At 38.4% G+C, this 288358-nt stretch overlaps 1 protein-coding gene across 4 annotated transcripts; it reads right to left on the bottom strand.

Moving 5' to 3' along the window:
- Window positions 1-74851: 74851 nt before the first annotated feature.
- On the bottom strand, window positions 74852-258267 carry ST8SIA1 (ST8 alpha-N-acetyl-neuraminide alpha-2,8-sialyltransferase 1). 4 transcript variants are annotated; one of them, XM_004052862.5, is made up of 5 exons: window positions 215822-217097; window positions 169043-169187; window positions 137168-137277; window positions 130901-130993; window positions 74852-83502 (listed from the first exon to the last, which is right to left on the bottom strand). In XM_004052862.5, the coding sequence occupies exons 1-5, from the start codon at window positions 216055-216057 to the stop codon at window positions 83016-83018; spliced, it is 1071 nt and encodes a 356-aa protein (XP_004052910.1). In that variant the 5' UTR covers window positions 216058-217097; the 3' UTR covers window positions 74852-83015. The 4 variants fall into 4 exon arrangements, with proteins under 4 accessions (XP_004052910.1, XP_055214425.1, XP_063550191.1 ...); XM_055358450.1 differs by lacking the exons at window positions 137168-137277; window positions 215822-217097 and adding an exon at window positions 258135-258267; XM_063694121.1 differs by lacking the exon at window positions 137168-137277 and having other exon boundaries at window positions 216160-216520.
- Between the last annotated feature and the right edge of the window lie 30091 nt (window positions 258268-288358).

Genomic DNA, 288358 nt, shown 5'->3' with positions numbered 1-288358 from the left:
CCCAGACTGGAGTTCAATGGTGCAATCTCTGCTCACTGCAACCTCCGCCTCCCAGGTTCAAGCTATTCTCGTGCCTCAGCCTCCTGAGTAGCTGAGATCACAGGTGCACGCCACCACGTCTGGCTAATTTTTGTATTTTTGGTAGAGACAGGGTTTCACCATGTTGGCCAAGCTGGTCTCGAACTCTTGGGCTCAAGCAGTCCACCTGCCTAGGCCTCCCAAATGCTGAGATTACAGGTGTGAGCCACCACACCCTGCCAAAAGTTAGAATTTTTAAAAAAGCATTTTAGTTAATTTTTAAATCAGAATCCTCATTGTGCAGGTTATTAATAGATCTGTGGCTTTAAAGAAAATGTAGCTTCCAAAATAGAGATTTGAAATCTTTTTCCAAGAAATACTTTTCTTTGGTTAATTACAGAATTATCCTACCACCTCTTGGCCTTAACATATACCTGGACTGCCCTTTCTCTGTGGTCCAAATGGCTCCTTCCCCTGTGTGCCCCTGAATAGAGGTTGCTCACTCTCACCCAACCTATGTCTTAGGGTCTGAAGAGTGAGTCAACAATCTCACTGCTTCCTAGAAACTTCCAGAACTCCCTCCTCCTATAGAAACCAGGCTTCTTTGAGAGTCATGGGAATCTGCCACTCTTTCCTTCAATATTTCAGCCATAAGTTAACTTCCTGGTCTCTCCCCTACATTCACAGAAGATTCTGACTTTAGAACATTTTCTGTGTCATCTCAAGTCTCACCATCAGCTGGAGTGACTTTAATAAATAGTTTCTACAATCCCTACTCTGACCACTTTTGTCCCTTTCTATCTTCACTTTCTTTCCCTTGTTCATCCTCTCAACAGTTTTCTTTCCAAAACCTTCAACTTCCTTGCCCCTTATTGCTTATTTCAGTCACCTAAAAATGTGCCCAGTATTGAATCAAAACACTTTACCATCTTTTCTTCTCTCCATTGCTACAGAGTGCTGCTGGAGAAATTTACACAACTCTTCACACCAAGGCCACCTATCAAACCTACTTGTCCTACATTAACACATTCTATTCTTTACATCAGCTATTTCAAACCTTCCACACTTTCTGCAAACCTTCTGCCCCACACTTGTATCTCATTATAATGAGCATCTTAGTCTTGAATTTCTAGAAAGTACTTTGAGGATAAGATAATCGTACAGAAAATATAAATTCTCTAGGATGAATTGGCCTAGGAAATATAGAGTAATAATGTAAGACTGGAGATAGAGCTACAAGGAAAAAAAATGCTAATATATTAATTTCATCAAAATACTAACCTGTCAAAATATTACTAGAACACAATTTACAGTTATTGTTTAACTTGAAAAAATAAAGCATATTTATATACTATCTAAAAGGTAAATTACAAGATTAGATAAATGTAGCTGTCTTTTTTTTTTTTTTAAGATAGAGCCTTGCTCTGTCACCCGGGATGGAGTGCAGTGGTGCAATCTCAGCTCACTGCAACCTCCGCCTCCTGGGTTCAAGTGATTCTCCTGCCTCAGACTCCCAAGCAGCTGGGATTACAGGCACATGCCACCATGCCCAGCTAATTTTTGTATTTTTTTTAGTAGAGACGGGATTTTGCCACGTTGGCCATGCTGGTCTCAAACTCCTGACCTCAGGTGTTTCATTAGCCTCGGCCTCCCAAAGCGCTGGGATTACAGGAGTGAGCCACCGTGCCCAACCTGCTGTCTCTTTATTATACTGTCTTGTCATATAACTCATGTCTATGACTACATTTGAAGATGAATACAGAATATCATGATGCCTTAGTTGTAAAACAATCTGTTTAGAGAAATACCTACTTGCAATATTTTCATGTTGATATAAAACTACTTAAAATCTTATGTGTCTAGTAGAATAATGAGTAGATTTCTATAGCATATTTTAGCATTACTTAATTTGAATCTCTAAATAATCCTACAGAATAGATTTATTGGTCTTATTCTATATTAGAAATGTAGAACTCAGAATGGTTACTCTGCTCATCCAAAGTCATACAGGGAATAAATTATAGTCAGAACTTGATGCCAAGTCTTCTACGTCCATCGCCTTTTCTTTCTACTACATTATGTTTTCATTTGCAAGAGAATAAGCCTCCCCTCAAAAAGCCATTGAAGGCCAGGTGCAGTGGCTCATGCCTATAATCCCAGCACTTTGAGAGGCTGAGGCAGGTGGATCGCTTGAGCTCAGGAGTTCAAGACCAGCCTGAGCCATATGGAGAAACCCCATCTGTATAAAAAATACAAAAATTATCTGGGCATGTTGCTGTGTACCTGTAGTCCCAGCTACTCAGGAGGTTGAGGTGGGAGGATTGCTTGGGGACAGGAGATCAAGGGAGTGGTGAGCTGTGGTCGCACCACTGCACTCCAGCCCGGGTGACAGAGGGAAACCCTGTCCCAAAAACAGAAGAAAAATAAAGGAAAGTCATTGAAGAACATCCCTGAAACACAGTCACATACATATAATACATCCACACATGCATACACTCAGAAAGACAAACAGCCCTATCTTATTCAAATGGGAGAGTTCCCCAGTTCCCCTCACAGGACATGTGCCAGGGTGTGGCTCATCTGCTTGGTCACCCCAAAGCTCAAACCCCTAGGGGGAGCATGCAGATGGGCAGGTGCAGAGGCCACTTTTGGGCTCTGGCCCCACAGCAGCATCTAGGGGTGGGTGTCCGTGACTCCCAAAGCCCAAGTGGGCGTGTGTTACAAAGGTCTTTCAAATTTGCCACCTGCAGATGGCTTGTGTGTTAATCAGCTCAATCAACACTCTTCCTTATTGCAAGGGCAGAGGGCCAGTGTGAGAGCCTTCTGGACTCTAAGCTCTTGCCCAGTATCCTGGAAGAATCAGATCACACGTGGGCTCAAAGGATGAGTTCAAGGTTTTATCGAGTGGTAGAGGTGACTCTCATTGAGATGGATGGAGAGCTAGAAGTGGGGGTGGAGTGGGAAGATGGTATTCCCCTGGAGTTGGGCTGCCCAGCGGCCGGATTATTCTCTGACCACTCCCCGCCAAACTCCCCTCAGCTTCCAGACATCCCCCATCTTCCCTCTTTCTCTGCTGTGTGTCATTCCACCATCTCTGGTCTGCTGGTCTCGACATTCAGCCACTTGTGTGTGCCTGCTAAAATCTCAGGAATATATGGGCGCAGGATGGGGGCATGGTGGACCAGAGTCGTCTTGGAAAATGCAATACTCAGGTGTGAAAACAGGAGTGCTCATTCTCACTTAGGTCCGCAGGCACATGCCCGAGGGTGAAGCCCTCGCCAGGGATCCCACCCTTCTCTACCCAGCACTTCCCTAACGCCCCCCCCCACCCCGCCCATATCATTATAAGTAAAGAAAAGTGAAGCTACTGCTTCCATTCATACAGATTTCTTTTAAAAGCTCTAGTGATTCAGTGACTATTCCTGGTGGTGACAGGGTTTGCACAGGCTGGAACATCCTGATGTAGAATACTTACAAGTAAAATCTCTTCACACCTAAGAAGGTGTAAAAGAATCATGTGGAATATTTTTCCAACCACACTCTGCCCCTCCTAGATATTCTGCTATGAGTCCTGATTAACGTGGTGACAACAAAGGCAGATGTTCCCTGAAAGCCAGTGAGCTTCACTGAGTTCTGGTCTGGGCTGGCATTTTTGTGGCTGCAGTCACAGAAAAATAATCTCTAGAACAGAAGCAGTGCTAGGTCTGCTCTACCCTGCCCTAGTCAGACCATATCTACGGTGTGCGTTTCCTTCTAAGCACTGCACTATAATACAGATGTGGCCAAATCAGAGCTCATGCAGCCAGGAGAGAGAGGTGGTGAACCGCAGTGTGTAATGACAGTAGACAAAAACAGTATTTCTTTTCTTGAGGAAAAGCAGACCCAATCTTTTTTTTTAAAATATATGTATTTCAGCACTGCTTACTCCAAAAATGGAATTAAGGTGGAGTGAGGCATGCAAACTATCTTCAAATATTTAGAAGCCTTTCATGTGGAGGAGGAATTAATAATGAGGAGGACTGGCTTTTTGTTTTGTTTTGTTTTAGGACAAATTATGACACTGTGGTAAGGGCAAAGATTTTCGAGCTGCTACTTGAATTTATATCTTGACTGTTTTCCTTATTAGTTACACATCTGTGGACAAATTATTTGGCCTCCAAAGGTTTGCATTTTCCTCCTCTGTAAAATAAGGATAAGGACATCTACTTCATAGTGTTCTAACAAGGAAGACATGAGATAATGTTAGCATGACACTTAGATAAGTGTCTGTAGCACATGGTTAGCAAACAGTAAATTGTTAAGATTTTTTTTTTTGAGTTGGAGTCTCCTTCTGTCACCCAGGCTGGAGTGCAGTGGCATGATCTCGACTCACTGCAACGTCCATCTCCCAGGTTCAAGTGATCCTCCTGCCTCAGCCTCCTGAGTAGCTGGGATTTCAGGTGTATGCCACCAAGCCTGGCTAATTTTTTTTTTTCTAGATGGAATCTCGTTCTGTGGCCCAGGCTGGAGTGCAGTGGCACAATCTTGGCTCACTGCAACATCTGCCCCTGGGTTCAAGTGATTCTTCTGCCTCGGCCTCCAGAGTAGCTGGAATTACAGGCATGCACCACCACACGCAGCTAATTTTTATATTTTTAGTTGAGACAGGGTTTCACCATATTGGCCAGGCTGGTCTCAAACTCCTGACCTCAGGTGATCCACCTGCCTTGGCCTCCCAAAGTGCTGGGATTACAGGTGTGAGGCACTGTGCCTGGGCAAGAGATTTTTTTTTTAAACATCTCAGCAGTTCCCACATAGAATGTGTTGCTTTGTAAGGGTAATTCAAACATTGGGTGGATGTTTTGACCAGATAAACATTAAGGTACCTGTCCTTCCTGAAACTTTATGATTCCACTAAGTGTGTGCCATTAGTTAAAGAGGAAAATAGATGATGAAAAACAGGAGTTGAAATAGTGTGAGCATTGCATATTCTTCTATAGGGAATAGCAAACCTATTTGCTGGTGAGTTACCAATGTCCTTATGTTAAAGCTACACTTGCTGTGACTTTCCTGAAATGAAAATATAAAAGTATAACAATTTTCAAGCAAAATAACAATATATAACAATTAAAAAGATCTACTCTAAGTCCGATAAAGAGACAGGATTCTTTGGGTGTGCAGCATTCCTAATGATTTGTTTTCAAAATTCTGTATCATCTTGGTATATTTATTTTTGTTCAGTGAAAGCCTTGGGAATTCAGAATAGTTTTTTTAAGTGCTTCAGACACCAATGAGTCAAGGAGAAAGGGTTGGGGTCAATGGTAGTGCACAGTGGCAGGACCAATGTGTGCTGTACAGCTTAATCAAATCACATTTCATTGTGATGTTTTCAGGATAAATTACTTTCCGTTAGTTTTTTTTTTTAAATAAATACATTTTTAAATAATGGAGACAGGTTTTCTCCATGTTGCCCAACCTGACCTCAAACTCCTGGGCTCATGTGATCCATCTGCAATGGCCTCCCAAAGTGTTGGGATTACAGGTGTGAGCTACTGCACCTGGCCTTTATTAGTTTTTATAAAACCAATTCTCTCACTGTTTGTTTGAGGAACTTACTTGTGTGAGTGTATGTATTTTTTTATTTGTGTTGTTTTATTTTCTAGGCAGGTATATATATAGGGCACATTTCAGACTACCTCTTCAGGTTTCAGCTATATGTCTATGCACTTCAATCAGTGCATAATTATTTCACTAAAAAGGTTGGTGGTATATGAAAACAAAAGGTGCTTGTACAGAATTAATCTCTGTTTTGAACACACTAGCTCAATAAGTAATCACTAATATGTGCTACCCACATGTTATAAGAAAGATTGTTGATATGGTTTGGCTGTGTCCCCACCCAAATCTCATCTTGAATTGTAGCTCCCATAATTCCCAAGTGTTGTGAGAGGACCCAGTGGGAGATAATTGAATCAGGGGGGTGGATTTCCCCCATAATATTCTCATGGTAGTGAATAAGTCTCACAAGATCTGATGGTTTTATAAGGGGAAACCCCTCTCACTTGGCTCATATGTCTTTATTAGCAGCATGAAAATAAACTAATACAGTAAACTGATACCAGTAGAGTGGGGCACTGCTGGAAAAATACGCAAAAATGTGGAAGCAACTTTGGAACTGGGTAACAGGAAGAGGTTGGTACAGTTTGGAGGGTTTGGAAGAAGACAGAAAAATGTCAGAAAGTTTGGAACTTCCTAGAGACTTATTGAATGGCTTTGTCCAAAATGCTGATAGTGATATGGACAATAAAGTGCAGGCTGAGATAGACTCAGATGGAGATGAGGAACTTGACATTTGGGCTGTCTTCACGGTAGCCCCTCCCATCACAGGCCCGGAGGCTTAGGAGGAAAAATGGTCTTGTGGGCTGAGCCCAGGGTCCCTGTGCTGTGTGCAGCCTAGGGACTTGGTGCCCTGCCTCCCAGGCACTCCTATGGCTGAAAGGGGTCAACATAGGGCTCAAGCCATGGCTTCGGAGAGTGCAAGCCCCAAGACTTGGCAGCTTCCATATGGTGTTGAGCCTGTGAGTGCACAGAAGTCAAGAACTGGGATTTGGGAACCTCCGCCTAGATTTCAGAGGATGTATGGAAACGTCCAGATGCCCAGACAGAAGTTTGCTGCAGGTGCGGGGCCCTCATGGAGAACTAGGGCAGTGGAGGAGGGAAATGTGGGGTTGGAGCCCTCACACAGAGTCCCTACTGGGGCGCCACCCAGTGGAACTGTGAGAACAGGGCCACCATCCTCCAGACCCTAGAATGGTAGATCCACTGACAGCTTCCACCATGCACCTGGAAAAGCCATAGATACTCAATGCCAGCCTGTGAACACACCCTGGGGGGGAGCTGTACTCTGCAAAGCCACAGGAGTGGAGCTGCCCAAGACCATGGGAACCTACCTCTTGCATCAGCATGACCTGGATGTGAGACATGGAGTCAAAGGAGATTATTTTGGAGCTTTAAGATTTGACTGCCCCACTAGATTTTGGACTTGCATGGGGGTGGTAGCCCCTTTGTTTTGGCCAATTTCTCCCATTTGGAACAGCTGTATTACCCAATGCCTGTATACCCATTGTATCTATGAAGTGAATAACTTGCTTTTGATTTTACAGGCTCATAGGTGAAAGGGACTTGCCTTGTCTCCGGTGAGACTTTAGATTGTGGACTTTTGAGTTAATGCTGAAATAAGTTAAGACTTTGGGGGACTGTTGGGAAGGCATGATTGGTTTTGAAATGTGAGAATATGAGATTTGGGAGGGGCCAGGGAATAATATGAGTTGGCTGTGTCCTCATCCAAATCTCATCTTGAATTGTAGTTCCCATAATTCCCACGTGTTGTGGGAGGGACCCAGTGGGAGATAATTTGAATCATAGTGGCAGTTTCCCCCATGCTGTTCTCATGATAGTGAGTAAGTCTCATGAAATCTGATGGTTTTATAAGGGGAAACCCCTCTTGCTTGGCTCTTATTCTCTCTTGCTGCCACCAAGTAAGAAGTGCCTTTCATTTCTGCCATTATTGTGAGGCCTCCCCAGCCATGTGAAACTGTGAGTCCATTAAACCTATTTTTCTTCCCAGTCTTGGTTATGTCTTTATAGCAGTGTGAAAATGGATTAACACAACTGTGAAGAAGCAAACTGAAAAAGAATTTGCTTAGAAAGAATATAAGAATAATATATTCAGTGTATTTCTAAAAATGGTTATGATCCACTTAAACTTTTGGAAAATGCTTACATTTTGAGTGAGAAAGTTCATGTAAATTAAAAATAAAAATTATTGTTATACTTACTATTTCCTCTTAGGAATGGCTCTAGAATTGTAGCCCATGTTTTAATGCAGGTGAGATTAGGGTTATCTCTGTAGTAGTGGCATAAATAAAGAGCTGTGTCTTTTGGATTCCTAATGATGTAGGAAATCTGTTAGATTCATTTATTCTTGGATGGAAATAACTCCAGTACAAAACATTTCTATAAGAAAGTAGCATTTAAATTCACCTGTGTAAGTCACAGTTGTTTTGGGCAGCTTCAGCTGATGATTAAACACAGTATTAGAAGGTGGATGTGATAGTAATATTTTCAATCATGCTCAACATTGCATGCTCTACTTGGTTTTTAATTGACAATCAGAACAGGCACATTTTACTTAGGTAAGAAAGCATTTGCTGAGTCACTTTTAATACATAACTCTCTTTCTGTGTCATGTTTATATCATCGCCTGATGGGTTCTTTCTCCTTGCTGCACAGGCGAAATCAATTGACTGAGACCATGGCATTGCAGTAGAGAAATAGTTTAATTGATGTGAGACCAGCCTCAAATCAATCTCAAAGGCTCAAAGGCTAGGAGTTTTCCAGGAAGTTTGGTGAGCAGGGGACTAGGGAATGGGGAATATTGATTGGTTACAGATGGAATCATAGGAGTGTGGAAAACAGTCCTTGTGCACTAAGTCCACCTCTGGGTGGGACCATGGGATCAGTTGAGTCATGAGTTAAGAGTCTGGGTGGGGTCAGCCTGAAAAATATCTCAAAAATCCAATCTTAGGTTCTATAATAGTGATGTTATTTATAGGAGTAATTGGGGAAGACACAAATCTTATGACATTTGGCCACATGACTCCTGAGCAGTAAGGGATTATAGGAACTATACCTACATCTTATCAGAATTTAGGCCCCTCTCATAATCCTAACATTGTGGTGTGTATTAGTCCATTTTCATGCTGCTGATAAAGACATACCAGAGACTGGCCAATTTACAAAAGAAAGAGGTTTAATGGACTTACAGTTCCACACGGCTAGGGAGGCCTCACAATCATGGCAGAAGGCAAGGAGGAGCAAGTGACATCTTATGTGGATGGCAGCAGGCAAAGAGAGAGAGCTTGTGCAGGGAAACTCCCATTTTTAAAACCATTAGATCTCATGAGACTTATTAAGTATTATGAGAATAGCATGAGAAAGATCTGCCCCTATGATTCAGTTACCTCCCACCAGGTTCCTCCCATGGCACATAGGGATTGTGGAAGTTACAATTCAAGATGAGATTTGGGTGGGGACACAGCCAAACCATATGATGGTGTTACATTAGTTTTACAAAGGTGGTTTAGTTTTGGGAAGGGCTATTTTTATCCTTGCTTTAAGGTTAAAGTATAAACTACATTTCTGCCAAAGTCAACTTGGTCTACACCCAGAAACGACCAAAGACAGCTTAGAGGTTAGAAGCAACATGGAGTCAACTGTGTCAGATTTGTCTTGCTGTAATAATTTTCTAAAGGTAGTTTCAATTATATTCCAGGTATTGTGTGAGTCCACATGAATAGCACCTGCTTATTTTTAATTGAGAGATGTATAAAGGCCACTGTATACAAGAATAAATAGTCACCGACCCCCTCACTCATCTCCAATACCACAATATCCTCTCTTTATCCCAGGAAGGAATTGTGGAGTAAGCCAACATGTCATGCTTTCTCTAACTGCTCTAGATTTTCTTAGCAGGTTCACAGAACCCCAAGGCTCAGGGAGCACAATTTTAAAAATCTACTTCTTAATAAAAAGGAATAAAATGGCAGAACTTTAAGCCTCATCCATTTAGTTGGACGTATTTGTTTTGACAAAGAAGAGAGATTTTAGGGCCTTTGGAGAACACCTAAAGTTACATGTCTGTATTATCTTCTGGGAAAGACAATGCAACCCATTAATGCCTATTTTGCCAAAGACTGTATTCTATGAAATCAGAAGAATTATTGGAGGAGGTTGGGGGACATACAGGGAAGGTGGAACAGGACTCTGGAAGTGACAGGGGATCAAATATTAAACAAAACATTATGAAATGTGCTGGGAAGCATACCTTTCACATCAGAGAGTTTAGAAACATAAAAAAGGAAAAACAAGGTTTAGGAAGAAAAGATAGAAGGCAAAGTAGGGTTGAGAGCTGGGAGGGAAAGACTAGGGGAGGAAGCTCCTATTTGACAGGCCCTTTTAGGGCAAAAGAAGCTTGTCCAATTTGGGAGCTCTCAGGGACCAAGCCATCAGTAACAGTGGACAGGTTATCTTCTCAGGAGAGAGAACTGGAAGGTCTCAGTTCCCAGTATGGGACACACTGAAAGTACTGTATCTTAAGGCTGTACCTTCTTTCACTGTGATAGTTTAAAAGTACTCCAATCCTGAGCTTCAGTTTCTTTACTCATAAAAGGAGAAATACATACACTTGTCATTGTTGTAATGTATACAAAACACATAGCTTACTTTCTGGCAGTCATTTGTTTTCAACGTTATTGCATTACCCTAAGTGTTTCTTAGCTTACCAGACTTCTTTTCTCCTCAAATCTCTCTCTCTTCTCTGTCTCTCTCTCTCCCTCCTTCCCACCCATCTGAGAAATCATCTGCTGGAAACGAAAATGATTTATTCAATGAAACTGTAATCCAGTTAATACATCTTCCCTGTTCTGACAGATTCACTGGGGACAAAGGCAAACTCTCTGACATTTCGCCTCTGGTTGATTGTGTTTACTTTCTTTGGGGCACAAGAGTAGATGGTGTGGGCAGAGGCACTGTGGTCACAGAGTTACAATCAGTTACATATATGACTGGTAGATTGTTTCTGTTTTTATGTTTAGAATATGGCTGACATCATTTGAAAAGGCTTTATTACTGGGAACTTGCAATGTATCCTGATTTTGCTTTTCAAATATTCTTTTTTTTCCTGATCAAAATAGAATTTTAAAATATTCCTTGTACATATATCTCTAAAGAAAATAAAATTCAACGCTAATGCCATACTGTAGAAAGTCACTTGGCACATTGATATATTTATATCTACTCTTTTTTTATGCATGTATGTGTATATTTTAACTAAATTGAAATTATTTTATATATATGAATTTAAAAACATAGTTTCTACTTAACCTTAACCGATATGCATTTCTCCATGAAAACTTAAATTTGAAAAAGAAAGTTTTGAAAATAGAAAGCATTCTTTTAAATTACAATTCACTTTTAAAATAATAATGTGTGCACTTTAACTGGATGCAGTGGCTCACACCTGCAATCCCAGACACTTTGAGAGGCTGAGGTGGGAGGATCATTTGAGCCCAAGATTTTGAGACCAGCCTGGGCAACACAGTGAAACCCCATCTCTACAAAAAAAATACAAAATATTAGCCAGGCATGGTGGCACACACCTGTGGTCCCAGCTACTTGGGAGGCTGCAGTGGGAGAATTGCTTGAGCCTGGGAGGCAGAGGTTACAGTGAGCCAAGATTGTGCCACTGCACTCCAGCCTGGGTGAAGGAGCGAGATCCTGTCTCAAAAATAAAAAATAAAAATAATAACGTTCATTTTTAAAATGGCTAGAGGTAACTATTCTTTGCATTTTTATTACAATTTATTTATTTATTTTCCTATATAATCCCATGCAAGGATGACAGATAAAATTATTAAAATTTAAATGGCATTTGCTCTGCCTTTCAAGCTGCATAACAGACCAAGCATCCAAGCCCGGTTTTGTCAGATCTCCAAACCTCTGTCTTTATCCCATAGAACTTACCTTGCATTCCATTTGTTTAATATTCCTGGGTGGCATATGTCATAGCTCAAAGGCATTGGAATTATTCTTCTGTTACAATACAATTTTAGCTCTTCAAATTTAGAAATGTCTCCCAATTCAATAGGAGATGTTAGAGTAATTCTAGTGTTGGGACTGTTTGCAATGACATCTGCATCCCAGTGAATGCCTTCATGCAAAAATAAAACATAATTTTCATGACATGTCACTCCTGACGAAATGGATGTAGAAAATTAGCATATTATAAAAGTGATTCATACATTAGTTTTATTGTAAATAGTTATTATTACCTCCTGAAACCCGTCAAAACCTGCGGAAACACTTGAGATGCTAACTCATTTTATAGGTGGAATCACATTCTAAAGAGTGTGAAAAGGTATGAAAACCACATGCTGTTTCCTCAGCTTGAAATACTCTTCTATGCTATGACTCATCCCTAGGCCCTTCATATCACAAGTTCACACAGATCTTTCCATGTAGGATTCCTACTGGTCCTACAAGCTCAGGCATCTTCCTCTTGTATAAACTGTCTCCTGAGTCCCCATCCCTGGGCAGCGTTGCTCATGCCTCTTTGTCTTCCCACAGTGTACCCAGCTCCTCTCTCCACTGGAGCACACACCAGAGGATAGTTGCATAGCTCATGTCCTTGCCTATCTTCCCACTCTCCACTTGAAGATAGCCATTGTATCTTGGTTTTGTTTGTGCATAGATACATAGCAGTTGTGCTAAAAAGCATCTGAACAAAGAACGTATGCTATATTCAAACATCATTGACGTACAAGCCTGCTACCATGGGACCTGGAAGGAATTCAACTTTATATTTACACGAAGCAAATGGTGGATATGCTCCAGTGTGGTAGACAACAGTAAATTGGGGCAGGGAAATAGAAGTTTGCAGGAAGTAGGGCAGATGTCTTACTAATATGAAAGCAATGTTCTCAAAGACTTTAAATCAGGCCTAGCCTTCATTTATCTCATTGTATTTTCAATGAGATACAATATTAACAAACTTACAGTTAAACAAATATTTAGAGTTTAAACAAGGTCCTCATTTGCATGTTATGTTTTAATATTAAGACTATTTTAAATTACGTTAAGAAGTCTTAAGTATTTATAATTGTAATATTCATACAAATGTGACTAGTAGTGATAGCTGCATTATTTTAATAAAACATATTGATTTATTTTGATGAGGGAGAGAGAATATACATGGCTTTGTGCTATTAATGAGGACCTCCTGGTACTTGATGCTTTAGATGGCAGAAGATGTTAAATTATAGGCAGTGAAATTATACAGTGAAAACCTATATTGGTTGCTTTCATATGGTATAAGTTAGCCACCTTCTCTAGGAACATTTAAAGTATCATAAGTTACTTTCTAAACTAACAGATCAATTTTAGGTAAGATATATTTATTCACAGAGCACACTAATACGTTTCAGCCTTACCTTAAAGTATTTTAAGGGCAATCATTTAATATCCATTTGCAACAACATTTTCATATTTATCAACAAACATAGTTATACGGTTTACATTTATTCTCAAAAAGCATCTGGTAGATCTGGCCCAATGTGAGCCCTGCATCTTCCCTTAGGTAGGTTCTCTTGGTCCTCAGATAAAAGAACTATAATGCACATCAACTCAAAAGGAGCTTGGCTCTTAGTTACTCATGCCAGCAGTTACATGCCCATCCCCTATGCCTGCTCTTCTGGAAAGAGCAAACAGGATATTACATAACTTGGTCATTTCTCTAAAACAAAAGTAACATAGAACTAATTTTGATTCTCTCTGAAATGATATTATTCAAAATAATTATTCTTTCCCTTCATGGGCATATACCTATATGAAAGAACAAACTTTGACAATAAAAATATATATGGTTTGTATTCACCCAGAAGAAAAAAATTATTTATACATCAATTAGTAAGTGTGAATTGAACAAACACTATTTAGTTATCATTATGACTTGTACAAAGCATGATGAGAACTCTATAATGTTATAGCTATTATGCTTATTATATATTGTCTGTATGTCTTCATGAATAAAATAGAAACAAGAGTATAGTAAGCTTGAATTTTTCCAGTTGAATTTTCAACAAGGCACACTGTTTATCTCTCTAATATCAAGGTTGTAAATTAGAATCAGCAGTGGGAACATTTTTAAAATCAGTGTTTTATAAAAATTATTATATTTCTTTGTATTGCATTTCTTTTTTTTATTATTATACTTTAAGTTCTGGGATACATGTGGAGAACGTGCAGGTTTGTTACACAGGTATACATGTGCCATGGTGGTTTGCTGCACCCAACAACCCGTCATCTACATTAGGTATTTCTCCTAATGCTATCCCTCCCCTAGCCCCCCACCCCCTGACAGGCCCCTGTGTGTGATGTTCCCCTCCCTGTGTCCATGTGTTCCCATTGTTCAGCTCCCATTTATGAGTGAGAACATGTGGTGTTTGGTTTTCTGATCCTGTGTTAGTTTGCTGAGAATAATGGTTTCCAGCTTCATTCATGTCCCTGCGAAGGACATGAACTCATCCTTTTTTATGGCTACATAGTATTCCATGGTGTATATATGCCACATTTTCTTTATCCAGTCTATCATTGATGGGCATTTGGGTTGGTTCCAAGTCTTTGCTATTTGAATAGTGCTGCAATAAACACATGTGTGCATGTGTCTTTGTAGTAGGATGATTTATAATCCTTTGGCTATATACCCAGTAATTGGATTGCTGGGTCAAATGGTATTTCTGGTTCGAGATCCTTGAGGAAGCACCACACTGTCTTCCACAAAGGTTGAACTAATTTACACTCCCACCGACGGTGTAAAAGCATTCCTATTTCTCCACATCCTCTCCAGCATCTGTTGTTTCCTGACTTTTTAATGATCACCATTCTAACTGGCATGAGATGGTATCTTACTGTGGTTTTGATTTGCATTTCTCTAATGATCAGTGATGATGAGCTTGTTTTCTTAGGTTGTTTGGATGCATAAATGTCTTCTTTTGAGAAGTGTCTGTTCATATCCTTCACCCACTTTTTAATGGGTTTGTTTGTTTTTTTCTTGTAAATTTGTTTAAGTTATTTGTAGATTCTGGATACTAGCCCTTTGTCAGATGGGTAGATTGCAAAAATGTTCTCCCATTCTGTAGGTTGCCTATTCACTCTGATGATAGTTTCTTTTGCTGTGCAGAAGCTCTTTAGTTTAATTAGACCCCATTTGTCAATTTTGGCTTTTGTTGCCATTGCTTTTGTGTTTTAATCATGAAGTCTTTGCCCATGCCTATGTCCTGAATGGTATTGCCTAGGTTTTCTTCTAGGGTTTTTACGATGTTAGGTCTTACATTTAAGTCTTTAATCCATCTGAGTTAATTTTGTACAAGGTGTAAGGAAGGGTTTTCTTTCAGTTTTCTGCATATGGCTAGCCAATTTTCCCAACACCATTGATTAAATAGGGAATCCTTTCCCCATTGGTTGTTTTTGTCAGGTTTGTCAAAGATCAGGTGGTTGGAGACGTGTGGCATTATTTCTGAGGCCTCTGTTCTGTTCCATTGGTCTATATATCTGTTTTGGTATTGATGGAATGTATCTCAAAATAATAAGAGGCATTTATGACAAACCCACAGTCAGTGTCATACTGAATGGGCAAAAGCTGGAAGCATTCCCTTTGAAAACTGGCACAAGACAAGGATGCCCTCCCTCATCACTCCTATTCAACATATTATTGGAAGTTCTGGCCAGAGCAATCAGGCATGAGAAACAAATAAAGGGTATTCAAATAGGAAGAGAGGAAGTCAAGTTGTCCCTGTTTGCAGATGACATGATTGTATATTTAGAAAATCCCATCGTCTCAGCCCAAAATCTCCTTAAGCTGATAAGCAACTTCAGCAAAGTCTCAGGATACAAAATCAATGTGCAAAAATTACAAGCATTCCTATATACCAATAATAGACAAATAGAGAGACAAATCATGAGTGAACTCCCATTCACAATTGCTACAAAGAGAATAAAATACCTAGAAATCCAATTTACAAGGGATGTGAAAGACCTCTTCAAGGAGAACTACAAACCACTGCTCAAGGAAATAAGAGAAGACACAAACAACTGCAAAAACATTCCACGCTCATGGATAGGAGGAATCAATATCATGAAAATGGCCATACTGCCCAAAGCAATTTATCGATTCAATGCTATCCCCATCAAGCTACCATTGACTTACTTCACAGAATTAGAAGGAAACTACTTTAAATTTTATATGGAACCAAAAAAGAGCCCTCCATAGCCAAGACAACTCTAAGCAAAAAGAACAAAGCTGGAAGCATCACGCTACTTGACTTCAAACTATACTACAAGGCTACAGTAACCAAAACAGCATTTCTATATCTTTTAAAATGAATTAAAACAAATGTACCAGAGTTTGGATAGGAAACCAGAAAGACATCATTTTCTTCTGCACAAACAAAACAAAACAAAACAAAACCAGGGAATTTAGAAGTTCTTCCGAAGACATGGTGGAAAAGAGGACCTCCTTGAAGTTATGAAGAATACTTAACTGGTCCTGGGATGGCACCTTTCATCAAATCTATCAAAAAGTACTTACTAAACACTGATATTACACAAGACACAGAGCAAGTATGGTCTTTAATCTTAACCCTAGCTCAATGTGAAAGTAACCTTAGAATAACTAAGCTAACATTTGAACCGGGGAACCCTTTGCAATTCTTCGCAAGTAGTTTTTAAACCATAACCAAGCCAAGGTCTACTGTGAAAATGATATCTGAATTTTGATAATACACATTACAAAATATTTCCTCTAACTGGACACTCAGGATGGTTTGCATAAAAAGCTAGCAAACTATCATAATGTAATCATTATATTAAGGAAGAAAATTAATCAAATTCTTTGGCTTAGATAAGGAAAGGCTATTAGTGGCTGTAATGGATTCTGTCACTGTGGAAATGATTTGAAAAATTAGATTTCTTCTTATTAATATTAACACAGAGATGAGGAAGTAGCTAGTATTGCATTTCACAAAAAGAGAATCATAGAATGAGAAAAGATAAATATAATTTTTTCTGGAAATTGGCAAATAAATCTATGACTAAATACAAACCTTACAAGCAGTACTTTAGCTAACACGGGAATCAGGACACCTAAGCCAGAAAATAAATATCTTGAGCTTTCCTGTAAACATAAATTTTTAGGCTAATGTGTATAAACCCTTGTCTGAGTCATCTGTAGCTTTTGTCACTAATATTGTGACATTCTGGATTCGGTTAGATATCACAACAAAGTGCCCAATTATTTCAGTGAACCAGAGTTGAATCTTTGCTGGTCAAACCCTTAAAATGATTGTATACCAACAAAGGACTGACCAACATTTTAATTGAGCACAAAAAAAATAAAGGTCTACTGTGGGAGAAATGAAGAGAAATATTCACACCAGTGGCAAAAATAAAGTTCAGAATCATCATGTATACAGAAAATCCAAAGAATCTCAATTAGAATGAAATATAAATTGAACATGACTGTTAGATTATGAGTCAATACATGAAAATAAATTGTATTTCTGTGTTCTGGCAACAATCAACTGAAAAATAAAATTTGAAAAACAATACTATTTACAATAATATAAAAAATAAATTTTCTGAAAATAAATCTGCTACTGAAAGGCACGGAAAACCAGAAAGTATTACTAAGACTAGTTAAATAAAGAAATAGAAATAAATAAAGAGAAACATACACTATGTCCACGTACCAGATGAGTTAATATTATTAAAATGACAAAATTCACCTTATTGATTTATAAAAGTCAATTTAACTTGGTCAGAATCTCAACATGTGCATGCGTGTGTGTGTGTAAATTGACAAGCAATCATTTATATGAAAACGAAAAGGACAAGAAAATCTGAAAGAAGAAAAAATTCTGTATGACTTATACTATCAGATTTCAAGATTTACCACAAAGCAAATGTAATTAAGATAGCATGACCTGAGCTCAAGGCTACATACATAGAATGATGGAACAGAATAAAGAGTGTAGAGAAAGACACACACATAAATGGTCATTTGATTCATGGCAAAGGTAAACTTTAGTGAAGAAAGTTGTCTTTTAAAATGAGTGGCACATGGGGGGAAGGAGCCAAGATGGCCGAATGGGAACAGCTCCAGTGTACAGCTCCCAGCGTGAGCGACACAGAAGACGGGTGATTTCTGCATTTCCATCTGAGGTACCGGGTTCATCTCACTAGGGAGTGCCAGACAGTGGGCACAGGTCAGTGGGTGCGCGCATCGTGTGCGAGCTGAAGCAGGGTGAGGCATTGCCTCACTCGGGAAGTGCAAGGGGTCAGGGAGTTCCCTTTCCTAGTCAAAGAAAGGGGTGACCGAGGGCACCTGGAAAATCGGGTCACTCCCAACCAAATATTGCGCTTTTCCGACGGGCTTAAAAAACGGCGCAGCACGAGATTATATCCCGCAACTGGCTCGGAGGGTCCTACGCCCACGGAGTCTCGCTGATTGCTAGCACAGCAGTCTGAGATCAAACTGCAAGGCGGCAGCGAGGCTGGGGGAGGGGCGCCCGCCATTGCCCAGGCTTACTTAGGTAAACAAAGCAGCCAGGAAGCTCGAACTGGGTGGAGCCCACCACAGCTCAAGGAGGCCTGCCTGCCTCTGTAGGCTCCACCTCGGGGGGCAGGGCACAGACAAACAAAAAGACAGCAGTAACCTCTGCAGACTTAAATGTCCCTGTCTGACAGCTTCAAAGAGAGCAGTGGTTCTCCCAGCAGGCAGCTGGAGATCTGAGAATGGGCAGACTGCCTCCTCAAGTGGGTCCCTGACCCCTGACCCCCGAGCAGCCTAACTGGGAGGCACCCTCCCAGCAGGGGCACACTGACACCTCACACGGCAGGGTACTCCAACAGACCTGCAGCTGAGGGTCCTCTCTGTTAGAAGGAAAACTAACAAACAGAAAGGACATCCACACCAAAAACCCATCTGTACATCACCATCATCCAAGACCAAAAGTAGGAAAAACCACAAAGATGGGGAAAAAACAGAACCGAAAAACTGGAAACTCTAAAAAGCAGAGCGCCTCTCCTCCTCCAAAGGAACGCAGTTCCTCACCAGCAATGGAACAAAGCTGGACGGAGAACGACTTTGACGAGTTGAGAGAAGAAGGCTTCAGACGATCAAATTACTCTGAGCTACAGGAGGACATTCAAACCAAAGGCAAAGAAGTTGAAAACTTTGAAAAAAATTTAGACGAATGTATAACTAGAATAACCAATACAGAGAAGTACTTAAAGGAGCTGATGGAGCTGAAAGCCAAGGCTCGAGAATTACGTGAAGAATGCAGAAGCCTCAGGAGCCGATGCGATCAGCTGGAAGAAAGGGTATCAGCAATGGAAGATGAAATGAATGAAATGAAGCGAGAAGGGAAGTTTAGAGAAAAAAGAATAAAAAGAAATGAGCAAAGCCTCCAAGAAATATGGGACTATGTGAAAAGACCAAATCTACGTCTGATTGGTGTACCTGAAAGTGACGGGGAGAATGGAACCAAGTTGGAAAACACTCTGCAGGATATTATCCAGGAGAACTTCCCCAATCTAACAAGGCAGGCCAACGTTCAGATTCAGGAAATACAGAGAACGCCACAAAGATACTCCTCGAGAAGAGCAACTCCAAGACACATAATTGTCAGATTCACCAAAGTTGAAATGAAGGAAAAAATGTTAAGGGCAGCCAGAGAGAAAGGTCGGGTTACCCTCAAAGGGAAGCCCATCAGACTAACAGCGGATCTCTCAGCAGAAACCCTACAAGCCAGAAGAGAGTGGGGGCCAATATTCAACATTCTTAAAGAAAAGAATTTTCAACCCAGAATTTCATATCCAGCCAAACTAAGCTTCAATAGTGAAGGAGAAATAAAATCCTTTACAGACAAGCAAATGCTGAGAGATTTTGTCACCACCAGGCCTGCCCTAAAAGAGCTCCTGAAGGAAGCGCTAAACATGGAAAGGAACAACCGGTACCAGCCGCTGCAAAATCATGCCAAAATGTAAAGACCATCGAGACTAGGAAGAAACTGCATCAACTAACGAGCAAAATAACCAGCTAACATCATAATGACAGGATCAAATTCACACATAACAATATTAACTTTAAATGTAAATGGGCTAAATGCTCCAATTAAAAGACACAGAGTGGCAAATTGGATAAAGAGTCAAGACCCATCAGTGTGCTGTATTTAGGAAACCCATCTCACGTGCAGAGACACACATAGGCTCAAAATAAACGGATGGAGGAAGATCTACCAAGCAAATGGAAAACAAAAAAAGGCAGGGGTTGCAATCCTAGTCTCTGATAAAACAGACTTTAAACCAACAAAGATCAAAAGAGAGAAAGGAGGCCATTACATAATGGTAAAGAGATCAATTCAACAAGAAGAGCTAACTATCCTAAATATATATGCACCCAATACAGGAGCACCCAGATTCATAAAGCAAGTCCTGAGTGACCTACAAAGAGACTTAGACTCCCACACATTAATAATGGGAGACTTTAACACCCCACTGTCAACATTAGACAGATCAACGAGACAGAAAGTCAACAACGATACCCAGGAATTGAACTCAGCTCTGCATCAAGCGGACCTAATAGACATCTACAGAACTCTCCACCCCAAATCAACAGAATATACATTTTTTTCAGCACCACACAACACCTATTCCAAAATTGACCACATAGTTGGAAGTAAAGCTCTCCTCAGCAAATGTAAAAGAACAGAAATTATAACAAACTATCTCTCAGACCACAGTGCAAACTAGAACTCAGGATTAAGAATCTCACTCAAAACTGCTCAACTACATGGAAACTGAACAACCTGGTTCTGAATGACTACTGGGTACATAATGAAATGAAGGCAGAAATAAAGATGTTCTTTGAAACCAACGAGAACAAAGACACAACATACCAGAATCTCTGGGACGCATTCAAAGCAGTGTGTAGAGGGAAATTTATAGCACTAAATGCCCACAAGAGAAAGCAGGAAAGATCCAAAATTGACACCCTAACATCACAATTAAAAGAACTAGAAAAGCAAGAGCAAACACATTCAAAAGCTAACAGAAGGCAAGAAATAACTAAAATCAGAGCAGAACTGAAGGAAATAGAGACACAAAAAACCCTTCAAAAAATTAATGAATCCAGGAGCTGGTTTTTTGAAAGGATCAAAAAAATTGATAGACTGCTAGCAAGACTAATAAAGAAAAAAAGAGAGAAGAATCAAATAGACGCAATAAAAAATGATAAAGGGGATATCACCACTGATCCCACAGAAATACAAACTACCATCAGAGAATACTACAAACACCTCTATGCAAATAAACTAGAAAATCTAGAAGAAATGGATAAATTCCTCGACACATACACTCTCCCAAGACTAAACCAGGAAGAAGTTGAATCTCTGAATAGACCAATAACAGGAGCTGAAATTGTGGCAATAATCAATAGCTTACCAACCAAAAAGAGTCCAGGACCAGATAGTTTCACAGCCGAATTCTACCAGAGGTACAAGGAGGAACTGGTACGTTCCTTCTGAAACAATTCCAATCCATAGAAAAAGAGGGAATCCTCCCTAACTCATTTTATGAGGCCAGCATCATTCTGATACCAAAGCCTGGCCGAGACACAACCAAAAAGGAGAATTTTAGACCAATATCCTTGATGAACATTGATGCAAAAATCCTCAATAAAATACTGGCAAAACGAATCCAGCAGCACATCAAAAAGCTTATACACCATGATCAAGGGGGCTTCATCCCTGGGATGCAAGGCTGGTTCAATATACGCAAATCAATAAATGTAATCCAGCATATAAACAGAGCCAAAGACAAAAACCACATGATTATCTCAATAGATGCAGAAAAGGCCTTTGACAAAATTCAACAACCCTTCATGCTAAAAACTCTCAATAAATTAGGTATTGATGGTACATATTTCAAAATAATAAGAGCTATCTATGACAAACCCACAGCCAATATCATACTGAATGGGCAAAAACTGGAAGCATTCCCTTTGAAAACTGGCACAAGACAGGGATGTCCTCTCTCACCACTCCTATTCAACATAGTGTTGGAAGTTTTGGCCAGGGCAATTAGGCAGGAGAAGGAAATAAAGGGTATTCAATTAGGAAAAGAGGAAGTCAAATTGTCCCTCTTTGCAGACGACATGATTGTATATCCAGAAAACCCCATTGTCTCAGCCCAAAATCTCCTTAAGCTGATAAGCAACTTCAGCAAAGTCTCAGGATGCGAAATCAATGTACAAAAACCACAAGCATTCTTATACACCAACAACAGACAAACAGAGAGCCAAATCATGCATGAACTCCCATTCACAATTGCTTCAAAGAGAATAAAATACCTAGGAATCCAACTTACAAGGGATGTGAAGGACCTCTTCAAGGAGAACTACAAACCACTGCTCAAGGAAATAAAAGAGGATACAAACAAATGGAAGAACATTCCATGCTCATGGGTAGGAAGAATCAATATCATGAAAATGGCCATACTGCCCAAGGTAATTTACAGATTCAATGCCATCCCCATCAAGCTACCAATGCCTTTCTTCACAGAATTGGAAAAAACTACTTTAAAGTTCATATGGAACCAAAAAAGAGCCCGCATCGCCAAGTCAATCCTAAGCCAAAAGAACAAAGCTGGAGGCATCACACTACCTGACTTCAAACTATACTACAAGGCTACAGTAACCAAAACACCATGGTACTGGTACCAAAACAGAGATATAGATCAATGGAACAGAACAGAGCCCTCAGAAATAACTCCGCATATCTACAACTATCTGATCTTTGACAAACCTGAGAAAAACAAGCAATGAGGAAAGGATTCCCTATTTAATAAATGGTGCTGGGAAAACTGGCTAGCCATATGTAGAAAGCTGAAACTGGATCCATTCCTTACACCTTATACAAAAATCAATTCAAGATGGATTAAAGACTTAAACGTTAGACCTAAAACCGTAAAAACCCTAGAAGAAAACTTAGGCAATACCATTCAGGACATAGGCATGGGCAAGGAATTCATGTCTAAAACACCAAAAGCAATGGCAACAAAAGACAAAATTGACAAATTGGATCTAATTAAACTAAAGAGCTTCTGTATAGCAAAAGAAACTATCATCAGAGTGAACAGGCAACCTACAAAATGGGAGAAAATTTTCACAACCTACTCATCTGACAAAGGGCTAATATCAAGAATCTACAATGAACTCAAACAAATTTACAAGAAAAAAACAAACAACCGCATCAAAAAGTGGGCAAAGGACATGAACAGACACTTCTCAAAAGAAGACATTTATGCAGCCAAAAAGCACATGAAAAAATGCTAATCATCACTGGCCATCAGAGAAATGCAAATCAAAACCACAATGAGATACCATCTCACACCAGTTAGAATGGTGATCATTAAAAAGTCAGGAAACAACAGGTGCTGGAGAGGATGTGGAGAAATAGGAACACTTTTACACTGTTGGTGGGACTGTAAACTAGTTCAACCATTGTGGAAGTCAGTGTGGCGATTCCTCAGGGATCTAGAACTAGAAATACCATTTAAGCCAGCCATCCCATTACTGGGTATATACCCAAAGGACTATAAATCATGCTGCTATAAAGACACATGCACATGTATGTTTATTGCGGCACTATTCACAATAGCAAAGACTTGGAACCAACCCAAATGTCCAACAATGATAGACTGGATTAAGAAAATGTGGCACATATACACCATGGAATACTATGCAGCCATAAAAAATGATGAGTTCATGTCCTTTGTAGGGGCGTGGATGAAATTGGAAATCATCATTCTCAGTAAACTATCGCAAGAACAAAAAACCAAACACCGCATATTCTCACTCATAGGTGGGAATTGAACAATGAGATCACATGGACACAGGAAGGGGAACATCACACTCTGGGGATTGTTGTGGGGTGGGGGGAGGGGGGAGGGATAGCATTGGGAGATATACCTAATGCTAGATGACGAGTTAATGGGTGCAGCGCACCAGCATGGCACATGTATACATATGTAACTAACCTGCACAATGTGCACATGTACCCTAAAACTTAAAGTATAATAACAAAATAAAATAAAATAAAATAAATAAAAAAAATAAAATGAGTGGCACTTACATATACACCATGGAATACTATGCAGCCATAAAAAAGGATGAGTTCATGTCCTTTGTAGGGACATGGATGAAGCTGGAAACCATCATTATCAGCAAACTATCACAAGGACAAAAAACCAAGCACCACATGTTCTCACTCATAGGTGGGAATTGAACAATGAGAACACTTGGACACAGCAAGGGGAACATCACACACCGGGGCCTGTCGTGGGGTGGGGGAGGGAGGAGGGATAGCAGTAGAAGATATACCTAATGTAAATGACGAGTTAATGGGTGTAGCACACCAACATGGCACATGTATACATATGTAACAAACGTGCACGTTGTGCACATGTACCCTAGAAATTAAAGTATAATATATAAAATAATAAAAATAAAATAAAATGAGTGGCACTTATTTTTTTGATCCATCTGGGAAGTAAAATGAATTCTACTTTATACTATATACAAAGAAAAAATAAAAATGGATCAGATAATTAAATTTAAAAAATAAAAAGCTTCTAGATGAAAACATGGGAGAATATTTTTATAATCCTTGGAAAGGTAAAGATTGCTTAAACAGGATACACGAAAGCCCTAAGCATTAAGGAAAGAAATTACAATTAAATTTCATTAAATTGAGAACCTCTGTTGATTAAAAGTCATCATTTAGAAAGTGAAAAATAAGCCATGGTGTAGAAGAAAATAGGGTAATACATATTAATATATTCAATACTGTATGCATTTCCAGACCCTTTAATAAACTCTTACCAATCAATAATTTAAAAATAAAAAATCTCAACAACTAAAAAGAGCAAAAGACATAAATAAGCCTTCGAAAAGGTATTTAACATTATTTGTCATTAAATAAAAACTAGCTGGAGGAGTTGGAACAAGAGGCCAAATAGAAGCCCCTATCAATCATCCACCGCCTAGCAGAAACACCAAATTTAACAGCTATCTACACACACAAAAAGGACCTTTCAAGAAAATCACCAAAAATCAGGTGAACAATCACAATAACTGGTTTTAACTTTATATCACTGAAAGAGGCAATGAAGAGGGTAAGAAAGACAGTCTTCACTTGCTGATGCCACCCCTCCCTCATACCCTGGCAGTGTCATGTAGCACAGAGAATCTGTGCACTTGAGGGAGGGAGGGCACAGCCAGTAGGACTTTGTATGGCCTACAGTGCTGTCAAGACCGGGCAGAACTCTGCTGACACCCGCAGAGGGAGCATTTAGACCAGCCATAGGCAGAGGGGAATTGTTTATCCAGAGGTTGTAATTTCAGTTCCAGCAAGCCTTGCCTCCATGGGCTACAGTGCTCTGGGGTCCTAAATTACCTTGTCAGGCAGTCTAGGGTACAAAAATTGCAACTCCTAGGCAAGTTCTACTGCTGTGCTGGGCTCAGAGCTAGGGGACTTGGTGGGCACATGACCTACTGAAACGCCAGCCAGGGCAGACAAGGGAGTGTTGCACCACCCCTCCCTCAATCCCAGGCAGCATAGCTCACAGCTCCAAAAGAGCCCTCCTTCCTTCTGCTTGAGGAGAAGTCCTCACCAAATGAACTAAATAAGGCACCAGAGACCCATCCTAGAAAGACAGAGGTATGTGACCTTTCAAACAGAGAAGTCAATAGCTGTGTTTTTTTGCTTTTTTGTTTGTTTGTTTGTTTGTTTGTTTTTTGAGATGGAGTCTCGCTCTGTCACCCAAGCTGGAGTGCAATGGCATGATCTTGGCTCACTGCAACCTCCACCTCCCAGGTTCAAGTGCTTCTCCTGCCTCAGCCTCCCTAGTAGCTGGGATTAAGGGTGCCTGCCACCACACCCAGCTGATTTTTTTGTATTTTTAGTAGAGATACGGTTTCACCATATTGGTCAGGCTGGTCTCAAACTCCTGACCTCAGGTGATCCACTAGCCTCGGCTTCCCAAAGTTCTGGGATTACAGATGTGAGCCACTGCAGCTGGCCAAATATCTGTTTTGGCCAGTGAAGTCAATGAAATTCCAAATAACACAAAGAAAGAATTCAGAATTTATCAGATATCTTTAAAGAAGACATTAGAATGACATAAAAGAATCAAGCAGAAATTCTGGAGTTGAAGAATGCAATTGACATACTGAAGAATGTGTCAGAGTCTCTTAATAGCAGAATTGATCAAGCAGAAGAAAGAATTAGTGAGCTTGAAGACAGGCTATTTGAAAATACATAGAAGAGACAAAAGAAAAAAATAAAAAACAGTGAAGATCTAGAAAAATAGCCTCAAAAGGACAAATCTAAGAGTGACTGGCCTTAAAGAGGAGGTGGAGAGAAACATAAAAGTGGAAAGTTTATTCAAAGGGCAAATAACAGGAAACTTTCCAAACCTAGAGAAATATACCAGTATTCAAGTACTAGAAGGTTATAGAACACCAAGAAGATTTAACCCAAAGAAGACTACCTCAAGACATTTAATAATCAAACTCCCAAAAGTCAGGGATAGAAGAAAGGACGCTAAAAGCAGCAAGAGAAAAGAAACAAATAACATACAATGGAGCGCCAATACATTTGGCAGCAGACTTTTCAGTGGAAACCTTACAGGCCATGAGTGATTAGCATGATATTTAAGGTGCCGAAGGAAGAAAACGTTTTGACCCTAGAATAGTATATTTGGCAAAAATTTTCTTTAAACATGCAGGAGAAATAAAGACTTTCACAGATTAAAAAAAAAAAAAGCAGAGGGATTTCATCAACACTAGACTTGCCCTACAAGAAGTGCTAAAGGAAGTTCTTCAATCTGAAAGAAAAGGACATATTAATGAGCTATAAGAAATCATCTGAAGGTACAAAACTCACTGGTAATGGTAAGTACACAGAAAACACAGAATATGGCCGGGTGCAGTGGCTTATGCCTGTAATCCCAGCACTTTGGGAGACTGAGGCAGGCAGATCACGAGGTCGGGAGATCGAGACCATCCTGGCTAACATGGTGAAACCCCATCTCTACTAAAAATACAAAAAATTAGCCAGGCGAGGTGGCGAGCGCCTGTAGTCCCAGCTACTCGGGAGGCTGAGGCAGGAGAATGGTGTGAACCTGGGGGGTGGAGCCTGCAGTGAGCCAAGATCGCACCACTGCACTCCAGCCTGGGTGACAGTGAGACACCGTCTCAAAAAAACAAAAGAAAAAAAAAAAAAAGAAAACACAGAATATGATTACCATTTAATTGTGGTTTGTAAACTACTTATATCTTAAGCAGAAAGAGTAAAAGATGAACTAATAAAAAATAATAAAGGCTGGGCACAATGGCTCATGCCTGTAATCCCAGCACTTTGGGAAGCTGAGGCAGGCAGATCACCTGAGCTCAGGAATTCGAGACCAGCCTGACCAACATGGTGAAACCCTGTCTCTACTAAAAATACAAAAATTAGCCAGGCATGGTGGCACATGCCTGTAGTCCCAGCTACTTGGGAGGCTGAGGCAGGAGAGTCACTTTAAACTGGGTAGGCAAAGTGGCAGTGAGCCAAGATTGTGCCAATCCACTCCAGCCTGGGTGACAGAGCACGATTTCATCTCAAAATTAATTAATTAATTAATAATAATAACAAATCTTCAGTAAGTAAGACAGTACAGTAAGATATAAATAGAAACAGAGAGACCTAGCAAGATGGCCGAACAGGAACAGCTCTGGTCTGCCAGTCCCAGTGAGATCTATGCAGAAGGCGGGTGATTGCTGCATTCCCAATTGAGGTACCCAGCTCATCTCATTGGGACTGGTTAGACAGTGGGTGCAGCCCACAGAGGGCAAGCCAAAGCAGGATGCAGCATTGCCTCACCCGGGAAGTGCAAGGGGTCAGGGAACTCCCTCCCCTAGTCAAGGAAAGCTGTGAGGGACTGTGCCATGAGGAACAGTGCATCCTGGCCCAGATAGTGGGCTTTTCTCATGGTCTTCACAACCCACAGACCAGGAGTTCCCCTCGGGTGCCTATGCCACCAGGGCCCTGGATTTCAAGCACAAAATTGGGCAGCCATTTCTGCAGACACTGAGCTAGCTGCAGGAGTTTTTTCATATCCCAGTGGTGCCTGGAACACCAGTGAGACAGAACTGTTCATTCCCCTGGAAAGGGGACTAAAGCCAGGAAGCCAAGTGGTGGGGCTCAGTGGATCCCACCCCCACAGAGCCCAGCAAGCTAAGATCCACTGGCTTGAAATTCTCTCTGCCAGCACAGCAGTCTAAAGTCAACCTGGGACACTCGAGCTTGGCTGGGGAAGGGGCGTCTGCCATTACTGAGGCTTGAGTAGGCGGTTTTCCCCTCACAGTGTAAACAAAGCTGTGGGGAAGTTCCAACAGGGTGGAGCCCTCCACAGATCATCAAAGCCACTGCAGCCAGAGTGCCTGTCTAGATTCCTCCTCTCTGGGCAGGGCATCTCTGAAAAAAAGGCAGCAGCCCCAGTCAAGGGCTTATAGATAAAACTCCCATCTCCCTGGGACAGACCACCTGGGGGAAGGGGAGGCTGTGGGCACAGCTTCAGCAGAGTTAAATGTCCCTGCCTGCCGACTCTGTGCAGCGGATCTCCCAGCACAGCATTCAAGCTCTGCTATGGGTCAGACTGCCTCCTCAAGTGGGTCCCTGACCCCCATGTCTCCAGACTGGGAGACACCTCCTCCAAGTAGGGGCCAACAGACACCTCATACAGGAGAGCTCTAGCTGGCATCTGGTGGATACCCCTCTGGGACGAAGCTTCCAGAGGAAGGAATAGGTAGCAATCTTTGCTGTTTTTTAGCCTTCACGGGTGATACCCCAGCAAACAGGGTCTGGAGTGCACCTCCAGCAAACTCCAGCAGATCTGCAGCAAAAGGGCTTGACCGTTAGAAGGAAAACTAACAAACAGAAAGGAATAGCATCAACATCAACATCAACATCAACAAGAAGGATGTATACTCAGAAACCCCATCTGAAAGTCACCAACATCAAAAACCAAAGGTAGATAAATCCATGAAGATGGGGAGAAGCTAGTGCAAAAAGGCTGAAAATTCCCAAAACCAGAATGCCTCTTCTCCTCCAAAGGATCACAACTCCTCACCAGCAAGAGAATGAAACTGGACAGGGAATGAGTTTTGACAAATTGACAGAAGTAGCCTTCAGAAGCTGGGTAATAACAACCTCCTCCGAGCTAAAAGAGCATATTCTAACCCAATGCAAGGAAGCTAAGAACCTTGAAAAAAGGCCAGAGAAATTGGTAACTAGAATAACCAGTTTAGAGAAGAACATAAATGACCTGAGGGAGCTGAAAAACACAGCACGAGAACTTTGTTAACCATACACAAGTATCAATACCCGAATTGAACAAGTGGAAGAAAGGATATCAGAGATTGCAGAACTTAATGAAATAAAGTGAGAAGACAAGATTAGAGAAAAAAAGAATAAAAAGGAAAGAACAAAGACTCCAAGAAATATGGGACTATGTGAATAGACCAAACCGACGTTTGACTGGTGTACCTGAAAGTGACGGGGAGAATAAAACCAAGTTGGAAAACACTCTTCAGGATATTATCCAGGAGAATTTCCCCAACCTAGCAAGACAGGCCAGCATGCAAATTCAGAAAATACAGAGAAAACCACAAAGATACTCCTTGAGAAGAGCTACCCCAAGACACATATTCGTCAGATTCACCAAGGTTGAAATGAATGAAAAAATGTTAAGGGCAGCCAGAAAGAAAAGTCAGGTTACCCACAAAGGGAAGCCAATCAGACAAACAGCATATCTCTCTGCAGAAACCCTACAAGCCAGAAGAGAGTGGGGGCCAATATTCAACATTCTTAAAGAAAAGAATTTTCAAACCAGAATTTCAAGTCCATCCAAACTAAGCTTCATAAGCGAAGGAGAAATAAAATCCTTTACAGACAAGCAAATGTTGAGAGATTTTGTCACCATCAGGCCTGCCTTACAAGAACTCCTGAAGGAAGCACTAAACATGGAAAGGAACAACTGGTACCAGCCACTGCAAAAACATACCAAATTATAAGATCATCGACACTATGAAGAAGCTACATCAACTAACGGACAAAATAAACAGCTAGCATCATAATGACAGGATCAAATTCACACATAATAATATTAACCTTAAATGTAAATGGGCTAAATGACCCAATTAAAAGACACAGAGTGGCAAATTGGATAAGGAGTTAAGACCCATCGGTGTTCTGTATTCAGGAGACCCATCTCATGTGCAAAGACAAACATAGGCTCAAAATAAAGGGATGGAGGAAGATCTACCAAGCAAATGGAAAGAAAAAAAGGAAAGCAGGGGTTGCAATCCTAGTTTCTGATAAAACAGACTTTAAACCAACAAAGATCAAAAGAAACAAAGTAGGGCATTACATAATGGTAAAGGGATCAATGCAACAAGAAGAGCTACCTATCCTAAATATGTATGCACCCAATACAGGAGCACCCAGATTCATAAAGCAAGTTCTTAGAAACCTACAAAGAGACTTAGACTCCCACACAATAATAGTGGGAGATTTTAACACCCCACTGTCGATATTAGAAATATCAACGAGACAGAATATTAACAAAGATATTCAGGACTTGAACTCAGCTCTGAACCAAGTGAACCTAATAGACATCTACAGAACTCTCCACCACAAATCAACAGACTATACATTCTTCTCAGCACCACATCACACTTATTCTAAAACTGACCACGTAATTGGAAGTAAAACACTTCTCAGCAAATGCAAAAGAACAGAAATCATAACAGTCTCTCTTACCACAGTGTAATCAAATTAGAACTCAGGATTAAGAAACGGCACAACTACATGGAAACTGAACAACCTGTTCTTGAATGACTACTGGGTAAATAACGAAATGAAGGACTACATGGAAACTGAACAACCTGGTCCTGAATGACTACTGGGTAAATAACGAAATGAAGGCAGAAATAAAGTAGTTCTTTGAAACCAAGGGGAACAAAGACACTGTGTACCAGAATCTCCGGGACACATTAAAGCAGTGTGTAGAGGGAAATTTATAGCACTAAATGCCCAGAAGAGAAAGCAGGAAAGATCTAAAATCGACACTCTAGCTTCACAAATAAAAGAACTAGAGAAGCAAGAGCAAACGAATTCAAAAGCTGGCAGAAGTCAACAAATAACTAAGAGCAGAGCAGAACTGAAGGAGATAGAAACACCAAAAACTCTTCAAAAAATCAATGATCCAGCAGCTGTTTTTTTGAAAAGGTCAACAAAATAGATAGACTGCTAGCCAGACTAATAAAGAAGAAAAGAGAGAAGAATCAAATAGACACAATAAAAAATGATAAAGGGTATGTCATCACTGATCCCACAGAAATACAAACTACCGTCAGAGAATATTATAAACACCTCTATGCAAATGAACTAGAAAATCTAGAAGAAATGGATAAATTCCTGGACACATACACCCTCCCAAGTCTAAACAAGGAATAATTTGAATCCCTGAATAGACCAATAAATAATTCTGAAATTGAGGCCATAATTAATGGCCTACCAACCAAAAAAAGTCCAGAACCAGACAGATTCACAGCCGAATTCTACCAGAGGTACAAAAAGGAGCTGGTACCATTTCTTCTGAAACTATTCCAAACAATAGAAAAAGAAGGACTCCTTCCTTACTCACTCATTTTATGAGGCCAGCATCATCCTGATACCAAAACCTGGCAGAGACACAACAAAAAAAGAAAATTTCAGGTCAATATCCCTGATGAACATCGATGCAAAAATCCTCAATAAAATACTGGCAAACTGAATCCAGCAGCACATCAAAATGTTTCTCCACCACGACCAAGTCTGTTTCATCCCTGGGATGCAAGGGTGGTTCAGCAGATGCAAATTTAAAAATGTAATCCATCACATAAACAGAACCCATGACAAAAACCACATGATTATCTCAATAGATGCAGAAAAAGCCTTAGATAAAATTCAACACTGCTTCATGCTAAAAACTCTCAATAAACTCGATATTGATGGAATATATCTCAAAATAATAAAAGCTATTTATGACAAACCCACAGCCAATACCATACTGAATAGGCAAAAGCTGGAAACATTCCTTTTGAAAACTGGCACAAGATGCCCTCTCTCACCACTCCTATTCAACATAGTATTGGAAGTTCTGGCCAGGGCAATCAGGCAAGAGAAACAAATAAAGGGTATTCAAAGGGTATTCAAATAAAGGGTATTCAAATTGCCCCTGTTTGCAGATGACATGATTGTATATTTAGAAAACCCCATTGTCTCAGCCCAAAATCTCCTTAAGCTGATAAGCAACTTCAGCAAAGTCTCAGAACACAAAATCAATGTACAAAAATCACAAGCATTCCTATACACCAATAACAGACAAACAGCCAAATTGTGAGTGAACTCCCATTCACAATTACTACAAAGATAATTAAATACTTAGGAATACAACTTACAAAGGGTACGAAAGACCTCTTCAAGGAGAACTACAAACCACTGCTCAAGGAAATAAGAGAAGACACAAAGAAATGCAAAAACATTCCATGCTCATGGATAGGAAAAATCAATATTGTGAAAATGGCCATACTGCCTGAAGTAATTTATAGATTCAGTGCTATCCCCTTCAAGCTACCATTGACTTTCTTCCACAGAATTAGAAAAAAACTACTTTAAATTTTATGTGGAACCAAAAAAGAGCCCACATAGCCAAGACAATCCTAAGTAAAAAGAACAAAGCAGGAGGCATCACGCTACTTGACTTCAAACTATACTACAAAGCCACAGTAACCAAAACAGCATGGTATTGGTACAAAAGCAGATATCTAGACCAATGGAAGAGAACAGAGGCCTCAGAAATAACACCACACATCTACAACCATCTAATCTTTGACAAACCTGATAAAAACAAGCAATGGGGAAAAGGATTCCCTATTTAATAAATGGTGCTGGGAAAACTGGCTAGCCATATGCAGAAAACTGAAACTGGACCCCTTCCTTACACCTTATACAAAAATTAACTCAAGATGAATTAAAGACTTAAACATAAGACCTAAAACCATAAAAACCCTAGAAGAAAACCTAGGCAATACCATTCAGGACATAGGCATGCACTAAGACTTCATGACTAAAACACCAAAAGCAATGGCAACAAAAGCTGAAATTGACAAACGGTATCTAATTAAACTAAAAAATTCTATACAGCAAAAGAAATTATCATTAGAGTGAACAGGCAACCTACAGAATGGGAGAAAAATTTTGCAATCTATCCATCTGACAAAGGGCTAATAGCCAGAATCTACAAAGAACTTAAACAAATTTACAAGAAAGAAACAACCCCATCAAAAACCAGGCAAAGGATATCAAGAGACACTTCTCTAAAAAAGACATTTATGCAGCCAACAAACATGAAAAAAAGCTCATCATCACTGGTCATTAGAGAAATGAAATCAAAACCACAATGAGATACCATCTCACACCAGTTAGAACGACTATCATTAAAAAATCAGGAAACAACAGATGCTGGAGAGGATGTGGAGAAACAGGAATGCTTTTACACTGTTCATGGGAGTGTAAATTAGTTCAACCATTGTGGAAGACAGTGTGGCGATTCCTCAAGGATCTTGAACCAGAAATACCATTTGACCCAGCAATCCCATTACTTGGTATATACCCAAAGGATTCTAAATCATTCCACTATAAAGACACATAAACGCGTTTGTTTACTGTGGCACTGTACACAATAGCAAAGACTTGGAACCAACCCAAATGCCCATCAATGATAGACTGGATAAAGAAAATGTGGCCAATACACACCATGGAATACTATGCAGCCATAAAAAAGGATGAGTTCTCGTCCTTTGCAGGGACATGGATGAAGCTGGAAACCATCATTCTCAGCAAACTAACACAGGAACAGAAAACCAAACACTGCATGTTCTCACTCATAAGTGGGAGTTGAACAATGAGAACACATGGACACAGGGAGGGAAACATCACATACCTGGGCCTGTTGGGGGGTGAGGGGCTAGTGGAGGGATAGGATTAGGAGAAATACTTAATGTTGATGATGGGTTCCTGAGTGCAGCAAACCACCATGGTACGTGTATACCTATGTAACAAACCTGCATATTCTGCACGTGTACCCCAGAACTTAAAGTATAATAATAAAAAAAATTTAAAAAGATTATAGGTGAATACTGTGAACAATTATATTAAATCAAATTAGATAACTTAGATGAAATGAACTAACCCTGGGAAGATACAAATCATCAAAACCGACTTAAGAAGTAATAGAAAAACTGAACAAACTTCAAAAAGTTAATAGATTAAATTTGTAATCAAAATTATTTCACAAGTAAAAGTCCAGGTCCAAATGGCTTCAGTAGTAAACTCTACCAAACATTGAAAGAAGAGTTAACAATTCTTCACAAACTCTTCTAAAGAATAGAAGAGGGGAGAACACTCCTCAACATAATCAAAATTTTATTCTGGCCTCGGTGTCAGGGTGATACTAAAGCCAGACAAAGGTTACAAGAAAACTACATACTAATATCTTTGGCACAAATGTTCAGTGGAATGCTAAAACTAAATCCAGCAACATATACAAAGGATTATGTACCATGACAAAACAATTTTAACTGAAAATAAACTAATGTAATACACTACTTAAAAGTAATGACAAAAATCAAATAATCATTGCAATAGATACAGAAATAAACTTGAAAATGTAAACAGCCCTTCAAGACAGAAACATTCAATAAACCAAGAATAGAACAGAACTAATAAAGGTCATCTACAAAAAACCAACAGCTGACATCATAGATAATGATAAAAGACTTAATGCTTTTCCAGTAAGACAGCAACAAAACAAGAATATCTGCTCTCATCACTTCTATTCAATTTTGTACTGAGTTTCTTGCCAGAGTAATTGGGTAAGAAAATGGGGGGTAAAAAGCTATCTATACTGAAAAGGAAGAAGTAAAACTATTTATATATACAGATGACACAATCTTGTATGTAGAAAATCTTGAAGAATCCACTAAAATGTAGTAGAACTAATAAACTAATCCAGCAAGTTGCATGAAAAAGATCAATATATGAAAACAATTCTGTTTCTATACATTAGCAAAGAATAACCCAAAAATGAAATTGAGAAAATTCTACTTATAATAGCATGAAAAGAATAAATTATTTCAGAATAAATTTAACAAAGTTTACATCCTGAATACTATAACATATTGTTGAAAAAAACTAAAGAAGATCTAAAACAGTGGGAACACATTCCATATGTTCATGATTTGGAAGAACTAATCTTTTTAAATGGCAATACTCTCCAAATTGATGCAGAGATTCCATGAAATCTGTATTAAATTTCCAGCTGATTTCTGTAAAGAAATTGAGAAGTTGATCCTGTAATTCATATGGAAATACAAGTGACCTAAAATAGCCAGATGATTCTTGAAAAGGAAAAGAGATGCAGGACGCACACTTCTGGATTTCAAGACACACAATAAAGCAAAATCATCAAGATAGTACGGTACTGGTATAAGGACAGACGTATAGAATCTAGAAATAAACCCTCATGTTAATGGTCAATTGATTCTTTATAAGGATCTCAAGACTATTCAAGGGCAAAAGAATAGTGTTTTTAATAAATATTGTTGGGATGAGTGAGTATCCACATATAAAAGGATAAAGTTAGATATCTTCCTCAAGCTGTAGCTAAAAATTAACTAAAATGCACTGTAGTCCTAAATATAAGAGCTAAAACTGTAAAATTTTTTGAGAAAACATCTAAGGAAATCTTCACAGCCTTGGACTAGACAACGTTGTCTCAGATCTGATACCAAAGGCACATAAAAAAAGAAAGAAATAAAGATATATTGGACCTCATTAAAATTAAAACTTCTCCTTCAAGATACCATCAAGAGAGTGAAAATACAACCCGTGGAATGGGAGAAAATATTCGCAAATTATATACCTGATAAGGAACTTGTGCCCAGAATATGTAGGAAACACTTATAATTCAGTAATAAAACAAAATCCAATTAGAAAAATGTTCAAAGTATCTGAACAGACATTTCTCCAAAGAAGATATTCAAATGACCAATAAGCACATGAAAAGTGGCTCAGCAACGTTAACCAGCAGTGAAATGCAAATCAAAATCACAATCAGAGAGCTTTCACACCACTAGGATGGCTGTAATAACAAGACAGATAAAAAATGATGACAAGTTGTGGAGAAAGTTGAACCCTCAGACACTGCTGGTGGGAATATAAAATGGCACAATTGCTTTGGAAAACACTCTGGTATTTCCACAAAAGGTTAAACATAGTTACCATCTGATGCAGCAATCTTTCTCCTAGCTCTATGCCCAAGAGAAATGAAAACACAGGTTTACACAAAAAATTACATACAAATGTTCACAGAAGCATTATTCATAATAGTAAAAAAGTAGAAACAACTTAAATATCCATTAACTGGTGCACATGTGTGTGTATATATACACACATATATACATACACACACACACATATATGATGTGGCACATCAATATGTCTTAATTTCCTATTGCTTCTGTAACAAATTACCACAATTTGATGGCTTAAAGCAATGCTAGTTTACTATATTATAATCCTAGGAGTCAGAGATTTTAAAATGAGTGTTTGCAGGGCTATGTTCCTTTTGGAGGTTTGTTCTGGGAATTATTTTCTTGACTTCTTCAGCTTCTAAAGGCTTCCCTCATTCATTGTTTCATGGTTCTGCAAGACATAGCCTCTTTTTCCTCTCTGTTTCTGTAGTCACATCACCTTCTCCTTAACTTTGACTGTCTTGTGTCCCTCTTATAAAGCCCCTGTGATCCAGCACTTTGGGAGGCCGAGGCGGGCGGATCACGAGGTCAGGAGATCGAGACCATCCTGGCTAACATGGTGAAACCCCGTCTCTACTAAAAATACAAAAAATTAGCCGGGCGTGGTGGCGGGCGCCTGTAGTCCCAGCTACTCGGGAGGCTGAGGCAGGAGAATGGCGTGAACCTGGGAGGCGGAGCTTGCAGTGAGCTGAGATTGCGCCACTGCACTGCAGCCTGGGCGACAGAGCCAGACTCCGTCTCAAAAAAAAAAAAAAAAAAAAAGCCCCTGTGATTACACTGAGCCCACCCAGACACTTTGGGATAGTCTCCCCAACTCTAGACTATTAACTTAATCAGATCTTCAAAGCCTCTTTTGCTATATAAGGTAACATATTCACAGGTTCTGAGAATTAGTATATTGACATCTTTTGGGGAGCTATTATTCTGTCTACCACACCATAAAATGGAAACTTATTCAGCAATAAAAAGGAATGAATTACCGGTAGATATTTCAACATGGACAAACATTGACAACATTATGCTAAGTGAAAGAAGCTAGTCACAAAAAACCACATATTTTAAGATTCAATTTATATTAAATGTCCAGAATATGCAAACCTATGAAGCCAGAAAGCAGGGTAGTGGTTGCCTACTGTCCGAGGAGTTGAAGGAAAATTGACAGTAACTGCTAATGGGTATGGAGTTTCTTGTGTTCAAGGTGATTAAATGTTCCAAAATTGATTGTGCTGATTCTTTCATAACTCTGTAAATATATGCTAAAAACCATTGAATATTCTATTTAAATGATTGAGTTGCATAGTATGTGATATATAAAATAAATCTGTCATATTAAAAAAAATCAACCATCTAACACTATACATCCACCAGAATCTCTCACCAACAAAATATAAGAATTCTAGTTGATTCAAATCCTTACCAACATATGATATTGTCATACTTTACTGACAGGAGTGTAAATTGGCTACAATATTTTGGAAAAGTATTTGGCAGTATCCTATTTTTCTATTGCTACTAACCACCATAAAGTTTAGTGACTTAAATACAACAATGTGTTATCTTTCACTGTTCTATGTGTACTTTAGCTGAGTAGCTCTTGCTTCAGATCTCTCAAGCAGCTGATGGCAGGTGGCAGTAAGTACCATATTCATCTGAAAATTTGATTGGACGTGACATAGAAGATGGCTCACTCATGTAGCTTACAGTTGATTATGGCTGCTGACTGTGAGTTTAGCTGGGTCCTTATATGTAGCTTTTCCATGTGGTTTGGGCTTTTTACAGTATGGCAGCTGGATTTTGAAAGGGAATGTTCCAAGGGTAAATATGCCAGGAGACTTAAGCAGAAACTTCAAGGCTTCTTATGACCTAGCCCGGGGAGTCACACAGCATCACATCAGTCATATGTTATTGGTTATACAGGGCTAGTCCAGATTCAGTGTGTGCAGGAACTACACAAAGGCATGAATAAAGGGAAGTGTAGTTCACTGGGGCCATCACGGGAAACTAGGTCTTGAAGTCTTCCTTTCACTTCTAATGATTTATTTTCATTCTACCAGCAAATTGCTCTCACAGCCTTCTCAAACCCTGAAAGTCTCACTGTGTTAAGTCACGAGGGTCAGGTTGTAAGTCTGTGATTTCACCTAAAGCAGGTCCAGGTATGAATGGGGCTCCTTGGGGCCAGTTCTTTGCTGAAGCACCTTGAATGCACTCTTGGAGTATGATCCCTCTCAATCTGAAGACTTGTGAATTCAAGAGACAAGTTATCTGCCCTTACACACCCAAGTACAATGGTGAGACAGGGATGAGAGAACTGTATGAAACACTTCCACTTAAAAAGGGGGAAGATCAGGAGGCACATCACTGTCGGTGGACTGTAGAAATAGTGCTGAGTCCATTCTCCACCCTACAGGTAATTCTCTGTGGGATTTTTTTTTTTTTTTTTTTTTTTTGAGACAGAGTCTTGCTCTGTAACCCAGGCTGGAGTGCAATGGCGTAATCTCAGCTCACTGCAACCTCTGCCTCCTGGGTTCAAGTGATTCTCTTGTCTCAGCCTCCCAAATAACTGGGATTTCTGGCACACTCCACCACGCCCAGCTAATTTTTTGTATTTTCAGTAGAGACAGTGTTTCACCATGTTGGCCAGGCTGGTCTAGAAATTCTGACCTCAGTTGATTCACCAGCCTCAGCCTCCCAGAGTGCTGGGATTACAGGCGTGAGCCACTGCACCATGCCAATTCTCTGTGGCTCTAGGCTCTGTCTTTTGAACTCTTGATTCTGCACTCCAGGACATCTTTCCTTTCCATAAGAGATAGCACTGTTAACAGCTGAGCTGATTTCATAGATTTATTCAGGCCCGAAGACCGTTGGGGCCTCTGTGAGCTCTTTTCCTTTTGAATTGCCTGTGTTCCTTTAAGTCCAAGTAGGTGGGTTGTATGTGTGTTTGTATGTTTCTCCAACACAGTGCTCTTTAAGGTTCCCAATGAATATTACTGGTGCTACTTCCATGAGACAAATCCACACACATGAATATCTTCAGGATAGGCCACATTCTCCTTTGGAATGAGCATCAGGTGCTTTGAGATGATGCCAAGGTTCTCAGAAACTTTTTGCTCAGCAGATTAGGACTGAGTGATACACCCTTAAGATTGCTAAATGCTTTTTTGTCTACCTCAGAGGTCTATGAGGACATTAATTTTAACTTTTCTGAGATATCTACGAGGGCCGTATTTTTTATTTAATCTGTACCCTGAAACTATGTGTCGCTGGTACTGCCATGGGTATAATCTTTCCTCTGAGCCAATTTCTTACTTTGAGAAGATTTTGCTAGCTAGAAAGACTGGCATGGATCCTATTTTCCAATAAATTTTAATAAAAACTGGGCAGTTTCATCTTTATTTTAACCTTTCTTCTATTTTATCATAGACACTAGAAGAAGCCAGTCAGCATTTTCAACATTCTGCCTGGATATTTTCTCTGCAAAGCCAAGTGTTTGTTAAGTACCCTTTTTATATTCCACAGGAACTCAGGAGATAGTGTTGCTAATTGTTCTGCTATATATAACTCCCAGCCTTTTCCATCCAGCAACTAATAATAACTTTCTTATTGTTCTTCAAGAGTTTGCCAACATTTTTCCCAACTGCTAAGGTTCCACTCAACTGTTCAATCCCAAAGTCAATATTACATGTTTTAGGTGTTTGTTACAAAAACACCTCACATACAGGTACCAATTTCTGTTCCATTATCTATTTGCTATGTAACAAACCACCCCCAAATGTGGTGCCTTAGAACAACAGTTTATTATCTCTCATGGCTTTATGATGTTACTAGGCTCAGCAGGGCAATTCTCATCTGGAGTCTTTCATGGTAGTTGGGACTGAAGTCACCTGAAGGCTGACCTGGTCATGCAGATGGCTCACCTACATGGCAAAGAGTTTATGCTGGCTATCATTTGGGAGCTCATCTGAATGTTTACCAGGTAACTTTCCTTCCTACTTATCTTCCTTCTTTCCTTTGTATTTGTGTATATACAATGATGTGAGCAGTAGAAAGATATGAAAATTTATGATACATAGTTATTATAGTTTTATGAAAATGCATATGAAGAAAGAAGTAATTTTTTAAAGAACTAGAAGATTGTTTCTGACAAGAACAGCAAGCATATGATATAAACTATGTGAAAATATATACACATAATATTTGTCTATTTGCATGATGAGATATATAAAAGGAGAGTCACTACATATTAACGGTGGTTATCCCAGGATAAGTGGATTTCAAGTATCAGTTTATTTCTTTTTCATATATTGTTTGTAGTTTTTTACAGGGAGCATATATTGTCCATCTTCTCAAGAAGTGAAATTGTTTTCATTTTAAACTAAAAGGAAGAGGACAGATGAGGGCTAGATAAACTTTTGGAGCAAACACACCTGGATATAGAAGAGGAATGAAGGGATGACTGGTTGATCATGAGCAAGAAATGTGTTTACATGCAACACTGGGTGATCCTGCAAAAAAAGCCAAGATAGCTCTAATTATATGGGCAGGAAAACCCCTTCCAGCATCATATTCACAGGAGTGCTTCCTTCTTTTCTGAGAAAGGGTTCCGTATCCTCCTGGGTGTGGTGACTGAGCCAATAGCAGTGTTGGAATGAGAGAAAGAGCATCAGTGTGGGTGATAGAGGTGTGTGCTAGCAGACAACTAGCAAGAGCAACACCTGTGTGGTTCTCTCCCTCCCTCTCTCTCCTCCCTGTAACCCCTGGCGGCCAGAAAAGTGCAGGCTCTCTACTTGAATCTTGCTGTCTGGGACTCCTTACGGAAAACTCTAACCTCAAGAATCTAGTTATGAGGCTAAGTATGCTTATCTTGATATGCTAAAAAATAAGAGTTGGGGAGAATATTAAGGAAATTTTAAAATCTTCTCTCAAAATGATAATCTGTTTTACCAGGCTATTGTCTTTTGTTTTTTTTTTTCTAGAGATAGAGTCTCACTTCATTGCCCAGGCTGGAGTGCAGCGGTGCGATCTCAGCTCACTGCAACCTTTGCTTCCCAGGTTTAAGCGATTCTCATGCCTCAGCCACCCGAGTAGCTGGGACTATAGGTGCACAATGGCTAACTTTTGTATTTTTAGTAGAGACAGGGTTTCACCATGTTGGCCAGGCTGGTCTTGAACTCCTGACCTCAAGCGATCTACCCGCCTCAGTCTCCCAAAGTACTGAGATTACAGGCATGAGCCACCATGCCTGGCCTAGGCTATTGTCTTGATGCATAAATTCTACTTTCAATGTCAAATATGAAAAATAATATTTTCATTATTTTTCTTTTGTAACACTGCTAATTTCCTTTCCCCATCTCTAGTAGTACCGGGGTAAAGTTTTTACACCTGAAAAGTCACAAGAGGAAAGTACATTAATTATTTTAAAATTATTACCATTGTCACAACAGGTACCATTTATAATGTGCTTATTATATCACGCCAAGCATTGTGATAAGTGTTTTATGTTCATTTAATCTTTTTAACAACACTATGAAAGAAATATTAAACCTGTAGTTTTTTAGTGATAACAGATTCAGTGGGATTAAGTACTTCACCCCAGAATAAATTTAGCTAGAATATCACTGCTATTGGTACATATGACTAACCTGAAAACCCATTCTCCAAATCACTGTGATATTCTTCCTAGAAGTGTTTGTGCAAGAATGTGTGTGTATGCATGTATAAGTAAAATGTCCTGAGTAATAAATCTTTAAATGTCAGATGTTTATATCTGCTGTTTATTGTCCTAAGCTTTTTTTATTCTCTTCCAGTTCTAAAAATATTATTTGCATCTTTGGAGCTTTCCAGAACCCTAGACATAACACCTAGTGGGATAGTAAAACTTAAAGCAGAATATAGGCCCCATAAGTGCAGTAGAAGAAGAAAGCTATGGAAGCTGAGAGGCAGGAAGTCACATCTGGTAGACAGATCAGTAACGATTACTAGGGGCAGTCGCCTTTGACAAGGGCCAATTTGAAGACGGAAAGCCTTTTCACAGAAAAAGTGTGGGTGTGCTGTGAAGTCTGAAAAGAGTGGGGCTATAGGAGAAAGATTTTAGGCCTGCAGGACAGCGCATAAGAAGTTTCAGCCACAACAATCTTGGTTGAAGATAGAATAGGTGCAGCAGAAAAAAAAAAAAGAATAGGTGCAGCAGTAGTGAGGTTAAAAAGTCCACCTGGGCCTCTGCCGTGGAAAGTGCTGAATGTCTGAGTGAGGGATCTGCGTCCATTCTGGGGTATAATCACATGGGGTCACAAATTCTCTTCTCCACAGAAGCTGGGTAGGAAATGGAAGAGAGTAAATAGTGCTAAATGTATGATGAAGACATATACAAGTTTTTCCATATTATATACTTAGAAATGGTCTGCATTCCCATAAGCAAATATGTAGCCTTCTCAGGTTTTCATTTTCTTATGTTTGAAAAACAGACAAGGTTAGAGAAATATTTCTCCACTCTAAGAAAAACAACAGCACAAGAGTAACATAAATAACAACTTATGCTTGGCTCCAGCAGGGAGGTAACAGGGAGTGTTGGGGACTCTGGCAAACTGGAGAGTATTTACTTTGTTTATAGGGAGCAGCCAATACTCAGCTGTTTACTGTCTCATGAGAGCCTAGGTCACTGTTTGCAGATCTTTTAGTTTTTATGAGAAATCAGATTTATATATAAAATCCCTTAACTATTTAACAAATGGGTAAAAATTTTGTTTTAAAACTGAGAAACCCAAACAAACAAAACATATATTCCATCGAAATTAGAACCATAGGTGGCTCATTTGCAACCTTTGCCTAGAAAGTCATTCAGGCTTTTTTTTGATAGAATAAAAGGTGAGAATTTACTTTGGGAATGTTATCTAGATGCTGTGTGTAAAGCGAATGAAAGCAAAAGGGGAACTTGGAAGCAGGCAACTCAGTCAGGATAGGCAAAAAGCTTGGCTTGAACTGACTAGGTAGCCAAGGAAATGAAAGGTATTTTCAGGTGTAGGACTATGAAGAAAGAAAGTCTGGGATGCGGCAGCAGGATGGAGGGTATATAAAACAAACAAACAACAACAACCACCAAAAAAAGTGGAGTGATTGCTTACAGAAATAATAAACTCAGGAAGGAAGTTATTTTTCTTTCTCCCATTGCTTTGGCACCAGAGATAGGTATGATGATGACTTTGAGGTCAGGATAAAACAGATTCCAGAACAGGAAATGTTAAACAACAGGAATCACAACTGGTAGAACGAAATCACTGGTGACATGAACAAAGAAGTCATAAGTAGAGATGGAGTGTAGATGTCAGTGAGCTTGGAGCTTCATTGTGGTGCTATTTTTTTTCTTTATATATATATATACATTTTTATTATACTTTAAGTTCTAGGGTACATGTGCACAACGTGCAGGTTTGTTACATATGTATACATGTGCCATGTTGATGTGCTGCACCCGTTAACTCATCATTTACATTAGGTATATCTCCTAATGCTATCCCTCCCCCCTCCCCCTACCCCACAACAGGCCCCGGTGTGTGATGTTCCCCTTCCTGTGTCCGGAGTGTTCTCATTGTTCACTTCCCACCTATGAGTGAGAACATGCGGTGTTTGGTTTTTTGTCCTTGTGATAGTTTGCTGAGAATGATGGTTTCCAGCTTCATCCATGTCCCTACAAAGGACATGAACTCATCCTTTTTTGTGGCTGTATAGCATTCCATGGTGTATATGTGCCACATTTTCTTAATCCAGTCTATCATTGTTGGACATTTGGGTTGATTCCAAGTCTTTGCTATTGTGAATAGTGCTGCAATAAACATATGTGTGCATGTGTCTTTATAGCAGCATGATTTATAACCCTTTGGGTATATACCTGGGAATAGGATTGCTGGGTCAAATAGTATTTCTAGTTCTAGATCCTTGAGGAATCACCACACTGTCTTCCACTTTTTAAGACAAGTTGATTTTTCATTTGAAATTCTTTCCATTGGAGCAACGCTGTCAGGCCAGAGCTGGAAAATACTCTTTCAGCATTTTATTCAGCACTTAAAGTGGGCCAGATATTATTCTGGCTAAGGGAAATATACCCTGAATGAGATTGAAAGGTGTATGTTCTTATGGAGAGAATTTTAGCTCACAGGACAGAGAATTATTTTTAATTGACAAATTAACAAGAAAATATCAAGTAGCAATAAGTACAATACAAAAAACAAAACGAGGGTGATACAGTATGGAATAATTGGGGGATGCTACTTTAATCTGGGTGGTCATGGAAAGCTTCTCTGATGAGGGGCTGGTCTTTATTCTCTGTATTCAAAGGGTGATCCTCTAGAATCTTAAGCATGTCTTGTTGTATGAAATAAAAAGAGCTAAAATTAGAAAGACTGACCACACCAAGTTTTGGTGAGAATGTGAAAGAACTAGAACTCCCTACTTTGTAAAACAGTTTGAGAATTTCTTGAGATGTTAAACATATTTCTGCTGCATGATTTAGCCATTCTACTCTTAGGTATTTACCTAACAGAAATAAGAACAAACCTCCACAAAAAGACCTGTACATAAATGCTCACAGCAATTTGATTTGCAATAGCAACAAACAAAAAGGTGCATCAGCAAGTGAATGAAAAAACAATGTATGATATATATCATATTCACCAATAACAAGAAAGAAACAGTTGATATGTGCTCTACATGGATGCATCTCAAAATAATTTTGCTGGGTTAAGAGAAGCCAGACAAAGGGTACATGTAGCGTGATTTTATTGATATAAAAATCTGAAAACTGCCAGGCATGGTGGCTCATGCCTGTAATCCCAGCACTTTGGGATGCTGAGGCAGGCAGATCACTTGAAGTCAGGAGTTTGAGACCAGCCTGGCCAAGATGGCCTAACCCCGTCTCCATTAAAAATACAAAAATTAGCTAGGTGTGGTGGTAGGTGCCTGTAATCCCAGCTACTCAGGAGGCTGAGGCAGGAGAATCACTTGAACCCAGGAGGTGAAGGCTGCAGTAAGCCAAGATCGTGCCACTGCACTCCAGCCTGGGTGACAGAGCGAAACACTGTCAAAAAAAAAAAAAAAATCCGAAAACTGCAAACTTGTCTGTAATAAAAGAATGCAGATCACTGGTTCCTCAGGGTAGGAAGGAAGTGGGCAGAGGCAAGAGGCAGGGACACAAAGGGGCATGAGGCATGAGAAATCTTTTGGGTGTGATTGATCTGCTCAATATGTTGATTGTGGTGATGGCTTCACAAGTGCGTACATATGTCAGTTGCACACTTTAAATATGTAGTTTGTTGCATACTAATTATACCTGAATGAAGCAATTAAATGATTGAAGAAAATATTTACATAATTAAAGCCCAACAATCAGAAGATGACCGTAACACTCTATGTGATGTGTGTCATGTGTTCACTATACAGTTTGTCTTGAAAATTATTACTGAAATTATCTGATAAATCATTTTTTATCAGCTGTTCGAAGTCTTTTTCATTAGAAATGCGATCAGTAGTTTTTTTATTAATGTAAAATCTATTGGAGATATCATGTAATCATTTTGGTGTCTTTCTTGCTAAAGTTATTGCTTTTCAATGTTTTTCTTCTCAGTGGCTCTGACCTTATTTTCTCCACCCTCACTGCCTGCCACTTCCTCCTCCTCTCCTCTGTCCTTTTCAGTGTGTTACTTCCTCTCAGCCATAAAAATATACTACATCAAAAGGCAAATGAACCAAAGCGTTACCGACTTTAAATATCAGGGCTTTATTTCCTCATTTAGCTGCTGATTCCGACACACTTTATGCACATGAGGCTCAGATTGGGGAACTATCTTATACCTGGATTGTGGGTGTTTTTCTGTAGTTCAGAAGATTAACTGCTTTTCTTCTTTTAAGTTTCACACAGGTTTTGGTCCATAGTTACCAAGGAGCTTAGCGATGAATAAATAGGTGTACTGTAGAGATTGTTATGGGAGGAGTTATTAGGGTTTTTCCATCAAGTAGGTCTTGTTTATTGATTCAGCTCAGTTTATACACCATGCTCACAGGTACATATGAATTCTGAAAGGTTGCTGTGACGGTTAATTTTTTTTTTTTTTTTTTTGAGACAAAGTCTCACTCTGACGCCCATGCTGGAGTGCAGTGGTGCGATCTCAGCTCACTGCAGCCTCTGCCTCCCGGGTTAAAGCTATTCTCCTCTCTCAGCCTCCCAAGTAGCTAGGATCACAGGTGCCCACCAACACACCCAGCTAATTTTTGTATTTTTAGTAGAGCTGGGGTTTTGCCATATTGGCCAGGCTGGTCTCGAATTCCTGACCTCAAGTGATCCTCCTGCCTCAGCCTCCCAAAGTGCTGGGATTATAGGTGTGACCCACCACACCTGGCCAATGGTTAATATTGAGTGTCAATTTATGATACTTTGGACTTGGACTTTCAGGTTAATGCTGTAATGAGTTAAGACCTTGGGGGACTGCTGGAAAGGCATCGTCGTGTTTTGAAATGTGAGCACATGCAATTTGGGAGGGGACAAGGATGAAATGATATGTTTTGGCTCTGTCCCCACCCAAATATCATCTTGTATTGTTATTCCCATTATTCCTACATGTTGTGGGAGAGGCCTGGTGGAAGGTAATTGAATCATGGGGGTGGTTATTCCCCTTCTGCTGTTCTGGTAATAATAAGTGAGTTCTCAGGAGATCTGATGGTTTTATAAGGGGCTTTTCTCCCTTTTGCCAGGCACTTCTCCTTGCTGCCGCTGTGTAAAAAAGAATGCGTTTGCTTCCCCTTCTGCCATGATTGTAAGTTTCCCGAGGCCTCCCAAGCCATGTTGAACTGTGAGTCAATTACACCTCTTCCCTTTATAAATTACCCAGTCTTTGGTATTTCTTTATAAGCAGTGTGAGGATACACTAATACAGTTGCTAAAAGCAGCACTAATACCAAGTGAAGTCAGTGTTAATTGAAGTACCAAAGATGCAAACTTTCATTTTTTTCTCATGAACCTTGGAAGGGTGACCTATGAAAAGTTAAGATGATTTGGGATCAACTATCGGATAAAATCATTGGTGCAAACAAGAACTCAAAGGTTGGTGCAAACAAGAACTCAGAGGTATCTGACAAATCAAGAACTCAGAAAGAAAAGAAAATTTAATCAATAAGAGCAATTTCTTTCCTCTTCCCTCCACCCATAACCCTTACAATACTTGATTGTTCCGAATGAATTGGAAAGGTTCCAGTGAACAATTTACAGGGGTAGAATTAAACTTTTAGCTCAGTTCCTTTCTTCTTAAGACCTAACTACTGATCCCAGTATACAGTTTTCTAAATGAAAAAGAAGATTTCTCTACAACGGAGAATAATGTCTTTGGAAGATACAAAATCCTATCACAGAAGGTTTATAAAACATTATTTGATAATAAAGATAGAACTCATAAAAATGACCTCTTGAGATTTCCACAGATATTATACTTCTGCCATCCTTTGAAGGCTTAGTGAATTGACACAGTAACAAGATGAATAAGAAAATTCAGAATGAAGACTGTATTTTATTTAAATTAGAGGAATTCCATTTTAAATATAGTCTGTGTATTCAGGCCACCTAAACTGAGGATACAAATAACCTCCTTTTGATAGTTTCTGAGGGTTTCCATGGCATGATCCCAAGCAGTCATGACTAATTCAGCTCACCTACCATCCAAAGTCTACCAGATACATCATCTCATGGGCAGTCCAATTTTCCCTCACCAGCCGCGTGTATGCCCTGCAATACACTTTGCAATTACCACTACAGATGATTGTTCTGAGGCCACAGATGTGACAGGACAGCTTGCGGAAAATTCTCATTCACCCAACCTGCCTCTCCACCCAGTTCCCTACAATACTGTAAAAGCTACTCTTTTGGCTTAGCATGATGTGGGAAGATTATTAGCAAGTACTGAATGATACACATGGAAATTAAATATGATACTCATAGTTTTCATCCCTAGTATTGATGACTAGGTTGCCTTAGACCAACTTCCCTATTGAAAACAATAAAAAATAGACAAATTTTTTAAAAATCCATTTGAAGACATAAGAAATGGTGAGAATTTTAAAGGTGAAAGTCTAGAAGAAGAGAGAATAAGAGATGAACAGAGCATTTGAGTTGAAATTTTACTTCAATTTACTTGGTAATTTCAAAAGCAAAAAGCATAGCTGAAAATCTAAAAATTAGGCAGAACTTCTGCAGTCTCAGGAGAGTTAAAGAACCAAAATGGCAGGTTAGGACTCTTCAAGGAGGAGGGGCTTTTGGTAAAGATCCCTGACATAGAAATAAGGGTGACCTGGAAGTAGAATATACTCACAGAGACTGAAGTCTTTATATCAACTAAGTCTTTAAAAAATTTAAGGTGACCCACCTCTATCCTAACCTTCTGTCAAAGCAAAATAAATTATTCAGGAAGGAAGATACAATAATTAAGAGCACCCAGTTATCTTGAAGGTTTTTAATATGCAATTTCCTGCACTCAATCCAAAATTGACATATTAAAAATTTTGAGTCAAACGCCAGAGAAAAAGCAGACAAAAGAATCAGATATATAGGTGACCTAAACATTAAAGTTGCCAGACACATAATTTAAATAAGTATGACAATATATTCAAGAAAATAAATGAAAGAATGAAGAATTTCAACAAAAATTGAATATAATTTATATAAAAAACCAGGCCAGGTGCGGTGGCTCACGCCTGTAATCGCAGCACTTTGGGAGGCTGAGGCAGGTGGATCACCTGAGGTCAGGACTTCGAGACCAGCCTGATGAACATGGGGAAACCCCGTCTCTACTAAAAACAAAAAATTAGTCAGGCGTGGTGGCGCGCGCCTGTAAACCCAGCTACTTGGGAGGCTGAGGTAGAATTTCTTGAACCCAGGAGGCAGAGGTTGCAGTGAGCCGAGATTGCACCATTGCACTCCAGCCTGGGCAACAAAAGCGAAACTCTGCCAAAAGAAAAAAAAAAAAAGAGAAATTTTAGAGCTTAAAATTTTTTAAATGGAATTCAGACCTCAGTGAATACATTTAAAGTCAAATCACACAGAGCTAAAGAAAGAATTAATAAACTGGGAGAAAGGGCAGAAGAAATTATACAAACTAAATCACAGAAACAAAAGGATGGAAATACACAGGAAAGAACGTAAGAGATATATGCCATACAGTGAAAAGATCTAAAGTATGTAAAATTCAAATCTCAGGAGAAAAGGTTAGAAAAGATGGGCAGAGCATTTTGAAGAGCTAATAGGCAATAATTTTTCAAAGTTTATGAATGACATCAAGCTTCCAGTGTAAGAAGGGCTACAGCGACAAGCAAGATAAATACAAAGAAAACTACACATAGGCACGCTGTTAAAAATTAGAGACAAATTTTTAAAAAATATTAAAAGCAGTCAGAAAAGGTGACCCACTTCTAACAGGATAAAGTAGTTCACAACAGGCCAGGGACACCAAACAAATAAACAGAAAATCCAGGTAAATTACATCAGTCATATATGTAAGAGCATCAGAGAGGGGTGAAAGCAACAATGACTTGGAGAAAAATTTCAAAGAAGGAAAATCCTTCAGAAGGAAGTAGAAGATCTGCAACTATTCATAAAGGCATTTGCTGATTCTGGGCACTGCCAGGGTGAAAAAAATCAGGCTTGTCCCCTGAGAGAAAAATTTTCTTGAGAAACAAAGTGGTGGGGGGGAAAAAAAGAGATTTTCATGAAGCTAGAGTGACAAAAGATTTGAGATTCTCAAAATAGATCACAGACCTAAATGTAAAGCTAAAACTATATACATACATATATACTATAAACATACACACATTTTTTTATCTCAATGTAATTTATTTTTTAATTTTTATTCTATTATTCTTTGTTCTTGTTTTTAATTGACAAATAAAAATTATGTATGTTTATGGGGCACAATGTGATGTTTTGATATATGTCTACATTGTGATAAAACTATAAATATTCTAGAAGAAAACATGAGAAAATCAACCCACGCTTATGGCATGTTTTCTTAGATATCACACAAAATGCACACCATAAAAGAAGAAAAATGATAGGTTTCATTTTGTCAAAATTAAAACTTCTCTTCAAAATGTACTTAAGAAAATGAAAAGACAGGCACAAATGGAGAAAATATTTGCAATCTGTACATCTAAGTATTTCTTAAACTCAATAATAGACAAACAACCAAATAATAAACAGGCAAAACATTTGAAAAGAGACTTCACAATACAAGATATACAAATAGCACATAAAAAGATGCTCAAAATCATTAGTCAACATAAACATGCAATTTAAACCACAATGGGATACCATTACACACCCACTAATTCTAAATTAAAAATAATCATACCAGCTGTTGGTGAGAGTGCAAAGAAATTGGAACTCTCAAACATTGCTGGCAGGAATGTAAAATGGTACAACCTCTATGGAAAGCAGTTTGGAAAGTTCTTATCAAGTTAGATAGACACCTACAATATGACCTGATAACCTCATTCCTACATATTTACCTAAAAGAAATAAAATCATAAGTCAACACAAAGACTTGTTCATAAATGCTCATAAATTATTTATAACAGCCACGAATTGGAAACAAAACACCATAAAAAAGACAATGGATAAATAAACTGTGGCATAGTCACACAATGGGATACTACTCAGTAATAAGAAAAATAATTTGCTGGTATATGCAGCAACGTGGGTGGGTTGCAAAAGTGTTATGCAGAGAAACAGAAGCCAGGGCAGACACAATGTGTGCATGCCTTATGTCTTAGCTTGTTTGTGTTGCTATAAAGGAATACCTGAGGCTGGGTAATTTATAAAGAAAGGAGGATTATTGGTCTTGTGGTTCTGCAGTCTGAGTGCCTCAGGCTGCTTCCACACATGGCAGAAGGTGAAGGAGAGCTGGTGTGTTACAGATCACATGGTGAGAGAGGAAGCAAGAGAGAGGAGAGGCAGGTGCCAGGCTGTTTTTTTTTTTTAACAACCAGATCTCTCAGGAACTAGTAAGAGTGAGAACTCACTCTTGCAGGCATTAGTGTATACATGAGGGATATGAATAGGATGGAGTAGTTCAGCCACAGAGCATGACCTAACACCTCATATTAGGCCCCACCACCAACATTGGAATCAGACTTTAACATGAGGTTTGAGGAGACAAACATCTAAACTATAGCATCGGCCGGGCGCAATGGCTCACGCCTGTAATCCCAGCACTTTGGGAGGCTGAGGCAGATGGATCACTTGAGGTCAGGAGTTCAAGACCAGCCTGCCCAACATGGTGAAATCTTGTCTCTACTAAAAATACAAAAATTAGCTGGGCATGGTGGCGTGCGCCTATAACCCCAGCTACTCAGGAGGCTGAGGAGGGAGAATCACTTGAACCCGGGAGACAGAGGTTACAGTGAACCGAGATCACAGCACTGCACTCCAGCCTAGGTGACAGAGCGAGACTCCATCTCAAATAAATAAATAAATAAATAAATAAAATAAGAAAAAGAAAAACTATAGCGCCTTATGATTCCATTTATATGAAATTCTAGCCTCCACAAATATAATCAATAGTGTCAGAAAGCAGATCAGTGTTTTTCTGGGGCAAGAATTTGGGGGGATTTAACTGAAACAAAATGATAAACTTTTTTTTTTTTTTTGAGACGAAGTCTCGCTCTGTCACCCAGGATGGAGTGCAGTGGTGCGATCTCAGCTCACTGCAAGCTCCGCCTCCCGGGTTCACGCCATTCTCCTGCCTCAGCCTCTCTGAGTAGCTGGGACTACAGGCGCCCGCCACCACGCCCGGCTAATTTTTTGTATTTTTAGTAGAGACGGGGTTTCACCTTGTTAGCCAGGATGGTCTCGATCTCCTGACCTCGTGATCCGCCCGCCTCGGCCTCCCAAAGTGCTGGGATTACAAGCGTGAGCCACCGCGCCCAGCCAATGAGAAACTTTTTAAAGTGATGAACATAGTCTGTATCTTATAAGTGTTGTTGAAATTCATCACATTGTGTGCTTAAAATGGACCCATTTTATTGCTTTCTAATTCTACTTCCATGAAGTTTATTTCTTAAAAACTGCATCAAGATATCATATTATTCATCAATCATATTGGCAGTTAATGCAAAACTTGACAACACACTCTGTTGGTGAGGCTGTGGGGAAATCAGTACTCTTACATTGCTTGGGGAATTTAAAAAAATGGTTTAACCCCTAACAAGGGGAATCTCAGACCTCCTAATATAATAGTCTCAAAATATGCTAAATTCCTGCCAAAAATGTATTAATGGAATGAAATCATGTGAAGACATCAGACAAACCCAAATTCAGAGACATTTAATTGGCTTGAATTTCTAAAAAAATCAATGCTGGGGCCGGGAGCAGTGGCGCACGCCGGTAATCCCAGCACTTTGAGAAGCCAAGGCAGGCGGATCACGAGGTCAGGAGATCGAGACCATCCTGGCTAACACGGTGAAACCCCTTCTCTACTAAAAATACAAAAAAATTAGCCGGGCATGGTGGTGGGCGCCTGTAGTCCCAGCTACCTGGGAGGCTGAGGCAGGAGAGAATGGCGTGAACCCGGGAGGCGGAGCTTGCAGTGAGCCGAGATCGCGCCAGTGCTCTCCAGCCTGGGCGACAGAGCGAGACTCTGTCTCAAAAAAATAATAATAATAATAAATAAAAATCAATGTTAAAGATGATGAAAGACAGAAGAATAGTTCCAGATGAAAGGAGACTAAAGAAACATGACAAGGATGCAATGTGTTATTCTAGATCCGATCCTGGAATGGGAAAAAAAAAATCTCCAAAAAGGACATTAATGAGAAAATTGGTAAAATCTGAATAGGAACTGTATATTAGACAATATTATATCAGCATCAAATTTCTTACCTTATTATTATACTTTTGTTATCTAGGAAAATGTCCTTGTTAGGGTATATACATTGAAATAGTTTGGAAGTAAAGGATTATGGTATCTGCAACTTACTTTCTAATTTTCAGCAACAAGAACAAGAATAATAATTAGATTTTAAAAAGCAAATATAGCAAAAACATTAATGATTGTAATGAGTAAAGATTATATGGGTGTACTATATTTGCAACTTTTAAAATTGATGGTTTTTTTTTTTTTGACGTAGTTTCACTCTGTTACTCAGAATGGAATGCAGCGGCAAAATCACAGCTCACTGCAATCTCGGCCTCACAGGTTCAAGTGCTCCTCCCTCCTCAGCCTTTCTGGTAGCTAGGACTACAGGTGTGTGCCATCATGCCCAGCTAATTTTTGTATTTTTCATAGAGACGGGATTTCACCATGTTGCTCAGGCTGGACTTGAACTCCTACACTCAAGTGATCTTCCCGTCTTGGCCTCCCAAAGTGCTGGGATTACAGGTATGAGCCTCTACACCCAGCCTGATAGTTCTTTTAAATTAAACATTTAAAAAATAAATGAAACAAATATTTAAATAGATCTTTCTCAACTACCAAACATACGATGGAAAGCCAAAGTGAGAAAGCAGGGTATTTTTTTGCCATGGGCTCCTGAACAGTGTAGACCTTGGTTCTGGTAAAGAATTCTTAATGGATTTATAACTTCACTTGTATAGCCTGGTTAGAAAGTGGGCAAGAGGGTTTGTGCGTGATGGTAAAGGAAGGAGGGCCACAGCTCTGCTCCTGCACCTGCTCTGCCACTTTGCCTCCCTAATTCAAAGGGCTGTAAACATTCTCTTGCAATCTTGGCAACATTTGAAAATGCACAAACCATTATATCAGCAAACGGTGTTTGTGGCCACAGTAATTTTTGAGGAAAAAAGATGTCCCAGAATTTACCTGGGAGCTGGGGTGAGCAACTTCTTTAGTCCAGAATGCCACCTGAAAGATTACGACTATATCTTACAGTCACCGCCAGGTGATTATGGTCTGTAGTACCCCAAGGAAGAAGCCAAGGGAGGGAAGTCGGAAAACAGGAAGGAAGGAAGGAGAGGAGGACAAGAGGAGGAACATAGTGACTAAGATGTGGAATAAGCATGTGTCCTGGTATTACCCAGCTGCCCCTCAAGGATATTTGCAAGAGGCAGCTGCTTCTGTTCTTACGCTGCCCACAAACTGTGGTCAGGAGGATCCCCTGAAATACACAGTCTGGTCAGTCATTAAGGATACGGTTAAATTTTTTCCAACTCAAACGAATGTCAACTGATGACCTAGGCCAGGGGTGTCCAATCTTTTGGCTTCCCTGGGCCACACTGGAAGAAAAAGAATTGTCTTGGGCCACAAGTAAAATACACTAACACTAGAGATAGCTGATAAGCTAAAAACAAACAAACAAACAAAAACACACACACACACATAAGATAAATCTCATAATGTTTTGAGAAAGTTTATGAATTTGTGTTGGGCCACATTCAAAGCCATCCTTGGCTGCCTGCATCCCGTGGGCTGTGGGTTGGACAAGCTTATCTAGACAAAGATTCACTACTCTTTTGAATTTTTATAATTCTTTGGTGCAGTTTTATGCCTCCGTTTATTTTAACTTTTATCCATGCTTTGTCTCCCTTACCAAATTATAAATCTCTATAGGCTGAGTACAGAATGTAGTCATTTAATATTCCTTACAATGTTCAGCATAATGCCTAACAATTCATGTTCAATAAATGTTTGTTGAGGAAACAAAATTTAAAAACAAACAAAACAAGCTATCAATATTTTTTTTGACATGTTGTGTGTTACAGCCCCCTAGCGTACAGAAACATCTGTCTAGAGGAGCCTGAATTAACTGGAATTTGAACAAATTGCCAAGGGAATGATCTCTGATTCACTCCTTTAATTCAAGATTCCTTTGTTTTCTTACCAGCCTGATTTATTCTTCTGAGGAGAAGGGCCAGTTTTAGAATGTTATAACACTTCCATTCTCCATGACTGCATCCCCGACTTGTGCTTCATCCTCCTTCCAAAATGCCTTTTCTTTCATCCCAATGATGGAAGATAAAAGTATTTGTTGATTCTAAGGTACACTTTTTTCACATTTTAACATTTCTGAGATCAACTGTATCTTACAATTGATGCTGTCACTATTACTGTTAGGTATGCAGTCTGATGACATAACCGTCATTTCCTATACATATACAAACTCTGTTACAGCACTTCTCAATCTCACATTAGTTGACTAATGGGCATTGTTTGTGTCATTTTTGTTTAACTGCCAGTTAAATATCTTTAAAAAGATATGATGAACCAACAATTACATATACATATACATGTAGTCTATAGAATGAGTCGTAATTGGGCATTAAGACACAAAGCTATAGTATTTGTAAAATGGCAGGAAAATTATGTAGTGAGATGTAAATTGATCACTATAAGTTGACTATTTTTTGGAAGAATGACTACATTTCCAGATTATGCTGCAACACAACAACGAAGCTTTCTATAAGACCTAAGAAGGAAAGATACTCAGAAATGAATAAAGCTGGATTATATTTTATTGCTGAGATTCATGCAAAAATATTGCTTATTGTGTGCCACGCAATCCAGCTAAAGGCAGAAAAATTTGCAATGGTACCTCCAAATAGATTAAACTTCAAAAGAATGAGATACTGATGTGAACTATTCATTCGTTATGCAAGACTATCAATAAAATGTCAATTTGTGAGTATCTGCCTGATAATTTCGAATAGAAGCTGATTACTTTAGTGATACATGATTCATTCAGGGAAAACATGAAAATGGTAAATTAGACATCCTAGTGAAATCCTAAGGTGGAAACATTCCTCAAAGTCATACGGACAATGTTAAAGTTATTAAGGAGACCAAGATCATTACCACAAGCTATAAAAATCAGTATATTGCTGATAATATGCATAATTACTGAAGATCAAAAATTATTTTCACGTATTTCATTTTAAGGCACAGCATGAAATCTAAGAATGAGAGCTCCAAGTATGCCAGTGCCTACAAATTTCAAAATAATTGGATGGATGAACTAATGATAGACTGGCTGAAAGTCATTTGGAATTGATACCTAAGAGCTTCATGCAACACATACAAAAGTTTGGTTTTCAATTCATTTCATGTTCCATGTATCTTAACAGTTAAAGAAAATGCTTACCAAAATCTATATCAATGTGGAGTGTCTTGGCAATTATAAATCCTTGCTTTTCTATATAAATTATAAATTAAATTTTACAACAAATTCTATGGGTGTAGATCAATTTTAGCAGCAAAGACATCTTTAAAATATTGAGTCTTTCTGTCTATGAATATAGTACATTTCTCAATTAATTCAGGTCTTTTTCATTGTCTTTCAATACATTTCATAATTATTCCCTAAGAGACATGTACATTTTTTGTTGTGTTTATTAGGTCTTAGCATTTCGTTATTATTGCTGCCATAGTAAATAGTTTCATTATTCAAATTGCATTTTCTAGCCGTTTATTACTAGCGCCGTAAAAATGAAATTTACTTTTATATGCTGATCTTGTATTTGGTAACCTTATCAAATTTGTGCATTAATATTACGAACTTTTCAAATTTTGATATGTGAAATTATAGATAATTTTGGTTTTTCTATCTTTTAAAAAGAAGAGTTGTGTTTTTTCTTTCAAATCTTCATGTTTTTATTTCTTTCTCTTTTTGGGTATGTGTCATCTAGGCACCCAGAGAAAATGTTGAATGATAAGATATCCTACTCTTGTCCTTCCTTCCTTCCTTCCTCTCTCTCTCTCTCTCTCTCTCTCATTCTTTCTTTCTTGACGGAGTTTTGCTCTGTCGCCCAAGCTGGAGTGCAGTGGCACGATCTCGGCTCACTGCAAGCTACGCCCCCGGGGTTCACCCCATTCTCCTGCCTCAGGCTCCCAAGTAGCTGAGACTACAGGCGCCCGCCGCCACGCCCGGCTAATTTTCTGTATATTTAGTAGAGACTGGGTTTCACCGTGTTAGCCAGGATGGTCTCGATGTCCTGACCTCAAGATCCACCCGCCTTGACCTCCCAAAGTGCTGGGATTACAGGCATGAGCCACCGCGACCGGCCCTCTTATCCTTTATTTTTAAAGGTATATTCTAATGTTTCACTGCTAAGAATGATGTCTACTATACATTTTTCAGGTACATATTATTATAAAGTTAGGAAAGTTATCTAAGATTTTTTTAAATCGAAAATAATTTTTTTCTCATGACCTTCCTTATCTATTGATATGAACATAAGATTTTTTTAACCTGGTTAATATGGCTAACTATGTTAATGTGTTCTCTAATGTTGAAGCCTCCTTCTATTCTGAGATAAATCTAACCTATTCAATAACCAGAAAGATGAAAGTCTTAAAACTGTACCTAATAGCATAACTTTAAAATATATTAAACAAAATTAGACAAAAAACCAACTTGACAAATCCATCATAAAGGTAGAACATTTGTCTTTCAGTTGGAGACTTGAGTATATTTAAATTAATTGTGCTTGCTGATGTATTTGGTCTCCAGTTAAAAAAGTGATCAATTCGTTGTTTCCCATACGCTCTGTACTTGCTTGCCTTTGCTTGTCTTATTCCCTCTTCTGGGAAGGTCTTCCCTACTACCTCTTATCTTTCTCACTCCATCATAATCTACTCTTCAAGGCTCATTATCCTCAAATAATTTCCTGATTCACGAATGGGAAGTAATCATTCTTTAAACTCCTATAATACATTATCGTTACCTCACCAGGAGCAAAGCAAACTGAAAGGAAGTAGAAGAAAAGAAATAATAAAGCTGATAGCAGAAATCAATGACATGAAAAACAAAAAAGAAAATGTACGACGACACCAAAAGTTGGTGTTTTGGGGTTTGTTTTGTTTTTTTGCAAAAGCAAAACAACTGATAAATCTTTAGTGAGAATTACTGTGAATAAAATAGAAAGACACAAACTACAATTCAGAAATAAAATAGGAGACATCACTGCAGATCTTGGAGAAATTAAAATAATAATGGCCAGGCATGGGGGCTCATACTGGTAATCCCAGTACTTTGGGAGGCTGAGGCAAGTGGATCACTTGAGGGCAGGAGTTCAAGACCAGCCAGGCCAACATGGTGAAACCCTATCTCTACTAAAAAAATTTTTTAAAGTAAAAATTAGCCAATATGGTGATGCATGCCTGTAGTTCCAGCTACTTGGGAGGCTGAGGTATGAGAATCCCTTGAATCTGGAAGGCCAAGATCACACCACTGCACTCCAACCTAGATGACAGAAGAGGACTCCATCTCAAAAAACAAACAAACAAAATAACAATATTATTAATAATTTTATGCCAAGAGATTAGACAAACTACACAAATTAGTAATACTGACTTATGGGAATTCAAAATAGATCTATATACAGGGAAGATATTTGAATTAGCAATTAAAATTCTTCCCATAAAGGAAAGCCAATCCCTAGCTGGTTTTACTATGATTCTATCAACAATTTAATGAAGAAATAACACAAATCCCATGCAAACTTTCAGAAAGAAGAGAAACACTCCCCAATTTATTTTCTAGAGTCAGTTTTAACCTGATGCCAAAGCCAGAGAAAGACATCACAAGAAAATAAAAATATAGATCAATACACCTCATAGCACACAAAATCCTTATTAAAATATTAGCAAACCAAATCCTGAAACACACAAAATCTTTATACACCATGAGAACGTGGAGTTTATCACAGAAATGCAAGGCTGGCTTAACATATTAACTGAATAATTTAATACACCACAGTGATAGAATAAAGAAAACAAGAACAATCATCTCAATAGATATACAAAAATACATTTGTAAGTAGTAAAGAATCATTAATAATAATAAATCTCAAGAAAATAGGAAGAGAAATCAAATTCCTCATTCTGATAAAGGGCATCTCTATAAAAAACTTCAGTTAGTATCCTATTAATCTTGAAAGATGAAACTTCACCTAATATCAGGAGCGAGGCAGATATGTCCATTTTCAGGATTTGTATTCAATATTGTGTTTGCAGTTTTAGCTAGTTTATTAAACCAAGAATAAAAAGCTAAATGCATGTATATTGAAAAGACAGAAATGTGTCTTTATTTGCAGAAGACACCAAAGGCACTCTCTTTATGCAAAAATACAAAATGGTCTTCATCAAAACGAAACTCCCTGGGAAGAAGGGTGGCATGGTTAATGGGCACAAAAAAAATGGTTAGAAAAAATGAATAAGATCTACTATTTGATAGCACAACAGGGTGACTATAGTCAACAACAACTTAATTGTACATTTTAAAATAACTCAGAAATAATGCCGCACGTCTACAACCATCTGATCTTTGACAAACCTGAGAAAAACAAGAAATGGGGAAAGGATTCCCTATTTAATAAATGGTGCTGGGAAAACTGGCTAGCCCTATGTAGAAAGCTGAAACTGGATCCCTTCCTTACACCTTATACAAAAATTAATTCAAGATGGATTAAAGACTTCAATGTTAGACCTAAAACCATAAAAACCCTAGAAGAAAACCTAGGCAATACCATTCAGGACATAGGCATGGGCAAGGACTTCATGTCTAAAACACCAAAAGCAATGGCAACAAAAGACAAAATTGACAAATTGGATCTAATTAAACTAAAGAGCTTCTGCACAGCAAAAGAAACTACCATCAGAGTGAACAGGCAACCTACAAAATGGGAGAAAATTTTCGCAACCTACTCATCTGACAAAGGGCTAATATCCAGAATCTACAATGAACTCAAACAAATTTACAAGAAAAAAACAAACAACCCCATCAAAAAGTGGGCCAAGGATATGAACAGACACTTCTCAAAAGAAGACATTTATGCAGCCAAAAAACACATGAAAAAATGCTCATCATCACTGGCCACCAGAGAAATACAAATCCAAAACCACAATGAGATACCATCTCACACCAGTTAGAATGGCGATCAATAAAAAGTCAGGAAACAACAGGTGCTGGAGAGGATGTGGAGAAATAGGAACACTTTTACACTGTTGGTGGGACTGTAAACTAGTTCAACCATTGTGGAAGTCAGTGTGGCAATTCCTCAGGGATCTAGAACTAGAAATACCATTTGACCCAGCAATCCCATTACTGGGTATATACCCAAAGGACTATAAATCATGCTGCTATAAAGACACATGCACACGTATGTTTATTGCGGCACTATTCACAATAGCAAAGACTTGGAACCAACCCAAATGTCCAACAATGATATACTGCATTAAGAAAATGTGGCACGTATACACCATGGAATACTATGCAGCCATAAAAAATGATGAGTTCATGTCCTTGGTAGCGACATGGATGAATCTGGAAACCATCATTCTCAGCAAACTATCGCAAGGACAAAAAAACCAAACACCGCATATTCTCACTCATAGGTCGGAATTGAACAATAAGAACACATGGACACAGGAAGGGGAACATCACACTCTGGGGACTGTTGTGGGGTGGGGGGAGGGTGGAGGGATAGCATTAGGAGATATACCTAATGCTAAATGAGGAGTTAATGGGTGCAGCACACCAACATGGCACATGTATACATATGTAACAAACCTGCACATTGTGCACATGTACCCTAAAACTTAAAGTATAATAATAATAAAATTTTTTAAAAAATAAAAACATAAAATAAAATAACTGAAAGAGTGTAACTGGATTGTTTGTAACTCAAGGGATAAATGCTTGAGGGGATGGATACCCCATTTGCCCATGATGTGATTACTTCATATTGCATGCCTGTATCAAAATGTCTTGTGTACCCCATAAATATATACACCTATGTACCCACAAAAATTAAAAATGACATTTTTAAAAAAGAAAGACCTCTGATCTTGAGACACAATTAAGAAAAAGAATAAATAATTTACAGACAAAAAATGCAAATGTTATATCTGAAAAAGGACTTGTATACAGATTATATTTTTTTATAATCTTACAACCATTTCCCCCAAATGTTCAATGTAAAAGATTTTAATACTTCAACAAAGCAGATATACAACTAGCTTTATTAGAGGTTTTTTTCTTCGTTTTCATTTGTTTGTTTTTATAAATACTTGCTCAACATCATTAGTCATTAGGGAAATGAAAGTTAAAAATACAAATGATATCATCACACAATCTCCAAGAGTAGTTATTTTTAAAAAGACCACCAATAACAAGCATTGTTGAGTACGTGAGGAAACCAAAACAATCATAGATTGATGTTGGCTGGTGTAAAATGGTACAGCTACTTTGGAAAACAGTTTAGAAGTTTCTTAAGATGAAAATTTTACCATGAGAACCAGCAATCTGTACACAAACGTTTGCAGCAGCATTATTCAAAACAGCCAGGGACAGAAAACAAATCCAAATGTGTATCAACCAATGAGTGGATGAACAAAATGTGGTAAACGCATACAATGGAATATTATTCTGCAATCAAAAGGAACAAACCACTGATATATGCAACATAGATGAACCTTGAAAACATTATGCTAAGTGAAGAAGCCAGACACAGATGACTACGTATATAATGCATAGTGTCTTATTCCATGTATATGAAGTTTCCAGAAAAGACAAAGATGTAGAGACCAAAAGAAGATCCATGGTTGTCTGGGATCAGAGCTGGGAGCAGGGATTGACTCCAAACTGTAACTAGAAAACTTTTGTGGGGGGCAGAGGTGTTATAAAACTGAATTCTAGTAATGGTTGAACAACTATAAATTTTACTAAAAATAATCAAACTGTATATTTATAATGTAAATTGTATGGTATATAAACTATCCCTAAATAAAGTTGTTAAAAATTTATTAGAAACCCAATTTAGTTTTAAGAAAAATATAATATTCATCTTTCACACACATCTTGGGTAGCTTGTCTGTTACACAATAATAATAACAATCATAAGCCAATCAAGCTATTGGTACTTGGAGCAGAAAGGGCTGACTGGAGTCTGGGAAAATCTCAGATGCAACAGTGATTGCCTTGACCTGACATCTCCTTCTGTACCAAACCAATACCACCAACCATTTTGATATGAAAAGGTTAGTTAAGTTAGACCTGAAAAACACAGAGAAGAATGGTTTTTAGTCTGGCTCATAAGAAACTTGGAAATCACCACTCTGTTCTAACAACAGGTAAAAATCTAAACAAAGTGAACATTCAACAGCTCTTTAAATGGTAATGAATGAATTGTGGGGAGCTCAGTGTGGAGAATTCTGAGAGTTAAAAACTTCAGGGAGACCCAGTCATAGGAAAGCCCCCAACACTTTCGTGAGTTTTACCTCCAGGAAATCAACTGGGTCCTCACAGTGACTATCAGAGAAAAATCCCCATGTACTTCTGGCAAGGAAAGGGAAAAAGGAACTATTTTGAAATAGGCCAGAGCTCTTCATTCTTCTTAACAAGGTCTGCCCTCAGGAGAAACTAACCAGAGCCTAACCTACTGGGTGGGGTTTTATCTGAGCCTTAATGACCTGGGGGAAGAGAAATCTTAACTAGAGGCAGCTGTAGTCTTCCACGTGGGAGAAGAGAAATGCCTAACTCCAACCCACTTAACCAATTCTGTTCCAGTTGCTTTTGTTGTTGTTGTTGTTTTTAGGGAGAAAAAATGGGAAGCATTTGTGACAGTCCAGAGGCACAGGCTTTCTGAGGACTGAGACCTAGCCATAGAACTATAAGATATTCCCCTCCCCTACCACCTTACAACCACACGAATAAAGGATTATTTACAGAAGTTCCTTTTCCTCAGTACATTATCAAGAAAATAATATACTAATTTACGTTAGACTGAATAAAATAATTTGCTCAGTCTGGCTATTAAGAAAAAAATTACAAGATGTGCTAGAGGCAAAAAACACAGATTGAGGAGACAAAGCAAGCCTCAGAACCAGATTCAGATATGGCACAGACGTTGAGATTATCAGACCAGGAATTTAAAACAACGATAACTAATATGCTAAAGTAGACATGAATAATGGATAAAGCAGACAGTGTACAATAATAAATGGGCCATGAAGGCAGAGATATGAAAATACTAAGAAAGAATCAAAAAGAAGTGCTAGATATCAACACAGTGCAATAGAAATGCAGAATGTCTTTGACATGCTTATAAGTACACAGGACACGGCTGAGGAAAGAATCTCTGAGCTTGAGGATATGTCAGTGGAAACCTCCAAAACTGAAAAAGCAAACAGAAAAGAGACTGGGGGAAAAAAACAGAATAGAATATCCAAGAACTGTGGGATGACTACAAAAGTTGTAACATATATATAATACATAATGGAAATATCAGAAGTAGAAAGGAGAGAAAGGGACAGAGAAATATTTAAAACAATAATGACTGAAAATTTCCCCCAAATGAATGTCTAATAATGAACTACAGACTCAGGAAACTCATAAACCAATAAGCAGAATAAATGCCAGAAAAAAAAACTATATCTAGACATATAATATTCAAACTGCAGAAAATCAAGGATAAAAAAATTTGAAAAAAGCCAGAGAGAAAAAAATCCTTATCTATAGAGAAGCGATTACATCTGTTTTCTCACAAACTATGCAAGCAAGGAAAGTGAAATGAAATATTTGAAATGTCATGAGGAAAACAACCCACCAATCTGGAACTCTGTTTTCTATAAAATCATTCCTCAAAAGTTAAGAAGAAATAAAGACTTTCCCAGACAAATAAAAATTGAGGGTATTTGTTGCTAGTAGACCTATTTCGTAATAAAAATTAAAATAAGCTATTTAGAGATAAGGGTTATATAGGTCAGTGTGTTAGTCCATTCGCACTCTGCTATGAAGAAATACCCAAGACTGGCCTCTATAAAGCAAAGAGGTTCAATTGACCCATGGTTCCTCAGGGCTGGGGAGGCCTCGGGAAACAAAATCACGGAAGAAAGCAAGGAGAACGAGGCACCTTCTTCACATTGAGGCAGGACGAAGTGCCCAGTAAAGAGGGAAAAGCCCTTTATAAAACCATCAGATCTCATGAGAACTCACGATCACGAGAACAGCATGGAGGTAACTGCCCTCATGATTCAATTACCTCCCGCCAGGTCCCTCCCATGGTATGTGGGGATTATGGGAACTACAATTCAAGACGAGATTTGGGTGGGTGTGCAGCCAACCATATCCGTCAGAAACTCAGACCTACATAAAGAAAGGAAAAACATCAAAGAAGAAATAGATGAAAGCAAAATAAAAATTATTTTGTTTCTTATTCTTAATTGACCTAATAAAGAAAAGTTTGTTCAAAATTATGATAGCAACAATGTATTTTATTATTTGCATATATATGCTATGTATATGTGAAATAAATGGCAGAAATAATACAAGTGATGTGAGGAAGGAATTAGGAATATTTTATTATAAGGCACTATTTGTGAAGTAAGTATAGTTTTATTTGAAAGTGGAGTTGAATTAGTTGTAACTGTATATTGCAAACTCTAGAGCAACCATTAAAAAAATTAAAAAATACAACTGATATACTAAGAAGAAAAGAGAAAATGGAATAATGTAAAATGTTCAATCAAAGCCATAAAAGGCAGAAAAATAATGGAACACAAAAATAGGAACAAAGAACAGGGACAACAATGGAAAACACTAAAAAATGTGGTAGATATTAATCTGACCCATATCAGTAATCTCTTTGAATGTCGATACACCAATTAAAATACAGAGAATGTAAGAAAGGATCAAAAATAAAACCCAATTGTATGTTGTCTATAAGAAATTTACTTTAAAGACGTATAGATAAAAGTAAATGGATGGAGAAAGATTTATTGTCCTAACACTAATCAAAAGAAAGCAGGAATAACTATATTAATTTCAGACAAGGCAGAGTTCAGTGCAAGGAAAGTTATCATGGATAAAGAAGGGCATTACATAATGAAAAAATAGGTCAATTATTCAAGAAGACATGGTAATCTTTAATGTGTATGCACCTAACAATATGGCATCAAAATAAGTGAGGCAAAAATTAATAGAGCAGTCCAGATATGGTGGCTCATGCCCCTAATCCTAGCACTTTGGGAGACCAAGGCAGAAGGGTCACTTGGGGTCAGGAGTTTGAGGCCAGGCTGGGCAAACATAAGATGCCATCTATACAAAAAAATTTTTTTAATTAGTTGGGCATGGTAGTGTGTGCCTGTAGTACCAGCTACTCAGGAGGTTGAGGCAGGAGGATCACTGGAGCCCAAGAGATAGAGGCTGCAGTGAACTATGATTGTACCACTGCACTCCAGCTTGGGTGACAGAGCAAGACCCTGTCTCTAAAGAGATAAATAAATAATTTTTTAAAAGCTAATCAAACAGCAAGGAAAAATAGATGAATCTATTATTTTAGTTGAAGATTTCAATATTCCTGTATCGGAAATGGCAGATCTAGCAGGCAGAAATCAAGTAAGGACACAGTTGAACTCAACACAATCAATCACCTGGATATATAGGTATTTATAGATTGCTTCATCTAACAGCAGAATACACATTCTCTCAAGTTCCTATGGAAGATTCACCAAGATATACCATATTTTGGGCCATAAATCATACCTTAACAAATTTTAAAAGCACAGAAATTATACAATGTCTTCTCTCAGACCACAATGGAATTAAACTAGAAATCAATAATAGAAAGCTAGCTGAGAAATCCCCCAAATACTTGCAGATTGAAATGTCTGGACTGCTCTACTCATTTTTGCCTCACTTATTTTCATGCTATATTGTTAGGTGCATACTTTTAAATAACACACGGGTCAACGAAGAAATTGCAAGGGGAAATTCAAAAATATTTTAAGCTAAATGGAAATGAAAACACAATGTATCAAAATTTATGGGATGAAGTAAAAGTAGTGCTTAGAAGGATATTTATAGCATTGAATGCATACATTAGAAGAGAAGGGCCAGGTGCAGTGGCTCACACTTGTAATCCTAGCACTTTAGGAGACCAAGGTGAGCAGATTGCTTGAGCTCAGGAGTTCGAGACCATCCTGAGCAACAAGGCGAAACTCCATGTCTACAAAAAATACAAAAATTAGCCCGGCATAGTGGCGCAAATCTGTACTCCCAGCTGCTTGGGAGGCTGAGGTGGGAGGATCACTTGAGCTTGGGAGGCGGAGGTTGCAGTGAGTGAAGACTGCGCCACTGTCCTCCAAACGGGGTGACAAAGGGAAACCCTGTCTTAAAAAAAAAAAAAGAAATGGAAAGGAAAAGGAAAGAAGAAAGATCTAAAATCAATGAGTTAAGCTTCCCCCATAGGAAACTTGAAAGAGCTTGAGAGAAAATAATTGCAAAAAGACATACCCAATAAAGGAGTGTTATTCAAAATGTACAAAATTTTAAAACTCAACAATAACACCAATAACCCAGTTAAAAAATGGACCAAAGACCTTAACAGACATTTCACCAAATAGAATATACAGATGACAAGCAGCACGTGAAAAGATGCTCCACATCATTTTTCATCAGAGAAGTGCAAATTAAAATAACAATGAGATATCACTACACACTTATAGAATGGCCAAAATCTAAAGCACTAACATTAATGCTGGTGAGGATGTGGAGCAACAGGAGCTTTCATTCAGTGCTGGTGGAAATGACTACAAAATAGTACAGCCACTTTGGAATACAGTTTTCCAGTTTCTTACAAAATTAAATATACTCTTACCATATAATATAGTAATTGTGCTCCTTGATATTTATCCAAAATAGTTGAAAACTTATGTCTACACAAAAACCTGAACTCAGATGTTTATACCAGCTTTATTTATATTTAAGTGTTTATTATTAATTCATTACCAAAACTTAGAAGCAACAAAGATGTCCTTCAGTAGGTAAATTAATAAATAAACTGTGGTATATTCAGACAATAGAATACTATTAAGTACTAAAAAGAAATGAGTGATCAAGCCATTAAAAGACACGGAGGAAACCTTAAATGCATATTGCTGAGTGACGAAAGCCAGTCTGAAAAGGATATACACTATGATTCACTATATGACATTCTGGAGAAATCAAAACTACTGAGATAGTAAAAAGATCAGTGGTTGCCAGAGAGTAGGTGGGAGGGAGGAAAGAATAGACAGAACACAAAAATCGTATAGGGCAGTGAACCTACTCTTTATGATACAGAGTAACATATGATAAAGGATAATGACAATGGTGGAAACATGTCCTTATACATTTGTCCAAACCCAAAGAATTTTACAACACTAAGAGTGAACCATAATGTAAACTATGGATGTTGGGTGATAACTTAGTCAATGTAGGCTCACTACTTTTAACAAATGTACAACTCTGGTGGGAGATGTTGATAATGGGGGAAGGTCTGCATGTGTGGGGACAGAGAGTATTTGGGAAATCTCTGTACTTTCTCCTCAATTTTTTTGTGAACCTAAAACGGCTCTAAAAAATAGGGTATCACTTCCCCCCACCCACCCACCCACACAAAGGAATTACATGGTTTTGCACATTCTAGTGATACCTGGAACTGCGGATGCTATTGTTAAATCTTTATCAAAGTGCTGAAACCTAAATGAAAAAAAGCACCCTAAAATACAAGGCCTCAATCTGTATAGTTCAGTACTACAAAAAAATTATTAATAAGCTAGGAATAATAATAGTAAAGCAATTTCCTCTAATGATTTATAAATTTTCTTTTATTAAATTATCTATGCACACATTTTTCATCTGCAAAACTAAATGTTTTCTTTTTAAAATATGAATCTGGTGACTGTACTTCAGAAGTCACTTGTGCCTCTGTGATTTGAAATTGACTCATCTGTAATGTAGAATGTTTTGATCAGATCATCTCTGAAATAACGCTTGGTTTTGTTCAAAAGCAAGTCGCAGTGTTTCTTTTCCTTTGAATCTCTATGAATTTGCAAAGAATCATAGATTTTATGTTTCTGGTGTTTTGTCCTTACTTCAAATCTAATTGAATACATCAGCAGCATTAGTTGGCTCACTGAGCATTTCAGAACTCTTTCCCTTCTACCCAAAGAAAAGAGAAAGAGACAAAATGACATTATTGGTGGCTACAGTGAGTTCATCTGAAAAAGGCCATGCTTTAACTATTTTGTATTTACTCCAATAAAGCAGGGGCTCTAGTCTGCTGGGGGGAAAAATCCTTAAAAGAAGTTAGAGGGTGAAAGGAAAAGCAAACGTCACCTGTAATTCAATGGTGATAATTCTAGCAAAATCTTCAGAAACATGGTAAACTGGAAAACAATGGGATGATATATTTAAAAAGCTGAAAGAAAATCTGTCAAGCTAGAATTCTATAGCCAATAAAAATATACTTCAAAAATGAAAGTGAACTATAGACATTTTCAGGTAAATAAAAGCTGAGAGAGGCCAGGTGTGGGAGCTCATGTCTGTAATCCATGCAATATGGGAGGCTAAGGTGGGAGGATCACTTGCACCCAGGAGTTTGAGACCAGCCTAGACAACATAGGGAAACCCTGTCTCAAAAAAAAAAAAAAAGAAAGAAAAGAATGAAAGCAGAGAGAACTTGTTACTAGCACTACAAGAAAAGCTAAAGGAAATTCTTAGGCTGTTGAGAAATGGTATCATTTCTACAGAAAGGATTAAAAGCAATAGATCTGTACATAAAGGGGTATATAAACAAAAGTGTATTTTCATATTCTAATTTCTTTGAAAGGCATCTATGTTTTTAAAACAAAAAACAACAATGTTGTATTATGGAATTAATCAAATATACAGTAGTAATACACATGGCTATAGGAAAAAGGATCGGGAGACAGAGTAATGTGACATACTAATATAACCTTCTTATTTGTGAAGTAGTATAATATTAATTCAAGTTATACTGTGATTAAAGATGCATATTATAATCCCTAGAGCAACAGATAAAAGTATAGTAAAAAAAATGATTAATCTAAAAAAGGCAAGAAAGCAGCATGAAAGGCAAAAAGAACAGAGAAAACCAATAAAAAACAAGGTTCTGCACCATGCAACAATATTTCTATCAGTGATGAACTGCATATATGACATTGGTCCCACAAAATTGTAAATTTAGTACAGCCTAAGTGTACATTGTTTGTAAAGTCTACAGCAGTGGACAGTAATGTCCTAGGCCTTCACATTCACTTATGGATGCACCCAGAGCAACTTCTGGTCCTGGAAGTTTCACATGGTAAACGCCGTATATAGATATACCATTTTTTAACCTTTTATACCATATATTTACTGTATCTTTTCTATGTGTAGATAAACAAATACTTACCATTATCTTCCCATTGCCTACAGTATTTAATACAGTATCATTCTGCGTAGGTTTGTAGCCAAGGAGCAATCGGCTATACCATTATAGCACAGGTGTGTAGTTGGCTATAGCATCTAGGTTTGCATAAGTACACGCTATGATGCTTGCACAATGATGAAATCACATAACTCATTTCTCAGAATGTATCCCACCATTAAGTGACACATAACTGTAATAAGATGGTAGACTTAAACCCATCGATATCAACAACTGCATTAAATATAATAGTGATAAATGCCTCAGTTAAAGGGCAAAGATTGTTGAAATAGATAAAAAAGCAAAACGAGACCTAAGTATGTTGTTCACGAGAGACACATTGCAAAGATATAATAACTACAATAAGCTCAAAGTAAAAGGATAGAAAAAGATATACCAGGTAAATATTAACCGTAAAAAATTTTGTAAGTTTTCATTAATGTCGATGTAGATTTCAAAACAGGGTATTATAAAAAAAGAAAAAAGAAAAATTTATGTAATTATTTTGATACTTATTCATATTGTAATACTTATATTGTTATAAAAGTTAAGAATAAAAGGGCCAATTCATAAAGAAAATATCACAGTCTTCAATGTGTATTTCAGGCAATCAGGTGTTGGTCAATTAGGACAGTAAGCCAACTGAAAGCAACAATCAAGCCTTTATTTACTTACTATGACACTGCAAGGAGGAGGCACCGGTTTCCTAGGGTGTAGTTTTTCCCCACGGAACGATACTGGGCGAGAGTTAACTGAATGCAGTGTCGATGGGAGAATTGTCTCAATGCCAAGGAATCCTAAACAAAAGGCTCTTTCTCTCTTTATGGACCTATGGGCCAGGGGGAAGAAGAGAGGGCAGGTCTTCTAGCAGTGGAAAGATACTGAGTCAAAGTGGAAAAGTGTCTCAACAAAGACCCCTGATAAAAAGGCCTCTACATGAAGGTGTTGGGTTAGGAATGCCAATATGCATATGAACATGGCTCTCCTAAGAGTCCTAAGTCCTTGACTGCAACTCATTCTAGAAAACTGATGAATTGGCTATGCACCAAGGTGTGAGGAGGTGATATAGTTTGGATGTTTGTCACCTCCAAATCTCATGTTGAAATGTAACTCCCAATTTTGGAGGTGGGGCCTGGTGGGTGGTGATTGTTTGATGGGGGCAAAACTCACATGAATTATTTAGCACCGTCCCCTTGGTAATAAGTGAGTTCTCACTCCAAGTTCACACCACATCTGGTTGTTTAAAAGTGTGTGGTACCTCCCACCCTGCTCCCACTCTTGCCATGTGATGGGCTTGCTCCTGCTTTGTGCTTTGCCTTTCAACATGATTATAAGCTTCCTGAGGCCTTCACCAGAAGCCAAGCAGATGTTGGTGCCCTGCTTGTACAGTTTGCAGAACCATGAGCCAATTAAACTTCTTTTCTTAATAAATGACCCAGCCTCAGATATTTCTTTATAGTGATTCAAGAACAAAATAATACAGGAGAGCAGCTTCTCTCCATTAGGCCTGCCAGACAAAGCCTTATAATTGCCTGTGGTCAGACAGGAAGAATTACAGATAGGAATTTGGTCTGGAAGTCAGACTCCTCAATGAATGAAACTTAGAATAAATTTCAAAGTAAATTCAATAAAGCTAAAATGTATGGAACTAAAAGGAGAAATTGGCACATCATACTTAGAGACTTCAATATACTTTTTTCTATAGTTGATAGAACAAATAGATAAAATATATCAGTAAGAGTGTACAGTTGACCCTTGAACAACAAAAGTTTGAACAGCACAGATCCACTTATATGAGGATTTTCTTCCATCTTTGCAACCTGGAAACAGCAAGATCAATCCTTCCTTTTCCTTGTCCTCCTCATTCTACCCAACATTAAGGTGATGAGGAGGAAGACCTTTATGACAATCCACTTAATGAATAGTAAATATCTTTTCTCTTTTTTATAATTTTCTTAATAACATTTCCTATTCTCTAGCTTACTTTATTGTAAGAATACAGCATATTATTTATATATATATCATGCAAAATATTTGTTAATCAACTGTTTATGTTATTGGTAAGGTCTCTGGTCAACAGTAGGCTATCAGTAGTTAAATTTTGGGGGAATCAAAAGATACATGCAGATTTTCAAATGCATTGGGGTCGGCACCCCTAACCTTTACATTGTTCAAGGATCATCTCTACTTGACCTAATAAATGCTTTCAGTACACTATTGCCAACAACTGCAGAATGGATGTTTCTTTAAAGTACTCATGGAACCTGCGCCGTAAAATAATTCTTAATAAATTTTAGAAAATAAAACCACACATAATATATTCTCTGGCTGTGCCAGAATTAAATGACAAAGAGATAACAAAAAGATACTAGGAAATCTTCCATATATTTGGAAATTTAAGATATACTAAGTGACAGTTGATTTAAAGAAAAATCACAAGATAATTAGATAATATTCTGATTTAAAAACTGACAAAAGCACAATGCATCACAACTTGTGGAGCAACTTCTACTTCCATCCCTTGGTTCCCAGATCCAGATATTCTTAATACAGCCCAAACATATAATGGGAGAAACTAGTCACTGTGCAAAACATACACCACATCCTATAAGATGGTACCCCATACTCCCAACATTGTCTCTCAGATGGTCCTCAAAATGAGTCTTTATTAGGCCATGCCAACTTTGTGTGAGGCAGACACTTCTAGATCAGTGTTCCTCAAACTTTTTTTAATTATCCCCTAAATAAACTTTTAAGATATTCTTTCCTAACCATTATAGTATCTAATTTTTTTTTTACCTCTGTCATTCAAAAGATACCCGGATGGCTAGATAGTAGAAAGGAGAGTTTTATTAGCAATATTGGTTTGCAAGCCAGGAAAAGAATGTCTCCAGCATAGACCAAAGGTGCTCTGTCTTTGTAGAGGGGAAAGACAGGTTGGGTTATATGCCTGGCAAGGTTTGTGCAGTCATAAATATTCAGCAGGTTTGAAGGGAAAGCTATACATATTTATGAGGGGAGCAGAGTGCATGCACGATGGACAAACATCCACATAACAGAGCCATGTTCACTTTTGGGCTGAGTTTTAGCACTAAAATGGGGTGGAATTTGGCTCTTTACATCAGAAGTTGAAGTATAGGATGCAAAGTGTTTGTGTGTAGCCTATATAAGCTGCTGAAAATGGCTTAAGGTCTGCAGTAGTTTATCAGAAGAGAATGTTTATAAGGCTGATCCCCTATCCAATCAGAGTTGCAGTGGTCTGGGTTGTAAATCAGAGTTAGGATAACTTGCCTGAAAGCTCTTATTGTTAAGGAGGTTGGTGAGAGTGTGGTTTTTCTTGTAGGAATTTAGAAATGTGTCATGCCAGCCAGACCCTGAATCCTCCACCCATAGGTTAACTTTGTTTCCTTAATCTTTAGGCCTGTCCTGATTGATAAAAAGGCATCTAACTTGGTCTAACTTGGTCTCTCAGATCACACCCCCTAAAACCAATTTTTTCCTCTTTAGGGGGCAGTATCTCTCCTGTTGATAATGTATGTTCTATGTGATATGGTAAAGAGTAATACTAATACAAGCTAGTTCCATGAGAATTAGTTCCTTGCTACATTTCTTTAGCTATAAAGTGTGTGTCCCTTGGTCAAAAGGATATTATATGTTGTACATGATGTCAATACGGTAAATGAGTCACTCTGTAAGTTCATAGATAGCCATGCTGGCAGAAGCATTGAGGACAGGAAAGGCAAATCTGGAATACATGTCTAGTTCAGTTAGAATAAATTGCTATGTGCTCCAGGATAGAACACATTGATAACCACTCCAGAAATTAACCTCACTACTGCAGTCATAACCTTTATAAGAGGCCCAGACTAAACAATGTGTTGAGTGGGTAACAGCTGGTCTCTTTTCTCAATTACTCCACTACTTTCTCAATGGACTTCTATACAAAGTGGTTTTGGTAACAGGCATGGAGGTTATGCATGGAATTAGTATCAAAGACTAATGATAATCTGGCTTCCACCACTGCCAAGTGCCCAACCAACAATAGCAAAGGCTAATGTTAAACCCTTGGTAGAAAAGCATTCTCTTTGTAGAGATCAGTAATCTGCCTGGTAGGAAATTGATTATAGTGGTCCCACCCAATGAACACTTGTACCTTATTCCTACTGTCTCCCTTGCCTCCATATGCAAAGGTTGGAATCTCAATTGGCATCTATCTTGAGACTCACAAATTCTTGATTGCCTTTTAACCTAACATTTGATTGCACTGTTTACCATGAAAAAGTTCCCAAGTATTGAGGCTGACTTTTTAATTCTGGCCCAGAATTCATGACTATTGAGAAGGAAAGAAATAACTTTTACTCTATCTATATAAATGAAACAAAGAACTTGTTTTCTTATACTTCTAAAAGCTCATAAAATGGAATAATACAAATTATAAATGAAGTCAATCCTCCTACATCTATAATTGTTCATATCATCAGGAATCTAACTGTATGTCCAAAATAATAAGTTTTCAAGTAAAAATATAGTCTATGATTTATAATTATCCTCCTTTTAGGTTTAGGGGGAATTCTTGAGTAATTAATGCCTTTGGAGTCTTAATATCTGTTTTTGAATGCTCAAATTGAAACAAAGTAGAAGAGCAGGACTCTGTCAAATCTAGATTTGGGGACTTAATGATAGTTGGTGAAAACAAGTTAAGTCTGTTTTCCTCATATCATCTGAGAATAGGTTAAGGTAACCCACATTTATACTAGAGTATTGCATTTGTTTCCAAGTGATTCAGCTAAACACCATGTAGATTTTCCATTAGGTAATACAATGTCCTTTCTTAAAATAGCTGTAGCCCAAAAAGCTATGTCGTGTGAGAATGAAGTCAGAGAATTAATAAGGAGATCTGTACAGAGTACCTTGATCAATTTCTGAGGAGAAATGTATAATAAAGGATGAATCAAGGTCACTTTTCCTGATGTCACTCCCTCTGAGGAAGAGTTTGGCAGAACTGGGCCAACAGCGCCCAAGGGGAATGGGAGTTTGAAGCAATTATCTAAATAATTCAGACAAAAAGGCACACTTGGGCTTTGAAAATCACCCATATGTGCAGAAGGGGAATCTAAATGTATTGCATCTTGTTAGGAATGTATTAAAGCATCTCTTGGACACACATACTGATATTGACGAAAAGGAGAAGTTTTATCACTGGAAAAACTAGGCTTATCTACATTAATCATATTAAATAAATGCTCAGTTTTCTTTCTAGTTTGCCGTATAGATAGTCCTTTCATCCACATAAGAAGTACCAATAGTGTTCTTATATTCTGGCAATTATAATTCAGGATTTCTAAAATGATTTCCTCACTAAGTCTCATGACTTTTCATCTGTAAGAAAAAAATATCAGTGTAGCTGATATGGATACAAAACAAAGCAGGAATAGAAAATGAAAGAGCATCACCCATTTAATTCTGGAAAATGAAAAGACTTCACAAGCTATAAAAAAATCACTTTATTCACAGGGTACATTTACAAATTTTCTCCAAGTAAGGGAGGTAGAGAAATTGAGACTTACTGAACCTTCTCACTGCCAGCCATAATTACAATGAATACACCAAAGAAAAAGACATGTTTTTACAGCAAACCTCCTCCTATGACATTGCATTTAGATTCGGTGGAAAGAAGCAAGTCAGCAGAACCAACAGAGATAGATACTAATTTTTCTAATCACACCGTAGAAAGTACCAATTAAAGTTTTCTTTTTTACCTGCAACATTTTAGATGAAACTCTACAAAAAGAATTGAGCACACTGGTTTTCTCCACACTTTTTGCCAATGTAGGTTGGCTTTAATAGAAAGAAGAAATTCCATATACTCTTCAAAGGTGATTTCAATTTTATAGTTTAATCTAAAATTTTTTCCCAGAATTATTATATCCATGAACTACTAGTCAGATTATATTATATGAGAAAAAATAATGTTTTAATTTTTCTATTATCTCCAGCCTCAAACTTTGCTCTTGAGAAGTAGTTTGCACACATGTGGAATAATATTAAAATGTGCCATAATAGAATTAAAGAGACCAAAAAGACACCTTTTTCCCCAGTGCTTTTTAGACTGACTATGCTGCACGGTAACTGGAATTCTAGTAATATTTCAGACTTGTTAAAGATTAAGCAGGCTTTTTGATAGAGCTATATTTGTTCTCTTCTCTCTAGTGTCTCTATGATGTACCCTAGTGGCCATCAGACATCCTAAATTGTGAGTCCTGTATATTAATTATAAGGGGAGTGTCTATAGTAACCTATCAACACCCAACGGTGCTCAAGACTGAATGAAAAACAGTGACAGATTGATTCCTTGCTTCCGGTGTTTACTGGAGAAACAAACATTAATCCTCTTGCAGTTATCACCTATGGAGCTTCCTACTAGAAGGTTCTATGACTTCAATGAAGGATATTTACATACTATTATCAGACTTCTCCAAGGCCTATAAACTATTGTGCATTTCTATAAAATAATCACATTTGCTACATTTATAGGACTTCTTGATAATAACGATACAACTTGGAACAGACATGGTTACATCTCTAAAATGACAGAGGTATATGAAGGAAACACATAAGGAAGTAGGGGTCAAGCCAGAAAAAGTTAAGGCACCCTCTGCCACTCCCCACTCCCACTGAATCAACCATCTCCCTCTTCTCCACAGGTAAAGGGCTTATGTGTGTTTGTGTTGTGTACACTAGAATACAGGGTAGAAAATGCATCTAAGTCAGCTTAAGTAATCATGGATACAAAACCCTGTTACTGAAGTAATTGTGGAAGCAGGGTTAGAACCTCCTGTTCTAACTCTAGCTATGCATAGCCCACTTTCCAAGGGTGAGGGTCAAAGTGACACTTCCTGCTATCACTGCCTCATCATGACAGATGTAAATAATAATCTTATTTGGGGAATATGTACCAAAGTACAGACAAAAAAGGGCTATGAAAACAGGAGTGTGGGGCTGGGCTCGGTGGTTTATGCCTGTAATCCCAGCACTTTGGGAGGCTGAGGCGGGCAGATCACCTGAGGTCAGGAGTTCGGGACCAGCCTGACCAATATGGAGAAACCCCATCTCTACTAAAAGCACAAAATTAGCCGGGTGTGGTGGCGCATGCCTGTAATCCCAGCTACTCCAGAGGCTGAGGCAGGAGAATCGCTTGAACCTGGGAGGCGGAGGTTGCGGTGAGCCGAGATCACGCCATTGCACTCCAGCCTGGGCAACAAGAGCAAAAAACTCTGTCTCAAAAAAAAAAAAAAAGAAAGAAAAAAAAAAAAAGAAAACGGGAGTGTTGTTTCACTGCGATCAAACTCCCAGGAGAGCACCTCTTGGGAAGGGACAGCAAGGGGTGGAGCCTTGAGACTGTCATGGTCCAAGTGGGTAAACAGGTACCACTCTGCTCTCTCCGTCAGCATCTCATGATCTGTCACACTGCTTCCTCTAGCATCTTTTCTCTCTTTTTTTTTCTGTTTTTTGTTTTGTTTTGTTTTTTTGTAACCAGGTAAAAGCAGGAACACAGTCCCCCATTACCACAAATTATGCAGGCAACATTCCAACATTTGGGGAAATCGCAGGGGCCAGCACATCAGGTGTGCAATGGATAAGCTTCACCCAGAGAAAACTATTCATTATTAACCATAACAGCTGGATGACAAGATATTTCCTTTAAAATATTTCGAAAAGGTTCCATTCTTGAGGCTCCACTCAAGGTCAACAGCCTCTTCCTTGCTTCCTGCTGAACTCTCTTCTGAGATCACTCCCAATCATCTTTTCAAATTAAAACCAAGATTTTGTCTCTCTTTTTTTCAGTTTTGGCTAAACCTTTTTTTATTACAATTTTCTGTTCGTAATACTGTGCAGATAAAATAGACATTAACTGATTCTTACTTTTCTTTGCCTTGGATTATATCACATCTCTTAGATGTTTATTGGTGTTGTGTGAAGCATACATTTTAAAAATAAACATCAAAAGAAAGTTTAATTACATAGAAGCAGAAAGAGGCAGGATCAATATATTTGGATATTATTCTATAAAATTCTCAGATAGCTTGGTATCATTGATTATATCCCACAGCTTCAACAAGAAAAAAATTATCTGAAAGAATTTTAGCACAATATAGAGATCAATAGAAACACAGAGGAGTGACCATAAAATATAATTCCTCTTCTGTGCTTTAAAAAGTTAGAGTCATAGCCTTGGACTATCTGGCAAATGCTCGCAGGCATGTAAGTCAATTTAAAATATGGTATTTATTCCTTATGTATTAGAGACAGAAGAAATCAGAAATGTTGGCACCAGAGAAAACAAATTAGAGGGAAACAGAAACATGTATTTTCCCTTATTGAAATGGTGAGCAGGGGCTGTGTTATGTTTCAATAAGCTTTTCATTCATGCACTTGTTTCAATCTCTCACCCCTAAGATGTATGTAAAAAATTCAAAAGACAAGTCTGGGCTGAGGGTAAAGCAGATGGTATCCATTTTCTTATGATAGAAGGGAAAAAAAGCTACAGCAATTATAGATTCAAGTCTCCTTCCACTTGCAAAATAGAAATTTTCTAGTGCTCAACCTAAATATTGTGGCCTCATATTTAGGAGTTTATAAACAGACGCTCTGGGCTTCAGACTTCCTGTGAGTTAGTCTCTAGGACTTTTAAAGAAGCTTTGTAGGAACTGGTAGAATATTTGATATCTCCCTAGCTTCAAGGACTCAGACTATCCATATGAATGAGGGGGAAAAGTTCCACTTTAGAATCACTGGCAGGGCTATAACTAGGTCGGGGTGATCAGACTCTGCCACAAAACACCCAAATTTAGACAGCACGAGTTTAAGCAAAAACAAAACAGTTTAAGGCAGTGTAAAATTTTGAGGTCCTCAGCGAATTTCCACACTACCTCTCTAGTCACAATGCTACTAGCTCAACTCTGGAGCCAAGGCAGCTCTCCTGGGAGAGGACAGAGACTGACGGTGCTAAAAAGCCAAGGTTAAGGGTAGAGAGCACTCTGCCCTTTTACATCCTGAGAGTGTGGGGATAGGGTCATCTCCTTTCAACTTGCCTCACCCTCCTCCTAGCACATAGTGGAATGAAGTTGCTAGTTATATTTACTGCTGACTTTATTAGAGGTTTTGACCTAGGTTACCAGGCCTTGAAATTGTTAACCCACTTCTACCACTTCCACCCCTGATGTGTGCCCAACAAAAGTCATATAACCTGAGAGTCGACCTATACGACGGGAAGATAAAGAAAGAAAAAGCACAACATTACTCTCAGTCCTTATTCCTCCACAAGTTTGCTGTCAAGTTCACATAAACGTCCTTACAGCTTTTGATCTTTGGAATTCTACAAACATAGAGAATATATTACCTGGTGCTGATGGGAAAGTATTTACACAACACAATGAACATTTCCTAAAGTTTTCAGTGGACTGGTAATATTCCCCTCCCCCTTAGGTCACTCCTAACAAGTATTTGTCAGTGAAAAATTTCACAAAGTCATTATTTCAAACACAGAAGTTAAAACTCTGGATAGCTGACTTTCTATTAATAATCAAAAATGTATATAATAAAGTTATAAAACTGGAATATGTAGCTGCTGACAAAAAGAAATGTTATCAATATTGTTTCCATTTTGGATCATCTATAACACTCTTGTAAAGCCTTTGACTAATCCAAGGGTATTTTTGGCAAATTTAAAATCCCAGGATTTTTTCAGTTATTTTCCATTTTAAGCCATGTTGTCCAGATTGCTTCAGGTACAAGTTATATATAGCCTAAACAATTTTTTAGCCAAGAGAAAGACATGAGACATCACAAAGCCAAACACAGTATTGTCTGAACATGTGCCATTTGAGATCATTTACTTCCTACCCTTGTGAAGACAGATAAAAGTGAACTGTACAGAAGCAAAATCCAGTGAGCACTTCCTTAACTTCTTGTATGAGAATTATGCAGTTTAGATGTGCAATTTTGTATAAACTTTTGGCAAAATCCTCTATACAAAGCATATGTGTCTGTGAGTCATTGTCCATATAAAAATCTTTCATATAAACATTACTTTTCTTAATTATGGAATGACTTAATCCTTCACCTACCTTAATTTTACTGAAGTGTGATTAAAATTAAACAGAGGGCATCCTTAATCATGATCTTTGGAATCAATGCAGTTCTCAAATCGAGGCTAATAAAAACTAAAATTCTATCAGGGTAATAGTTTTTAGTCTCTTCACCCTTCCTTTTGCCCCTATGGAGCAGCCTAATTTTTATGACTACACAACAATTTTTTTAATTAGTCTGATGGTACAAAGTGATGCCCCCTCTTGGCAGGTGCACCATCAAAAGTGATTAAAGATTTTCTTATTGAATGTCTTCTAAGCTGAATTTTAAGAGTCAGGTATATCAAAATGCAACTGATCAAATCTGGAAAAGTACCAGGCCTAATTCTGAAGGTCTTAATTTCAGATAAACAAAGAAAGATAATGGGAGCTTAGAATTGAAGATCTTAATAATAGAGTATTCCAGAGCACTCTACAGGATGATTCTAGCGAGGTCCTTACTTAGGAACACATAGCACAGTTAAGGATAGAGATGCCTAACTTCATGCTACACACACACACACACACACACACACACTCCTATCTAACCAATTATGTCCAAAAGGCATATGTATGGTGTATCTAGTGAGTTGTAATCTACCATAAGAAAATATTTTCATTAAATTGTAGTCATATTTTGAATGCTGTGAGCATGTATATCTATCTTTAAGTGAAGACAAGGTGGAACAATCAAAATTTCATTTTGGTCTAATCCAGGTCTAATCCAGGTCTGAGATGTCAACCTTGATACTACTGACATCTCAGCCTGGATAATTATTTTGCTGTGAGAGGCTGACTTGTGCATTGTAAGATCTTTAGCAGGATCTCTAACCTCTACTAAGTACATGCTATTAGCACCCTTGAGTCATGAAAATAAAAAATGTCTCTGGTCTCCAGACATTGCCAAATGTCACCAGAGAGGGATAATGAATCACCCCAGCTGAGAAGAGCTGGTCTAATCAAACATCACCAGCACTGGCCATTTCTGTTTTGCCTTTCAGAACCCACATGAAATAGTTTCACAAGTTTGTAAACTAAACATTATATATAAATCTACTGCATAAATCTATCCCAGGCATCATAAAAAGATGAAAAATTTCCACATAATATTTTCTTTCTTTTTCTTTTTCTTTTTTTTTTTTTTTTTGAGACAGGGTCTTGCCCTGTCACCCAGGCTGGAGTGCAGTGGCACCATCTTGGCTCACTGCAACCTCCACTTCCTGGGTTTAAGAGATTCTAGTCCAGATGATATTTTCAATGGAACTGTGATGTATGGGCTCTATGGAGCTCATTAATTACATTTTAACAATTAAAGTACTAATCTGAGTAACATTTTATTAACTTTTATATGCATTTTTGTTAAACCTTTTATATTTTTAATGGTATACTAGTAAAAATGTATTCTTTTTTAGGTAACTGCTAAATAACAGTAGCTCAAAAGAGGAAACATATTTAAAGTTTCACTCAAAGTAAATATTTAACACAATTTCTTCATGGTACATTCTCATTATGTTTTTGCTGCCGTATAGCAAACCAGTTCTCCAATAGAATCATTACTCTCGAATTCTTAACTTTCTAAGTAACATTATAATCTGCACTATCAACAAGTCATATTTTAAATTCTAATTTTTATAATAACCTCACTATTTAATTGCATTTAGAAATGGTCTACTTCAATGATGTAGAATTTTGCCAAGGGCTTTCCTATGTTTATGTCATGTTAAATTAACCCACAGAAAATACCAGCCATTATTGTTTACATGGTAACATGGTATGCTAAGTTTTTACTGTTAAAATTAAACTAGAACTTTTTGGTACAGTTTACCTACAATTTAGTGACATTTAAAATAAAAAAGAAATTGAACTCTAGTGTCTCATTTTAGCTTAAGACATTCCAAAGTATCAAGACAACAAGAGGCTTCCCTTACCCTTCTCTGAAATGTAAACACATTTGGCTGCTTGTAATCTGTCAGTAGAGTTTTCTTACTGTGTATCAAAGCTGTTGTAACAAGCTAAGTAGTCCTACCTGCTACTAAGGAAATAAATAGCTACTAATTCACATTTCTTTACTTGTACAAACTATACCTTGTGTGACCACGCTCAACAGCAAGCCCATTCATGAGATTTTGGGTAAAATCAGGATGAGTAAGACAATTCTGCTCATTCCGGGTAAGCATTTGGGGGTAAGACTTGCATCTTGTGCTGCTATGGGTATTATGTGCAGCAACCAGTGAGCTCGGTTGTCTTATATCAACATGTAATGGATAGTGCATAACACATTTGTGATTCTCCAACACTGGTTACAAATTTTTGCCATACCAGGTCATATGAGTTCAGCTTTCATAGTTGCACAGTAATGAGTTTTGTTTAACTTTGTGTGTGTGTATGTGTGTCTACATGTATGCATACATGTTAAGCCTTTTACATTTTTAATGGTATACTAGTAAAAATGTATTCTTTTTTTAGGTAACTACTAAATAACAATAGCTCAAAAGAGGAAACATATTCAAAGTTTCGCTCAATTCATTCTTGCATGTATGCATACATGTCCTTTACCTTGCAGTGAATATGCCACAGTAGATAGAAAAGGGATTTGTCTTCTGGTCTGTCTTCCACAGAGACTAAGCTTTTCATCAATGTGCTTTACTGCATTTCTGAACATTAAATTATGAAGACAATTATGCCAATTTGCAAATAAATAATTCACTCATATTGGTAGTCTTTTGCACTAAAATAAAAATGACAATGCAAACAGGCTTACATAATGCAGACCTAAAATTGGGTTTATGTCCTAAATTCTGAGGAAGGAAAGTGGCTCCTGTTATCCAGACTATGAAGCAACACAGTCTAAATTCAATAATGCTTCACATTGTCTCTGTGGACTTGACAAAAGAGGAAGAAGCAATTCTTATGTAAAATTCTAAAAATAGAGGGGAGCTATAGTTAATATAGACGTGGCTCAACAAATCACAATTATCAGCAGTAACATTTTGTATCTTTATTACTCAGGAAGGGATTTTTTAAATCTACCCACCCACTTCCCCAAAAAGGGCAAAAATAAATAATAATTTTTTTAAAAAACCTACGGTTCTAAAGCCAGTCTTAATAAGACAGGTTCTTATTAATATTATTAAGCCAGTTTGTGCTGACAATCAGCAACACTTTTACCCCAACATTTTCTTTGTTCTACCTTGATTGGTTCCTCAGCCCTAACAACTCGAGTCTGTCTTGTTTTTGAACTGCATCTTCCAGATTTGAACCATGTGCTTTACCAACAGCATTTCACCAGCATTTTACTAGTTGCAAATCTGCCATGTGCTATAAAGTATTTCATAGGATGTTTCATTTCTTATTTGTCCTCCAAGCCAACGCTGAAAGTAAAGTTTTGCTTGGATCTTCATTGCTCCTTTCCTGTTTTTCCAAGGGCCCATGCAAACTCATGAAACAACTTGACCATTCCCTCTTGGAGTCACATAGAAAACCTAACAAAAATACCCTGGTTCAGTCCTTTCTTCTTCCATTGTCCCTAGGAAGTGGGCTGGAGTGAGGTATCTTCACATGGGTCCAGCTGCATTCTCAGTGCACCGATTTTATGAAGATACCAGAGTTGGAGAAATTCCTCGGGCATGGCATGGAAGCCAGAAAAGGGTAAGACGTTGTCATAGTAGTGGTGGCTGATGGGCTGCTCATGCATATTCACAGAGAAGGGCCAGAAGCCATAGATGGCCACCTCTTCACAGAGACCCAGAGCTGCGCTCACCAGAAAAAGTCCTGTGGACAGGCGCTTGGCATGGATTCCTCTACTTTTCCAGAACTTTCCAATGCTACGCAGAAAGTTGGGGTTGGCAAACAGCACTGTTTGATTGGCACCAACATCTGACAGTGTATAATAAACCCTCAAAGATGGCTCTGTTCCTGTCTTCATAGAAAAGGCAGGCATGTAGATGTAACTGTGGTTATAGATTTTCATGTTGTCCACAAATGTCTTTCTGGACCACAGAAGGTTCTGAAACCTATTAAAGAAAAAAAAAACTGTTCAATTAAACCTAGAGAAAAAGAAACTCACCAAAACCCACTCTGTTGTCTTCTGGTGGCCCTGATACCTCAAATCATCTCAATGAAACACATGAAAAACACTTCATTTGTATTTAAAATCCTCCTTGAACTTATCAATTATCTCTCATCAAATAGCCTGACTTTTTCCCTGACCCCAACTTCTTAAAACGCAGTTAACATTTGTTAATGGGGCTCCCTCTGAACTAAAATGCATTATACATTTGTTCTCTTCCAGAACGTTTTTGCCTGAAATGGAAAACGGTTTAATTCTCATAAATTCCTAAAGGTTGTTGGCTGGGATTTTGATGAAAGGTACTTAGGTGGTCTAACATAACCACAAGACTGGTTTCTTCATCTGCAAATCAAAGGAATCACTTCTAAGATACCTCTCCCCACTGAAATTCTATGATTCTATAAATATTCAGATTCATCAATGCTACAACTATAATATTACCTGGAAAAAGGAAAGCTTGTTACTATTACAAAATGATGCAGGGAGTTGCCCATATTGCTTGCTCCAAATAACTCTACTTTCCTATGTTCTTTCAGTTTGGATTACATGAAATTCTAGTGCAGCTGTAGAAACAAAGATACAAATAAGTACAATAGAATGTTCTAAATACAATGTTGATACTTGTATAAAGTACTATGGAATACAGATGAAAAAAATAATTCTGCCTGGAAAGAGGGAGTGCGGTCCAAGAAAGCTACAGAGTGGGAATAACATTTAAATACACTTCTTATAGGGAAACAACAGAAAGAACAGCAACTAAACTCGAAGGGATACTTTGGTTACAGGCAAGAGTACGCAACATACTGAGGCAATGACAAGGATTCCCTGTCCCTAGAATGTCGGAGGTGCTAATGGCGGCAGCAGTGGCTGAAGACAAGGCATTCTTCGAAAAACGTCTTATATCTGTTTTGTTTGTTAGAACATCACTCTGTGGTGACAGGAAATCCTCACAGCAGTGACTGCTTACAGCACTTATGGCAACTGTCAGTCTGTGTAAAAAAAAGGTACTCTAATAGAATAGAAGATTACCTTGGAAGGAAGAGGCTGGTAGCCTGGAGACCAGGTAAGAGGCTGCTAATACACTCAAGTTAAATAAAAGAGAGAGAGAGAAAGAGAGGGAGAGAGAAGGGTAGAGAGAGAGAAAAGCAATGAACTAGATTAGGGCCTTGCAACTTTTAATTCCTTTCACCATGGGAGCTGCCCATCTTGGGTTATATGCAGGTGGAGCAGCAGCATCAAAGAATAAACTGAGCCACAACTAGCAGAGGAAAGTCTGGCCTGACATGTTGGCAGGCTCATCATAATTATGCGAAATTAAAGTTCTGAATACACAAATCCACAGGACTGTATGTAGCAATCAGCGTTATTGACTCTGCCTGCCCAGAAAGGTATGTTTCTCAAGGCCAGAAGGAAGGGAAATCTCTCAAGTTGTCTTCATGTCCTTGATCCAGTAGCCTGCTTTCTTGATCCAGTAGCCTGCTTTATCAATTTTTCCCTGGGTCCTGATACAGAAGTAATAACAGGGTCTTTAGGTAGATTCACTTTAACTTAGAAGAAGCCATGGAAGCATATTCAACCATATCTGGAGTTGGGCCAGCCTCTCCAATACAAATTCCTGCTTCCCAACTTCCAAATGGGCTCTGCTTAGCAATTTCTTTCTTCCATTGCCCACCCATATCTTCTAATATGGGTGGCACTAATGCTTTCCCAATCGTATAGACACACTGTGTAGATAACCTGCTACTCCATTTGAGCCATTGGTTCTCACACTTTAGTTAGAATAACCCAGAGAGTTCACTAATATCACAGCTTCCTGGGTTCTGATGAGAGTGATCCAGGGGCTGAATTTTTACCCAGTACTCCTGGGTAATCTGACACAGGTGGGACATACTTATTTAGAAGATCAAAGCATCAGTGTAAGCTGTCTGGCTTTCTGCATCCATCTCTCACCACCCTTTTCTTTACATCTTCTAATCACATCCTTGCTGCCATTCTAAGAAGTGCTCCATCTTCCCCTCTGTATCTTGAGACAAGCTGTTTCACATATCCTAAAGAACTCATGTTCCAAAGTGGATCTCTCCTCTTTAAAAAAAAATCAACCTCTCCATCTCAACTGAATTATTTCCTCTGTCTTCTAAATACGGTTAGAACTTTCCCCTTCAACTCTACTAACGTATATTTTACAAATAAAAATCGTGTATATTTAAGGTGTGTAATGTGGTGTTTTGATATGCACATACATTGTGAAATGATTACAACAAGCAGGTTAGAACTTTAAAAAACTCTTCTTAATATGCTCATACCATTCCCAGTGCTACATTCTCATTCTGTCATTTCACCATCAACCTTCTAGAGCAGTTAGGATACCTCTATTGCTTTCCTTGCTTCCTTCCATTCCTCCTTATTCCTGTACAGAATGGCTCCCATTTCACAGGGCCCTGCTGGCTGATGGAACTGATCCCTGTCTCTGTGGACTACATACTAGCGGAGAATTACACACTGCTTCAATAAAGTCAAGATGATTGATTTTGTGTTTCCTGTCTTAAAGCCAACTGATTAGTCTTGAAGGGAGCAGTTTTCCCTTTCTGTGTTTTCACTTTGAAAAGGAACACACAGCTTGAATTTACTATAGTCCTAATTTTATTGACAGTTATTATTTTTACCTCTCCCATTCTGTGACAAATGACATTATTATTTAAGAATTAGATTCAATTCAATAATTGTTATGGTATACTGAATATGTTTAATATTATCCTGATCAAGAGTTTAATGGGGTTGGTATTGAATTTTATTACATTATTACAAAATTAAGCTGGAATTAGAAAAGAGGGGTGCTCCAGTTTGTCTCTCCAGCCTCATACTCAGCTACTCCTCATGTCCTCACCCTGTGCTCCAGCCATCCCTGTGTGTGTACCTGTCCACAATTTTTATTGCATATATTCATTTTTGCTGATCTAGTCATTGCCCTGGTGAAGTTGTGCCTATAAATCAAAACTCAACTTAAGCTTTCCTTTATTAGGCTTATTCCTTCCTTCCAACTTAAGCTTTCAAAAGTCTTCTTTGAATTCCTGAATAATAATTGCTCATACTCTCTAAGACTATGAACTCCTTGAAAACAAAGGACAAGTTCTATTCATCCTTTAATTTTTATAACGTAGCTCAGAATATTTTTGTACTATATGAATAAAAAACTACTAAACAGTAATTTTTAAAAATAAAAAAAGAAATCAGACCAGCCTATGAATTAAAAATAAAAATGAAGATCAGCCCATGAATTATTAAAATAGAAATGATTAATTTATAATCAATATGAGCATAAAAGGAAAAACAAAAACAGAGTGGAAACGACAAAAGTATAGCACATTTTATAAAGGAATTGAATACATGATAATGGGGACAAAACCAATAAGATTTTTTAAATTACTTAATAAACAATATTGAGATAGTTAGCTAACAATTTGGAAATCTGAGAGGGAACAGATTCATACTTCACGAGACAATTACCAAATAATTTTAAGATAAGTAAGATAGATATTTAAAATCTAGCTGGCACAGTGACTCAAGTCTACAATCCTAGCACTTCAGGCAGCTGAGGTGGGAGGATCACTTGAGGCCAGGAGTTCGAGACCAGCCTGGGCAACCATCTCAATAAATAAATAAATAAAATCTATGTTACAAAAACTAAAAAAAAAATCATGAGCTTATCAGACATTTGCAAAATATATTTCAACAAAGGAAAATATTAACAAAATTGATTATGTCATGTTGTAAAATTTCATTACCATGAAGAATAAGATAAGTAAAAAGGGAATTACTCTGAGAAATATTTACAGCAAATATAACAAACATAAATTGGTATCGATAAATTGTAGAGTCTGAATATATGGATACATTGATATGAAAATGGACAATTAATCTTGAAGGAATTTCAATTAAAAATGTTAAAGCATTCAGTTGCAGTTACAAGACGCAAATTGAATACAAAAAGGAATATTAATAGAATAGAAAGGAACACAATAAAGGGTGAATAAAGCTCTCACCTCCTACGACAAATCTCTAGAAATAGGAGAAAATAAGTTTTTAAAAATCTATCTCCATTCTGAAAATAAAAAAGAAAGCAAACCTCAGTGGATCCTGAATCTAGGTTACCTCAAAAAAACAGACAGTTTACCAAAGGAAACCAGAGCATGAAGGAACTGTTGAGCATTCCTCTAAAAGGCAGCACTAGCAGTGCCCTATACCTGGAGGCAGGAGATACTAGGGAAAGTGGTGTCTAACAGCAATCAGCAAGTTTATTATTCAGATTATGGGGTAGCAAAGACACCCAGGTGGGCTGAACCCTAAAATCCTGCACCGATCAATTATCACCGTGTATGTGGAAGGACGCGTCAGTTTCCAGGTAGGAAGAGTGGGTATGTGTCCAGAAAGCTGGCTCAGTCAGGGAAATGGAATTCTCGACTCACACAATATCAGCAGTCAGGCTTGTAGTTCCCAAGTGGAATACTGACACTGAGTAGCCCAAGGAGAAGACCTACAAGCAGTAACATTTGGGAACTGCCCAAGAGAAAGCAACATTGCCACCATCTCAACCCAGAGTAAAACCCACCTGTTGACAGGTGCAGTCTCTGCACAGAGCTTCCAGTCACCAAACAAGAACACACAGCCAAGCTCAGAAGACACTGATGGATAGTGTCCAACATAAGAGTCAGAGCAGAGGGACTCAGAGGAAACCAAAATCATTCAAGGGGCAGAGGAAACCTCTTAAACATCTATAATTAGTTTGTTTACTCATGTTCATGGCTACTACATCTGGGCTAGGATGATATAAAAAGAAAAGGCATTTAGGTAATAAGAAAGTGCTGCTGGCAATTTAAAAAATATAACAAATGATGGATTTGGGTAAAGGAAAGCTCCAGAAAAATAGCTATACAGTAGGCCTAGAAAGCCATCAATCAGGTTCAAGTAAGAGAAAAATACAGCTCCAGATGAATGTCTCCACAGAAACAAACAGTGTCCCAGATAGGCCAATGTGCAGCAGGGATGGAAGAGGTGCACTTTCAAAGGATTCCAGAGATGGATTCGCGACTGCTGCATGGAAGGGCTTTATGCACTCTGGGAGAAAATTTAAATATGGACAGGCTATCAATTCCTGTAATAAACTTTTTATCTCAGATGTGAACTACACTTAGGTAGACACTGACTATCGATTTGATTGTGATATGTCTGGATTGAGAGGTAAAGAAAGTATAAGTGTATAGGGTAGACAGCCGTGCTGTGAGGAGCACATGCAGAGAACTCAGTATATTTTTCCATAAGAAATCAATAGACAAGTTGAAATTTTAAGAACTGTAATTAAGCATGTTGTTTTTACATGTGACAAAAAAAATCAGCTGAGGAAGTTGAAAGGTATAGATTTCTTGGAACATAACTTGGGGGAGTGGGGGGCGTCCTGAGACAGGAGATTGCTGCTTTTCAGTTTGAGCTCTGTCATACAAGTTAATTTTTCCACGTATGTGTATTATTTTGGTAAAAACAGAAATTTAATGTTTAAAATTATAAAAAAGATAAAACAATTTATATTGACCAAGTTCACAAGACTACCAAAATAATAATAGTCAAGAAACTTTAAATACCTAACATGATAGCTTTTGAAAAATATATAGCATAAACCAATAAAAACTACAGATAGAAATTCACAAGTCCACAATCATAATGAGTTTTCAATTTTAAAATATATTATTTAAAACACATAAAATAGAAAATTTCTAGCCAGGTGCGGTGGCTCACGCCTGTAATCCCAGCACTTTGGGAGGCCAATGTGGACAGATCACGAGGTCAGGAGTTTGAGACCAGCCTGGCGAATATAGTGAAACCCCACCTCTACTAAAAATACAAAAATTAGCTGGGTGTGGTGGCAGGTGCCTGTAATCTCAGCTCAGGAGGCTGAGGCAGAAGAATTGCTGAACCCAGGAGGTGGAGGTTGCAGTGAGCCAAAATAGTGCCACTGCACTCCAGCCTGGGCGACAGTGCAAGGCTCTGTCTCACAAAAAAAAAAAAGCAAATTTCTAAAAATGGCCACACATTATGTTACAGAAGCAAAATCAATAATAAAACAATTATCATCATACGGGTCACACTGTCTGATCGAAAATGTAAAAAAATGAGAAGTCAACAACATAAAAATACACACACACTGCATTAGAAAAAATTTTAAACATATTTCAATTATGTATATAAGGGGAAATCTGTCAATATTTGAAGATGTTATAATTACCTACCTAGAATATACAAAACAATCAACTGAAAAAAATATTTATTGGAACCAATAGAGTCTTAGCTTCCCTATACAGCAGGAATCATATATTAAAATAATACAATAAAACAAAAATTTCATTGTTAATAGCAACAAAGCCCCCAAACACTTTGAAATAAGCCTAAAAATAAATACAACATTTTTATGTGGACAATAAGGAATATTGAAAGATGCCTCCCCAGATAAATTTGTAGGTTCAAATGCAATCTCAACAAAAATCCCAACATTATTTTAAAGTATAATTTGATAAGATAATTCTAAACATCATACGAGAGGTATAAATTAGTATGTATACTGACAATAATTTTGGACAAAAGAATAACAGAGAAAACTTAACTTACCAATGTCAAAACTGATTATAAAACTATAGTAATAGAAACACTATGGAACTCACACAAGAATAAACCATGTATGATGAAACAGGAGAATGAGTCTAAAAATGTACCTAAGCATTTCTGGAGATTTCCTTTATGCCAAAAGTAACATTTCAAACCAGTTCATAAAAATCTACTATTCCATACATTGTACTGGGTCTACTGGCTAGCCAGTAATAGAAAATAAGATAAATTCCTACCTCACATTGTCCCAAAAATTAAGCTCCAGATGGAATAATCATATACCATAAAATTAAAAGAAAATATGAGAAAATATCTTTAAGACCTTTAGGACACAAAAGACAATGTAAACATGAGGCAATTCCTTAGCAAAATCCATAAAAAATTGTTAAACATGACTGCTTTAAAATGAAAGTCTTCTACAAACATATTTTTAAAGAGACAAGCAGCAGATTGGGATGAAAATATTTACAACATACATGACAAGGGATTAGTATCAAGGATACAAATGATAAAAATCAATAACAAATACAGCAAATAGCACAACATAACAAGACAGTAGTGTCCAGAACACAAACAATAAAAATTTATAACAAACATGCAAATATCACAATGGGTAAATGAACAACGATGTAGAACTGCCAAGTCCGAGATGAGGAAATTCAAAGGGCCAATATGCATATTAAAATAAGCACAACCTCACTCGCATTCAAGTTATAACAAAACTATAGCAAACTAACAGTCTTCCACACATCTGACTGTTGCAAATTAAGGAAATTGATAACAACAAAGAAACCTGTGAGAAACAGTACACTTTTATGCTTCAAATGGGAGTATGAATTGCCACTGACAGCTTGGAAAGTGATTTTGCATTTCAAATATGCACACCTATTGACCCTGCATTTCCAGTTCTCAGCTGGTGCCTTTGATATTTGCAGGGCACCATCCATCACTTCTTTTAGGTCTTGGCTCAAATGAAAGCTCCTCATAGAAGCCTTTACTGCCACCTACTCTCTCATCTTTGTTTTCTTTCTGTATGTTTTTTTACAACATCTTTGTTGTATTCTTTTTATATTTTCTTTCTCAGATGTATTTTAATATACATCTTTACTGTCTCTGTTGTATTTCTTCTGTCATACAACATAATATTTTATTACATATACATGTCTTCATTTATATTTGTCTCCTCTTACATGCCCATAAGAAGTATTATTTTGTTTACTATTAAATCCTCCAAACCAGGAAGGGTGCCTGGCACGTGGCACTAAGTAAATATCAATGAATGTCTGCTGGAGGATGCAGGAAATTAGAAACCACCTAAATGCCATCACTAACAGAATGCCAAATAAATTATGTTATATCCATATTATGATACATGGCAATTTTTTTTAAATGACATAACTCTAATTTACATTGAAATGGAAATATTTCCAAGACAAATGTTATATAGAAACATGAAGAAGTTGCAGAATTACGACTGCAGTTTGTATAGTGGATTATCATATATACATATCATAAAAGATAAAGATAGAAATTTTCTATAGTTACATATACATATGTAAGTGCATGGGAAAATGTTGAAAGGATACACATAAAGCTGAAAAAAAATGGTTACCTCCAGGGATAGCAGTGGTATGGAGGTAGCGGTAAGGGTCTCTGTGTAGAAAAAACAAATTCAAAGTGATTTTTCTGTTCTCTCACTCAACACTAATCAACACAGAAAACTTCTGTGACCTATATGTGGGTTTTTTCCCCCACACATCAAACAAGCCATCAGTTTTACAGCAGACAGCAGCTGGGGGTCCTCCACTTCAATTCCAACACTATCTACCTAGAGATAGCGTCAGACCCCACAAGACACCCTTCAACCCCTTAGACATCAGTTGCAAGTCTGGGCCTCCAGAACTTCTGACCAGCTGGCTGCACGCTGAGGTTCCTGCAATCCCTTCTTCATGTTGGATTAATTTGCTACAGTAACTCACAAATCTCAGGCAAACGTTCACATTTACTGGTTTATTATAAAGAATATTACTGTTAAATTAAGTTTAGTCTAAAGCTGCCTCTTTACATATTTTAGGTTCAGCCTAAAGATTTCTCTATACACAGTGAACTGTAACTTAACAGGATGTGTAAAAAGACCATAACCTACTCTTGTACCAATCACCAAGTTTCAGCCAAAGGTGGCCAACCGTTCCAGCTGTGTTCAAGTAAGACAAACACCAAGCCGTAACCAATCATGCTGTTTCTGTACCTCAGTTCTACTTTCTGCATGTCATTTTCTTTTTTCTGTCCATAAATTCTCTCAGAAAACACAGCAGCTTGGAGTTTCTCTGAACCACTTCTGATTCTAGGGGCTGCCTGATTCATGAGTCTTTGCTCAATTAAACTCTGTTAAATTTAATTTGTCTAAAGTTTTCCTTTTAATATTACAAAGGATACAGAGGGAGAGATGCATAGGGCAATGTATGGAGGAAGGAATGTGCAACCCTCCAGGAACTTTCACATGTTCAGCTATCCAGAAGCTCTCCAAACCCTGTCCTGTTAGGTTTTTATGGAAGCTTCATTACATAGCCATGATTGATTGAACCGCTGGCCACTGGTGATCACCTCAACCTTCAGCCCCTCTCTCCTCCCTGGAGACTGGTGGGTGGGGCTAAAAGTCTCAATCCTCTAATCATGCCTTGGTCTTTCCTGTGATCAGCTCCCAGCCTGAAGCTACCTAGGGGCTGTCAACCATGATTGCACGCTAATGATTGGCTCATCATTAGCATACAAAATACATCACCTTGTGGAGATTCTAAGGATTTTAGGGGTTGTATGTGATGAAATAGGTTGAAGATCAAATATGTATTTCACAAGGTCAAAGCCTTATCTGTAATGCTTTTAATTTTTTAGAAGGTGAATATATGTATGTTACTTGTGTTATTAAATATGTCCTTTTAAAAGGTTAGGCTCTTTAGTAATCCTATAAATGCAAAGTAAACCAGTTGTGATTTTCTAATTTACTATTTTCTTTTTTTTGAGATGGCGTCTCGCTCACTCTGTCGCCCAGACTGGAGTGCAGTGGTGCGATGTTGGTTCACTGCAACCTCCACCTCCTGGGTGCAAGTAATTCTCCTGCATCAGCCTCCCGAGTAGCTGGGACTTCAGGTGCCTGCCACCATGCCCAGCTAATTTTGTATTTTTAGTAGAGACAGGGTTTCGCCAAGTTGGCCAGGCTGATCTCGAACTCCTGACCACAGGTGATCCACCACCTCGGCCTCCCAAAGTACTGGGATTACAGGCATGAGCCACTGCACCCAGCCCTAACTTACTATTTTCAACACAGTGATAAGTGAGGATTATGGCGTACTTTTATTCTTTTGATTTTTTAAATATTCTTATAATGTTGTCTGTGCAGTATCAAACACATTTATAAAAAATAACTCATATAAATTTTCAAGTTAATTTATCTCCTGAGCATATTGCGTTTTAAAAGTCCACTTCTTTTACACACAATATTTATTCTACTTTTTCTCTGTATAATAACTTTAATTTGAACACTTCCTTTATTTACTTCTTCTTCAAATGCTTCAGCAATTTTCCAATGGGTTAATTCATTTCCTTATATTATTTACTTGCTTTTCTAATATTTGGGGACCATTTTCCATGTTCATGGCTGCTTACTGTCATTTTTCTGTCTCTGAGCAGCTGTTTGTTTACCCAGCTGTTACTTCCTTTCCTTCTGTCAATGAATGTTAATTTTATGTTGATTTACAATACTTTCCTCCTCCGTACCTTCTCATTTTATGGGCGTGTTTCTTCCACAGGAAAGTACTTTGCCAGATTGCAATGAACATTCTAGGTCAAGCTATTCCATTGATAGATAAGACATGAACTGCCTTTAAAAAAAGTTGTAACAGTGAGAGAAATCTAACATAAACTGACTCCATCTTGCTCTTCACCTCACAAGCTAACTGCCCTTGCTCATGCCTGAGCACAGGTTAAGCTAACTATAGGAAGAATTTAGCTTACAGTTTAACTTTGAAGCAAGGATGATAATAGTCCCTTTCCCAAACTGATCCCTGGGGACTGACACCATCTTTGTAAGACTATAGTGGGGCCTCAATTCTGCTAAGAGGTAGGCATAGTTAAACACCAACCAGCCATTGTTCCCTAGATTGCTTTTCTATAACTGCTCACTGCTCAGGAATCATATAGCCAGAAGTCACAAGATTTGTAACTTTCTCAATTGCTCCTGTATATTCATCACCATTGTAAAACCTAAGACTGGTCTTTGAGATCATTTTCAAACTTTTGCATTCAGGTAGACCAACTCATGCCACCTGAATCCATGACCCATACCAAAGAACTGACTCGACAGGTCTACAGGTCCTGTTACCCACCCCTGCCAGCCAGAAACTGACTCAGGACATGAAGATAGTTTCAACATCCCTATGATGATTTCATTCCCAACCAATCAGCCGCACCCATTCCCTGGCCCCCTGCCCACCAAATTATCCTTAAAAACCCCAGCCTCTCAGTTCTCAAGGAAGTGAATTTGAGAAATATCTCCCATCCTACTTGCTTCACACCCCACAATGATTAAATTCTTTCTCTACTATAATACCTGATGTTTCCATGTATTTGCTTTTTCTGTGCAGCAGGCAAGAAGAATTTGTTGGGCTTTAACAATAATAAAATATGACTTACAAATGCAAGCTTTTAAAATACTTGCAGCATGGGGGTTCCAAACCTAGACTGGCAATGTTGCTAAGAGAGAAGAAAGTTAGGGCAGGCCTTTCAGATATGCATACATCTGAAATGAATTTTGAAGAATGAGTAAAAAGTAGCTATGCAAACGGAGTTGAAGGAGAAGAGCACTCTTTGCTGAAAGACCAGCATGGGCAAGGGCATGTGGTAAGAGCGGGTAGTACCTGGGGAAATGCAAACAATTTAATATGGTAAAGTTGAGAGCCTTGGGAGCAGCTAGAGGTGTAGCTAGCTTGATGCATGGGACAGAAAAAAGGAAGGATCTGTTCCACTCAAGGTTGAGATTTTACCTACAAGGAAAATGAAAACACATTAGCATGTGAATAGTCCATGGTAAAATGATGTTACCACAGAGGCAGTAGGAGCTGGCTTGGGTAACTGAGTGTGGAGGGCTGATCTTTAGCTGGGAAGCAACAGTGAGGTGTACAGGGCACTGTCCAGTCTTACTTAATGTCTACACTGTGTCAGTTGTGAATATTTATTATTTCTAGATGTGAAAGTGGTTTCAGTTTGGGGGATTGAATGGCTTGGATTTCCGGCGACTGCTTTCATTGTGATATATAACACAATAGGAGAAAATGGTTTGAAGAGAAAGACTATTATCCAAATTTGAGCATGTTAAGCCACAGACATGAGCCAACAAGAAGAATGGTGAGCTAAAATAAAAACACTGACAAATTATCGCACTTAAATGGTGGGCAAAGGAGACGGAGCTGCAGCAAAGAGTAGACAAAAAAGGAAGGCGACAGAAAATAGAGGAAAAAAGAGTTTCAAAAGTTTATCAACAGTGGCAAATGCTGAGGCGAGATCAATAAAATAAAGACAGAAAGTGGTCTGTGGGGATTTTGCAATATGAGAGTCATTAAAGGTATGAGATATTTTATAGTAGAAATCAATAGTAGAAATTACTATGAAATTGATTTCATAGTAGAAATCAGTCTAGATCATGGGTTGTCTACAAAGGCCAAGTAAATTAGGAAAATATATGAAGAGCCCAGGCAAAAGACAAGAGGGAGTAGACCTAGAAATGGATTGTTGCATGTCCCATTTAAGGATTTCAAGTTAAAAAGAAAAAAAAATGTTATAGCCAAGTGAAATAACTCTGCAGGCCAGATGTGGCTTGTTGGCAACAAGTTTGATGTTTACCCTCAAAACTTATTCAAAATTCCAAAGGACATGAAATCCCAAATCCTTTCGGAGCAAATGAAACAAAAAAAAAACATATAATAGATAGGGCCTCTTGTTTATTTATGACACTAGTAATAATTTGAGATAAAAATCAAAAGATCTATAATTAAATTACAGAAATAATCAACAAATTCCATCACAAGATTCTTGCTTAATGCATGTCATGTCATTTAAGCCTTGCAGTAACTCTATGAGGAAGGCATTATCACTTTTCTGCTGTTGAGAAAATTAAGGATCAGGGCAGTTAAGTATTCTAGCAAAATTTCATAGCAAGAATGTAGCAGACTCTGGCTTCCAGCTCAGATCAGCCTGACACTTGATTCTATGCTCTGAATTATATTGTGTAGCTTTTCCCTGAGTAGAAGACATAGCCCTCCTGTCCTGTGAATTCATTCCCCGGTAGTCTGGGTTCCTTCTCACCTTCTGCAGGACCTGGTCCACATCATTCTCTTTGCCTACTCCATGTCATTGGCCCCTTCCTCCATATAGATTCTTTTCCAAGTCTCCCCCAACTGAAAACTAACATAACAAACAAAAATTTCCTCAAAAGTGCATCTTTCTCTAGGTACTTCCCAATCTGTTTCCTTCTCTCAATAACTGATTTCTTCTCTTGTGTCACCCATACTCTCTGGAAAGCCTCATTCCACTGACCATTTCCATTTTGATTCATTCACACTCCTAGCAATTATTTACTGAGTACCTATCATGCACCAGGTGCTGTTCTATGCACTGAGGGATGTAGCAATGAACAATGCTAAGAAAGTCTCTGCTGTCATGGAGCTTTCATTCAAGTAAGAAGAGACAACCAGTAAACCAAAAAATGAACAATATTTGGGAAGAGCTATGAAGAGAATAAAGTGGGATAATAAGAAAAGAGAGAGTGAGAGTGTTGCTGTTTTGTTTAGGGTGACATTTTAACACAAGTTCAAAGAAAGTTAGGGAGTCAGCCCTGTGGAGATCTGTGGGAAGCATCTCAAACTCACATCTTTCCTCCAATACCTATTGTGGCAACCATATTCCTTGCATGAAAAGATTGCACAACCATCCACCAGTGACTCAACCAAACTAAAAACATATATTCTTCCCTTTTCTGTAACTTCTACATCCAGTTGGTCACTAAGTTCCATTTTCATAGCATCTCTTAAGTTTACCTTTCCATCTCTCTATCTATTACAGTGTTACAGGCTGAGCCACATAAAATGGCCATTATGCAGGTCAAAGACAGTTGTTTCCTCTGCCAGCAACAACAGAATCCTTTCAGCAACAACAGGATCTACTCAAGGACTCTATAGCCCTAAGGGAATGGTGGAACCATAGATGGAATAATTTGGGGTCCATAAATGACAGTGTAGAATAGAACCATTCCCCTTTTCTGTGCACCCTCAAATTGTGTCTGGATGAGAAAGAACGCTTTGCTGTATTACGTCATGAAAGTTTGGGGTAGTTTATCACGGCGGTTGGCCAACCCTAACTAATGCATATCCTCAGTACCACAGTTTAATTTCAGGTTACCTTCAAGCCTCCTCCTTCTTATTTTATCAGATCGGTCTCTAACACATAATTCTCAATCCTCCCCAAGTAATTGTCCCAAGTCCAATTTGACCATGTCACTTCCTGTCAAGGGGGCATTCTTCAAGGGCTTCTCCTCATCTTCAGATAAAGTCTAAGCATGATATAATCCCTGCCAACACCTTCAGCCTCTTTTCTTGCCACTGCTCATCAGCACTCCCTACCCTTGCCCTGCCCAATTACTTGGTGTTCATCAAAAGGGTCATGCTCGCTGAAGCCTCTAAGCTGTTGCACATGCTACTTGTTCTGTCTAAAGTGAATGCCCCCTTTGCCCTGCTAATTCCTACTAATCTTTCAGAACTCAACTCATGGTATCTACTATAAAAAGTTTTCCATGACCCTGAGCCTGGATTAGGTATCTAACTTTGTGTTCTCTTATCACTTTATTTTTATCAAGGTACTTGTCACCTTGCCATGTCTTTATATCTTAATTTTTAGATCTCCTTTATGGAATTCCTTCAGAAAAGACTAATGTCCTTTATCTTGCTGTTCCCTAAGGCTAATGCTATGCCTGACATAATGCAGTATCTAATAAATATTTGTTGAACAAATAAATGCATAATGAAATGAGTGAATTTCTAAGCATTTTTGTATCTTTGTCACAAAGTGCATTTAATTCTTACCAAAATATGCTATACAAAAAGCAAAATATGCTATTTCTTTTTTAAGGAATACCAAGATAACATAAGAGATACTTTGATTGCCTTCACATTTGTCATGCAACATTTTCTATCACTGGCTTTTATGCAAGCTATTTTCCTGCCTGAAGCCAGAAAATGGGTAATTAGGAACTGAATAGCACCCTTAAATACAAATCTCTCATTAGGCACTAGTTCATTTTCTTGTAAACAGAATATGGTAATTTCTGAGAAACATCAACCTTTCCACAAATCACACAACCATTTTTTAATATCAGGAATCTTTTAGAAAAATCTCATTTTTTTCCAGGACAAATAAAATTGTACTTGCTGTTGTTTTGACCATAGGTGTTCATCTCTTATGATCTCTCCCTTTTGAACTTCTCAGAAGAGCAATTTATTTGTTTAAGTTTCTTTATATGAAATTAAGGCCATACTAAACTTTAAAAACAGATATTAATTTATTTTGAGACATAATATTAAGTGAAGTATATAATCTATAGACTATCACCATTTAAGTAAAAAAATGGAGATGATGGCATAAAGCAACACCTTATATTTTAAAAATAGACTGTATCTTGGAAAACCCATTGATTTTCATGTTCATATCTGTGTCTAATATAGATGATGGTCTCAAATGTGGTTTCAAATTTTAGGGAAGGTATTTTGAGAAGCCTGTATGTTCCACCTTTTCCACAGGCAAACTGCACAACCTTAAGCTGGTTACTTCATTTCTTTATGCCTCAATTTTCTCATTTGAAAAAAATAATAATAGCATGTATTTCATAGGGCTGTTGTGAGGACTAGATGAGTTCATATGTATAACACACTTAGAATAGTGCCTGGCACATAATAAGTCTTACAACTACTAGCTTTCTTCATCATCATCACATCATCATTATCATCATCATCATTACTCTCCTCTTTGCAAAAGCAAGTGATGAAAATTTGAATCTTAAAAGAACCCTTCCAAAGAAATAAGCATTATCTCCAAGGACACAAGTTATAAATTAATAGGAAACCACTTCCTAGCCTTGGTATGGCTGTGCATTTGTTTATATAGGCATTATCAGAATAATGAGATGAATGTAAATAACTGTTCATTTCTCATGTCTCATTGTTTTGTGAAATAAAATTTAAACATGTGACTGACATTCCAAACTGTCAGTGAACACTTAGAAATAACAAGAAATAGGCCCGGTGATTCATGCCTGTAATCCCAGGACTTTGAGAGTCTGAGGGGGGCAGATCACTTGAGGCCAGGAGTTCGAGACCAGCCTGGCCAACATGGCAAAACCCCATCTCTACAAAAAATACAAAAATTAGCCAGGTGTGGTGGTGGGTGCCTGTAATCCCAGCTACTCAGGAGGCTGAGACACAAGAATTCCTTGAACCTGGGAGGCAGAGGTTGCAGTGGGCCGAGATTATGCCATAGCACTCCAGTCTGGGCAACAGAGCGAGACTCTCTCAAAAAAATAAAATAGACCAGGCACAGTGGCTCATGCCTGTAAACTCAGCACTTTGGGAGGCCAAGATGGGAGGATCACTTGAGGTCAGGAGTTCCAGACCAGCCTGACCAACATGGCAAAACCCCGTCTCTACAAAAAATACAAAAATTAGCCAGGCATGGTGGCGGGCACCCATAATCCCAGCTACTCGGGAAGCTGAGACACAAGAATCGCTTGAACCTGGGAGGCAGAGGTTGCAGTGGGCCGAGATCATGCCATTGCACTCCAGTCTGGGTGACAGAGCGAGATTCAAAATAAATAAATAAATAAATAAATAAATAAATAAATACAAAAAGTAGCCAGGCCTGGTGGCAGGCGCCTGTAATCCCAGCTACTCAAGAGGCCGAGGCAGGAGAATCTACTCGGGAGGCTGAGACACAAGAATTGCTTGAACCTGGGAGGCGGAGGTTGCAGTGAGCTGAGATTGAGCCACTGCACTCCAGCCTGGGCAACAGAGTGAGACTTGGTCTCAAAAAAATAAATAAATAAAATAAAATAAAAAAGAAATAGCAAGGAATAATAAGTGCAGGGATCAGTGAAAATGGTGAATTTCATGTTCTTTGTCAGAGCAGAAAGGGAATACCAAAGAATCTCTTTTCTATAATCCAAAAGAAACAAGCTAAATGTAAGCAAAGTTTTATAAGAGAATGGAATCCCACCAAAATATTATAAAATGTATCATCTTTTTTTATGACAAAGAACTTGGCTACGCCCTCTCTATACTCTAATTTAAAACAACTGATAGAACTATTTGCATTAGCATTGAAAGCTTTAATATATTACACATTTATTATAGGTATCACATTTATTTAATTAATGATGAATTTCATTATTCAATTATTATTTTATTAAAAGTTCTTGCCAATAACATACCACAAATGTAAATTACACTGTTTTAATTTTATTATATTTCTATAGTTACATGGACAGGATATCTGTATAATCTCTTTGATTATCCTTCAATTTAAAAGTTAAGAAGTAATTTGGAATTTCCCTTTGTGTCATAAACTCAAACTGAAAATCTGGGAAGGGTGTGAAGACAGGGATCCTTCTCTTGGGATGCAGCAGTGGAAGGGAACATCAGCTGCACTTCAGAGCCAGGATAGGGTGGAGGCGAGGGCACTTGAAACCATTTCCCAGGCCTCAGACTACATCTGAAGAAGCAAGAGAGGACTTAATATTCCACTCACCTTGCCTTTGGTTAGGTGACCTGGCAGGTTGATTGTTATCTACCGCAAGCCACAAGATAATTAATTTGGGGAACCTTGTTATGGAGGATTTTTTAAAATGAAATTATCATGAACAAATCATTTACAGGATCTTTAAAGCTGCTAGAGAGTGTATTTGCTAGTTCTGGGAAAGCAAATGGAAATTTCTCACTGGTACGTGCTTGCCATCTACACCTTGCAATGACTACGTTAGGAGGCTGCTATAAGACATCATGCCAGGGTATGCATGACCCATCTGCAATGAATTTCCATTGTATATGGTGTGATAAAAACTTGACCCACATAGAGGAATCATTATATTTAAAAAAGAACCAACTACCAGATTTGACTTTCACATGAACCTTTTTAATCCATTTTCAGTAAGATCACTTGAGTACCAGAGTATCATAACACTCTACAAACTTCCTCCACTTCTGAAGATCGAAACAGAGTTCTAGTTTGTATGTAATCATAACATAGCCTAAAATAGTGAATGAAAAGGTTTGCATGGGAATTAAGCTCTATATAAGCCCAGCAAAATGATTCCTGCAAACCTTGGAACTTATATTTAACTAACCTCAAAAACATATACTGAGGAACAGAACAGTCAACTCCCAGGCCTTGTTTTCAACTCACATGATGAGACACGAGCACTCAAATACTACAGTGAGTGAATAGGATAGATTTATTTTTAAATAACAGTGAATTATGTCTTCCTCTTCACAAAAGTAAAACAGAAATATCTTATTTGTAGAGAAATTTAGAAATAAAGATAAGCACAAAGGAGTATGTTTGGCAGAGGGACAGTGTTTAATAAATGCATATTGAATAAGAGAGAGAGAGAGAAGGAAAACAATAACCACCTAACAATTCTACCATTCAGAGTTGACCTCAATTAACATACTGATTTTTGTCTTTCATATACACACCCCTAATAGCAGAATTGAAAATTTATGCACAACTCACATGTGCAAAAGTCTAACTTTTTTCCCCCTGCAGTTGCCTTCATCTTACTCTGATGTTCCCATCCTCACTGACGGCGGAAGAAAAACCTTAAATTTGCCAATTAAAAGCAATTAAGTGTCTTTCAAAGTAAAAATAGTGTTGGGGGCAAATATTTCATTCATTTAAAACGCAAAACTCCTTCAGAGCTAATTTTTCCTTCCCAGGATCCTCACGGAAATAGTAGATCCTTATGCTGTCTCCAATGTGGTGAAGTTGATCTGAGCTTGTCCTTGGGACCTCGCACTGGTGGTGTCTGCATGGCTGGTACATCTGGTTTTTCTGGACACCAAGCTGACAACCAGAACTCAAGTCTCTAACCTTCTCTGCTGTCCCAGTAATCCGTGCCTGCCTTTTCTCTGCCTTCGGCCCTTTTTGCTCCATCAGTACTTTTAGTGCTTTTCTACATACTGGCAGTGTGGAAATGTCATGATTCCCAAAATATCACATGCAGGCTATGGAGAACTGGAGGTAGCATCTCAAGTCCATCCCTGGGCATTCCCTTCAGCCATTTTTCATTCTCTCCTAGCACCAAGACGGCTCCCTCCTAGGCCACCAGTCTCCTTGGAGAAGCATGCAGTTATTTCAGACACCTACCTTGCCCATCAGCAATACCACTACGCTAACTTTCCAATTTACATCATCACCCGGAAAGAAAAAAAATGATGAGTGGAGACAGATGGAGAAGAAGGGGAAAAAAGAAAACAGAAGAATGGGAAGCAAAAGGACAAGAGGAAGAGGAGGTAAATAAAGAGGTATTACCAAAAACAATAGCAAAGATAAAATAGGCAATCAAAAACTTGTATGATTAAAGAGGTTGAGATGCAAAAAGAGAAAAAGAACAAAAATCATTTTCCTTCCTATCACTCATCCCATTATTTATCTGCCACAATGAATAAAGACGAAGAGAGAAATAGCAAAGTGTAGAAAATAACAAAGAAGAGGAGGTGAGAAGAAATGTCTCACTTGCTCTCTTCAATTTCAAGGACTAAATTATACACTCATTTCATTTCACCTCCAATTCTTTAAATCATGTGCTGCAAACAGCCCCAAACAAACCACAGTAGACTGCAAAACAGTTGATTCAGTGGCTAAGTAAAAGCAGAGCCTAAGAGTTAATTATATTACAGTTGTTGAAAACAGAACATCTATTTTCATTTCACGTTGTGATTCAAGTGTTAGTGGATTAGCTTTTAAAATAAACCTTTTCCTTGCTTATACCTATATTAGATGTAGGGCAAATAGTAATTTCTTCCATTTCTACGTGTCCTCAGTTACTGTCTGCCTAGCCTAAAAAGTATTTTGAATAACGAATTGCATATGTTACATGTATACACAGTAGTCATTCTCCTCTCTCTCTAAAATATGGCTAATACCACCATTCTTCACCCATTTTCAAAAATGGAAAAGAAAGTTAAAAACACTGCACAATACAGTGAACTCTGGAATCTTCTTAATAGTACATCTTATAATTGCAATGTATTAGGATAAGAAACCAAATATATTTATATTAAGAATAAATTTCAAAAAAAGTTTATTAACATTTAACAAACTTAAGTAAACAAACTTAACTTATTTAACTTGTTTTATTATTGGGTTAATTTTAACACATTAGTCCACACCTTTTAACATCACACTGAAGGAATTCCTTGTAATGAGGTAGGGCCGTCAAATCATCCCTCAGAATCTCCAAGGGAATCGTTGTGCTAGATCACATGCTAAGTGGGAAAGCTTGGTCCAAACATGTTCAGCAAGAGAAGCTGCCTCACGAGGGAAAAACTGTAGACAGTAGCTTTTTGCTCTACTCGAGTATTTTTATTTTGGTAGTGGATTTACATTAGAAAATCTCTAATTTTCCAGAAAGAAAATCTCTAATACTTAAAGAAGTGAGAGAAAAGACATTGAAGAACTTATTATTTTTATCACAGTTAACAAGCAGTAAAAAGTATTCATTCAAAATACCAATAATATTTTAATTAAAAGTAGCACTCTATGTGAAAGAAGTGTAAGTAATCTTATTGACAGTTAACTAGAAAAATAGAAAAAGACCATATATATATATATACACACATATACATATATACATCTACTTATATACACTGTATCTCTAGGTTTTTGTTTTCTTTGGAAGCAATCACGGTACTCATTGATTTATTTATGATTGATAAATAAAATTAGTTTCTTTACATTTTAATATTAAGATTCTAAATAGTCATATACTTTAACCCAAATATTATATATACACACATATATTTATATATTACCCAAGAGAAACACATAAATACACAAATACCCCTAAATTCAAGTCTAAATGACTAGCCTGTGCTACCTCTAGTATTTCATCAGCAGCTACAACTCATGCCTGATGTGAAAGAGCTAAATTTAGAGGGAAATTAACAAGCCTTTTCCGGATCTCTTCAAACCCTAAAACAGCGAAAGAAACAGCCATGGATATATTTATTTTCTTTTCATTCATGTCCTCAATACTTCCTTCATTTATTTAACAAACATATGTTTGCTTGTTTTGATGGGAAATGAGAATTATAAAATTAATTTATGTTCATTTTAGGAAACAGAAAAGGTATAATTAAGAAAAAGAACAACTCCTACAGTTTCATGCAAGTGTTTAATGCACTGACATATTTCTCAGGTGTTTTGTCCTCTATATTTTACATAGATGAGATCGTGCATTATATATGCTTCTATTTCATGCTTTTTAAAAAATGTTTAATCAAAAGTATTTCAGAGTCATTTAAAGCCACTGAATACATTTCTTATAATTTGAATGTTTAGAGTGTGGTGCATATATGGACTGGATCACAAAATAATCATTTCAACCTCCTTCTGTATCTTCCTGTAGTCCAAAGTGGAAAAGCTAAGAACTGCCTTTCTCAGACTTCTTTATAGCCGGGATTCCAGCTGTGATGCTGGCGCAGCCAATGTCATGTACCTGTGTGAGTCCTGACTTCTGAACTGGGTTAAATGAGGAGACAGGGGCCCATTTTTCAAGCCAGATTCTGATTCAAGCAGCATGAGTCTGGAGTGAGCAGCTGAAGTTGTGGCTTCTCAACGTGGCAGGGATTCTGATTCTGACTGATTCTGCAGTCTATTGATTGCTGGAGACGTTCTGTCATTTGGCTTTTGGAGCTGTTTTCCATTTCCTTAATCAAGAATCTATTTCTTCACCCTCTCGACAGCTGTAAAATCCCTTTAAATAAACCCATTTATGCTTAGGCTAGTTAGAATGAATTATATTCCCTGCAATATCCTTAACAATAGAATGTTTCTAATTGTGCAAAATAATACATAATTCTGTTATATCTTCTTTTGCTTTCTACATCTTTATCCTTTATACATTGCTAGATTATTACTTTCTGACTTTTTTAGAAGTGTTATTATGAATTCAAAAGGTAGGAACATTTTCAAGATTCTTGATACATGTCAATTCTTTTGTTTTCCTAAAAGAAAGGTTGTACTAATTTATACTCCCACTAGCAGTGCATGAGAATATACAGCAGCATTGTTATCATTTCTCTTTATTTTTCTACTTCGGTTGTTAAAAATAGATAATTTGCTTCCAGCTCTAATGTGAGTATATTTATTAATATGACTGAATACTTATTTTACAAGCCATCTGTATTTACTCCTTTGTGACTTTTCTACCTCTACATCCAATTATCTCCTGAGACTACAATATTTTTCATACCTGTTTACATATCATCTTTATAAATATACCAAAATATATTTATACTTCTCTTTCTACATGGAGACTTACTCTGCGCCCAGGCTGGAGTGCAATGGCACAATCTCTGGTCACTGCAACTTCCTCCTCCTGGGTTCAAGCGATTATCCTGCCTCAGCCTCCTGAGTAGCTGGGATTACATATGCACACCACCAGGCCTGGCTCATTTTTGTATTTTTTAGTAGAGACGGGGTTTTGCCCACCTTGGCCTCTCAAAGTGCTGGGATTATAAGCATGAGCCACTGCGCCTGGCCTATTTATACTTTATCTTGGTATCTCTGATGCAATTTTTTCCCAAATAATCGTTGGTTTTTAGATTTTATGTTTTTGACAAGAACAAATTTTAAATTTTTGGAGTCAAATGTATAAATCATTTTTCTTTGATTTCTGCCAGCAGAAAGTACTCTATCCTCAAGACAAATAAGTATTCACACTAATGCTTTTAATTTTTGTAGTCTGTTTCTTACATTTAATGTGTGAATCTTTCTCTTGGGTCAAATCCTTGTACTGATCCCCAGAAAGTTCACATCCACTCAGAACTTCAGAATCTGACTTTATTTAGAAACAGGATCTTTGTAGATGTAATAGTTAAGTTAAAATGAGGCCACAGCACATTAGGGTGAGCCCTGATCCAATGACTGGCAGCCTTATAAAAAGAAAAAACAGTGATATAGATCATACATAGGAAGAATGCTGTGTGAGGACAGAGGCAGAGATGGAGTGCTGAGTCTATCAGCCAGGAAAGCTACAGATTGTTAGACAGCACCAGAAGCTAAGACGATGTAAGGAAGGACCCTCGTCTAGAGCCCTGGAAACTTCACAGAGGGCCTGACCTTGCTGACACCTTGATTTCAAAATTCTAGCCTCCAAAATTCTGAGAAAACAAATTTCTGTTGTTTTTGTGGTTTGTGGTAATTTGTGGTAGCAGCCCTAAGAAACTAATAAAATGATTATACAGTTAATTTTGATATATGGCCTCTGATGAAGATTTAAGTTATTTTGTGCTCAAAGAGTGAACTAATAGGTCCAGATCCTAATTATTAGGATCTGGATCCTACTAGTAGCTGGATCCTAGTAGGCATGTGAGGACCAATTGCTCACATTTCTCCTATTAAAGTAAATTAAAATGGAGACCAGGGCTGAGGAATTCCTGAGCAGACAAAGCCAGTCAGAGCTCATAAGTGGCCTTAACCTTGCTTGACTTGCAAACATAAGTGAAACAAAACTTGAGCTATTAATATTTCTTGTAAACACCTATGTTAAAGAAAAATGAAACTTTTTAAGCTCAATTTATCAGAAGCCACCAACGAACAAACTTATGGTTATGTAACTAAACACTTTTCCGCAGGACAGACCAAATAAGGCAACTCTATAACTGTTACCAATCAAATGTTTTCTTGCTTTATTTCAGCGTTCACCCCATAAAAAGCCTTCTCCTTGCATTCCCTCTGCAAAGCCTGAAACCACCTTTGGTTTGGTGCTTTGTGAAACAAGAACCACTGTTTGCTCAAATAAACTCTTTAAAATTTTAGTGTACCTCAATTTACCTTTTATCACTCCCCAACTCCACATTAACATCACAATGGCAGCTTGAATTGCCCGTGGGGGCGGCACTTACACCATGTATATCAGCAAACACTAAACATGAAGGCTTTCTTCCCCACCCCAGAGCTGGTTTTGGAACATTTACCAGCACACCGTTTCAATCTGTATACTTTTAATTGCTTTTGAATTACTATCAGTATCTTATACTGCAAATTTCTTATTCTTGAATATTTGGCTCTCAGCTGTAGTGCATATTCATAATACATATGTATATAGTACATATTTTATATTCAAAAAATTCAAGAAGAGTATTCGAGAAATAACCTTTCTGAGCCCCGTATTATATATATGACAACTTGGCTAGACTTTTTAAAGAATCATTCACATCTTGGTACTTACCATGACATCTGTCCTGAAATTTAGTGATAGGGAAAAGTTTGAAGCTACCTTGACTCTTACTCCATTGTAGGTAAATCACATTTTTCTGATTGGATGCTTGTAGAGTTTTTCTCTTTATCTTTGAAGTGTAAAAATTCATCACAATATGTCTAAAGGTGGGTCTTTTTGCATTAATTTTACCTGGAATGTAACTAAGTACTTCTGTCTGTGAACCCACTCCTGTTTCAGCTCTGGAAAGCCTTTTGGCTGTTAAAACTTTTTTTTTCCTTATTGGGTCTGATGATTACTTTTTTTAATTCTTTCTTGATTCTTCTTCAGAAAACTTGTCATCTTTAGGATGAATCTCCTTTCCCTTTCCTTCATCTTTTTTTTCTCACTATATTCATCTCTCTGAGTTTTTTTTCCTCGACATTCTTAAAATGGAAATATTATGGGGTTTACTTTCTGCACTGTAACTCTGCTCTTTGCAATATCCAACATGAACTTTATTGCTTTCTTTGCAATTCTGCCTGCTCTCAGCCATCTCTCTTTTCATCTCAACTTTCAGCTCATCCTTTGTTCTCCTAACCACTCTGTGCACCTAATGGGTCAATTCTTATTAAGTCACCAAGCTAAGGCTTTGAAATTTTTTCTATTTCCTCTGCGAAAGCATGTTTATATGTTTTTCCTCTGAGTCTTTTTTGTTTGTTTGTTTGTTTGTTGTTGTTGTTTTGAGATGGAGTCTGGCTCTGTTGCCAGGCTGGAGTGCAGTGGCATGATCTTGCCTCACTGCAATCTCTGCCTCCCGGGTTCAATGATTCTCCTGTCTCGGCCTCCCAAGTAGCTGGGATTACAGGCGCCCACCACCACACCTGGCTAATTTTTGTATTTTAGTAGAGACGGGGTTTCACTATGTTGGCCAGAATGGTCTAGATCTCTTGACCTTATGATCCACCTGCCTCGGCCTCTCAAAGTGCTGGGATTACTGGTGTGAGCCACCGCACCTGACCTTTCCTCTGAGTCCTTAAGTCACATTTTCTGTGTTACAAAATGTTTTGAGGCCAGGCGCGGTGGCTCACACCTGTAATCCCAGCACTATTGGAAGGCTGAGGCAGGCAGATCACGAGGTCAGCAGTTTGAGACCAGCCTGGCCAACTCGGTGAAACCCCATCTCTACTAAAAATACAAAAATCAGCCAGGCATGGTGGCAGGCACCTGTAATCCCAGCTACTCGGGAGGCTGAGGCAGGAGAATCACTGAACCCGGGAGGTGGAGGTTGCAGTGAGCCGAGATCGTGCCATTGCACTCCAGCCTGGGCGACAGAGCAAGACTCCATTTCAAAAAACAAAACAAAACAAAAACACACACAAAAAATGTTTTGAGGTGTTCTATACCAAATTTTTTTTCTATTATTTCTCTTAAATAGTAGAAAAACAAACATAAAGCAAGAAACTTATTCCAGAACCATATTTGTTTCAAAAAGGTATATATGGTATCCTTTTATCTTCAGGCACTAATCATTTGAGTATTTGTGCATTTTCCTTCTTAGACCTAGACTTACAAAGAATGCCACAGTGCCAAGTCCTGAGCCTGGTTTCTCATGTCTAGCAAACAATCATCTAAAATTTTTGCTAAACTGAGGGAAGATCTTCTACTCCAACTGACAGGTTGTCTGATGATGGTTAGGGAGTCATACGCAGAATTTAATTCTTCCTTTAGTGATAGAGATAAAAATTGCACCTCCAGCTGCCTGTTCTAAAGGCTCTTCTTCTCATCTTCCCTCCTTGAATGGTTTCCTAAAGTCTTTACACAGCTCAGCCTGCAAAGTGATACTGCCTCTACTTTTCCCTCTCTAAGTATGGCAGTTTTGTGTATTGTGAAGTATGGTTGTCAAGTGGATGAGGAAAGAGAAGAACTGATTAAGAGCAGAAAGGGCATGGCCCTAGCCAGCTAAGAAAAGAATTCACACAGCTTTGGGATTTTCTGTGTTTCTTTGCCAGTGGATAGAGTGGGGTTGAGTCACAGTCTTTTCCCATCTTCTTCCCAGATTTCTGTGCTATTCTGGTTCAGCAGGCTTAGTTTAGGATTATGACTCTCAACCCAACCCTCTCCTTGCTGCAGTTAGTGGAAATTCCCTGCAGATTCTAGCATTTTATTTTTCTCTTATCCCTATTTTTCAGTTCTCTTGTAGATTTTTTTGTCTATGTGTTTATTTATGCTAATTTAATTTAAAAGTTGGAATATAACATTTCACCAGAATGGCACATACTAACCCAGATACTTGCTAATGACTCACTGTGTTAAACACTCTGCTAGATACTGAGAATAAAAAGATAAAAAGAGACAGAGTCATTGCCATTGGAGAGCTAATCCTTGTAAGGGACAATACAAAGAAAGACTCTCTAGGCAGAGGACATTGCATGTGTGCAGAGCTACTGGTGAGTGTGGTCCCTGGAGAGTGACAAGTGATATTGTCATCTGAAGAAAGTAGGAGACAGTGGTGGGGATGATGACCCGAGATTCCATTTAAAAATTAATGGGGGCTGGGCAAGGTGGCTCATACCTGTAATCCTGGCACTTTGGGAGGCCAAGGAAGGTGGATCATGAGGTCAGGAGTTCAAGACCAGCCTGGCCAACATGGTGAAACCCCGTCTCATCTAAAAATACAAAAATTAGCTGGGCATGGTGGTGGGCATTTGTAATCCCAGCTACTCAGGAGGATGAGGCAGGAGAATCACTTGAACCCGGGAGATGGAGGTCGCAGTAAGCTGAGATCGCACCACTGCACTCCAGCCTGGGTGACAGAGCAAGACTCCATCTCCAAAAAAAAAAAAAAAAAAAAGTAATGGGGAGCCAGTGAAGAATATTGACTCTGGATTTTAAAGACAAATCTATACTGTAAAAAAACAGGGGAGGGGTGTTGAAGGAAGATCTTAGGACACTATTTTCAACAAGGGATTAGAACAGCCTGAACAAAGACAATGGCAGTGGAAATAATGAGACAGCAACAGAGTTCATGGATAATGTAAAAGTGATATTAACAGTGTTTGTAGATTAATAGATAGGGATGATGACAGCGAGGATGTACAAGAATGACTTCAAGGGCTGAGCATGGTGGCTCATGCCTGTAATCCCAAAACTTTGGGAGGCTGAGGTGGGAGGATCACTCCAGGCCAGGGATTTGAGACCCGCCTGGGCAACATAGGGAGAAACTGTCTCTACAAAAATTAAAAAATTCACTGGGCATGGTGGCATGCACCTGTAGTCCCAGCTACTTGAGAGGCCAAAGTGGGAGGACTGCTTGAGCCCAGGCGGTCGAGTCTGCAGTCAGCTGTGATGGCACCACTGCACTCCAGCCTGAGTAACAGAGCAAGACCGGGTTTCAAAAAAAAAAAAAAGAATAACTTCAAGGTTATCCACCATGATGGCTTGAAAGATGGTGCCAATAACTGTGATGATAACTACAGGATCAAGGATGGTTTGATGGGAGGAAAATTATTCACTTTAAGGACATATGAAACATGAGGTACCTGGGGATTTCTAAGTGGAGTTGGCCAGTAGACACATAGCTGTCTGAAGCACAGAAGAGATTCAAGGCCTGGGACAGGTCTGAACTAGTGGTAGTTCAACACTTGGGAACACCAACATTAAGGTAGCAGATGAAAGGAAAACCAACAAAGGAAGCTAACAAGAAACAGTAAAGAGAGCTGTGTTGGGACATAGGGTGGAAAGAATATCAAGAATGCAGAAACATGTGTTAAGTGCAGCAGAGATCAAGTAATGTAAGTACCGGTAACCACTAGTTTCATTCGTCCAGGACTTTAAATCTCTGTTTCAAAATATTTATTTAACAATTGTTCAAACAAATAGTGTCAAGCTCTTACAAAATAATGCTCTTACACAAAAATCAGAAAACCTTTCCATCTAACGGTTATGAAATCTTTGCCTTCTGGGGTTTTAGTGATATCAGGCACATGTTATGATCTAGCATATATTTGAGGAATGAAATCTCTTTTTTCACAGAATTTGTTGCCATGAGATGTAAACCATGAAAAAGGCGACCTTCTAAGAGCCTCTAGTCTTAGAGCACAGCTACAGACTCTGAATCCTGCCCTCTCTGGGGCTCTGTAATACAAAAGAGTAGAGTCTGTTTCCCATTAGTTCTCCAAAAGCCATCATTAATCTTGTGGTAGCAAGGTCAGCCCTAGGAATAACTAGCTGTATAAATGGAATGATGTAAAGAACATGAAGGATTCCTTTCCAATCCCCTATCTAAAATCCCCTGCCCAGCCCCCACTCCCAAGACAGTCAAAGTGTCTGCAGTTTCTCCAGTTAAAGAATTATTCTATTTCTTTAAAGCATTTAGTTTCCTCAGGGTGGCTCCAGTTAAAATGTAAAACCACAGAGAGAAGTAAAACATTACCCCTTATAAACTACTAACATTTCAACAAAGATATGTTTATCAAATGACTCACTATCATCTTGAATAGAGTAGAGACTAGACATTGAGTTGAGAAGATCTGAATCACAGGGCACTGCTGGGGGACAGGGCTCTTGGAACCAAGGAACACCACATCACTGGGAATGGGAGCAAGGATACCACAATTGGGGAGGGGGTAATGGAAAGCAGCAGTCCCCAGGCTGTTGTTTCTAACCCACATTTATCTTTAATAAACATTAAGATCTCTTGGGCCACTGCCTCTGCCGATTCTGATGCACTTCCCAAGGAAAGTGAGGCCTCTTCTGAGAATCACATCTCTGCATATCCCAAACAACTAGAAATATGTTGGTGAGCTTGATGTTTTGTAAGTTGAGTTGTGAAAATAAGTGAGCATGAGTATTTAAATATATAATTATATACTTTATAGATATAATTATACTTAATTATATATAAATATATAATAGACATAATAATACATATATAATATTATATATTTAAATACTCGTATTTGGAAAATTTAATGAATTTCCAAATGAATGAAATGAACAATGTTGCACGTGATTTTCCAAAGACCCATGTCCTGCTGGAAATCCTGACTTGACATTCCAACTGTTCCACGATCATCACCCTATCACTAACACCTTCACTCCAAAACAGGTAAGAGACTAATAATTTTATCAAATTAATTAGAATAAGCTTTTTTTTTTCTGAGCTGTGAAGAGTACCACAGGATACAATTGTAAGATGAAATGATAATTTAAAGTAGAAAAACCAGCCCATGTGGGAAGAAAATGCCTGGCTAGAATAAAGAAGCATAAGAGTTTGGGATGGCCAAGGATAAACTAATTCTTCTACTTTGTGCTAATGCAATAAGCTTTTTTTTTATATTTTTATTTTTGTTTATTATTATTTTTTTTGAGATGGAGTCTTGCTCTGTCACCCAGGCTAGAGTGCAGTTGTGCGATCTTGGCTCACTGCAAGCTCTGCCTCCCGGGTTCACACCATTCTCCTGCCTCAGCCTCCCGAGTAGCTGGGACTACAGGCACCCACCACCACGCCCGGCTAATTTTTTGTATTTTTTAGTAGAGACGGGGTTTCACCGTGTTAGCCAGGATGGTCTCGATCTCCTGACCTTGTGATCCGCCCACCTCAGCCTCCCAAAGAATTGCTTTATTCTTAAACTGGGTTGTTGTGGTTTTACAAATGTCAAAGTTTAAAAGACAAGAATAAGAATCTCTTACATGTGTGTTGACTAAGTTTAAAGTGCTGAGAAATGCTGCCACTTGAATTTAGCTACTGCTATGGAAAAGAATGGTTGCTAGGGTTATTCTCATAGGAACCACAAGGAGACAGGAGACCCACAGGACACCAGCAGGAAGGAACAAATGTCTTTCCCCTTTCAGCCTCCCATAGTGTCCCTCTAGTGCCCCCAATTGGAAACTAGCTGGCAAGGGGGAAACGTGATTTGTAAAATCATGGTTTCAGCAACACAAACCAGGGTATACGAAAGTGGTTTTGCAGCTGAGAGGCAATAAGTTACTAAATAGCACAGTGGTGAGGCTGGAAACATAAAAACTTATTGGGGGATGACTGCAATTATTCAGGAGACACATGGACCAAGGTCATGACAGTGGAGGAGGTGAATAATGGTCATAAAACATGAAAGTAGAGCCACCGTAATTTAGCAGTGGATTTAATAAAATAAGCCAAGGGGGACTCCAATTCAAGGTTTTGCAGCTGAGCAAATGAAAAATGGAGTTTCCGTTTCTTTGAGATGGGGAAAATGATAGAATACACAGGTTTGCAGAAAAGGGGGAATTAGGAGTTCTGTACTGGTTATTTTAAGTTTGATATTCATATTACATATCCAAATAGATTAGCCAAGCTGGGAGTTAGGTATATGAGTCTGAAGATAAAAGAATAGGTCTCAGAGTACAAATTTAAGAGTCATCAGAGGATATACATATAGTATTTAAGCCCTGAGACTGGATAAAATCCTGTAGAAAGTGAATAAAATAGGCCGGACATGGTGGCGCATGCCTGTAATCCCAGCTACTCAGGAGGCTGAGGCAGGAGAATGGTTTGAACCTGGGAGGCGGAGGTTGCAGTGAGCCAAGATCTCGCCACTGCACTCCAGCCAGGTGACAGAGACTCTGTCTCAAAAAAATAAAAATAAAAATAAATAAAAAATAAAATGGCAAGAGAATCTAAACAGCATTAACTTGGAAACTAAGTGAAGTAAGTGGTTTAAGGAGAGAAAAATCAATGTATCACGTGTTCCCGGTGGGTCAAATAAGAGAACTAACAACTGACTACTGCAATTGGCAAAGCAAAATTAAGGAAATAACTCAAGAAAAATATCCAAAATGAAAGGACATAACCTTGCAGATTGAAAAGGTCCACTGCATGCCAGCACAATGAATGAAATTAAGCCAATCACTAGGCGTATCACTGTGAAATTTCAAAATATGAGGCGAGGAAGAAGACCAGATTAGAATGCAGGGGTAAGTAGACGTACAGGTCATACACAAAAGATCAGGAATCACAATGACATCAGTTTTCTCAGAAGCAACACTGAATCTAGGAAGAAACATTGGAGGAACATCTTCGAAATGCTAAAAGGATTTCCAAAATAGAAATAAAATCCCAGCAAAAATATCAATCAAGTTTAAGAGTAGAGTACTGTGGTGGTGTATTTTTTTTTTTTAACATTTACTGAGCATGCATTCTTTCACCTTTCATATATTCTGTTACTGTCAGAATCTTTGAAATACAGAGTACAGAATCATAAATCACCCTTTTTTGTCTCCCCAGGAGTTTCACTCAAGTATCTCAAGTCAATAAATCCTCCTTTTCTCTTTTAAATGGTAAACTCATTACTGACCTCTTGGAATTTTCTTGTTTTCTCTTCTCTCCCAGTAAAACACGGGTAAGCTGTGATGCCAGCCATAAACCCCTCCACAGTATCTCTCGAACTACTTCTCAAAAAAAAAAACAAAGGGTCCAAAGACCTAGGTTCAAGTGCCTAATCTGCCACTTAATAGCTGATTGAAGCAAATCACCTAACTTGTCTGTCACAAAAGTTTTCACTGAAAAATCAGGATAATGCTAATACATGCATTACTTACCTCTCAGCGTATCAGTTCTATGTGCCTCATGGTTGTGCGGTGCTTAGTATTTTCTTTTATGTGTCATGCTTCCTCCAAATATTCCCTGTTTTATTTTCTATCTAATCATTTGTATTTCAGAGGAATTGGCAGATATTTTTTGTTTAAAACAAATTATATTTTATCAAATATAATATATTATTTGGCTGGGTGCAGTGGCTCACACCTTTAATCCCAACACTTTGAGAGGCCAAGGTGGGTGGATCACTTCAGGTCAGGAGTTCGACACCAGTCTGGCCAACATGGTGAAACCCTGTCTCTACTAAAAATGCAAAAATTAGCCGGGCGTGGTGGTGGGTGCCTGTAATTCCAGCTACTCGGGAGGCTGAGGTAGGAGAATCACTTGAACCCAGGAGGCGGAGGTTACAGTGAGCTGAGATCGCACCACTGCACTCCAGCCTGAGTGACAGATCAAGACTCTGTCTCAAAAAAAAAAAAAAAGATATTATTTACTAACTATAAAGAAAAAAACACTGCCAATAAAACCATGCCTCAGTGTTTCTATAATAGTATTGTGAATAGTCCTGTACTAGTCTCTTCTTGCTTTGGCATTTTTCATCCATTCTAAGGAACATAACAATTTTTCCTACTTTCGTCTGCATTGTCTAGACAATCATTTTGCACACATCTTAGTAACTACTTAAAATAAACCATCATCCGCTGGTGGTTATTTTCTTCTTCCTTTTTTATGTTGCTTTACAAGAAAATATAAAATTGCTTCCATTATTTCTCTGAAGTAATTTGCTTACAAATCAAATTTACATCCCAGGCTTTGTTTCCATCTTTATACACAATAGATATTCAATCTTTTTGGAGATATTTTACATGCCAATCAAACTCAACATGTGCAGTACAACAATGTGCATACTTTGATTAGGAGGACAGCATAGGAGCAGCTATGAGCAAGGTGACAACTATGTACTCCCAGTGCCAACTATGCCTCAGCTTCCAACTGGACAACAGAGGCTGTAAGAAGCAGCTGTTTCACAGATGTTAAAATATTAAAAACTGTGCAGCTCACAATCAATAAAATATGGTAATTTAACCATGTGGGTAGCACTTCCTTTTTCTGCCTTTCCCTTCAGTTGTATTTGCAATAATATTTATCAAATATGATATCTGTCCCACTAATTTATATTCTGACCTTGTCAACAATTTGCACTGTGATTCTGATTCTCCTTTGTCTCATTAGTGTGTGTATGTGCATGTGTGTGAGCACATGTATTGTGTGTGTGCGCAGGGTGTGTGTGTCCAAAGAGATTCAGATATGAAAAGCTACAGTGGAAACTTCGGTTAAAAATGCATATCCTGATTTATAAATGCAATAACACTAAAGCTCTGATTTTTAAAATTCTATTAAACAAATTAAAGCAACTTAGTAACAGAAACTTATACAGATATGTTCTTATAATTCCAGTTGGAAAGAAAACTTTTTTAAAATAAAAATATTGTTTTAAACAATATATAATCCAATGCAATACAATTAGTAATCATTGAGACTATATTCTATTTAATCTACAGGGTTTCTATTCTCCAATAAAATGAATTACAAATATAAATTTAGCAATAAAGTCATTTTTATTTTAATAAAGTAATAGAAATATTCACATACTAATAAATGTTACTGTCATCCGTTTTCATGAGGATAATGAAGAAAGTTCATTAGTAGCTGGACAATCTGAAATCACCAAATACAAAATCAACTCTGTGCAATGAATTGTTCACAGATGGACCCCTACCATCTTGTTCAAAGAGGCTCTTGGCATATATGGAATTGGTAAGATAATTAGCCAGTTTCACACTTTACACTTAAAGTTTGCCTTCCACAGTTAAGCTGGGGCACAAATGCCTTGGCTGTAATGAAATAGCTTTGTAAGTCAAAAGGTTGTCTGTACGTTCCAAAAGGGGTACGCAGTCAACTACTAAAATGGCGTTTCCCAGGATTTGCATCTGAACATCCCTAGGAGGGTTATATTCTCCAGGTCCTCTCTGTCCCCTCAGTGCCATTACCCAGGAGGACAAACCATGTTGATCCCAAATGAATGAAGCACATTCCCTTCACCACACACACACACACACACACACACACACACACGTGCACATACACACGCTAATGTCACATACAAAACTGACAAAAATGCATGGCTACATTAGAAATCTGAAGAGTCATAGAACTTAAGAGAGAATTAAGGGGAAATAATTTCAGGACACACACTTTACAATTGATTTTAGACATTTCAGTTTGTTTCTAGCCAACATGCCTAAGTTTCCCAAAGATTTCTCTCCTGCTCCTTCACCACGTCTCCCTTCTCTAGACCTTCTTTCTTCCTCAACCCCTCTCTTTTGCTTATCCCAACAATTCCACACTCACCTATTACTCAGATTCCACTCCCGAACCAACACAGGCCCTTGAGTTTCTCCCTGATCCCTAGAATTCAGCAAGAAACAGTTCCATATACAGACAGCACACCTTCAAAACAAAATTCTGGTGCTGACTTAAATGTTTTCTGCCACATTCCATGCAGAGAGTGGTTGAACAACTCATCTTTCATCACACAGCCAATGCTGTTCTATTAGCTGACAGAAACCCCTCCGCACATTTTCTTTCACTGAAATTGCAACTCACTGACATTTTACTGATTTGAAAAAATATTTAACTGAAGCACACTTTAAAAAGAGGGCTGAGGAGGGGTGGATGGGAGAAAGCTGGTACAAATTGTTGGCCCAGTGGCATATCAATATAAATCCTGGGTAAAGATTCTCCACCTGGTACCCTTGCTGGGTCCTCCCCTAATGTTTCTCCACTGGGTGCAACCCACTCTCAGTGGGCCTGCATGAAAGTGCCATGAGAACTTGGGCTATTCAAATATTTATTTACTAATTATGTGCTAATTTTGCTTTTAGAGTAATGTTTGATCTGATCTGCTATTAACACTGAAGACTAGAGCTTCACAGAGGGAAAGAAAGAAAGAAGATAAATGGACATTTACGCAGTAACTCCTGTGTGTCAAGTCCTGTGTTCTTGGTGCTATGCTCACCTTAGCTGCTCTCAGGACAAGGTTACCGGAAAGATGTGGAGAACGTTCTGACTCTGAATTAAGTACATAAAATTTGGAGTTCAAGTTAATCTCAATTAAATCTGGAAGGGCAGGAACCCACACACAAAATCAGGGCTTTATTCATATTGTTTGCCCCTCCAGCTCACAGGGCTGTGGTATTGTCAAAATAAGTTAACATTACGAAAAATTATAAAATAACAAGGCCTTTTTTTAAAGAGATGGGGCCTCACTCTGTCATCCAGGCTGGAGTACAGTGGCATGATCACAGCTCACTGCAGCCTTGAACTCCTAGGCTCAAGTAATCCTCCTGTGTCAGCTTCCTAAGCAACTAGCACTATAGACGCCATGTCTGGCTAATTTTTTATTTTTTATATTTGTAGTGATAAGGTCTCACTATATGGCCCAGGCTGGTCTCAAACCCCTGGCCTCAAGCAGTCCTCCCACCTCAGCCTCCTACCTCCCAAAGAGCTGGGATTGCAGGTGTGAGCCACTGTGCCCAGCCAAGGTCTGCTTTTTAAATAATTTTTTTCCCCATTATAAAATTTTGCAACTTTGGAAAATGTTGATTTTTTTTCCTTAGAGATTTTCTCTGAACATAACTATATATATAATTTTATATATTTACACATTTATATATTTATTTTTTTCACTTAATATTAGAACATGAGCATTTCACCATTTATTGAAACCATTTATGTATATTAATCCATAATATCTTCATATAGTATACCATCAATATGGATATATCATAAGTTACAAAATCACTGGCTTTTTTTTAGGTTTGGAGATACCAATTTATTCTCATTATCCATTTATTATGTATGTAATATATTTGTGTACAGTAGAGTTTTTTCTTGTTTTTTTAGTATGGATTTGTAGAAAAATCATGAAAAGTCTATTTTAAAATAATTATTATTTATTTATCAACTTTACTAAAGGTTCGTTAATTGTGGTAGACTTTTCAAAGTATCAACTTTGGCTTTTTGGACCCACTCTGTTGTATTTTTGTTTTCAGTTTATTCTTTTCTGGTTTTTGTTGTTGTTGCTGTTCCTCTTTCAACCTTTTGGAGATCCTGGATTTTAAATTGATGCTGTAATGGAATAGATCTTGAGGGTCTTCGGGAAGGCAATGAGTTTATTTTGCATATGTGAGGGATATAAATTGTTGTGACCCAAGGGCAGACTGTGGCAGATTATATTTTCCAGAGATGGCCACAAAAACTCTCCTACCATGCATACTCTAATAATGTGACTTGAAAACTCCCCCCCAACAAGAGGTGGATCTGTGCTAGAACTCTTCTCTCTCGTACCTGGGTGGGACTTTGTGATTGCTTCAAGCAACAGAGTATGATGAAAGTGATGCTAGCACACTTCCCATGTAAGGCTATTAAAATGTCACGCAATTCCACTTGTTCTCTATGGACACTAGCTTTGGGGAAAGCCAGCTGCCATGTAAACAGTCCAACTTTCTGGAGTCAATCAGGCTGTGAGGGTGCTCACACTAATTCACAAGGAGAAACCACACAGAAAGCCCTGAGGCTACAGGAAGGGAGATGTTTGGCCAGCCCCGGCTGCTCCAAGCCTTTGCTATTTCAACTCCAGCCACCATGTGAGAGATCATGAGACAGATCTGTTCAGCCTAGTTCTTCCTGAATTCCTGACCCACAGAAACGTGAAAGATACTAAAATTATTGCTGTTGCTGCTTAAGACAAAAGGATGACCTGTCACTAAGAAGTAAAAAACTGAAAGAAGAGCTAAAAACACTTCAATCTCCCCCTCCTAACTTATGCGATGTCATTTTCCAGTATTTTAGTTGCCTTTTGTTTTGATTACACAAATCATCTGCAAAAATAATGTATGATAATAATTATTGTTTTATACAGATAAAATTGTTTAGATTTATTGATATGTTTAGCAATTCATTTGCATCCCAGGTTTTTTTTCTGGAGTAACATACTCTTTTTCTGAGGTATATTCTTCAGATTTTCTCTCAATGAAGGATCTTTGGAGGTAAAAAATCTGTGTCTGTTTTTCAGAAAACATTTTCTATTGAAACAACTATTGAAGAAATAGATTGCAGAATATACATTTCTATGTTGATAGTTTCTCTCTCAACACTTTGAAGATACTCTTCCACTGCTTCCTGACATCCATTTTTACTGTTAGAGGAAGTTCGTTTTTAGTATAATTATTCTTTTGCAGGTGATCTGTCTTTTCTTTCTGTCTGCTTTTATAAGCTTCTTATTATCTTTAGCTCTGTTTCACTAAAATTGTCTGTTTGCATTTTTAAAAATTTTAATTGATCTGCTTGATACTTTGTGTTTTGGATCACATTACTTTTTACTTATGGATCACATTAATCATGAATTCTGAAAAAGAGTTCTTATCCCTATTTTATACTTCCACAATTCCACTTTAACATACTCCTTCTCATTCTATCCTCCATGTTTCTTTGTCTTGCCTTTGTATTTTCCATAGCCTCATTATCTGGAAAATTATTTGCTCTGTATTCCAGTTCACAAATTCTCTCTTCAGTTATGTCTAATTTGATGTCTTTCCATTTCAACAATTATATTTTTCATTTCTAAAAGTTCAATTTAGTTCTTTTTCAAGTCTACCTATTTAATTTGGATATTCTCTTATTGGCTTCTCATTCTTTTTATTTTCTATAAAGATTACATATTTAGTAATCTACTGCATCTGACAATTCCAATAAGTTCTCAGGCATTAAATTCATCTGGTACTTTTTGTTTGATTTTTGTCTCTGAGAATTTACACTATTGATGGCTTGTGTGCATTTTGAGTGTTTTCTTATGAGCTATCATTTGTTTGAACATAGTATATGAGAATTCTATGAGCTTTCTTCCAGAAGAAATTTGTTTGCTTCTGTTGGAAGCCAGAGGCTGCTACTGACCTGGAACCACAATAGGCTCCTTCTCAGGACTTAATGTGGGACACCCATCAACATGGTGAGTCCAGAGATTGGTCTCTTTTCTAAGTTTTGGTACCTGACTTTTATAATTCACACCATTTGGTCTGGTTTTTGTTCCCTCATTTTCTGTTTTTGTTTTTTTGTGGGGAAGGTGGGCATGCAGATATTCTTGGAGATTTCTCTAAATCTGATGAGTACAATAATGTATTAAATAATATGTTTTATCCAAGAACAAAATGTATTGCAACTGGAGAGTCCTCTTGAGTAGCTAATTTGGATATCAGTCAGAATAGCTTCTACTAGATGCAGTTACATTATCTCACTTATATCTCTCAACAGTCCCCAAGGTAAATAATATTTATACTCAATTGACATATGGTACATTAAGTAACTAAGGTTACATAGCTAGTAGGCAGAAACACTTACTAGCACTAGCACTATAATTTGAAAACAAATCCGTTCTAATCAAAACTTGTGTTCTTCACTGCTATATAATATTGCCTCTCAGATACCAACTCCATGTATTCATATTTTTAGCGGCTTTTCTTTTCTATCTCCTACTTGCTATCTCTAGTTTCAGTTTTATTATCTGCCTTCTAATTCCCTTATTTCAGAACAGATGTTAGAATAAATAGCTATCAATGACTTTGAAGCCTTGATACAAACAATGATAAGCTGCTCTGAGTTTGGAGGAAACAAAAAAAAAAGAAGTCAGACAGCAAAAGAGATATGTAAGTTTTAGGCATACAGTTTGAAACATGCATGTACAGTTTGTGTACATTGAGTTGTACACAATTTAAAAAATAAATTGCTGTAATCTTGGACCCAAGTTATTTTCCTCAAAGCTCAAGTTATTATTTAAAAAGCACATTAATAACATAAACAATTGTTCCCCCTGCGGTTATCTCTACATTCTCAATTCCCTTTATTAAACTTAGAGGCACTAACCATTGGATAAAATCTCTTCTACTTGTATGGGAAGATATTCCTTAGGTTATACATCAAAATAAATATTGAGGTCTCATATCAAGTCCCCTTACTGAATTAAAAGTTATGCACTTACAAATTTTAAAAGTTTAACTCCACCATGATTTTTACTACATTTGTTCTAAATACATTTCTGTTTCCTAGTTCATGCCAACTCTTTTTTTTTTTTTTTTGAGACAGGGTCTTGCTCTGTTGCCCAGGCAAGAGTGCAATCATGGCTAACCTTAACCCTAATCCTAACCCTAACCCTAACACAACCTTCTGGGCTCAAGCAATCCTCTCACCTCAGCCTCCTGAGTACCTGGGACTACAAGAACACGCCACCATGCCCAGCCAAGTTTTTATTATTTTCTGTAGAGAACATTTTGTATAATTTCAGAAGGTAATATGTTTTGTATCTGTGTCCGCACGCAAATCTCATATTGAATTGTAATCCCCAATGTTGGAGGTGGGGCCTAATGGGAGGTGATTGGATTATGGGGACGATTTCTCATCAATGGCTTAGTACCATCCCCTTGGTGCTGTCCTTGCAATAGTAAGTGACTTATCATGAGACCTGGCTGTTTAAGTGTGGCAGCTTGCTCGCTGTCTCTTGCTCCTGCTCCTGCTCGGGCCATGTGACATGCCTGCTCCCCCTTTGCCTTCTGCCATGATTGCGAGTATACAGAGGCCTCCCCAGTTGCTGGGCAGATGCCGACATCATGCTTCCTGTAAAGTCTGCAGAACCATGAGCCAATTAAACCTCTTTTCTTTAAGAATTACCCAGTGTCCGGTATTTTTTTTTTTTTTTTTTTGAGATGGAGTCTCGCTCTGTCACCCAGGCTGGAGTGCAGTGGCGCGATCTCTGCTCACTGCAAGCAATGTGGGAATGGACTAATATAGAAGGATTCCCTCAAATTTATAAAATCCCTTCCATGGACACTACAACCATGGACATGTCTGCTTCTGTGAGCAACTTCAGGGTTTGAGGCCATCTCATTCAACTTTGTATGTCATGTCCCAGAGTAGATTTCAAGAAATATTTGTTGGCTCTCATTTTATTCCTCCTCCCCGCCATAAACTTCCAGACCTTCAAACTCCATATGTATACTTTTCTCAAATATATTTGCTCAAGACCAATCTGACAGTCTAAAGAACTCTCTTTTCCAAATTCTATTTCCATAATTTTTCTTTTTCTATTTCATAAAAGAAAGTCATACCTCCTATTATCCCAAATATTATAATGATTCATTGCCCCAAAGGATAAAAGCCACTAGGCCACCAAACAAAGAAACATTTCCAAAATACATAGCTTCTGAGGGAATATCCCCTGAACAAAAGCAAAAATGTATTTAGAAGAAATAGAAAGGAGCTGTGTCTTATTTTATCCAGGGGACAAACTCTTGACAGTTCCCCATACTGTATATGTTGAATAATTAAACCTGAGAAGTGGGTTTATATTAAATCCAATATAATTAAACCCAATCATTATATTGGGTTATACTGTAACACTTATTTGAATTAAAGTAGTCCATCATCCATCTTTTCTGACAAAAAGTTAATAAATTAATTTGACAAAGAGACTGATTTTGCCACGAGGACATGTAACATTGGAAGAACTAGATCTGCACTTCTGAAATTCTGACAATATATATATTTAAAGCATATGTATATAATGCCCTGAAAAGTCCATACTTGGCAACAATTTAACCTATGCCACAAAAATTAGGTTAATTAAAAATAATCAAGGGAATGATGGATTTAAAAAATCTTTTAAAGGATATTTGAATACTAACTTCACCACTACACAATATAGCCATGTAACAAAATGGCACTATATCCCTTAAATTCATACAAATAAAATAAAGAGTATTTGAACCAAAGTGTTTTAAGAACAAGGGCTACAGATGGTGCATTGATGAAGGGTAATGATATGTATGAATCCTCTGCCTTCCACCTGCAAAGGCCAGCAAAGGAAGAAAAAGGATAATAGTAAGCAGTTTAAATATCCAGCTGCCAGATTAAAACCACCTCTCTTCTGCCCATAAAAATTCAATCAGAGGATGAATGTGACTGCAAAGCCCTTTCTAATCTTATGTCTCAGGCACCCTAACTAATCTTTTTGTTCTGGGTACTGTCAAGAAGAATGCACTCCAAACAAGATATCCTAACAAAGGCTATAGCAAAGCTCCTTCTTACTGTAGCAAAGCTCCTTCTTACTGAGAATTTCTTTTAGATAGAGTAATAAGTATTCCCTTCTCTAACTTTCTTTTTTTCACTATAATTATGAATGCCTCTCACATATGTATGCTTAATTTTTCTAAAACCTGTTTTATCTTGTTACTGATATTTTCTAACAGAATTTTATAGTGAAAACTCTTAATGCTTATAACTTCTGATAGAATATTTTTAGGAGAATCAAGGTTTTGGAGACAGCTATGAAAATTAGCATTTCCACTGCACATCTTTGCCCAACGAGTTTAATTTTTCATCACATGAAAGTACAAGATAACTACTGATGTCTTGGATTTGCACAGCTTTGAGAGAAGACTATGAGATATGAATAAAATATCTAATATAAATAGGATAATCTTCTAATATAGAAATACATACTGCCTTTCTCACTTCAATATTATTTCCTCCATTTTACTGTGCCACGATAGTATAGCATCATCTATATTTTAATGCCTATATACAAGTGTTTGCACTTTGTTTACCACCCTGTTTGCATATACTGCTAGCCACATGAACAAGATGCTATGGATGCAGTCTCAGCTGTATTTAACCAAAAGTTTCCAGCACTTGCTACCTGTTTGATCCCTTCTATAAAATGAAAAGTTGATAATTGATGGCTTAAAACATTGTATTCCAATTTGAGCACAGAGCTTCACAACACTGACAGTGGTGCTGATAAGGCTTTAACTATATTTCTATTCAAATATTTTTATTGGCCGGGTGCAGTGGCTCACACCTGGAATGCCAGCACTTTGGGAGGATGAGGCAGGTGGATCACCTGAGGTCAGGAGTTCAAGACCAGCCTGGCCAACATGGTGAAACCCCGTCTCTACAAAAAATACAAAATCAGCCGGGTGTGGTGGCACACACCTGTAATCCCAGCTACTTGGGAGGTTGAAGCAGGAGAATCTCTTGAACCGGGAGGCAAAGGTTGCAGTGAGCCAAGATCGCACCACTGTACTCCAGCCCGGGCAACAAGAGTGAAATTCTGTCTCAAAAAAAAAAATGTTTTTATCAATCCTTATGTTCAAGACACCGAGATCTTTTTATATAGAACTTACACTCTAGTGTACGTCTCTGGAACTCAATTTTGTCAAAAAAGCAAACTGAGAAACTTTAAAATTAACTATAAGTTGTATAGTCCTCCATCACTTAGCATACTTTTTTCTTATGTTTTTAGTAAAGTATATCTATTGAAGAGTGCATCTAACATACATGTGCAGCCTAAGCAATCATTATAAAGTGTATATCCATGTTACACCAGCCTGGCCAAGAAAAAGAACACTTCTAGTAATCCAGAGGTCCCATTATTCCACACCTGAACCAATACTCTTCCTACCCTGAGAAGTGACTACTTATTGTTCCTTATAGTTTTACTTGCTACATCTTTGTCCCTAGCCATATTGTTAGTTGGTTTTATTTTTTATTTTAAATAATTATTATTATTTTACTGTCTCCCTCGACAGACTTCGGTTCAGTGGCACAAACATGGCTCACTGCAGCCTCGACCTCCTGTACTCAAGCAATTCTCCTGCCTCAGCCTCCCAAGTAGCTGGGACTACAGACACGTGCCACCATACCTGGCTAACTTTTGTATTTTTTGGTAGAGACGAGGTTTTGCCATGTTGTCCAGACTGGTCTCAACTCCTCAGCCAGTCCATCAGCCTCGGCCTCCCAAAGTGCTGAGATTACAGGCGTGAGCCACCAGGCCCAGCAACTTCATTTTTAGGTCTTAACCACCTGAAAATAATTTTTGGTATAAGTTATGAGGTAGAGGTTTAATTTATTTTTTTCCCATGTGTAATCTAATTATCCCAACATCATTTTGAAAACTTTATACTTCTTTGCTATTCTCGGCTCTTCATATTTATATCACTCATATAAATATGACATCTGTCATATATACTGATTTATATCTATGTGGAAATATTTGGGAGTATCCTATTCTTTTCCACTGCTCAGTTGGTTTATCCTTGCACCAGAGCCACATTGTCTTAATTATAATAGCTTTTTAATAAGTCTTAACATCTTATAGAGCAACTCTGCCCATCATTTTTTCTTCAAGAGCTTCTTTGCTATTCTCGGCATATTTCTACATAACTTTTTAAGTTTAACACACACATACACATGCATGCATCATTAGGATTTCTATTGGAATTTCAATGAATCTGTAGATAGATTTGGGTAGACCTGGTGCCTTTAAATACTGAGTCTTTCAATCATGCACATGGTATTATCAGTACATCTAATCAGGTTGTCTAAAGTGTCTCTCAATAAAATTTCATATTTTTTCCAAAGAGGACTTGCTTTCTTGTTTAATTAAGTGTATCATATTATTTGATGCTATTGTAAATGTAATTTTTTCTTATGTCACAAAATGGAATTGGTGTACACATATTGATTTGAACAGAAACCTTGTTACATTGAATACATTTTTTAAAATGAAGAAACTTTCATTCACTTTTACAAAATTATTTATAACCTGTGAAAATGCCACTGTCTCCTTGTGCAACACATGAATCATGGAGAAAGATCAGAAGGTGTGATAGTGTAATGTTGTGAAATATATATTTGATCTTCGACTTCGTAACTCCTAAAATCTTCAGCAACTCCAAGTGATACCTTTTTGCATCTTAAGGAGTTGACTGACGGCTGGCAGCCCTATGCAGCTTCAGAGTGGGGGGCTGGTCACTGGAAAGAATCAAGGCAGGATTCTAGGACTGGGACTTCAGCCCCACTCCCTGACCTCTGGGGAGGAGAAAAGGGTTACAGGTTAAGTTGATCACCAGTGGTTAATGGTTTCATCAACCATGCCTGCTAATGAAGCCTCCATAAATACCCGAAAGGACAGGGCTTGGAGAGCTTCCAGATAAGAAGGTGGAGGTTTCTGGGGGGTGGTGTGCCCAGGGAGGGCATGGAAGCTCCATGTCCCTTCCCCCATCCCTCATCCTACGCACTCTTTCATCTGAATCCTTTGTAACATAATAAACCAGTAAACGTAAATAAGCGTTTCCTTGAGTTCTGTGAGCTGCCTTAGCAAATTAATCAAACCCATAAAGAGAGTTGGGGTAAACCCAACTTGAAGCCAGTCAGTCAGAAGCTCCGGAGGCCTAGACTTGTGACTGGTGGGGGTGGGGGGTAGTCTTGTGGGACTGAGCCCTCAATCTGTGGGATCTGACACTATCTGTAGATAGTGTTGGAATTGAGTTGGAGATACCCCGCTGGTGTCTGCTGCAGAATTGATTGCTTGCTTGGTGTGTGGGGGAAAAACACAAACACATTTGGTGGCAGAAGTTTTCTATGTTGATTATTCTGGGAAAACTATATTGTCTCCTTGTGCGACACATGGATTTTGGAAAAAGATCAGAGGGTGTGATGGTGCAATATTATGAAATAGATATTTGAGATCTTTGATCTCATTCCGTAGCGTACAACGCCTAAAATCTTTAGAAACTCCACAGTGCTATCTTTTCGCACGTTAATGAGTTGATTGAGGCCCTATGCAGCTTCAGGGTGGGGGCCGGGGGCCGGTCACTGGAAAGAGCCAGACCCCCCAACCCTGGTTCTTTGTCACAGTCTTCTGTGTTGTAGTGTGAGAACAGAGGAAAAAGCAGTTTGGGTTTTTTTTCTCTCAGAGATGGTCACTGGTTGAGAGCACGGGCTTTGGAATAAGAGAGGCCTGGTGAAGTCCCAGGTGATTATTAGCAGCTGTGTGCATGAGCAGGTTCCTGGATTCACGACATCACAGGTTTCTTCTTCTGTCAAATGCATAAATTAAAATAGCTTCTGTCTATTAGGATTGTTTCAAGGATGAAGTGAGGAACTGCCTATAAAGGGCACAGAACCTGGCACACAGCAATGTGAACTAAATACTTACCAATGTTAGTAATAATGATTCTTGCTTGTCCATGCGTGTTTTCTTCATAGTGAGCTTAAGTCTTAACCAACAGTTCTACTTTCCTCTTCAAAATTTAATTTTTGACCCTGTCCTTCCTCCATTTGTATTTATATTTTTTCCCCCAAAACAGTCTCTCCCTCCCTCCCTCATCTCCTTCCCTCCCTCATCTCCTTCCCTCCCTCATCTCCTTCCCTCCCTCATCTCCTTCCCTCCCTCATCTCCTTCCCTCCCTCATCTCCTTCCCTCCCTCCCTCGTCTCTTTCCCTCCCCCCCTCATTTCCTTCCCTCCCTCTCTCCCTCAGCTTGTTCTAAATCGTGCTCTGAACATTCTTTTTCACATTCCTTTTTAAATCTTACATCAACTCCATATATTCAGGTAGAAAAACAGAATCTTCTGGTCCTCGATACAATATATTGAATGTTTCATTTCCCTCCAAAGGAACATGTGTTCCTTCTTAAAAGTTATTTTATTCCTAAATCAAAATAATAGTCAAAGATGTCACCTTTGGGGGAAACTGGGTAAAGATTATGAAGCGCCTTCTTGTAAATTGTTTTTTGCAATTTTCTGTGAATCTATAGGTATTTAAAAATAAATTGTTTTAATAAAAAAATTTCTTGTAAGTGTTCTCTTATTTCTTCTTTGTACTTTTCTGTTTGAGTTATTATAATGAACATACATTTGTGTTGAAAAATAATAAAATTACTCTTATAAGAACAAAAATAAATACATTTACATGGATTACATTTCTAAATATAAACTATGAATGCATTAGAAACATTCAGGATATTTTTTTCAGGGAAGGGAGGAGCATCAGAGTAAGAAAGATCATCCAAAGAAAGATTGTTTTTATAAAAGAAGCCATAAAGGAAAATACTAACAAGTCTCATCACATAAAAAATTTTAAATTGCAATAGAATATAAATTAAAATATATGTCACAGGCTAGAATAAAATATTTGATACAAAGACTTAATATCCATAATATAGAGTTCCTATAAATCAATAGAAATTTTTTTTTTTTTTTTTTTTTTTTGAGACGGAGTCTCACTCTGTCGCCCAGGCTGGAGTGCAGTGGCGCGATCTCGGCTCACTGCAAGCTCCGCCTCTTGGGTTCACGCCATTCTCCTGCCTCAGCCTCCCAAGTAGCTGGGACTACAGGCGCCCGCCACCACGCCCGGCTAATTTTTAGTATTTTTAGTAGAGACGGGGTTTCACCGTGTTAGCCAGGATGGTCTCGATCTCCTGACCTCGTGATCCACCCGCCTCGGCCTCCCAAAGTGCTGGGATTACAGGCGTGAGCCACCGCGCCCGACCAGAAAAATATTTTTTAAAGCAAGTCGAAAGTAGGCAAAAAATACAAAGGAGCAGAAGAAAAAATACTAATAGTCAATACCACTCAGCTCTTATTATATTCAGAAAAATGCAAATTAAGTAGAATATAATGTATCCTTTTTTTCCACAAATAGTATTGTTTTACATATGGGTAACAAGCAGTCTTATCCATTATTGAAGATAAATGGTACATTTGGGGAGGGTAATTTAACAATATCTCCCAAAATTAAAAGCTGATTGCATTCCTAGATATCTATTTTATGGGAATACTTATGAACCAAAACAAGTAGTGCCACGTTGTGAATAAGTGAACACATGCTGTTCACTTGGACAGGACTTAGATGACAAGCGCCTGGGCCCAGAACATCTGGATGTTTCCCTCCTAATTGCCAGGGACACAAGAGGACCTAAAGCAATGCTTGATTCCTCTTTCCTTGGAGACGGACTCCTTCTCTACAATGAACAGTCCTTGGAGAAACAGCTGATAGCTCGCTGATGTACTTCATCAATCAGAGACTGACCCCCTCCCCCGCCCCCGAAGCTCCCACAGCAGCTTCCAAGATTCCAGGCAATTTCAAGATTTCTGGAATTGATCCTAGAACAAGAATTTTACATCTGCTCTCCCAAATATGATTGAATATAATATAATGTAATGTAATACAGTATACTATAACCACATATTCTTGTCCATTCTGACAATATTGCTATTTTAATGCATGTATGAATTGGCCAAAGCAATGTAATGGATTGGCCATTGCTTTGTTTTTATTCTTGATATTAATTCAGTTCACAGTTGCCAATCAATAAATTGGGACTGAAGCCAACAAATTGAAAAGTAGCAGTAATGAGTAAACAGAGTATTGTGCTGTTCTTTGAGCAAAACAATTGATCTTCTTGTTATTTCTATCATCTCTAAAGGCAAGAAACAGAATCCCAGAGGAAGCATAAAATATTGTTTGGATTCCCATAATCCCGTTTTCTTTATTTACAATTCCCTTCTTCATCCTTCCTGCCTGTCCAGATGGTTTTCCTCTTGATTTCCCAAACTGAATTATGCTCACTGCCTTTGAGATGCTAAGTACTTGAGAAGACTTCATCTTCGTTCGTCACAAACAGAAGTCATAAACTCTTACCTTTGCCGAATTATGCTGGGATTAGCTGTCACTAACTGACTTTTGGATCCAACATCCTTAGTGTATTCACTTGACAAAGGAGGGAGATTGCATCTAGAGAAACAAGAACAAACATTTTGGAACAATTTACATAGTTTTAAATCATCAGTTAGAATAATACAAATAGAAATGTTATTAATTCTAGCTGAATTCACGAGTAACTGTTTTGTTTTTTGGTTTTTGTTTTTTTTTTTTTTTTTGAGATGGAGTCTCGCTCTGTCGCCCAGGCTGGAGTACAGTGGTGTGATCTCCACTCACCGCAAGCTCCACCTGCCGGGTTCACGCCATTCTCCTGCCTCAGCCTCCCAAGTAGCTGGGACTACAGGCACCTGCCACCACGCCCGGCTAATTTTTTTTGTATTTTTAGTAGAGACGGAGTTTCACCGTGTTATCCAGGATGGTCTCGATCTCCTGACCTTGTGATCTGCCCGCCTTGGCCTCCCAAAGTACTGGGATTACAGGCGTGAGCCACCACACCCAGCCAGTAACTGTATTTTTTTTTTTACCACCTCTCCCTTTTAATAGACATTGGATGAATAATTAACTATCAGCATCTTCCAAATGCTGTCATAAAAACTACTCCTGTTTAGTTAAGAAAGATAATGTCAGCCAAAGGGGCAAATTATCTACAAAAAGAAAGAGACACTAACTAGGAGGTATTTATTCCATTCAAAATATTTTTGAGAGGGTAGGACAGACATTCTTAGACCTGAATTAAAGCTCAGGACAGTGTGGTACACTAGAGGACATGGGACCTACAGTACCTCTGCACACCCATAAATCTCAAAAGACAAGGAGGAATTAATATATTTTCTTGTGTTTTTCTTTCTTTTTCCAAAATCAAAATTATAAGAGTGCATTCAGGGCCATGTACTATTCACTTAAATCACAGTATGTCTGACTTGTGTGTGTGTGGCCAATGGGTAGGCTGATTACTGGTGAAGGTATAATGGCTCATCATCCAAAGAAATGCAGTGATCCACCATCCCAGTTCAGCCAAAGAAAAGAGTACAGGTGATGTTTCCCTGGTGATGGGAACAGCCACCCCACTCCCACTCCCAAAACCCCACCCTGCCCCAGTTGCTCTCCTTGGCCACCATGTCTTATGAATGCTTACAATGGGAAATACAACCACTGTGAATTCAAATCCCATGGCTTTCTGTCTGTGGAACATTAGGCAAGTTAATTCATTTGCCTGACTTCAGTTTCTCCATTATACAAAATGAGTATAATGATTTTTCCTCTTTTCTTGAATTGTTGTAAGGACTAAAAAAGGTATGTAATATAAAAATTCCCTAACCTTGATGTGTACACTTAGTAAATATTCAGAAATATCACAAGTCAGAAATAGCATACAAAAATAATTAAATATGTATTATCTATGAAAATGCCAAATGGGCCTATAGTTTCCATTATGCTTTCTTTTATTAATGAGTCCTCATTTCTCCTCTTCAACCATATGCCTGACTTGATTCCTACCACATTAGGGCATCTGTAACTTTTTATTACTTCAGTAAACCAAAGCATCATTTACTTGTAGGTAAAGATATCTCACAAATATTGCAGTCTCTGCTAGTTCCCCAACTACTAAATTTTCCCTACAAATTACCCTCAGTATCCAGGCACCCACTCAGCTGATCAGCTCAAGTTTTCTGATTTTGTCTCTTATTTACCCTGTGAGTGTCAACACATCAAGGCATCCTAGGCAGAAACTTGTCTCAGTTGATTTAGAATCTTCTTTTTATCTGCTCTTCGGTGATAAGATACCAGTTTTTCTGGTAGCTACCAACAGGTCAGTTAACCAGTCAGTGGCTTTTGCTGAATGCCCACTCAAAGCAAACACAGTGGGCATTATGGGGGCCTTGGGGGTGGAGCCCAAGTCAGAGAACCTACTCTTGAAGTATCTACAGTCAAGTGGTTGCCCCATATCCCATGTGGTTTCCTGAGGATTCTCATGAGGGAGTGAGTTTATGCATTAACAGCCAGGCTCATCCGGCTGTGGTAACTGATTGTGGTCTTGTGATTTAATTGATCTTTGCAAAGAGGAAAATGACTTCCAGGATAAAACACAGACTAAAATTTGGATACCTGTCTCTTAAAGAAGCTTTGATCTTAATTGCCCTTGGAAGCATGTGAGAATCAGCTACGTTACGCTAAAACTGTAAATTCTGAGTATTGCTGGAGAGTACTGTCAACATGTTTTGTCATTATTAAACAAACTGGTTTTCATGAGTAAATACTTCGTTTTCCTGTGTGTTCCATGGCTCATGTGTCTGGGTCTTTTCATATTTACTGCCACAGAGTAATAGCTCAATAAAAACTTGCAGGTATTTATTATCTTCTAGAACAGAGGTGAATGCTTAAAACCATAAAGATAACATTTTATATGAATTTTGATGTATTTCCAGAAAATAATGACAATACATTTTGGTGTAAGTTCTTCTGGGTAAACTTTTTCTCTAAGTGCAAATATCTGTGACACTTTCCTGTATCTCTTCTCGCAGGAAAAGCACACCAATAATTTTAGTTCCTCAACTCATAAATTGATAATTACAAAGATGTACACAAAAGGCACATTTAATACAGTCAAATTGTTTTAATAAGGCATAATTGTGGTGTAAAATGTTTCAAAGTTTGCATTATCGCTGTTGGCACAATTAACAAATATTAATGACTAAAGTGTCTTAGCAACTGTGCTCATGATCCTAAAAGAGATCTGATCAGAGAATTAATGAGAAATGAATATTCTTTGAATTGGGATGTGGAAGTAAGTGCGAAATGGGCTTGATAGAAAGAAATCTTAAAGCATAAAAGTCACGAAATTAATTTTTTTGTATATGTGAGTATGCAAAACATACATTTGAGCATAATTCAAAAGGCACCAAAATTATGTTCCCTCATTCATGTCCCCAAGCCAACCAGTTCCTTCTGAGGATACAATCCCTGTTAACTTTTGTCTGGCAAATCTTCCCAATAAATTGAATTCAACGATATTATTTTTTAAAGTACTGCTTTTGGCTACAGAGCAAATGTTTACTTTAAGAAATGGGAAATTGATTTTCAGCACTAGAAGATGTGTTTGAAAACATTTAAGCAAAGAAAATTATGAAATTGTTATATCCTAGTCCTAGAAGACACTTTGAACTGTAATCTGGTATATCACTGTGTACAGGCAGTGCTATTTTTGGATGTTCTCTCTCACTGTATCTGTCCATTACACACCCTACAGTCTAGGACCAGACATACGACATGACTTTCTAATCTACGTTTATTCATTAAATGTTTAATTTTGTATATATAATATCTCGATACATTAAGCATGCCCCAAAATGCATATTAAGCAATGATTTATTAATAGATCTGCAAATGGTCAAACAATTTTAAAATAATTTATCAACTTTTATTACTCCTATAATTTAAAACATACAAAAGGCTTTTAAACATTAAAATGTGTCATAAAACAGCACTATTCTTGAAATTAAATCAAAGGCATATGCATACATAGTTCTAGTTATGGTGCTATCTTCTTTGAGTTCTTTCAACCCTCATCTCCCCATATTTTAGAAACATTATGCTTAATACTGTGCCAGGCACTCTAATCAGAAGCGTTCATTAATTCTGAACTTGACTATATCAACACCAGATTGCATATAAGGCCAAAAAAGTCTTGTTTACTTGTGATAAATATGGCCCACTGGAAACAACAGATAACATTCTATGGTGCCTAAGCCTAGTCTTCTACACATTAGTAAATGTCCATCTTCACAAATGGATGACACACACACACATACACACTCATGAATACAAAAATACACTTATTGTACTGCACGAAGTGTATTTACATTTCTATGTGTATCAAGGCCACTTGAAATCACTTAACTTCTTTGAATCTGTGAGTTGAATACTATGTATTCCTTCTTCCTTACATAATTTTTGGGAAGAACACAAAAACTAATAATACTCAAGAGCAATTTGAAAATTTAAACTAAACTACATAAACGGTGTTACAATGATACGGTATTCATACAGTCATAGATAGAGTAAGAGTTGCCACAATGGGAAGGGCCTGAGGAATTGCCTACTCCCGCTTCCTCCTACAAATTAGAAAGCTGGGCCCCAGCAAGGGTAAAATCATGCACTGTAGGTCACAGACCTAGTCAACAACAGCAAGGACTTGTCTCCTATCTCGCTGTGTTCTTTGCTGGCTCCTCAGCCTCACCTAATGCCAAAATACTGGGGAGGGTGCCTGAAGGTGGTTCAGGACTCCCTGCTCTTCTCACCTATTCATGCTCTCTAGGTGATTTTCTCCACTCCAATGCCTTAAATACCTCTCTGGCTCCATCTCAAGCCATTTTCCCCACTGTTCATGACACTGCAACAGCACTTGCTATCTTTCCCACCTTGGACTCTTGGGAAAGGTTGTTTCTCTGCTTAGGGTGAAACGAAGAGAAGACTCAGCTCACATGCCACTTCTCTTGAGAAGCTCCCGTGTGTCTGAATTCCCCCACGGTAGCAAACACATCTCTAGGATATAAATCCACTATAGAATTGTTCAAAGCACCATTCCCAGAGCCAGCTCAAGGCCCATATGTCATGGGTGCTCAATGAGCAGGTGTTGCATTGACTGGAACTAAAAGAACTACATTTGTACTTTTTCCATTTTTCTGTTGTTTGTTCATGTTGAAAAGAAAAACTGCAATACAGAGGAAAAACTACGCTGAGGGTACCTGCATGAAGGAAAGGTGGGTATAGAAGGATCTAGACTCTCCTGCAGGCTTCACCAAGTGAGAAAAAAAAAATGTCTTTCAAGGAGACCAGCTCTGAGAGGGAACTTAGCCCCCATAAGTACATGGCTTCTCTTGAAACTCTCTCAAATAAAGCTTTTACTCTTCCCTCTCCCACTTAGCCCAGGGCTCAGAGGTGGCTTAGCATCTTCTTGGCTACCTTTTTTCCACTCCTATACTGTTACTCGTTTATACTTAAAAATAAACAGGAATACAAAATCTCACTCAGCTTTCCGTCCTTGATGTTGCTGCAGTCTTCACCTTTCCTGGCCACAGAGTCTGCTGGCACTTGGTTCATAGTCATTTCCACCTCAGTGAGGCTTGAGGGTCCACCTGAAAGGTCCCTCAGAGTCTATCCTCAAGGTTCCTTTATTTGCTCCATAACTAATGTTTTCTTTTTCTACAATATGTCCACTCATCTCCGAGATACCCTGAGCTCTGAAATCTTGCCCTCCAGAAAGCCATTCTTTGACTTTAGCTTCTTATTATTCCACGTCTCCTTCATTCATAGCCAGGAGCCACAACTTACCTCACCCCTGCTCTGAATGACCCCATCATCTGACCCCATCCTTTCTCCTTCACTCATCTCAGAGCGCTCTTCCTGCCCAGCCCTGATTTCAAGGTGTGTTACTTTACACCCTCTCTAGCCAGAGCCCTCCAAGTTGTCACTCTTTGTCCTTCTTCCCTCTCACCCAGATAATCCCAAACCTGTCCTTATCCAATCACTTGCTGTCTTTCCTTCTATACGTGGCTGGTAAGCATGTCTGGACAGAATCACCCAGCAGTGCAGGCTGCTGCCCCTACAATTTGGCAGTCTCTGTCCCTGGCTGAATATGTCTCAGCAATTCCTTTTCATGCTCCCGCAGGGGCCTCCTGTTTTTCCTGGAACTGATGTGCACATCGCCACTCTGCTCAGTCCCTTTACCAAGCGTCCTCCTTGTTTGAAATTTACCCCTGCTCCTTTGTTCCAGTTTTCCCACTCACTCAAAGATTTAATCCGTCTTCAGATCCCACTTGCTACTTACACATGATTTGATCAAAAACTAAGGAGAATAAGGTATAGAATAAAATGAATCCATTAAAGCATTTATTCATAGAGAGTGGTCCTTAAGGAAAAGAACAATTTAAAAAGCCAGAATCACCTGACTGTACAATCTAAAATGAGATGTGAGATTTTCCACTTTCCCCTGCTCCCTTTCTTCACAGCAGAGTGGGTATCTCTGTTCCGCCTGAGCCTTCTTGGCTTTGTACTTTCTCGGGGCATGTTCCCTCGCTCCCCTTACCCCTCTCCTAAACTCGCCTGTCTATGAGCTGGAAGTGAAGCTAAGGAGCGTGCTACAACTGATTAATCACAAGTGACTAGTTTTGAAAAGCCCCAGGGCTTATGGGAGGGGTGGGGAAAAGGAGAGAAGGCAGAGGCCGCGCTGTGGGTGCTCTCTCTTACCGCATGACAAAATTTGCTTCATCTATTTGACGGCCACAGCCACTCTTCTTCAGAATCCCACCATTTCCCACCACCGCGCATTTCTTCAATGGCAGCTGGAATGGGGTTGCCTAGCAACAGAAAACAAGGCGGGTTTTCACTGCAAAGAACACACAACCGCTCACAAAATCATTGTTTACAGCAGACCCTTTGGAGGAATTTGACTGAAGACTGGGTCCAGCAAAAAAGAGCATGTGAAAAGAAAGATGCCAAGAAGTTTGTAAGGAACAAACTAGTCCGTTGCCTTGAAATTTAAAAAGCAAAATTTTTAAAAAGCCTCCCTGAAGTGTATTTAAATATAACAACATTTATTTTTTTCATCTCCAATTGGCCATGCACATAGTAGAAGGTGTTTGCTAGGGAAAATTAAAAAAAAAAAATACAAAGTAAACACGGGATTATTTTTAAAGCCATTAAGCTGGAAACAAATGAGCTCCATTCTCCTATGTGATTGCAATCTCATTCATTCATACAATCAGCCATTCACTTGATAAATGTTTCTGAACATTTCCTTTGCTAACTGTTGGGGAGAGATACATGTGGACAGAAGTCACAGGCCTGAGGGTTCACAGTTTGGGATGTGAGGAGAGAAAGGGATGATGAGAGTGTGAAAACATATACCTAGGTAACAAACTCTATTATAATGCTGAAGTTGCTGCCAAAGAGATGCACACCGAATGCTATGGGGCAATCCACAAGGAGGAAGAAGGCATTTCTGCTGAGCCAACTCGGGGAAAGCTTTCTCACTTGGGATGAACCTTAAAGAATACATAGGATTCCTCCAGGCACAGAAAGCAGCGTAAACAACGACACAGAAGTATTTGCTGAGAGTAATGCTGTGTTTATGAGCAAATGAACACTCTGGGTGGGTCTGTCTAGAGCTTAGGATCCACTAAGGGGCAAGTGACTTGTGTAGAACCACACAGCATGTGACTTTCTTTCTGCCAACACTGAACTGGACTGCAAAGAAAATGTTCAGTGTATCTGAGTGTTCCCTGAAGTGCTATTTATAGTATGAATATGAAAACCCAGCAATAGCCCCTGAAAGTGAAATGCGTCATTCGGCCACTTCTAGCTGGGTCAGCAAGAACTGCCAGGTACAGAATTTCCTGCTTGCTGAAACGACGCAGAGCAGCTGGAGTTCTTTAGGGAAAGACCTTTCATATACACAACTGGCATCAAAAATAACCACCCTACATGAATCTCAAGCAAATAATATGGGTTATTCCAAAAGAACAAATCCAATAAGTATATGAATATACACTGTAAGGGCCTCATATAGGCAGGAAGTAATTAAACCAGAAATAAAATTCCAGGAGTTTCTGTATTCATTGGTAACTGAGGTGGCCACTTAATGCAGCATAAGAAGAGGATTTTATTCCTTTGATTTCTAGTTGTCAAAGGAACAGCCAGAGCTATGGAAATATTGTTGATAAAAATACAGTACTTAAAGTGTAATGTCTAAGCATTTGCCAGCAGAGAGTTAAGAATTTCCTGCATTACTACACCAGAGACCAGCCCAACAAACATCAGAGCAGATCCAGAGAGAAGAGACGGGCAAGAAACAGAGGGCTTGGAATCAACACTAGAAAAACATCAGTTAGAGCTATAACTTGTCAGATGAAGATTTCAATACTTACATTCAAAGTAGCTGTTTGTTTATTCCACAAGTATTTACAAAGTGCCTACTATGCGTCAGGCACTGCCCTGGGTGACAGGGACATAAGTAAAAATTTCTGTTCCCAGAGGTTATATTCTAGTGTGGAAAACAGATGACAAGTAAAGATAAATGAGTAAAATGAGCAGTGGGTCAGATGGTGACACGAGCTTTGGAAAGAAAGAAAGCATTGCCATGAAAGGATTAGGAGATGCTTTCAGAGAGGAACTGCAATTATTATTATTATTATTTTCCTTTGAGACAGAGTCTCGCTTAGTCACCCAGGCTGGAGTACAGTGACATGATCTCGGCTCACTGCAACTCCCACCTCCGGGATTCAAGCGATTCTTCTGCCTCAGCCTCTTGAGTAGCTAGGATTACAGGTACACGTTACCATGCCCAGCTAATTTTTTTTTTTTTTTTAGTAGAGATGGGGTTTCACCATGTTGGCTAGGCTAATCTCAAACTCCTGACTTCAGGTGATCAGCTTACCTCTTCCTCCCAAAGTGCTGGGATTACAGGAGCGAGCCACCGCACCTGGCCCCAGGAACGCAATTTTAATAGGGTGATCAGGGAGGAGTTCAATTTGTGAGCAAATTCCTGCAGGAGATGAGGTAGTGAGCCTCACAGATCTCTGTGGGAACCCCTGGTGCAGAGACCCTAAGGAGAAAACATTCCTGGGATGGGAAAGGGGGAGCAAAGAGCCTGTTGTGTCTGGAGATGAAGAAGCGAGGGAGAAGAGGGAGGGAGAAGTAGGAAGGATATCAGAGAGTAGACTATTAGGGAGGTTGGGAAATACATTCTGCAGGGCCTTGTAGGGTATTGTAAAGACATAGGTTTTTATTCTAAGATGAGAATCAAATCAATGTTGGATGTGCAAAGGAGTGACATTATGACATATTTTGGAGCAATCACTATACTGCTATGAGAACAGGCTGTAGAATGTCATGGGCAGAAAGAGAGAGACCAGATAGGAGTCTTTCATAAGAGATTTTGGTGACTCTTGGTCACTTTGGTGATTCCAGAATATGTCCAGAATCTGGCTGCTTCTCACTTCCCCTATCACCGTCACTAGGGGTAGTGAGAAGTAGCCAGAAGCTGGATATATTCTGGAGAAAGAGCTGCCTGGATTTGCTGATACAATGAAAACAGGGCAAGAGAAAAAGAGAGAAATCAGCGATGATGCCCAGAGTTCTGCCTTGAACAACTGTAGAGATAGACTTGCCATTTACCAACATATGGAAGACTACAGGAGGAGCAGGTTTCTGGGGAACGATTTGGAGTTCAATCTTAAATATGTCAAGTGCATGATGTCCTTTAGATACCCAGGTGGCAATATCAAGTAGGCAAGTGAATATATGACTATGCAGTCAGGGAGTTGGTCTTTCCTGGAGATAGAAAATAGAGAGTGATCAGCACGGGTATTTAAAGTCAGGAGACTGGATGGTGAATGAGTGCAGATGGAAAAGAGAAGAGGTCTAAGAACTGTCCAAGTTAAAAAAAAAAAATAGTGTCTCAAGAAGAAAAGAAAAAAATTACATCAAATGCTATTGATAGATTAAGTAAGACAACAGCTGAAAATTGCCACTGAACTTAGCAACAGGAAGGTCACTGGTGACCTTGAAAAAGGTAGATTTAGTTCAGCGATAAGAATAAAAACCTGATCTGAGTAAGTTATACATGCACATTTGCATATTTCTTTTCATATAGCTTATTTGAAAAATCTGGGTTCACTCACGTTCAACTAATATTTAATTTGCTCTATAAAAGCCAACTAAAAATCCCTTTAATTGTTGTCAAAGAGTGGTTCTTGCTTGAGCCTATTAGACTGGCAATTCCAGGTTTTCTGTCAGGAATCTGGCCTCAAAACAAACAGATCTTGGAAGCAGCAACATAGTCCTAGTTATAAACATTACCTCTTAACTTCCAAACTGTGGAACTATGGAATTGGAAGGTGGGCTGTCAAACCCCTCTGTATTCTGCTTCCTGTCCTGGAAGGGGTGTAACCTCACACAGGCTTTCATGAAATTCTATGAGTTTGTGGATGTCAAGCATCTAACCAAGCCACTGGCATGGAAGTCCACTCATCTTCCTTCCCTTTTTCATTTCTTTCCTCCTTCTAGCAGAGTCTCCCTGGCTTGTTCAAGCCATGAAATGCCTAGATTTCATGGTTTCTGTAGAACACGGTAAAATAGTAATTTATCACACTACCTTAACAATTAGTAATAATTTTATTAACAGAAAACTTAGCTATTATATCCATGCACTAGTAAATACCACCCCCCAAAGCCCTCAAACAAAAGTCCAGGGTTTTTTTTAAAAAAAGCCATTTTGACTTTTTATTGACAAGCAATTTCATTTCATTTCAATAAATATTTCTTGAGTGCCTGAGTGCACTCTCTGGGCACTTATAATACGTCAATGAACAATAACAGCACACCAAAGCTTTACAGACAAAAAACTTAATTGAGAAAATACTATGGATTTTTTTTTTCTTTTTTTTTTGAGACAGAGTCTCCCTCTAGCCCAGGCCAGAATGCAGTGGCGCGATCTGGGATCACCGCAAGCTCCGCCTCCCAGGTTCACGCCATTCTCCTGCCTCAGCCTCCCGAGTAGCTGGGACTACAGGCACCCGCTACCATGCCCGGCTAATTTTTTTGTATTTTTAGTAGAGACGGGGTTTCACCATGTTAGCCAGGATGGTCTCGATTTCCTGACCTTGTGATCCGCCTGCCTCGGCCTCCCAAAGTGCTGGGATTACAGGCATGCACCACCGCGCCCGGCCAAAAATACTATGGATTTTTTAAAGTAATTGAGATAATACTCTCATTAATACTCACAGAATACCTCCTTAATTTCTCAGTTTGGCAATGGTCCATGTTTTCCAGAATGATGTATGAACAAGATGTTTTCCTTTATGAGTATACTTATATAGAAAGAAGTTTGGTCATCCATTGCCACATGAATATTACTATTTTAACAGAGAATATTTTTATTAAGACATTGCATGCTGTCTTTTCAAATGTGTCTCCTTGTACCTATGCAAGAAAATAATCTACTGGATTTGAGAATATAATATACTATAACACTCTTGCTAACCTTAAAAAAACTACTCTAAATGCAAGGATAAATTAGACAGATTATAGTAATGAGCTCAAGGGTTTTTTTCTTTTTTCTTCCTTTTATTTTTTTTAGAAAGGGTCTAGTTCTGTGTCACCCATGCTGAAGTACAATGGTGCCATCACGGCTTACTGCAGCCTTGATCTCCCAGGCCCAAGCAATCCTGCCTCAGCTTCCCAAGTAGCTGGAACTATAGGTGCATGCCACCACACACAGCTATTTTTTGTAGAGACGAGATTTCGCCGTGCTGCCCAGGCTGGTCTCAAACTCAGGTTCAAGCAGTCTGCTCGCCTCAGCCTCTTAAAGTGTTGAGATAAGGCATGAGCCACTGTGCCCAGCCTCACAGATTTTCTATTCTTGCTCAGCCACTAACCGTCCTATGGATCTTTGTCCAGAGTTTTTTATCTGTAACTGTTCCATCTGTTAATGGCCATCTTATTAGTGACCATATTATATTAATCATCTGGATTCAGATTTGTCAGGCCCTTCAACCCCTCAGTGCCTCACTGGAAACAAGGCATGATAAAAAACCATCTGTTCCATCTTCCAGGACTATTATGAGAGTTAAAATAAGGTGAGGCATTTACCATTATCAGTAACCTCTGAAGTCCCATATAAATATATTATATTAATTCATTATTATGTACTAACAAAATTGCATTCCTTAGGGGAAAGTTAGTATTTTGCTAGACCACTGTAATATTTAGTCTATATTTGTGTGAGATATTTTCAATTTCAAAGATTTATATAGTTGTTTTTTTTTTTTTTTTTTTTTTTTTTTTGAGACACAGTTTCACTCTGTCCCCCAGGCTGGAGTGCAGTGGTCCAATCACGGCTCACAGCAGCTTCAACCTCCTGGGTTCAAGCAATCCTCCTGCCTCAGCCACCAGAATAGCTGGGGCTACAGGCATGTACCACCATGCCTGGCTAATTTTTGATTTCTGTTTTTTGTTTTTTGTTTGTAGACACGAGGTTTCACCATGTTACCCAAGCTAATTTATATATATTTTGAACAAATCAATATTTTTTGTCATTGGTCCTTTGAGGGTGTATTTGTTTGTTTTGAGACAGAGTCTCGTTCTGTCACCCAGGCTGGAGTGCAGTGCCGCAATCTTGGCTCACTGCAACCTGAGCCTCCTGGGTTCAAGCAATTCTCCTGCCTCAGCCTCCCGTGTAGCTGGGATTACAGGTGCCCGCCACCATGCTCGGGTCTTTTCTTCGTATTTTTAGTAGAGACGGGGTTTCTCCATGTTGGCCAGACCTCAGGTGATCTGCCTGCCTCGGCCTCCCAAAGTACTGGGATTAAAGGCGTGAGCCACCATGCCCAGCCAAGGGTGTATTTATTAATACAACTTCTATCAAGCCATGAGTTTTAATAACATATTTTTGTAGAAATCATTGCAGGTATCATATCTTTTTTTTCAACACCTCATATCTGGACTAAGTACAGATGAGATGATCAATAATTAGTTATTTAATCACAAAATTTTCCTGGAGCATCTAATCCATTCTCAGCAGTTTCTGGACCTAAAATGGCATCTCCTTATATTGTAATGAATATATAAATTAATCTCCAAATTTGAAGAACAGGCGTGAGCCCCATCACTCTAAATATGAACCGGTCAGTAAGGCCATCCAGTGTGTTGCTTCTGAGATACCCCTTATCCTCATTTTCCACAGTCTGCCTCACTCGTGCCTCTTCTCAAACAGCCCTAATACCTAACTTCCCTGTTCATTCATCAACTTTTCATTGAGCACCTAGCATGGGCCAGGAGCTGTTATGGATGCTGAAAATGTGATGGTGGACAAAATAGACATATACCCCGCTCATGCAGCTTACACGCTAAATAGAAAAACAGAATTTAACAAACATGACAGCAAAATGCAGAGTGCTATAAGGCTAGGAAAAATTTCTCTGAGGAATTAACATTTAAGCTGAGATCCATAGCTTTAAGCATATGAAAGTAGTTGAGATTTCTGGTCTATTAGATAATATTAGGAAGGTGAAAAAAAGACAAACAAAAATTAGGATCTTTGGTGTTTTATAGCATGCATGAGAGTGAAAAGACTTGTTAAGTGCCAGCTGCAAACATATTCCTAGCTGACAATATGACTTATGGAAAAATGCTATTCAAATCTGAAGAACTTAAACCCCGTTTGTTGTGCCTTATGTAAATAGTACTGGAGCATCTCAGAATGGTTTTTATAATTAAGTTAACAAAGCATCATTTACCAGAGTCACTTTCAAAGCCCAAAGCCCACCTCTTCCTCCTCTCCTTGTGCAATCCACACAAAGCAACAAAGAGCTGGCCAGCTGGGACTCCACCCCCAACCCTGAACAGCAGAGCCAGCACTGACCTCCACCACTGGCACAAGGAGACTTTACACCTACTCATCTTCCAACCCACAGACATAACTAGATGTCTTGAATGATAATTGTGTGACCTCTAGAAGCACATGAGTTAACCACCATAAATCATTCATTGTTGCAGAGTCTGAGCTGGTCTGGGAGGCAGGGCAAAAAGTAGGAAGTGCATGGAGAAAAAGAAAATGTAAACCACTTAGTGGATAGAGAATTGGATGCAACAGTAATTTTCACAGGAATGCACAACATTTTATTAAGAGCACTTCTGATTACAAATTAAGTTACAAGAGCCTTTGTGAGAGGCTGCCTTTGAGGCATGTCTACAATTTTAAAAATCGGCATCATGCATTGATATGAAATCAAAATCTAAGAATTAAAAAGAAGTTCTTTAAAACCACTAAAGGGCAGAACAAGAGATTGCTGGCAGGCTGCAATGTCCTTACATCCACGTTATAAAAAATAACTAACCTTAAATATAGATTTATTGAATCCTTTTCGGATTCTTTTTGAATCTAAAAACTTCAGAATCCCCGAAGTAACCAGCTCACCAGGAATCTTATCAATAGTGGAGTTCTGTCAGAACTGACTTAAGGCCTGAACAGACATGAGGAGGCTCTGAGGCTCTGGGATTTATGAGAATTGAGTGCTAGATTGAATCAATTTAAGCAGACTACTGGCCAATTAAATATGTTTAATTTCAACAATTATCTAAGCAACGAACAGATATTCGAAATGTTCTCTAGCTTTTGAAGATGACAACAGGAATCTCCGTGTTTTAAGTTTAATATAGGATATATCAGATTATTATGATCACTCTTACCATACTTCACTGCTTAGTTTCTGAGATGCGCTGAGTAATTTTTCACCTACTTTGCTTGTGATCATTCTTCTCCTGGCTCCCTTCTGCCACTCCCTAGTTCCTCTTTTATCTGCAGCCTACATTTGTTGCTTTGTTGCTTTTATATGTTGGGAGGATGCCAAAATTATTTATGAAAGTGTATTGTTTTAGAAATTTAAAATAATGAGGCTACCATAACTAAGTTTTGTTGATTTTGTTACACATTTATGTTTATGTGATACTCTTTTAGCTAAAAGAGTGATGCTTACTTTCACACTTGGCAATATAAAGAAAAATTGGTGTTTTGGTTGTTGGTGGCAAGAAGGTTTTGTTGTTCTTGTTTGTGTGTTTATTTGCCCTAGTAATCCCCGCCAAACTCTTTTCTCTTTGACAGGAAGGGGGAGCAGGTCTTCCTTGTCATGTAATTGTGTTTTAAAGCTAGAAAAATTATCCAGACACTCAGTATTTAGAATTGTGGCACCAAGTGCCACAATCAAGAAGAATCAATAGCAGTGTTAGCTGCAGGTCTCAAACCATATTGGAAAAGCACAGAGTTTGCTTTGCAAGCCTTCAGAGTGGTCTGAAAGGGTGTCACTACATGCCACCTGCTATCAGTCATGATGTCAAAACACATGTTTGCCCTTCTTAATGAAAATCTCAAGTTTTTGACCATAAGAACTCAACTCACACATCTAATTGCATTCCGACCCTTTTCTTTCTATATACCCTCACCCACGTATCCTCCTGGACTCCCACACACAATTATGCTTCACCCACACACATAATTTAATTTCTTGCCCATATGTTAATTATATCCTCAACTTAGGCATCTAGATACACACCCCTGCCTCATATTTAATTATAGCCCCCCTCTTATGAATGTAATTACATCATTCAGCCTCCCACCTAATTATGCCCTCCTTAACATATTTAATTGCACTGCCCTGCTCCAGGACCTAATTACATTCTAACCAGTGCACCAATCAAGCCCCCAACTCTCCAACAATACTCCTCACATGAACATCTCTTTATCCCTGTACCCCAGTCACTTTATTACTTCAACTAAGGACTGGCAAATTCCCACAAGCGAATTCCTAGCGAGCATGGTGCCCAGCTAAACAAACAAAATAATAACAAGATGCAGCCGAATCAAAAGCAGTTTTGGTTCTTTCCAGTAAGTAAACTAACACGTATTGGCTTTTTCAGTCATTTAACTAGCCCCTTGGAAGTCCAAATTAAAATTTCAGTTGTTTTCTTACTTTGCATACGTAAGCATTTTATGATGAAAATATCTGGTAATTAGTTCAATTATTTCAGAGAAAAACAACTTCTCATTATAGGTACTTAATTATTAAACTCTTTAAAAAACATTACACAAAAATTTCCCTTAAGATATATATTTGTACATGCTAATTATAGAATATTTGTAGTTTCCTACCACTCAAGGACTTTTAACTGTTCTTCAATTATATGAAAACAAATTTCCAGAAAGCTGCTAAGATTTGTATTCCCCATTCTATTAATAAAATTGTGATTTTAAAAGGATAACTTCAGAGTTATGCTTTTCTACACAGGATGCTTCTTTGGAAATTGAATGATGTGAATATTTATATAGTGGATGCTATTTGCCTATTAAAATTTCTTACTCAATCCATTATAAAAAATAACACAAAAGCATTCCGAAAAGTGTTTTGTATGTTTCACATATGATCTGTTATTCTGGATACAACTCATGTGGCATCAGTTCATGTGCCCATGCAGCAGATTTATTAAACATTTCATAGTCAAGTCCCAATGAATTGAAATTTTTTACTGATGTTGTTTCTGAACCATAAGGTGACAAAGACTGTGTCTATACTTTAGGGCAGAGGTTGACCACATTTTAAAAGTCCTCAAAACTGTTTTCTTTTCATGATGGAAAGGGAAGGAAATACAAAGGGCAGGCCCAACATTTCAAAGGTACGGCCAATCATCTTAGTAGTGGAGCAAAACACGGAAGCAGCAGCAGCAGGAAGAACTAAGCTTCATGCCATTGCTAGATGTCATACTTGCAATCCCCTCATTGGAAATACCACTGAAAGATTCATTTTCTCCGAATACAGAAAGCACATCTTCATGTTGATGAGCATCATCTTGTAGCCCGCCTGCCTGCATCCAGTCCCTGCTGTTAATGTTCACCTATGACAATTGGCAAGTTATTTAACCTTAGGGCCTTTGTTGTCTCACTTGTAACAATGTACTGACTTCTTACAGTTGTTGTGAGAATTAAATGACTTATGTCTGGCACAAGGTAAATGATCAATAATTGTTATTTTTATCTTTAAGAGATCAACATTTTCTCAGCAACACAGGCTAGAAATCTCAGAGCCATTCTTGCTCACCTCTCTCTTAATATCTACATAACACCTCCCTCTGCAGAGGCTCTTCTGTTCTTCTCTTCTTTCCACTCTCACTGTAACTATTGTTTAAAATGGTTTAATGCTGTAAATTGGCCTCTAGTTCTTGCCTATCATCAATCCTTCACTCTCATATCCTAATTCTTCTAAAACAAAAGCTAGTGCAAATCACTTTTCTAATAAAAAAAAAAAGTACCATGTTTTCCCTTGCCCACAGACAAAAACACTTCGGATCTTCATAGAAGCACCCACCCAGGACCTCTCAACACCCTAAACTTCCTGTTCATTCTTTTCTACCAGCTGGTTATCTATGCATACACCCAATATTCCCTCCACACCATTTTACGCACCTGTGTTTCCTCAGACACAGCCTGAATTTCTTGTCTCCCTACCTCTGTTAAAGCTGCTTCAATGGCTCGCCCTCACCCCTTCTCCTTACTTTCTCTACTCTATTACCTGCCTTCCAAATTATTTTTCAACCTTAAGATCTATGAAGGGTCTGCAGGTATAGTGTCCAATAAAATTCCCTACAAGTGCAAGGAATGCTAAAAAAAAAAACTCAAGCAGACAAGAGGCACACCGGAATTCATTTATGCCCCATGAGTCATGACATTATGTATTAAAGCTGTGCACAGTGGCCGGTAAATGCACGTGGAATTGAAACAAATCATTTATTCAATACTTCAGAGACTTCCAAACTTATTACTGTTGCTACTGTTATTTTCTTTGCTTCAAAATCGAAGCCTTTATTGTTTCTCAGACAAGATTATACCAGAAAACCCCTATTTAAAAAAAAAATATATATATATATAGGCCAGGCATGGTGGCTCACATCTATAATCCCAGAACTTCAGAAGGCTATGGCAGGAGGATTGCTTGAGGCCAGGAGTTTGAGACCAGCCTAGTAAAACTCTGTCTCTACTAAAAATATATATTTTTTAATTAGCCTAGCATCATGGCATGGACGTGTAGTCCCAGCTACTCGGGAGGCCGAGGTGGGAGGATCTGTTGAACCTAGGAGTTGAAGGCTGCAGTGAGCTATGATTGTGCCACTGCATTGCAGCCTGGGTGACCGAGTGAGACCCTATCTCTTGAAAAAATGTGTGTACACATACTCAAACCCACACACATACACAAAAGTATATATATATACACACACACACACACACACACATATACACAAAAGAGAAGATGAGGTAAAGTGGGCACCCTTCCCCAATTTCTTGGTCTATTTCTGGAAGTGACACTTAGACACCCCAAGGAATTTGATGGTGTAGAAAACCATGAATAAAATCCAACTCCATTTTTTCAGAAATGAAGAACTACAAATACCAAGCAAGTTTCAGTTAAGAACATTTGGCAAGTATTTATTGAGTGCCAACTAACCATATACCAGTCACTGTATGAGATGCTGGGTCAGAAACTGTGAGCTTCAGTTCAGTATTTGCTACACTAAAAGGTGGTATCAATTAGGGCATCCATTTTGTTTTCAACTATAAATAGTGTGCAATTACTTAGTAAGTAATGCAGCAGACTGCTAAACTGTTAATCCAATTTAACTGATTAGGCACCTGAACTATCAGGACCAGGATCAATTGCCTGCTAATTAACTATTATTTTCATTTAAAAAAAAGCATGTCCATGATTGATTGTCTCATATATAACTATTTTATTCCATTAAAAGATAAATAAGCCAAGCAGAGAATATTCTTTTTGGGAATAACTGGCTGCTGCTGATGCTTTATTTCCCCAATTTAATAAAATGTATCTGCCATCCTTTCTTACTGATAAAAAGGAAAATAAGTGATTTCCAGAGCATCCTTCTCTTCCCAGTATTCCTCCCTTAATTATCTCTCAGGACTCCGCATACAAGCATCCAATCAGCTGAGTTTTGCAGCCTGTAAATTACCTTCACACATTCCTACCTTTACTTATTTCTCCTGACCTGCTTGGCTTATCGTCTACCCTTTTCTCACAGTGTAACTCACATATTTCAGAGACACATGGAATTCATATTAAAGATGCATATTCTTGGTCTACTTCAGCCCTCTAGAAATAGGATCTCTGGGTAGAGCTTAGGAATCTGAAGTTGCCCTACACGATACAATTCACATGCACAGTGATGTTTGTGATCCACCTGATCTGCCAACTCTCAGATATGACCTGAGGTCTTCCTTCCCTAGAACCTTCCCTGACCTATGTCATCTTCCAGGATTGGCATGCACATCCTGCCCATTCCCACAGAAACACCTACTGCACTTACCGTCCGTCTCACTAAGCAGACATTCTAGGCCCTTAGCACTGGGTAACACTTGACTAGCTACTGTTGTGTACACCCGTCTTCCACAACAGCGAATAAGCCCCTCAAGGGTATAAACCACGTCTTTGTAACTCTTAGTGTCTCCAGAGCCTACCACATAGGTATACAGATGTTTTCATTAATTAATTGATTTAATCCAGCCCCAGACTTTCTGGAGAAATGCCAAGAATCTATCTAAGCAAATGGAGCAAACCTGTTCCCTTTTTCAGACCACTGACAGGTTAAGGAAATTGCTAAATGATCCACAGATGAGCTTTTTAGATTATTTTAAAGTCTAGCACACCAGAGGTGCAAAATGAAATGCCTACACAATTCAAGCAGGTAACATAAATGAGTGGAAGGAAGGCAATAGGAAGTGCTAGAGACTGTGGCAAACAAAGGGCACATGGCCAAATGTATTAGTCTGTTTTCACACTACTAATAAAGACATACCTGAGAGTGGGTAATTTATAAAGAAAGAGGTTTAACTGACTCACAGTTCAGCATGGCAGGGGAGGCCTCAGGAAACAATCATGGCAGAAGGGGAAGCAAACACATCCTTTCTCACGTGGCAGCAGCGAGGAGAAGTGCAGAGCGAAGTTGAGGGGCGGGGGGAAGCCCGTTATAAACCCATCAGATCTCGTGAGAACTCACTCACTATCATGAGAACAGCATGAGGGTAACCGCCCCCATGATTAAATTACATTCCACCTGGTCCCTCCCTTACATGTGGGGATTATGGGAACTGCAATTCAAGATGGGAGCTGGGTGGGGACACAGCCAAACCAAAACCATATCACCAAAGCAACAGGATAAGGAGCTGCTCATGCCCTACTCATGGGCATGGGAGCCAGGACTGCCAGATATTCTGATTTTTTTTCAAGTGATACTAAAAATCCAGGTGTTAATGTAAAAGCTCCTCGTTTTTAAAAGTTGGCATATAGTTCAAATGATTTTTTTTTTAAAGTAAAGCCAAAATTTGAAGGCCAGATTTGTCTTAACTGGTAGCCAATTTGCATATCCTACTATAGACCCAGGCAGGGCCCTAGCAGACTTAATAAATAAATTTATTCCAAGAGTAGGCAGTTAGAGAAGAGTGCATATCTTAAATTATTCCAAAAGACACAGTAGGAAAATACATGCTTTAGGGAATTTTAGCCAAAGATTGGGAAAGACTCTTTTCTCTGTGCCAGATTTAAATGAAATACAGGGTTTTTTGTTTTTGTTTTTTATAAAGCAGTTAGTGAAAAATTCAGGATTCTAACTGACAAAGAGAAGTCCAAAAGTTTCTAAAAGTCTCCCTTGCTTCTTTTCAAAATAACATTAAGTAATATTTGTATATTACCTGCAGTGATTTCTCAGCCCTCTGTTGGGTAGACTTCCCATCCTAAATGGCTTGTTTTCTAACCAAAATGGGATCAGATGATCCCATATGAATACTATTGTAATGTGTATGTTTATTTAACAAGATATTATGGATACCTTCCCTTCATGATTTTAATATCAACATGGTATTTAACTGTAGAGGTGATTCATAATTTAACCAATCCCTTAATGTTGAATATCTTAGGTTATTCCCACTTTTTCACTATGATAAACAATACTGTTATAAACATCTTTGAATTGTGGCAGAGCTAAGAAGGCAGCTGAGAAATGGGAGTATCAGCCCACTGTATTCTCTTCTTTTATATGGACAATAAAGTTTGCTTAATTGTATGTAAAACACCTCACATAAAAGAGGTCTTGAAGAGACAGAACCCTCTTTTAACAAGTTCACCATCACTAACCCATTCCATATAGAGGTCCTCCTGCTGTTACTTATCTGATACATATAGCCTGGAGCAGTTGTACAGTTAATTCTTTAAGATAAATCCTTAAATATGGAATTGTTAGGTTTAAACAATTTGGACCACATTACAGAAATTAGCAACTGAGTAAGTGTTCATCCGTTTCCAAGGAAAACAAAATGGGAATCTCCTTATACACTATTATAGGTATTTCAGACATATCAGGAGAGAGACTTCATTAGGTTGTAATCATTTTGTAGCATATTACCTAATTTGAAAGGAAATGCAAGGCAGTTTAAAGGGCTAAATTTGTAGATGTTAGCTTCAACAGGCCTCAGTTTGAATCTTGACTTGGAATCACAGCATGGAACCAGTGTCTAACTGGGAAATCCCAGGCAGGACACTTTTTGCTCAGCCTCAATTTCTACATGTAAAATGGAGACAATAATATCAGCATCATATGTTGGGATTATCAGATAATGCATGCAAAACATTTAGCAAAGAGTCTAGCACATAGTTAGTCTTCAACAAACTATAGTTGTAGAGTGTAGCCACAAAATTGAATCAAATTGAGAAAATATAACCAACCTACTCTTTGGTAGGTTTTCTCTAATATATTTGAGTTTCATTAATGTTTCCTATGCACTTTCCTTAAAGTGTCACATTTTGGGGAATTGAGTTTATTTATTTAAATTAACTTACTAATTATTTCCAATTTAAAATTAAAATACTGAATTAAAACAAAAATATGTTCAATATAATTTTTCCTCTAAATCTATTTCAAATAAGAAATTTTACGTGAACCTAGAGTGTGGAATGATAGACAATGGAGACTCAGAAAGGTAAAGGGGTGAAAGGGGGCTGGATAATGAGAAATTATTTAATGAGGACGCTGTATGTGATTCTGGTGATGGATACACTAAAAGCCCTGACTTCACTGCTACGCAGTATATCCACGGAACAAAATTATACTTGTACCCCATAAATTTACACAAATTTTAAAAACAGGAACAAAAAGAAAATTGAAATTTTAAAAGAAGAAACTTTTGTAGGAGTCATAAACAGTTGACATTAATTGCTTTATTTGTACAGGTGGTCACAGATTCATAATTAGTAAATGGAAATTCACTAAAAAGTTCATTGTGCCTTTTTTCCTATGTATTTGGCCATACTTGCATCTACCATGTCACTTGCAATCGTGGCAGCGTTTTACATGAGATAGGTAGTTTACGTCTGCAGTTCCCAGAGGCACATAGATTTCCTTTTTCTTTCCAATAGGAGCCTCAAGAAAATGAAGCTTTGGTTGTTTCATCAGCAGTGGCTTTGATGGACCTTTTGGCTCACATATCCATTAACTGACTCAGTAAGAAAACATCTGCATTAACAGGATGAGTTTCAAGGCTGGAATGACTTTCTTATAAGTGTACTAAACAGAACGCCAAGCCCACAGGAAGCACTGGCAACAGAAAGTTCGGAGTTGGCCAATTTAATCCTCAATGCTTCTCAAGCACAATTTAATTGAGGAAAACTTCACAGACAGATGGAACGATAGCATATATAAACTCTATATGAATATACATAACATATCTAAATCATTCCTCAGTCATCTTCTAAGTGCCCAGGTCATGGAGAATAAAATGGTTATTTACACAATTACAGCATCAGAGGATTCTGCCACTTCCAATGTACTTTGTGATGGGTACTGAACCTTTCTTAGTCTCAGCTTCCTCATCTATAAAATGGGGTGAAGGGAAACGTAAGAAATTACCTCTACAGTTATTGAAAGAATTAAATAAAATGATAATTATAAAAAGTGCCAGGTCTGGAACTTAGAAATCATTCAGTCAATATGAGCTATTAATAGCTGTAAAATACGAGAGCACCAATCATCACATTGCTCTGGTGGCTTCCCTGCTCCAAGTAGTCATTCTGATGTTCTGTGTCCTACACCAGCCTTTCCTGTCTCCTTGTTCTCTGCATCCCTCCACTGTTCTTAGATCTCTCAACCATCTGCAAAAGTGAAAGGAAATTTCTACATATCAAGATCCCCATGGTATGACATAACCTAAAACATGAAATTTATATTTCCTTCAGGTACTCTCTTTTTAAAGACATGACATAATCTATGACATTTTATTACCATTATTTTTATTCATATGATAACACTTTGCCTTTTTCCCCAAAGGTTTCCTGGCCCTTACTTCATCTATCTTACATCTTATAAATCCTTACCACTGAATGCTTATTTTCCTAAGCCCAAATCTTTATCTTCTAAATCCTTTCTTGCCCCATTTGTTCATGATGCAATAAAAGGTCACCAATGAAATTACAAAATGCGTTAAGTGAACGTTTTAAGTGAATGACTATAATTTACTTTATAATTTTTGACCTGCTGTGGTCTTACTTTCAAATACTGCAGAGAGCACTTTGCTACTTGTTTTACAGGGCCATTTCCTTGAAATGTAATTACAAGCTGAAAAAGCAGTCCTAGGGGATTACTTAATGTATGTCCTTTACTAATTCCAAGGACAGTCAAAAAGTTTTCAACTCGAAGAATGATTGTTCAAACTGCCCACACCAACCAAGGTTTAGTGTTCATAATCTGGATGAAACCATTTTCTTGTTTAGAGTTCAAGGGGTTAAAAAATTATTACTGTCTCTGGCAAGAGGTTGTTTGGGAACTATATTGACTGGCTTGTTTCCTAAACATATTGGCTCCACGGCGCTACAAAGACTGAAAAGTATTTTCCTCCAGCAGCTGGGCCAAGATAAATTGAAAACTAACAGGGAGACAGTATGTCAATTTCAAAGATACTGGTATTATAATAGCTGTGGTTTTAAAATACAAATCCCAGTCATTCGCTTTGTGGGAAAATTGGTACAAGAATATTTGATGGCTAAAAGACTGAAGAGCACCAAGGCTCCAACACAAGAGCCCAGAGTCTGGAGATGCCAGCTCCTGGCAGGGAAGAGACCTCGGAACCAGTTCAGCTTTTTGCTCTGTCACTGCACTCTGCCATTTAGTTCTGGTTGGGGAGAAGGCAGAGACTGACTGAGCTGACATCTCTGACTGTGATTTTTACATCTTCAAAAACAGCAGCAATTTCTCCATTATGGTGTCCTTTAAGATTGATTTCATTGCAACATCTGAGACTTGTATTATCTAATGACACAAGGGTGACATGGTAACAAAAGGGCTCGGGGTCACCCTGTTTGACTATCTTCACAGTTAGCCTTAAAGGCTTCAGTCTGGGACAGTTATTCTGAGGTTTCTTACCGATAATGACATGAGGCAGACAAATGCCTAGATAGATACAGGCAGGTCCTGGCGAAACCCCACCTCCAAGTTGCCGACAGTTTAAAGCCTGAAAGCCAAGCTACAAGTTAAATCCTCGGACTGGATTGAGACCCCCACCTGCCCGTTTGGCACACTTTCCTCTGATTGATCCCCACCGTTCACCTATTTTTCATATACCCACACTTTCCTAATTGGCTTTCTACACTGTCATGTCCACCTTTGAGTGGCATCTTTGCTTCGACCTTTTTGCATAGTCACAAATCAATCAATACAAACTACCTATTCTGAGCCCATAAAGAGCCCCAGGCTCAGCCATATTGAGAACTTTACTGCCTTTGGGTAGGGGGACCACCCCTGCTAAAAGCTGTTTCATCATTCAATGAAACTCCCCACCTTGCTCACTCTTCAAATTTCTGTGTGCCTACTTCTTCCTGGTCATGAGACAAGAACCCAGACCTAGCTGAGCTAACGAGCAAAAAAAATCCCTCATCATGTTGACTGCTTCCAATGTGAGGATTTTCCCCTCCACTCTCTATTAATGAACTCCAAGTCTCTTTATATTTATACCAAAACATAGGCTCTAGGTACACCACGATACACTTGGTGATTGTATCCACCAAAACTAAGCAGCTGAACTCATTCATTCATTCATCATTCCACTAAAATTTATTGAATCTCTACCATGTCTCAAGCACTATGCTACAAACTGAGATACATAACTCCCTATCATCCAGAATTAAACACTATCCCTGGAGAGGTTTCCAGCTGGTGAGAGAAGGCAACTTCAATCAAATACTTATAGAATTGAATATGAAGTTGCAAATGAAAGGTACCTGGTGCTCTGGGGACCAGCCCCCTCCTCCCCAGGAAATGGTTCTCAAACAAGATGTAAGGGATCAATGTAAGTTAATTAGGTAAGAGGAGGCAACAGTCTTCCAGGAAAATGGATAGCATGTGGAAAACCTCTACAGAAGAAGACAGCACAGTGTTTGTGAGGATATGAAAGAAGGCCAGTAAAGCAAGGTATGAGGATGAGAAGCAACATTGTGGAAATTGATGCTGGAGCCACAGGAAGAGATCAGGCCTTAAGGGGTTTATCTTTATCCTAAAAATCAATGGGAAGACAATCAAGGGTTTTAAGCAAAATGATGGCATGATCTGATTTGCATTTTAAAAAGCTAACTCAAGCTACAGTGTGGTAATGGACTGGAGAAGAGGCCAGATTAGATACAAAAAGCCCAGAAGATAACTTTTGCAGAATTCTAGGCAAGAGGCCATTGTCATTTGAAATGAGATGGTAAAGACAATGAGAGAAAATAAGAAGTGGATGTGAGAAAAAGAAATTATCTTCACAAGTATCAAAATGTCCATCATCTCCATCCAATAACAATTTCTTAAGAATAATATATGTCTTAAAAGAGAATAAGAATAGTGAAAAGAAATAAAAACAAAATAACTACATGCCCAGAACCAATATTGTGGCTTGACTTTTAAAATGTATGATCTTGTTATTTCAAGATTAGGATGAAGTCCTGCACACTTACAGGGTGACTGTCCACACACCATCACACACGCCACGCTCTATCGTGAGCATCCAGGACCTTTCCTTCTTCCATCGCTGTTGCCTGGATTGACCTAGGTTGACGTAACTTGATGCCACGTGGGTGCAAAGGTTTTGGGAAAAGCAGCCATCCATTTCATCATTCATTCAGTACATTTTAATTTACCACCTGCTATGTTATGTGCCAGACCCTGTCTATGTGCTGCCTTCAAAGGGCTCACAGTGTGGTCAGCAGAAAGCATGTGAGCCAGTAATTGTTATTCAATAACAATGTTGACAATTCAGTTATTGAATTGTTATACAATAATTGTTATTCAATTGTATCGAGAGATATATACAAATTTGGGGGGGAGAAAATAGATTTTTAATCAACATTGCCGGGTGGTTGAGACTTGGGAGAGGGAACTGGGAAGGTTTGCAGAAATGATGCTTTGGCTGGATCTTGAAAAATAAACAAGAATTCATCAGATAAGGATAGGAAGGGCTTTTTGGGCAGAAGGAACAACATGTACAAATGTGAAGACAAAACGAAAAAACGAATTGTTCTGGGAAATGCAAGTCACTTAGTAAAAGTAAAAAGTAATGAGGGGCTGGGGCTGGGCATGGTGGCTCACGCCTGTAATCCCAGCAATTTGAGAGGCCAAGGGGGGGGGGTGCGTATCACTTGAGGTCAGGAGTTCAAGACCAGCCTGGCCAACATGGTGAAACCCCATCTCTATGAGAAATACAAAAATTAGCCAGGCATGGTGGTGCACACCTGTAGTCCCAGCTACTCGGAGGCTGAGGCAGGAGAATCACTTGAGCCCCAGGGGCAGAGGTTGCAGTGAGCAGAGGTCACACCACTGCACTCCAGCCTGGATGACAGAGTGAGACTCTGTCTCAAAAAAAAAAGCAATGAGGAGCTGGAGGAAGCAGATGGATGGCAATTGGTAAGCTTATATTAGCTGACATTCTCAGAGAGTTCATATCGTGAAGACCTTGTGTGACACTCTAAGGGATTTGAATTTTATCACACAGGTTGTAACCAGGAAGGATGAACCTGCTCAAGATTGATCCCCTGTCAACAGGAAAAAGATGTGGCCTCCTGCAGAGCTGCATGGAAACCAGATGGGGCTCAGCGCCCAAGGCCCTCAATCCTGATCAGTAGCAAGGCTTGGATTCCCACTACTCTCAGCAAGCCAAGGAAGAGACTAGCTCTTCTGCAACTATAAGCTGATGCAATAAATCCCGTTTGTGTTCCCCATCCCTCACCCACTGCCTGAGCTCTTCTGTAGCTGGGGTGAGGTGCTGGCAGTGCTCCGGGAACTGGGCCTGCAGCCTTCCTATTCCAGTACTGCTGTGAGTCAGGGGAATGATATGGAGGGAGGATCTAGCGCGGCAGCCTCCAGGCAGGATTCAGCACAACACTGGGGAGTGATCTTTCCCTCGGGCCTCTGCCTACCAAGGACTGGGCTTGTCACTGGGAAAACACAAAACATTACACAACCCAGCAACAACAAAAAAACTAGTCCTCTTAGAATTTCATGCGCTTTGATTTTTTTAGGGCTTGTGCCCTGCTTCACTTGTAGAGTCTAGAATGCTTGTATTGAGTAAAAAGGAGATGTCCTAATATTCAAAGCAGCTAAACGTCCTCTTTGCCATAAAGACTCCATGTAACTAACTGTGTGAACACTCGGGATTTTTCTCCTCTGTCCCGAGGTTGTTGTCTGCTTTCTTTTTTGGGTTTCTTTCTAGAAGATGGAGAAGTGCAAGTGACAGGGGCTGAGAGCACCCCCCAAACACGCAAGCTCTCAGCCATGGGCAGCTTCTCCACAGCCCCAGCTTAGCACAAGCTCCTGGAGGGCTGCCTGGGGGAGGCAGACATGGAAGTGCCAAGGTGGCCAGATGGTTCCAGGACCACAATGTCTTTATTTTTAACTGTTTGCCACTGCCAGCCCTACCCCTGCCCGGCTCTGGAGTACTGTCTTCCCCAGACAAGCAGGAGTGAAGTGGAGTGGGGAAAGCACTGATTCTCAGTTGGGGTGTTCCTAACTGAGCAGTAGGGATAGAAGGTGTGAGCCTGGGAGTGCTTTTATAAATTATTTTTCTTGTAGATTTTATTTTTAATTTATGTCTGTGACCTGCCAGGAAGAGGAGAGAGAGAGAGAGAGAAAGAGATGCTGTTGAACAGATGACAAAATAAAATAAAATGGAAAAAAAAAAAGGCCACCGTTTCTGGCCATCTATGTCATTCAACTGTATCTGCAAGACTTGTACCTGAGTCACCCATCATAGCTACACTGGCTTTCCATTCCCTACAAACACTAAGTTGATAAAAGAGGCCAAAGCCAGGGTTCTGCCCTATCTTAGTAAGTATGTTATATCTCAGTCTCTCAATCACCCCAGGGGAATGGTTGGTGCATCCCTAATTACAGAACTACAAAGCCCAGTGTAGTTTCAGGTTCCCTTTCTTAGAGGGTAGAATTTCCTTATTTTTAATAATAAAACGCAACAGCATATCTACTAGCTGCTCCTTGTCCTTCATGAGTTTTCTCCGTGAATGCTGCTCCAGCTGACTTAGTCTGCCATTTAGCCACTTGCTCATCTGCATGGCAAGTAGTGAAGAGTGAGTTAAGAGATGTCACGCACACCAGTTTACATTTTATAACAACAAAATTGGCAGAGGGTGGAGGATGTCACAGGAAGGCAAATTCATAATAGTGAACTTTTTTTTTTTTTTTTTTTGAGATGGAGTCTCACTCTTGCCCAGGCTGGAGTGCAGTGGTGTGATTTTGGCTCACTGCAACCTCTGCCTCCTGGGTTCAAGCAATTCTCCTGCCCCAGCCTCCTGAATAGCAGGGATTACAAGTGCCTGCCACTACGCCCAGCTAATTTTTGTATTTTTAGTAGACACAGGGTGTCATCATGTTGGCCAGGCTGGTCTCAAACTCCAGACCTCAAATGATCTGCCTGCCTCAGTCTCCTACAGTGCTGGGATTACAGGCATGAGCCACCACGCCCGTCTGTGAAACTTTTTTGAAAGTTCTTGAATTAGTATAGATAACAGATGATAAACCTTGACTTAACCCAGTGGCAGTGAGGTAAGAAAAGAGGGGATTGATTCAGGAAATATTTATGAAATAAACTTGGATTTGGACAGTGAAATTCAAACATAAGACCCTGGTGTCCAGCTCAAGTGACTGAGTAGACGATAGTGTCATTACCTGAGATCAGGAATAGAAGAAAAGAAGCAGGAGAAAGGGACAGAATTGTGAGCATGTAAAAGGTAAGGAACCTATGGAACATTGAGGACAGTATCCAATAGGTGCAGAACCGGATCTATTTTTACTCACTATTATTTCCCCAGGAACTAGCACAGTCCCTACCACACAGCAGTAGTTGCTCAATAAGTACTTCATGAATGAGTGGTTGAACACTTATTTTACTTACATAGAATCATGAAAATTTCAGGAAAGCATAGTTGTGCTGGCAGCAGGGCATATTTATTTAGGTGACAAGTCCAATCAATGTGTAAGGCAATTTTCTATGCATCAAATCCTTGCTTTAAATTTAATTCTAACCTTGATGTTATTTTGTAGATTTTTGATTTACATTAAATTTTATAGTTTGTGTAGAAATACTGTGTTTTTTTCTTGAGTCCAGAAATATTACTGAACTTTTTTGGATTTTAAAATATCCTCAAACAATCTCCATGTCAGGCATCTGGAAGCACCTACAAACTGTAGCAACTTCAGTTCTTACTGACCTTGGGTGTCATAGTCAAAGACTATGTAAGAGTATAACAAGAAAAGACAATTAGGAAATTTATAAATTATGGCTACAGAACTAACCATACTTTGTGAATATACTATCCTCTGAATACTATATTAGACCCAAGATGTATATAAAATCAGAGTGGATTGAACTCTAGAAACAGAAAAATGTAAACAAAATAATCAGATGATACATATTGTATATGGGGCTGTTAGCCAGTGCTTCATTAACTGCAGACACCCCAGGTGAAGTGAATATCAAATTAATTTAATTTACAATTGCATTTCTCTCAGCACTTATTTTCTTTTTCTTAGCAAAGAGTTAAAATTCTGAAATCTCAAGAATAGAGTCTGAATAGACAGGAAAAATAAAACTTAGCAAGAAAAAAACCTATGCATAATAATTTTCAGAGTATAAAATGTTGTCTTAGCCTCAAAAAGCATTTTGTTTCCTTTACAATCAGCAGATGTTGACCCATGCCCATCTATCCTACATTTTCTCACCACACTTATCCACTTACCTATTTTTCTGATAAACTGCTAATATAATTTCTTAATTACCTAACAATTTTCCCAAATCCTCTCCTTACACTTAGTTTTTGCTCTTTCTGTATTGTCAGCCTCCACAGAGCTAGACATTGAAGACAGTAAGAACCTAATGTTTTTGTCTGAGAAATTCTACTCATTTATCCAGCCTACTTCTCAATCTCTATATACACCTGAACCTACAGCTGGGGTTCAGACTGAGCCCTGAGCAATGTGGGTGAATCTTGGCCTTTAGGGGAATGATTGGGGATGGTAACCTGAAGCTATGGGAATCACTACCAAGTTACACTTGTGTTCTGGCCCTGGCTTTGAGGTATGGCTCTAGTGACCTGGTTTATGACTTAATTTCAAAACATAACCCCAGGCTGCCCTTCCAGGTCCCTGCCTCCCAGCCCATACCAAGTTCCAGTAACTGTGCTTCAGCCTTGCTTACAAAAACAGTCCCTAATTTTGGCCCCAATGCTAGGACGCTCACCTGGTTCACTTGTGTTCCTGCTGTGATAAATGATCAGTTCCCAAACCTCTAGAAGTCAGAGGCTCTGGCTTCTTCTGACCAGTACCCTTGGAAGCTGCCAGTTGCCAAAACCTCCAGCGTAGAGACTGGGAACTTGAAGTCAGTTGTTTTAACTGGATCTCTGGGTATAGCTCCATCCACCCCCATTTTCATCTCTGCATCCTGCATACTAGCAGCACATCATGTTACTCCTTATTATCTTCTGGTTATTGCCAACAGTGTCCCACAGTAAGAACTGCAATACCCCTTTCTGGCTACTGGCTGGACTTCCTTTTAGCCCCCAAAGCTATGTTCATTCCCTACCCTATCCCTAGCCAACCCCTTTCCCCATTGTGTTGGGCAAGTCAAGCTTCAGGGTCGGTCTCTTCAATCTACTCAGAAGTTCTGAACACTGAAGATAACAGGGTAGAGCTAGTCAGGTCATAAGTGATTAAAAAATGTTGTGCTAGCTCACCTGTGATCTAAGAATGTTTGACCATCAATGGAAGGAAGACAGTGAATTAGAAGGAAGATAGTGAATTGATCTGAACATAGACAAACACTCTGAAAACGTTCTCTGTGCATAGTCATACCTCTTGATTATTTGACCACATTAATTAAGCCAGAGAAAATTCAGGGTTGAAATGATACCTCTCTATAAGTTAATCAAATATGTCTATGCATTTAAGTGACTCCTAATAGAGTTTAAAAGTACAAATGAGCATATTAATAGAAATGAAACAGAGGCTTCCTAGTATCCAAACAAATGCTCAAAACTAAATTAAAATTGGATGCAAATTCCTTTCTACACTTGGACCTTTGTAAGAGCAACCAAGATTAAGAAACTAATCAAAGAAAAAAAAAATAAAGGTATACCAGGTTCTCCTGCAAGGAAACACCCTGTCTGTCATGTCACCACACCTAAGAAGAAAATGTTATATGGAACAGTAACACCTCCTAAGAAAAGCTATCACTCCCGTCAGGCCTACGGGATGAGATGTGACTCAGTGGTAATTGGTGTCATGAATTCTTTTCAATTATTCCCAGGAAGCTAGAATCCTGAGCCATAATCGGTCTTTGTATGAAATTTTACACATTGTCAAGTAATTTAGAAAGATCTACACCATGGCAAGATAGAGCATTCCTTTATTTTTCATTTTGTTCTCAACCATAGACAACCTGCAAATTTTCATTAAAGAAAGGTCTTAATTTTCAATTATTTCTAAATTTGAAAAACAAGACATCTTAAAGTTCCCGTCAGCTATTCTTTTGAGCAACTCCATTGCACTACCTCACTTCTAATCAATTGTTTTCCTTTCCCTATGAAGATAACAGATATTTGGACATCCAGTGATGATCCATTTTCCTGCTCTTCTCAGTTACAGAGCAATTTGAAGAACAGTGGATATCAATTCATTGTTCAGATCACAATCTTAATTCACTGGAAGTTAATGATTTATTTCACCTTGCTCTTTTACTTTACTGTAATTATTATCAAAATATAATGAAACAAAGACTGTAACATTCTCTGTTACTACTTTATGTTTTCCGAAATCCCAGCTTCAACATCTTTATTTCTTTTCACTGTCCTGTAAAATTGATTTCACCCATTTTTTTAGTGGTGTTTTAGTTTTTGTTTTGCTTCATGGGTTCCTGGCATTACCCAAATGCCAAGGCAATGCTAAAGTCCGTAAACACTTTAAGAGAAAATAACAGTAATAATATTATCATATGTTTTTATGGTGCATTCATTACAAAGCACTTTTAAACCCATTATCTCATTTTAACTTTGTTACTCATAATAATGATACTGAAATATAAAGACCAGGTATTATTTGTCCCAATGTGCAAATTATAAAATTCATGCTGAGAATGGTTCCATGACTTGTCTGGGATCATAAGCGTCATCATAGAAAGGCCAGGCTTAGGATCCAGATTTTTAGACTGCATACCCTAAACAGTACTCTAGTATTAGCATTAGGCCAAGAATGGCAGGGCCAATTACCTTAATTATTCAATAGTAGTGGAACCATGTTCTAGATTCCTATAACAAAGAAGCAATGCAAGGTTTCCCCTTTATAAAACTCAGAATAATGTAAATGCTCTTATTTCTCCTTTCAACAGGGGATACCGGGGAGCTCAAAGCCAAAAAGAGACTAGAGTATTGTATGGGAAACTATGGCGTTGTATAGGATTCCATATCCTGTATAGCTACACTCTACTTTTTCTCCCAAAAAGCTGCAAAAGAAATTTCTTGGCCAGGTGTAGTGGTTCACGCCTGCAATTTCAGCATTTTAGGAGGCCAAGATGGGTGGATTAGTTGAGCCCAGCATTCCAAGACCAGCCTGGTCAACATAACAAAACCTTGTCTCTACCAAAAAAAACAAACAAACAAACAAAAAAAAAAACAGTAAAAAAAATACAAAGATTAGCCAGGTGTGGTAGCACATGCCTGTAATCCCAGCTACTTGGGAGGCGGAGGTGGGAGGATCACTTGAGCCCAGGAGGTGGAGGCTTGCAGTGAGCCATGATCGTGCCACTGCACTTTTAGTTTATCAAACAGAGCAAGACCCTGTCTCAAAATAAAATAAAATTAAAATTAATTTAAAAAATGAAATTTCTCCATTTCTTATAAAGGTATTCTTAGAAGTGAAAAACCTTAAAATGGTTTCAAGGTGACTGAGTGATAAGAATGAACTAATCCACTAGAACCCATGTCTTCTAAGGAAATAAACCACAGAGTAAACACTAACACCTTTGAAATCAGACAGGCCAGGTTTCACATCCCAGCCCTTCCACCTAGCAGCTCTGGGACCCTCAATAAGGTGTTTAACCCCTCTCAGTCTTAGCTTCATCCATGACATGGAGACAATAATAACAGCCACACAGAGTCGCTGTAAGGGCTGAGTGAGATAACATGTGAAGAAACTGAGGCAGCCCGTATAGTTGACAAACGCAAGGCATTTGCCTAAAGCTGGAACACTGAACTTCCCAGGCTTTCTTGCAGTTAGACATGCCCATGTGACTCAGTCCTGATTAATGATACATGAGCAGGAATCTGTCCAGCTTTCCTCTTCTGTTTACTCCTTCTTTTTGCTGGGATCCTGAACCGAAACTGCGAAGTTCCTTGGCCATCAGCTAAGGAGGTTTGAGTAGGAAGACAGGGGTCTGGGAGCTTGATGGCACACTATGTAGCCATCACTGAGCCCTAAACTACCTACCCTCTAATTCTTTATTGCTTGAGATAAATAAGCAATTATTTGGTTCTGCCCCCCATCAGGTTTCTGTTATAAAGCAGCCAGATGGAAGCCTAACAATAGAACCTAACAAAAGTCCAGCAAAGATCCATCCCCACCAGACATTAGACCCCTTAGTTTCCTTCCAGCCAAAAAGATATATGTCATGGGAAATGATTACAATAATATGAATAAGTGGAAAAAACTACCAAATTCTGTAGATTATGTAGTATAGTCCAAATTTTATTAAAAGAAAAAAAAATTGCTGTGAGACTCAGGGATATCCGGGAGCTCAGAGAATTCTATTAAGCACATTACTGTGAAGGAAAAAAAATGTGTATTTTCATTTTAACAAGGCTATTTTGACAAACTACTCCAAAATGTCCTGCTGGGTTTCCCACAGGCCAAGAACGCTGCAGGTCCAGGCTCAGTGGAACATGGCAGGAGCCTACGGCCAACCTAGGAAGCTGGAAATGAGTGTCTATGTGGGGTGCATTAAGGATGTTTTGTGATGCTTTACATATGGCCCTGGGTGAACGTGCTGAGGAGAAATGTAATTTATATCACAATGTAAGAGAATGGACAGCCAACCGTGTTTTTATAATACCAAAAGGAAATATTTTTCAGATTGTATCAGCACAGTTGTGGTTTCTAACATTCCTGCTACTCCCTCACTCATTTCCATGGAAATTTGTGTCCTTCCTTGGCAAGATATCTTAGGCCAAAATAGGGTTCATTCAATAATGCCTGTAAACACTGGACCATGCAGGCTTAAAAGGGGCAGTTCCTGGCTAAGCAGGAAAGAGCTGGTCCAACCCAGGGGATTGGGAGCAGCTATTCTCACAGTGGGAAGGCTGATACCATCACACCGTCCTCCCCAAATACAAACACGCACACATACATCGCATGTTTTAAAAATCCTGTGTGAAGGTTAAAAATTCTGCCCTTCATGCCTAATAATATTCAACAAATATTTCACCAAAATACATTTATAGAGCCCTTTGGAAACAGCTACCTCTGAATTTCCTGCTTGGTTTCCTATAGTTCAAGCAAGGGCACTGCAGGGGTCCAGCCCAAGTGAGACACAGACAGGAATGCCCTTGACAGACATGAGTGGTTGGGAATGACTATTTATACTGAGTGGGAAGCACTGCAGTGGGCACAAAAGGGAAAACCCTCTTGTTCTCAAGAGCTCACAAGATGGTACTGAGATAGCAGATAAGGACTTTTAGAACACAGAACACTGTCATGTGGAGATATGAAGTTATGTACACAGCATTATGTGGCAGAATTGAATAAATTTGAACAGAAAGTTACAGAAAGTTGTGGAAGGTTCAAATAGCAAAGAACTAACTAACTAAAAGGAGTTTGATGTGGCATCTCAATTCACAGACACTTCAATAGTTACCTCCTGAGGATACACTGCCCCAGCCATTATAGGACCTGTTGCTATTCCCTAATATACCAGAGCATCTCCCTTCTTACACTGCATCTTTGTACCAACGACAAAAAAAACAATACTTAAAAGTAGGGAAACGAATAACATTGATAATGATGGCTAACATATACGGAGTATTTAAGGGGCAAGTGTAAAGGTACAGACATGGAATCGAAGTTAGAAATGAGTGACTTAGCATTATTTCACTGTAACTCTGGGAAAGGAGTGAAGCTTTGTTCATGCTGAAAACGCTGAGCCTGGCCCACTCACCTGCATTTCTACCTCACCTGCACACGCTATTTTCTTCCCACTGGGAACATAAATGAAGCGTATCAATTAACTGGCAACCCTTTTTGGCTGATAACAAACTAGAAACATTTTGCTAAGAAATAATAATGGATGAGAGCAGAGGGAAAATACCATTTTTTCCAGTGATGCAAACTGGTTTACCAAGATTTCTATGAATTAATTAGTCATTTCAGATTCTTAGCAGGAAAATACATACATATGCAATTTAAAAAAATCTACTCATTGAATTGGTTCTGCCTTTTGCAATGGCTGTGCCCATACACAATGATGTAATGACTTCTGATTCCCAAGAAAAAAGTATTCTTCCTTTATTATTCAAGGATGTTTCCTTGGTCTTGCAACTGGCACAAAGAGGCACAGAATTCATTTGCACAGACTTTACAAAGTAAATGTTTCTTATAACCCTATTGCTGCAACCGATAGATAATATAGGAGGCTAGTTTATATTTCTTTAATCATCCTTTTAAATCTATTTTCTAATACAAAGTTAGAATTCATTTGGTAAAACTAAAAGTCCTCATCTATAAAAAAAAGCTACTTTGGATTTCATGTAAAATGTTTCTATGTGAGGAGCTGTTAAAGGAGATTGCTTCCTTATCTCTTCCTCATGCCACAACTAGTTGGTAGCAGTTTTCATACATAGAATATCCTGTGGATTGGCTTGCTTAACCTCTGTACCATTCTCTTTCCAGCTTCCTGCTGAAGCATGACAGTTAAAAACTGCCTTTCCTGGACTTCTTCGCAACTAGTGTTCTGGATGCAAATCATTTCTCCATTAGAAGAATTTGAGGAAGATTTGAAATGAGGAGGAGAATTGGAACTCATCTTCTTTCCCCTATTTCTAACAGAAGCAGTTGTGGCCACGCTAACAGCAATGCCAAGTTGGGGCTTCCCAGTCCCTAGACTACAGTTACAGTAGTAGGTTCTTGAACTCAGTAATTCTAGGAACCACCCTTTGGCTCCCATTTCTCCATTCTTCCAATGATTTTTTTAAACGCCAAATTCCCTATATGAAATATCTTTCTGCTAAAAGTACCTAAAGAGATTTCTGTACCTTGCCTAAACCCTCACCAATACAATTCTACTTTTCATGCCTCAGCCTCAAGATACTAAGTATGAATCAGCACATTAATACCAAACATATAATGCTTTGTATTTATAAAGTACATTTATTATGTTTTACAGTCGGGCGCGGTGGCTCACGCCTGTAATCCCAGCACTTTGGGAGGCCGAGGTGGGCAGATCACTTGAGGTCCGAAGTTCGAGACCAGCCTGGCCAGCATGGTGAAACATGGTCTCTACTAAAAATACAAAACAGCTGGGTATGGTGGCACATGTCTGTGATCCCAGCTACTCAGGAGGCTGAGGCAGGAGAACTGCTTGAACATGAAAGGTGGAGGTTGCAGTGACCCAAGATCACGCTACTGCACTCAAGCCCAGGCAACAGAGTGAGTGAGACTCTGTCAAAAAAAAAAAAAAAAAAAAAAAGGACATTTCCATGCATTATCTAAGTTGACCTTTTTTCCACAGCTCTGTAAGGTAAGTAGGGCAAAGTGCTGCTCTAGCCATCATAGAGACAAGACAGCTAAATCTCAGACGACTTAGGTAATCATCCAAGGAATTTAGTTAGTAAGAGATGGAGACAAAATTCAGTTCCATATATCATAGCTCTTAGTTATTTCCTCTGACACTTGGAAGCCTCCCAAGGGCAGATGAAGAGAGAAAACATGTAGATGCTGGCAATAAACTAAAGCTTCTACTTCTTATTTCAAAAATTAAAAGAAAAACCTTATCACTGCATTTTAAAACCATTAAACTAGACTAAAATATCTAAGGATGAGCTAGTCCGCATGGCTGTTTTATAGAGTGTGACTTTGGATCTGGTAGAACCTGTGCCTCAGCTTTGTGGGATTCCTCCTTTAAAGTCTCATGGGCTATTAACAGAGACACATGAAAGATTCAGTCCCACTTTCTAAGGCTCAAAAATTCTCTTTCTGTACAATCATCTGAGCAAACCAAGGGTGGCTAAAAGATGTCTTGGGGAGGCCATGATTCATTTCTGAATTTTTCCCTAATTGCAATTTTGCCTAAGATCTCCCCTCCCCAAAACTAGGGTTCCCTAAAATAAAATTTCCCTTTTCCCCCCTCTTGCTGCCTACATGTATATTAGAAAAACATTTTATTTCAATGCCCAGAAAACCAAGAAGAAATATTAAGTAAGCAAAGCTTGATTTAGACCACTTCAAAAGTGGTCAAGTTGAATTATTCCTCTCCATATCCACCACTCCTCCATTTCACAGTGGTAATCTAACCACAGGGTTAACATTCAAGAGCTCTAAGAAGCAAACTTCTCACCATATGGTCCCCACTCCCTGAGCAACATCAGTCCTAAGAAAACATTCCAGTATCACACAAATCCTCATGGTCATTCCACAGTCAACCTCAGAACACTAGAATTCCACAAGTCCCTGATCATTCATTTCTTGCTTCCTTCAGTCTCATAGGACTCAAATCAGAAAGGCTAGGAAAACTGTAACTCTGTAACATCCTGCTTCCACCCTTGCATCAAAACACTGTGATTTATTCACACACACAGATGACAGATATAAAGAAAAACATTTAAAGAGAGAAGAAAGAAAACAAAAAGTCAATCTGATGAGCAAGGCAAACTCAATTATCCCTTTTCTACGACAGCAAGAAATTTAAGAAACCATACTGAAGGCAACCAACTCTATACTAACCTGTGGGAAGAGAGAATAAGTTGAATTGTCAATGGTGAATGAGTATAAAAACTCCCCGTCATACCACATGCTCTTCCCCATAGGGGAATTCATTTTAGTCATAGCAAAGAGATGGGCAGGGTCGCAGCAGTCTTCCATTTGTTTCCTAGGAGAGAAAACAGAGAGAGAGAAAAGAACAGCAGGTTAAATGAGGAGCAGATTCATTCACTTGTCATTCCCACAGAGATGTGCCGCCATACCTCAGTGCCAGCTCACAGAAGCATAGCATCTCCAGGGTGATTAGACTACTATTAATTCACTCTTCTAGCCACCAAAATGCGTGACTAGACTATTTCACAGCAAAAAAAAAAAAAAGTTTAAGAAAAATACATCAGATTCATTAGATCGTATTCAGATTCAGGTGAGATATGTCAAAAGATAAAAATAACCATTACAGTTGCAGATGTACTGATTGATTCAAACATCCAGGTCCAGAAAAGACTTGGATAGCTAACTTTGGAGACTGTTGAGCTATTCAGCTACAGCAGAGGTGCATCTCTATCTTCATTAACAATCAGGTGGTTAAATTCAGTGAAAAGAGACTTCCAGCAAGCTGTATGGCAAGGGAATACACAGAATGACCCTAAAGAGAGTGCACTCCCCAAAACTGGTGACAAGATAGAGAACAATCCCTTGAAAATCTTTCGAGTAGAAATAGAATGAAATGAATGATGTGATCTCAGACACTGGAGAGCAACCTACCTTCTCACTGCTAAATCTCATGGGCCCTTTTGGTTCTCACTTTGGCCTCTCAGAAGTGTTTGACACCGTGATGAGCTCTATGACTTTGACAGAAGTTTCTCCCAGCTCCCTCAGTGTCTGAAGCACCAGCATCACTGCGGTAACCTCACCCTTCTGGGCTGACTTGCAGGCTACTCCCCAGCTAGCCCCTCAAGTCTAAGCCATGTTTGTTCTATGGGGAAATCTTTATACGACCCTCCAATTAACAATCTGTCAGAAATAAATTCCACTTACTCATGAGTAAAAGAGCTTATTCACCACTTCCTCCTCTAGGAAGATGAATAAAACAAATTGCTGGCATAAACCACTTCTGAATGACCTCACCCAGAGATGCTTGCTCAGACATCTTTAGCTGAAAGGGGACGGTGCAGTGGGAGACTTGACTTCAAGTCCTGCCTCTGCAGCTTACTAACTCCATGACTGGGCAAAGAGAAGGGGCTGCAGAACTGCCCTATGAGACTTTCGTTGAGAGTTCACTGAGAACGTACTGGTAGAGCACACAGTGAAAGTTCAATACGTGGTAGGTGTTCTCCTTCTTATTGTCACACCGTCCCAGCCTCATTGTTGCCAGGAATCAGCCTAGTCAGTAAGGCTGCAGCTGCAGGAGCCCCGCGGTGTGGGCAGGCTTCCTCAGCCCGCGGGGGAGGGGCTCTTCCCGCCACACTGTGCCTCCCCTTGCACTCTCTGAGATCTTCGTTGGCTTTGCCTTCATGAAGGTTTCAATGGAAAGAAGGACAGAAGAGAAGGGCTCAAGGCAGACAAGGGGAGAAGAGCTCGGGAAGAAAGCTTTCATCTTATCAAACTTGGTAGACCGAGTGTCTCTTCTTGCTCCTACGCTGGCCCTCCGTTTCTCATTAGCTGCTTCTCTTTCCTCTTCTTCTCCACCCTCATTCATTTTTATTGGTGTTTTGCCACCCAAAAGGTGGCTTCCAGAGATGGTAAAGGTTTTCTTTGTTGTTTGTTGTTGTTGTTGTCCTTGTTTTTTGAAACAGGGTCTCACTCTATTGCCCAGGCTGGAATGCAGTCACTGCAACCTCAAACTCCTGGGCTCAAGCGATCCTCCTGCCTCAGCCTCTCAAATGGTTGGGATAACAGGCATGTGCCACCACGCCTGGCTAAGGTAAAGTTTTATACTGGACTGCAAACATTTTGTCAAAAGCGCATCCTAGGCTCTTATTGAGTCAACAGAAAACACCTGGACATGGTTTAAGACTATCTTTAAAAATAAGGAGAATTATCACCAGCATGATGCTAAATCTGGGGGGAGGATAGGCTAAATTTTTAGTTCCTATCCCATGTCTGCTGATATCTTGTATTTTTTAGTCCTCAGAGCAACCCTAAGAGATAATTAAGGGTATGGTTATTATTATTATTATCATCATTATTCCTCCCAATTCTCATCTGAGGAAACAGGCTTAGAGCGGTTCCAGGACTTGCTCAGGCCACACAGGGCAGAACAGGAAGCCAGGTCCGCAGAGTCCAAGCTTTCTCCTCTTTGCGGGCTACCTGCTCAGAACCATTTTGATTCATTTGTATCTTTCTCTGCCCTAAAAAAAATGCTGTGTAAACACTGGCCACTGCCTGCAGTACACCAGGTGCCTTCATAGGTATTTTTCTACTGAATTCTCACAGTAACCCATGAGCTGGATGACTTTAATATTCTTTTCTCAAGTAATTTATCTCGGGTCACATAACTAGTGAAACGGTGGGGCAGGGCTTTGCTTCCAGGTCTTTGTACCTCACATCAGGTACTTATTTCCAACAAGACCATGGCTCTGGCCTCCAACCAAGCTGAACTTGCCATTCCGTACAAAGTGCTACAGGAGGTTCAGAAGGAAAATTTGTCACAGCCATATAGCACCTTACGTTGCCTAGTACCTGGCAACTTGCAAATCACTTTCATATTTGTTTCCTCTTTGCATCCTCAAAATAGCCTAAGAAGACAGGTTACATTATTCTGAATTTATGGATAGTGAAACTGACGCTGAGACCCAGAGACTTGTTTAAGTTCATTAGGTTAGCAAATGTTTTCTTAATTATTGATAAAATATGTATTAGATTATGTTGAATCAAATTCACATCTCCTCCTACAGCATCACCATGCTAGGGCACTCATACCTTTAGTGGGGGAAAACAAATACGCCATAGAAAATACAAAGTTTCACATGTGTAGAAATATTTTTAAATCCAAGAGGTATAGCAAATTCACAGCGATCATACCACTATTTGCAATATGAGTGGTTTTTCTGTCATAAACTCTTAAACTTTCCCTTCATCCAGAATGCCTCCACATCTTCCCTCTGCCATGACCATCTCTGGAGGGTGGCTAAAAAGAAACCACAATGTGGAAATGTGTATGCATATCCCATGTGCCTGAGTGGGGTCCTCATTAGCTCACCAGCCACACTGGATATGGCAGCAGCAGCAAAAACAGGAATAGTACTAGTACTGTAGTACTACCAGCTGCAGTACTAATAGTAGTAGTCATATTAGAAGTAGTAGTAGTGATTTTTACTGAGTTCTTACCTAAAGCTGTGCTAGGTTCTTGGGATATAAAATTGAATTTAAAACCAGATCTTCCTTCTGAAAACATAATCAAGAAAAGGGGCACCAACAAGCAAGTGACTTCCTGTGTATGCAAGGAGATGTGACCAAAGTCACAGCAGAGATGTGCACAGACGTCTGTGGTTGTTTGGAAAAAGGAGGACATTAAGTCATATCCAGGGTTGCAGGAAGGGTTTCCTGATCTGAGATTTGCAGCCTGTTGTTTTTGATGTCTAGGAAATTGTCAGATTAAATAATGGACTTCACGTCCGTCTAACCTTCAGGTAATTCTGGAGCACAGCTATAGACCAGCTTTTAGAATTTTTAGCGAATTTGGCTCCTATCTCCTTTTTCATGCTTTGCGCTGATGCTGTGTATTATTTGCTTTTCTTTTGTGGCAGACAATAAAATAAGAGGATCAAAAAAGCTAAAGGAATTCCTTTTTCATATTCATGTTCAAATTGCCAGATCATTAAGTTTCAGTTGCGTGTGAGTTGAGTACTGGAATTACATCTAATTGCTTTTTATTTGAATTCAAGCTTCAGTAATAGTTGTAGCTAATGATGCTATAACTGCAGCATAAAGGTAAATACTTACGAAGCCTGGGAGCCACTTGCTAGAACATCACTCAGGTTCTTATCCCTCCTAATGGAATTCATAAGATCAATTAAGCCAAGAAGCCCTCATCTGTTGACTGTGCCTACCGACTAGGAAGACAGATACTGAGGACACTTAACAGGCAAATAAGGATGAAAATCCAACCACTCAATTAATTATGCCTAGGATCAGAGTGAACCTTGTTATGACCCTTTCAGATGCCATGTTCAACACTTTGGTCACCAGGCAGGAAGAAGGTTGGGAGGCTGCCACTCCAATGACTGATACTTTTGTGCCCCTTCCAAGAGATGACTGAATTTGAGACAGGAGGGGTGGGCAAGAATTTACCTCAGTTTCAGTATCTGGCCAAAATCTACTGTTATACTGTAGCTATTTAGACTTAGCTTTTGGAAGGTTAAATAGTCAGATATACAAACATCCAAATCAATGCCAGTGCTGGCATCCCTGAACATGCATGTGACAAATGATCATTTGATCTTGCATGTCCCCTTCATATCTAATCAGGGTATCAATGTGAGCAGCACAAACAGGGAGTGTCATCAGAGTTTACTGTTTGTAACCGAGTATGCAATCTAAAATTCTTATACGCAATATAGGGGTAAACAGTGACAATCTCTTTATGTGCTTTCTATGTTGAAATTCTATCAGTCAGGTGAAGTGTAAGTGAATTTTTAATATTGCAAGAAGAAAATGCTGCAATAATAAATTTATTATGAAAGCTGTTAGTTTTATGTACAAAAAAATTATGAGGAATTATTTACTACCTAGGAGAGTAAATTGTCAGTTAAAGGAAATATTAAGTCAGAGCGTGTCTGGAATATAACCTTAGGAAAAATACCACATAATTATTCTGCCAATGAATATTTATAAAATTTTAAATAATATAAAGCAGAATAACAGAGTTGAGATTAAATAAGTCAGGTCTTCATAGAATTATTTTACATACTGACACTCAAAACATTAGACAAAATAACCTTGAAGAACTATATTTAATTTTCAGTTATTTAATTCCATTTAGACAATGAGATTTTCAAGGAAAAAAAATGCTAAATTGGAACTCTTCACATCTTGTTATGAAGAACTGAAAGTTAAATGTTAAATCTGCCCTCAAAAAGTTCCATGAGGAATAAATACTCCAAAAATAATATCATGAGAAATCATCTTTGATCCAATCACAATAGAGAATTCCTCATATCTCTCTTCCCTGCTTTATTCTTCTCTCTAGCACTTAAAACTATTTATATGCTATATATTTAATTTCTAGTCTTGTTTATTGTCTATATCCCTAAGGCCCAGAATATAAACTCCATAAAGGCAGAGACTTCTATCTTCTGTTCACTGTTGTATCCCCATTTCCTGAAATGCTGACTGAGACATTATAAAGGTGCTTAATAAATATTTATTGAAAACCTAGATGCTCATCAACAGTGGATTGGATAAACAAAATGTGGCATATATATGGATGGAATATTATGCAGCCATAAAAAAGGAGGAAATCATGTCCTTTGCAACATGGATGCAGCTGGAGGCCATTATCCCAGGTGAGTTAATGGATGAAGAGAAAACAAATACTGCATGATCTCACTTATAAGTGGAAGCTAAACACTGGGTACACAGGGACATAAAGATGAGAACAATACACATTGGGGAGCACTAGCAGCGGGAGAGAGAATGGGAGAAAAGAACTGAAAAACGACCTATTGGGTACTATGCTCACTACCTGAATAATTGAATCATTTGTACCCCAAACCTCAACATCGCACAATATATCCAAACCTGCACATGAACCCTCTGAATCTAAAAGCCGTAATTAAAATAAATAAATAAATCTGATTGAATGAATAAATAACAAATAGGAAGAAAAAAGACAGTGTTAGAGAAAGCAGAGAATTGCAATGTGCATTTTGCTTCCACGATCAAAATTCAAATTTAAGAAGTCAATTCCTTATAGTTTTCTTCTGTGTTGTCTGTTTCAAGACTAAGAAACAAACACTTGTCAAAATAATTGCTTTAGACTGGCAAACATTTTCAGTAGTAGAAGAGCCAGGATTTGGGGTATTTGCTGAGCAGTGAATCCCATTTCCTGCCACTGTGTGCTAAATGTTAGTCTGGTTAAAGTAGGCATGTCTGTAGGACTGCAGACACGCAGCACAGAGACTACAGGAATAATCCACCAGTGGATGGTGCTGAGAAATTATTTTTCCTTCACTATATTGTCAAACATCCAAATGTTGACTTTGAAAATGTTTGGTAAGGTTTCAAATTTAATCTTGTCTCCCCAAAGTTCTTCCTATTCTAGTGATATCTGACTTGTCAATTATTGACTTTAACATTTGGCTTTCAGCCAAAATGTGTATCTAATGCATTTCCTGCAGACAGCTAAATCAATAGTCCTTATTGTAAAGTGTCCTGAGCTGAGTTCCTAAAATTCCTTTTAGACTACAATATTGTTGACTCCTTGGGTTAATGTCACAGAGCCTGATTCATGACTGAAAATGTTCCCAAGCCTCAATATTAGAGGATGGTTTTGAAATTGAGGTAATAGATATAAATCACTTAGCACATTGTATAGCCTCAGTAAGTAATTTCATTCTCCTTCTTAATAGAGACAATACAACTTTGTTTGCTTCACACAATATCAGTTTATAAATTTTTTCTGGCCATAATTTTTAATAGTTACCCCTTCTATTCTCAAACATGTGCCTTTTTGAATAATAAGTTGTATGTTCACCATATAAAGAGTAGAAGCTGAAAAGTTAAGCATCTAACAAAAGGGGGCTTTTCTTTAAGTGAAGAACCTAGTAGCCTACATAGAAATCAGAGAAGTTTCTTATTCTAAAAACTAAGTGGGAGATTTTACATGAAAGTAGAGTTTGGGCCAGCATATGCTAATTTTTTCCCCTGACTTAAAGAAATCTGTCTGAAATAATCAATTTTGAAGCAGGTATTTTTTTTTTAAAGGGTCACTGTTGGCTGATGGCCCAGACATATTTTCTATATGATCTAGAACAAGAAGTGGCAGAAGCTGCTCTGAAGAATTTCAGTGAATGTTTATTTTCAGTCTCCCTGTTTATACCTACTGGTCTATGTAGCTAGAAAGATTCTAATATTGTGTTTTGAGAATCAAGCAGCAGGGTCTTGCTCATGGAGGGGGAATGGAGGCAAGTGGTGATAATACTGCCTCTGGGGCAAAGACAATATCTTTGCCCCAGGTATTGGGGCAACTGTATTGGTTCCCTGCAGTAGCTTACATCATTGACCTAATAGGCCGAAATACACACTCCATATAGAGTAGAGATTTGTATTCATCTTATTTTTCTATCAAAATCTCTTAAATTGTATGAAGGAGAAGTACTTTCATTAGATTATTGCTTCAAAATAATGTTTTCTACAGATATAATAAAAAGTCTTTTCAAAGATTAATCTTCTGGATAATTTGCCAGAACTACAAACACAGAGAAAAACAACTCTCATCCACTACTTAAGCCAGAAAGTAATCTTGTATTTAGCAGTATTTTATTTTTTACATTTGAAATGACTGCATGATAAAGGAAATGTGTTCCAAAGAAAGGCAGATTAGTGCCATGTGTAATTTGTGTTTCTCTAGTAAGGGCAGAGAAAATTGAAAGAAGGAACTTTTGAAATATAAATATTTTAAGGACGATTTGTTTTTTCTAATACATATTTGTTTTATAATTTATTGAACAAGTACACAAAATTATGTGGATTAAAGAATATCAATGTTTCTAGGAAGGATTTCAATGAATACTTATTTTCAGTCTTCCTACTCAGGCTTACTGATCTATACAGCTATAAAGATTCTACTATTATCTTTTGAGAACCACTTATTTGTTATTTTAGTAGCTGGAAGTGACTGGACCCATTCAGACCTCACTCATTCAGTCAATCAACAAACATTTGCTGAGCAACTTCTATGTGCCTAGTGCTGTTCTAGGCATGGAGGATAAGGCAGTGAATAAACCAGGGGCAGAGGTAGGGGAGACACCTTGCCTCCTAATTCTAATGGAGAAATCAGGAAAACAAAATAAATAATTTACTTGGGTGAATTTGGAAAGATGCAATTTTTAACAGTGTGGCTAAGTCAGTCCTCACTGGGTGATATTTGAGTAAAGACCTGAAGGAGGTGAAGAAGAAAGCCATGTGAATATCTGAAAGAAGAGTATAATGGAGTCAAAACTCTCTGTCTCCTCGTAGGGTCCTGGCTGGGTCTGAGAATTAAATTGATACATGATAGATTAACAGGAGAAAAGTTTTAAAATTTATTTAATGTAAGTTTTACAGGATATGGGAGCCCTCATAAGAAAAGTAGGACTCAAAGACATGGCAAAACCTACATGCAGGCCAGGCACTGTGGGTCACACCTGTAATCCCAGCACTTTAGGAGGCCAAGGCGGGAAGACAGCTTGAGCCCAGGAGTTTGAGACCAGCCTGGGCAACATGGTGAAACCCTGTTTCTACAAAAAAAATTTTTAATTAGCCTGATGTGGCGGTGCATGCCTGTGGTTCCAGCTACTTGGGAAGCTGTTTGGAGGATTGCTTGAGCCCAGGAGTTCAAGGTTGCAGTAAGCCATGATCACACTACTGCACTCCAGCCTGGGCAACAAAATGAGACCCTGTTTCAGAACCAACCAACAAAAAGAACCTACTTGATTTTGTATAAGGCTGAACAAAGAGACCCAATTGTGGAAAAGTAACTAAACTATGGCAAGGCTAAAGGAAGACGATTTATTTTAACAAAGTCTGCTTGTATAGAATTCTCTTGGCTATGACTCCCCATCAAAGAACGTTTCTTTCTTCCTAGCATATGGAGGGCAGCTTTCACTTGGGAGTTTTTAATCTCCTGCCTTCAGGAAGAAAAAGGGAAGATAAGAATGTCCTTCTCACATCTGCTGTTCTTCAAGTGTCTTTAGCTTGAAGTCATCCCCATGTGATAGTGGTATGTTTTGGGGGGCATAATCTGCTGTCCTTCAAAAGCATTTCAGATAGAGCAAAGAACAAGTGTAGAGGCCTTAAAGAGGAGCATGCCTGGTATGCTGAAAGGTTATCAAGGAAACCAGCGAATCTAGAATAAAGTGAGCATGGGACAGACTGGTGTGTTGGGGGAGAGGCTCACACAGGGTTGGGTGCATGCGGCACTTACTCTAAGTGAAAAGGAGAAGAATCTGCCCTCCCTTACAGATCCTCAAGAATAAATCCAACTCCAAAAGCACAGCAAGACATTTGAATTTGACTAGAAGTTGCAACGGAGGGTGTGGGGCCACTGCACAGCAGAAACTTCATAAAATCTTCCAGTGGATGCCTGTTTCTCTCCTGGACATATTTCTAACATTTTCTCTAACCAGCCCCGTCAAGCCCACCCTCTCTCACTCTTGTCTCTGTCCTATCCACAGCAAGGTATCCCTCTATTAGACTCTTCAATTTTGATTCCCCTCATAATCATTTAACACCATGCTTAGATATGAGAAAACCCACCCAAGAAAATATTTCTGTTATACATGAATTCATATCTTTATGAATAAAATTCTGTTCGTCTGTTAATGGCATCACAGAAAAACAGGGAAGTGGGTATCTATCACATCTGGAGAGTGTGTTTCAGTGGTCTGAAGTTTAAAACATATGTTTGGAGAGATGCAATGAATTCACTTCTGGAGGCTTGAGCAGGAGCATAGGGGTGGGCAGGTCCATCCATTCAGAGAGAGGCAGTAGTTGGGCAGTCATCGTAAGAACAGCTGAAAATACGGTCCAGATCACAAGTACCAGTCACCACATGAACACCTATACTCCACTGGGCTTTTAGACATGTGCGCAAGTAGCAGATGCTCCAAACTGCAGGCAGTGACTTATAATTGAGCCACTTCTCGAATATACGTGTTTACACAGCAGGGTGGGATGCAGCAGGATGTCTTTATCCAATCATGGCCCACGGTGCTCCTGAATAGCACTGGGGAGGCCAGACATTATATAATAGATATAAGAACTCCATTCAGAAACACTTTTTCTTTCTTGTTGTAATGACACCTAGATCTGAGATTATGTCTGTGAAAGATGGGGAGAAGTTTGTGAAAGGCAAAGCAAATTAAAGGAAGAGAAAAAAGATACAGAAACAGCATTATAAATTTCTGAATTATACAGATTTTTTAAATCGGGGAACTGAACCAGCAAACATTAAGATGATCAGGGAAGTGACATATTTCAGAGGGTAAGATCCTGGAGTCAGCTCCATGGACTCATCCCAGCTGCACTGCCTACTAGATATAGGACTGGACAGTAGCGTCTGTCCTGAAATTTTTCCAGATCCTAATTGTCTCTTTCATGATTCATGGCATACACTTCTGGTATTTCTGTGAGTAAGATTCAAAATTACTTTCTGAGAAAAACTTTGGCTTTGTGCTATGAACCATTTTCACAGAATGGAATTCTGTGTAAACACAAGTCAAAGATCCTCAACTTTCTTTACAGAGTATTAACTGTGCCACTTGCTTGTCTAAAACATATGGGTCTCTCTTTACTCAGCACAGAATATCAGCATTTCAGGTTGTCAACAACCTTTAACTGACTGTCATCCAGTTTCCATTAAGGAACGTGCTAGCTGAATCTTATTCTGGGAGCTAGAATCTTTATATTTGTGAAATTATGAAATATAAATTTGCTCTTTGACCCCGTTTCCTGGCATACAAGTCTTAAAATCCTCGGAAACTCAAAAATGATGTCTTTTTGTATGCTAATGAGTTGACTGGTGGCTAGAGACCCCTAGGTAGATTCAGGATGGGGGCTGATCATTTAAAAGGCCAAAGTGGAATTACAGGATTAGAACTTTAAGCCGCATGCCCCAAACTCTGGGGAGGAAAGAGTGGCTGAAGGTTAAGTTGGTCACCAGTGGCTAATGGTTTAATCAATCATGCCTACATAATGGAGCCTCCATAAAAACCCAAATTGGCAGGATTTGAATAGCTTCTGTATAGCTGAACACCTGGAGGTTCCTGAAGGGTGATGTGCCTCATGAGGGCATGGAAATTCTGCACCCCTTCCTCCATATCTCACTGCATGCATCTCTTCATCTCCATCCTTCATAATATCCTGTATAATAAACTGTAAATGTGTTTCCCTGAGTTCTGTGAACTGCTCTAGCAAATTAATCGAACCCAAGGAGGAGGCTGTGGAATCCCCAATTTATAGCCAGTCAGTCAGATGCACTGGTAAAACAACCTGGGGCTTGTCACTGGCATCTAAAGTCGGGGGCAGTCTCAGGGACTAAACCCTCATCCTGTGGGATATGACTCTATCTCTAGGTAGACAGTGTTGAAATTGAATTGGAAGACACCCAGCTGGGTCCACCACAGAATCAATTGCTTTCTTATTGGTAGGGAGAAATCCCCACACATTTGGTCACAGAAGTATGTGTTGATTGTTGTTGAGTGGAGTTTGTGCATGGTTTTTTCCTACTCTCAATATTCTTTCTCTATATCAATTCAAATCATGAGGAAGTAAGCTATTTATATCACATAAAGGTAATTCTTTTTAAACATCAGCCCTATAAATGATCATAGACATAAACAAAGCTATTTTCTACTTCCAGTGGGTCAACTCAGCTCCTCACCAATATATTGTGAAAACAGTCAGGCAGGCACTGCCACCTCATCCACCCATTATCCCTCAACTTGTTGCTGTGTTCACTGCATTTGTACTTAATATTGTTTTGTGAATATCACTGGGCATCTTGATAGAAAAGTGCAAAGGTATTGAGAGAGTTGAAAGCAACAGTTAAGGAGAAGCATAGGCTTAGAAACAAAAACAAAAGTAGAGATTTTTTTTTAAACTTGGAAGCATTGAGAAAATAAAGGATATTACAAATGTAGATGGAATGAATCATTTGACAAGGAGTGAATAAAGAAGCGACAACTGGCAAAAGGGAAGGAAAATGAGAAACGAAATGGAGTTTTTTTTTTAGTTTGCTGAGAAGCTAATGAGGTAAATGTAATGGGATAAATACTTGTAGACAAACTTGTCATAATTTAGAATCTGAAGGTATATTAGATTAAATAATAGATATTTCATTATTTGGATATTTTCCAATAAAAATATATTGTAGGAAAACATTCTTTCTAAAAAAAGTGTCCTTTTTAAAGAGGTGAACAATTTTTGTCTAATTCAAAGCTTATTTAACTGTTGTATATAAAACAAGGTAAAAAGAACCAGGAAATAAGACAGATGTAAAGAAAGTTATAGAAATGAAGAGGTATTTTCTGGTAAGAAAGCTTAAAGAGAAATCATTTTATATGAGAAGGAATCTTATACAGTAAATTTAGTCTTAGAATAAAAGGTCTGGTTGTTTATGAAAGAGGGATGTTCAGGACAAACCAGAAAGTCCAAGCATGTCATGAATAGTCTGTGTAAGTCCAATAACAGGCTGTATTAAAAAATGTATAGAGTATAAATCCAATAAGATGATTTATTAAAAAAAATTTTTTATATGATCAAGTTGTCTATAATTAAAGGGAAATTATAATGGTCTTTCTAGAGATTGGGTTTGATGTAAAAGAACACTAATACACTAAAAAATTGATTAGAACAATAAAATTTTCTTAAGGGATTGACTTACTCTTAACAAATTATAGGAGATTTTAATTTTTTTAACCCAAAGTTCAACTTTTATTGCATCCCACCATTTTCAGTTTTCTCTCCCCTTTTAAAAGCCACAAAATACTGACACTCTCCTTCAACTCATTTTCAGCTCATATAAGGTTTTTCCCCTCAAGTTCTGTTTGTTGTGGCCTGATGCTAACAATGTTTTCTTAAAGGTCTGAAGGAAATGATTTCTTCCAACATAATATATTCTGTGCACTACAGAAAGTCTTTTCTTTTGCCTTTTGGTAATAGGCCTAACAGATTTTACGTTTTATCAAAATTATTCCTATGCCATTATTATTAAGTTTTGGTTTGCTTAGAAATAAAACTAAGATTTAAAAGAATTATTTTTTAATTAAGGTTATTACATCTGTGTATCTTTATGTGCTTTTAAAGTCCTCGTGAAATTTAGTTACAGGGCTTTGACTCCTGGGTCTAAAAAGGACACCAAGTCCTGCTAAATCTTAAAAACTGAAAGCAATTAAAGCCTCATCTCCAGGCCCACTATAAAATGCCAATCCAAAATAAACTGCATTCCTGAGACACAGGGCCAGAAATTAAAGCTATTCAACTCCTCAAGGTCCAGGGACTATTGCAGAAGAGGTGGGTATGTGAGATTGTAAGGCCAATATTGAGAGATGAAATAAGTTCAGTTCCTCAGTAAATTAACCATTAATGTCAAAGGCACACTAATGCAAGACCAACATATGGGCCCCTGTATCAGATTAGCAAGGTTTTCTTGAAGCATTAACTGACTCTTTAATAAAACCTAGAAAGGTTATAAAAGGCTTATTGAAGTTATATCTCATGGTCAAGATTACAATTTTATAGATTGTTTATAAAATTTTGAAAAACAAGTTTCATTGGCTTTGTGCTGTTTTTATTAGGGCTTATTGTTTGGAAAACTAAGTCTCCTCTCTCGAAGACTGAAGGTTTTTGCCTTTTTTTGAAATCCTTGAGTTATCATTTTGTTTAAGTGAATGACTTATTTTACAATGACTTGTGATCCAATTTTGTGATAGCAAATGTCTTAACCTTTGATATTTGACAAACTTCTCAAAATCAAATTATAAATTTTGTCTTTTTCTGACTTAATTAATCCTTTAAGATGTTAGGCTTCCTAAAGTCCAAAGTTGACATATTTGACATATTTGGTATAAAAATTATATAGGAAGCATCATCAAATCTGAAATGGTGTTTGGTTTTCTTTGGGTTGTATTTGTATAAATATGTTATTGGTATGTGTTCCAAAATTATGAGACACTCCTATCATTCTGATATGACTTAGTGTACATTTTCAGTAATAATTATAATTGTTATAATAAATTATTGTGTGCCACAGAGGTAATAAATTTCTTTGTCAATTGTGTCTTTGACTATGGCTGCCCTAAAACTTTTTATCATCCATGGACAATTATTGTCTTGTTTTGATCCTCTTTAGAAGGTGGTTTTATAATCAGCTGTAAAACTCTAACAAGTGCTCTTGAATGAAGGTGTCTGATAACTCTGGAGATTGTGACATCAGAATAGTGGTAAAACTTTCAGGACCCATGGAGAGCTGAAATGTTTATGAATATCAAGCAGAATAGGTATTAACTGCACAGACTAAACTAATAGAAGACCGGAGTAATATTTTTGACTTTTTGCTTAAAATGTTGCTGATCCTTTGTTTTGTTTTTCAGAGTAAAGGAAACTTTTTTTTTTGAGCTATTGACAGCTTTTAACAATTAAGTATACTCCTATAAATAAAATTTGGAGCATATTTATTTCTCTCCACCTGATTTCTCCAGAATTCAGAAACTATTTGTGAATATTCTTAACTTATGGCAATATAGTTATTTGCATAAGTTCAATAAGAATATGTTTTCATTTGTAACAGGACACAGTTGGAGAAACTGGTTATTTTACCACGGCTTTGACTGGCATGGTGTGCTTTCCTTTAAGGAATCGAAGTTGGCTTAGAAAGCCAATAAAAGCCTTTTGGGAAAACTGGCCTCATACCTTGTCTACGCAGTTCCTGTACAGGGTTCCTGACCTGTGATAAGTAAAGAATGTCATTTTCTGGCAGGCTCAGGAGCCCCAACCTTTTAATACCTTGGAACCTCAAGAAGAGAGTAATTCATCCAACTCATAGATATTTGATGGTACAAATCCATGGCTGGGCTCAGCTTTAAAAAAATATTATCTGAGATTCCTTTTATGGAACAAAGCTCCATCAAAGCCAATATAAAAAGCCTATGTGAAAGATAATTATTCTTGCTGTACTTTATACAAATAATCTGGGCAATATAATAAAGAAAATCAGTCCTACCATGATTTGTCTTTAGTAAAAATAGGAAACTGGAGACAGAAAAATTATGTTTCAAAAACTATAGTACACCTGATGTTAGATTCCAGTTTTGCCTAAGGTTTTTCAATTTTTATTATTTCCTAAGTTTAGACTGAATTCTAATTTTTCCTGGCTACAAGTATCCAAAAATAATGTTTTCAATTTTTTTCTTCTTTCTTTTCCTTTTTCCCCCCAATTTTCCTAATTTGAAATCACTAAAAACTAACCTTTGCTTTCTTAAAGCCCTGCTAACTGAATTTAGACAACTTAAATAAACTTCAGAAGAAAATAACAGCAACCTATTTACACACATAAGCCACTTTCATACCTGCCTACTGATGTATGGACTTCAGAGTAATGTGGCCTATACCAATTTTCCAGGATTGTTCTTTTGTTATTGTTTTTCTCCCTTCCTCCCCCTATTTTCTCTTCATAGAGCATGAGACTTCTCAACCTGCTAAAAATGAGCTTTCCTAATAACTCGGGACCTACCTATATAGGAATAAACCATCCCAGACATGAGAGATCAGATAAAACCTGAGACCAAAGGCTAACTTTCTTGTAAAATGTTTTCTCTAAAAATTTTAGAAAAGAAAAGGCGGGAAATGTCAAAGGAAAATAAATCTTGGGGCCCTAAAAATTACTAAGCTAAAGGGAAAAGTCAAGCTGGGAACTGCTTAGGGCAAAGCTGCCTCCCATTCTATTCAAAGTCATCCCTCCCCTCACTGAGATAAATGCATGTCTGATTGACACCCTTGGAAAGGCTAATCAGAACTCAAAAAGGGTGCAAACATTTGTCTCTCACCTACCTGTGACCTGAAGCCCCCTCCCTGCTTGAGCTGTCCCACCTTTCTGGATGGAACCAATGTACATCTTACATATATCAATGGATGTCTTTATGTCTCCCTAAAATGTGTATAAAACCAAGCGGTGCCCCAACCACCTTGGGCACATGTTGTCAGGACTTCCTGAGGCTGTGACATGGGCACACGTGCTCAACTTTGACAAAATAAACTTTCTGAATTAAATGAAACCTGTCTCAGATATTCAGGGTTCACATTTTGGTAACCACAAAGAGATTCTAAGTGGAGGTGCCTCTGACCTTTGCCAAATCTTCTACTGGTGCTTGATACCAGCTTGAGGTATCTTTAAGGCTCAGGCCATTAGGACAATTTGCTGAAGCCTGAAAGAGCCCCCTCCAGAGAATCCCTGATCTCCCAAAATTTGGTCAAGATCTAAAGTTTATATTGCCATACAACTCCTTTTTTTTTTTTGGAATTTTGCTTGCTTCCCACACAGGGAAGGCAGGTTTCCTGCTTCCATGGCAATGGAAGGCAGAGGTAACTATTTTATGAAGTCTGAACTCTCTTCCAACAGGGAAAATGAATTTGGGATTTTTCCTGCTTCTAGGATGGTAGAGAGCAGTCTTCAGCCTGAGACCCATTCCTAGGTAAGTAACTGAATCGGGGTTTGTTTTTGGCTAAAGTTAAGATTAACAACCAGCTGGTTTTAATTGCTCCTTATCATTAGAATGCTCAATAGTTGCATAAGTTGTTTTGCTTAACTGTTTGTTTTGTTTTGCTTAACTGTTTTTTGTTTGTTTTGCTTAACTTTTTTTGTTGTTGTTGTTTTTGTTGTTTGTTTCTGTTTTTGTGGTTGTTTCTGTCTTTTTCCCATTGGGTTTGATCAACTCCATCCGACTTAATCAAATTAGAAGGAAAGTTCCAAATTATGGGGGAAAAGGCCTCTGAAGTGGCTAAATCCGCCCCCCCCCACCACCACCACCCTGCTCCCCCGCCCCCCCACACACACATACAGACACACACAAAAGTGGTGTGGTACAGGGAGAAAAATGAACAGCAAAAAACAGGAAAGACTTTCATTTTTAACTACTTAAAAGGCTTTATTTACATAACAAGGCCACCTTTTTGCTAGTCAGGCCAACCAAAAGAGCAATGGCTGTCGCCTCACGCTGCTGTTCCATAGCTAAGGGTTCTGCCATCATTTTTTCCACCACAATAGCCTGGGTTTGTTTCCTAAATCAAGCCCTTTCTGGTTTGATACTTGGTACTTCTAAAATAGCAGCAATTTGTTCCAGCTGAACTACGGTCATAAGATTTAAAAAGATTTTTTTTAAGGAGCTCAATGGTTAAAAGTCAGCTTAATTACCAGCTAACATCCAAAAATGTATGCATGTGTGTCTATGTGTTTGTATTTAAAAGGCCTTCATGTTGGCCTTTTTTTCCTCCTAGGACCTTGTCTTTTTCTTGTTCTTTTTTTTTTTTTTTTTTTGAGCAAAAGTTTTTTTCTTCTCAGTTGACTGAATTCTGTTTTCTTCATTTACTTCTTCTGTCTCTCCTTTCTCTTGCACCCTCTGCTGAATGAGGAACCTAAAATAGTTTATAACAGCCTTAAAGAAAACAGAGAAAGTGCCAGACTCCCTTTGGGGGAAAAACCGGTTTTTCCTTATGGAATCCCAAGAGCATAAACAGACCAGTTCATCTCAACTCTTAAACTATTTGCTTTTGTATTTTGTTATTTGATTTATTGACTAAAATAATTATTGCAACAGAGGCTACTCTTGGGTTTTTAGGGAGAGTGTAGTTTAGACACTCAGAAAAGTCTTTGTTTAAAAAAACCTTTTTTAAAGTGCACTGTAAAAGCATCACATGGTCTAGCCTCATAATAATTCTCCTTTTTTGGAGACCCAGGATTCAATGTGGGCTCTGCCCAGAGCTCAGATCCAGTTAAAAGACAAGTAGTCCCTATCTAAATAAAACTGGTCTCCTCTTACAGTCCTATGGTAGATTTGTATAATTTTGTGCTTGACATCCATCTTTAATCTCCCTCCAGCTCTACCAGACTTTTTCTTCCAGTACCTTGAGATGTAAATTTTGCTATCTGATTTTTCACTAAGAGTTGCTTCCTTCAATATGCAGATTTAGGGCTATTTAGCTGACAACTGCCAGAGTGATGAAACAGATTATCAAGAGTTTGCAAGTCTAAGATAGGAAAAACACAAAAGAAGAGGTCTTAGGAATCTATAAATGTACTTCCATCGGTATGCCTAATATATCTCTTTATTTATGTGCTGTGTACACAATGTTTCACTGCTAAAAATATATAAAAGAGCTCTAATGAATGGGCTTAAAGAAAAATAAAAGTGCTTAAATCAAACACTTTATCAGAAAAAAGGAAAGACTAGTCAAATGCTTTTTCAAGTGTACATGACTTAAGTAGAATCTTTAATAAATAAGCTAGCTTTAAAATTACAGGTAAAGTAATATTAGAATTGTCTTAAGAATTTCCAGCATACTTTTTTTTTTTTTTTTTTTTTTTTGAGATGGAGTTTTGCTCTGTCTCCCAGGCTGGAGTGCAATAGTGTGATCTCGGCTCACTGCAACCTCCACTTCCCGGCTTCAAGCTATTCTCCTGCCTCAGCCTCCCAAGTAGCTGGGATCACAGGCGCCCACTACTATGCCCAGATAAGTTTTGTATTTTTAGTAGAGACGGGGTTTCACCATGTTGGTCAGGCTGTCCTCGAACTCCTGACCTCAGGTGACCCACCTGCCTCGGCCTCCCAAAGTGCTGGGATTACAGGCGTGAGCCACCACGCCCAGCCTAGCATACGTTTTTGTTTGCATTTATTGACCAAGCAATCTCATACTTATCCCTGGCAAATTCTATAAGGTGTCAAAATTTGGCATTGGGGTTACCTAACTATAAACCTAGCCCAAAACAGAATGATCTTTGCTTGGGTAATTTTTAATAAATAAGACATTAATATTGGTTTAATGAAAATAGCTACATCTTGAATTATTTAGTAAAATTACCATAACTTCAAATCTTGTCATTTTGGGCAGTGTAGTCCACAGGCAGTAAGAAGGTTTGTTTTGGGAAAGGACTATCATCATCTTTGTTTCAAAACTAAACTATAAACTAAGTTCCTCCGAAAGTCCAGGAATGAACAAAGACAGCTTGGAGGTTAGAAGCAAGATGGAATCAGTTAGGTCATATCTTTTTCACTGTCTTTCACCTACCTGTGACCTGGAAGCCCCTTCCCTGCTTGAGTTCTCCTGCCTTTCTGGATGGAACCAATGTACATCTTACATATGTTGATTGATGTCTTATGTCTCCCTAAAATGTATAAAATCAAGCTGTGCTCTGACCACCTTGGGCACATGTCATCAGGACCTCCTGAGGCTGTGTCATGGGCACGTCCTCAATCTTGGCAAAATCAACTTTCTAAGTTAACTGAGACCTGTCTCACATATTCAGGGTTCACACCTTATTCTTTCTTTCTTTTTTTTAGTATGCCCTCATTTTGGAATAGCTTACAATCTATTTCTTTCTTGAGAAAGGGTACAAGCAAAGTAGAATTTTTGAGGCTTTGGATGTTGAAACCACTTCCTAGTTTGGCTGGGTAACAAAATTTCAGAATGTTTAGAAATAATTTCCCTTAGATTTTGAAGGCATTATTCATTGTTTTCTGACTTTCAGTGTTTCTATTCAGTAATTTGACATCATTCTTAGAAGTAACCATTTTATTATAATGATTTTTCTTCTTTAAATGTTTGTAAGATGTTAACTTAGGGATTCTGAAATGTCACTAATATGCCTTGGATATGTCTTTTTATATTCATTGTGCTGGACACTTGGTGTTCCCTTGCAACCAGAAAACAGGTCCTTCAGCTCTGGAAACAGCCTTTTATTGTTTCTTTAATAACTTCTGCCCTCTCTTTTATATTTCTCTTCCTGGAACTCCTATTATCCATACTTCTCACATTTTTATCACTTTTTTTCCTTTCTGTCCTTTCAGGAGTGATTTCCTAAACATTATTTCGCTAATCCATTTGTTGACATTTTAATTTCTACTATCACATTTTTTAAGAACAAAAAGTCTTTCTTGGCTTCAAAAGGTTCTATTTGCATAGATTCCTACCCTTTGTGAAAGCAGTATATTTTCTTTGGAAGGATCATAACTATATCATTTGTTGTGTATTCTTCTGCCTCCTGCTTGTCTGTTTTCCGTGTTTTTTCTATTGCTTTGTTTGGTCTCTGTTTTTTTATGTGAGAGGCTTTCTAGAAATATTTACTGATCCATAGCTGCCCATTTACATTTAAGAATGAGGTACTACACAGCTGACTGAAAGATCTTTATGCTTGGGTGGTAATTACCAAGCGCTGGGCTTCATCAGAGGTTGATCCACGGGGACTCAGCCATTTCACATATGTCAGTCTCCACATAACAGCAGTCTTTTCTCTTGGCCTAGTCAATCTCCCCAGAAAGAAACCCTCCAATATCTTGGTATGGTTTAAGCCTAGTTGCTAACATTCTGCCAGCCAGTGATAAGATGGTCTGAGGTCTCTCTCTTCAGGATACGACCTTTCCTGTCTTCAGCTAATGTCCCAAGTCCAGTGCCTCCCTGTTTCATCTCCAGTCTTCTAACAGATGGGAAAGGGCAACTCCTTGCACCTGTGGGTAGGGGGAGAGCAGACACACTTCCAGCCCATCTTCCTGGTTTTAGTGACATCAGCACTGAATTTGCAACAGAACTGACTTCCTTTTACTGCTTCCCGTGTTGTGAGTACTGAAGTTGTAGATTTCTGTACTCTCCTAGTCAGATATCACTAGGCCATCTGTTTTTCACCTCCTAATATTTTGTTGATGTCTTTTGTCTGCTATTTTCTTCTCTTCCATTATCTTCATTCTTACAAGTTTATGCCTATTTACATTCTTCTCTTCTCATGTTATTAGTCTTTCAAGAGGGATCAGAAAATCATAAGCCAGGTGGTATTATCCTTTTCAAGCTTAACTTCTTTACTAATGAGTTTTCAATACTGTTTTCTGATTTTAAAACATATGTGTATAAAAATTACTGAAGGGCTACCAAGAAAAAAAAATTTATTTTGAGATGAGAGGTTACAGTATGTTGCCCAGGCTTGTCTCAAACTCCTGGGCTCAAGTGATACTCCCGCCTCAGCCTCCTGAGTAACTGGGACTACAGGCATGTGCCACCACACCCAGATTACCAAGTAAATTTTTGATGGTGGTTGCTTTAAAGAAATGGAAATAAAATATTAGGGCATGCGCGAAGTTATAATTTTCATCTTATATGTTTTTATAGTTTCTTAGTGTCATGAACATGTTTTATCATTTTAAATCTGCTTAACGTTTAAGAGCTATTAAAAATTTGAAAGTTATAGATGCTTGTTATAGAAAATCTAGAAGATATAAAAGATAACAAAGAAGAAATTAAAAGTTAAAAAAGAACATAACCATACAAAGAAAAATACTATTAACAGTTTTCTCAGTGTGATCTTGACATTAGATTCTCAGGCTTTCTTCAAAATCGGCACACACTTACCTATCAATTATCTCTGCTCTCTAACATCTTCAAAATCTCCTTCCTAACTGGATCTTTAATTTTTGCCCATAAAAATACTTATTTCTCAACTAAATTAAAGAAAAATTCTTTCAAATATGACATCTCTTCACGATATGATAAAATCTCCCTGATTTTGACAAACCAAATATCTCAAAATAACTACTGCCTCTATTTCCTCACCATCCTTATTACTTTCCTCCAGTCCATTACCTCTACTGAAACTGCCCTCTTAAAGGTCTTTAAAGATATCTGAATGATCAAATCAAATCAAATGGCCTTTCCTCATTACTCATCCTGATCCCTGTAGCATTTGACACAGTTGACCAAATTTCTCCTTCTTATAAGTCTCCCTTCCCTGATATCCACGGCAGTCTCACATCCTACATATCATCAACTCCTCTCTAAGTGCTTTTTCTCTCTCCCCTGATAAAACAGCACTTTTTCCTCCCATCACAATATGATTGTCCCAAGGCTTACACCTTGATCCTCAGCATTTATTATTCTAATCATAATGAAGGATTGAGTCACAACCACATTCCTTATATCCATCCCAAGAAAACTAATATCTCTAAAAGAGATACAAAAGAGAACAGACCTAGGATGGACCATCAGGAAATGTCTAAAGTACTGTAAACTAAAAATGAAATCCTAAGCCCCCCAAGCAACTGAATGGACACTCTCCTGGCCAAGGGGACCCCAAGATAATCTTGAAAACTAAGTTATTGGCCATGACGAAGGATAGGAAGTCGGACACACCTTGCTAGACCTCCTCCCTCCCTAACTACCATTAGCTTTTCTTCCCTAAAGATTAAAGAGAAACCGGCCCTTTCAAAGAACTCCACCACTGATGTCCACCATCCATCTGACGCTGCCCCTCCTTTTTGCCTGATGAGACACCACTGACTACAGAGTGGTTTTGGCCATTCTATGGAGAATGCACAGTAAGGGTCTTTGTGTCCTCTGCTTCACCTTTTGACATCAGAGGGCCAAACACTCCACCCTCAGATCATGCTAACACCACTGCTTTTTGCACATGAGACCCAAGAAGGGGTATGAAGCTCAATTGTACATGTACACATTTCTCCTTTCATTAATATTCATGAGTCTTTCTATAGCTTATTGAATATGTAGATTTGGCCACTCTGCTCAGTATAAATTCTTGATCCCTTTGTCCCTCTCTCAAAGTATCTGTTTCTGGCTTGTGGTGGGAGGCTATGCTTCCAAGCCTAGCAGAATGGCCACTTTCAGGCTGCAACACTTTATGAGGAACAAAGCTCTCCTTTCCAAATTTTTGAACCTCATCATTCTTTAGTTGGCAGTAGAAAGGTAGGTCTGGATCAGTGAAGAAAGGAGGGCCTACAGGAAAAAGAAGAAGAAATTTAAAAAATATATTTGGTTCTTACTATGCACAGATGCTATGCCATGTCCTTTCATATATATTACCTTCATTTCATTCTCAAAACAATACTATGAATTAGGTACTTTTATTTATCTTTACAAGAGTTAAGCAGCTGCACAAAATGACACAGCTATGATCCAGGTTATAAAAGAAGGAAGCCAGACTGATGTGATGGAAAAAACAGAGGCTTGGAGACTACACAGCTTTGATGCTACCACTTACTGCTCTATGGCATCGGTCAAATACAACTCTCTTGTCTTCAGTTTTCTCATTTATAAAATAAGGACAAAATTAGCTGATTACAAATGAAAGGCTTATAAATAAGGCGTATAAAGTACCTAGTACATAGGAAGTGCCCATCAATGATTGTTATTCTGACTCTATGAATATGGGTTATTTTCATTAACAAAAGAATACAACACTAGGAGAAGGAAGGCAAGAGAGTTTCAAAAAGAAGATCTGTTTCTTTCAAGGCACAGAACCAAGCCCAGCTGAAACCCAGGTCTCTAGTGGCTGCACAACCTTGTGTCTGTAAGGGGCCTGTCTGTGCGAAAGACAAAGGGGCAGGATCCCCGTGTGACTGAGCAAGAGTCAGTGCAATAACTCGTCACAGTCATCTTGTGAGCTGGGAAAATGCTCAATACAGTAACTCGATTGCCTAGAGACCATATGTCCCCAAATGAGACAGCTCAGATCACCACTGAATCTTAAGAGAAGCTGCATCTATGCTTTCTGGATATGTTGTTTTGATTTCAAAAAATGTTTAAGGCAAATACAAGTGTGGTTTTTAAAAAAGAAACAATAACAACATAAAAGCAAAGCATATACGCCTCGGTGGATTTAGAAAAATCAGACTACAAAAAATGCTGACTTTTCTGTACACTCACTAGATAGCATGTCTTACAATATCGTACATTCCTTTTCCCATAAAAATAAATAAAAATATGACAAATCAACATGGCAACCCAAAATGAATTGACTAAAGAAAAACACAAGCTGACCAGAAGAGCTGAGACACGCATTATAGCCCCTGTAAGTGTTTCAGACAGCAGCTGCAGACTGTTCCCAGACACTCTGATAATGGAGAACATAATTAGTTTTCTTCAGCAAAGAAAAATAGAAGAACTGATGAGGTCAAAACCCATAAATTAATTCAATTTAATGAATATTAGTGTTTGTTTCAATAAATCCCATGTGCTCAAAACTGCAGGTCATAGAAGACATGCAAAACACAAAGAACAGGCAGGGCATCCAGGTAATCACTCATTCATTCATTCACCTACTACTTATTATGCACTGAGTGTGTGTCAAAGACTACGTGCTAAACTTTGGGAGTGAAGGTGAATAAGATGCAGTTTCTGTCCGCAAGAATTTCATGGTCTTGTGGCAAGAGACAGCAGCAAATTATCCCAGCACGTCTTATCAGTACTTGGAAGAGGACACACAGACTGCCACCTAGAGAGATAATTGGAAGGGTGGGTGGGGTGCAAGACAGCAGGTAGAGGGGGATAGAAGAATTTCTAAGGTCAAGATGTAAACTGAGAATCGAAGGACTAGAAGGATTTATTCAGACAAGCAAAAGGCTAAGCGACATCATTCCCAAACACCACAGGCCAGTGCCAGTCCACAGCTATTTCTTCAATTGTCTCTGGCAAAATGCGGAAAATATAGGCAATGTGTGAGGTTTTCATAGTTTATTTTAATTAGTGGTCTTTATTCTGAGATGATGTCCTTTCTACTTTTTAAAATGTTAACATATAAAGGCTTCAATGAAATGGTGGTATTTTATAATTTCCTTATTGCTGTAATACAAAATCATCAACACTATTCATGTTTTTATTTATTTGGCAATTCTCTAGCCCATTAAATCCTAAATTTGGGAAACTGTGCATGATGCATCAACAGAATCACCAGTACTTGGCATGATCAATCAGCAGAGTACACACAGCAAGCAAATAAACAATAATAGTTTATGTAGGAGATTAATTGCATAAAGTAGGCAACACCTCCATTACAAAGGACTTTAAATGGCTGGCTAGGAAATTTAGGCTTCATCCCATAGTCAAAAAGGATGAAGGTGACTGTCAAAATTGAGGAATTAGTCAGTGGGCAAGTCCCCCACACTTTTTCTCTGGTGCTCCTTCCTAAAATGTTGATGCTGATAAGCACCCAACCTACCAAGCTTTGTGGGTACATAAACCACAACTGAGATGAGCTGATGATGCTCCCCATAAATTCTAGTGTGTTGCCCCAAAGGTAGAGGGTTAACATTAATAAAACCCTCCCTCTCCTCTAAATAAACGTATAAACTAACCAGCTGTTAAAATCTCCCCTCCTGGCTCTTTCTCCTGGATCACCTTTGGCCAGGATACTGCCTACCAGGGTCCTAGAATAGGACATGAAGTGAAGAAAACCAAAAGACACTTCTTAGGTTCTAATAAATGAATGGCACATCTTTCCCCAGACTTTGATTTTTATTTGTGATGGAGGACCACCTAGTAGCAATCTACTAAGTTCATTTTAAGAGTTATTAAAATTCAGTATTCAAACACCAGAATTGCCACATGTGAGAGTTTACCAAGGATTCTCATTCAACATTCTCCAAAGAAGCCTGGCTGCTGAGCAGCAGTTGGCAATAGAACAATGCTTCCTTTGTGCACAGACACATGCACGGTTTGGAAATTCCCACAATTGTCTGAAAAGACATGTTTTATCAGTGCATCATTAGTGTTATGGGGACTCGGCTACGATTTTCAATTGCTATTGCTCTTGTTGGTAAATATAAATTAGTCATTGCTGGATTAACCAAAAGCAGATTGTTTGTATTTGGTGTGCCAACCAAGTAGGGGCGTCACGGAAATGAAAAAAAAAAAAAAAAAAAAACAATAAATTTGCAAAAATAATTTGGTATTTAAATTCCTAAAAGCATTAAAGTGGTCCCAATGGACACAAGCAAAACTTTACTAAACTGAGTATACCATATTCTTTTCAATGCTGAAGTCTTCTAAAAGTTTTAATCAGAACTTTTAGTTAGCTTAGCAAAAAACTTTCATTTCTTGTGAATTACTGGTCTAACCCTTTGGTATACAGAGATGATAATTTACATTGATATTTTAGGCTACAATTTTGGAATAACTTTTAAATTTGAGACATATCTGTATAATTTACAGTTTAAATATGAATCATCTATAAATGCGCTGGTAGAGTCCGAGCTCATGGAGGCAGGCCATACCGAATGTGAATTCTGGCCCTATCCCCTACTATATATGAGACCTTGAATATGTTCCATAGCCTCTCTAAGCCTTAGTTTTCGCAACTACACAATAGAAATTAAATAGTACCTCCCTCATACATTAGTAGAGAGAACTAATAAAGCTCATACATATAAACCCCTTTGCATGGAAACTGTCACATTTCTCAACCACTTAGGCATTAGCAGCAGTAGTATTATTTAAGTTCATTTTTTTTCAACAACAGTAAAAATAGGTAAGATAAAAGGGCAAGAAAGCTCAGCGCAGTCAAGCTACCAAATAAACACACTTGAGTTTTGCCAATGAAGGAAATAGGAAAGGAACAGAACAAATGTTGGAGGAGTTATCTCCACACAGAAACCATGAGGCATAGAAAATGGGATAATGGCCAAATACACTCAAAATAAGAAGCAAGAGGATTCTAGCCTGTGCCAAAGGGCCTGGATAAACATTTGTCCACAAATGTCACCTATTTCAGTGAATCTAGACAACTAAGCTGGATACCCTCGATGTTCAACAACAAAAAAGAATCACTGGAATGTACACTTAATTGCACTCATATTGATGAATTTATGCATAAAGCCAATTTACCAATTTTTACGCTAATGATTTTAACTTTCACACAGGTACTGCTATATCTGGAACATGCCAGGAATGTCTATGGAGCCAAGAGCATGTGTTGCCAGCAGGAAGGTGCCCCAGGCCATATGGACTGACCAATCAGTGTCCAGATACCTGACACCAGCAGATATGTTCAACTTATGCCCTGGTATTTGCTCATAATGCAAATGTAGAAATTTTCATTCTTTAAAATGTCTATCTCTTTAAAAAATATTTTGGTTGCATTTGTTCCATGTAGGTGTGTCTATGTTTGGGTTTGTTGTAGGGTAAGGGGTGCATCTGGAATAAGCATTTTATGGTCCTTAAAACCGTGAGTTGCTTTGTCTGAGGAGGGATAAAGGAGGCAATTAAGGATGTCAAGGAGGCTGTTTTCCCCATCCATCCAGACTCCTGCTAGCTTAATCCCACCACATGTACAAACAGCTGCTGCAAAATGGGACAGGACAGAGAAACTGACAACATGGCTACATGAAACCCCGCACTCTTCCCCTCCTTCCTCCATGCTCACTAGTACTACCCTTCATGGTACGTTTTTAGCCATCAAAGAACTCTCAAACATGATTATCCCACAAGGCCAAAATATGTTAACCCAGAGAGAAGAAAGCCAGCCAGTATGCCTCCTAACACAGTGTTTAACCTCCTCCCCAACCTATGCCATCATGGTGATAGCTTTAACTTTTCAGTCACCAGAACATCTACTGGGAGGATCACTTGAAGACAATTGAGTGCATAACTGATAAAACCTACGGCAATACATCAAAAATCCTATCTAACAATTTAAAGAAAAATTTAAAGAAAAAAATGGAATAACTGGCTCAATTAGCAGAAGAAAACTCAATTCTCGTCCAGATTCCATGATATAGAGAAAGAGGACCCAAGTAGTGTCAAACCTGTCCAGTATTGAATTGTGTATCTTCCTTCTCTTCCACGAACTTTACAAAATCATTTCCTTATTCTGGAGGATTTTCTGTTGTGTCTGTTAGATCTGCCCATTCTATGCCATTCCCATTGTTTGCACTGTAGACTGGGCTCTCGGCATGACTGTTTCTTAACTCACATCTCTGGCTCCAGGTGTACTTCTCCCAGATTCATGCTCCTAATCACAGTTACCATGTTACTTACATACTCCAGAGCTGACGATAACTCTCAAACTCCAACTGAAGCTCATCCTAACTGCCCAAGGTTTTCTTTCATTTCTCCCACTCACATACATAATGCTGCTCAAACCAACCATTCAGCTAACTCTCAACCAAAAACCATTTCTCAGATTTTTCTCAGGCTCAGAATATGCATGACTGTTTCTCTGCCAATTCAAATCCCACTCACCCTCAAGATTAAGTTCAGCACTCCTCTCTGCTACCAAGTACCAGCATTTAATTGTCTGACCCACTAGTTACAATTACCTGGAGATCAGAGACTATGCCTTACACTTTCTTTATATTCTCCCTTGAAGCTGTCCTCATAGTAGAAACTCAATAATGACTCGTTGAATTTAAAAAAAAAAGTGCTAAACAGAGTTGTAAATTCTATCACTTGCAAATAAGAAGCGTCTATTTCTGTCATTTTTCCTACTCCTTATTCATCCCCATCCCAACCACCCATCACAGACCTGTGCTTCACTGACAGAGGACTTGGTTTAGAGCAACCGTTCTTTCTCCCAGTAAGATTCATGCAGTAATCCCACTGCTAGAGAAAATATAGCAAAATTAACACGTACTGATTTTTAAAACCTAGAGAAGTTTCCTTTCTGAGCAGAACATCTATTTTTCCTCTTGCTTTCCATTTCCCCACAAGAATCTAAACTATTTTCCTTCTCTACCTCCCGTGCTCCCTCCTAAAATAATGACATTTCCAGAAACCGGATTCTTTTGATTTAAGCATCTCACAGTGAGCTGTGTTTCCTTTCAAACCGAGAACCTATAGTGAAGGGCAAGAGGAGAACATGCAGCAGCAAACCTTGAAGTAATGAGGGAACTAAACACCTCTGAACAATCCAGAAGAGATAAGAGTAGTTAGGGCAAGCAAATAAATTCACATTCACAAACCCCTTAATGTTAAAAAAAAAAAAAAAAATTCCCCTCACAGACAGGCAATGCTATATGGTGAAATCATTGTTCTTAGAGTCAAAAGTCCATCGGGATAAACAGCTAATGCCTGAGGGGCTTAAAACTTAGATGATGGGTATGATGGGTTGATAGGTACAGCAAACCACTATGGCACACGTTTACCTATGTAACAAACCTGCACATCCTGTACATGTAGCCCAGAACTTAAAATAAAATTAAATTAAATATTTAAAAAAGAATTCTAAAAAAACTAAATACTCTGTTTAGGAAAATAAAATAAGAATTAAATATACAAGTAAATATTCTTAAACAAGAAGTTTCAGTTCTTAATAATAACATATAAATGAGTGAAATTCAAATAAAAAATCTCAACAAGAATCATTTGAACTTGCAAAACAATCTTAATTGTATCTGAGAGAAAAATATGACACAATAGCACAGAAAATTCTGACAAAGAAACAGTGATTGGCCCAGCATATATTAAAATGTACTATAAAGCTATGGTATGGCTTTAGAAGAGAACAAGTGAGACACAACTATGGAAGAAAGGTGGGACTTCTGAAATAGACCCACACATATTGGACTATCTAGAATGGATGGACTTGGCATTACAAATTAGTGGGAAGAGATGAATTTTTGTTTTTGTTTTTGTTTCAGTAACATCTTGTGGAAAAAGTTGGATCTCTACCTCACTATACTAAAACAAATCACAGATCTCAAATTTAGATGCAAAAAGTTAAATCATAAAAATACCAGATGAAAATGTTTTGGGCTGCACAATTCATGACTCGAAGGCTCAAAAGCTATAAAAGAAAAAACTGATGAGGTTGATTGCCTGATAATTTTTAAAGTCATTATGGAAAAAAAATTCAAACATAAACGTAAGCAGTCATAAGACAAATTGAGAAAAATATTTGCAACAGATGTGACAAAAACGTCTACTACATTCCCTTAACAAATAAAGAACACTTAGTATCAAAAAAGAAAAGATGAACCACCCAAGAAGAAAGTGGCTAAGACACATGAATGTGCCCCTCGCAGGAAAAGAGAGCTGAGTCTCACTCATCAATACAATAATAATTTTTCACCTATATATTGGCAAAATTGTTTAAAGTTGATAACATTCAGTATCGGAAAAAAAAAACAGGCTTTCTCATACACTCTTGGTCACAAAACAGATGACTTCAATTGGAACACAATTCATAAATATCAGTGTAAATCTAAATGTGCTGTCTCATGACCCAGAAATCTTTCCTTTAAGAAGCTACTCTGTGGAGATAATTGCAGGAGCAAAAAACATGTTTCCAAGGATTTTTAAGCCATTTTTTTTATTTAAAAAAAGGAAAGGAGAAACATTATGGTCAACTCTAAAACCATTTTACATTTTATCTATTTTAAAAAATAAAACAGTATTGCTTTGTCCTACACATACTAAGTGGGGTATCTACTGATAGACGTTGTGGGTGGGAAAGAGGATATTATTAAAAACAATTCATTACGTGATTTGATTTTTTATTTAATAAATGTGGATGGGTTATCTATTATGATATAACAAATTACCACAAGCTTAGCAGCTTAAAACAGCCAAAACTTACTTTCTCACACAGTTTATGAGCCAGGAGTATCTCAGCTGGAGGGCTCTAGCTCAAGGTCTCTCGAAGTTGTAGTCAAGCTGTCTGCTGGGGCTGCGGTCATCGGAAGCTAAAGGATACGCTTCCTAGTTCACTTACGTGGTTGTTGGTGGCCTCAGTTCCTCACTGGCTATCAACCAGAACTGCAGTTTTTTCACACAAGGGTCTCTCCATAGACTGCCTGAGTGGCCTCATAGCATGGCAACTGGTTTCCCCCAGAGCGAGTGATCAGATAGGGAGAGAACAGGGGCACTCAAAATGGAAGCCATGGTCTTTTCATAACCTAATCTCTGAAGTGGCATGCCATCTCTTCCATAGTATCCTATTCTATTCTAGTAGTGAGTCACTAAACGCAGCCTCCACTCGGAGACAGATGATACAAGGGCATGAATACCAGGAGTGGGGATCACTGGGAGCCATCTTAGAGGTTGTGCATCACCATGTATAACACATGTTGAGTGTATCTAGATATTTCTGTAGACACAGCTGTAAAAATTCATACACAGTAAGGAGATTATATATCTCAGTTTGTTGGAAATAGTCTTAGTTTGTGCCTGTTGTCCCAGCATAATTATGGCATTTTATCTCAGGTATCCCAGTTTAAATAATGAATTATACTCTAAATAGGAAAACATCTGGAAGAATAGACATCAAAATGTTAACATTATTTATCTCTAGGAAATGAAACTGATAAGACTTTTATGTTTGATTAATACACTTGCATAAGGCAACAAGTGAATTATTTTAATAAAAAAATACACATTGGATTCTCTCTCAATAACTCAAAACATTATCACATAGATTCCACTTCAGAGACAGTGACTGTAGCCGAAAGGAAAGTCCATGGAGATTTCAGCAATGGAGAGAAATGAAAGAATCACTTCCCTTTTTGGGTGCGCAGAAGTCTCCACACGATTCATTGCTCCACTCCTGTTTCTCAATTGTACAGGCCATAGTCTCCCTGACTATAGTATGGCTGGCATCTTTTCTAGGCTTCCACCTCTTACAGATAAAAGGGGGAATTAAGCAAGTGGGCTGTGAGAGCTAGATAGTTAAGAGAGCAAACAATCCTAAAGCTAAGCCACTGGGATGAATCAGAGATGTTAGGCAGAAAGAGGAAAAAAAGAGACATCCTCCTTCCCCCTCTTTTCCCTGCCTCCTTCTCAAGCTAAGCCACTGGGATGAATCAGAGATGTCAGGCAGAGAGAGGAAAAAAAGAGACATCCTCCTTCCTCACTGCTTTATTTGTACGGCTCTTGAGGAATGGGTGATACAAACAGCCTTTGATTTTAACAATAGCAAAATAGAATAAAGTGTTAATTCACCTATACAAAATGAAATTTTATCATTTGCGATTCATTCCTTTGCAGTAAGACACTGCAATATAAGGGACTATCAGGCTTTGACTTGAAGCCCTGAATGCAAATGTGGATCTTACCACAAAGGTTCAGCACAGTAAGGAAGTTTGCGAGTCCCAGAGCCAGACAGACCATTTTCTAACTATGTAACCCTAACCAAGGTCCTTAAGCTCTTTGTGGCTCAGTTTCTCCATCAAGAAAATGATGATCTTAACATCCACAAACATCCTTAAAAGAGGAGCTGACGCATAGTAAGCATTCATTAAATGCTAGCTCTGGGCATTACTGACTGCCTAACTGCCCTTAGGTAAATAATTGTTCACAGCCTGTTTCTTTGTAAAATAAGTATAATAATATCTTCTTCATTTTGCATTTGTGAATGTTAAATGATAAGACTGTGTAGAGTGCTGAAAATAGTGCCTGGTATATGGCAGACACAAAATAAATAAATAGCAACTCTATTACTGAAAATACTATCATTATTGTCTCAAAAATGGAGCTGATCTAGGGTTAAATTGACTGATAACATCTGCATTAAAGCATGTAGCACAGTGCTTGCATACAGTTGGTACTCAATAAATGTTCCTTAAATCTGAACTTAATTTTCCATATTGCATCTCTGTTTTAAAAGTCCAAAGAGAATTTTTTGGACTACTTATAAGTTATAAACCTTGACACCTGATACACGAGGAGCGATCTTCTGGCTTCTTTATTGGTTCTTTCCTTTTGTAACAGAATGCTCAGTGGGATTTTATGCCGGAATTATGGTTTCAGTCCAAGGCTGGAGATGCAGCTTCTGAGTATGCTGCATGAGTTGGGAGAGCCCCTGGACATATGGCCCTCAGCAGGGCTGGAGGAAGAGTCTGATTGGCAATCCAGTGCCCTCACTATAATTGCCCTTCACCCTGGCGAACATGAAGGGAAAATTGGGAGCAAGAAAAACCTATTGAGAATGGGGATTCTTCCCTCCCCTGAAGAAGAGGGAGGCCCCAAGAGAATCAAAGTTGGGGGTACCTAGCCAGAGGGGCATCATTCATCATTCCCCATTTGGAGTCTGCTTAGCTAGGAGGTGTGTTGATCTGACCACGAGCTTCCTAAGCAAGAAGAAAAGGAAATTTTTAAAAAGGCAGTGAAGAATGATTCTAAATGGTGAAGAAACAGTTCAAGACATTCATGGTAAGCCCCATAAAAAGGAGGTGAGGGGCTTGGGCATCTCATTTGTAATGGGAAACCTTGATTTCTTGCTTAAGATGAAACAGAATGGACTCAGTTGAGCATTTCCATATGACATAGACCTGCAGAGATCCTTTAAGAAACAGTACACAACAGATTGGATCTTTACAAATTATATGAATGTATTAAATTATCACATGTACCCCAAAGCTATGTACATCTATAATGCATCTATTTAAAGAAAGAAAAGGAACTTAGTTGGTGTACAATAACTAAGCTTCATGAAGGTTCAAAGACTTATCCGGGGAATAAGTATAACAAAGTGTGAGGATTTTTCCCTCTTATCTGGGAATTACAGTCAAGGCCCCACCCTGAGGCCAAAATAGGCTAAGTACTCCATCTTTTATGTTTACCACTCCACAGGTTTTCTAAGAGGACCAGTCCTGGCACCACCCAGCTGATTTATACTAGGGAAGGAGCTGCCTTGGGAGTGGCATGCTTTTGTGGTGAGGCCACAGCCTTTCCGCCCCCACGGAGAGGGGAGACAAGGGCTTTCCCTCCCTGCCAACACAGAAGAGGGGTAGAGGAATCTCCAAACAAATCACCTGTAAAGAAGTGAAGCCGGGAGCGGTGGCTTACGCCTGTAATCCCAACACTTTGTGAGGCCGAGGCGGGAGGATCGCTTGAGCCCAGGAGTTCGAGACCAGCCCGGGCAACATAGGGAGATCCCTTCTCTACAAAGATAAAAATTAAAAATTTGCTGGGCCTACAGTCCCAGGTACTTGGGAGGCTGAGTCAGGAGGTTTGCTTGAGCCCAGCAGGGCTGCAGTGAGCTATGATTGCACCACTGCACTCCAGCCTGGGTGCAGAGAAAGACCCAAAAAAACGAAAAGAAAAGAGAGAGAGAAGAAAAAAGAAAGAAAGAAAGAAAGAGAAAGAAAGAAAGGAGAAGGAAAGAGAGAAGAAAGGAAAGAAAGAAAAAAGAAAGAAAGAGAAAGAGAAAGAAAAGAAAAGGAAGAGTCTGCAGAATCAACCAGACACCAGACACACCAGGCACCAGACACACCAGGCACTAGACACACCAGGCACTGCACTCCTGGATGTTTTCTCTGGCTGTCCCTGAGCCATGGAGAAAGCGAAAAGGGAGATGGAAAGACAGATGGTGAGGCTGAGAGGGGTGGGAGAGAAAGAGCCCTTTGGCGTGGCAAGGATAGGGGATCTCCCTGTGGATGGAGTGTTTATCAGGACCCCACCTAAGAGGGCTGCCCGCCAGGTGAAAGAACCAGAACACTTTGCCATTAGAAGGCTGGGCAGCCAGGCAGGGTTCACGCGGAAGCAGCCACCCCCAACAGAGAAAGGGACTATGAATATTCCCCTCCTCCCTGCCCAAACTGAAGAAGCAGCTCCTAGAGGAGGGTGGAGTGGGCTCCACCTCAGCGATTGCTCTTCTTGCCTTCCGCCGCAAGCGCCTAGAGGTTCTAGAGCCTGAGCAGGCGGAGGTGGTAGACGCCAGAATTTTCATTGTGCTTTAAAATAAATAAAACTGAGCTAAATGCCAGAGTGAGACTGTCCCAAGAATCAAAGTGAATAAAAAATTAATAAAACCTGGCCAAGTTGTTCAGAGACCCATTAGAGCCAGCTAACTGGGGTGCAGGGTGGAGGTCAGGAGGTAGATTTCACATGCCATAGTTGGAAGAGTTATTAGGAAACAATAAAGTGACTGTGTTTTTACCCCAAATTGAGACTCAGCTCACTGCCTACTGACTCAGCTCACCAGAGTCTTGCTGCTGGCCCCTCCACTTCCTCTTCTTTGCTATTGCAGGGTGGCAGGTTGAGTTGAGAACAGTTGCTTACAAAGTGAGCAATCCCCTTCCAAGCCAGCCTGCCTCTGTCTCTTTGATTCTACCAGTAATTGAGCTTTGTGTTCCCCCATGAGCTCATGTATCTTTCAGCAAGGTTTTAAAGTGCTTTTCCTCTCCAGCATTTCACATGTTGCATAGGTTAGCAAGAGTCCAAAGATATCATACCACTGAACTAGACGGAGACCTCTGCCATCGCAATCACGATTCAGGCACCACACTGAACGGACCAGAGTGGAGATTTGGGCCCTTTATGGACTGAATCAAATACAGGCAGACACAGCTAAGTTCTGAAAGCTAAGGCAAACCTGTGTTTGTTTTTCCTCCCATATAAAGAAGTGGAGAGACTGGAGAATGTTGCTGCTCCTTTCCCATTGCGTGCTGCGTGCTTGTTTGCTGTACGGGGGAAGGCCCGCGTCCTCTTGGCCTATCGCTCTGTTCTCAGTAATTAGCATTGTGCCTGGCACATAGAAGGCATCGAATATATATTTGTTGAATAAAGGAATGAAGGAGTGAATACATGAATTAGTAGTGAATATTTAGAGCCTAGAGTCTTAATAATAGACACTAAATGAAACTGTCCCTAAAAGGTATTCAGACAGCTGTCTACCAGCCTTTCAGACAATCTGATGTTTTTATTCATCCAATACTCATTAGACATTTAGTAAGGCTGTGACCAGGGACTTGAGACAGACATATATCAACAAGACTTCATTTCTAGCCCCAAAGCACCAAAGCAACAGTATGTGGAGCCATTTCACACAAGTGCAAGGGAGTAGAAGGACACAATACAGACGATATCGAGCAATGTCACAGTCACCAACACTTCACCACCAAAACACTGACCCAACAAAATATCATCATGGAATTTTTGTGCCTTTTTATGACACCTCCACCCTTCACCAGGTGGGTATGATCTGCTGCAGATTCATGCTGAAGACGTTTAATTTTAGTAAATAGGAAAATGACTCTTAAAATTAGAGTTGTGAAACATAATATTTCTATTTTATCTAGGACACTTTTCTTTTTCCTTGAAATCTCTACCTTATCATGAAGTAAAAGTTCATTTTCATTTTTAAATCACAGTTTTATTTAATTGCTTAAGTCCTAGAAGGAAGAAAGCTATTGCTTTTTAAATGGAGATAAAACACCATGCTAATTATCAGCTGTACTGTAATGGAGCTGATAACCATGAAAAATAAAAGCACATGTACCACTGCACTACATAAATTCCTCATAGCTGGGTCTCTGCAATCCCAAATGAAGGGTTTACCTGCCACTGTACATATCCAGTTGTATGGGGATCTTTTTTCATTGCCTGACCTATTGTAAATCCACCTAAGGGAAATTTTATCATTTAATCTAACAATCATAGTATATCTATTTATGCAATCACTTTGCACACTGAAAGAGGGAACACCCCAAATCTGCACTTAGCCAAAGCCAAAGATTTTCTATGAACAATCAAGGATGCCAGATATAAGAATTGGTGTTTACTGATGGAGGGAGTGTAAATTAGTTCAACCATTGTGGAAGACAGTGTGACAATTCCTCAAAGACCTAGAGGCAGAAATACCATTTGACCCAGTAATCCCATTACTGGGTATATACCCAAAGAAATATAAATCATTCTATTATAAAGATATACGCACACATATGTTCACTGCAGCACTATTCACAATAGCAAAGTCATGGAATCAACCTAAATGCCCATCAATGATAGACTGGATAAAGAAAATGTGGTACATATACACCATGGAATACTATGCAGCCATAAAAAGGAATGAGATGGTGTCCTTTGCAGGGACATGGATGGAGTCAGAAACCATTATTCTCAGCAAAGTAACCCAGGAACAGAAAACCAAACACTGTATGTTCTCACTTATAAGTGAGAGCTGATCGATGAGAACACATGGACACATTGGGGGGAACAACAACACACCTGTCAGGGTTGGGGTGAGGGAAGAAAGAGCATCAGGAAGAATAGCTAACGAATGCTGGGCTTAATACCTGGGTAATGGGATGATCTGTGGAGTAAACCACTACGGCACATGTTTACCTGTGAAACAAACCTGCATATACTGCACATGTACCCCTGAACTTAAAATACAAGTTGAAAAAAACAGAAAGAAAAAACCAATATAGAATTAAGTCAACTTAAAGTCATCAAATGACAGTGTTATTCATGATCATAAAAATAGTAGATAAACTAAATTCCCAACAAAGATCATTGGTTAAATACATTTAATGATATTCATATGACAGAAAATTATGCAAGTGTTAAAATGTATGTATGGGCTAAAGTTTAGTGGCATGGAAGAAATGCTTGTAGTAGCATTCGTTTTAAGTGAATAAACTCAAGGAACAAAAATTTTAAAAAGATTTTAAAAAAAGAACTGGCGCTTCAAACTAAAAAGTGTGAAAACATTAATTCTAGAAATTTATAAGCAGGTAAGTGTTTAAGATGTATACAAAAGGATGGTCACCACATCTTTATTCATAAAAGTGAGAAATTACAACATAAATATCCAATAACAGTATATTAATTAAATAAATTTGTATCTATCCTGACAATGGAAAATCTTACAGCCATTAGAAGAGATGATGTAGACTGCATATACTATTACTAGAAAAATATTTGCAATGTACTGTTGAATTCATTATATTTTTGTTTCATTTATACACACATTGGCATTGAATGATCCAGAAGAATATAAACCAAAATATTAGCGATGTTTGTTAAATGTCAATTACTTTTACAAATGAAAATAGTGTTGCTTTTATCCTTTAAATATCAACCTTGAGAAAGTACAGATCTTTAAAGAGGCTTTTTAATTTCCTATGCTCAGCTATACAACAACTACATATGAAGAAATCATTAAAGAAAAAAGTCTAACGTAAATTTGTCAGCAGCATAATCTTTTTTTAAAGTATTTTTATGGTAATACTTGGACAATAAATAATTATTTTTCCAAAATAAAAAATTATAAAGCTATTTTTTCACAAGTTTGTAAATTAAAAGTTATTTAATTATATGAGAAAATACTAAAGGTATAATTTTGAGTGAATAAAAGAGGATATAAAATTAAATATACAAAATACATACAATTTAGTAATACACACAAACAAACATACACGAAAGAGACTGTTTACAATGAATACTTCCGAGTGAGGGAATTTCAGCAGGCTTTTTCTTCTTTTTTACTACATTTAAAAGTTTTCTATAGTAAATATGTATTCTTATCAAAATCAGACAAATAATAAACACTATAAATTGTTTAAATGAACATGGGGGACATAAAATCATGTACTATATATGTTTATTTTATCGATAATGGAAACAAACTAAAGATTTTGCATCCCAGGCAAGATGTAGTGGGACGAAAGGCCCTTTTCTCATTGTGGTCACCTGGAAATCTCTGATAGTGTCTTCTGTGTTTAAGATCTGAAAAATGGAGAATGTGCGGCTCTGAATTCATTTCCACTTCCTCCTGGCACCTAATGAGAGCGACACAGCTCTTACGGTCTTGGCTGCTTCCCTCTCATGCAATGCCACAGCTAGAAGACAGTTCAACAGAAAGGGATAAAAATCGATTCCTTCAAAACTCATTATCATTATCCAAAACAGTCAAACTGTAAGCCTTGGAACCCCATGTTACTTGGTTTCTTACTGATTTAAGGAATGAAACTAGGAATCTCCTCTTACTGATTTAAGGAATGAAACTAGGAATCTCCTCTTATCTGTGGAGGATATATTCCAAGACCCCCAGTGGATGTCTGAAACTTCAGATGGTACCAAGCCCTATATACCGTTTTTTCCTATTTTTTCCTATACATACATGCCTATGATAAAATTTGATTTATAAATTAGGCACAGTAAGAGATGAACAATAATAACTAATAATAAAATAGAACAATTATAACAGTATACCTGCATCATCACTCTTGCATTTTGGGGCCACTGGTAAAATAAAATCGGTGTTCCTTGAACACAAGCACGGTGATCCCACGACCAAGATGGATATTAAGTGACTCATGGGCAGCAAGTGTCAACAGTGTGGAGACGCTGAACAAAGGGAAGATTCGCATCCCAGGCAAGACATAGTGGGACAAAGTGAAATCTCATCACGCTACTCAAAACAGAGCACAATTTAAAACTTATGAATTGTTTATTTCTGGAATTTCCATTTAATATTTTTGGACCAAATTAACCATAGACAACTGAAGCCATGGAAAACAAAACCACAGATATGGGAGAACTGCTGTTAATTAGATTATAAAATTTGTTAATTAGATTAACAAATCAGGGACCACGTTCTTGTATTTATCACTGTATTGCCAGCACCTAACTGGTACATGGTAGACATTCAGAAAATGTGGTTGAATGAATGATTGAAATCAGTTGATTTATTGCTGGGCTCTGCTGTCTTCCATAAAATTTTGCCGGCCATAGTACAGCACCCTCAGCACTGACTCTGTGAAAAAAGAGCGTGTGTCACAAGGTCACATTTCATTGTCAGATATTCTTTTACTGAAAGTACAATTAATAGGCACAGAATTTGTCCAAAGACATGGATTTTCTCCTCATTATGGACTAATAATTAGCACTTATCCAGCAACTAATCCTCTCAAGGTAACTATTGCCACCTGCGGCTAAGGCTCAGCAAGACCAAGTAAATTTTTCAATGTCACAAAGTTGATAAATGACAGAACCAGGATTAGATCCTTATCTCTGGGACTCCAAAGTCCAGACATTTTCCAGGTGGGAACAAACTTCCTGTCATCCCACCCAGCCAAGTGAGGATGGTTATGGAGTCTACATTCTTTATCTGATTTAATTATCATCACAAACCTATGAAGTAGATTAGCACATTATACTCATTTTTCAGATGATGCAACAAAGGTACAGAGAGGTTAAGTAACTTGCCCAAGGTCACACAGCTCCTGATAGAGCCAGGTCAGAATGAGAAGCTAAAATAGATTATTTTACCAGAAATCTATCAAATCCATCATGAAGAGTGCATTAATGATCCATAGTATCATTATTTCCAAGATGACTCACAACTTTGTCAAAAGACTAACTGACCACACTCTATACTAACTTACATAATTATTCAATTGATCCAACTAGTTTCCTAAAACACTTTGCTCTCAAAGAAGACTGATAGACTCCCAAGTTACAAAAAACCCACTATAATTTTTCACTCGAGTATTGATTATACAGTACAGACCAAAAACTCTCCAACCACCTCCATTTGCAAGGCAGAGAACAAAAGTACAACTGTATCTAATATTGAGAAGTTATCATCAAACCAACAAACTGATAAAACATGTTCTATTCTCCTCCCTGGACAAACAAATCTGCATAACAATCTGGAATGCCAGATTCAAATTTAGACTCCTGAAACTCCAGGAAGTTTGGTCCTGCAATCTGGGGACACAGGGCAAGCCTATACCATGTGCATATGTGGGCCCCACAGCCCCAAATCAAAGATCCTTCCACAATGTCTCCCTCAAAGAGCTGTCCCTTAGCCATTCCTCGCCCCCTCTGATGTGTGGCCTAGGATTGTACATACCAGGGGGGCAAGCCACTCTCAGGAAGAAGATTGGGGAAAATGCCCCACGCAGGCAGGCAGGCTGCGGAAGTAGAGTTGGGTCATTTGGGCAAGAAATTCCAGAGTCTAGAAAGATCCCGTTAACACCCTGCCTCATTGAGAAAGGGTGAAACCAGAGTAAAAGAAGGATGTGGCCCCTTAAAGTATAGGGCACAGAGCATGGACCCCTCTCACCAGGGATTAAGGGGAACATTAATGAAAATCTTAAACAGCTGTTACATTACTTTCAACAGAGACGGTTGCTTATATAAATATCCTAAAACGCCTCCCCTCTCCTGACCCTTCCCTAACCAAGACCTGTCTATCAAGTACAGTTCATTCAGGCCTCTTCCAGGAGGCCTTCTCCAACAACTTGAGCCCACAGAGACACCTCCTTTCTCTAAACAGTCAAAGCATTTATATTGTAGTTTCCAACTTTAGTTCTTAATTACGCATACTTTCAAGGTTTCTTAAATCCTGTCGATAGGGCAGGTTTTGTTTCTGCAAATCAATGGTTCTCAGTCAGGGGCAATTTCCCCCCCAGGAGGTATTTTGCCAAGTCTGGAGACATATTTGGTTGTCTCATTTAGTGGACAGAGGCCAGGGATGCTGCTGAACATTCTACAATGTACCGGACAGCACTCCACAACAAAGCAGTATGCAGCCTAAAATGTCAGGAGGGTTGAAATTAAGAACCTCTGCTCTAGAGTAAGAGCTCTTTGAGAATACAAAGGATGCTTACTCCTCTGATCTGCTACACTGCCAAACAGAGTGCTGGACACACAGTAGGTCTCATTAAATATTTGTTGACCAATTGGGTGGCTATCTGGTTCCACACCTTCCTAAACATTCATTCACATGATATCTAAGCAAAATTTAGTGTGCCAGGGACCATGCTGGGCTCTGGGAATGCAACTATAAATGAGGCACAGTTCCTGTCTGTGAGAAACTTAAAATTTAGCAGGGAAGGCAGGCAAGGGCACTCATATTTTTAATACATCATCACTAATGCACCTGTCGCTACCAGTTATTTGTATATTTCTCTGTTTATTTTCTGTCTCTCATCATTATCCTATAAATTCCAAGAAAGCAAAAATTGTATTCAGTTCACAGCTACAGACCCAGCATCTCCTATCCTACAGTAATAGTGGTAGACACAGAGTAGTAGGTATTTTGAATAACTGAAAGGATGATAATCATATGTGCATGGTATAAAGAAAACAGAGAGGAGGAGTTCTAAGCACAGCCTGGGAAGGGAAGAAGGAGTAAGGGAAGCCACCTTGAGGAGAACTAACAAGGACTGAGCATTAATTATATACTGGAAATAGTTCTAAACATTTTAAACACATTATCTAATCTAATTCTTACAACGGTCCTATAAGAAGCCCCATTTTATGGATAGAGAAATGAGCAATGAAGGCTGATTTGCTCAAGAACACAGCAAGTGATGGAATCAGAATTTGAACACAGCTGACTTCAGAACCTTTGCTCTTAACCACTATAATGCACTGTCAAGAGATGAGAAGGAACTGGCCAGGTAAAAGGCAGGAAGATGTGGCCTTCAAGTCAAGTCATTCCAGGTGGAGTGGGTGGCTCGAGCAAAACCAATATAGCCTGGCCTATTTTTAATTATTCCAATATTAGCAAAGAATAAAAAGAAAAACTGATGAAAGATGACATTGGAGAAGTAATCAGAGCCAAATCATGAGAGAGATGTATACAGCATTGCTTCATTTATCCCAAATTAGCAGGGAACAAGCATGAGGTTTAGAATTAAATAGCTCCAGGTTGGAAATCAAACTCCATCATTTTGTTCATGGATCTGTCTAAACCTCCATATCCTCATCTATAAAACAAGGAACATACACAAACCTACTTTATAAGGTTGCTTTGGGGAAAAAAAAACATATATAAGTGCTAAGAACTAGGCCTGGTATATTTTACGTATCCAATAAGTGTTAGTGATTGATTTTTGCTATTGTGATTATTGCTGATGAGATTTTTTTCCACATTTGTAAATTTGCAACATAACTGTAGCATATTTTCTTGAGCACCAAAACTTATTAAACCCTCTTTTTCCTGAACTACCTTTTCAAAGTGAATTCCATAAACCCCCAACTTACAAACACTAAACTTACATTTTACCTGTACAGATGGCTGCCCCTATGCTCATCCCCTCCACTCCCAACGCCCTTTTCCTGCCACCAGGACAATTACGGAAATTGAGCTTTTAACATCCCTGGATTCAAAAATAGGGAAATAAAGAGGCCACATAAAGGTGGAACCGCTGAAAATAGTCGTTTGTTCAGAATTTTGAAAAAGAAAGGACTTGACTGCTTAGAGTAACGGTTACCACCCAATGAGTCGACAGAATTTTCAAAACAACCACTTCACTGTATTAACCTCTATTCTACTTCCCAAACCCACTGGTAACAGTGATGTGCCACCTCTGCTGATAGCTAACATGCAGCCAGTACCATTAGATCCTTGATGTTTGTCCATTTCTAATGAGCCACACCTTAAATACATTCAAAGACTCCTGGCTTCGTCTTACCACCCAGCCCACTTTTCTATGGTGGTCTCCATGGGTGACTTAATAACTTTCCATACAGTAAACACATCAGGCACTTCCAAATCTCTCCACCTTGATCTTTGCTGTTCTCTCTGCCTGGCATATACTTCTATCCTCACCTGTTACCACTATGCCACCCTACCATCCTTGGAGGCTTACTCCAAACACCACCTCCTCTCTGAAACCCGATTTCCCTCCCTTCAGTAGAATTAAATGTCATGTTCTGGGAATGTCCCCAGCACTTCACTGGTGTTTCTATTGTTATAACAATCACGTATTAAACAGAGCTATGTGGCAAGCATCATTCCAGGTGCTGTCTATATGCTATCATGTAATTTTCACCACAAACTTGTAAGACATTCTTACAAGCCCCAATTTACAAATGGACGAACTGAAGCTCTGAGATTGGACTTACCAATGATTGCACAACTAGAAAGGGATATAGCCAGAATTCCAACCATGTTCTGACAGCTCCCAAATCCATAAGGTTTTCACTCTGCTATGTTTCCTGTCTTTGATGGCCCTATTTCCAGTTAGTTAATTATATACATTATCTGTCTTTTCCATGGGATTATAGCAACTCCCTTGAAGACCAGGGCATATTCATTTTCATAAATGTGGATAATGATATATCAATTTATACAAGATTCTTATGAGGATTAAATGAGACAACACATACTAGCATAGTGTCAGGCAGATAATAAGCACCTAATAACTTGTTAGCTTAATTGTTACTATTATTGTTATCATGTCAGGTGCCACGAATAAAGCCTTGCACATAAATTCTGAATTCAGGTTCATTTCTGAGGAGCAAATGAAATGGGTGAGGATCTGATGGAAGAAACAAACACTGCTTTGGTTTGGCATTTCCCACAGTATCACTTAATCAAAAGCAACAAGAATTAAGAAAGTTTCTATAATAGGATCTATTGATTCCTTTATCTTTCTATCACCACATAAACATTAGGAAAACTTCCTGTTCTATTCAAAACCCTTACAGCTTTCTTACTTTCTTCCTGCCATCTCCTACGCAGTTTGACAAGGTTCTTCTCTGAGAATTCAGTACATATCAAGTACTGAGCTAGAAGAAGAAAATTACAAAAGTAAATGGAAGCACAGAGGGCAAAATAAAATCTTAAATTTTGGTGTTTATAAACATACTGAAACACTGTCTTTTCTCTTCACAGAATTTAACTGTATGTTAAGTCGTCATATTTATTTGTGTGTCAATCATCCTTTACTAGGAGGTAAGCTCTTAGAGGAGGCAATCTATCCATCCTATTCACTGCTATCCCCCAGGGCCTAACACATATCTGATGTAGAGTAGTCACTCATGAAATATTGGTTAATTGACTGATTGCAAATGTTTGTATTTATGTATGTATACACATCTATATTTTTACACATATATGATACCATTCCATGATTTGTGAATAAATGCACCTATATCTCAACATATAAGTGCACCTTGTGCATTTGTGTGCATATATCTGTATTTATGCAGAAGATGTTTCAGACTGGAGAAAAACAGATGCTTGTTTGTCAAAGTTGTGTCTCCTTAACATGATAATGGCTTCTGACTGACTGGTCTAATATTTAACAAATAAACACTACTGCCATATACTGACAATCCAAATGTTAAAGAACATTAAATGTGCAGGTAAAAAATAATTAACTCAAACCATGAAACTTCTCCTACCTTTCAAAATGTCTTGTCCCTGTTCATTAGCGTAAGTGTACATGGCTGGGGAGAGGGGTAGGGACCAATAATGTTTACCTGTAAATCTGGCAGGAGAAACATTCAAAATTCTCATGGGCTGCCCAGATTTCCTTGTTTAAGTTGTAACATATACCAGAAATATAATTTATAACAATTATAAGGCAACCATTTTCTGGGTACACAATGTACCAGATACTTGGCATCAGTTTTTATTAAAAATGTAAACCTTCTAACAACTCTGCAATGTAGATAAACAACAAAGCCAGGACTCAAAAAATATAGTAACTTGCCAAAGATTCTCTGCTGTTTATCTAGTCACGGCATACTCAGTGTAGAAATTCAGAATTCTACTCTGAAGCTCAAACTTATTTCAATAAGCAATGGTGCCTTTTACATGGTTTTACAGCCACTAACTTTGAGGGATATGTGTTTAGGTAGTTTTCATAGTGTGTGGATTTTAATAAGTAATTCTCTGCACATAGAGACCAGACCACACTGAAAATTACTCCAGGCTACAGAAAGCAAGGAACAAATGTGTCTCAGAAACTATCAGCCTGTGTGTCTCAGAATTTGAAGCATTTTCCACTTGATTGTGTCCTCTAACAAGAAATCTATCCTCTAAGAGGGCTTCATTATTCCTCCTCCTATATTAAAAAAATGGACTCTTTCATTGCAAACCAATGGCAAGTTCTTAACTCATTTCCTTAGATCACTTGAAATGAAAGTGCTTTCTGTCTTTAGGGAAAATAATTGCTGGATGTGATGCCTTTTGCCTGCTTTTGAGTCCCACAATCAATACTGTGAAGGAAAGAAAAAATTAACCCTTAGATACTTTTAGGAAGAGTGAGGTTACTTTTAAATTCAATGATGGTAGAGTTCTAAAAAGGGAGAAGGAAAGTCCTCCCTTCCAAGGAGAATGCAGTTGCCTTCCTCTAAACAAATTGGCTCTGTTATCTTTTTAATCCTCTTTCCAGGAGGAGGCCTGAGAAGGAGACGGAAACCATATGTTTAAAAAGTTTTTTAAAATGTATAGATGCTCCTGAATATTTGTAAATAACTGCAGTGAAAAATGTTTACATTAGAACTCACCTGCCCTTGTACTGATTAGAAAGATCCTCTACAGAGCAGAGGAGATCATTTCCAACCACCCAGACCACTACAATCACAGGAAGAAGCCAACAGCAGCATCTTCAGCCCCAGAGACTAAAGGTGAAAGGGGCACCTCGCAGTGGTGGAAGCACACGTGTGTTCCCTCAACATGCCTGGGGAGGTGGAGAGGAAGGGGAAGCAGCTCTGCCTTCCCTCCAATCTAACTACACAACCCCTGCTGCCGTAACTTATTTTTAGACATTTAATCTAAAATTCCCAGAAAGGAAGCGGATCTACAACCTCTGAGTGACCCTCAGAGTTCTGATTTCCAACCTGGCTTGGGGATTTTGTTTGTTTTCTGACTTCAGGTGCCTACTTAAAGTACATCTCCCATCTTCCAGAGGCATCCACAGCCTAAGCCAATAAAAATAGCTGGGAGCTTTGGAGCTTTAAGTGATGAAAAATCCAGCACCCACAGGTCAAAAGTAATGACCTTGGGGAAGTTACTCATCCTTCTAAAGAATCAATTTGTGGTCAACAAGATGAGATAATAATACTAGAAAGCTGTTCGAGATTTCAACACAAAAATTGCACAGTATCGTCTCTTAGTAGGACGTCAGTCAGTACTATGCACTTGCTGTGGGCACACTGCGCAAAGCTGCGGGATCCGTCCATGTTTCCACTGCCCATCACTCCGACGTTGGGGACTTATGTTACCGACTGTGCACTCCACCTCGGGGAGACGCCTTTTACCTGCTTCTTGTTCCCTACAGCTTCAAATGTCTGCAGAGCCCAAGAGGTAAATTCTCATTAAGTGCAAGAGACTAAGTTATCCTGGGTTCTCCTTCCCTCTGTTTATCCGTAAATTGTTAAATAAAACTCCGCTTTGGGAAGAAATGCGTCGAGTCTTTACATGCGCAAAGCAGGTATCTGCACATCTCTGGGGGTCAGGGGTGAGGAACGAACTCTGACTAAAGTCTCCAGGTTGGGAATGGCACAAATGGAGGGAAAGGACATGGAAGAGCGGATGAAAGGGATGCCTCTGCGAGGCGGTGCAAGGCGGTCCTCGCCGGTGACCCTGTCCTCTGCACTTGGGGAGGAAAGGACGCTAGAGGGGAGGAGCCGCGAGGGCAGGAGTACCTGAACGCTCTGGCCGCGGTCTGGTTCCTCCTCCACGCCGTGCCCTGTTGCAGCACCCCCTGCACGATCTCTTTCTCGTTGGGCAGCCGGTAGACAGGGAAGATGTAGAGCCAACAGAGGACCACGACACAGAGGGCACTGGCTCCCATGGGCAGCCGGGTCCGCGGGAACTTCCACGCCAGTACAGCCATGGCCCCTCTGGACGTTTGTCGCCGGGCCCGCCCGCAGGGGCTCATCGCAGCCCCGGCGTCCCAGGGGCGGGGGCCGGGGCCTCAGTACAAAGCTAGGCGAAATGGCAGTGGAGGGTCCCCCACCGCCAGCCCCCCATGCACACACACCTTTCGTTCTCTTGCTTGCAAACACACGCACGCTTCTTCGGCCCCGTCGGCCCCAAAGGTCAGCGCAAGGATTTTTTCAAATGCAACTTTTCCAAGGATTTCTTTCTAGGGGAAGTGGCTGGGGGGCAAGTCACGATCTATGGCCATGGTCGCTTCCCCTGCAGAAGGCGGGCGCTGGGGTCTCCGAGTGCGCAGAGAGCGGCGGCGGCGAGTCGCTCTCGCCCGTTCTGCAGCATCACGGTCGCCCTCGGCGAGGGTCCGGGAGAAGGCTCGGCTCCCTCCCAGATATTTGGCCCGTGGCGTCCCCTTGTCCCCTCCGAGCGATGCTCCTGCGCCCTTCGCCGCCTCCCGCGCTGCTGCGCCGCCAGGCAACCCCCCCCCCCACCCCCCCCCCCACCAGACGCGCTCTCTGCGCCGCACCAAGTCCTCGGAAATTTCCACGGCGGCCCGGGACCGCTATCCTGCCCCGGGATCCTCCGCCTCGCCCGCCGGGACCCTCGCTCCCCACCCCTCCCGGAGAAGAAAAGAACTCGCTCTCATCAGTTAATTCAGCGGCGCGCCGCAGCCTTCCGCTGCGCCCCGGACTTCGCAGACAAACGACCGGGGATTGGTGGAAATCAAGGTCTCCCCCTCCCTCCCCCACCCGCAAAATTGCCTCCTTCGACCCGATCCGAGCCGCGACACTCGCCCAGAGCGCGCACCCCTCACTCGTGCCCTTGTTCTTTGGAGATAACGGCAGACAATAAAAAACAACAGCCCCCCGCCAATAGAAATATATCAGTCCCTGAGTGTGGCGGAGACTGGCTAATATCCTGATCCTTCGACAAACGGCCGGTGTGCCCAGGCTGTCACCCTGCTGCCGTCACCCTAGTCTTTCTCTAACTGGTTGGATATTAACCCGCAGCCAGGCGCGAGGAGGCTGGCCGAGATTTATTCCTTCCTGGGCCCCCACCCCCATTAGCCGGTCCCGGAGCCGCGGCCCGTGTGTGTGTGCGCGCGCGCGTTCACGGGCGCAAGCGAGCGCGCGCACGAGGAGGTGCGTGCACTCCGGGGTCCTCCGCCTCGCCTCCTCCCTGAAAGGAAAGGCAGTGCTGCATCCAGATGTGCAGGCAGCTGGTGCCCAAACACTAGACCTCAAGATGTCACATTGCCTTGGAGGCGCGCGGCCTTTTAGATTAAAGGACCGTTGGTTCTTAGACGTCCTTCTTGCCCTTCTTGCTTGTGATAAGCGATAAGCTTCTCGCAACCCCGACCTTGGAAAAGCGCCACCCGCCTTGACCCACCGAGCCGAGAGAGTCGCTGTTAGCCATTTCTGCTCGCCCCGGCGGCCGACGCATAGCTCGGGTACCTCCTAGCGGTCGCCTATTCTATTTGCTTAAGCATCTCGTCAAGCATAAAGTGTGCAAGGACAAAGAAGAAACCTGGTCAGCTTAGTCATCACGAAAACAAAACCTAAGGCTATAACTCCATTTGTTCAGCCGACCAGGCTGCGGTGCCGTATCTTTGTCTAGCATCCGTCTCCACTGAGAGGTGGAACTTGAGAAGTTGATGCAAAGTTATTTACCAAAAGCGAAGTAGCATCCCAGATGACCACTTTAGTGTCATTTTCTCAACAATACTGTGCTCTTAGTTGAGTGACCTACTGCCCTCCACCGGCAGGCATGCCCCAGAAATCTCTGTCCTACTTAGGTAAATCAGTAGAGACAGGGGAAACCTTGAAATCCCAGTCACATCTTACCACAGTGGAGGCTGATACAGATTCTTTAAAATGAAGATCATCTTAAGTCCTGCAAAGTAACCAGCCAACTCTCTTCTATCCTGGAAAAGGGGAAGGGAAGGGGGGGGGCTTTTCCTACTTGCCCGGGCTTTGGATAAATCATCTGCCATCTTTGATCTTATAATTTAAGTAAAACACAAACCATTCCCATTTTTCTTCCTCAAGTTCAAGGGGTATTTGTAGAGTAAATAACAAAGAAATAAACTGACAAACAAAACTAAGGCATATTACAGTTATGAAGGGGCTATGTAAATGTTTCCCTATTTAATATCAGAAGAATGCATTAAAGTCATGCTTTATATCAAAAGATCTGTGTGACACAATGTGCTTTTTTCTTTCTTCTGCAAACTAAGAATTCTCTTACCTTGGTGGGCTTTTGCCCACCCAACAATCCAAACTTATTCCCTGCTTTTTCTTAACATGAGCACCAAATCTAATCAGGTCATCACTCTCACCCTTCCGAGTCACACTACATTGGTCCGTTCTCACATTACTATAAAGAATACCACTGAGACTGGGTAATTTGTAAAGGAAAGAGGTTTAATTGACTCACAGTTCCACATGGCCGAGGAGGCCTCAGGAAACTTACAATCCTGGTGGAAGGCAAAGTGGCATGTCTTACTTGGTGGCAGGCAACAGGGAGAATGTGTGTGTAGGATGAACTGTCAAACACTTATAAAACCATCAGATCTTGTGAGAACTCACTATCATGAGAACAGCCTGGGGGAAACAGCCCCCACGATCCAATCACCTCCCACCAGGTCCCATCCTGGACACAGGGGGGTTACGGAGATTACAATTCAAGATAAGATTTGGGTGGGGACACAGAGCCAAACCATATCACACACAGGTCTCAGTTCTGTCACAGTGTTGTGATCCGCTCATGTGATGTGTGTTTGTTTTTGTTTTTTTTTCTCCCCATGTATAAATCCAGTGCATTATTCAAGACCAAGCCAAGTTATCTAGAAAGTTCTCATTCAAAAATGTGTTCCCAGGACACCTAAAACACAGACTTTATGAGAACTCAATAAATATTTGTGGTATCTGCTTCTACTCTCTTTGACCTCCTGTTCTGATGTCATAGTATTTGCTGGCTCTGACTGATGATTAAACACTTAGTTGTGTTGTCTTGTATTGCTAGTATTTTTCATATATAACTATGTCTCACCAACTAGGCAGGAAGGGGATTTAGTTTTATGTATCAAATGAAAAGCCTGTGCTTTTGATCAAATTAGGACTCCACAGGACATGGCTAAGTGTCTAGGAGAAGAGCAAGAACAATATTTCACATTTTCTTCATGTTCCTCCAGGTATCAACTCAGGCACTTCAACAAATAATTGTTGCTTGGTTTTATAATGAGATCCTCAAACTTATTCAGTCTATTGCCAAGGCATCACTGTTTAAGGAAAAGTATGAACCCCCAAGTTTTAATGTTTTAAATAAAATATTTTAATTGATATTTATCCATCTTGTTTGTACGACTTATAGTAAGTAGCTTAGGTATTCTTTTATACTTCTGCATCTGAGTATGCTTAGCGGACACAAACAGGACTTCCTCAGGGACTAAACAACTTTTAAAACTCTATAAATGTGTAGTAGAAAAATGTAAAGGCAGGAGTCCAGATTAAACAGAATTGTCAGTGATTTGAGATAAAATTTTAAAAGGCCAATCTTCAGTCTCTGCTCAAGTTCTTCTTGTCAGAATGGCTTGGAATGGCCAGTCAAAAGCATAAAATGATGCCTGTTTCACAACCAATTACAACACCAAGGTAAATAAGGTTGTAGATTGAGAAAGGTTATAAATATAGTTTATCTGAATAAATGCATTTATTTATCTCCACTCCCTATTGTGACCTCAATAAAAGAAGAGTAAAGGAGTAAAAGAGAAAAAGATTCAGAAGAACAAGAGAAAAAGAAGGAATACAAAAGCAGACAAAGGATGTCAAAAAGTTCACAAGCAGGAAAGCAATTAAACAAGTGTTAACTGACTTATCAGGAGAGAGAAAGGTCTGGGCCTTCAAGTAACTCTGTGTGTGTGTGTGTGTGTGTGTGTGTGTGTGTGTGTGTGTGTGTCCACGTGCACAGAAAATTGAGGAGCATAGAGAGAAGCCAACAAGAATCAAGCTAATTTGTACTAGAGAGTTCTTGAAAGGCTCAGAAACGAAGGCACCTAGGACCTCTGGTGATGGAGGTAATGAATGAAACAAACTAAGAGGTTTGTTGGAAATCTTTAAAAAGGAGCAGTTGAAACATCTAGATCTTATTCCCCAACCTGGCTTAAAACAGGAGGTTAAATCTCTAGAGACTGACCAGCACAAAAGAGAACACCTACAGATTCTGATATGTTTAAGAGATCTCCAATCGAATGGCCAAATCCCTGTCTAACACCCTCTAGTGAGACCCATTAGTGGATAAGCTCTGCCTACACCGAGTTTTGTGGCCTCTTTTTCAGGCCTCCTTCTTAAATATGAGGGGAGAGTCAAGGATCCCTAGACATTTGAAGAGAGTCTCCAGCATGAAAGTAGAGACAAAACAAGCAAATAATCACACACAGAAATCAACTCTAGGAAAAAATGATAATGCAGGAAACATAAGAAATCTTCAATAAAAACCATAATTAATATTCTCACATGGACTGAGACACAATCCAATGAAGCAAGAACAAAAGGAATGTTCAGATGACTAAAAATAAAAGTCCTTTGAAACTTAAAATATGGTAACAAAATATATAACAGAATTCATAGAAAAGTTGAATTACAAAGTTGAAGAAATATCCCAGAAAGTAGGCCAAAAATATAAAAGAGGGTAAACAAGATAATAAATTATAGGCTCAAAGAAAAAATAAATATCCAAACAACAAGAAACAAAAAGCAGAAGATTTTCAAAGACATACTAAAAAGAATCCTAAAATTTAAGGGTTCATTAAGGACCCAATAAAATGAATTTTTTAAACCTACACCAAGGGTATATAACACTGAAATTTTAGAAAATAAGAAACAGAAAATAATGGAAGTTTAAAGAAGAAAATGCATGCAAAAGATTGGAAATTATGTTGGGATTAGATTTATTTAAAGCAAGAAAGCTGAAAATCAACAACTTTACTTGGGCTCAACAAAGAACTAAAGTTACAAGGCAATTCCCCCCTCCTCCAAAATGGAGAAATGGACAAATCCAGAGCCAGAGTTGAGGTATGTTTATCTGGAGCAGAAGATGTTGAAGCCATAAACTGGTAGGAACGCTTCAGTGGTCATTTGGAATTGGCATAGTGGAATTGCTGGAGGCTGAGTGTGGACTAGAGTGAAAGGGAGAAACTCCTGGGGATCACAATCAGGAACTCCTGGAGATCATAGTCAGGTGGGCCTCCACAATTTTTATGAGTTTTACCTCCAAGAATCTCACTGACACAGGATGGGGGCCAGGGAAGTACTGGGTAAAAAAGGACAGTGTCCCTGGAGACGGCTCCACCCTCAGGCCTGTGCCCACAGACCTAAGTGAGAACAGGCACTCCTGTTTTCGTGCCCAAATGTTGCATTTTCCAAGACTGCTCTGGCCTACCATGCCCCCCATCCTGTTCCCATATAAACCTAAGGCCTTAGCAGGCACAGACGCAAGCAGCTGAAGGTTGAGCAAAGCAGAAGAACACAGCAGCAGACACCAGCAGACCGGCAGACCAGCAACGGCAGAACGACATGGCAGAGAAAGAGAGAAGAGCAGGGACATCTGGATGCCAAGAGGAGTTCAGCCAGGGGCGGTTAGAGAAGAGTCTGGCAGCTGGGCAGCCCAACTCCTGAGGAAGACCACATTTCCACTCCATCCCCCTCTTCCAGCTCCCCATCCATCTTGCTGAAAGCCACCCCCACCACTCAATAAAACTTTGCACTGATCCTTCCAGCCCACATGTGATCCGATTTTTCCAACACACTGGGCAAGAGCTCAGGATACAGAAAGCTGTCACACTGGCCCTCTGCCCTTGCAATAAGGCAGAGGGTCTATTGAGCTGATTAACACAAGCTGTCTGCAGACAGCAAAGCTGAAAAAGCACACTGTAACACATGCCCACTTGGGCTTCGGGAGTCGCAGACACCCATCCCTAGATGCTGCCATGGGGCCAAAGCCCAAAAGTGCTCCACACAGCCTCTGCACCTGCCCATCTGCATGCTCCCCCTAGGAGTTTGAGTAGCAGGGCCACCGAAGGAGCAAGCCACACCCCTGTTGCATGTCCTGTGAGGAGAATAAGGGAACTCTCCTGTTTCATCATCAGGTTTTCAGGAAGAGAAACTGAGAAAGATCATCTTAAGGTTTTACATGGGTAGGGAAGAGTAACCACTGTGAAATATACCCAGAAGATTATCTACAACAAAGCCCTACTCTTCAGGGCAGAAAACCTTACCATATCATTATCTCATCTCAGGGAAGGGCATTTCTTCCACTCCAATCCCCTCTAGGCTTTCTATCTCTCCTAAGCTGGGAAAATAAAGCTAAGAAACACTTGCAAAGTTCATTGTCCAAGGACACAGGGCCACTAAACACTAAAATGTAATAATAAGATTATAGAACATTTCTCATCTCCCACACCTTATCACCACACCAGTATGGCTCTGATATAGTATCAACGGATTACAGCTGAAAAAGATACAAGACACAGATTCTCTCTGAGAAGAAGTACTTAGACAAGCCCAGACAGGAGAAACAAAAACTAGAACACTGGAGAAATTTGAAGACTGATACTCACAGCTATAGCAAACATTAAACACAGCCCAAATCTTAGCCAAATTAACATAAAAGTTCACACTTGAAGGCCTGTTTACCTTTGCTTGTATTACCCAATACATCATATCTGCCTTTCAACAAATAATTACAAGGCAAGAAAAAAATTCTGAAGAGACAAAACAAGCATCAGAACCAGTCACCACACAAAACATAAGGCATACATGTTGGAATTATTGGACAGAGAATTTAAAATCACTATGATTAAGATGTTAAAGGCTTTAATAAAAAAGTAGACAACATGCAAGAACAGATGGCTGATGGAAGCAGAGACATGGAAACTCTAAGAAAGAATCAAACAAAAATGCTAGAAATCAAACCCACTATAACAGAAATGAAGAATGCCTTTAATGGGCTCATCAGTGATTAGATCTGGCTGGGGAGAGAATCAGTAAGCCTGAAGACAATAAAAATTTGCCAAGCTGAGCCACAGGACAATTTCAAAGGGTGTAACATAAAAGTAATTGGAATACCAGGGGAAAAAAAGAAAGAAAAGGGAACAGAAGAAATATCCAAAGGGATAACAGCTGAGAATTTTCCAAAAGTAATGACAGACACCAAACCACAAATTCAGGAACCTCAGAGAACACCAAGCATGATAAATCACAAAAAAAAAATACATGGGTATATCATATTCAAACTACATAAAACCAAATACAAAGAAAAAAAACTTGAAAGAAGCCAGAGTGGAAAAAAACACCTTACCCATAGAGGAAAAAGTTAAGAATTACAACTGACTTTTCATCAAAAACCATACAAGTAAGCAGATAATGGAGTGAAATACTTAAACTGTGAGGGGAAAAATCACAACCTAATATTCTAAATTGACTGAGATTGTCTTTCAAAAGTGAAAGATAAATAAATACTTTCTTCAGGCGATTTCTGCATTTCCAACTGAGGAACGCAGCTCCTCACCAGCAACGGAACAAAGCTGGATGGAGAATGACTTTGACGAGCTGAGAGAAGAAGGCTTCAGACGATCAAACTACTCCGAGCTACAGGAGGAAATTCGAACCAATGGCAAAGAAGTTAAAAGCTTTGAAAAAAATTAGACGAATGGATAACTAGAATAACGAATGCAGAGAGGTCCTTAAAGGACCTGATGGAGCTGAAAACCAAGGCATGAGAGCTATGTGATGAATGCAGAAGCCTCAGTAGCTGATGCGATCAACTGGAAGAAAGGGTATCAGTGATGGAAGATGAAGTGAATGAAATGAAGCGAGAAGAGAAGTTTAGAGCAAAAAGAATAAAAAGAAACGAACAAAGCCTCCAAGAAATATGGGACTATGTGAAAAGACCAAATCTACTTCTGATTGGTGTACCTGAAAGTGACGGGGAGAATGGAACCAAGTCGGAAAACACTCTGCAGGATATTATCCAGGAGAACTTCCCCAATCGAGCAAGAGAGGCCAACATTCAAATTCAGAAAATACAGAGACCGCCACAAAGATACTCCTCGAGAAGAGCAACTCCAAGACACATAATTGTCAGACTCACCAAAGTTGAAATGAAGGAAAAAATGTTAAAGGCAGCTGGAGAGAAAGGTCAGGTTACCCACAAAGGGAAGCCCATCAGACTAACAGCTGATCTCTCAGCAGAAACTCTACAAGCCAGAAGAGAGTGGGGACCAATATTTAACATTCTTAAAGAGAAGAATTTTCAACCCAGAATTTCATATCCAGCCAAACTAAGCTTCATAAGTGAAGGAGAAATAAAATATTTTACAGACAAGTAAATGCTGAGAGATTCTGTCACCACCAGGCCTGCCCTAAAAGAGCTCCTAAAGGAGACACTAAACATGGAAAGGAACAACCAGTACCAGCCACTGCAAAAACATGCCAAATTGTAAAGACCATCAAGGCTAGGAAGAAACTGCATCAACTAACGAGCTAAACAACCAGCTAACATCATAATGACAGGATCAAATTCACACATAACATACTAACTTTAAATGTAAATGGGCTAAATGCTCCAATTAAAAGACACAGACTGGCAAACTGGATAGAGTCAAGACCCATCAGTGTGCTGTATTCAGGAAACCCATTTCACGTGCAGAGACACACGTAGGCTCAAAATAAAGGGATGGAGGAAGATCTACCAAACAAATGGAAAACAAAAAAAGGCAGGGGTTGCAATCCTAGTCTCTGATAAGACAACCTTTAAACCAACAAAGATCAAAAGAGACAAAGAAGGCCATTACATAATGGTAAAGGGATCAATTCAACAAGAAGAGCTAACTATCCTAAATATATATGCACCCAATACAGGAGCACCCAGATTCATAAAGCAAGTCCTGAGTGACCTACAAAGAGACTTAGACTCCCACACATTAATAATGGGAGACTTTAACACCCTACTGTCAACATTAGACAGATCAACGAGACAGAAAGTTAACAAGGATACCCAGGAATTGAACTCAGTTCTGCACCAAGCAGACCTAATAGACATAGGTCTATTAGGTAGACCTATGACTATTATAGACCCCAAATCAACAGAATATACATTCTTTTCAGCACCACACCACACCTACTCCAAAATTGACCACATAGTTGGAAGTAAAGCACCCCTCAGCAAATGTAAAAGAACAGAAATTATAACAAACTGTCTCTCAGACCACAGTGCAATCAAACTAGAACTCAGGATTAAGAAACTCACTCAAAACCACTCAACTACATGGAAACTGAACAACCTGCTCCTGAATGACTACTGGGTACATAATGAAATGAAGGCAGAAATACAGATGTTCTTTGAAACCAACGAGAACAAAGACACAACATACCAGAATCTCTGGGACACATTCAAAGCAGTGTGTAGAGGGAAATTTATAGCACTAAATGCCCACAAGAGAAAGCAGGAAAGACCCAAAATTGACACCCTAACATCACACTTAAAAGAACTAGAAAAGCAAGAGCAAACACATTCAAAAGCTAGCAGAAGGCAAGAAATAACTAAGATCCGAGCAGAACTGAAGGAAATAGAGACACAAAAAACCCTTCAAAAAATTAATGAATCCAGGAGCTGGTTTTTTGAAAAGATCAACAAAATTGATAGACCGCTAGCAAGACTAATAAAGAAGAAAAGAGAGAAGAATCAAATAGACCCAATAAAAAATGATAAAGGGGATATCACCACCGATCCCACAGAAATACAAACTACCATCAGAGAATACTACAAACACCTCTATGAAAATAAACTAGAAAATCTAGAAGAAATGGATAAATTCCTCGACACATACATCCTCCCAAGACTAAACCAGGAGGAAGTTAAATCTCTGAATACACCAATAACAGGCTCTGAAATTGAGGCAATAATCAATAGCTTACCAACCAAAAAAATCCAGGACCAGATGGATTCACAGCTGAATTCTACCAGAGGTACAAAGAGGAGCTGGTACCATTCCTTCTGAAACTATTCTAATCAATAGAAAAAGAAGGAATCCTCCCTAACTCATTTTATGAGGCCAGCATCATCCTGATACCAAAGCCTGGCAAAGACACAACCAAAAAAGAGAATTTTAGACCAATATCCTTGATGAACATAGATGCAAAAATCCTCAATAAAATACTGGCAAACCAAATCCAGCAGCACATCAAAAAGCTTATCCACCATGATCAACTGGGCTTCATCCCTGGGATGCAAGGCTGGTTCAATATACGCAAATCAATAAATGATTTGCATATAAATAGAACCAAAGACAAAAACCACATGATTATCTCAATAGATGCAGAAAAGGCTTTGACAAAATTCAACAACTCTTCATGCTAAAAACTCTCAATAAATTAGGTATTGATGGGATGTATCTCAAAATAATAAGAGCTATCTGTGACAAACCCATGGCCAGTATCATACTGAATGGGCAAAAACTGGAAGAATTCCCTTTGAAAACTGGCACAAGACACGGATGCCCTCTCTCACCACTCCTATTCAACACAGTGTTGGAAGTTCTGGCCAGGGCAATCAGGCAGGAGAAGGAAATAAAGGGTATTCAATTAGGAAAAGAGGAAGTCAAATTGTCCCTGCTTGCAGATGACATGATTGTATATCTAGAAAACCCCATCGTCTCAGCCCAAAATCTCCTCAAGCTGATAAGCAACTTCAGCAAAGTCTCAGGATACAAAATCAATATACAAAAATCACAAGCATTCTTATACACCAATAACAGACAAACAGAGAGCCAAATCATCAGTGAATTCCCATTCACAATTGCTTCAAAGAGAATAAAATACCTAGGAATCCAACTTACAAGGGATGTGAAGGACCTCTTCAAGGAGAACTACAAACCACTGCTCAATGAAATAAAAGAGGATACAAACAAATGGAAGAACATTCCATGCTCATGGGTAGGAAGAATCAATATCATGAAAATGGCCATACTGCCCAAGGTAATTTATAGATTCAATGCCATCCCCATCAAGCTACCAATGACTTTCTTCACAGAATTGGAAAAAAACTACTTTAAAGTTCATATGGAACCAAAAAAGAGCCCGCATCGCCAGGTCAATTCTAAGCCAAAAGAACAAAGCTGGAGGCATCAAGCTACCTGACTTCAAACTATACTACAAGGCTACAGTAACCAAAACAGCATGGTACTGGTACCAAAACAGAGATATAGACCAATGGAACAGAACAGAGCCCTCAGAAATAATGCTGCCTATCTACAACTATCTGATCTTTGACAAACCTGACAAAAACAAGAAATGGGGAAAGGATTCCCTATTTAATAAATGGTGCTGGGAAAAGTGGCTAGCCATATGTAGAAAGCTGAAACTGGATCCCTTCCTTACATCTTATACAAAAATTAATTCAAGATGGATTAAAGACTTCAATGTTAGACCTAAAACCATAAAAACCCTAGAAGAAAACCTAGGCAATACCACTCAGGACATTGGCATGGGCAAGGACTTCATGTCTAAAACACCAAAAGCAATGGCAACAAAAGACAAAATTGACAAATGGGATCTAATTAAACTAAAGAGCTTCTGCACAGCAAAAGAAACTACCATCAGAGTGAACAGGCAATCTACAGAATGGGAGAAAATTTTTGCAAGCTACTCATCTGACAAAGGGCTAATATCCAGAATCTACAAAGAACTGAAACAAATTTACAAGCAAAAAACAAACAACCCCATCAAAAAGTGGGCGAAGGATATGAACAGACACTTATCAAAAGAAGACATTTATGCAGCCAAAAAACACATGAAAAAATGCTCATCATCACTGGCCATCAGAGAAATGCAAATCAAAACCACAATGAGATACCATCTCACACCAGTTAGAATGGCGATCATTAAAAAGTCAGGAAACAACAGGTGCCGGAGAGGATGTGGAGAAATAGGAACACTTTTACACTGTTGGTGGGAATGTAAACTAGTTCAACCATTGTGGAAGTCAGTGTGGCGATTCCTCAGGGATCTAGAACTAGAAATACCATTTGACCCAGCAATCCCATTACTGGGTATATACCCAAAGGATTATAAATCATGCTGCTATAAAGACACATGCACACGTATGTTTATAGTGGCATTATTCACAATAGCAAAGACTTGGAACCAACCCAAATGTCCAACAATGATAGACTGGATTAAGAAAATGTGGCACATATACACCATGGAATACTATGCAGCCATAAAAAATGATGAGTTCATGTCCTTTGTAGGGACATGGATGAAACTGGAAACCATCATTCTCAGCAAACTATCGCAAGGACAAAAAAACCAAACACCGCATGTTCTCACTCATAGGTGGGAATTGAACAATGAGAACACATGGACACAGGAAGGGGAACATCACACTCTGGGGCCTATTGTGGGGTGCGGGGAGCGGGGAGGGATAGCATTAGGAGATATACCTAATGTAAATGACGGGTTAATGGGTGCAGCACACCAACATGGCACATGTATACATATGTAACAAACCTGCATGTTGTGCACATGTACCCTAAAACTTAAAAGTATAATAATAATAAAATTAAAATAATAAAAATAATTAATGCATAAATCAAAGACCTTGTTGTACGAAAATACCACTGAAATAGATATTTTTAAAGTCCTTCAAAGTCAGAGAGAAAAAATCCGAACTGAGAGAAAATTCAAAGATACAGTAATACAAATGAGAAACTAAATTTGAACATAGATGTGGAAGAGATTATAATTCAAGGTTGAGAATGTAATGAATGCTATCACATTTGAAAGTAATAATAAAGTTTCCTAAGAAAACAGAATGCAAAAAGAGGTGGAATAATTATATAGAACAAGAGCCATTAGTAATTTTTTAAATTATGTAATAAATGGATCCAATTTGGTTCTGAGTTAATGAAAATAATGTTTGCTAGGATATCTAACTTTCATTTTATCCTGCAAGAAACTCATCAAAACATACTTCATATCCAGACTCTTAAACTGAGAAGCAGTAGTCAAAATAATAAATTTCACTCTAACACTAAAATAAATAAATAAATAAATACTTTCTTCAACAAAAACTGAACTGATTCATCACCAACAGATTGACCCTGAAAAAAATATTGAAAAAAGTTCTTCAGAAAGAAAGAAGCGATACAGGTGAGAAACTCCAAGCTACATAAAAAAAGAAAGAGCATTAGAGAAGGAATACATTGAGGTACAAGCCAGGTTCAGTGGCTCATGCCTGTAATCCCAGCACTTTAGGAGGCCAATGTGAGAGAATTGCTTGAGCTCAGGAGTTCAAGACAAGCCTGAGCAACATAATGAGACCTCATCTCTGCTAAAAAAGTTTTTAAAAATTGGCTGGGCCTTGTGGCATGTGCCTGTAGTCCCAGCTACTCAGGAGACTAAGGCAGGAGAATTGCTTGAGCCCAGGAAGTCAAGGCTGCAGTGAGCCATCATCATGCCATTGAACTCTAGCCTGGGTGACAGAGCAAGAGCCTGTCTCAAAAAAATTAAATTAAATTAATTACGGCATAATAAAATGTTTTATTTTTATTATTTTTAATTCAACTAAAAATAATTTTTAAGAGTGATAGTAATAACAACATATAGAATGATCATAGCATACAGATAAGCGAAGTGAATGATAGCAATATCATAAGAATCAGGAGGGAGGAATTGGAAATACTCTGTTATCAAAGATACCTGTACTACACTTGAAGATGTATAGTGTTATTTGAAGTTATACTTAGAAGAGTTAACAATATATGTTGAAAATAACAGTTGAAAAAACTCAAAAAATATATATTGCAATCTCATATCATATAACTGATAAGGCAGGGGGTCTATTGAGCTGATTAACACGAGCCATCTGCAGACGGCAAAGCTGAAAAAGCACACTGTAACACATGCACACTTGGGCTTCGGGAGTTGCAGATACCCATCCCTAGATGCTGTCATGGGGCAAAAGACCAAAAGTGCTCCCCACAGCCTCTGCATCTGCCCATCTGCATGCTCCCCCTAGGAGTCTGAGTAGCGGGGTCACCAAAGGAGCAAGCCATACACCTGTTGCATGTCCTGTGAGGAGAATAAGGGAACTCTCCTGTTTCATCACCAAGTTTTCAGGAAGAGAAACTAAGAGAAAAGATTAAATGGAGTCATATAGAATGCTCAGTTAAAACCAGAGAGGGCTGAAAAAGAAGCCGAGGAAAAGCAGAGGAAAAAGAGCAAGCAATCTTTTTTGAAGTAGAAAAATAGAGACCCTGAGAAAGAAGTTCTCCCAGAAGAAAAAATTAAGCTGAGAGACCACCTGGTAAGTTTGAGTGTGTTTAGAATGAACACTGTGTTAGCTAGGTTTCTATGTACTAACTAAGCCAATGTAAAAACAAAGCAATAATTAACTCCAGATAAAACAAAAAGTTGTAAAAGAAAAGAAACATTTCAATATATTTAATCCATAATCTTAATAACATAAACAATAAATACTAATTTAACAAAAAATGTGATATAATAATATTGGGTGAGAGTAGGTTAATATGAGGGTATAAGACAACAAAATTCTATCTTCCTTAGAAACAATATAATAGATCACATTTTTAAAAAGATCTAGGAAAGGCAACATAAGAACATTATTTCAAAATTTGAAGTAACGGCCTAAAGAAATAACTAAAACAGCTAAAAAGGATAGGATAAAGAAATAACTAAAACAGCTAAAAAGGAATAGGGAATTAGGGATGGGGCATGTAGTACTATTTGTTTGTTTGTTTATTTGTCTATTTATTTACTATTCAAAGCCTAGTAGTTCTCATAGTACTACATGGCTTTTTAAAATATGTGCTTTTATTCACTTTGTAAAACAAAAAATATAAACTTTAAATAGAAAAAAACAAGCAGGAAGAGAGCCAAAGTATATTCAGGGAGATCATTTAGAGTCTGAGATGTTTGCAGTAGAGATGAAGAAAAGAGGGTGGATTAGAGAATCATTTAGGAAATAAAATTGATGGGAGTTGAAGATAAATTTGAAAACAGACATGAGGGAAACGTAGGTGTTGAGAGTAATTCATAGATTTCTGGCAAAATAATAAAAGATGCTATTCTTAAAGACAGCAAACACCAGAAGGGGAGCAAGTTGGGTCTCAGGACTTCAGTTTGGTTTTGGACATGTGAATTTGAGGTACCTTTGAGGCATCCAGGTGGATATATCTTCTAGGCAGGGAAGTATTTGTACCTGGAACTCAAAGAAGAGGTTTGGGTATGATATATATTTGGAAATGACACATCTGTAGATAATGACATTGATAAAATTGTTGAGTTAGTGGAGGAAAACACAGGGCGGAAAGAAGACTACCTAATATTGAGCTATAAATACCCAACATAAAGGTGGACCCATGGAAAAGAATAAGTGTGTAAAAGAGTTAGAAAAGGATTGGCCCAACAGGGAAAGAAAATCCAGAGAGTATGGTGTCATAGAAGGCAAGGGAGTACTGAGTGGCAGAAGACATGATCAATGGTGTATAAAGAAAGAATATATTTCCTTTCATATGGTCCATTTTTTTAGGTGATCCAAGGTCAGAGTCTGGTTGGAATATCAAAGGACAGTTTTGTGTACTGATATTTAATCATTTCAAAACTACTTTTAGCAAACTATAGTTTGAGGAGAAAACAACCATTTTAGTATACAGCAATTGTTCTAGTACTTCAGAAAAGGCTATTTCAGATACATTAAAAATAAGACAAGAGGAAGAAGAGAAGGAGGAGAGCGAGCTAACACTTACTGAGACACTAAGTTGACACTTCACATGTATAAACTCATTCAATCCTCACGAAACCCTAGGATGTACTATTTATTGTTATCCTTATTTTTGAAAGGAGCAATTGAGGCATATAGAGGTCAAACAACTTACATCATTTCATTCTTTTTTAAGGCCTACCTAGAAATATCTTGAGAAAACTTTTTTATAAATGGGTAGCTTCCTTATGGAGTAACCCTAAGCAACAGAACTGAAAGGGCTTCAGGGTTCCCCAACCCCCAGGTTGTGGACCAGTACCAGTTCATGCATGGCCTGTTAGCAACCCAGCAGCACAGCAGAAGGTCAGCGTCAGGCAGTGAGCATTACTGCCTGAGCTCCGCCTCCTGTCAGATGAGCTGTTGCGTTAGATTCTCATAGGAGCATGAGCCCTATTGTGAACTGCGCATGCGAGGGATCTAGGTTGCGTGTTTCTTATGAGAATCCAATGCCTGATGATCTGAGGTAGAACAATGTCACCCTGAAACCATCCATCCTAAAAAGATTGGGGACTGCTGGCTTAGGGTATTATTCTTCCTACATACATTCAGAAATTACTTGATGAAAGTGTGTTGACCTTTTTACATGGAAAAGAATATATTGTTGATTAATTTTATGTATGATAAATATTTGTCTTAACCTTAAGAAAATCCTAGGTCCCTAGGTTATGGGTAGAAAGAATAAAGCATTGGTGAATGTCTCCCAGCTGATCAGTGCTGCTAAGTTCTTCCAATTCTTTCTTTGTTATGTTTTTAGAAGACAATCTTCCCTTTCTAGTCCATTTGCTACCATTCCAATTCTGCTTCTGGTTTTTCTTTTATCTCCTAACATTATCTTTCCCAGCAGTTCTTTAACTCATCCCTCTTGTGTACCACTGACATATTTATCTTTCTAAGACACCTTTAATCACGCCATCCTGCACTTCAACAAGAACCACCAGTTGCCTACAAATACGTGTCAAAATCCATAGCCTAGCAGGCACGATGAACCACAATCTCAACAACCCTTATTCTCAGCCTTATATCCTCATACACCCAGTTGCCTGCATCTGAGTCATTCTATACTTCATCTCAGCTTTCTTGGACTTACTTCATGCATGTAAGTTCCTTCATTTGAAATTCTGTTCCACTTTCTCTGCTTATTCAGATCTGAACCATTTTCAATATCACATTCTTTTCATGAATGTTTGTTTTTTCCTGCAACATTCCAGGTCCTGATCATCTCTCCCCTTGTGATTTTATGCCAGTTGTTTATAAACCTCTTTTAGCAGTGCATCAAAAACTATTGCAATATGGTTTGAATTTTAATTTTGTTTTCTTACCAGCATATTGGAATTACATGATTTGATATCTCACTTTTATTTTAAGCTACTCGAGAATAGACACCAATCACATACAAATAAAAAGCCGCCACTATTTTAAGCCAAGTCACTACCATAGGGGTAAAGATACAGCTATGACAAGTCAGACAGAGTCCCAGTTCACACAAAGCATATTGTCTCCATTCTTTCTAGCACCAGCCAGTCTTTTCTGTGTTAATGGAGATAAAGCTGTATTCAGTGACTATACTTACCGATAACTCCTGCTAGCATATCATAAATCAGGCTTTTTATGTTATACAAAGTGCCCATGGAACATGAAAAAATTATCAAAAGAAGTCTATCTTCCCAACAAAGCAAAGAAATTCCCTCCTTCTCCATACCCAAATATCTTTTCACCTATCAGTAAAAATATCCAGAAGAAAATTTGTATTGAATCTTGTTTCAGTTGCTGTCCTAGTCCATTTTCTTATAACAGAATACCAGAAACTGGACAATTTATATAGTAAATAAATTTATTTCTTACAGTTGTAAGGGCTGAGAAGTCTAAGGTTAAGGTGCCAACTTGGTGAGGGACTTCTTGTTGGTGGAGACTCTTCCCAAGGTGGATCAGGGTATCACATGGTGAGGGAGTGAGCGTGCTAGCTCAGGTTTCTCTTCCTCTTCTTATAAAGCCACCAGTCCCACTCCCATGATAACCCATTAAGCCAGTAACCCATTAATCCGTTAGTGAATTAACCCATTCAGCAGGGCAGATTCCTCATGACCCGATCACCTCTTAAAGGCTCCACATCTTTATACTGCCACATTGGGGATTAAATTTCAACATGAACTTTAGAGTAGACACATATTCAAATCATAACAGTGACCTAGGGTGTTTTATTATGGGGACCATGTTCAAATAAATTCACTGTATACTTTGTAAGGTCATCAGTTTTATGAGACCAAGTGGAGACTAAATGCCCACTCCCTCTGGCATGATATATTCCTTTTTTTCTAAATGTCAATATATACACTATACCAAATTCTACCCATGGTGGATTACAAAGCCACCTAATCTTTCTGTGCTACATTTTCTCTCTTCTAAAATCAGAGAATTATAGTTGATAATCTTGAAGATTCCTCCAGTTATAGATTTCTATTATTATAGATGTATAATAGTATATGTATATAATTATACATTATCTATAATAATATATGTATATAATTACATATTATATATAATATGTATATGATTATACATATACATAATTCTATTATTATACATATATACCCACATATATATGGGTAATATTCTCCAGCCAATATTCATTGTCTGGAGAACTGATTGTTAAAAAAGAGCATGGCCTCCTCCTCCTTCTTCTTTTCTCTCTCTCTCTCTCTCTCTCTCTCTCTCTCTGTCACTCCTCTCACTCACCATGTGATCTCCACACAGTTGGCTTCCTTTCACCTTCCACCTTGAGTGGAAGCAGCCTCAAGCCTCACAAGAATCCACTGCTGGTGCCATGCTTCTTGTACAGCCTGTAAGCCATGAATCAAATACACCTTTTTTCTTTATAAATCACCCAGTCTCAGGTATTCTTTTATAACAATGCAAATGGACTAAGACAAATTGGCTTTTGGAAAATCTCTTTTATACAATATAGTATATTTGACAATATCAAAACCAGATAAAGTCCCTAATTATTCCTTCAGCTCTACTGACAGAAATAGAGGCAATCTTGCATTACGAGAAGGACAGATAAAGCCTATTTTAGTGTTTCTCAAACTTTGATGTGCATATGATTCACCTGGGGAATCTGGTTAAAATTCAGATTCTGATTCAGAAAGTTTGGAGTGAGGGCCTGTCATTCTGAATAATAAACCATGATCCTTAATTTGTCAAAAGCCAACCAATTTGTACCACACAGAATATAAATGCCTTTTTAATTTGTGGCACTGTGAGTGTGATGAAACTGATATAAAGGCATCTAGTGACTAGTGACACCTCACCATAGTTTAGGCTTGCCATAGTTCCCCACCCCCAAATGTATCCTTCCAGCCTGATGCTTCATTATACCTTGGCACTTCCCTGCAAGTATATCACATTCTATTGTAAGCAATATGCCAAGGCTCATGTCATCCAAAGATGTTAGCAAGCCTAATTCTCAATCAGTTTGGTAATGGGCAATATCCACTTGCATATTTCTTTATCATCTTTCCAGACCAACTGTCAAGCCCATGGCTGTCCTTCTAGTTGTCCTTATCTGACTTAACAGGTCTATCACAATGGTGAAGCTTCAAAAGGACTGTTATCTCCACTTGTCTCCACATACCAAGCCCAATTACTAAGACCCACAAGCCCCTTTTAGCACATTGCAGCCAGTACTGGTTAAGGGACAACAAATGTTGCCACTGTGTATTTGTGGTGTGGGTGAAATTCAAGAATTGTGTTATTTGAGCCTATGCAACTCTTAGATACAGTTCTGAGTAAGTCATAACATTTCCATAATTATCCTTTTTGAAGTCCCAGGGATGAATTATCTGTGATATATGATAAGCATATCAAGCCAATATTCACTATCTGGAGCACAATCCCAATCCTATCAAGATGAGCTTGTCTAGCACTCTGTCTGTATTCACATCTGGTATTGTCAAATGAGCAAAGTAGACCCTGACGTACAAGGCAGGCAGCAATGCGCAAGTCAGCTCTCATCATGCACAGTTGCCTTAACAGGCTGTCATCTTGGTTCATGGCAATGCAGAGTATCAGCTACAGATGCCAAAATCACAATGTATCCTCTAGTTCAAAGAAAATTTTCTCTAAAAACTACAAAAGAATAAATACAATAAATACAACCAACAAAACACAACCTAAATGGCAAATGCAACCTGCTCATATTCAAGAGTCATCAAGGGATGCTAATTAACCTATTTTCTCTAAACTTCCCAAGTGCATTCTTTGAGTGAATCTCATAGTATGGATTCAATACAATCTTTTTTCTCAGGGAAAAACAAATCTGGGGGCTTTGCCTAGCATTGGCCATGATTCCACACCACATCTGAGACAGCTAAAAATATTATTTTCCTGCCATGAGATATTGTCTCAAGAAAAGAATGATGGTTCCCTTTCCTAGCATTGTTACCAGTTAAATACCCCATTCCCATCTCCCACACTTTCCACTTGTTTCCACTTATTACCTAGTTTCAGCTTCCATGGGTGGGAGTTTCTGCCCAATCATAAGGCAGGTAGCAGGCATAGCCTTGCCAGAGGTTCCTCTTTTGTCCCTGTCCAAGAAAGAAGAGTAGTGTTTACAAAAAATGTTAGGGATAATGGGACTTCTATTACTAAACAATAAAGTACACATATGGTCAGGCCTCAGTTAGCCATACGACACAAACTCACTATCCAGCTCACTGTGTGCTAAGAATACACTGAGTCAAATTTGGAGTAATTTTAAAAATGTCCTGAATACTGTCTCTCTCTTCCACACACACAAGGGCAACCCAGACCCAAGACATCTGGATACAGGAAAACCAAAAAATTTTGTGGGAAAGGAGGAATACAGAATCGCTGTGATGGCATCGAACCCTATTCCTTTTTTTCCCAATGCCACATTCCAAAAACTTGTCCAAAGGTGTTCCTCCCCTTTGCTGCCTATATACTTGGATGAAACACATGTTCACCCAAGTGAGTCAGCAATCTTTTCATGCCTCATCACCCCTTAGGTTTATTAATAGATATTCTAATTGCTCATCCCAGTTCTTATCCAAACTGTTACACTGTGTGTGATCAGGGATACCGGTCCATGCATTATTATTTTTTTAGTTCAGTTTTTTACATTGCCAGCAGCTAAACGCATACCTTAGTCCAATGAAATGTGGTTTGAGGGACAAAACTTGGTGCTGCATACCTTAAATGACATTCTTAGCCATTGCTTGGGTGACTAAGTAAGAAGAGACCAAAGCAGATTACATGTCTACTCCAGGAGGACCCATCTGAAGCCAGCTGGGACTACTAGTGAGGGTCCTAGGTATTCATTTCCTAGCTAAATGCCAGCTCCTAAACTCAGGGAATCTTACCTAAAGCCATCTTTAGATCTTTAGATGATTCTTTTGTTCTTGACATTCACCTTATTACCAGCTTCAATGAGAGGCAAATAAATATATCATTTTTCCATCCAACATTTCATAACTTGAAATGCTGCTCGGCTTATGTACCTAAGTAGCTATTTCCAGAGGTTGGACAAGACAGCCTCTACATCTCAGCCCTCCTCTGAGCCACCAACTGCACTTTTCTGGTTGGCATATGCATAGGCCATTTTAATTCATCCTTGAAGTTCCTACAGGGATTTCATAATTACAATCTAGGAAGGAAGGAAGAAGGGAGGGAGGGAGGCAGAGAAGGAAGGAGGGAGAATGTGTTGCCTGACTATACATCAAGGCCTTGACAAGTCCAAGCTCTTACTGTTCTATGGGTATACTGCCCTCAATTTTGAGTGTTGCTCAAGTTACCCTTGCTTCTTCAGCCAAGGTTTTATGACCTACTGATCAAATGGGGGCAAACATCTAGACTGCAGTGCATCCTTGATTTGAGGGCTTCCATCAGTAAACCAGGAAACTCACTTTACTTTAACAAGGAGAGAAACCTATGATTAAAACCACTCAGCACCAAGAGCTGGCAGTTTTGGGGGCTCCTGTTGTTGGTCCTAAGAGCAAAGTAGCAATATATTTATGGATACAATGTCTTCAGGGCCATAGCAAGTGCAGCATTCCTATAAATATATCATTTCTATTTTAACACTGAGCTCTGTTGAGCTGCTCCTTCCTTATCGGAATGAATCTGACATTACCTATGACATCAAGGTACTTTAGATCTCAGAATTATTTGAAACCCCTGAGTGGTGGGAACAATCTCCACTAAAGCCCAGTAAAAGGGCAGTAATTGTCTTTCAAAGGGGCCATATCTTGTCTTGACATCAAGTATCTTCAAATTCAATATTCTTCCAGCAGTCACTGCTTAGAGCAAGGAGAACAGTGTTAACAACTTTGGCAAGAGACTACAATCTGCACGTATCTATCTAGATAGTACAAACCTCCAAAATAATTTGTACAGTAGGCCAACCCAAATAGTGCTGTTTTGGGTTACAGCTCTCTGTAAGTCTTCAAAGCCTGTTTCTGTTTTGGGATATCTTTCAAATTCATACTTTTCTTTCTTGTCACTCGATGTATTTTAGCTAGCAAGATGCCCAGGAACAGCAAGTGGTGTCCCCCAAGTCCAAAATGCCCCACAGATTTTTGTGTCTCCTTATTAGCAGAGCCTAGCAAACACATTCATTTATTCTCTGCCTTCGGTGGACTGTCTCTTGCGGCCTTCACTCCAAGCCACGCTCAAGTGTTTAACTGATTGAGCTGTATTTTAACCACACAGATTAGCCATCTTCAACTACTCATAGATGCCAGTACTGTTCTCAGATCCTCCTAGGCTTCCCGCTCTGACAGGGAAACCTTCCTGTTATCATTAATGCATATATCAACTTGCATTTGACTGTGATTAAGTCTAAACCTTACCTCACCAACTCGTCAAAATATACTGGAGAATTCAACTACTTGTAGCAGAGAATGGTGAGTGTATATCAATCATTCCCCTGAAAAGGGACATTTTGCCTGATTTCTTCTAAGACTAGGACAGAAAAGAATTAAAAAACACCACGACTTTCACAGCATCCCAGTCATATTACCCTATTGGTTTCCTAAATAGGTTCACCCATGTCTGACATGATGGGGGTTATCAATGGAGCTACTTGGTTTAAGCCACAATAAACAAGTTACTTTACAGGAGTCACCCATTTTTCTTCCCACAAGCAAGAGAGGACGGTTGTAAAGCAAGCTGTTGGAAATTAGTATCGTTCTACTATATTTTAATTTTAATTTTTATTATTTTTAAAATAAATGCTATTGTGTATATTTAAGGTTTACAATATGATGTTATTGGATACATTTAAATAGTAAAATAGTTACTGTAGTGAAGCAGATTAATATATCTATCATCTCACATGGTCACTTTCTTTTTGTGGCAAGAGCAGCTAAAATGTGCTTATTTAATGAAATCCCGAATACGATATAATTTCATTAACTGCAGTCCTCATGTACATTAGATCTCTAGACTTGTTCATCCTACATATCTGCTACTTTGTATCCTTTGACCTTTATCACCCCATTTCCTTCACATCCCCCCACCCCAGTAACCACTGTTTTATTCTCTGTCTCTATGTATTCGACATTTTTTTAAAAGATTCCATATGTAAGTGAGATCATTAAATACATTTCTTTCTGTGTCTGGCTTATCTCACTTAGCATAATATCCTCCAGGTCCGTCCATGTTGTGACAAATGGCAGGATCTCCTTTTTTAAGGCAGAACAGTATTGTATCTCATATATATATGAGATATATATATATGAGATATATGTAGATGAGATATATATATGAGATATATATGAGATATATGTAGATGAGATATATATATGAGATATATGTGGATGAGATATATATATGAGATATATGTAGATGATATATATATGATATATGTAGATGAGATATATATATGAGATATATGTAGATGAGATATATATGAGATATATGTAGATGAGATATATACGAGATATATGTAGATGAGATATATACGAGATATATGTAGATGAGATATATACGAGATATATGTAGATGAGATATATATATGAGATATATGTAGATGAGATATATATATGAGATATATGTAGATGAGATATATATGAGATATATGTAGATGAGATATATATGAGATATATGTAGATGAGATATATATGAGATATATGTAGATGAGATATATATGAGATATATGTAGATGAGATATATATGAGATATATGTAGATGAGATATATATGAGATATATGTAGATGAGATATATCTATGAGATATACGTAGATGAGATATATATGAGATATATGTAGATGAGATATATATATGAGATATATGTAGATGAGATATATATGAGATATATGTAGATGAGATATATATGAGATATATGTACATGAGATATATATGAGATATATGTAGATGAGATATATATATGAGATATATATAGATGAGATATATATATGAGATATATGTATATGAGATATATATGAGATATATGTAGTTGAGATATATATATGAGATATATGTAGATGAGATATATATATGAGATATATGTAGATGAGATATATATATGAGATACAATACTGTTCTGCCTTAAAATATATCTGAGATACATATATATCAGATTATCTTTATCCATTTGCTCATCAGCAGACACTTACACTGTTTCCCTATCATGGGCATTGTGAATAATGCTGTAATAAACATGAGAATGCAGATATCTTTATGAGTTGGTGATTTCATCTCTTTTGGGCATGTAACCAGAAGAGGGATTGCTGGGTCATATGGTTGTTCTACTTTTAATTTCTTTAGGAATCTCCATACTGTTTATCCATAGAGGCTACACCAATCTACATTCTTACTATAGGATTAAACCACTCTATTATATATTTAAATTAAAGCTGGAAATTTCTTGTTATCCTTCTGGGATTTGGGTATTGCTTAATATTCACTATGGAGGAGAGTTTGGACAATTCTAAGATTTCCTAATTAACATACTCAATTAAAATCAGGCAAAGGGTAGAAGAAGTCCCAGCAACAGCAAAGCCTTCCATTCACAATGACACTTATTCCAACTATGCACTCAGATGCATGTTTTGTGTCTTGGGTTTTTGTTGTTGTTTTGTTTCTTTTTCACTTTTTAAACAGTGGCTTCACCATAACCCTAGGACTTACCATGACAACATTGCTATGCCCCTAAAAGGCTCATTTTTGGTTTCCTGATATTTTCCTCCCACTATATAGCAGATGTTATGGTTTATTGTTCACCAGAATCCAATAATTCCATCAACCCAAGGCTGTTCTGTTTAGACATAACATGTAGTCTTGGATCCCCCAGTGGAATTCAAGTCAATCTTCTTTGCTTTATTTAACAGGTGGAGTAAACCCAGAACCCTGGTCTAACACATTCTTCCACTTCCCATCTGCATCAGTGGATTTAAGTTCATCCAGTCTGGGATAAAAATGGGACAAATTTGCCAAGACCCTTTAGGTAGAGTGATCACCTGGGCTAAAGTAATTTTTCTTCCTCCCAACTAATAACAAGGTGCAACCTGGCAATGTGCAAAGTTGACACATCTTTCTGGTTTTTCTTTTTTCTTTTTCTTTTTTTTTTTTTTTACTGGCTTCAACTTCAAGGGGTCTGGCTTCCCCCACCCCTCTCCTCCAGCCCCATCAGTTATTTAATGTTCACTAAAGAAGTCTGTTGTAACCAGTATTTCTGGCTATTTCTTCCTCATTTTCTCTCCCCAATGCATTTTGCCAACTCTTCAAAGGTCAATGCTTTATCATTCAATCTCCATCAGTAATATTTGTCCCTGCTAATCTGCCACAGATCTTCTGCTACTTCAAACCTAGGATGGGCAGGCAACCACCCTGGCTTCAAAATGTTGTCATGTTTCCATGCTGGCCAGGAAGGATTAAGTCTACTATAACCTGATTACAACTCTGGACAAGGTACAAAAAGCAACTGAGCAACTACCTGAGAGCTCTAAAAGTAGGAGGCAGCGTGGGAAGAGACATCAAAGCTTTAAGAATAACCAGTATAGCAGTGAATTTTCTAATTTTTCCCCTCTTTTACCACCCCACTTTGATCTAAGTTTGCCCAGTGCACAGCAGGCACAGATAAAAACTCCAAAAGAAACCCTCTTTTTCTTGACAGGGGACAGAAAAATACGCCCTTATTTATATTTTGTATTTCTTTAACACTATTTTTTCCATTTGTTTCAAGCATGTTTGTAACTTCTTATTGAAATGTTTTTATGATGACTGCTTTAAATTTCCTTTTGGATAGTTCCAACATCTCTATCAACTCAACGTTGGCATTGGTTAATTTTCTTTTCTCATTCATTTAAGATTTTTCTGATTCTTATAATGAGTGATTTTTATTGTATTCCGGACATTTCAGGTGTTGCTGTGAGACTCTAGGACTTACTTAAATCTTCTGGTCAAACAATTTTTTTCTGACACCAGGCCAGTGTGGGAGAGGAGAAAGGAGGAACCTTTTCATTACTGCTAGATGGGGATGGAAGTACAAGCTCGCGCTGTGGTCTCTACTGACAGCACAGGGGAAGGAAGGGGTTCGTTACAGCCAGATGAGGGTGGAAGTCCAGCTTCCTCACTCAGCCTTTGCTGAAGGGGATGTAGCCAGTTTACTCTGGGTTGTAATGATTGCATTAGGGTAGTTAGTGTCTAAAATATTTCATTCTTTCTAGACGGCCAATTTCCTGGTCCCTTAGCTAGAGAGAATTGCTCTTTGGGATTTTTTGGCCTATGCCCATTGGTATTTCCAGACTGCCCCCTTCTCCAGTGCCCAGTCCAGGGTATGTAAATCAATAGCAACAATAACAAAACAGAAACAAGAAACTCTGCTAAAGTTTCTACAAGTCCCAGGTCTCTCGCCTGTCATCTCTCTACCTTCAAAAGTCTTCTGTGTTTGCTTCATAAATAATGTTTAGGATTTTTAACTGTAATTGGTGGGAGAACTAGGAAGAAGTTTGTCTATTTCATCTTATCTTATAACCAGAGAAAGCTGAATTGTCTTTTAAAACAGAATAATCAACTTTCTCCAGAAAATTTTAACAGGACTCCAGAAAATTTAACAGGACTCCAGAAAATTTTAACATGACATAATATTCAAAATGTTCAGTATGCAATCTAAAATTACTCAAAATACCAAAACCTACAAAAATGTGCCCAATTACCAAGGGCAAAGACAGTCAAGAGATGACAACCCTGAGATGACTTAGATATTGGAATTATCAGAAAAATACATTAGAGCAGCCATTATAACTATCCTGTGAGGCAAAGGTGAAAATTCTTAAAATGCATGAAAAGATAAAAGCTTTCAGCTAGAAATAGAAACTAAAAACAAATGATATCAAAACCTTACAATTGAAAAATACAATATTGGGAATAAAAATATCAGTGGATGGGTTCAATAGCAGAATGGAGGTGAAAAGGGAAGACACAATTAGAAGATAGGTTAAGGCAGGAGTCCCCAGCCCCTGGCCACAGACTGGTGGCCTGTTAGGAACCAGGCTGCACGACAGGAGGTGAGCTGAGGATGAGCAAGCATTACCGCCTGAGCTCCGCCTCCTGTCAGACCAGCAAGGGCATTAGATTCTCATAGGAATGCAAACCTTATTGTGAACTGAGCATGCGAGGGATCTAGGCTTCACATTCCTTATGAGAATCTAATGCCTGATGATGTGTCACTGTGTCCTAGCACCTCCAGATGAGACCATCTAGTTTCAGCAAAACAAGCTCAGGGCTCCCACTAATTTTACATTATGGTGAGTTGCATAATTATTTCATTATATATTAAAATATAGTAATAATAGAAAAAAGTGCACAATAAATGTAATGCCCTTGAATCATCCCCCACCCACCCCTTGCATGGAAAAATTGGCTTCCATGAAGCTGGTCCCTGGTGCCAAAAAGGTTGGGGACCACTGGTTAAGGGATTATTCAATCTGAAAAACAAAGTGAAAAAGAGATTAAAAATAAAATTAAGAGAGCTTTAGGAACATGTGAGACAATATTAAATGGTCTAATATTCGTACCATTAGCATCACGGAGGAAGAGGAGAAACAATTAGTAAAGGGAAATATATCAGAAGAAATAACACTGAAACTTCCCAGATTTGAGGAAAGGCATAAATCTACAGATTTAAGTAGTTTGGCACACTCCACACAGGGAAACCCAAGGAAAACCAAACCCAGACATGTGAGAATAAAACTGCTAAAAATCAGAGGTTAAGAAAAGCCATGAAAGCAGCCATTAAAAATGCCACTTTACATATAAGGGAGGAACAATGTGAATGACTGTGGATTTCTCATCAGAAACTAGGGAGGCCGGAAAACTGTGGGACGACATCTTCAAAGTGCCAAAAATAAATAAATAAATAAATAACTGTCAACTCGCAATTCTATGTCCAGTGAAAATATCCTTCAGAAATAATGACAAAATAAATATATTCTCAAATGAAGGGATCCTAAGAGAATTTGTTGCCAGTAGACTTGCTCTAAAACAAATGGTAAAAGACATTTTCCCAGCTTAAGAAAAATGATACCAGAGAGATCTCCGGAACTTCAGGAAGGAAGGAAGAACAACATAAGTAGGTCTATATCTGGGTAAATATTTTAAAAATTGTTTTTCTCTTCCTAAGTTCTTTATACATAGCCATCAAAAAGAAAAATTGTAACATTTCTTGATGCAGGTTTTCAGTTTATGTAGATGTAAAACATGTGACAACTGTAACAGAAAAGGAAAAGTTAAAGGGTAGATTTCTATGCTTTCCTTGAAATGGCAAAATATTAACTCAAAGAAGACTGTTAAAGTTAAGTAGGTATATTGCAATCCTTAGAACACACGCACAGGTGCACACACATGCTAGATAGCCAAAAAGCCAAAAATGATATAAAATACATCATGTAAAAAATCAGGCCGGGCGCAGTGGCTTACGCCTGTAATCCCATCACTTTGGGAGGCAGAGGCGGGCAAATCATGAGGTCGGGAGATCGAGACCATCCTGGCTAACATGGTGAAACCCTGCCTCTACTTAAAATATACAAAAAATTAGATGGGTGTGGTGGTGGGCGCCTGTAGTCCCAGCAAATCGGGAGGCTGAGGCAGGAGAATGGTGTGAACCCGGGAGGCAGAGCTTGCAGTGAGCCGAGATCACATCACTGCACTCCAGCCTGGGAGACAGACCAAGACTCCATCTCAAAAAAAAAAAAAAAAAAAAAAAACAAGCCATCCAAAAGAAAAGTTAATAAAAGACTATCAAGTACTCAATGCCCACAAATATAAAAATGTAAATAAAATAGAATAATTGTTTGAATAACAGAAACTACCAAGATTCACTGATAAATTTGATAAAGAAATAGACAAAATAATCATATCTCCATTAAAGAAATATTAAGTTTTTACATACAAACGTTTCCACAAGAAAAGTCAATTCCCAGAGTATTTGACTGAAAAATTCTGGTGTACTTTCAAAGAAATAATATAAACTCTATACAATGTCTTTCCAGAAAATAGAAGAGAAGAAAACATTCCTCAATTCATTTTATGAGACCAGCATAACCCAATACCCAAACCAGACATAGATATAGCAAGAAATAAAAACTATAGAAAAATATTCATGAATATGGACACAAAGATTTTCAACAAAATATTAGCTGATAGAATCTTGCAGCATGTGCAATATGTTAAAAAGATAATATATCATGACCAAGTGGGATTTTCCCAGTAATTCAAAGCTGATTCAACATTAAAATATCAATCAATATGGTTTACAATATCAACAGAAAATATTACATAATCATCTCAATAGATGCAAAAAAGCATGTTATAAAATTTAATAGCCACTGATACAGACTAGGAATATAAATTTCATTAGCCTAATCAAGGACATCTAAAAAAACTCTACATTCTACATCAGACTTAATGATAAAAGAATAAATGCCTTGCCCCTGATAATGGGCAGCTACAAAGAAACAAAAAACAAGCAAACAAACAAAATAACCTATATACTACATTATAGTTAGCAATTAAAGATGTAAGGCTTTCCCCTAAGATCATTGATGAGGCAAGGATGTCTGTTTTCACCTCTCCTATTTAATATCATATTGATAGTCCTAGCCACTGCAATAAAGCAAGAAAAGAATAAATGGCCTACAGATTGGACAGGAGCAAATAAAATTATCTCTATTTACAGATAAATGACCATCTACACAGAAAGTCTAAAGTAATCTAGTAAGATGCTCCTAAAACTAATAAATGAATTTAGCAAGGTTCCAAGATACAAGGTCAATATATAAAAATTAGTTGTATTTCTATATTCTAGCAACAAACAAGTGGAAACCAAAATTGGGTGGGGGGTGGGTAGCACCATTTAAAATAGCATCAGAAATACAAATAAATGAAATATGTACACATTTAACAAGATATGTGCAAGATAAGTATGCTCAAAAATATTAGACACTGATGAGAAAAGCCAAAGAGACCAAAACAAATGAAGAGATAATGTGACCACAGATTGTGTTAATCAATATTGTTGAGTGCCACTTGTCTCAAAATTTATCTATAGATTTAAGGCAATTCTAAACAAAATCCCAGCAGGACTTTGTAGAGATATTAGCAAACTTATTCTAAAATTTGTATGGAAAGGCAAAGGACCTAGAATAGCCAAAACAATCTTGAAAAAGAAGAACAAAGTTGGAGGATTCATATTATAGGATTCATGGAGGATTCATAATTTCAAGACCAAAAATAAAGCTACGTAGTGAAAACTGTGTGGTGTTGGTGAAAGGACAAATATAATAATGATGCAGAATAGGGAACCCATAAATAGATTCACAAAAATATAGGCAATGATTTTTTTTACAAAGACACAATGGAAGTTTAATGGAGCAAAAATGGTCATTTCAACAAATGGTGTTAACTCAAATGGATCATAAGCCTAAATGTAAAATATAATAGCATACAACTTTAGGATGAAAACAAAGGATGAAATTTTTGTGACCTTGAGTTAGGCAAAGATTCCTTGGATGTGATATCAAAAGCACAAGCCATTTTTTTAAAAAGTTGATGAAATCAATACCAGCAAAATTAAATTATTTCAGCCTCTGAAAAACACTTTCAAAATGAACTGAAAGCCACAAACTGAGAAAAAAATGTTTACAACAAATTTTATTACTGACAAAGGGCTTGTATAAAAAGTAAAGAAGGGTCACAGGCAAGACAGCCCAATAGGAACAGCTCGGGTCTGCAGCTCCCAGTGAGATCAATGCAGAAGGTGGGTGATTTCTGCATTTCCAACTGAGGTACCTGGCTCATCTCATTAGGACTGGTTAGGCAGTGGTTGCAGCCCACAGAGGGCAAGCCAAAGCAGGGTGAGGCATTGCCTCATCCAGGAAGCACAAGGGGTTGGAGAACTCCCTCCCCTAGCCAAGGGAAGCCATGAGGGACTGTGCCATGAGGAACGGTGCATTCTGGCCCAGATACTACACTTTTCCCATGATCTTCACAACCCGCAGACCAGGAGATTCCCTCGGGTGCCTACACCCCCAGGGCCCTGGGTTTCAAGCACAAAACTGGGTGGCTGTTTGGGCAGACATCAAGCTAGCTGCAGGAGTTTTTTTTTCATACCCCAGAGGTGCCTGGAATGCCAGCTAGACAAAACCACTCACTCCCCTGGAAAGGGAGCTGAAGCCAGGGAGCCAAGTGGTCTAGCACAGTGGATCCCATGCCCACAGAGCACAGCAAGCTAAGATCCACAGGCTTGAAATTCTCACTGCAAGCACAGCAGTCTGAAGTTGACCTGGGACACTCGAGCTTGGTGGGGGGAGGGGCATCCACCATTACTGATGCTTGAGTAGGTGGTTTTCCCCTCACAGCGTAAACAAAGCCACCAAGAAGTTCAAACTGGGTGGAGCCCACTGAAGCTCCATAAAGCCACTGTAGCCAAACTGCCTCTCTAGATTTCTCCTCTCTGGGCAGGGTATCTCTGAAAGTAAGGCAGCAGCCCCAGTCAGGGGCCTATAGATAAAACTACCATCTCCCCAGGACAGAGCACCTGGGGGAAGAGGCGGCTGTGGGCACAGCTTCAGCAGACTTAAACATTCCTACCTCCCAGCTCTGAAGAGAGCAGTGGGTCTCCCAGCACAGTGCTCAAGCTCTGCTAAGGGACAGATTGCTTCCTCAAGTGGGTCCCTGACCCCCATGCCTCCTGACTGGGAGACATCTCCCAGCAGGGGTTGACAGACACCTCATACTAGAGAGCCCCAGCTGGCATCTGGTGGGTGACCCTCTGGGACAAAGCTTCCAGAGGAAGGAACAGGCAGCAATCATTGCTGTTCTGCAGCCTCTGCTGGTGATACCCAGGCAAACAGGGTCTGGAGTGGACCTCTAGTAACTCCAGCAGACCTGCAGCTGAGGGGCCTGACTGTTAGAAGGAAAACTAACCAACAGAAAGGAATAGCATCAACATCAACAAAAAGGATGTCCACACAGAAACCATATCTGAAGGTCACCAACATCAAAGACCAAAGGTAGATAAATTCAAGAAGATGAGGAAAAACCAGCGCAAAAAGGCTGAAAATTCCAAAAAGCAGAACACCTCTTCTCCTCCAAAGGATCACAAGTCCTTGCCAGCAAGAGAACAGAACAAAGCTGGACAGAGAATGAATTTGACAAACTGACAGCAGTAGGCTTCAGAAGGTGGGTAACAACAAACTCCTTCAAGCTAAAGGAGCATGTTCTAACCCAATGCGAGGAAGCTAAGAATCTTGAAAAAAAGGCTAGAGGAATTGCCAACTAGAATAACCAGTTCAAGGAAGAATATAAATGACCTGATAGAGCTGAAAAACACAGCACCAGAACTTTGTGAAGCATACACAAATACCAATAGCTGAATCAATCAAGCAAAAGAAAGGATACCAGAGATTGAAGATCAACTTAATGAAATAAAGCATGAAGACAAGATTAGAGAAAAAAGAACGAAAAGGAACGAACAAAGCCTCCAAGAAATATGGAACTATGTGAAAAGACCAAACCTACATTTGATTGGTGTACCTGAAAGTCACGGGCAGGATGGAACCAAGTTAGAAAGTACTCTTCAGGATATCACCCAGGAAAACTTGCCCAGCCTAGCAAGACAGGCGAACATTCAAATTCAGGAAATACAAAGAACACCACAAAGGTACGCCTCAAGAAGAGCCACCCCAAGACACATAATTATCAGATTCACCAAGGTTGAAATGAAGAAAAAAATGTTAAGGGCAGCCAGAGAGAAAGGTCGGGTTACCCACAGAAGGAAGCCCATCAGACTAACAGTGGATCTCTCTGCAGAAACCTTACAAGCCAGAAGAGAGTGGGGGCCAATATTCAACATTTTTAAATAAAAGAATTTTCAACCCAGAATTTCATATCCAGCCAAACTAAGCTTCATAGGTGAAGGAGAAATAAAATCCTTTACACACAAGCAAATGCAGAGAGATTTTGTCACCATCAGGCCTGTCTTACAAGAGCTCCTGAAGGAAGCACTAAATATGGAAAGGAAAAACTGGTACCAGCCACTACAAAAACATACCAAATTGTAAAGACCATCGACACTATGAAGAAACTGAATCACCTAATGGGCAAAATAAGCAGCTAGCATCAAAATGACAAGACCAAATTCACTCATAACAATATTAACCTTAAATATAAATGGGCTAAATTCCCCAATTAAAAGACACAGACTGGCAAATTGGATAGAGTCAAGACCCATCGGTGTGCTGTATTCAGGAGACCCATCTCACATACAAAGACACGCATAGGCTCAAAATAAAGAGATGAAGGAATATTTACTGAGCAAACGGAAAGAAAAAAAAAAGCGGGGGTTGCAATCCTAGTCTCTGATAAAACAGACTTTAAACCAACAAAGATCAAAACAGACAAAGAAGGGCATTACCTAATGCTAAAGGGATCAATTCAACCAGAAGAGCTAACTATCCTAAATATATAGGCACCCAATACAGGAACACCCAGATTCATAAAGCAAGTTCTTAGAGACCTACAAAGAAACTTAGACTCCCACACAATAATAGTGAAAGACCTTAACACCCCACTGTCCATATTAGACAGATCAACAAGAGAGAAAATATTCAGGACTTGAACTTAGCTCTGGACCAAGCAGACCTAATAGACATCTTCAGAACTCTTCACCCCAAATCAACAGAATATACATTCTTCTCAATACCACATTGCACTAATTATAAAATTGACCCCATAATTGAAGTAAAACACTCCTCAGCAAATGCAAAAGAACAGAAATCATAGCAAACAGCCTCTCAGACCACAGTGCAATCAAATTAGAACTCAAGATTAAGAAACTCACTCAAAACCACCAACTACATGGAAACTGAACAACCTGTTCCTGAATGACTACTGGGTAAATAACGAAATGAAGGCAGAAATAAAGATGTTCTTTGAAACCAGTGAGAACAAAGACACAACATACCGGAATCTCTGGGACACGGCTAAAGCAGTGTTTAGGGGGAAATTGATAGCACTAACTGCCCACAGGAGAAAGCAGGAAAGATCTAAAATCGACTCCCTAACATCACAATTAAAAGAACTAGAGAAGCAAGAGCAAACACATTCGAAAGCTAGGAGAAGACAAGAAATAACTAAGATCAGAGCAGAAATGAAGTAGATAAGAGACACGAAAAACCCTTCAAAAAATCAATGAATCCAGGAGCTGGATTTTTGAAAAGATCAACAAAATACATAGACCACTAGCCAGACTAATAAAGAAGAAAAGAGAGAAGAATCAGATAGATGCAATAAAAACTGATAAAGGGCATATCACCACTGATCTCACAGAAATACAAACTACCATCAGAGAATACTATAAACACCTCTATGCAAATAAACTAGAAAATCTAGAAGAAATGGATAAATTGCTGGACACATACACCCTCCCAAGACTAAACCAGGAAGAAGTTGAATCCCTGAAAAGACCAATAACAAGTTCTGAAATTGAGGCAGCCTACCAACGAAAAAAAAGCCCAGGACCAGATGGATTCACAGCTGAATTCTACCAGAGGTACAAAGAGGAGCTGGTACCATTCCTTCTGAAACTATCCCAGACAATTGAAAAAGAGAACCCCTGCATAAACTCATTTTATGAGGCCAGCATCATCCTAATACCAACATCTGGCAGAGACACAACAAAAAAAGAAAATTTCAGGCCAATATCCCAGATGAACAGGGATGCAAAAACCCACAGTAAAATACTGGAAAACAGAATCCAGCAGCACATCAAAAAGCTTATCCACCACGATCAATATGGCTTCATCCCTGGGATGCAAGGCTCGTTCAACATACACAAATCAATAAACGTAATCCATCATATAAACAAAACCAATGACAAAAACCACATGATTATCTCGATAGATGCAGAAAAGGCCTTTGACAAAATTCAACAGCCTTTCATGCTAAAAACTCTCTAATAAACTAGGTACTGATGGAACATATCTCAAAATAATAAGAGTTATTTATGACAAACCCACAGCCAATATCATACTGAATGGGCAAAAGCTGGAAGCATTCCCTTTGAAAACTGGCACAAGACAAGGATGCCCTCTCTCACCACTCCTATTCAACATAGTGTTGGAAGTTCTGGCCAGGGCAATCAGGCAGGAGAAAGAAATAAAGGGCATTCAATTAGGAAAAGAGGAAGTCAAATTGTCCCTGTTTGCAGATGACATGATTGTATATTTAGAAAACCCCATCATCTCAGCCCAAAATCTCCTTAAGCTGATAAGCAACTTCAGCAGTCTCAGGATACAAAATCAATGTGGAAAAATCACAAGCATTCCTATACACCAATAACAGACAAACAGAGAGCCATATCATGAGTGAACTCCCACTCACAATTGCTTAAAAGAGAAATAAATACTTAGGAATCCAACTTACAAGGGATATGAAAGACCTCTTCAAGGAGAATTACAAACCACTGCTCAAGGAAATAAGAGAGGACACAAACAAATGCAAAAACATTCCATGCTCATGGACAGGAAGAATCAATATCGTGAAAATGGCCATACTGCCTAAAGTAATTTATGGATTCAATGCTATCCCCATCAAGCTACCATTGACTTTCTTCACAGAGTTAGAAAAAAACGACTTTAAATTTCACATGGAACCCAAAAAGAGCCCGTATAGCCAAGACAACCCTAAGCAAAAGGAACAAAGCTGGAGAGGCATCACGCTACCTGACTTCAAACTATACTACAAGGCTACAGTAACCAAAACAGCATGGTATTATTACCAAAACAGATATATAGACCAATGGAACAGAACAGAGGCCTCAGAAATAATGCTACACATCTACAACCATCTGATCTTTGATAAACCTGACAAAAACAAGTAATAGGGAAAGGATTCCCTATTTAATAAATGGTGTTGGGAAAACTGGCTAGCCTTATGCAGAAAACTGAAACTAGACCCCTTCCTTACACCTTATACAAAAATTAACTCAAGATGAATTAAAGACTTAAACATAAGACCTAAAACCATAAAAACCCTAGAAGTAAACCTAGGCAATACCATTCAGGACATAGGCATGGGCAAAGATTTCATGACTAAAACACCAAAAGCATGGGCAACAAAAGCTAAAATTAATAAATGGGATCTAATTAAACTAAAGAGCTTCTGCACAGCAAAAGAAACTACCATCAGAGTGAACAGACAACCTACAGAATGGGAGAATTTTTGCAATCTATCCATCTGACAAAGGGCTAATATCCAGAATCTACAAAGAACTTAAACAACTTACAAGAAAAAACAAACAACCCCATCAAAAAGTGTGCAAAGGATATGAACAGACACTTCTCAAAAGAAGACATTTATGCGGCCAACAAACATATGAAAAAAAGCTCATCATCACTGGTCATTAGAGAAATGCAAATCAAAACCACAATGAGATATCATCTCATGCCAGTTTTAATGGTGACATAAAAAAGTCAGGAAACAACAGATGCTGAAGAGAATGTGGAGAAATAGAAACGCTTTTACACTGTTGGTGGGAGTGTAAATTAGTTCAACCATTGTGGAAGACAGCATGGCGATTCCTCAAGGATCTAGATCCAGAAATACCATTTGACCCGGCAATCGCATTTCTGGGTATATACCCAAAGGATTATAAATCATTCTACTATAAAGACACATGCACACACGTATGTTTACTGCAGCACTGTTCACAATAGCAAAGACTTGGAACCAAACCAAATGTCCATCAGTGATAGACTGGATAAAGAAAATGTGGCACATACACACCATGGAATACTATGCAGCATAAAAAAGATGAGTTCATGTTTTTTGCAGGGACATGGATGAAACTGGCAACCATCATTATCAGCAAACTAACACAGGAGCAGAAAACCAAACACCGCATGTTCTCACTCATAAGTGGGAGTTGCACAATGAGAACACATGGACACAGGGAGGGGAACATCACACACCGGGGCCTGTCAGGGGGTGAGGGGGCTAGGGGAGGGATAGCTTTAGGAGAAATACCTAATGTAGATGACAGGTTGATGGGTGCAGCAAACCACCATGGCACATATATACCTGTGTAACAAACCTGCATGTTCTGCACATGTATCCTAGAACTTAAATTATAATAAGAAAAAAAGGTTAAAAAAAGAGTAAAGAAGTCTCAAAACTCAGCAGTAAGACAATTAAAAACAGTTTAAAAAATAGGCAAAAGATTTTAAGACAGTTTAGCAAAATAATTATACAAATGGAAAATAAGCACATGAACGAATGCACATTATCATTATTCATTATGAATAATTATTTACAACTACAGGAAGTTATCACTAAACACCTATTAGAATAGCTTTATTTATTCATTTATTTACTTATTCATTTACTAAAAGCCATTAACAATACCAGATGCTGGTAAGGATGCAAAACAACTAAAACTCTCATACATGACTGATGGAAATGCAAAATGGCACAGCTACTTAAGACAACAGTTTGACAGTTTCTCATATAGCTACACATTAATTACTATATGACTCAGCAATTCCATTCCCAGTTATTTATCAAAGACAAATACAAATTTATATTCACACAAAAACCTGTACATAGATGTTTATACCAGCTTAATTTATAACTGCCAGAAACTGGAAACAGCACAAATGCTCTTTAGCTTGTGGATGATAAACAAACTCTGGTCCATCCATAAAAAGGAATATGATTCAGCAATTTTTAAAAATACCCAACTTGATACCAAGCAAAAATAAATCTCAAATACATCATGCTAGGTGAAAAAAACCATAGGCTACATGCTGTATGATTCCAATTATACAATATTTTGTAAAAGGCAGAACTACAGGGAGAGAGGATAGATCAGTGGTTGTCAGAGGTTGGGACTGGAGAGTGATTTGATGCCAAAGGGATATTGAGAAATGTTCTTTTCATGATGAAACTGTTATGTATCTTGATTGGGTGGTGGTGATCCTATGACTCTATGCATGTTTCACAATTCAAAGAACGGTACACTAAATAGTAAATTTTACTATATGTAAAATTAAAATATAATCAGACATATTTCTAAATAAATTAAATTTTAATCTTGTTAGATTCTCTCTCCATGTAGTTTTTATCAACCCAGTGTGCTTTTGCCTTATATCTAGCCACAATTCTATGAGTATAGCGTAAGTGGAAAACAGACTTTTATGGATAATCAGTAGTCTCTGCCATATAAAGTTTAATTCTGCATGAAATCATTCTCTAGTACAAACCCTTTCTATATAGATCCACAAATAAAATGATGTGAAGATTAAAAATTTTCAGGTTGCAGAGCAAAAACATTGTGCCAATTCTGTCCTCTATGTAGAAGCTTGGTAAGACCATTGCAGGCTGTTTGATAAACTATAAAGAGAAGAGAAAACCAACTGCAAGGGACTAGACAGAGGAAAAAATGAAAGCACAAGGCAGGGTAAAAGAGAAGAATATAGTGTAAACAGAGAGGAGAGACAGGATTAGAAAGGGAAGAAAAGATAAATTGGGAATAAAATATGAAAAAATAGAGAGTGTATGAAATTTTTATATCTTTGTTATGTGGAATAATTTTTCATGGTTGTAGCTATAAAGCAAAACTGAAGTCAATTGGGAACTATGTGTTACTTTGTTTTGGTAAGTTAAATTAAGTTTCTCACACAATGAAACAAATTACTAAAAGTCTCCCTCATTACAAAAATATTGCCAATTATTTCTCCTTAGTTCTAGCTTATAAAATATCACTGTCTATCTCAGAAAATGAAATTGTCTAAATGTCCTTTTAAGAGTATCTCTAATGCCGGTTCTCACATCCTTCAAATGTAGAAAAACTACTTTCTCCATAAATGTTAAGTTGCAAACAACATTGAAATCAATTTATAAGCTAGATAAATACTACCATAAAGTTTCCACAAAAGTACACTCACCTCATGCTGCTGATGTAAGCATTTAACATAAAAGGTTTATATATGCAGTTCTCTGGAACCTCTCTCTAAAAGTTAGCAATCCCTATCCATCCCAAACAACCAGAGAACAACCTGTCTGCAAATCTGAGCGCAGTCTGCTTTTCTGCTTTCTACTACACTTGGTGCCATTTTGGTCTCTCTCAAGGCCTTCAGCTTTGTGTTGAGAAGGGGACCCCTCTCCTCCCTCTCCATCAGCAATATCAAGGTCAGGGAAGCATTTTTAAAAGTTTCTGCTTAGGTCTGATTCTCCATACCACAGCATATATTTGAATTATGACATGCGTGTCAGTGATTTTCAACCAAGGAGATGTTGTTCTCAAGGTTTGGCAATGTCCAGAGACATTTTGGGCCATGATTACTGGGGGAAGGATGCTACTGGCATCTAATAGGTGGAGGCCGGGAATGCTGCTAAATTCTACAACACACAGGACAATCTTCCACAACAAAGAATTAATTAATTCAAAATATCAATAGTGCCAAGGTTGGGAAACACTGATCTATACATATATTTCAACATCTACCTCTTTATCTGTATCTATTTTTAAACCAAGTAGTCGTTTGGGGTTTCTGGTAGTTTTTGTAATTAGGGATGTTTGGAGTTTTCAGGTAAGCATGTTTGGTTGGTTAAGAGACCACCCAGATTAATTAGCAGACTCACTGGAGACCTTGAATAATGTCTTCAGTAATACTGAGCATTGGGAATTTGTTTCTGACTCAAGCTGCAGAACCCTGGTTTATGTAGCCACATAAACTCTGAAGAGGAACACTGTCTCTTTCAGAGTGGAAACTTTCACAGTTCTAACGTTTTCACTTCCTCCCTTCACAAGGGAAATAATAATATTCTTGTGAAACTTAAAAAACTATACCAAAAAGCGAGAGAAAAAAAGGAAACAAGCTTTAAGCATGAAATACCAGCATAATTATACTTGCAAATACTTGGATAATTACTACTTCTTTACCTGGCATTATAGTACATTAATAACATAATAGTAAACTGAATTTACCCTTAAATGGATCCTTAGGCTCAAGTAATATTGTTCATCTCTAAAAGGCACTGGAAGTACAAAACAAGTTCACCCTGGTAAGTGGATAGATAATTTATAATATAAAATAAATCCAATAAAATTCTTTATGTCTTCTTTAAAACTAAAAAAGTATTAAAATGCTTTTGTCACTCTGACAAAAGCATTCAAATGGGGGATAAATGAGAGTGAAGCAGAAAACTTTAGTTTGCAAGTTCCAGTTTCCTCCGTAAGAGTCAAAAGATAAGGTTAACTTTTGAGGCATCCTATCAATACTTTAGAAACCAGTGTTGGTTAAGTATAATGAAAAAAAAATTAATCATTGTGTTGTTTTATGTGCATTTAAAATTTTTTTATTTTTAAAAAATTTCTATGGGTACATTTATGGACATATTTAAGAGTCTTTACAACAACAAAAAAATTCACTCTATTGGACTTATAGAAATATTAAGAATAAAATCTATGTTTAAATATTTCAAAATTTTAATTGGCCACATTAATAAGTTTTTATTTATAGTTGCATAAGGAGTTTGTGAGTATTTGGAAATACCTAGATTAAAGATTAAACAGACATTACTTGACATACAAATAAAAGTAAGGGGATAAAGTCCTCTGTAAAACTATAAGTTTTACAAAATATAGAGACAGCCAAGTAAAAACGGGTTCTGGAAGAATCTCCCACCAGCCTGCACAGTGGGAGGACGGGGCGGGACCTCGGGAAGTTCGCGTTGTTTGCAGCGGGGAGGATCCCGGCCTCTCCTGTCCCTGGGATTCAATCTGTGAGATGAAGGCCTGTTAAGAGGAACGCCTCTCGCTTTGCTGATTTTTTTTTTCCTTTCACCCAATAAATTCCACTCCTCGCCCTTCTGTGTGTCCACGAGCCTAATCTTTCCTAGTCATGTGACAACAGCCCGTTTTTTTCCTACAACAGTATCATTTGGTGTCTGCCCCTGATTTAGGTCACTCTAATTATAATGTCATAAGAAAAAAGCAAGCCCACAGAGAGAACGCCTTGGTCAGAGAAGACCACATTGCTCCATTATAAAATCCTTCTCCCCCTGCATCAAAACTCATGTTTAAGAGTCCATATTTGAGAACCAGACTTCCTGGGTTTAATTTCTGTGGTTCTACCACTTAATAGTGGTATCATCTCAGGCAAATATTAAATGTGTTGAACCATTCTCTGACTCAGTTTATTCATTTATAAATGATAATAACAATAGAACCTGCCCTATAGGGTTGCTATGAGGATTGAATGAGGTAACATTTTTAAAGAACGTGGCATAATGAATGGAAGATGGGTAGCATTATTATATATTACTCTCTTAGCACTGAAACCATTCTCCCTATTCCCTATGATAGGCAGGGCTGTTACTTTTTTAACATGTTATATATCCAATCCTGAAAATCAGAACGGAAACTAGCGAAAAGCTTTCAAAATTTATCCTTGACTTCAACAAACTGTGACAGAAATATAAAGTTACTTTTACTAAAGCGTTCTGTTAACTCACGTCATAAATACAAAAAAAATGTACAGGGTTGAAAATAAAACCTAAGATATATCATTGAGTTCTGATTAAAAACACTCAACAAATCAGACTGAGATAACATTTAGAATAAAGGAGACATAGAGACCTTCACGGGGATGGTGACAAAGACGTGGGGATGGTTGACATTTGCTGGAAAGCTTACTGTACACCACACACTCTTCTGAGTACCTGACATATGATGGCTCAAACTGGTCCTCAGTATCCTTGTGAGAGGTGACAGCATGCTGGCAGCCCTGGCAGCCCTCGCTCGCTCTAGGCGCCTCCTCGGCCTCGGCGCCCCCTCGGCGCCCCCTCGGCGCCCACTCTGGCTGCGCTTGAGGAGCCCTTCAGCCCGCCGCTGCACTGTGGGAGCCCCTTCCTGGGATGGCCGAGGCCGGAGCCGGCTCCCTCAGCCTGCGGTGAGGTGTGGAAGGAGAGGCACGGCTGGGAACCGCGGCTGCGCGCGGCGCTTGCGGGCCAGCTAGAGTTCCGGGTGGGCGTGGGCTTGGCGGGCCCCGCCGGCCCGCCAGGCAGTGAGGGGCTTAGCACCCTGGCCAGCAGCTGCGGAGGGTGCTCCGGGTCCCCCAGCAGTGCCGGCTCACCGGCGCTGAGCTCGATTTCTCGCCGGGCCTTAGCTGCCTCCCCGCGGGGCAGGGCTCGGGACCTGCAGCCCGCCATGCCTGAGCCTTCCCCAAGGTGTCTACATGCTGGTGGGGGAGGAAAATGCATCAGGTCACACCAGACAATCTGGATCAAAAAGGCATACTTCCTCCTACCATGAAAAAATAGCCTCTCCACTTTAAAATATTAAATGAAAAATACATGTTGTATATGTGAAAGTTATAGAAAAGGGCTAATTATAAAAAAAAGTTTAGTGCCAATACTGGTTCATAAAGTCTTATTTTTAACTAATGCTGTTAAAATGCATACCAAAATCTTTCTCCTTAGTGACAATCCTGGCCTGAATCACTGAAATTTATACAAACAAATTACATTCAAAGAAAAATCTGTGTTTAAAGACAGGGCCTTAAAAATGTTTCTCTAGTTGAACAAGATATTTAATAGATTCATAAAACTTTCATTGCCAAAGCGTACAAAACATTTATTTTTAAAAGCTCTGCCTCTATATTATCTATGCCAAGTAAAATAGAATTTTATTTGGATTAAATGTCTTTGAGACATTTATAAGGCTCACTATTTGCAGGGAGGTCTATTTTACTAAATTAGAAAATGTCACTGAAAGCAACTAAGTGTTAAATAACTTACTTTCTTATTTCAGACATAAATCTGTGTAGGTAGAGATGGTCTTGATAAACTATGATAGAAGCAATCTGGCATCATACCTAGATGTCACCAACATTTTAAGCAATGGAAAAAAAATAACATGGCTTAGGATCATTTGAGACCTTGGCTGGAGGCCACAGCTTCTGTGGCTTCTGAATTGTTTAGGAAAGAAGCTGAGGTTTGGTTGTTCCTTTTTTGCACTCTTTCATAAAAGGAGAGAGATATATCCAAGGGATGAAATTAATAAAAGAAAAAAAAATCTGTTATCAGAGTTAGTCAACAGGCATCACAAGCTCGGATTCCAAGAGCCTGGAAAAACAAGTGAGAGGCGAGAGGTTGGTTCTCAAACTAAGAGCTGATGTGAGGTGCCTGACTTTCAGCAAGCCGGTAGACTTCCCCAATACCTACCCTGCACATGCAGAGACCCTGACCACAGCCAAGCAGACAAAGCCAATTTAAAAACAGAATGTCAGAGAAAAACTGGAGAAGCAAAGCAATGCCTAAGAGTGGGAGAGGCAGAAGCAGGCTTGAATGAGTAATCGTGACTAGCTTCATGGAAAAGTAGATAATCTCTGCCCCAGAGAGATAAAGAGTAAAGCCATAGACATTCCCGTCTCACCTAGAAAGACAAAGTGGCCTTTCTGGAAATTGATGGTATGAAACCTAGATGTGAGATCACTTAAACCTTATGTAGTGTTATCTTAAGTTAGTGTTATATAGTGCATATATGTGCTGTTTAGACTTGCAAAATAAGAATCTAATACCTACTGGCTCCAAACAAATAGTTAATTTAGGGGAGTTAAGCTCCAGGGAATCACATGCATAGTGATAGCCCTACAAAGCCCAAGCAATGTGAAAAAAAAAAAAATTTTTTTTTTTTTTTTTGAGACAGAGTGTCACTCTTTCACCAGGATGGAGTACAGTGGCATGATCTCGGCTCACTGCAACCAGGAAAGATTAGGCTTGGGGACACATAGAAGGGCGATGAGTGCATTCAAGCAATTCTCCTGCCTCAGCCTCCCAAGTAGCTGGGACTACAGGTGTGCGCCACCATGCCCAGTTAATTTTTGTATTTTTAGTAGAGACAGGGTTTCACCATGTTGGCCAGGATAGTCTCGATCTCTTGATCTCGTGATCCTCCCAACTCGGCCTCCCAAAGGGCTGGAATTACAGGGGTGAGCCACTGAACCCAGCCAGAAAAATTTTTTTGTGACTTTCATTTCTGGAACTCAGTCTGGCTGCATTTCTGGACCATCACTCCAGCTGAGAACAACCATAAATGCTGAACACATTTAAATGTTGTTGTATCATTTTAAAGGCCTTGAAGAGAAGAGATGACAAGCAATTACCAGGCCTAAATCTAGGAGAAGGCAGAAACCCAGAGAGGAAAACAAAGCTCCGAAGTTAATTTTGCTCTGAGAGTGTTTGCTGAACCCTGCGGACTTGTAATTTTGTTTTCACTGCTCAAGGGCTGTGGGGCCACCATAGACAGGTAAGACAGAGACTGGCTTTGTGCTCACAGATCCTGTTTCTTTATTCTTGGCTCACAGGAAGATTGTATTTCCTATTGCTTCTTATAGTTATGTTGGAGACACATGTCTAGTTTAGTCAATAGAATAAGTACAGAACTTATGAATGTCACTTCCACACCCAGCCCTTAAAGTCATCCTCAAGAGCTCAGTTTCCTTTGCCAAATATTAACAACTTCTTGACAGATGCCTTGGAGGGGACAAACCTAAGAGGGTCATCTGACCTACGCCTGACTATGACATGAATGAAATAATACATTTTTATTTTTTTAAGCCACCAAGATTTTGGCTACAGAAGCTGGTGAGGATTATGCTGACAAGTTCCAGGGACTGCAAAGAAGCCCTTTGAAAAGACTTGTAAACAGGAATATATATATTAATATATATTTTTAAAGTTTTCATGATGAAATATTTTAGACTTACAAATGAATAGCAAAAATAGTATGAAGAGTTCCTGTACAGTCTTCACCCAACTTCTCCAAATGTTTAATCTTACATAATTGAGTAAAATGATCAAAATCAAGAAAATAACACTAGTAAATGCCACTAATTCATCTAAGAACTGTATTTAAATTTTGTCAACTGTCCGTATGTGCCCCTTTTCCTGGATCAGGATGCTATCAAAGATCACACAATGCATTTATTTATCTTCTTACTCTTTAATCTGGGATAGTTTCTTAATCTTTCTTTATCTTTTGTGACCTTCACAATTCTGAAGAGTGTGTGCCCGTAGTTTTGTAGAGTGTCCCTCACTTTGGATTTGTCCGATGTTTCTTTTTTATTAAATCAGGTTATATATGTTGGCCTCATGACTGCAAAAAAAAAAAGAAACCCTCAGCCTCAAAAATGTAAAAAATAATATCAACCCACCAACCCACTCTATAGGCCCAACCACAGACCACAACGAATGTTATCTTAGTTGAACAGAAAAGGGGAGAAGTGGAGAGACACTTGAAAAACCATAAACAGAGGTAAGTGAACACATGGATGACTTAATCATGATCACATCTGCTGGACTGTGTAAAAAAAAAATTCAAATTGAGAATTCAGTTTAAAATTGTCTCCGATTATAGTATAGCCTAGAGTCCAGCAAATGCAAACACAAATCGTTTTTGTAGGGATTCATCTTTATCCCAGGCATCAAAGAACTTTCACAAATAATTTTAGAGGGAAAATGCACGGATCACAACCCAAAACCACTGAAAACAGCAGGAAACAAAGCAGCATGAGCAAAAACAGCAGAAATAGCAGGCAGCAGGAATACACATGAAAAGAGATGATATATTGGAATTGACAGAAATATAATTCCATACTTGCTATGCCTAAAAAATAAAAGACTAATTTGGAAGTATCTATAGGAATCAGAAAACTATAAAGGATGACCAGCAGATTTGAAAACGGTACGAATAAAACTTATCCTGTTGAAGAATGTAATACCAAATTTCATCAATATAACATGCATTTATTTTCTGACTATTACTTCCTTTCAGCTGAAAGGCCACAATCTATGGCAATATTGATTCAAAGAAACATGGTCATTGAAATAAAAAGTCATTGGAAAGTTTTAATAGCACATGAGACAAAGTTAAAAGGACAATTGGTGAGATGTAAAATGAGTCAGAGGGAACCAACCATCCAGAAAGATGCACAATGAGAAAAATAAATGAAAAATGTGTTTTTTGAACAATTTTGAAACATGGAGGAGAAAGCACTTCCAAAATTACGGAATAAAGATCTATAATCTTTATTTTTAAGAATGCTGGAAATTGATGGCTTGCCACAATCCAGGAGCATTTATTCAAGAAAAACAGTTGAATTTTAGTTATAATATTATAGTGAGCCCTGTGATGTTTTAACTTGCTCTGGTCTCATCTGCCTTCTCTAGTTCTCTAGTAGCCTTGAAAGCCAACAGCCTCAAAAATGTCATAGCTGTGAAAACCACAACCTAGCACCCCTGGAGGGGACAGAACAGGTTTGGACCACCCCAAAAACTCCATACTCAGAGAATTGTCAGTATTTGACCAGTCTGTAAGCTCCCTGAAAAGTTTCTTTCTCAGAGCTTGGTCTGTGTAACTACCTTAGGCTATTGTCTTAAAAACACTCAACAGTAGTTATTTAACACTACAGTTGCACAAAGCAGTGATAAAAGTTGGGGATAGTAACAAGAACCTACCACGAAATTCAAAAGGAAGAGTGGGGAATGAGATGTCCATGGGGTCATTGAAAAGCTCTGACAAATTTCTAGAAATCTAGAAGGCAACATGCATGTGCCAAGGAAGACCTGACAAGGCCCTGATCTCTCACCTTTGGCAGATCTTAAGGCTCTGTGCAAGCAAGAAGAGAAGGTTAAGGCAGAGTTGTGAACTACTTGCTAAGGACTGACAACATGTTCCAACACACTCTGAGAGATTCTTAGCAAAGACTGGTGTATTTATTGGTTTAAGACATTTGAGGAAATAGTGTTGAATTATTACCTGATCGGTAAGTTAACATAAAAGAGATTTTAGAGACTACACACTACAAAGAATACAGAGTTCAAAAAATTGGTCCAGGAAAGTCACTATACAACCAAACAAACAACAGCAATAACAACATCAACAAACAGCTACAACAACTGACACGGGGTTGGTACAAGGGGGAGATGCAATTTCCAGGGTTGTAACATGGTATTATTTTAAATATCCAGTTTTATACAAAAAATTATGAGACAAGCAACAAAACAGAAAGTTATGGCCCATACATGGTGGCGGTGGGAGCGCTGGGGGGAAGGCAATAGACATGTTCCTTCAGTATGCCCGGACACTAAACTAGGGAAAGACTTTCAATCAACTACTATTATATTATCAAAGAAATTGCAGTAACCATGTCTAAAGAATTAAAGAGAATTTTGATAAAATGTCCCACCAAGTAGAGAATATCATTTAAGAGATAGAAATTATTTCAAAAAAGAACCACAGGGAAATTTTGGAGTTAAAAAAATTAATCGAAATGACAATTCACTGGAGGAACACAACAGCTGATTTGAAATGACACAAGAAAGAGCCACCAAAACTTAAACCTAGGTTGACTGCAAGTCTCTAATGTTAGAAACCAAAAGAAAAAATAATAAAGAAAAGTGAACAAAACCTCAGAGAACTGTGGGAAACCATCAAGCATAGCAGCATACACATAATGGAAATATCAGAAGAAGAGAAAAGGGGGAAGAAAGAATATTTTTAAAATAATGTTTAACAAATTCACACATCTGATGATGTCTCATCAGAAATCATGAAGCCAGGAGGCAGTGAGACAATTTATTCAACGTGCTAAAGAAATAGACTTTTGACTAAGAATTCTATATTCTCCGAAACTATCTATCAAAACAAATAAAAAATTAAGACATTCCCAGATAAACAAAAATGGAGACAATCCATTACTGGCAGACCCGCCCTGCAAGAAATACAAAAAGGAGGGGCCGGACGCGGTGGCTCACGCCTGTAATCCCAGCACTTTGGGAAGCCGAGGCAGGTGGATCAAGAAGTCAGGAGATCAAGAGCACCCTGGCTAACATGGTGAAACCCCATCTCTACTAAAAATACAAAAAATTAGCCGGTGTGGTGGCGGGCACCTATAGTCCCAGCTACTTGGGAGGCTGAGGCAGGAGAAAGGCGTGAACCCAGGAGGCAGAACTTGCAGTGAGCTGAAATTGCGCCACTGCACTCCAGCCTGGGCGACAGAGCGAGACTCTGTCTCAAAAAAAAAAAAAAAAAAGAAACACAAAAAGGAAACTTTCTAGCTGAAATGAAAGGACACTAGATAGTAGTTACTCAAGTCCATGTGAAAAAATAAAAAGCATCAGTAAAAGTAACTATATTTGATAATATAAAAGATATCATAAGTGTATTATTGTTTATAACTCTTCTTCTCTCACTGATTTCAAAGACAACTGCATAAGGCACTAATTATAAAACTGTGTTGAAGGATTTATAATGAAAAAGATGTAATTTCTATGACAATCATAGCACAAAAGGTCAGTGAGGAAAGAGAACTACATTGGAAGTTGACCCAGAAAGTTTTATATACAATTGAAATTAAGTTGTTACTAATATAAAGTAGATTGTTTTAAGTGAAGGTGTTACTTGTAATTTCCAGGACAACCACTAAGAAAATAATTTAAATAGATAAATATATTTATACTTATCTATAATATGTATTATATGTATAAACATAAATATTTGAATCATTTAGTTTTTAAAATATTGAAAGAAGGGAATTAAAACTTTATACTGCAAGATATCAATTTAACTCAAAAGAAAGGGGAAATGGAGAAATAGACAAAGACACAAGATGTATAGAAAACAAATGGCTGTTCACTCTGATGAGTGAACAGGCAACCTACACAATGGGAGAAAATTTTTGCAATCTATCCACCTGACAAAGGGCTAATATCCAGAGTCTACAAAGAACTTAAATTTACAACAAAAAAACAAACAACCCCATCAAAAAGTGGGCAAAGGATATGAACAGACACTTCTCAAAAGAAGACATTTATGCATCCAACAAACATATGAAAAAAAGCTCATCATCACTGGTCATTAGAGAAATGCAAATCACAACCACAATGAGATACCATCTCAATGCCAGTTAGAATGGCAATCATTAAAAAGGCAGAAAACAGATGCTGGAGAGGATGTGGAGAAATAGGAACGCTTTTACACTGTTGGTGGGAGTATAAATTAATTCAACCATTGTGGAAGACAGTGTGGCAATTCCTCAAGGATCTAGAACCAGAAATACCATTTGACCCAGCAATCCCATTACTGGGTGTATACCCAAAGGATTATAAATAATTCTACTATAAAGACACATGCACACTTATGTTTATTGCAGTACTATTCACAATAACAAAGACTTGAAACCAACCCAAATGCCCATCAATGATAGATTGGATAAAGGAAATGTGGCACATATATGTCATGGAATACTATGCAGCCATAAAAAAGGATGAGTTCATGTCCTTTGCGGGGACATGGGTGAAGCTGGAAACCATCATTCTCAGCAAACTAACACAAGAACAGAAAACCAAACACCGCATGTTCTCACTTGTAAGTGGGAGTTGAACAATGAGAATGCATGGGCACAGGGAGGGGAACATCACACACAGGGGCCTGTTGGGGGCTAGGGGGCGACGGGAGGGAAAGCATTAGGAGAAATACCTAATGTAGATGACGGGTTGATGTGTGCGCAAACCACCATGGCATGTGTATACCTATGTAACAAACCTGCATGTTCTGCACATGTATCCCAGAACTTAAAGTATAATAAAAAAAAGAAAACAATTGGGAAAATTCCGGATGTAAATCATACATTATCAATAATTGCATTAAATGTAAATGGACTAAACCCAGCAGTCAAAAGGCAGATTGGCAGAATAAATTTAAAAAGCATAATCCTGTCATAAGCTGTCTACCAAACACATTTGACATTCAAGAGACAATAGGTTGAGAATAAAAAAATAGAGAAAGATACAGTATGCTAATAGTAAGTAAACGAAAGCTGAAGTGGCTACACTAATTTCAGACAAAACAAACTTTAAACAAAAATTATTACTTGAAACAAAGGATATTTTATAATGATAAAGGAACTAAACCATCAGTAAGATTCATTATTCATTCATGAAATGAACAAATATATATATTTCAACATTTTGGAAAATGTTTAGAAATATATATGCAGCTAACACCAGATCCCGAAAGTACATGAAACAAAAAGTGACAGAACTGAAGAAAAAATAGACAATTCAATAATAATAATTAGAGGCTTTAGTATGCCATTCTTTTTTTTTTCCAGGAAGTTAATAAAGACAAAAACAAACGAAAGGTGTATTTTATTTAACAAATACTTACTTACATAGGGCATGTGAGTTAGACAAAGTTCTAGGGAATTTCCAAATTCATTTAATTCTTATATCAACCCCATGAGGTAACTACTATTGTCATCATTTTTTTAATGAGAAAATTGAACCATAAAGAGGATAAATAGCCCAATGTTACATAAAACTAGTAAATGACAAGAAAGATCAAATCTAGGCAATCTAACTCCACAGTCCATGCTCCTAACCAGCAGGCTATATTACATATCTAGTAGTAAGACAAGCAAGTTATTTATAGACTGGGAGGTAAATAGCACAATAATCATCTAAAAGAGGTGAAAGTGATTGTTTTATAGTAGGTCCTCAAATATTTAAGACACATGTGTGTTACCTATAAAATAGAAGTAATACTCATTTTGCCTACTTCTCAGGATGGCAGTAGTATCAGTTAAAATACTTTGTTAACTAAAATACGAAATTATAATTTTTAAAGTTTTTTTCAAGATATACATGCACAGTTTAAAGATAGTTTAAATGGTTTTCCAAGAAATAAATGGAAGAGCTTCCTGAACCCTTACTTTCCAGTTTTCCTTTCCTAGTATGCCATTCTTGATACTAGACAGAACAAGGCAGCAGACAAACAAGGAAGTACAAGATTTGAACACTGTACACCAACTAGCCCTAACTGAACATCTATAGAACATTCTACTCAACAACAGAAGAATACACATTGTTTCAAGGGTATGTGGAACATTCTCCACCTTAGACCATCTGTTAGATCATAAAACACCCTTCAGTACCTTTTAAAAAATTTAAACCATACGAAGTATATTCTCTGGCCACAGTGAAATAAAACTAGGAATCAATAACAGAAAGAAATTTGGAGAATTCACACAGGAAAGTGTATATTAAACACACTGCTAAGTAACCAGTGGTTCCAAAAATAAATGTAAACTAAAAGGAAAACTAAAAAATGTTGCTAAATAAATAGAAACAAAAATATTCCAAAAATTATGGGATGCAATGAAAGCAGTGCGTAGAGGGAAATCACTAGCTATAAACATCTACATTAGAAAAGGAAGAAAAATCTTAATAGCCTAACTGTACACCTTCAGACTAGAAAAAGAAGGGCTAACTAAACTGAAAACAAGAAGATGGAAGAAAATAATAAAGATTAAAGTAGAAATAAATGAAATAGAGAACAGAAAAAAAAATCAACAAAACCAAAAGTTGGGATTTTTTTAAAGCTTAACAAAATGGACACATCTTTAGCTAAACTGACACAAAAAAAAGAAAGAAAGAAGTTTCAACTTAATAAAATTAGGAATGGAAACAGAGACATCATTAATGATCTCACAGAAATAAAAACAATTCCAAAAAGGATACTGTAAACAATTATATGCCAACAAATTAGATAACCTTGATGAAACAGACAAATTCCTAGAAAGACACAAGCTACTAAAACAGATTCAAGGAGCAAAAAACACTTGAATAAGCATATCACACGTAAAAAGATTTTATTAGTGATCAAAAATCTCCCCACCCCCAACATACACACACAAGTCAAGTACCAAATAGATTCAATGATGAATTCTACCAAACAACTAAAGAAGAATTAACAACAATTCTTCACAAACTCATTCAAAAAAATAGAATAGGAAATAACACTTCCCAATTCCTTCTATGAGGCCAACAACCAGACAAATACATCACAAGAAAAGAAAACTACTGAACAATATGTCATTACGGGCTAGGCCCAGTGGCTCATGCCTGTAATCCCAGCATTTTCGGAGGCCAAGGCAGGCTGATCACTTGAGGCCAGGAGTTCAAGAGCAGCCTGTCAAACATGGTGAAACCCTGTCTCTACTAAAAATACAAAAATTAGCTGGGTGTGGTGGCGCATGCCTGTAGTCCCAGCTACTTGGGAGGCTGAGGCACAAGAATCTCTTCAACCTGGGAGGCGGAGGTTGCAGTGAGCCAAGATCATGCCATTGCACTCCCGCCTGGGCAACAGAATGAGACCCTGTCTCAAAAAAACAAAAGTCATTATGAATATAGATGCAAAAGTCCTCAATAAAATACTACCAAATTGAATCCAGCAACATATAAAAAGCATTATATAAAATGCAAATCAAAACTATAATGAGTTATCACTTCACACCTGTTAGGATGGCTATTACTTGGGAAAAAAAAAGGTATTGGCAAAGTTGTGCAGAAACTGGAACATAAGTGTTGGTTGGAATATAAACCAGTGTGGCAGCTATGGAAAACAGTATGAAGATTCCTCAAAAAACTAAAAATAGAACTACCATATGATCCAATAATCTCACTTCTGGGAATATATACAAAAGAATTGAAATCAGAATCTCAAAGAGATGTCTGCATTTCTCATGTTCATTTCAGCTCAATTCATAATAACCAAGACATGGAAACAGCCTAAGTATCCATCAACAGATGAATGGATAAAGAAAATGTGGTATATACATACAATGGAATATTAGTCAGCCTTAAAAAGTAAGGAAATTCTGCCATTTGCAACAACATAATGAACCTGGAGGAGACTATGCTAAGTGGAACAGGACAAATATTGCATGATTTCACTTGCATTAAGTACTTAAAATAGTCAAACTTATAGAAGTAGAGAATACAATGATGGTTGCTAGAGGCTGGAGACAGGAGAAATTTGGAGTTGCTATTCAAAGGATATAGTTTCAGTTATGCTAGATGAATAAATTCTAGAGATCTGCTTATAACGCAGTGCCTATACTTAATAAAATGATATGGTGCACCCCTCCTCAGAAAAAACCAAAGGAATACAAGAAACTCTGGGAGGTGTTAAATATGTCTATTACCTTGATTGTGGTGAGGATATTATGGGTGTTTGCATATGTCCAAACTCATCAATTCTACATGTTAAATATGTGCAGTTCTTTATATATAACCATACCTCAATAAAGATGATTTTTAAAAAGACTATACAACATGACCAAGTGGCATTTATCTGAGAAATAATTCAAGATGGTTAACATCTGAAAATCAATCAATGTATAATATCCTATTACAAAAACCAGATAATCATTTCAATAGACACAGAAAACTCATTTGAAAAAATCCAACACTCTTCCTAATAAAAACACCCAGTAAACCAGGAATATTAAAAAAGTTATCAGCCTAATAAAGCCCATATATAAAAATTGCATAGCTAATATCATAATTAATGTTGAATGACTAAATGCCTTCCCCCTAAGATCATGAACAAGAAAAGATTGTCCATTCTCACCACTTCTGTACAATTTTCTACTGAAAGACCTAGAGAAAAAATGGGCAAGTGTCCCTATAAAAATAAAAAATAAAAAATTTGCCTGGTGTGGTGGCATGTCCCTGTAGTTCCAGTACTGAGGAGGCTGAAGCAGGAGGATCGCTTAAGCCCAGGACTTAGAGGCTCCAGTGAGCTAAATCACAACACTACACTCAGCCTGGGTGACAGTGTGAGACCCCCAACTCTTAAAAAAAAGGTTAAAAAATAAAAAGTTTAATATATTAGAAAATATAACAATTTAAAATGTATTTATTCCTATTTACATTAATACAAAATATATAAAGCAAAATTTTACATAACTATAAGAGAAAGTTAACACACTCACAATAAAAATGAAACATTTTTTAACAAATCTACCTCAGTACCTAATAAAATAAAGCAAAAAAAGACTGTAAGATATTTAAGTAGCATAACCTACAAACTTCAAATCACATTCTTTGAAATACACATAAACCAATTACAAAAACTGATCATGACTTGGCCTCAAAACAACTCTCAGATAATTTCAAAGGTTTAAGGTCATACAGATGATATACTATGACTATAATTCAATTAACCCAGAAGTCAGTAACAAAAATATAACTAGAAGATAATTCATGTTTAGAAATAAGGAAATATGTTTCTAACGGAACTATGGTCCAATAAATCATAATAGAAATAAATTATCAGAAAGTAAAACTCTCTACTGAAAATGGAGAGGAGGGAGTATATGATAACATAATAAAAGAGGAAGAAGGGGAGTAAATGATTACTTGAAAATATAAAAAAGACTTAGGAAAAGAAGATGCTGCATGGGGGAAATTGGGAATATATTTAGAAACAATAGAAGTAAGCATAAAATAACTAAGAACTGAGAAATTTTAGAAAGCAAAGCAGAGTGTATAAAATGTACTATCTTGGTTTTTAAAATTCAGTAAAGTAGTAATATATGGACATTCACAAACACACACATAAACAACACACATAGACTTGAAACTAGTGTGATTGACTTACTGTCAGAACAGAAACAGAAGAAAAATAAAAACAAAATAAAGAAAAACAGGTTGTGATTGAAGGAAAAAATATATTTTCTTAAGAAGAAAGATAGGCTGGGTGCGGTGGCTCATGCCTGTAATCCCAGCACTTCGGGAGGCCGAGGTGGGCAGATCACCTGAGGTCAAGAGTTCGAGACCAGCCTGGCCAACACTGTGAAACCCATCTCTACTAGAAATACAAAAATTAGCCAGGAGTGGTGGCTCGTGCCTTGTAGTCCTAGCTACTCAGGAGGCTGAGGCAGGAGAATCGCTTGAACCTGGGAGGCGGAGGTTGCAGTGACCTGAGATCACACCCCTGCACTCCAGCCTGGGCACAGAGCGAGACTCTGTCTCAAAAAAAAAAAAAAAAAAAAAAAGATAGAGGGCAAACTGAAGAGAAAATATGATCCCCTTAACAACAGCCATAAAACTACAAAATTCCTAGGAATTAACCTAACAAAGAATATGTAGACTTTTATAAAGAACTATTTTAAACTCTATTGAGGACCTAAATAAAACTTAATAATGCAGATTTAACCATGTACGTGGTTGAAAAACATAAGACTGTAAAAATATTTTCCGTCATACACAGATACACACAGACTATAGATTCTTCATTATTTCAATGGACTATAAAAGAGAATGATAAAGATATTCTCAAATTTAGATGAAGAAAATAAATGAAGGATAACTGAGATGATTTTGAAAAAGAAGATTAAAAACATAACTAACGGCCAGGTGTGGTGGCTCACGCCTGTAATCCCAACACTTTGGGAGGCCGAGGTGGGCGGATCACGAGGTCAGGAGATCAAGAACATCCTGACTAACACGGTGAAACCCCGTCTCTACTAAAAATACAAAAAATTAGCCTGGCGTGGTGGCGGGCGCCTGTAGTCCCAGCTACTCGGGAGGCTGAGGCAGGAGAATGGCGTGAACCCGGGAGGCGGAGCTTCCAGTGGGCTGAGATCGCGCCACTGCACTCCAGCCTGGGCGACAGAGCGAGACTCCGTCTCAAAAAAAAAACCTAACTATGCCTACACAACCACCGTATTCCCATTCTTTATTATTAGCAGAGGTCTTATTTTCTTCCCCTCCTCCCATGCAACTGAAGGAATGACCCTATTTCCAGGTCCTCCCCAGCGTACATCCTAAGTGGTCTTAGGTAATCATTGTGGACCTGATCTCTTTGCCTCTTAGTTGGGTTAGATATGGGCATGTGTGTGATCTGACCGATGACGTGTGAAGGGAAGCTCACTGGAGGCCCTCTGCAAAGGTTTCTTCAACTCTTAAAGAGACAAGTAAAGACAGCCCCTCTTTTAATATTGTGCTTTGGCCTGTCAGAATATGATCCCTGCTATCCTGCAGCCATTTTGTAAGCAGGAGGAGAAAGCCAACGTGTCAATGACAGCCATATTCAGTGGGAAAGAGTGGGATATTTGATGATATTGTTGCACCTTTGAATTAACCTGCTCCGGACTTCTTGTTCATAGCATAATAAACGATCCTTCCTTGTTGTATTAAAAAAAATGGAGTGACAACCATAAAAAGGAAGAAAATAACGGCATTTGCAGCAACCTGGATGGAACTGGGGACCATTATTCTAGGTGAAGTGACTCAGGAATGGAAAACCAAACATCATATGTTCTCACTGATATGTGGGAGCTAAGCTATGAGGACTCAAAGGCATAAGAATGATACAATGGATTTTGGGGCCTCGAGAGAAAGGGTAGGGGAGTGAGGGATATAAGACTACACGTTGGGTATAGTGTACACTGCTTGGGTGATGGGTGCGCCAGAATATCAGAAATCCTACTAAAAAACATATTCATGTAACCAGACACCACCTGTTCCCCAAAAACCTATTAAAATAATTGTTTTAATGGAGGGAGATTGTATATACTGCTATGGAAATATGTTGAAACACATTTTAAGTAGGAAAAATATCCAAAATAGTACGTAGAATATGATTTCATTTGTGTAAAACAAAAATTTATATGTATTATTCAATTGTAATATGCATAGAACATGTATATCCAAGAAAACAAAAGAACCTATTAACAGTTTTTACTTCTGTTGTATAATTTCAAACTTTGCTTTATATACTTTATAATTTTTAAATGTTTCAATGTTTTTTATCCTGTGTGTTACATTAAACAAGGTAAAAAAAATTAGAAAATGGTGATTTGTCAGAGGCCAGGGAGAAAGAAAAGGGAGAACAGAGTTACTGAGAAAAACAAGCATGAATAAAAAACAAGGAAACAAAAATTCTGGCAAATTAAGAATGAAGTCTGAAGTCAACATCTGGAAGTTGACATAGTTTTAGGCTGGGTTGATACTGTTGCTAACTGATGCTTCAGTTTCAGTTGTAGCCAATGCCAGCTGTTGCCCTATGTTCTGGGGCAATGAGTGAGTGGGGAAGGAGAATCAAGTACAGATGGCAGGGGCTCTTCTCTTACCTGCTCTCAGCTGGCTGAAGAAGCCTTTACATTCAGAATCTTGGCTCATATCATGGATTGCTCATCTTCATTGTTTGCCATGAAATGAATTTTGTGCTGCAAGAGGCATGTTTTGCCATTCTTAATTATACCAGATGGTGATGGAAGACTTAATAGACAATAAGTCTGTTTGGAAAACATCAGCAAATGAATTTAGGAAATAGCATCTATCCATATATCATTATGGATAGTCATTAGTTTTGCCACAGCAAGTATCAGTCTTTGAAGTTGGTTGGATAGTTGTAAATTAAATTATCCAGAAATCCAAATAGGAAATTCCTATTTTTAGAAAACACAGAACCCCAGAACGCTAAATTCTAGGAGAAAAAGAATAAATTAAGCCTTTTTATTTGAACAGAAATACAACTCAGTGTGATGCAGTTAGAATGCACCCCTTACAGAAGCCATGAAAGCAGAAAATTGATTAAGAACATACTTACGGTGACAGGGACCTAGAATCTGTAACAGGGTTTCACTTTTGAGTAAAGAATGGTGCCAATGGACCACTAACGAGGTCAAAGTTGTGTGTTCAATACCCTAGTGATAACAAAATTTTCCATTTTCAGGCTACATTATGCAATTTGTTCTTAAACAAGATTTATTTTAATTTTAAAAAAGGACCGGTAGGTGTGTATGAATCCATGTCTGTTACTGGAAAACCACTCAAATGGCTTATCCTGCAGGTGGCAGTTCAGTAGAATCATCTTTAAAATGACAGATAGATAGTCAATCATTATAAGCACAGAAGACATTTGTCACTCATATCAGTGGAGGAAAATGTTAAATATCATTTCTTGAAATATAAACTATTATTTTTATTTTTATTTTTGTTTTATTTTATTTTATTTTTTTGGAGATGGAGTCTTGCTGTCTCCCAGGATGGAGTGCAGTGGTGCAATCATAGCTCACTGCAGCCTCAAACTCCTGAGCTCAAGCGATCCTCCCTCCTCAGCCTCCCAACTAACTGGGACTACAGGTATGTGCCACCATGCCTGGCTAACTTTTTTTTTTTTTTTGTAGCTACAGGGTCTCGCTATGTTGCCCTAGTCCTGAACTCCTGGCCTCAAGGGATCCTGACTCTACCTCCCAAAGTGTTGGGGTTACAGGTATGAGCCACTGCACCTGGCCCCTGTTTTTACTTTTGATATGAGATAAAGTAACTTTTATATTATATACCATATTCTCACTATGTTGCCCAGGCTGGTCTTGAACTCCTGGCCTCAACTGATCTTCCTGACTCCTCGTTCCAAAGTGCTGGGATTACAGGTGTGAGCCACTGCAACTGGTCCGTTTTACTTTTGATATGAGATAAAGTAACTTTTATACCATAGGGACCTAGTGACAACTTAACTCACACTATCTTTTATAGGAAACAGTCTTTTTAAAAAGTTTTCCTTGCTCAGCATTAAGCAGTAAAACTCCCCATAGTAGTTCCTGGAGAAGAAATATAATAATCTTGTTAGCTTGCCCTTGATGTTTCAGAATGCTGTACTGTTACTACTTTTTCGTGACACATTATAACAATATTTTAGCACTTGTTATTTTCACAGTGAATAAAGGAAATGATTGTATTAGTATTTATTTACCATGTTTATCAGTTGGGACAGTCCACTTCTCTCATATTTCAACTTTTATTTTAGATTTGGGGTACACATGCAGGTTTGTTACATAGGTATATTGCATGATGCTGAGGTTTGGGGTATGACTGATCCCATCAGCCAGGTAGTGAGCATAATACCTAATAGGTAGTTTTTCAACCCTTGCCCCCTTCCCTCCAACCCCCTGTAGTAGTTCCCAATGTCTATCATTCCCATCTTTAGGTCCACATGTACCCAATGTTTAGCTCCCATTTATAAGTGAGAACATGTGGTATTTGGCTTTCTGTTTCTGTATTAATTTTCTTAGGATAATGGCCTCCAGCTGCATCCATGTTGCTGCAAAGGACGTGAGTTCCTTCTTTTAAATGGCTGTATAGTATTCCATAGTGTATATGTACCACATTTTCCTTATCCAGTCCACCATTAATGGGCACTAAGGTTGATTCCATGTCTTTGCTAACAGCACTGCGATGAACATACAAGTGCATGTGTCTTTTGGGTAAAACAATTTCTTTTACTTTGGATATATACCCAGTAATGACATTGCTGGGTCAAATGGTGGTTCTATTTTAATTTTTTTGACAAATCTCCAAACCGCTTTTCATAGTGGCTGAACTACTTTACATTATCACTAACAGTTATAAGCATTCCCTTTTCTCTGCAGCCTCACCAACATCTATTTTCCTTTACTTTTTAATAATAGCCATTCTGACTGGTTTGAGATGGCATCTCATTGTGGTTTTGACTTGTGTGTCTCGGATGATTAGTGATGTTGAGCTTTTTTTCATATGTTTGTCAACTGCTTGTATGTCTTCTTTTGAGAAGTGTCTGTTCATGTCCTTTGCCCACTTTTTTATGGGGTTACTTGTTTTTTGCTTGTTGAATTGTTTAAGTTCCTTATACAGTCTGGATGTGAAACCTTTGTCACATGCATAGTTCGTGAATATCTTCTCCTGTTCTGTAGATTGTCTTTTGGCTCTGTTGATAGTTTCTTTTGCTGTGAAGAAGCTCTTTAGTTTAATTAGGTCCCACCTGTTAATTTTTGCTTTTCTTGCAATTGCTTTTACACTTCTCCCATATAACTAAACCATATTTTGATTTTATTGTGGTGCTGACTTTTTAAAAAATTGTGTTTAAATACATATAATATAAAGTTTAATATCTTAACCATTTTACAGTCCAGTAGTGTAAACTGTATTCACAATATTACACAACCAACCTCCAGAACTTTGTTTTTGTTGAGTTGCAGAATTTTATATATTCTAGATACTAACTCCCTATCACATATATGATTTGCAAATGTTCTTTCCCATTCTGTAGGTTGCTTTTTTACTCTGCCGCTTGTGTCCTTGCATTTCCAATAGTTTTTAATACCTTATCCTCAAGGCTCAGCCTGAAATGAAGAGGAAAGAAGTCACAGATCTTACCATGTCTTTTTTCTTTCCTTTTTATTCCCCCATGATCTGTCCTTCTTCCCTAATAAACAGTAGCCTTCCTATGTTACAGCCTGTATTATTCTTCTTCCTGTGATCTCTAGAGTAACTGAAGTTCAGACCTTCAATCTTTTAGGAGCTTGAAAATGTACAAATCTTTTCTCTCTCAACAAACCTTGCCTCTCAAAAGCCCACTTTGACAAGAGTCCTAAATGCATTTGTGCAATACATAGCTTGTTCTGAGATTCCTTTGAACACTGAAACTCTTCAGTTCATTAGGTTGAAAGTCTCAAGACATCATGATTTAAAGAAAGGGAAGATATATCACTTTACTATTTTAAATGCATATTTTTTACACATTCCAACTTGAAGAAAAACTGCTAAATATATTGTTTCCTTCTCACATACATTCTTTGAATACTACTTGTGTCAAATATTACCTTGTGTTTTGAGAGACTATAATGACTCTCCTTCTAAGCAAGTGCTAACACCTTGGATGACATTCAAATCCAATATTACACAATTGACTTTCAGTAATTACTTCTCTGGCACTTTTTTCACAGATAAGTGTTGAGTAGTATCCATTGTCTTACAGCCACCCTGAGATCTTCAATGAAGCTATTTTATGGTTTAAAAAAACTTTTGTCTTATTAGAATTTTAACTTGCTTTTACTAATATTACAATTACAATGACATGTTTTCTTGTTTAGCAGTACAATTTTACCATGGGATTTCTGGAAGAAGCCTACTCTTTGTACTAGAACTCTGGCTCTTAAGATCAGAAATACTAACAGTGTCAAGTAGAAAATTATGACATATGATCATAGAGGTTTGCTATTCTAAATATTCTACATGAAGAATTTCTTTATGCGATGACTTGCTAGTGTAGTTTCAATGTGTACATGATTCATTAAAGTATGTCCCTAGAATTTAGGTCCAGTCTCGGGTGGGCATGGAGAAGGAGCAGTTAGTGAGTCAGTGACCACCAGGGCCAGCCATAAGAGGAGGGAGAGAGGAAGGAAATGAGGACTTCTTTAAATTCGGAGTTTAATATCAGCTTAAAGATCTGAAATAACATCCTGCCTATACCTCTATCAGACAGAGGTTTTAAACCATGAGAAATATTTTGTGGTTAGTATAAAAACACTTTCTGGAAATTACCTAATATCATTATTCTGATACTTAGAGTGGCAGTTTTTAAAAGAGGATAAGCTGCCTTGTGAGTACTAAGTTTCTTGTCACAGGAAGTATTCACATAGAGTGAGCAAAACAAAAGTTTTACTTTTAAGAATGGAAATATATTCAATAGTCAGGAAGTTATCTTGTTTCACTTATATTTTTTCACCTCCTCATTTTTATAACTTCAAAAATGCATATATCAAAGTACATCAGTTTCCACAAGGAGCATCAGCAAGACATTACTTTGTATTTAGCCAGTAAAAGGCAGTCAGAAGATTTTTTTCCCACATCTGCTGAACAGTTACAATAATTTCTATTTTAGCAGTTTCCAATGACATAAAGGAGAACAGAAACCAATGTGCATCTTCCTTTGGAAAGAATTACAGATGTCCTAAATGCTATTGACTCAAGGGAATTTCAGGTGCTCTTGGAACCCTCCAACCTCATCCATGTGCCTCCCTCAACTCTCAGGCAGCCACCTCCCTTGCATATCCCTAGAGTGGCATCATTAATATCTTGCTCTTACTGTTTTTTGGGACATATGACAGTGTCAAAAAAAATTAAAATAAAAACAGATCAAGTTAGGAAAAAGGTGTTGTGTTTTGTTTCGTTTTGTTTTGTTTCATTTTGCTTTGTTTTGTGATGGAGCGTAGTGGTGCAATCTCGGCTCACTGCAACCTCCACGTCCCAGGTCCAAGAGAATCTCCTGCCTCAGCCTCCCAAGTAGTTGGGACTAAAGACGCATGCCACCATGCCTGGTTAATTTTTATATTTTTAGTAGAGATGGGGTTTCACCATGTTGGCCAGGCTGGTCTCAAACTCCTGTCCTCAAGTGACCTGCCCACCTCGGCCTCCCAAAGTGCTGGGGCAAGCCACTAGGTGTGAGTCACCGCGCCCAGACAAGTTAGGAAAAAGTTGAAAGCATATTGTCATACAATAAGAGAAAGTACAGAATGCAATCGGGACACACCAAACTAAAGTGGTATGAAGCCCCCTCCCACACACAATTGCAGTGCAGCTTATGAAGCACAGATGAGAGATTATTTTGATCTTTTTCATGATTGGCTGTTATATACTAACATTCTGTTTTTCAGGCAAGCAGAGCTATTTAAGCTGATTTGTCTATAGCTGGTTGGCTTAATTTTATTGAATCATGCTGACAAAGACAAAAGCGTACATTTTGTGTTTTGCTTATGATTAGAGCTGGCATTTCAGTGAAAACTTAGGTCATTTCAGAATGGCTCAAGTTTTGGCTATGTGGTTATGGTTGGCCTTGAAGTACATCAAAACCATGGTCTCCATTTTTACTTTTCTTTAACAATTCTTCCCTTTGGTCATTCTCAGTTGAACTGAGTGTGACCAATTATTCGCCATTACCTCAGTATTTACATGTTTTCTTTCTGTAGACATCTGTTGGTTACAAACTAGAATCTTGATAGGCTCTTTTGATGATTCTTGTTCTTGTAGTGTTTTCATTCGGTCTTCATGGAGATCATCTGCTGAGTTAGTGGCTGCTGACAAGCATTTAAAACTCTTGAAAGATGACAGCACAGAAGGATATTATGACTATAAGTCATAGGAGGATAACGGCAAGCCTTTAAAAATATCCCAAATCCAAGGTCCTCAATAGCCAAGATTTAACAAATTAGATCAGTTGATTGTCCTTCCCCAATCTGGTGAATATCTGGATCTGATCTTTTAGCTCTTTAAGATTTTGGGCTACAATTCCTGGCTTATTAATGTGTAAACAGCATTTTTTTTCTAATACGGCAGTTTCAATATAATAGATTTTCCTGGTTTGCAGTTTGAATGTCTCTGGTGATGCCATTGGGCATTCTGGTTAACTTTCTGCATAGCCCACACAGCAGGCAGGAAGGTTGTCAACATATGAGCTGCTGTGGTGATTTCTCTGAAATGCATATCAAGTCATCCAGCCCCAGCTTGTGGACCTGCAAGGCTAAGAACAACCCTAGTAGTATGATTTTAAAGCTATCAGAAACCTGTCAGAATTTTTTCCATAAATCCCTTGCAATTTTGTAACATAGCTACTTGCAAAAACTTCTAGAAAAAGCATCAGAGTAAAAAAATAACTATTTTTGAATGACAAAATACTTAAAATGACCACAGTTAAAGATGATGATAAGCATTTATGTAAATGAAATTGATGAGGAAATATGGTTATTTCTGTGACATATAACATTTTAAGGTAATAACCAGGATTATAACTGATTATACAGACAATAAGAAAATTTAAAAATGTCTAACAACTCTATATAATTTTTGGAATACCTATATCCACATAAATATAATCTAAAGAAGGTTTATCATCACTTCTTATTTAACAATGCTTCCCATACAATTTAACATACCAAATAAACCTAATTATTTTAACATCTCTTTTTGATAAGACTAGATATTAATCCTTTGTGTTTCTCCAGCAGCCCTCTGGAAAATCTCAAAATTAGGTTGAGGTCAAGCAGATTTTATTTAAGATTTGGTTTGGGGAAGGTGAAATAGTCAAAAATGTCAAAAGATTTTAAACACTTGATTAAATGGGATCATGGGACACTTGAAACAATACTTAGTTATCCATGTAACCAAAATAAGAATTAATGATTTCAAAGACAAATACAGAAAGTTATATAGTTGACAAAAACGTCAGCTCTTTTAACAGAGAAGTCTGTTTTCTTAAGTTGTCAGACATGATCAAGACAACATGAAGCAAAGGAAAGTATTTTGTTAAGACCAAAAACCTTTTGTTTTTAGGCAAATCACTTAGGAGGTAAAGAGAAACCTTTCATAGTCACTTATCAGGAATACACCAATAACCTAAGAAAGCTTTGTTCTTTTAACAAAAATAAGACCAAAATCTAATTTTGTCTCAACATACTTTTGATACTAAGCCTCATTTTTAAACCATTATAATAAATTCATTTCATTTTAGCCAGCTTAACTACATAAGATTATCTCTCTTCATATTATCTCTTTCTCTTTCTCTCTCTCCCCTACCCCAATTTCTATGTCCATTTAGTTTTTGTCCTTCATTTCCCTCTTTTTCATTTGAAACAAACTTTAATCTCGAAAATAGAACAATAATTTTCTTTTTCTCAGCAAAAAACACATCCTTATACTTTATAACTTATCTTACCAAAAATAAACCTTACTTTCCTTGTCTAATTTATATTAATTTGTTTTTCTTGTTATTTCTAGTGTCCTTAATTACATATATTAATTAATTCTTAGCTCTTAGTAACCTTAATTTTCAGCAAAAATGAGGAAGTATGCCATTTCATAACTATGAGAAAGCATAGTACAATTTTTAAATGTAGCACATGTTTACTTACAAACTCAAATATCTTTAGTGTCTGTAATAAGAATCTGCAGAGTAGGCAAAATTTTATTTCTATCCTCTTAGAGTTTTCAGCTGAGACTGAGAAACAAATTTTTGTTTGTACAGATTTCCCTTTGCCTCAACTTTGCATTCTTGACAAGAATGTTACTTCCCTTCTTATAAGGGGAGAACATCTTTCATGTGGAAATTTTATCTTCTGCTTTTAAGAATTAGAAGGGAGAGGTTCCAAGATGGCCAAATAGAAACAGCTCCAGTCTATAGCTCCCAGCGTGAGCGATGCAGAACATGGGTGATTTCTGCCTTTCCAACTGAGGTACCGGGTTCATCTCACTGGGGCTTGTCAAACAGTGGGTGCAGGACAATGGATGCAGCCCATGGAGTGTGAGCCAAAGCAGGGCGGGGCATCGCCTCACCCAGGAAGTGCAAGGGGTCAGGGAATTCCCTTTCCTGGCCAAGGGAAGCCATGACAGATGGTATCTGGAAAATCGGGACACTCCCACTCTAATACTGTGCTTTTCCATTGGTCTTAGCAAATGGCACACCAGGAGATTATATCCCGCACATGGCTGGCTGGGAGGGTCCCACGCCCACAGAGCCTTGCTCACTGCTAGCACAGCAGTCTAAAATCGAACTGCAAGGTGGCAGCAAGGCTGGGGGATGGGCATCCACCATTGCTGAGGCTTGAGTAGGTAAACAAAGCAGCTGGGAAGCTCGAACTGGGTGGAGCCTACCACAGCTCCAGGAGGCCTGCCTGCCTCTGTAGACACCACCTCTGGGGGCAGGGCATAGCTGAACAAAAGGCAGCAGAAACTTCTGCAGACTTAAATGTCTCTGTCTGACAGCTTTGAAGAGACTAGTGGTTCTCCTAGCACAGAGTTTGAGATCTGAGAATGGACAGACTGCCTCCTCAAGTGGGTCCCTGACCCTCAAGTAGCCTAACTGGGAGGCACCTCCCAGTAGGGGCCAACTGACACCTCATACACCCGGGTGCCCCTCTAAGATGAAGCTTCCAGAGGAAGGATCAGGAAGCAACATTTGCCGTTCCACAATATTTGTTGTTCTGCAGCCTCCGCTGGTGATACCCAGGCAAACAGGCTCTGGAGTGGACCTCCAGCAAACTCCAACAGACCTGCAGGTGAGGGTCCTGACTGTTAGAAGGAAAACTAACAAACAGAAAGGACATCGACACCAAAATCCCATCTGTACATCACCGTCATCAAAGACCAAATGTAGATAAAACCACAAAGATGGGGAGAAGCCAGAGCAGAAAAGCTGAAAATTCTAAAAATCACAGTGCCTCTTCTCCACCAAAGGAATGCAGCTCCTCACCAGCAATGGAACAAAGCTGGATGGAGAATGACATTGACAAGTTGAGAGAAGAAGGCTTCAGACAATCAGGAATAACAAACTTCTCCGAGCTAAAGGAGGATGTTTGAACCCATTGCAAAGAAGCTAAAAACCTTGAAAAAAGATTAGACGAATGGCTAACGAGAATAAGCAGCATAGAGAAGACCTTAAATCACCTGATGGAGCTGAAAACCATGGAATGAGAACTATGTGATGCATGCACAAGCTTCAGTAGCCAATTCAATCAAGTGGAAGAAAGGGTATCAGTGATTGAAGATCAAATGAAGCGAGAAGTTTAGAGAAAAAAGAGTAAAAAGAAACGAACAAAGCCTCCAAGAAATATGGGACTATGTGAAAAGACCAAATCTACTTCTGATTGGTGCACCTGAAAGTGACAGGGAGAATGGAACCAAGTTGGAAAACACTCTTCAGGATATTCTCCAGGAGAACCTAGTAAAGCAGGCCTAGTAAAGCAGGCCAACATTCAAATTCAGGAAATACAGAGAACACCACAAAGATACTCCTCGAGAAGAGCAAATCCAAGACACATAATTATCAGATTAACCAAGGTTGAAATAAGGGAAAAAATGTTAAAGGCAGCTGGAGAGAAAGGTCGGGTTACCCACAAAGGGAAGCCCATCAGACTAACAGCGGATCTCTCAGCAGAAACTCTACAAGCCAGAAGAGAGTGGGGGCCAATATTCAACATTCTTAAAGAAAAGAATTTTCAACCCAGAATTTCATATACAGCCAAACTAAGCTTCATAAGTGAAGGAGAAATAAAATACTTTACAGACAAGCAAATGCTGAGAGATTTTGTCACCATCAGGCCTGCCTTAAAAGAACTCCTGAAGGAAGCACTAAACCTTGAAAGGAACAACCGGTACCAGCCACTGCAAAAACATGCCAAATTGTAAAGACCATTGATGCTAGGAAGAAACTGCATCAACTAATGAGCAAAATAACCAGCTAACATCATGATGGCAGGATTAAATTCACACATAACAATATTAACCTAAAATGTAAATGGGTTAAATGCTCCAATTAAAAGACACAGACTGGCAAATTGGATAAAGAGTCAAGACCCATTAGTCTGTTGTACTCAGGAGACCCATCTCACATGCAGAGACACACATAGGCTCAAAATAAAGGGATGGAGGAAGATCTACCAAACAAATGGAAAACAAAAAAAACCAGGGGGTGCAATCCTAGTCTCTGATAAAACAGATTTTAAACCAACAAAGATCAAAAGAGACAAAGAAGGCCATTACATAATGGTAAAGGGAGCAATTCAACAAGAAGAGCTAACTATCCTAAATATATATGCACCCAATACAGAAGCACCCAGATTCATAAAGCAAGTCCTTAGAGACCTACAAAGAGACTTAGACTCCCACACAATAATAATGTGAGACTTTAACACTCCACTGTCAACATTAGACAAATCAACAAGACAGAAAGTTAACAAGGATATCCAGGAATTGAACTCAGCTTTGCACCAAGTGGACCAAATAGACATTTACAGAACTCTCCACCCCAAATCAACAGAATATACATTTTTCTCAGCACCACATCACACTTATTCCAAAATTGACCATATAGTTGGAAGTAAAGGACTCCTCAGCAAATGTTAAAGAACAGAAATTATAACAAACTGTCTCTCAGACCACAGTGCAATCAAACTAGAACTCAGGATTAAGAAACTCACTCAAAACCACTCAACTACATGGAAACTGAACAACCTGCTCCTGAATGACTACTGGGTACATAATGAAATGAAGGCAGAAATAAAGATGTTCTTTGAAACCAATGAGAACAAAGACACAACATACCAGAATCTCTGGGACTCAGCTAAAGCAGTGTATAGAGGGAAATTTATAACACTAAATGTCCACAAGAGAAAGCAGGAAAGATCAAAAACGGACACCATAACATCACAATTTAAAGAACTAGAGAAGCAAGAGCAAACACATTCAAAAGCTAGCAGAAGGCAAGAAATAACTAAGATCAGAGCAGAACAGAAGGAGATAGAGACACAAAAAAACACTTCAAAAAATCAATTAATCCAGGAGCTGGTTTTTTGAAAGGATCAACAAAATTGATAGACTGCTAGTAAGACTAATAAAGAAGAAAAGAGAGAAGAATCAAATAGACACAATAAAAAAATGATAAAGGGGTATCACCACTGATCCCACAGAAATACAAACTACCATCAGAGAATACTATAAACACCTCTATGCAAATAAACTAGAAAATCAAGAAGAAATGGATAAATTGCTGGACACATACACCCTCCCAATACTAAACCAGGAAGAAGTTGAATCCCTGAATAGACCAATAACAGGCACTCAAATTGAGGCAATAATTAATAGCTTACCAACCAAAAAAAGTCCAGCACCAGATGGATTCACAGCCGAATTCCACCAGAGGTACAAAGAGGAGCTGGTACCATTCCTTCTGAAAGTATTCCAATCAATAGAAAAACAGGGAATCCTCCCTAACTCATTTTATGAGGCCAGCATCATCCTGATACTAAAGCCTGGCAGAGACACAACAAAGAAAAGGAATTTTAGACCAATTTCCATGATGAACATCGATGCAAAAATCCTCAATAAAATACTGGCAAAATGAATCCAGCAGCACATCAAAACGCTTATCCACCACGATCAAGTTGGCGTCATCCCTGGGATGCAAGGCCGGTTCAACATATGCAAATCAATAAACGTAATCCATCACATAAACAGAACCAAAGACAAAAACCACATGATTATCTCAATAGATGCAGAAAACGCCTTTGACAAAATTCAACAGCCTTTCATGCTAAAAACTCTCAATAAACTAGGTATTGATGGGATGTATCTCAAAATAATAAGAGCTGTTTATGACAAACCCATGGCCAGTATCATACTGAATGGGCAAAAACTGGAAGCATTCCTTTGAAAACTGGCACAAGACAGGGATGTCCTCTCTCACCACTCCTATTCAACATAGTGTTGGAAGTTCTGGCCAGGGCAATCAGGCAGGAGAAAGAAATAAAGGGCATTCAATTAGGAAAAGAGGAAGTCAAATTGTTCCTGTTTGCAGACGACATGATTATATATTTAGAAAGCCCCATCGTCTCAGCCCAAAATCTCCTTAAGCTGATAAACAACTGCAGCAAAGTCTCAGGATACAAAATTGATATGCAAAAATCACAAGCATTCCTATACACCAATAACAGACAAACAGCCAGCCAAATCATGAGTGAACTCCCATTCACAATTGCTTCAAAGAGAATAAAATACCTAGGAATCTAACTTACAAGGGATGTGAAGGACCTCTTCAAGGAGAACTACAAACCACTGCTCAACAAAATAAAAGAGGACACAAAAAAATGGAAGAATATTCCATGATCATGGATAGTAAGAATCAATGACTTTCTTCACAGAATTGGAAAAAACTACTTTAAAGTTCATATGGAACCAAAAAAGAGCCTGCATTGCCAAGACAATCCTAAGCCAAAAGAACAAAGTTGGAGGCATCATGCTACCTGGCTTCAAACTATACTACAAGGCTACAGTAACCAAAACAGCATGGTACTGGTACCAAAACAGAGATATAGACCAATGGAACAGAACAGAGCTCTCAGAAATAATACCACACATCTACAACCATCTGATCTTTGACAAGCCTGACAAAAACAAAAAATGGGGAAAGGATTCCCTATTTAATAAATGGTGCTGGGAAAACTGGCTAGCCCTATGTAGAAAGCTGAAACTGGATCCCTTCCTTACACCTTAGACAAAAATTAATTCAAGATTGATTAAAGACCTCAATGTTAGACCTAAAACCATAAAAACCCTAGAAGAAAACCTAGGCAATACCAATCGGGACATAGGCATGGGTGAGGACTTCATGTCTAAAACACCAAAAGCAATGGCAACAAAAGCCAAAATTGACAAATGGGATCTAATTAAACTAAAGAGCTTCTGCACAGCAAAAGCAACTACCATCAGAGTGAACAGGCAACCTACAGAATGGGAGAAAATTTTTGCAATCTATCCATCTGACAAATGGCTAATATCCAGAATCTACAAAGAACTTAAACAAATTTACAAGAAAAAATCAAACAACCCCATCAAAAGTGGGCAAAGGATATGAACAGACACTTCTCAACAGAAGACATTTATGCAGCCAACAGACACTTGAAAAAATGCTCATCATCACTGGCCATCAGAGAAATGCAAATCAAAATCACGATGAGATATCATCTCACACCAGTCAGAATGGTGATCATTAAAAAGTCAGGAAACAACAGGTGCTGGAGAGGATGTGGAGAAATAGGAACACTTTTACACTGTTGGTGGGAATGTAAACTAGTTCAACCATTGTGGAAGTCAGTGTGGCGATTCCTCAAGGATCTAGAACTAGAAATACCGTTTGACCCAGCCATCCCATTACTGGGTATATACCCAAAGGATTATAAATCATGCTGCTATAAAGACACATGCACACGTATGTTTATAGTGGCATTATTCACAATAGCAAAGACTTGGAACCAACCCAAATGTCCAACAATGATAGACTGGATTAAGAAAATGTGGCACATATACACCATGGAATACTATGCAGCCATAAAAAATGATGAGTTCATGTCCTTTGTAGGGACATGGATGAAACTGGAAACCATCATTCTCAGCAAACTATCGCAAGGACAAAAAAACCAAACACCGCATGTTCTCACTCATAGGTGGGAATTGAACAATGAGAACACATGGACACAGGAAGGGGAACATCACACTCTGGGGCCTATTGTGGGGTGCGGGGAGCGGGGAGGGATAGCATTAGGAGATATACCTAATGTAAATGACGGGTTAATGGGTGCAGCACACCAGCATGGCACAACTATACATATGTAACAAACCTGCACGTTGTGCACGTGTACCCTAGAAATTAAAATATAATAATTAAAAAAAAGAAATAGAAGGCAAATCAGAGTGTTTTGTTTTCACATATGTTATTTTTCACGTGCCTTTGATTCAAAATAGTTAATATGCCAGTGCAGCATATTTTGGGGATGGTGTATTCTGAACTCCTTCAAAGCCGAAAGTAAATAAACTATGTTTAGCAATTAATGTTTTTATATTTTATATTATTTGGAAATGATCTGGATAGTGAATGAATATCCATCATTTCACTTAATATAACTTTAGAGGTATAAGTTACTGAAAACATTTGGGTAACTATTTTTAAGTAGATATAATTACTGTTGAAAATTTTATTTATATACTTTTATTTTACTTACATCTATTTATTTGTTTTTAACAATTATCCTTGCTCAATATTTATGAGATATTAAACAGCTAGCCATCATATTAAGTTATTTTTCTTACTGGCAAGTTCTTAACAGGAATAATAGGAGCTTATTTTGCTTGTAAACACAGGTAGAAAAAGTTACATGTCTGTATTATATTTAATGCAGAAACACTGAAGTCATAGCTGGTGTTTTTCTCATTTTTTGATTTTGGTTTCATTATTAAAGATGATCCAGTAAACAGTAATATACCATGAGGCTCCAGTTAAGAATGTCAACAGTGGTGTGAGTACAGAACAGAGAATGTGGCATGGCAAACTCAATAAAGGATTCATTTCAGTTTGTACCACAATGAGAAAGTTCTTATTTCTGCCAACAGTTGGGCTATAAGCCTTCGTCTCATTCTTGCATCTAAGGAGACAGTAGCTGCTGGGAAGAACAGAAATATAAGACAAATTTCCCAAGTGCCAGAGAGAAGCACTAAACTATAGTATTGACATCATGCCACCATCTTGGCTTCCCTTGAAAGCAAGAAGCCTAGATTTATTAGTGCAAGTTGGGGTGAAGCAAAGTCTTCCATAGAAATCAACTGACAAAGACTTAGTATTTATATTTGTACTTAAATACATATATTAATAAAGATTAGGGCTTGGTAATAAGGCCTTGATTCAAGAGGTAGCCATCCCGATATTCTGTGACATACTTGAGAGGAAACCTAGA

The sequence above is a fragment of the Gorilla gorilla genome, chromosome 10, assembly GCF_029281585.2.
Source record: "Gorilla gorilla gorilla isolate KB3781 chromosome 10, NHGRI_mGorGor1-v2.1_pri, whole genome shotgun sequence".
Taxonomy (NCBI): Eukaryota; Metazoa; Chordata; class Mammalia; order Primates; family Hominidae; genus Gorilla; species Gorilla gorilla.
Note: the sequence above shows the minus strand (reverse complement) of the source record. Positions and strands in the feature narration are given on the sequence as shown.

Bases quoted from the DNA above. Each gene is read 5' to 3' on its own strand.
- ST8SIA1 (XM_004052862.5), bottom strand. From the start codon at position 216,057: ATGAGCCCCTGCGGGCGGGCCCGGCGACAAACGTCCAGAGGGGCCATG. The intron at 137,278-169,042 runs GTTAGTATAGAG...TTCTGTTGCTAG, and splicing joins CTTATTCTCTCTTCCCACAG to GCAACCCCATTCCAGCTGCC. The intron at 130,994-137,167 runs GTAAGAGAGAGC...TTGTTTCTCTAG, and splicing joins GAAGCAAATTTTGTCATGCG to ATGCAATCTCCCTCCTTTGT.